The 281,289-nt window shown below is 44.8% G+C and overlaps 3 protein-coding genes, 1 long non-coding RNA gene and 2 pseudogenes across 16 annotated transcripts; 2 read left to right on the top strand and 4 right to left on the bottom strand.

Annotated features, from left to right (window-relative positions):
• The first annotated feature begins 5,293 nt into the window (after nucleotides 1-5,293).
• Nucleotides 5,294-69,768, top strand: GSN (gelsolin). Of its 10 annotated transcripts, none has more exons than XM_019033272.4 (19): nucleotides 5,306-5,350; nucleotides 18,403-18,495; nucleotides 37,054-37,124; nucleotides 38,970-39,174; nucleotides 39,914-40,068; nucleotides 47,681-47,842; nucleotides 49,337-49,486; nucleotides 50,934-51,023; nucleotides 54,083-54,215; nucleotides 55,403-55,491; nucleotides 55,662-55,877; nucleotides 58,266-58,399; nucleotides 61,527-61,617; nucleotides 63,449-63,619; nucleotides 64,244-64,418; nucleotides 65,824-65,948; nucleotides 66,171-66,248; nucleotides 68,313-68,373; nucleotides 69,363-69,768. In XM_019033272.4, exons 3-19 carry the CDS (start codon nucleotides 37,101-37,103, stop codon nucleotides 69,530-69,532), a joined length of 2,229 nt encoding a protein of 742 aa, XP_018888817.1. In that variant the 5' UTR covers nucleotides 5,306-5,350; nucleotides 18,403-18,495; nucleotides 37,054-37,100; the 3' UTR covers nucleotides 69,533-69,768. The 10 variants fall into 10 exon arrangements, with proteins under 10 accessions (XP_063553085.1, XP_018888817.1, XP_055207803.1 ...); XM_055351828.2 differs by lacking the exon at nucleotides 37,054-37,124 and adding an exon at nucleotides 20,253-20,326 and having other exon boundaries at nucleotides 5,330-5,350; XM_019033274.4 differs by having other exon boundaries at nucleotides 5,330-5,350; nucleotides 37,063-37,124.
• LOC101131149 (putative uncharacterized protein GSN-AS1) lies at nucleotides 18,492-18,983 on the bottom strand. The gene has a single exon (XM_004048547.3). The coding sequence runs from the start codon at nucleotides 18,981-18,983 to the stop codon at nucleotides 18,492-18,494; it is 492 nt and encodes a 163-aa protein (XP_004048595.1).
• Nucleotides 69,769-75,979: 6,211 nt separating the features above from the next.
• STOM (stomatin) lies at nucleotides 75,980-107,349 on the bottom strand. The gene is made up of 7 exons (XM_004048541.5): nucleotides 107,033-107,349; nucleotides 92,945-93,048; nucleotides 91,486-91,558; nucleotides 90,105-90,187; nucleotides 86,011-86,214; nucleotides 84,905-85,039; nucleotides 75,980-78,296 (listed from the first exon to the last, which is right to left on the bottom strand). Exons 1-7 carry the CDS (start codon nucleotides 107,091-107,093, stop codon nucleotides 78,090-78,092), a joined length of 867 nt encoding a protein of 288 aa, XP_004048589.1. The 5' UTR covers nucleotides 107,094-107,349; the 3' UTR covers nucleotides 75,980-78,089.
• Nucleotides 107,350-107,351: 2 nt separating this feature from the next.
• On the top strand, nucleotides 107,352-118,224 carry LOC129524782 (uncharacterized). Of its 2 annotated transcripts, none has more exons than NR_187190.2 (3): nucleotides 107,352-107,451; nucleotides 112,139-112,233; nucleotides 114,845-118,224. It is a non-coding gene; the product is annotated as an uncharacterized lncRNA (long non-coding RNA). The 2 variants fall into 2 exon arrangements; NR_187189.2 differs by having other exon boundaries at nucleotides 107,418-107,729.
• Nucleotides 118,225-180,946: 62,722 nt separating this feature from the next.
• On the bottom strand, nucleotides 180,947-235,597 carry GGTA1 (glycoprotein alpha-galactosyltransferase 1 (inactive); annotated as a pseudogene). Of its 2 annotated transcripts, none has more exons than NR_185188.2 (7): nucleotides 235,275-235,597; nucleotides 203,832-203,920; nucleotides 199,270-199,305; nucleotides 197,225-197,290; nucleotides 196,027-196,142; nucleotides 188,111-188,248; nucleotides 180,947-183,555 (listed from the first exon to the last, which is right to left on the bottom strand). The product of NR_185188.2 is annotated as a glycoprotein alpha-galactosyltransferase 1 (inactive), transcript variant 1 (transcript). The 2 variants fall into 2 exon arrangements; NR_132143.4 differs by lacking the exon at nucleotides 188,111-188,248 and adding an exon at nucleotides 215,134-215,407.
• Nucleotides 235,598-253,361: 17,764 nt separating this feature from the next.
• On the bottom strand, nucleotides 253,362-255,915 carry LOC101139960 (high mobility group protein B1-like; annotated as a pseudogene).
• Between the last annotated feature and the right edge of the window lie 25,374 nt (nucleotides 255,916-281,289).

The following is a 281,289-nucleotide window of genomic DNA, read 5'->3' on the forward strand; positions in this document are numbered from 1 at the left end:
CTCATCTGTGGTCACTTTCCTCATTCACCAATTCATTAATCCAATAAAAACGTGCTAAACATCTGCTCTGTGCCAAGCACTATTTGACACTGGGATGATGTCGGAAAACCAAGCAAACACATTTTCTCCTTCCACTGAGCTGCCAGTCTAATGAGATATACACATAAATGGACAATCTGAATGCAGTGAGTCGAATGGGGGAAGCCCAGGGTTTTGAGCAGTGGTGTGCTGGTAAATGTTAAACGAAAGGCTTTTGGTGGAGGGAGAAGGAAAACCCTGATTTATAGCCTTTCCTGATCTCCATGGTGTAAATATTCCCACCGTGGGGACTGGGCTACCAGCATGATGTCACTGAGTGTGGAGTTGCGAATAGAAATGCAATTGCACACAATTATACAGTATTTCTACCATATAGATAAATGGTGAAAATAACCTTAAGAGCACAGATAATAGTGAAATATAGTAAAATAATTATGAAGTACTAAGTTTTGAGAATTTATTACCTCTATTTATGTATTAGTCATTTTCACACTGCTATAAAGACATACCTGAGACTGGGTAATTTATGAAGGAAAGAGGTTTAATTGACTCACAGTCCTGCATGGCTGGGAGGCCTCAGGAAACTTACAATCATGGTGGAAAGGGAAGCAGGCAAGTCTTACGTGGTGGCAGGAGAGAGAGTGTGTGAAGGAGGAACTGCCAAACACTCCTAAAAGAATCAGGTCTCTGCTGGGCAAGGTGGCTCACGCCTGTAATCCCAGCACTTTGGTAGGCCGAGGCAGGTGGATCACCTGAGGTCGGGAGTTCGAGACCAACCTGACCAACATGGAGAAACCCCATCTCTACTAAAAATACAAAATTAGCTGGGCGTTGTTGCGGGTGCCTGTAATCCCAGCTACTAGGAGGCTGAAGCAGGAGAATCACTTGAACCTGGGAGGTGGAGGTTGCGGTGAACCGAGATTGTGCCATTGCACTCCAGCCTAGGAACGAGAGGGAAACTCCATCTCAAAAAAAAAAAAAAAAATCAGGTCTCGTGAGAACTCACCATCATGAGAACGGCATGGGGGAAACTGCCCCCATGATCCAATCACCTCCCTTCCACCAGGTTCCTTCCTTGACACATGGGGATTATGGGGATTACAATTCGAGATGAGATTTGGGTGGGGACACAGAGCCAGACCATATCAATTTCTAATTTACTTAATTATAAGTGTATATAGATTGTTATTGAAGGCTGTGCTTAATACAGCCTTAATACAGCTGGCTGTAAGAATGCATGGAAATTTGGCCAGGTGTGATGGCTTACTCCTATAATCCCAGCACTTTCAAAGGCTGAGGTGGGAGGATCTCTTGAGCCCAAAAGTTTAAGACCAGTCTGGTAACATAGCGAGACTTCATCTCTACAAATAACATAAAAATTAGCCAGGCCTGGTGGGATGTACCTGTGGTCCCACCTACTTGGGAGGCTGAGGCAGGAGGATTGCTTGAGCCCAGAGGTCAAGGCTGCAGGAAGCCATGTTTGTGCCACTGACTCCAGCCTGGGTGACAGTGAAATCTTGTCTCAAAAAAATCCACAAAAATTCATGGAAATTGAGCAATCAGTTCGTAAGAAAAGAACACTAAACACACTAAATCAGTTCTTAAGAACACAACACTAGCACAACACTAAAGGGGACCGAGGCTGGAGAAAATAACAGTCTCCTTTCCTTCTTCCAGCTCTGTCTTTCTCTGACCTCCACACCTTTGCTTATTCTGTGCTCTTAGCAGAAGATGCTGTTCCCTTCCTCACCTCCACTCTTATTCTTTCCATCCCTTCAAGGCTGACTGAATCCAAGCCGTTGTCTCTGCTAGGCTTCCCCTCCCCGTTTCTCTGGGAAGTGCACCCCCTCCACCCACAGGTTACAGTGGGAGCAGCCAGGTTTGTGCGGTAGGACCCTGTCACTCAGGCCAGAGTTAATTAGATAAAGGGTAGGCATCTGATCCAACTTAGAATGTGGACCACAAACAAAGATTCCAGCTTGCTGCTGGTAAAAGCCATTTTCTGGAAAGCAGAAATGCTTGTGTGATGTGAGCAGACAGGCAGAGATGAAAGATGGGGGAGAGAGTACTTTCTGGGTTCCCTTTAGTACTCAGGTCCTGCTTGTGGTCTGATCCTGAGGCCCAGCTGCACCCCTGCCCTAGTGTTCCATGGGATATTTCAGGATCTCCTGAGAGTGCTCTCTCAAGTAATCCCTTGTACGAAATCCCTGTCTCATCCTCTGCTTCTAGGGACATACTACAAGGCATTCGATGCTCAACAAATACTTGTGCTGATAGCTTCTCTTTCTGAAGCCAGCTCCAGGAGAGGTCTGTAATCAGAAGAGCCCCTGAACCCTGAAGCCTCCTGGGCTGGCCAACCCAGGCATCTCCTCTGTGAGTTTCGCCACACCCTTCTAGTCATTTAACGAGCCTCACTGGCTTTCTCTGTGAATACGATGGAAGATGGCCACCTCAAAATGGCAGCCTTGGCCTTCAGAGATCATTGGTCCTCACAGACCCAGTTAATTAACCATGATTGTCATGTCTCAACTTCCAGCTCCAAATTCTAATAGTCCAGCTTTTTTCTGCCGTCCACTCCTCATGCTGTCAACTGTGTTGTGGGGGAAGGTTACAGTACAAACCTGGGTGCAAGTGAGGGCCATCCCATTGGGTGGGAAGAGGCGTTCTCAGAGGAGAGAGCAGGTACCCCCAGATTGTCTAATGCCTGGCCTGTGTGTGGCCTTCATTTCTCCCCAGCCTCACTCTGGGAAGGAGGTGGTCTTCTGGCAAAAGAAGATATCAAAGTTCTTCCATCAGAGGAGATCCTTACAGCAAGACATTCACTCTGAGGTGAGGATCCAGGACAAACAGGCCTTACCTTACCTAGATCCAATGGGGGGAGAAGTACAAAGAGGTATCTAGAAAGGAATGAAGACAGGATACCAAGAAGACTTCTAGGCATCCATGAAAGGCAGACTTGATATATCCTGCCAGCTATAAAATACACATGTTGAGTCATAAAGCAAAGCACCGGGAGATTTCTAGAAGTGTTCCTAGAGGAGCACTCCCATGTAAGTATTGGTTATCATCATCACAATCATCATCAATCAATCATCATCATCATTATCTTCATTATCATTTTTAATGATTCCTGGTGATACCCTGTTCCCATGTCCCTCTCCAGCCACCAAATGGAGCAATTACAGGGTTATGGGTAGGCATCTGACCCAGCTTAGAATGTGGAACCTTAGATCTAGCTTAGAATGTGAACCCTTTTGCTCTCCTGGCCTCAGTTTCTCCATCTCTAAAGGCAGGAGTTGGAGCAGACATTCTCCAGTGTTTCCTCCATCGTGATGTGGTATTCTTCAGTTCTATAGGGACACAGATTCAGAGTTCCACCTCCCTTTGTCTGAGAGCAGTTGCTGGGGCTGGAAATGATATGTTAGATAATTCCAAGGCATGTGTATGCCGGGGCTTGTAATCAAAGAGTCCAGAGCCAAATAAGCCTGTGTTTTTGCTTTTCTCCCTAGCAGCCTTGCATTGGGCCCCAGGCAGCCTCTGGAGAAAGCAGAGAGTAGCAGAGATGGTGTGAGCCTCCCTGTGGGGTGGATACCTTGCTTCTATTCTCAGAGAAAGTGGAACTGGGCAGAATTTCCCAAGCCAGGAAAGGTGGCAGAGTGTGACATAAGACATTGAGCAAAGAAGCGAGGGCCAAGGACTCAGGCATAGAAGAGCAGACTGCACAGTATCAGTAGTGTGACCTCCAGAGAGTACTTAACCCTTTCTGTGGGCTTGGCCTGCTCATCTGAAAAATACACATGGTAATGCCTCCCTTAGGAGGCCAGGTAGGGAGGTGAGAATGAAAGTCGGTAATACGTGGGAAGCCCAGAGCATGGCATGAGGCATTCAAGAAATGGTTCTTGTATTTACTGGTGTTGAACAAAGAGAGAATGGCAGGAGGAAGAGCCAGGGCGAGATTCCCCGGGTCCTGTGGCTTCCCTGGCTGCTATTCAGTGGAAAAACCAGGGAGTGAGCACTGTGCTCTTGGCTTCTGTGCTACTTAAACAACAGCCTTTTCTGCTCTGATCCCCAGCACCCGGCAATTACCGACTCTAGTACATTTTACCTTGTGTTAAGAGGGAGCTTTACCCTGGCTGAACATGGGGCTGCTGCCAGCACCCAGGCTGGGAATGGACATCTCTGTCATGTGGTGCAGTCTCCTGTGGAGTGTGTGAATCCTTCCAAACTGGAGTCACGCGGCAACTCCAAAAGTCCTGGGAACTCATGTGTGCACCAGGACTGCTGGGAGGCCATCTTATGCCTTGCTGCATTATAAACGGCTATCGTCTCAAATGCATATGAGATGTTGTTGAGATCAACAAAGTATTACATTTGTTTAAAATTGACCTTGCACTCATCTTTCTACCCAATGTGGATTTCCTCAATCTCCTAAAACAGTATCTGCCATGACACTAATAAGAACATCCCTTCCGTTTATGCAGAAGCCACAGTCCCTGTCATTGTGCTGAGAGTCTTTTTCTCACTGAGTCTTCTCAACCGCCCCATGAAGAGGCAATTCAGGATGCCCATTTGACAAACGAGGAAACGGAGACTTAGATACGTGAGCTCGCTTGCCCAAAGTTACAGGACTAGTCGATGTCTGGGGTTCCAAACCAGGCCTTCTGACTCCGAGGCGCCTGCTTAATGGTCCACTTTAAGGACCAGGGATGCACTTGGCATTTTCGTTACTTCATTCGGAATGAGCTGGGAATCGCTCTTCCTCCTTATTCCCTTCCGTGGGAGGGAATCTCCCCTGCTTTGCGTGCAGCCTATGTCACTCTTCGAGGGCTTTGTCTCCTGAAGTCCGTTCTCTCCAGGGCTCAAATCTGCCCCCGCTGGTGCTAGTTGAGCATTGCTCGCTTGCCCGTCCCATCTGAGCTCTTTGGCCTCAGCCCAGCTCAGGAGCTGCCCTGGGTCTCCTCCCCGACCCTAGGCCTCTTCAGATCTCCCCTCCGTGCTCCGGGCCTCAGTTTCCTCCAGGGGAAAGCAGAGGGCTTGGTTTGGTGCCTTCCTGCGAGGTGAAGCGAGGGGTCGCCCTGGATGAAGGCGAGCTTGGAGCCACCCGGCCAGCAGCCGACGGGAGGGCCTGGCGCTCCTCCCCCACCCGCCTGCCCGGCCGCCCCGCCCCGCCCCGAGGGCGGGTCCCGCCCGCGCCCGCGCCCGCGCCCTGCCCACCCCGGCCGCGCGCACCACAACGCCCCCGCCCCGCCGCCCGGAACCAGCTGAGCGCAGCTGGACCCAGCAGCCGCTGTCTCCAGTGCCGCAGCAGCAGGTAGGGGAGGCGCGCGGCCCCGGCCCCGGGCATCTGGGGGTCCCGGGCTGATTTGAGTCCTTCCTCTCCCTTCCTTCCCGGTCCTATCTCGCCCGCGCCTGGAGCTCGGCCCGGCCGCGGGGGCATCGCTGGAAAAGGGCTTCCTCGCTCACTTTTCCCGTCTTCCAAGGGACCAAAGAGTGTGGATGGGAGTTGGGGGATGGGGAGACGCCGGAGCAGGAGAGGAGAGGGGCCAGGCCTCCACCCCGTGATTCCACTGTGCTGCTAGCACCTGAGCTAATAACCTCGACCCCGCCCCCGGGATGGGGGAACTGGCCCGGGGTCACCCCTGCACTTGGGGTGTCTGACCCCGGCATGCAGGGGACCACCAGCTACGGTCTGGGCGGTGACTCTGCTGGGGAGTCCACTCAGAGGACCCTTGCCTCCTGGACGATACCTGTGCCTGCTCTCCTCTCCGGCTGCTTCCTCTTTCTGGGGACTGTTAGAAAGTTCTTCCTTATACTGTCTGAAATCTTCAGGCGCCTGCTACCTGTAGGTGCTGGCTCTTCCCCGGCCCTGCAGTGTTCTCTTCCCTGACTCACACGGAAGCTTCTTCTGGAGTTGAAGACAGTGATTGGAACCCCTTCTCCCTGAGCCCCCATGTCTTCTGGGGTCCAGCCCCCCAGAACCTAAATAACAGCAACTTCCCTCTGGTCCAGTGCAGGCTGGCTGGTCTGGGCAGTGCCCAGGGGGAAGCCCCAGTCCTTGGAAGGCTGGGGGCTGGGGGTGTGGGTGAGCAGGAGACATTGGCTTTCTTCCTAGCTCCTTGTCTGCCCAGACATCTGTCTCTTTATCCTGTCTTCACACCCTCCTCAGAGCATGGAAGGGACCTTTAAAACACCCAGAACTCATTCTGGGCTGTCCTGAGGGTAATTGGACTTTGTGGAAGGCGGGGCCTCTGGGGAGGTGCCTTTCGCTTTTGTTTGGCGTCTGGGGACTTTTCAAACACTTAATCCTGTGTGTCCTGTTCTCCCAGGACCACATTTCTGACCAGGGCACCAGGACCTCTCACCGCTCTGCCCTTTACAGCGACCATAGCTTGCTAGAATCTTACCCCATCTCCATTTCACAGTTGAGAAAAGTCAAGGACCCAGAGAGTTTATGATGGGCTAATTGTCACACAGTGAGGCAGGGTAGGGCTGAGACCCAATTCCGGTCTGCCCTTTGCGGACTCCTTGCTGGGAGGGACTCTAGCCTCCTTCTTGGGTGTTCCGTTTGCTAAAGGGACAAGCATTCCCTGTACATACACACTTGGGGGTGCTGGTTGGTGTTTCTTGGGGCTGTTAAGGGGGAGAGGCTTGGAAACAGAGGAGGAAGGATGGGGGTGGGAACGGTCGGCTTTCAGCTCCTTTGAAACTCCATTTTTCTTTCTGGGGCCATGCTATTTATAAATGCCAGGGAAATTGTAAACAGCCAGGGGAGCTTGGGTTGGCACTCGGTGAGTTACACAGCAGCAAAGAAGGTTTCTGTGTGAATCAGGGAAGGAAAGTTTACTCCAGAATTTTCCACAGTCCTTTTATTAGGGACTAACATGAGCCTGGAAACAGGCTGCTCCCAGGAGGGGTGGCTGCAGGGTTTGCCCCGCATGGCATTTCCTTCCTCCCCGCCTCCCTCCTTTCAGCACTTCTCTGGGCCTGTGTTCCGTGCCTTGCCCTGCGAGGGGCCAAAGAGCCTTGGAAGAGGACAGAGCTCTCTGTCCTCAAGATGCTTGCCATGTATACTGTTTGACACTTTTGTGCCATATTAAGAGTGACTTCAGCCTGCAAGAGGAGTGACTAATTTTGTCTAGGTGAGCCAGACCTCAGAATGAATAATCATTTACCAGGAGAAACAGGAGTTGGGGGAAAAGACATTCTGGGAAGCAGGAACCACTAGTGCAAAGGCACTGAGGTTTTCTGAGCCATCCATGTGGCTAGAGTGGAGGATGGGAGAAGGGTGGGGTGGTGGGAGTTGAGACTCTAAATGAAAATGGAACTAGATTATAAGCTAAGGGTTTGGGCCTCATCCTGAAGGCAGTGAAGAGCTGAGAAAGGGTTTTGACAGAGCAGTGATTTTTAAAAACTCATTATTCTGAATGGCTGATGTAGGGGATGCATTGAACGAGGCTGATCTGGAGGCAGGAAGGCCCTGAGGAGGCTGTTGCATGATTCAAGTGAAGTAGATTGCAGGTCTGAAGTAGAGCAGTGCCCACTGGGATGGGTCAGAGCAGCAGATTCTGGAAGCCCAGCTGAAGGTCTCAGAACCTGCTATAAATTTCATCTAAAAGCAGACAACAGGCTAGACCTACTGGAGAAGGTTGCTAAGGTATTCAGCATTGTAATTTTTTTTTCTTTTTCATGAGTTTTAAAACAAACAAACAAAAATTGTTAAAGAATCCCTCCAAGCCCTCCTCTTTCCCCAGAGGTCGCCACTGTTAACAATGGTGTGTGCACTCCTGCCAAACACGTTGATTGGATGCCTTCACTTTTAGCCATCCAGTGACAGTGGGTCACTTTCCCCTACTCCATGTGAATAGTTTGGGTCATTTGTGATGTGGGTCATAGAGATGATTTCTGCTTGGTCTATGGTACGTTGCTGAGACGCTGATCTCTGGTTTTCTTTAAGAAAACTTTTACATCCTGTGTCTGCGGCCTCTGGGTATGTATATTTGCTTATCAGAGACCATAGGTGTGAGAGAAGTTAGAAGCACTGACTTGGAAATGGACCCCCAGTCTTGGTTCTTTGGGCGACCTTGGGCAAATCCTATCTCTCTGAGCCTCCGTTTTCTCATGTGTAAAATGGAGAGATGTTGGTTTGCATGATAATAATAAAAAGCTATCTTTTAACTGGGCATGGTGGCTCACACCTGCAGTTCCAGCATTTTGGGAGGCTGAGTTGGGTTGATGGCTTAAGCCAGGAGTTTGAGACCGGCCTGGTCAACATGGTGAAACCCTGTCTGTACTGAAAATACGTGCTGGGATGCGCCTGTAATCCTAGCTACTTCGGAGACTGAGGTATGAGAATTGCTTAAACCCTGGAGACGGAGGTTACAGTAAGCCGAAATCACGCCACTGCACTCCAGCCTGGATGACAGAACAATACTGTCTCAAAACAAAAAAAGAAAAGACAAAAAAAAGCTATCTTTTAATATACCAAGCACTGGAACATTAATTACTTTATTGATTCCTTGCAACCATTCCTCTGAGGTAGATACTAGTATCTTCTTTTACAGATGAGGAAACTGAGTCTGAGGCTGACTAACATGCCCTGGGTTGTGTGGCTATTGGGTGATGGTGCAAGGATTCCAGAGGTCTGACGACAGAGCCATAGCTATTAATGACAGCACTAAACATTCTCTTGAAAATTCTTTCTAGTCCTGGTATTAGGAGAATGGGTAAGGGAGTTTGTTATGCTTTTATGAGGGGTGGGTGTCGGTGTGCAGAGCTTGGAGAGCTCAGCCCTGCAGCAGAGAGGCCTGGAGGGGCCTCCCAGGGCTGTTTGTAAACTCATGCTTTCCTGTGCCATCCACAGGACCCTCGAGTGCAGGTCAATCTCCCCTCCATTTCAGGGAATCCAGGCTCCAAAAGGACACAGGACTTGCCCAGCAAGGTCATGTGGTGAGGTGAGAGCCCAGCCAGGACTGGTCCCCCGTTTTCATCAATCAAGCTTATGCTCTGGAAATCTATCTGGCGAAGTCAGGAAAACTGGACACTCTCCTGCTCCTTGGTTATTCCCTGAAAAAATGCCAGCAGAAGCAGAGAAAAGCACGTCCCAGGGGTTATGCATTTTGGGGAGGAAGGGAAAAAAAGAGACCAGTGTTTAGGCAGCCGGGGGATGTTAAGTAAAAATATCTCCTCGCTTTCAACTGAGTGAGCGTGTGTCATATTTCAGCCTGATGTGGTTTGTGAAGTTGGAGACCACAGGCAGGCTCAGTTCCTGCTGCTGGCCAGCTTCCCCTCCCCTCTCTCCCTCCCCTGCCATATGCCGGCTCTCGTCTGCCCTGCCTGGGACCACATCAGCAATTTAAGAATAGGGCAGAGAAAAGCAGTGGGTGTTGTGGGCAAGGGTGGGCCGCTGAAGGCCTGGGCTTGGGTCCTGGCTTTGCCAGTGACAAAGTGCTGGGTGACTTGGGCTAATGCATGCCTTTCTCTGGGCCCCAGTGTCCATTCTGCACTGTAGGGTGGACAGCATAATGTCAGCCTTCCCAGCTCTGATGGCCTCTGAGTTGGAGGGCTTTGTGCTCCCCACATGTACTTGGGTTCGGCATGTCTGAGACACAAAGTGAGCCCGCAGTGGTGCAGCTGGTGATTCAGCTACTGTTCTTGAATTTAATCTTTTCGGACTGAATTGATTGCCCCATTTTGCAGATAAGGGAGTTGAGGCCTAGGATTTGTTGATGTATCCCATTCCCTGCTCTACAAGCAACAATAATAAGGGCCACCATATGTAACACACTTACTATGTATGTTCACCTTTTGCTTTCACTATCTTCTTTAATCTTTTAACATATCTACAAGGGGAGAGATAGTGACTCCATTTTACAGATGAGGAAACTGAGGCTCAGTTTAGAAAAATGAAAGGACTTATGTTCTCTTCTTTGAGTCTCACAATAGTCCTGGGGTTGTCATTATGTGACCCATTTTACCAGTGAGGAAACTCAGGCCTGGAGAGTGAGCTCCTTTGCCCAGGGGTCCCCAGGGGCCACACACGGCCTGTCAGGTTCCTTCCCAGGCCCTCCTGCTCCTCCCTCCTCCCTTGCTTGCTCTGCCTCATGGGGAGCCTCTTCACCTCTTGCATTCAGTGCCTGGGTTAAGGGATGAGAACAGTTTTCTTCCTGGGCTATAAAGTATCCCTGAAATCGACTCTTCCCAAGAGTGATCCAGAAACGCTTTAAGCCATGGAGCCTCGCAGGGAACTCCAGTGAAGGGGTCGCACCAGTGGGAGTGGATTCGTTTATTCTGCTGAGCTGGCTAAGCAAACAGTCCTGTTATTTTCCAACCTCAATAAGAATATCATCGGAGCCAGACTTATTTGCCAAGCAAAGTATATATATTCTACATATGTGAGCCTTCAGGGTGGGGCTTGGCCCTTAATTTCCCTGCTCCAGAGACTGTGGCTGAGCTGGGTTTTGGTGGGTACTAAGTAAATACTAGTTAACTTGTTGGGTGTGTGTTGATGATGTGGGTGGCATATGTACTTTTTTCTCCCCACCTCCAAGGACCTTTTCCCCCCACCCTTATTATTTCTATTACACTTGTGATAGAAAATTTAGGAAATAAAAAAGTATATATATAAAAAAGAAGTGTTCATAACTAACCAGAGAAAATCACTGCCAACACCTGGGTGCCCTTCCTTCCTGATATTTTCAGTTTATTTTTTTTACCCCCACACAATTATCCTATATTTATAATTGTCTGTTCTGACTTTCTGTTTTTTCTCAACATTATATCATAAGTATTTTTCTCATGTTATTAGGGATTCTTTTTAAATTTAATTTTTAAAAGTTTTAAAAGCATACTATACCTAAGTAGATAAATGTTTATTCTAATTTAAATCTTTTATTCCAATAGTCCTGGGGATTAAAAAATGAAATAATGCTTTTTATTTATTAACAAAAAGGCCAAGAGAAACAGGATTTGCCCAAGATCACCCCCAAAGAACCAAGACTGGGGCTCCCCAGGGCTGTAGTTTGCATCCATAAATACAGAGAGAATAATGTTTATAATCTCGGGTATAAAAACTTCTGGTGAAAAGGTTGATCAAATGCTAGCTGTATTTCTCCCCCTTCCATGGCTTTCTACTGAGTCTCTCTCTCCTATAGGACCCTACTTTGCTCCATAATTAAGCAGCAAAGTATTTCAAGGGCTGTTCAGATTCTAGAAACTCATAGCAGATGAAATAGACAGATAAGTCATATATCGAATATAGACATTAAAAGATCTGGGCACTAGGCTGTGCTGTACCCTGTTATTGTCAGTGGCTCTTTAGTCCTTAAACAAGGGTCTTGCCTCCTACTTTTTTTTTGTTATGGTAGAAATAAATGCCCACCCAAGTTTTCATCACTCACTATTATTCTATCTTTGGTGTGCATGTACCATGTTCCCTTAACGATCCTCAATTATGAAACATTTAGGCAGTTTATAAACAATACTGCAATGAACAACCTAGTGCATACTTTTTTGTGTGTTCTTCTTTTATTATTTCCTAGAAGTGAGCCCTAGAAATGGAGTCCCTGAGTCAAAATGACACATTTTATAGCTTTTTCTTGTTAAAAAAAAATTCAGTGACACTTGTGAAAACACGGTAAGGAAGTCTTTATTCAGGACCATTGCCTTGGGCACAGGGACCACTGCAACAGGGTCCTACAGTGAGGGAGAGAGTTTGGGCTTAACTCCTCATACAGCATGGGCGAGTGGGAATTGATAGCTGCAGAGCAGGGTAGGGGTCAGCGGATGGAAAATTACTAAGAGGAAGCTCAGGAATAGGGGATATTCTTGCTAAACTGACCTAACAAAATTATTGATGAAGACAAACCAGGGTGATTCAAACATCAGTGGGGGCATGGTGGAGGATGAGGAGCCTGATTAGATATCAAGGATGAGGGGTTCTGGCTAAACAGACTTAGCAGGATTCTTTTGCTAAAACTGGATTTTACAAGGAAGTGCACAGGTGGGCCTAGGAGAAGGTTCAGAAGCCTGGCTAAAGTTTGGCCAAGCAAAGAATCTGTGTCATGCTAAATTTTGCCAAACTTCTGCTCATAAAGGTTACAGTAGTCCTTATTCCTACCAGCCATCCGTGAGAATGGCAGCATTCTTTTGGAGCATCTGAAGCTGGTTATAAAAAGCTCAGCTGTCCTTTTATAGAGTACAGCGACCATTTTCCTGAAACATTACATTTCATTCATTCATTTGGCAAATACACTTGCACAATTCAGCAGCAATAAAGCATAACAAGTTAAGATCCCAGGCCGAAGAAGTGGAGAGGACTTGGTTCTCCTTCTGGTTTATGTTTTGCACTTGCCCTAAGACCTTGAGGACATCACCTCACTGAGTTTCATTTTTCTCAGCTATACAGTTAGGGCTTCAATACCCACTTCACAGAATTCTACAAAGTACCTAACACAATGCTTGGCCAGTGCAATCATGTGGATGCTGGGAATTTGTATTATCTCATCTGACTCCAAAGAGCCCTGGAAAGGAAGCAGGTAGGGACAGATCCTTCCCGTTTCATGGACTCAGAAAAGAAACAGCCATGTTTCTTGGTGTCCTGAGCTTCGCTTCAGGAAGTGGTAGTCCAGAGGAACTGTATCATTCAGAATGGAGGTAAAACAGGCTTTTGTGGGCTAGCCTGTATCCATCCCCCTCCCACCTCCCCTTCCGCCACAGTACCTGTTTCTCTTGGAAGGCAAGTTCCCAGTTCCAGTGGCAGCCAGAATTCTTTCTATGCTCTTTTAGAAGGTGGGAGATGCCTGCCTAGCCTGTTCAGTGGTCTTAAAAAAAAGACCATAAAATTCATGGTTGCATAAAATATAGTTTTCATAGATTTGAATTGCATTTTAAATGCACTAAGGCTTCATCTTTGAGCTTTTCAGAAATGTGGGATTTCAGACTCCATCTTTAGGGTTGCCTTATTTAGCAAATAAAAAACAGCGTGCCAGTTAAGCATGAGTATGGCCCTTGGAATGTTTGGGGCGTAATTATACCAAGACATCTTATTGTCTTTCTGACATTTAGATTTAACTGGGCATCTCATGTTTTATCTGGCAACCCTACCCACCTTGGGTCTACTGAATCCAAATCTGGATTTTCACAAGATCCCCATGGAATTCGTGTGCGAATTCAAGTGTGAGAAGCATTGCATTGGGAGCCTTGCCATCAAAGCCCCAAATGAATCCTTTTTGTAACAAATCTGTTGGTAAAATATAATGCACTATTTATAAAGAGCCTGATTATTCCCAAATCAACCATTTGCACACATCTGTGTGTTCATGTGTTAGGTTTTCTGAATACAGGCTACCCTTGCACTGTTGTCAGTGGAAGGGAAGAATTCTTTGCTTTGGTAAGAAGCCCTAGCCCCTCTCAAGGACCTATTTTCCTCATCTGTAAAATGGGCTACATCCTTAGCATCCGTGCCAGCCTGTGGTGACCAGCTGAGGTGGCCCCAAGGGGGTGCATGGCTAGAGCCCACGCCAGGTCCCTCCTCAGCCTCCTCACAAAGGACCGAATGACTTGGCTCTGTGATCCCATCCCCCAGAGACTTTGGTGTGATTGTGGTGACCCTTGGCATAGGGCACCCCCCCGACTGCCTCCTCATCTCAAAACTTTCCAGACCATGACTTTTATAGCAGGGCTTTAGGAATCGCCTGGCTCTACCCCCTCACTTCATGGCTACAGATACTTGTGCCCTGAGAGAGCAAGTGAATTTCCCAAAGCCAACAGCAAGCCCTCTGATTGCTGCTCTACCAAACCAAAATGATTTCAGTTCTCATGAAACCTAAGGCCTGACTAAGGAAGATTAAGAAACCTGGTGGTGGTCGGGTCCTGTAGTGGGGTGGGAGGAGGGGGGAGGGATAGTATTAGGAGATATACCTAATGTAAATGATGAGTTAATGAGTGCAGCACACCAACATGGCACATGTATACATATGTAACAAACCTGCAGGTTGTGCACATGTACCCTAGAACTTAAAGTATAATAAAAAAAAAAGAAAGAAAGAAACCTGGTGGTGGTCATACCCCTAGTTTGTCTTGGTTGTGTGGTCTTGAGTAAGTCATTTCTCTCTCTAACCTATTCCCTAAAGATGTCTTTAGACCCTTTCTCTCCTCGTTGCTAACAAAGATTTTGTGAACTGTGTTTCAGCTGGACAAAAAAGATGTTCTAGAGCATTCTAAGATTGCCTGGGGCTTTTGTTAAAATGCAGATTCTGGTTCCACAAGTCTGGGGTGGGGCCTGAGGCTCTGCATTTCTAGTGATGCTGATGTAGCTGGTCCAGGGATCACACTTTCAGTTGCAAGATTTGAAATCAATCTGTTATTAGTGTAGAATCAATACTTATGAGATAAGGGACTTAAGAGGCAAGTCACTTGTTCAGGGCTAAAGAGCCAGTGACAGTAATAGGGTCTAGCCTGGAGCCCAGATCTTTTAATGTCTTGTCTTTGATATCTGACTTATCTGTCTATTTTATCTGTAGCTATGAGTTTCTAGAATCTGAACAGCCCTTAAAATACTTTGCTGCTTAATTATGGAGCAAAGTAGGTCCTTCTTTAGGAAAGAGAGTGACTCAGTAGAAAGCCATTGGAAGGGGGAGACATACAGCTAGCATTTGATCAACCCTTTCACCAGAAGTTTTTATACTTGAGATTATAAACATTCTTTCTGTATTTATGGATGCAAACTACAGTCCTGGGGAGGCCCCAGTCTGTTTTTGTATGCCTCTGAGCTAAGAATGGTTTTATAGTTTTAAAGTGTTGTTAAAAAACAATAATAACAAACAAACAAGGAAGAATATGCAACAGAGAGGGTGTGTAGCCTCTGGAGCCTAAAATATTTACGGTCTGACCCTTTTACAGAAAAAGTTTGCTGACCCGTGATCTAGAGTACCCAAAGATTTGCATGTTCTTTTTTTTTTTTTTTTTTCTAGTCAGCAAGAGGCCCAGCCTTATAGCTTTGAAATATAGTGAGGTCAAGACGTAGGGGAGGCAGCCTGCGTTGGTGGGAACTGCCCAGACATCTTAGCTGTGTGACCCTGAGCACATTACTTCACCTCTCTGAGCTTGTGTCCTAGCTTCACAAAATGAGGACAAAGATTGCTGCCTGGTAGAGTTATTGCAATGATGAGACATGCCTGTAGAGTTTAACGCTTGGAAGGTGCACAGAAAATGATAACTATTGTTATTAGGGGTGGCCATTTGAACCCTTATGGCATTAATGGACAGATATCATGTTACTCCCATCAGGTCTGAAGGCCCTCCCAATGAACTGGGAGCAGTCTTTTAGGAGAGAAAAATACTCTGCTCCAGTCTCCCCCCATCCCACCTCCAGAGCAGAAAGCTCCATTTTAGCCAGCTAGACAGACAGGGTTCCATGGTGGCTTGCACACTTTCATCGGGCGAGCTCTCTCCCCAAAGACTGGCCTTTCCACAGCTGAGACTATTAGAAGGCGTCTTCTGTTCCTATGTCCTAGGATGTGATTCAGCAAACAGGCACGTAGTGAGAGCCCCAGGCTGGGATTGTGAGTGCTGGAATGAAACCCTTCTCTTTATGGCTCCATCTGGAGTGTGTGGGTGGTGGACTAGAATCAGTGGTTTTGCTGACCTTGTTTTTAAGCTGCTGCAGCCTTAAGGTCCAAAATGGAAAACAGACCAACTTGGAGTTAGCTGGGGCTAATTCTAAACCTGGCTGAGTTTGAAAACTCAGCTCCTGGGGTGTGTCTGAATCTCAGGGAGAGTGTAATGCTTTTCTTGCCCATAGATGGCAGCATCTGCACTCTTTGCCGGCTCTGTGAATGTGTGTGTGCACGTATGTGTTACACACGTGTGCACGCATGGGAGTCATAGTTTCTTACTTTGGTAAATCTTGAGCTGCGGTGGTCCCAGCCCTAGGCCAGGCTCTGGGATACATGGGAGCAATTGGGGAGGCTGACTTGCAAATAGACTATTACAGTAGAGTATGACCGGGCAGACTAGGGGGTGTGGAGGTCTGTACGGAGACTACATGGAGGACTCAGGAACAGAGTGCCATTGCATCTGGCTGGAGCCTGGTGGGGTATAGTGAAAGACAGGAAGCCATGAGGGCCAAGGCTCAAGGAGTTGAAGGGGACAGGTCATGAAGAATGTGGAGAGATTTGTTAAGGATCTTGGACTTTATCTGGGGCCATAGTGGAGCCATGGTAGGTCTGGGCAGAGGAGTGGCATGGTCTGGGCTTGCTCTAAGGAGGATGCATTGTAGGAGGGAGAGGATGCAGGAGGATCAGTTAGGAAGGTTCTGCAGTCATGCAGGCGAGAGGTGATGGGGCTATGGACCCAGATGTTGGCATTGGGGTGGGGAGAAGGGGGGACACTCTGGACGCAGTCAGGGGTTGAACTAGCAAGACATGGTGATACATTGGAGGGCAGAGTGACAGAGCAAAAGGGGTGAGTGGTGTGTTGAGGAGAGTGAGGGCCTGGTGTCTGGACTGGTCCACCGGGTGGATGGTGGATGGTGGATGGTAGTGCTGTTTGCCGAGATGAGGTGCAGTAGGGGAGGAGCACGTTGCACTTGGGAACAAATGCAGCACCACCATGTGCATCTGAGGATGAGAGTGCAATGTGGGGTGTGTAGAAAGAAGGGGGGCTGGATTCGAAAGGCTCATCCTCACACAGAGTTGACAGAGTGCGGGAGGTCATTAGTCATTTGCAGAAACAACAAAACCCAACTCTGCTTTGGTCTGTCCCTTTGAACCAGGAAGTTTCTGCCATAGTCTTTGAGAAAGACCCACAGAAGTGGGCACCAGGTCCTGCAGCCCAGATAAGTGTCTGGCCTCTGAACTCTCTGGTTTTGGGTACCATGACTCCACTTCCGTGGCTTTGTTCCGTGTCAGTCACAATGCACAAGTCATCAGGACTGTCTGAACCATTTACTGTCAGCCTGAGAACAGGGCTTGTTTGTGTCTTAATCCCAGGAGCCTGCACGGCCCTGCCATCTTCGGGATCTTGGACTCTCCCCTCGGCTTAGGGAAGCTGGTTTAGGCAGAGAAATTTTCCAGTGTGGGCAGGAGCCAGTTTGCTCAGCTTCCCTCTGAATGTAGATGACTGGAATTCTTAGTGGTGAGGAAGGGTGAAGATCCAAGTTGTCCCTGAGAGGCGGGAGGACTGAGCTGCATACTCCACGATGAGCTGATGTGGGATGGTCCTTCATCCACTCATCTAGCATATGTCCACTGGCACTGCCATTTGCAGGACACATGCCATGCTGAAGCTTCAGAGGTGAAGCAGACAGAATCCTTGCCTCCAAGGAGCTTACAGCCTAGAGGGAGAGAAAGTCCTATCACCAGACACTGATAATGCAGTCTTGCTCAGCAGTAGTGCATTAGAACAACAATAGACTGATGCTGAGGCACAGAGCTGCGAATATGACATATCAACAGGGTGGGTCCCCAAATCGCACATGTGCAGGATGAGAAAGATACAATTTGCAGGCAAAAGACTTAGAAATTTAATTATTAATAATCAGGGTAATAATTAGAGTAAACATATGCCTTGTGCAAAACCCTGAACATGTTTTATCTCATGGTAGGTTCTAATATTATCCCTCTTTGAACAGAAAAGGCAACTGAGACTCCGAGAAGTGATGTAGCTTGCTCAAGTTACACAGTTAAGTGAGGGCCCAGTTTATATAACTTCAGAGTACTAATGTACAGCTCTGAAGTTGACTGTAAAGTGAATTCAGCCATGCAATAGGGCTGCCTTAAATGCAAATGGGATTTTAGGCTCAATTAATAGAAGTGTGATATCTCTAATGAAGGAGGTGAGAGTCCTGCTTGCCCTGCCCTGGGTAGAGCTTGACTGATTGTCTAACTCTGGGTCTTGTGCTGTCAGTAGGGACAGGTTTCATCTGGAGCAGATCAGGGAACAGGGTGAGCGAACCGGAAACCCTGGTCTCAGGAAGAGCTGGAGGAAAGGGGGTGCACAATTTGTAGAAGACTGGAGGGGCCCAGGATCACTGTCTTCAAATCTCCAAACAGCCATCAGGAAAGAGGGGGACAGACCTGTTCTGGCTGACCCAAAAGGAGGCAGAGCTAGTACCAGCAGGTACAAAGCATAAGAAGAGAGAGATTTTAGTGCATCCTTAGGACAATTCTTTTACCCAGCCAAACCCTCCAGCAGCAGGTCTTGCAGCCTTGGCAGGTAGTGAGTGCGGTGTTGCTGGATGTGTGCAAGTACTGATTGTGTGACCCCTGGTGGAGGGGAGGAAAGGAGTTGAAATATCAAATGGGGATTTGACCAGATGACCTTGAACTCCCCCTGAGGCTGACATTCTGTGCCCTTTGTTTACAGGTGGTGCTCATAGCTCTCTTTGTCCAGTGCTTCGGCCTTGGTCCCAGCGCCTTCCCACGGAGCAGCACTCTTCACCCTGCACAGCCTTGTTAGGTAGGTAGAGCAATGCAGACACCTGTCGTCCTCTTAAACCCCGCCCTGGCTGCCCAGGGAAGCCTGGAGGGGACTTCAGTGGTGGAAGCAGCCGCTGTAGCCACAGTGGATTCAGTGGGAGTCCCTGAGGTCTTCCTAATAAGGCTCAGAGTGCGTCTCTGCTCCTTTCCCATCCTTGAGAGGGAGGTCAGGCGAGAGTGATCTTGTGGGGAGGAGGCCGGGACTGGGCTCGGTGCCCGGATGCCTGGCTCCCACCCTGGCCGTGCTGCTTGCTTGCTATGTGACTTTAGGAGAGTTGCTTTCCCTCTCAAGGCCTTGGTTGCTCTTCTGTAGAAGAGCAGAGTCCCCATAAAGAGGAGGTGCAGGAATTCTTCCCAGAGGCTTTGGAGAGGTGAGAAAAATGGGGGTCCCTTTGCCAAGTCTCCGGACTTGTTGACCAGAGGAGGAGCACCTGAGGTGTGTGAGTCATGGGGAAGCGGATGAGTCATGCCCGCTGGGGCCAGCTGGCAGGGTGGGGCCCACCTGACTATCAGATTCACAGGTGACCTGCTGAAGTAGGTGGGGAGGTGGGGGGAGGAGTGCAGAGTCCTGGGCTGGAAGCCAGGAGACTGGCTCACCTCCCAGCTTCAGCCTCGGTTTCTCCGCCTGTAGGATGGGTGCCTTGGTCTCCCCCTACCCACCTAACAAAGCTGCTGTGTGGACCCAACGAGCTTGTAGATGCCAAAGGGCTTTGTGACCAGTGAGACAGGAAGGATCACTACTAGGGGGAATCGCCCAGCTTCCAGCACCCAAACAGAAGTGAATTTCTAATGAGCAATTGTGCAAGAACCCAGGAAAACACCCCTCCAACCCACGCCATCCCTTTTCTGCCAAAAGGAGAAGGGGATGAATGAATACAGGACTTACGCGTCTGCTGTGGCCCAGCTGGCTTCCAGGTGGTGACATGAGCCACCCACAGCCGGAGCTGTTCCTCTTTCCCAAAGCTCAGGTGAAAGGGCTTTTTGGTGGTCCCCAGGATGTTGTGCCCCAAAAGCCAGGGATTCCCAAAAGGTCTGCCGGGCCCAGAAAGCTGACTCACCCCATCAGCGGCTATCCAAAGGTTCTGCTGACAAAGAGGTGGCCCTAGTGCTGCCCTAATAGGAGGACTTGAGGGTCGGGTCTTGGCTCTGATGCATCTGCCTTTGAGACTGAGCCCTGATAACTCCAAAAGCCAAGTTGCCTCAATGTGATCTGTCAACAAAAAGAATGTTATGCTCTGTTGATGCTTTTGGTGACTATGACACAGGGGCCCTGTCTTCCGCAGACCCTGCAGGGCCAGGCTGGCATAGGCCCAGCTGAGCAACCGTCGCCTGAGAGCTTTGCTTATTCACCCCTCTTTACTCCTCTGCCCCCTGCAATGTACCAGCCCTGTGCCCACCTCCATGGAACCTTGGTTCAATCAGGGAGGCCCCAGTGACCTCCTCAATGTCCAATCCAGTGCTCTTTCCTCAGGACTCCACGTGCCAGTCTCTAGTGCAGTTCCAGAAACTCCCTCCTTTTGCTTCTGGGAGGCTGCACTGTCTGGTTTATTTCTTCTTCTCTTTTCAGTTAGGGCCCTGTTTTTCCTCCTGACTTTTTTAGTTAGGGCCCTGGTTTTTTTCAGTTAGGGCCCCTCCTCTCTTTTTAGTTAGGGCCCTGTTTTTCCTCCTGTCTTTTTTAGTTAGGGCCCTGTTTTTCTTTTTCTTTCTTTCTTTCTTTTTCTTTTTTTTTTTTTTTAGACGGAGTCTTGCTGTGGTGCCCAGGCTGGAGTGCAGTGGCACGATCTCAGCTCACTGCAACCTCCTCCTCCCAGGTACAAGTGATTCTCCTGCCTCAGCCTCTTGAGTAGCTGGGACTACAGGCATGTGCCACCATACCCGGCTAATGTTTATGTTTTTAGTAGAGACAGGGTTTTACCATGTTGGCCAGGCTGGTCTCAAAGTCCTGACCTCAAGTGATCTGCCTGCCTTGGCCTCCCAAAGTGCTGGGATTATAGGTGTGAGCCATGACGCCTGGCCCAGGGCCCTGCTTTTTCTGCCTCAGTGTTCCCTATGATTCTGCCCACCTTCTTGTCTTGATTTATGTATATAGGTTCATTCATTCATTCATTCATTCATTCCTTCATTCATTCCTTCATTCATGTATTCATTCATTCCTTCATTCATGTATTCATTCATTTGAGAGATAGTTAGGCTCTGAGCTGGGTGTTGAAGAATCAGCAAAAAACAAGACTTTCCCATTCCTCATAGGTCTTCAGTAGATAATTATTTACACTGAAGATTAATTCTTGCTGTGAAGGAAACGATCAGGTTATGGGAGCGTGTGGGATTGGGTGGGAGTGGTGAGGTCTTATCTGGACAGATCAGGGAAGCCTCCCCTAAAAAGTGAGACCTGAAGAGGGAGAGGGAGGTGGCTGAGTGAGCAGGGAGCGGAGGAGCCCCCTAGGCAGAGAGGCAACCTGGATAAGGCTTTAGTGAGGGGGAGTCCTTGAGGAACTGAAAGAAGTGAGGGAGGCTGGCCAGGGAGGGGGGCGTGGCAAGAGGAGGGCCTGGGGGCCAGGCAGCACCTAGGTTATGTGGGCCCTTGAGTTTGGATTTTATGCTAGACCTCTGGGAACCATTGGAAGTTTTAAAGCAGGAGGGTGACTTGCCCAGATTTCATTATCAGAACCCTTGAAAGGGACAGACACAAGGACCATCCTGATAAGCCATGAGGGTGCAATTTTTGGTTCTTCCACATCAGGGTATCCTGGTGCTGTGCTTTGGTACGGGGCTTGTCATTGGGCAGTCCTGGGAAATGTGCACTTTCCCAGGATTCTCTCGGCTCTTTGCATTTTTTAGTTTACCCGGCCAGTCCTTGCTAAGCTGCTGCAGTGGAGAGGGAGGTGAAGCAGACACCACCCGGCCCTCTGATATCCACTCTAATCCAAGACGGAGACAGTGGAAGTTAACGCCCAGAGTGCTCTGTGATAAGTGCCAATGGGCTAAGGGAGACAAAGAGTGCTTTTCCTACTTGAGAGTCAAACAAGGCTGAGAAGGGGGAGTTGGGCATTCCAGGCAAGAAGGCACTATAGGCGGAGGCTTGGCCGCTGAAAGAGCCCACTGTGCCTGGGGGCTAGTGAGCAGGAGTGTGAGGGTTGAGGTGGGGAGCTGGTTAGAGAGGTTTTGAATGCTGGGTTTCTATCCTCTGGGTACCACGGAGCCATGGACAGGTCCTCAGCTGAGGAGTGACTTGATCCATGGGATTTCAGAACAATTAGTCCATGGCAGGCAGAGCGGAGGGTGGATCAGAGGACAGCAGCACTGGGAGCTGGTTGGAGAGAATGAGTACCATTGCTGAAGCCTTGTCACTCCCCCCACCGCACACACACAGCAACATCCTCAATGCCCCTTTCTGTTCCATACCTCTGTTTGGTTATCCCCGCATTGGCCGGCCAGCCTGAGCTGTCCAGAGCCCTTTCACAGCAGCACTGGGGTGTGTTAAACCCTGGGCTCCAGAGGCAAACAGGTCTGGGCCTGAAACGTCACTGTAGCCCTGACTTGCTGTGTGCCCTTGGACAAGTCCCTTACTCTTCTCAGCCTCAGTTTCCACATCTGTGAAATGGGGGTGATAATGGAGTTGGTGATGATTAAACAATGGGGAAATCGAGTCCTTAGCACATGTCTGGTGTATAACGATGGCTGTGTTAGCTTTGTGTCCTTGTCGATTGTAATGGCCCAGTCCATGTTGTAATCTGCCCCTCGGGAAGTTCTTGTCTTTGGACACAAATCTGAATTCTCAACTAGAAACAAGGTGTCCCCAGCGGCCCCAAAGGAAGCCTCTAGTGGGACACTGAGGGGATTGGACATGCTGTTACCCACTGGGACCCGGCACAGGGCTGGGCACACAGAAGCCTGGACTGGGTTTTATTTGTTCCTTTATCCCCAGCACTCAGCACAAGGCTGGTATAGCATGGCCAGGTGGCTGGGTTCTCAAAAATACTAAACAAAAAAATGAAATTAAAAAAAAGTTATTGATCTTGGACATCATCCCCCAGCACCTTTATTTTACAGCTGAGGAATCTGGGGCCCAGAGAGGAACAGTGGCTCATCCAAGGCCACTCAGCTCCTCAGTGGCAGGCCCTGGACCTGTTCATTTCTCCCTGCTCACATGTTTATTACAATTCTAATTTTTGAAATCCTGGTAAGTTAAAAATGGCATCATGTCCCACCTCCCTAATTTACCTTTGGGGAAACTGGGGCCCAGAGAGTGGTAGTGACTTCTTCAGGTCCTCAGAGAGAGAGAAGCAGGAAAAGGGCCTCCTCTCCGCAAAGCATACCCTCACTAATCAGCAGTAGGCAGGCAGGTTCTTCCCCCCAAAATTGACTGCCTCGTGCTTAAGGAAGCAAAGTGGAGTGTGAACAATAGTTTCCTGAGGAAGTGTTGGGTTTTAATTGTGTTGAGGAGAAGAACCATTTCCGGAACTGTGTGTGCCTGTGATGCCTGCAGACTTGGCTTGGCACAGCTATTTCCAGACTAATCCTGAGTCCTATTTATAGGCTGAGATGATTAGGTTGGCCTGTGTCAGGAGAGGCCCTCATAGCTCCCCCGAGCCTCGCGATGGCCGAGGAAGAAGCCCTCGGGGACAATTCTGACCCATGGGTGAGTAGCACGGGATCTGGGGTGGTCCCTGAAGCCAGCTCAGAGGAGGGGCGCCAGGGAGACCCGAGGGAAAGTCCCGCTCCTGACTCCTAGTTCAACCACCAGCCAGGCCCTCTGCAGAGATGAAACCAGTTCCGATTCTATTATCTCCCTGCTTAAAAATCCTCAGTGCGTCCAGTCAGGCCAGGACTCCGTAGCAGTCAGACCCCTTCTCCCCGAGGTACCCAATGTCTCAACCCCAGCCATGCTTCTCCAAACTGTTTACGCTTCCTTGTGCGGGCCACACCCCCAAGCCTTTGCTTCTGTTGTTCCCACCTTCCCAAAGGGGAAACTCCATTTATCCTCCAAGGCTCTGCCCCAATGCCCCTCCTCCGTGGCTCTGTTGGGCCATGGGTGCTCCCTCCTTTGTGCTCCCAGGGCCCACAACTGCTTGAATGACTATTGGTGTTCCTGTTTGTGTGCCCACTGGGCCGGGAAGTCCCAAGGCAGGGCCTGACACAGAGAAAGAAAGGAGACAATGTGTGATTGAACAGCCACTGTGGCCATCATTCTCCTTACCTGTCTGATGAGAGCTGATCTTCAAGCCACTGTGTACAGTAGGTATTTTTTAAAGGTGTGTAGAAGTGAGAGTCAGACTTCGGACTTCAGAGTCAGACAGCCCTGAATTCCTAGTGGTGTAACCTTGGGCTGAACCTCTCTGAGCCTTTGTTCCTCCATCTATAAAAGGAGACAATGCCAGCCATGGGTTTTGGGGAGGATTCAACAAGACAATGCTTATAAGGTACTTATCATCACAGTGGGCTTCTATGAGCATAGGAGGTGTTATTTGCAGATGGGGACGTTCATTCCGGGGATGTCCCTATCTAGGGCCCCACACAAGGGAGTGGCTGAGACTCCAAGTCTTGGAGCCTCCGACTCCACCCTGTGTTCTCCCTCCCCTCCCTCTCTTGGCCCCCTGGGCCTATTCTGTTCCCCAGATCAGGGAAAGCTTTGTTTGGCGATTGTTTTTCCTAAGAAGTTTCCTCTGTGGGGCCTCTGGGTGACTCAGAGCCCTGAGTCACCGGGAGGCTGAGGACAGGGGGAGGAGTGGGAGGGAGGCGGAGGGAATGGAGAGACGAGAAGAGGAAAGGGCTCTAATTCTAGCCCTGGCTCTCCCACTGTTTGATCAACTAGGTCTGACCAGGCCCCTCTCCTGCCTAGCCTCAGTTTCCCCAAATGTGAAAGGAAGATGTGGGCCCAGTCCTGGCTGAGCCTCAGAATCAGAGGTTCCCGGGCCCCACCCTAGACCTACAGACTCAGAGGCTAGGGGTGGGGCCTGGGAATCTATTGTTTCCTGAGCTCCCTGGGTGATCCTGCTGCACACCTGGTCCACAGAGGTGTTAGGGAACTGCTCGGCTCAAACTGGCTCCCAGCTGGGCCTCAGAGCAGCTCGGCCTCTGGTTGAACTTCACTGACCCACAGGGAGCGCCCTTCTCTTGCAGAATGCTTTGGCAGAATAGTGCACAGGAAGCGTGTGGGCTTTTTTTTTTCTTTTTTTTTTTAAAAAACAGCTTTATTGAAATATAATTTACATGATTTATTGGAGTAAATTTACATATAATTTACATACACATAATTCACTCAATTCAATAATGTTTAGTACATTTACAGAGTTATGCAACCATCATCACAATCCCATTGAGAAGATTTTCATCATCCCCAAAATGATCCCTCATGCTTGCTTACGTCCATCTCTATGCACACCCCATAGCTGACCACGCATCTGCTTTCTGTCTTTTTGTTGTTTTATTGTTGTTTTTTTTGTCACCTAGGCTGGAGTGCAGTGGCGTGATCTCTGTTCACTGCAGCCTCAACTTCCTGGGCTCAAGTGATCCTCCCACCTCAGCCTCCCGAGTAGCTGGGACCACAGGCACACACCATCATGCCTGGCTAATTTTTGTATTTTTTGTAGAGATGGGGACTTGTGGTGATGCCCAGGCTGATCTTGAACTCCTGAACTCAATGGATTCCTCCCACCTCAGCCTTCCAAAGTGCTGGGATTATAGGCATGAGCCACCTCGCCTGGCCTGCTTTCTGTCTCTCCGAAGATCCAAAGCTGTGTTCATTCCAGCTGGCCCTGTGACCTCATGCAAATTATTGCCCTTCCATTACTCCTCTGTATGAGAGGGGATAATCCTACCCTCCTTGTAGGGGGTTGTTTGAATTTCACTAATGTGCACAGTGTCTGACGCACCCGAGGAGCTGGGCACATGGGAGGCTGGTACGCAGGGCACAGGACATAACACAGATGCCCAGGCACGGTTGGCACAGGCCTAGCAAACATTTTAAAGCACTCACTCTGTGCCAGCTTCTTAGATTAAGCATCTTACATGCATTACCTACTTTAATCCTCGGTGAATGTGAGTATCAGTTCCATTTTATAACTGAAGAAACAGGCACTGAGACGGGAAGTCACTTTTACAGGCTCACATAGATGATAGTTGATAGGGCTGGGAGTCCATCTGAGAGTCTGTCCCCCCTAAACATCATCCTGTCCCCTTCCTGATGTGAATCGCCAAGCAAGGGACAACACAATTCATAGATCCAGGACAAGGTTTATGGCACATACTTCTAAGGGGTGGGACCTGGTATCATGGACACCGCATTCAAGAGATAGTACATGGTATAGAGTCTGTCACAAAACAGACATCACATGGTGCATGAAGCATGACCCAGGGGTAAGAGGCATGGGATGCCGCTAAAGGGAGACACACAGGACAAAGCAAGAGGAATGCAGGGCCTGGTATGTGGCACAGTCACAGGGTATGTGACACTGGGCATGACAAACTCTATGATGCAGAGACATGGTACTTAGGATTTGAGACTTGAGCTATGGCAACTGGGCAGGCTCTTGGCCACAGTGGGACCCTTTGTCATCAGGGATCCTCCATTATGTTGGTGCCTGGGGCCCCAGCAAGCAACGGCAGGAACCAAGTTTCTCCTCCTCACAAAGGCGGTCTGTTTTTTTTATTTTTTTTCTTTTTTTCTCCCTCCTCCTCCCTGTCTCTTTGGATGCCAAAGAGTGGGAGTGGCCCAGTGGAGTGGTGGCCAGAGTAACCCCCAGCCATCCCATCAGCTCAGACAAGGGTCAAGGCTTGGGGCCAAGCCCACAGCTCAGGAAGGGTTTGCCAGGCCCCCAGATGCCCTCTCTCTGAGATAGCTGTGAGCACCAGTGTTGGCTGGGGTGAAAGCCGGGTAATTTTCCTCTAAGCTGTCCTCCCTCCGCTCCCCTCCCTGCCTGCTGGTGCTGGCTGTGAGCACGTCTGCATTCCAGAGCTTAGGAGAGAGAGAACCTGCTGCTGTTAAGGTTGAGGAAGTAGATTGCTAACAGCTGCTGTAGGAGGGGTTGGATGTGCGGAAGAGGAGGCAGTGGATTGCAGGCTAACATTTCTTGAGCCTCTTGGCACTGGCACTCACTACCTCATCTTGTCTCATTTGCACAAAGCCCCAGTATCCCGGTGAGGAGACAGGCCCAGAGAGGCAAAGAACTTGCCTAAGGTCACACAGGGAGGCAGAGCCAAGGCTAGACCTTGGTCTCCTGGAGGCAGGCAGGTGAGGTTGTATAGAGGTGATGGCGCAGGGGATGTTGTTGGGGGGTTAGTGGGCAATGAGACTGCAAGGGCTTGTGGGCCCCAGATCACAGAGGACCGAACTCAGGAGTCCTGACTTCTTTCTGTCTGCACCGAGGTCCACGGAAGGGATGATGCAATCTGTATGAGTGACAGGCCCAGTGCAGGGAGAGTTTAAGGGAGTGAGGGAGCTGATGTTATGATCCCAGGGAAAAGATGGGGACACCGAACCAGGACAGTGGCTAGAGTGTGGGGGTGAGAAGTGGGTATAAAGTGGAGAGGAGATGAGCTTGGTCTCTGCTCTGGTCTCAGCCTTTATGTACTGTCTTGGTGGGATGACCGTGGTTGGGTCCTGCCTCCAAGGGTATCCCGGAGGGTTCTAGAAGCTCCCACATGGACAGGCACTTGAAGGATAGTGCTGGTGATTGGGCAGGTGCCTGGATGGAGGTGAGGCCTAAAGCACACCCGGGGACAGAAGGCAGCACCCACACGGGAGCCCACCTTCGTGCCAGGGACTGTATTTTAGGTGCTGGATCTTGTTTAAATCTTCCGGCTGGCTATGATTATCCTCTAAGCTGGGGAAGGAAGAAAAGCATTCCAGTACTATACCTCTGTTTGGGTTAAAGGAGGGGAAAGTATTTTAAATAAAACCTATTAGAGTTAAAAGGATGAGTAGCAATAAAAATATCTTTGAATCTCTGATGGTTCTATTGTAGCCAAAAGTTTTAGATAAATTGTGAAGAATCTCTAATCATGCTATGTGGAGTTTTTCTCTTTTAAAAAATACAAGTTATTGTATATACTTAAGGTATATAACGCGATGTTATGGAATACATTTAGATAGTAAAAAGGTTACTATAGTGCAGCAAATGAACATATTCATCATCTCAGTTGGCACAAAAGTAATTACAATTTTTGCCATTACTTTCAATGACGAAAACTGCAATACTTTTGCACTGAACTAATAAAATCTGCTCATTTAGCATGAATCCCAAAATACAGTACAACTTATTCCTTATAGTCCTCATGTTGCACATTAGTGCTCTTTTTTATTTTTTAATTTTTATTTTTGTTATTTTTAATATAGAGAGAGACAGGGTCTCACGATGTTGTCCGGGTTGGTCTTGAACTCTGGGGCTCAAGTGATCCTCCCTCCTCAGCCTCCCAAAGTGCTGGGATTACAGGCACAAACTCTCTAGACTTGTTCATTCCACATATCTGCTACCTTGCACCCTCCATATCCTCATTCATGGATTCAACCAACCACAGATCAGAAATATTAAAAAAAAATAAAAATAAAAAAAGTAAAAATAATACAAATTTTAAAAACAGTGCAGTGTAACAACTATTTACATAGTTTATTGTTACATAGAAATTTACATTTACATTTTTATGTAACAACTACAGTATAACAACTATGTAAATAGCATTTACATTGTATTAGGTTTTATAAGTAATCTAGAGAGATTTAAAGTTTAATACATGGGAGGATATATGTAGGTTGTATGCAAATACTGTACTATGCCATTTTATATATTGGTGTACAGCATCTGCAGATTTTCGTATCTGAGGGAGGTCCTGGAACCAACTGATCCCCCGTGGATAGGGAGGGACAACTATTCTCTGATATGTCTCCCCACTGGACTTTTTTTTTTTTTTTTTTGAGTTGGAGTCTTGCTCTGTCGCCCAGGCTGGAGTGCAGTGGCGCGATCTTGGCTCACCGCAACCTCCATCTCGTGGGTTCAAGCCATTCTCCTGTCTCAGCCTCCTGAGTAGCTGGGACCACAGATGCCCACCACCATGCCCGGCTAATTTTTTGTATTTTTAGTAGAGACGGGATTTCACCCTGTTAGCCAGGCTGGTCTCAAACTCCTGGCCTCAAGTGATCCACCTGCCTCCGTCTCCCAAAGTGCTGGAATTACAGGTGTGAGCCACCGCGCCCGGCCCCCATTGGACTTTTTCTCTAACTGATTTGTACTTGTATCAAGTTCTGGTGAGTCCATGAGATAATATGGCCATTCTATCCCTGTGGACACTGAAGCTCAGAGAGGTTGAGTCCCTTGCTCAGCATCACTCAATTGTAAGTGCTAGGACTGGGATCCAGAGCCCTCACTTTTTTGTTTTTGGTTTTTTGCTTTTTTGAGTCAGGGTTTCACTCTGTTACCCAGGCTGGAGTGCAGTGGCACAATCATAACTTACTGTAGCCTCGACTTCCCAGGCTCAAGTGATCCTCCCACCTCAGCCTCCCCAGTAGCTAGAACTACTGGTGTATGTCATCACGCCTGGCTAATTTTTTAATTTTGTGTAGAGACAGGGTCTCACTCTGTTTCCCAGGCTGTTCTCAAACTACTGGGTTTAAGCCATCCTCCTGCCTTGGGCTCCCAAAGTGCTGGGATTACAGGCATGAACCACCATGCCCAGCCAAGAGCCCTTGTTCTTTTGGGTGGGGCAGAACAGGCAAAGTCAGAGAGGAGGGGAGAGGGTGTCATTAGGAGTCTCATGGAGGGGATTGGGTAACAAGGCTGGCTCTGTAGATGTTGGCTTGAGGCCCTCTCCTGAGATGCATCCCCATCCCTGGTACCAGCCTTGTTTGGAACCCTCCCTGTCTCCCTTGCTTTGTATGCAAAGACACAGAGGTAGAGGGGTAGGTATGAGGTAGGTATAGGGCAGGTATAGGGGCCAGTGAGCTGGATGTGTGTATAGGGTCTGGACACATGCTGGAGGTCATCTTTGGATGTTATGCTTACTGAGCACCTGCTGTGTGCCAAACACAGTGCCAGGGCTCCTTCAGTCCTACCAGACACCCCACCAGGTTGGCATCTTCACCTCATTTTACAGAGGAGGAAATTGAAGTGCCGCAGAAGGTGCCACTGGCTCAAGTTCCCCGGTGGTAGGGATTTGGGCTCTGTCCAGATTCATCCCTGTACATTGCCTCATATTCCTTAGGTTGGAAGGTCACTTGTCCTCACCTTGTTGGTCATTTTTGGTATCTCCAGCCCACAGAGACTCCGCAGGCACTCCTGGATCCCATTGTCTTTTCCCTCTTCCCCGCACCTGCCCCCTTTTGTCTTTCTCAGGGAGTTCTCCCTGCAGAGTGCCTTTGCAGGGCATGGTCCACGGATCCCTCACATTTATGGTCTCATTTAATCCTCTCAACTAGCCTTCAAGAAAGGCACTTTGACCCCGATTTTCCACATCCAGACAATGGGCTCACACTTCCTGCCAGAGCCCAGCAAGGAGGAAATCTTGGCCATAGTTGGTATGGGAGGCTTGGGGACACAGAAGGGCTTTGTTTGGAGCCAGCAGCAGGAGGGATGTGGCACCATCATCTGATGTGCTGCATCATTCATTGTCCCCATCGGGAAGGTGGTTGGCCTGGGGAAGCTTCCAGCATTCCTGGTAGATCCCAGTGAAGGATGAATCTGATCCCTAGGCAGGCAGGAGGGGACCCTGGCCAGATGCACAAACTTGTTTGCTTTTTGCTGTGTGTCTTTTAGCATCCTTGAGTCCCAGGGCCTGAAGGGTTCTTGGACATGGGCCAATTTTCCTGTCACCTGTGTCCCCTCAACCTCATCACCACTGGGCAGCTCATTATCTCTCTGGAAAAGGGGAAGGAAACCAGCATTTGTCTTTCCATTTTTTTTTTTAAACTGTGGAAACATACACACATCATAAAATTTGCCATTTAATAGGCCGGGCGCGGTGGTTCACACCTGTAATCCTAGCACTCTGGGAGGCCGAGGAGGGCAGATCACTTGAGGTTAGGAGTTCGAGACCAGCCTGGCCAACGTGGTAAAACCCCGTCTCTACTAAAAATACAAAAATTAGCCAGAAATCACTTGAACCTGGGAGGCGGAGGTGGCAGTGAGCCGAGATCATGCCGCTGCACTCCAGCCTGGGTGACAGAGCGAGACCCCATCTCAAAAAAAAAAAAAAAAAAGAAAGGCATTTTTAACCCTATCTTACACGTAAGGAAATTGAGGCTCAGAGAGATAGAAACTTATCCAAGTCTCTCTTTTAACAATAAAAGCAGCCTCCTTTATATGTGCTTATTCTGTACCAAGCACTGTGCTAAGCCCCAAATGTTCTTTACCTTATTAAATTCACACAACTACCCTAGGAAAAAAAGTATTATAATCCCCGTTTTATAGATGAGGAAACGGAGGCTCAGAGAGCCAAAGCAACTTGCTGAAAGCCACACTGCTAATAAGTGATAGACCGGGGACTTAAATGCAGGCATTTCTGGTGGGAGCTCTTTCCACGATCACATACAGAAGGTTGCTCTCTGTTTTTCTCCCTCTTGGAAAGTCCTTCCTCTGCAGAGCAGGAAGCTGCCTCCTGTGGCTTCTCCTGCTCATTCTGGCTTGGGTTAGGGCATTGTAGACCCTGCCTTCCCCTGCAGCTCTGCAGAGCCTGTGACTCTCCAAAGTCTTCTGCTGGTTCCACGGTCCCAGCATCTGCAGCCAGGCCTCCCTGTCTTGTTGTGGATTTGCGTTTGTGCCTGGGCTTCCCAGGGGTGGGTGGTGGGGTGCTGAAGGGGCTAGGACAGTTATTTGCAGCCCTGGCTACTGAGCCACCACACCTCTCAGGGCCATTTCCTCCCCAAGAGAAGGGGAGACAGACTGCTGAAGTGGGTCCTAGCAAGAAGGGCCCAGAGCTCATACCCATGGCCAAATCTGGTTGCTTCCAGGACATGGGGTCAGGAAGTAGCAGGGCCAGGCCCCTCCAGATGTCCAGCCCTGGGTCCCAGCACTAGGTGGGGCTGGCTCCGGAAGCTGGGAAAGGACCATGTCTTTGGTCCCTGAGACAGTTGGTCTCCTGGAGTTGGCTTCAGCCAAGCCCCGCTGGCCATCTCCCCAACAGCTGGCCACTCCCAGGATGGACTTGGCCAAAGCAGAAGGCCAGCCAGCCCCGATGGGGAGCACTGCTGTGTCATGGAGACCCAGGCCTCAGTTCTGGCCTGGTTGTTGAGAGACCTGAGTTCTAGATCTACTCTGCCAGGCACTTGTTTGACTTTGTGACCCTGAAAAGTCACCTTCTTGTTCTTGGTGTGATCATCTACAAAAGAGAAGACAGACTAATGAACACTGCTGCTAATAAGTCCTGCTCTGAACAACATACTCCAACAGTCTCACTTCTGTTCCCCCAAAAGTCCTGCAACTGGGCATCACTGTCCCTGTTTTCAGATGAGTGACCTGAGGCTCAGAGAGGGAAGGTAACTTGCTCTGCCTTACACAGCCCAGACCTGAACTCTAGCGTCTCACCGTGAAATCTGTAACCTTTCTCCCGCACCATCACATACCGAAGGCAGGCCTCTGTGCAGAAAACAGGCTGCACAGAAAGAAGAGTGCTTACTTTTGGCGAGCTCCTGTGCGTCACATCCTGGGCTTCCTCCACTGCTCCATGCTCTAGGTACCATTCTCCCCCTTTTAGAGATGAGGAAACTGAGGTCTGGATTGCAGAAGCTGAGTCCAGATTCGCAAACCTGTCCACAGGGCTTGCCGGAACTTTTCTAGGCCCTGTCCAGTTCCACTGGGTTTCATAACTGGCTTCTCTGTTTACTGACCATTGTCCCAATTAGCAAAATCCCTGGTCAGAAGGGCGGGTGCTCCCAGGAGGACCCAGAGAACAGCAGTGAGCCAAAAAGTAAATAGACTCCAAGAGAGGGCTTTCCATGAGTGGCTGGCTGCCTGGAAAATCAAGAACAACAGTGTTTGGAGTGAAGAGAAAAGAACAGGGTGGTGTCTTCCAGGCCCAGCCAAGGCCTTTTTGTACACTGTGGCTGGGGATGGAAGGGGCGGGGGATGGAAGGGGCGGGGGAGGCCACCTCCTCTGGTCTCTGGTAGGGGGTCCCGCAGACATACAGAGACCAAGGTTACAGAGGAAAGGAGGGCCCAGAGCTGGTTGTGTTGTGGAGGTCCTGGGTCAACTACAGGGGAGGGAAGGGTCCCCCAGGGGGACATGGGCTGTACAGCCCCCATCCTGTGGCAGACACAGAATCTGCCTACTGTGTGCCTGGAGCTGGGCAGGATCCAGGAATAGTCGAGATCAGAGGTCAAGGAGATCTCCGAGGTGCACAGAAGCAGAGACCAGGACGTGCTCATGTACTGAGTCGGTAGCAGAAGGGCTGCCTCCAAATCAAAGAAACCATGCCAGACCTGAGTGCCATGTGGCCCAGAGTGCAGGTGCCACAGCCAGTCCTGCACTAAGTGGCCACAGCCTGGGGATCTTCCAGGCCTTTGGCCTGGGCAGTCACATCAGGTGTGTGAAAGGCTAGAGGGCTTTCCCGGTGTCACCTCCTGCCCCGGCCTGGGAAGTGTCGTGGGGACAGCTGCTCCGGAGACTCCTGGCTGCCAGGCTTGACTTGGGCTTTATTGATTTAGCCTGTTACCTGGAAAGGGCACTGCTGCTCCCTGCCCGGGTCAGGTGGTGCTAGGAGCTCCTGCTTGGTTTCCGCAGACAGAGCCTGGGCTCTGAAGCCAGTCAGACTTGTGTTTGAATCTTGGCAACACCTCTTTCCAGTTGAGTGACTTGAACCTCCCTGAGTCTCAGTTTCCCAGGCTGGGCCCAGAGGTGAGGTGGCATGCTGCTATCAGTGACTGCAGTGCCTCCTTCCTCAAGTCAGGGGCTGTGGACTGTCTGATCCAGAACGGCCTGCAGAGGTGACCTGGCCCAACGTACCATTTTACAGATGGAACCCTGAAGCTCAGAGACTTGTAGGTCCTGGATTTGGTTGTACAACCAGTATCTGGTACTGCTCGGGCTAGGAAAGAGGCTTCAAGTCAGAGCATCAGGCCCTACCCTGTATTTTGCATATGAAGACACTGAAACCCAGAAAGGTACAGTGACTTGCCCAAGGTCACCAGGAAGTCAGTGTCAGAGCCAGCCCTAGCACTCGGGCCTCTTCCTTTCCACCTAGGGGTCCTTCTCTTGTACCTGAATTCCCCCATTCCCTTGAACTCATACATCTTCTTCCAGGCTGGAAGCAGAGTAAGACAATGTTGCCCCCATCATGGTCTCCACTCATCAGTGCCCTGTAGCAAGGGCTCCAGGGTCTGTAGTGAGGGCTCCCAGAGGGCAAGGGTGGGGTCTGTTCACCAGCTCTCCTGTGCCAAGGGCCTGGGCTCCAGAGCTATATGGCAGGCAAAGCTGCAGGCCCTTTGTGATCATTAATGTGGTCCCTGGGTTGATGGTCAGTGGCCTCTGGGGCCAAGGTCAAGCCACAGCAGCCCCTCTATTAATCACCAACTATGCAGGTCAGAGTCACACTGCTCCGGAAGGGGCCCCTCAGCTGGGCGTTGCTGGCCCAGGTTCAGTCTGGGAGCTGGGCAGCTAAGAAAATTTCTTCCTACTTGTTTGAATTTTCCAAATTGTCTAATGAGCAGGCATCACTATAAGCATATTTTAAAAGGGATTGTTTCTGGATTTGTGTTTTATAAAAGAACAAAACTATATTGGATATACACTTGTAAAGTTTCAAATGCTACGGCAATGCTTTTACAATTTTTTCGGCTACTATATTGAGGTATAATTTACATATCATAGTGATTCACACACTAAGTATACATACAGTTCTATGAATTTTAGTAGATTTAATTGGTTATATAATCTTCACCATAATCTAGTGTTAGAATATTTTTATCACCCCGAAAAGTTCCCTCATGCCAACTGCAGTGATCTAGGCACTTCCTCCAGCCTCAGGCAGCCACGGCAATGTTTGAGGATGAAATTCTCCTCCTTCTTCCCTTTCCAGCAAACGGCCTTAACAGTTTGGTGCTTACCCTCTGATTTTTTAAGGGTATATGCAAAAACAGGCACCATTGTAAAAAGGAGAAGAGGAGATATACTATAGCCATTGTTGTGCAATTGCTTTCTGCACTTGGAGATCTCCCTGTGTTTATTGAGTGCCTACTATATGCCAGGCACAATCAGACGTAGCTCATTCTTTTTTCACAGCTGCATAGTGTCTATTGTATGGTGGCTCCATCATTTATTTAACCAGGACATTTGGGTCCTTTCCAGTTTTCTTCAAACAATGCTTCAGTGAACATCCTTGCACATATATTTTTGTGTTTATTGGTAAGTAATTCTGTAGAAAGTGGAACTGTTGTTGCATTGTGTGTTTTGAGTTTGGATAAATTTTTTATCTAGAGAGCTGAAACTGGTTTATGCTTCCATTAAGAGCCTATGGGAGCTGTGGGTTTTTTTATAATATCATCCTCCAAATGGCTAGGGGGAAGGGAGAGCTCTCTGAATTTAGGCCAGAGCTGGCCCACTGCAGGCTGGGCAGGCCCAGGCCTGGACTTGGAGCCCTGAGAACTCAGGTATCCCTCTGGGGCCCCCCACAGACACCGAGACAAAGTTCAGACTCTTCAGTGTGGCACACAGGCCTCAGTGACCCCTGCTGCCCTCTGCAGCCTCCTCTGTTCTTGCTCCCTGTGTTTCATACTGGACCCCTGGTAATTCACTGGATATGGTTATGTTTGCCTGCCCTTTGCCTATGCGTCACCTCCCCCGGAATGTCTTTTCTTCTTAATCTCCATCCTCCCTGTCCTTCAAGGCCTGGGTCACAAGTCCCTTTCTCCACGAAGCCTTCTTATAATCTCTCCAGCCTGAATTGTCTTCTCTGTGTTCCTTTAGCCTTTTATCTGAACCATATCCCCCCTTAGGTGGGAGCAAGTTGTGGGTGGGAGAGGGCAAACTTCAGCCTCATTAGATAGAGGCTGGACTTCCAGAAGAGCTGGGAAGGGGGACCATAATTTCTGGGGAGGGGTGGAGAACTCACATTTACCTAGCTGCTGGCCAGGCTATTTTCATACTCACAGACCGATTTAATCCTCAACTACTGTACTCATTTAGTAGATGAGAAGAATGAGACATTGAAAACATGCACAGTGGAGGTGGGAATGAAAGCCAGCTCTCCAACTCTCCAGTCCTCTTTCCTGTCACTGCGTCAGGCTGCAGGGTGAAGGGGAGGTCTGGGATACAAAGAGAACTTAGAGGTGGAGCAGTTGGATTCTGCGCAGTGCTAGGAGGGAGGAGAGGGGTTGGAGTAGGTGGGAAGTAGGCCTCCTTCAGTTTGGATAGCACTTCCCTTAACCCAATGACTCTAGTGGGAGGGTGGAGGGATGGGGATGGGAAGGGAGCCTGGGAGTGAGGAGGAAAGGCAAACTCTGTCTTCCCCCAGGGTAGTCAATGAATAGTACCTAAAATGGAAACCAAACAAAACAACTTCAAGAAGTAACAAGAGCTTGCTTAGAGACATGAAGGTAAACCCTGAACCATCAGCTAAAAGAGGTAGATAGCAGTGGTTGCCCCTGGGGAGAGGTAAATGTGATGGAGAGGGAACAACTGTGTACAAACATGTGACTTTACGTTTTGATCAAAATACGACTTTTAAAAAACAAACACTTTTTAAAAAGAAGGAAAGAAAAGTAGGAGGGGCTATCCCAGGAGCTGAGCGTTCTGCCCCGCCCCTCTGAGTCCTGCTGGCTTCACCTGCCCACCGGAGCCAGGTCCCCTGCCCTGCTGCGGTGCATGCTGCCTGGTGGGGGTTCTGCCCAGGCCCACTACTGCCTGAGTTCAAATCCCGGCAGCACCATTTACAAGCTGTGTGCAAGTTGCTTCACCACTCTGCCCTGTTCCCCCCTCTGTAAAATGGGTTGGCCGTTGTACCTTCTCTGAAAAGGATGTGCTGATGCCTCGGTGAAAAGCTTTCAAAAATTGTTAGTTCATGTTATTTTTTTGCTGGAGGTGTTAGGTGCGGAGAGGCGAGGGGGCTCGCGTGCGTCGCAGGAGGCTCAGCTGGGCTCGCCGCCGTTCGTGCCTGCGCCCATTTAGTGTGCACACAGCTAGCGCCTGCCGTATGCCAGGCCCGGTGCTGGGTCTCCTCCCCGGAGCTGGGGTGCAGGGGCTGCCGCGCCCTGTCGGGTCGATCCGGGTGGGAACCCAGATGTCTCCAAGATCCGAGACAGATCCCCGCCCCGCGCCCTCCCTGGGGGGCGGTCCCCGGCTTGGGCGGGATGGGCGGGCGGCTACTTAAGGTCGGCGACCCGTGGCCGCGGCTGCCGACTGGGTCCCCTGCCGCTGTCGCCACCATGGCTCCGCACCGCCCTGCGCCCGCGCTGCTCTGCGCGCTGTCCCTGGCGCTGTGCGCGCTGTCGCTGCCCGTCCGCGCGGCCACTGCGTCGCGGGGGGCGTCCCAGGCCGGGGCGCCCCAGGGGCGGGTGCCCGAGGCGCGGGTGAGTGCCCGGGGGGCCCCGGGGCTCCCGGAGTAACTCTCTATTGTAAGTTCTTGCAGATACAGCGCTAGGAAAAGGGGAGTAATTCAGGTCTAGAATGGAAAAACTGTTTTGTTGCTTTGTAAGTATCTCTTGCTGCTTCCGGGGCTCTGGCTCGCAGACGAGGGTGGGAGCCTCGGGGCCCTGGCTGTTCCTTCCCAGGAAGCTAACCTCACCTTGGCCGGATTTCTTTTCCCCTTTCCTCCTCTAACATCTTACCTCCTGTCTCCTGATTTCTCCTTTTCCTTCTCTGATTTCTTCTCCCCTCTGCCTCACTTCTCTCCTTCTCTCTTCTGATGTCTTCTTCCATTTACGATTCCTTGTTCTCATTTGATCTCTCTCCTTCTCCAATATTTCCTTCTTTCTTGTATGACCTCGCCTGTCTGCTTATGGTCATTACTATAATTTCTTCTCTCCTTTCTGCTGTCTTCCCTGCCCTGTCTGGTTTCGTGTTTTTCCACCCTTCTGCTGAGTTCTTCTCCCCACCTTGTTTCTCTGACTTCTCTCCTCTGATTTTTACTCCCACCAGATCTCTTCTCCGGCCAGAGGTGACCTGCACCTGCTGATTTTTGTCCTCGACTCCAGCCTAACCCTCCTGCGCCCTCCCTGGCCCCAGCCCCAGTGCATGTGTAATAGCCTCCCCATTTTTAACCACCTCATCTCCAACAGCCTCCTGCAGACCCTGGTGCATCCTCTTCTCCTCTTCCAAGAAATGAAATTTGGGGGTGGTGTGTTGTGGGGCAGGAGGGAGGAGGCAGACAGCGCAGGAGGCCACTTGGACTCAGCCATTTGGACCCTTCTTGGGGGTATGATGGGGATGGGTGCGGAGAGGAGAGGGGGCTCCTGTGGATCACAGGAGGCTCAGGTGGGCTCACCTCGGTTTGCGAGTGCACCCAGTTAGCGTGCACAGAGCTAGCGCCTGCTGTCTGCCAGGCCCCGTGCTGGAAATCTTTCCACTTCCAAAGAGCAAGAGCAAACAGGCTGTGTGACCTTCGGTCAGTCCCCTCCCCTCTTTGAGCCTCAGTTTCTCTATCTGCAGATTGGGGTTGGATAATGAGCTCTCAGAGCTCATTAGTTTCAAGAGCCATTGAAGATGCTGGAAGGGAGCAAGCTGAGGCCCTGGGGACCCTTAGATTTACTATTGCCATCTGAGGGGTCTACCTATCGTCCCAGAGCTTGTGATCTTGGAGCCTGGGGCAACCCCTGCTACACTGTTTCCTAGCTGGAGGTCCCTGGCAGAGTCCCTTCATCTCTCTGTGCCTCGGTTATCACATCCAATTGGCAATAAGAAAAGAAGGGAGGCTGGGCGTGGTGGCTCACGCCTGTAATCCCAACGCTTCGGGAGGCCAAGGCAGGTGGATCACCTGAGGTCAGGAGTTCCAGACCAGCCTGACCAACATGGCGAAACCCTGTCTGTACTAAAAATACAAAATTAGCCAGGCATAGTAGTGCATGCCTGTAATCCCAGCTACTCAGGAGGCTGAGGCAGGAGAATCGCTTGAACCCAGGAGGCAGAGGTTACAGTGAGTTGAGATTGCACCATTGCACTCCAGCCTGGACAACAGTGTGAGACTCTGTCTCAAAAAAAAAAAAAAAAGAAAAAGAAAAAGAAAAAAAGAAAGAAAGAAAAGAAAGGAGCAGGGAGGTAGAGCCCTCTGTACCCTCCATCACCAGAAAAAGCTGAAGAGGGGCTGAGTAGGAGGGACAGATGCTGGCCAGGGCACAGGATTTGAAGCATAAAACTCTTGCCCTGTTTGCTGACTCATTGAGACAGGGTGCCCAGAAGGGGATAGACTTCCCTGGGGCGTGGGGAGAGCAGGAGGCTCAAGTGAGATGCTCTTGGTGCTAGAAACCGCCCTCCCTCGTGCCCGGGGTCTCTCCCTGCCAGGACCCTGCCCCGCTTAGACTCTGCCCTGTCTCATCCCAGCCCAACAGCATGGTGGTGGAACACCCCGAGTTCCTCAAGGCAGGGAAGGAGCCTGGCCTGCAGATCTGGCGTGTGGAGAAGTTCGATCTGGTGCCCGTGCCCACCAACCTTTATGGAGACTTCTTCACGGGCGACGCCTATGTCATCCTGAAGACAGTGCAGCTGAGGAACGGAAATCTGCAGTATGACCTCCACTACTGGCTGGGTGAGGCTGGCCCTGCCCAGCCCCTGCCCCAGCCCCCATTCTGAACAGTGCAGACCTTTGGGGCATGGTCCCCAGGGAGGGAACTGATTATTGAGCACCTAGTATGTGCTGGGCCCTTGACTGGTTCATGCCCTGAGACTCTAGAGCCAGCCTGGCCAAGTTCACACCCCCACTCTGCCCCGACCCATGTTCTGTCCTTTGGCAAGTCACTTAGTGTCCCTGTGGAGTGGACATGATGATAGCTCTGCACTACCTCACAGGAATGTTGTGAGCGTTAAACACCTTACTGTGACACTCAGAACTGTGGGTGAATTGGAGACCCTGGACCTCTCCACAACTTCCCTGGCCCAGCGCCAGGCACTCCCCAGTTTGCCCTTGAGTCAGGAGCCCGGAGTCCCTGCCACACCTCTGCCGTGGGATGCTATAAGTTCTGCCCCCTTGCTGAGCCTCAGTTTCCTAATCTGTGAATTGATCTGATGCTCCCAGTCCTGAGTTTACGCTCAGGAGGGCTGAGAATGAACATAAGGGAATGTGACAGAGCTGGGAGGATGCTTAGAGAAAAATGAGGTCCATTGTCCTGTTATACAGATGGATTAACTGAGGCTCACAGAAGGCAAGGGCTTTCTCAGCTTCTACAGCTAGGTCAGGGCAGTGCTGGGGTTCCTCCTCCTCCTCCTCTTCCCCAGGGGTCTGGGATACTTCTGGAAAGCCAGGCTCATGTTGCTCTGATGTCCCCTAGGCAATGAGTGCAGCCAGGATGAGAGCGGGGCGGCCGCCATCTTTACCGTGCAGCTGGATGACTACCTGAACGGCCGGGCCGTGCAGCACCGTGAGGTCCAGGGCTTCGAGTCGGCCACCTTCCTAGGCTACTTCAAGTCTGGCCTGAAGTACAAGGTGGGTTGGGCCCCACCTTGCTTGAGCGGTAGGGACAGATGCACCAGTAACAGGGCTCACTCAGGCCCATCTATCTTTTGGCCTTGTGATGCAGTGGGCAGACTGATCAGAGGTCAGGCTTTGGAGTCAACCAACATTGTGTTTAAATCCTGGCCTCTTTCTAGCCGTGTGAGCTTGGACAAATCACACTGCCTTTCTGAGCCTCTGGTTCCTTATCTTAAAATGGGGAGAAGAAAATTCCCCATAAGTTCATAGTGTTGTCTTCCTAGCGCCAACAGTGAGGAGTGGACCAGAGGTGAAAATCCAGTTCTTCTTGCAGGCGCTGGGGGGGGGCTTTGGCCTAGTCCTGTTCTGGTACCCCTTAATTCTTAAGGCCTTGCCAACAGAGGGCCCCGTGTTAAGTATTTAATAGGGCATTGTTAGTCACATCCCTCTTTCTGTTCACTAGAATCCCCTTTGAACTTGAACTCTTCAGAGTCTGGATCAAGACAGAGCTCTTTTCCCAAGCTCCTAGCCAGGTGGGGCAGAGCAAGGCCAAACTGGGAGCTCCAAGAGGCTGCACTCTAATATGCTGGTGACTTCCTGCAAGCCACTTGACCTCCTTGAGCCTCCCTTTCCTCTCTGGTTACCTGAGAGCCAGTTGTACCTGCCCTACAGGGCTGGGAGAGGATTTGGTGCGGGGGTGGCTGGGAAATGCCTTGCGTGGGGCTTGGCCATCTGGAAGGGCTATGGAAACACTGTAGTTTTACAAAGCTGGGGTTTTCCTTGGTCAGGATAGAGAAGGGGATCACAGGCTTTCACAGCCAGGTGGGCCTTAATGTCAGAGTCCAAATCTCATTTTACCAGGGGAGAAGGGGAACTGAGACACAGAAAGTCTTAAGCAATTGGCCCAGAGTCACACAGCGAATTGGTGCCAGACCCAGGACTAGAACCCAGATGTTTTGACTCTTAGCATTCTTTCCACTAAACCAACATACCTCTAAAGACGAGGGTCCTAGGGTAGGGTCCAAGCCTGTCTGTGCTGCTGATGTGCTGTGTGACCTTAGAGAAGTCACTGTTCCTCTCTGGACCTGAGGATCATCTATGTCAATGGAGTGGTGACCTTGTCTGCCCTGGTGAGGCATAAGAGATTGAATGATGGGAAAGTGCCAATGAGACTCAGATAGCAATGGGCAGGGCGTGTCCTGGGAACTCGCAGTCCAGGGCTGGGCAGGGCTGGGCTGGATTCCCTGGAGCCCCTTGTGCCAGTTTCCCCTTGCACCGAGCTCCTCCTGCTGAGGTGTCCAGCTCTGCCTTCTTCCCACAGCCCTTTCTGGGGCCTTGATACCTTGCAGAAGGAGAGGTGAGAAGTTTGGGAGCCAGTCCCCTGAGCTGGAGAAGGACCAGGTCTTTTTGCAACTTCTGGAGCAAGAAATGGAAAGAACACTTGCCCAGGAATCAGAGAGATTGGGATTCAGGTCGGAAGGCTACCTTCTGTAATTGCTGTGAGACTTTGGGCAAATCTTGTATCTTTGGGCGGGTGTTCTCAATCATCCTCCATTCATCATTCATTCAGCAAATATTTACTGAGCCTCAATAACAGCAGCACCAGCTCATTGTTGCTACACTATGGCAGATATGGTACTGGGAATGTAGGTTATCTCGTTTCAGCCTCACAACTGTCCTGGGAGGTAAGTAATTCCCATTCCATTTTACAGATGAGACTGGAGGCTCAGAGAGGTCACATAACTATATTCAAACCAGGATTGTGTTCCCTTAACTCTGCCGGGCCCTGTGATGGGTGCTGGGGTGCCCAAGTGAAGAAGGTGGGTCCCTGCCCTTGAGAGTGTTCTGAGGAGTTGCGGATACTGGCAGGTTCACGAAGAGTTAATCCATTGCCTCCAGGTGGGATGACGTGGGATCCCAGGGAGTGCTCAGCTCTGAGAGGGGTTCAGGGATGAGATAGATGAGTAGGTGTTTGCTAATCTATCTTGTCCTAGTCACCGTTTCTTAGGGCATAACCTGACAGTCTAACATGGTTACAAATATGAGAGTTCTCATATACACAGAAAGGGTGATTTTCCAGGTCAGAGAATGTTGCAGAGCAGGTCATAGGCTCCCAGATTTTTAGGAATAAACAAGGATGATAAGAACCCTTACCGTGTGTTAAGCCTTGACTACAAGATCTCATTTAATTCTCACTGTAGCCTTTAGGGTGGATGGTAATGCTCCATTTCATAGATGAGGAAGCTGAGGCTCAGAGGAGCAAACTAACTTGCCTAAGTTCACACAGCTAGTAAAAGGTGCTTATCATTCAACACTTATCTATTACTTTCTGTGTGTCAGGGACTCTTCTGGGTGCTTTACTCATTTAACTCATTTTACCCTAACAGGTAGGGTATCTGTTAGCACCATTTTATAAATGAGGCTACTAAGGCACAGAGATGTTAAGCAACTTTTCCAAGGTCACACAGCTAGTAAGTGATTGGACTAGTGTGCAAACCCAGGTGTGAAGGGCCTAGCACAGACCTGGTTCAGAGTAGACATTTGAAGCCTCCCTGATCTTTGATCCTTGCTCGGATATGGCCTGGGATCTACTTGGATAGCCAGGTTCCCCGGCCCCCCAATGATTTTCCAGGATGTTCTTGGATCACACTTGAGGAAAGCTCTAGCCGGGCCCAGATTTGGGGCTTCCATCCTGAAAGGCGCTGGCTCCTGGTGTGAATTGGAGGCCCAGGGCTGGTCTTGTTTACCACCTTCTGCAAGTCCTCAGTCTGCCCCCGCACTTGGCAGGTCCAGCCCAAGGTTCTCGCCCCAGCGCCCTCATCAATTATAGATCCCGGAGGAGCAGGGCTTGTTATGCAAGACTTGTTCCTGTGAAAGCCTCTTCCTCTGAGCCAATTCTGTCCTCGGAGTGTGAGAAGGGGCAGGGAGGGGACAGCGAGCCACTAGAAAGGGCTGACATGGGGCTTGGCCCTCTTGTTCTGTGACCCCCAAATCCTTAGATCACTGCCCTGCAAGAGAGTTCAGAATCCCTTGATTCCCCGCCCCTCCTCCTCCCACTCCGCAGACCCCCATTTTTCCACTGAATCCTGGAGACCCCGTGGGGCTGGGTTATTTGAAACCCATTGTTCAAATGGAATCTGGGCTAGGCAGAGACCTAGGAGCCCTTGGACCTGAGGAACACAATTGGGAACCCATAGAATCACTGGAACCTTTCTGTCCTCCCTCTCTCCTATTCCTTAGATAAGGAGCTCTGAGTTTAGAGGGTGGAGGGGCCCAAGCCGGATCAATTCATTTTTCTTTGTTTTAGAAACAGTTTAACTTTTGTTTTCATGTAAATCTTCATTGCTTCTTTTCCTCCTTCTTCTGACTACAAGAGTAATATAAGCTTATTGTAAAATGTCAAACATTACAGAAATATAGGTTCTAGAAAATAAAAGCCCTCCCAACATGATTCTCCCCTTGGAGATATATATCATATAGTGGCTAATTTCTTTCTGTCTCTCTGAATGTATATAGGTAGACAGACACATATATATGTAATCACTTTAATTTGGAAAGTGGCTTTTAAAACAATTTATCCTGTAGAATTTTGTTCAAATAATTTGATGCCAATCTTGCTCACCTAATGATTAGACCATAGAACGCAGCAATCAGTGCTAAAGATGATAGTCAAAAACAGGAAAAACTTCAAAAAACTTCTTTCCCCTGCCCTTGTAGATCCACTAATGTCTTCTAGGAGCTTGCTTTAATATATTTTTGTTAATTAATCTTTCCAATTCTAATTTCCTAGACCAGTAAAATTAGAGGAGTTAATTAATCAGGAAGCTCATGGCTGCAATAATTCAACATCAAGAGTTATGTTATAAGGCCGGGTGCGGTGGCTCACACTTGTAATCCCAACACTTTGGGAGGCCGAGATGGGTGGATCATTTGAGGTCAGGAGTTCAAGACCTGCCTGGCCAACATGGTGAAACCCCGTCTCTACTAAAAATACAAAAATTAGCTGGGTGTGGTGGCGGGTGCCTGTAATCTCAGCGACTCAGGAGGCTGAGGCAGGAGAATCACTTGAATCTGGCAGGCAGAGGTTGCAGTGATCTGAGATCGTACCACTGCATTCCAGCCTGGGCGATGGAATGAGACTCAGTCTCAAAAAAAAAAGAATTATTTTATAAATAAATACAGAGAATTTTTAAGAAATGAGATTTATGACATGAAGCAACCCTTTTCCTTTTTAAAAAATAGGGTAAAGATTTTAATAACAAAAATGAAAGGCATACTTCAACAAGTAAAATATTTAGAGGGGTAAAAATTTTTTCTTTCCCCCCATTTCCTTGTCTCTGAGGAATCAATAGAAACAGTGAGTCCTTCTAGCACCTTTTGGAAAAGGTTTGCACATCCACTCTCTCATTATGTCCAGTTGAATGAAGTCCCCTGGTCAGGAGTTCCTAGGCTGACAGTTGAATAAAGCTGGGTCCCTGGAAGGGGGATCTTGGGGATAGAACCCAGCACTGCCGCCCAGCACTGGGCTCTGGACACAATGCTTAATCTCTTTGAATCTCAGTTTCCTCGCCTTTGAAGTGGGAAAATTATTAATAGTTCCTGCATCAGGGGCATGTTGTCAGGACTTCATTGCATGCTCTTAAAGCAGGTGCCCCAGCTTTGGCAAAGCTCGGTAAGTGGCAGCCACTGTGCTTGTTTCAGGTAAGCACAGCTGAGCACAGGTGAGCGCAGGGTGTTGCATTTTCTTCCCTGGCGGTTCTTCCTCACTTGCTCTGGGCAGGCTTGGTTACATCGGTCTCAGAACCCTCCTGTCTTTCTGCGCTTCCCCTACATTGCCCTGACCTATGTCCTTTGCAGTCTGCCTGGCTCTCCAATCCCAGACCTCACGGCCATCCAGCCCTCGGACCCCCTCAGTTGTGACTGCAGCTGGTCAGTCCCTCACCCCAGAGTCCCAACTCACTCCTTCCTGATGATGGAAAAAGTTACTGTCTTGCTTCCCAGTTTTGGGCAGCAAATTCAGGAGCAGAAGTCACAGTCTTACCCTTTGCTCCACACCGAGGTCAGTCATAGCGTGGCCAACCCACAGCTCCCTTGGAGCGGCCCTGGAAGCAGGGTGGAAAGACAGGTTGTTAGCTCTGTGAGCACTGGCCGCCCTGCTAGTCCCAAGGGACTCTTGAAAGGCCTTAGCTGAGACCAAGAAGGGACACCAGGGAATCCTCCAGCCACTGGCAACCCAAAAACATCCATTACTTGAAAGAGGGCTCTGAATAATGGCTTGTTCCTGCCTCCCATCCTGGATGACTGAGTGATCTTTGCTCTAAGAAAACCTGATATTGGCTGGCACAGTGGCTCATGCCTGTAATTCCAGCACTTTGGGAGGCCAAGGCGGGAGGATCACATGAGGCCAGGAGTTCGAGACCAGCCTGGCCAACATGGTGAAACTTCATCTCTACAAAAAATACAAAAATTAGCTGGGCATGGTGGTGCACATCTGTAATCACAGCTACTTGGGAGGCTGAAGCACAAGAATCGCTGGAACCCAGGAGGTGGAGGCTGCAGTGAATTGAGATTACACCACTGCACTCCAGCCTGGGCAACAGAGCGAGAAAACCTGATATTGAGAGAAGAATGTGGATCTTACAGATTCAGACATGCCTGGGTTTGAATTCTAGCTCCACCACCTTGGGCAAGTCCCGTCACCCGTGGGCCCCATTTTGCACATCCATGCGATGCAGCAATGACACCTCCCTTGCAGGCGATGCGTGAAGAATGCCCGGCACAGTGGGCATCATCATTTCACAAACACGTATACTGCTGACACGGGAAGACAGAGCAGGAGCCCAATATACACGGACTCCCTTTGCCCCTTGCCCTCCTCGAGTCTGTGCGGCTAGAATTAGACTTAGCACAGTGGGGTGAGGGGCCCTGGATGGGGTGGCTGCATTGCTGGCCTGAGGGCCAAAAAACCCTCTGCTTCCACCCCCTTGTGTCTCCGGAGCAGGGAGACGAGCACCCGATTGGGAGGAGGAAACAAGGTTTCCAGCCTTGGCTTGGCCACACACTTGCTGAGCGCCCTTGAGTAAGTCACTTCACTTCTCTGGGCTTCAGTTTACCGTGGGTAAAGTGGGGTGCTGTAGAAGGACCTTTCCAACTCTGATTTGACAACTCTGGGGCATGGAGCTGGGGACTGCTCACAGGAAAGCCCAGCTGACTTTCCTTGGCTTGCTTCTGAGTGAGGGCAGTTGTGACTGCAGCAGGGAAGCTCTCCTGAACGCCTTGCTCTGGGATGGAGTAAAGATTACAGAGGGTTGGGGAGCAGGAGCTTGTGTCTCCACTTCAGAAAGGAGAGGCCTGAGGCTTGGAAAGGGCAAGTGACTTACCCAAAGCCATCCAGCATTGTTGTGGCAGGGCATCTGTCCCTTACCCATAGCTGCTCTGAAGGGACTGCTGGGTGGGAGTTGTGGCAGTACCGTAGGGGAAAGCAGAAGGGTGGCATGGGCTGGAACAATCCAGAAAGACTTCCCAGAGAGCCTTGAAGGATGAGAAAGATTTGGATTAGTACCTCTCAAAGTGGCTTTTGCAAAATACTCAAGCTGGAGGCAGGATATGGTGAAGAAAAGTGGTTCTTGGGCTGGGTTCAGTGACTCACTCCTGTAATCCCAGCACCCAAGGATCTCTTGAGGCCAGGAGTTCAAGACCAGCTTAAGCAGCATAGTGAGACCCCATGTCTACAATAAAATAAAATAAAATAAAATAAAATAAAAAAGTAAGCTGGGCACCGTGGCTCATAACTGTAGTCTTAGCCACTCAAGAGGCTGAGATGGGAGGATCATTCAAGACCAGGAGTTTGAGGTTACAGTGAGCTGTGATTGTAACAGTGCACTGCAGCCTGGGACAGAGTGAAACCCTGTTGAAAGGAAGGAAGAGAGAGAGAGAGAGCGGAAGGAAGGAGAGAAAGAGAGAGAGAAAGAGACGAAGGAAGGAAAGAAAGAGGGAAAGAGAATGAAAGAAAAAAGGAAAGGAAAGAAAAAAGAGGGAAAGAAAGAAAAGCAGTTCTTGGTTCAATAAGATAGGGAAATACTGTATAAAACAAAAGGCAAGCAGGTGTATTCACCATAGGATTTGACAGAGCCTTTATTATGCACATGCGTGTTGTATAACAGTCAGGGAGGGCGAATGAGAAGCATTCCCTATGCTTATTTGACCGTGGAACTCTTTCCTTGCAGAATGTCTTAGGGGACTAGTGTGCCTTTGGGAAATGCTGGTTTTGAGGAAGGAATTGTTGCAGTTTTTTTGATTTAGAAAGTGGCTACAGGGGTCCTTGTTAGTAGAGTATGGGATTCAAAGGGGTAGCAGAAAGACGCAGTGGGCAGGGAATCTCTCACTTCTTAGCTGTGTGGCCTTGGGCAAATTTTATTCCTTTCCTAAACCTCAGTTTCCTACTCTGAAACAGTCTCAAACAAGATAATGGGTATGAAAGTCCTGAGTTAACTGAGAATCACTGTGTTGCTGGAAAGCCGCTGGTCCACAAGCCAGAATTTCCTTTACCTCAATTCTGTCCCCTTCTTCCATATCTGCTTCCCTGGGCCTTCTCCCCTGGGCTAATGCTGTCTCTTTGGCCCCACAGAAAGGAGGTGTGGCATCAGGATTCAAGCACGTGGTACCCAACGAGGTGGTGGTGCAGAGACTCTTCCAGGTCAAAGGGCGGCGTGTGGTCCGTGCCACCGAGGTACCTGTGTCCTGGGAGAGCTTCAACAATGGCGACTGCTTCATCCTGGACCTGGGCAACGTGAGTCCTGCTTTCCTCTTTCCCAGGAGCCACTGAGGTGCTCCTGGTCTGACCAGGGACTTGGGTACATCCACGTGAACAAATGCATAGATGCAGGTGGGCAAACCACAGGGACCAACATTGTTCACATACAGATATGTCTGTATGCAAAGACTCCCACAAATGTAGACTCACACCACGGGTATAGTGCGTACTTGGACTTTGATTGACATATAGACTTCCTGGCACCTTCTGTTCATATGTACATCTTGTGTCCTTTTTCACATGCTTATAAATAGATAACAGTCATGGGCAAACACTCTGGGCTTTTGCCCACCAGGTGTGCACATGTGCACCATCATGAATGCCCACACATGTATACTCGGGTATGTTGTTTAAGGTCCCACATGTGTATGTCATACATGTAGTTGCACATGCCCATGATCTATGACAATGTGTGTGGGATGCCCTTACCCAGGCCCACCTTATAGATGTGTGACGCTTTGTACACACTCATCTCACAAATCCCTGTGAGCGCAGACCTGCAAATGGACACGGCCCTTCTACCCCAAAGCTCATATGCTTATACACCTGTGATATAATGTCCGTGCAAACATGAGCACACACTGATTTAGTGTAAGCTTTTTATTAAAGCGTCATAGGCACACAGAGGAGTGTGTGAATCCTGAGTGTACAGCTTGATGGATTACACAGAGCGAACACACTCACGTAACACTGGATCATGAAGCAGAACCTCACCAGCCCCTAGAAGGCCCCTTTTGCCCCTTTCGGTGCCCTCACCCCAAGGGCAACCATCATCCTGAACTTTCTCAACAGCATAGATGAGTTTTGCCTGTTTCTGAACTTTATAGACACGGAACCTTGTTCTTTTATCTCTGACCTTTTGCTCAACATTACATTTCTGAGATGCATCCGTATTGTTGCATTTAGTTGTAGATTGTTCATTTTCCTTGCTGTGGAAGATTCAGTTGTGTGGGTGTACTATGATTTATGTATCCTTTATGTTGTTGATGGGCACTTGAGGTGGCTTCTGGTTTGGGGCTATTACAGACAGTGCTACTCTGAACATTCTTGCACAAGTCTTTTGGTGGACATACGAACATACTTCTGTCAGGTATTTTCCTAGAAGGAGGATTGCTGGGTCATAAGGAAATAGGTATATTTGGCTTTAGTGGCTATGGCCAAATGGTTTTCCAAAATGGTTGTGCCAATTTATATTCCCTTCAGCAGGCAAACATTTTTGCACACATTCTAGATGTAGTTGTACCTGTGAAAAAATTCCTGTCCTCAGACATGCACTCCCATCCCCTGGTGTGTGCAGATCACACTTAATTGTACGTAAATAATGCACGTGTGCAGACTGTGCCAGCCTTCACCTGGGCAAGTGCAGAACAGGGTGAGCCTGCACACCACACGCCACACTCCCCAAGCCCTGTCGCTGGGCGGGGCTTATAGGAAGGCGGGGCATTGACTTCCTGGGTCTCTGTCTTCCAGAACATCCACCAGTGGTGTGGTTCCAACAGCAATCGGTTTGAAAGACTGAAGGCCACACAGGTGTCCAAGGGCATCCGGGACAACGAGCGGAGTGGCCGGGCCCGAGTGCACGTGTCTGAGGAGGGCGCTGAGCCCGAGGCGATGCTCCAGGTGCCTGTGGGGTGCGCAATGGGGTGGCCATGGGGACACGCTGCTCATGACTTTCTTCTGTTCAGTAGGCAATTTGAGGTGAATTTGAGGAAAAAAAAAAAACTTCCGCTCTACCCCGCCTTTTTATTTTTAAAATACTTTTTTATTTTAATTTTTGAGACAGGATCTTATTCATTGTTGCCTGAGCTGGAGTGCAGGGGCGCCATCACAGCTCACTGCAGCCTTGACCTCCTGGGCTCAAGTGATCCTCCTGCCTCAGCCTCCCGAGTAGCTGGGACCACAGGCGAGTGCTACCAAGCCAGGCTAACTTTTGAATTTTTTGTAGGAATGAGGTCTTGCCATGTCGCTCAGGCTGGTCTCCAACTTCTGGGCTCAAACCATCCACCTGCCTCAACCTCCCGAAATGCTGGGATTACAAGCATGAGTCACCGTGCTGGCCCTGCCTCACTTTTGAGGCTGTTTTTCCATCAAACCTGATCACCTTAGGGAGCAAGGGAGATCAGTTTCCTGCACAACTCCCAGACTCCCCTGAGAGGTGGGACTGGAACCCAAGGCTGTGCTGTGAGTGTGAGCCGCATTCTCCAGTGGGGAGGGCCAGGTCCTCTGCAGAGCTAAGGAGGCCAGTCTCTTAGCATCCCCACAGGGCCAGCTTTGTGCTAGAATAAGGTCAGAAAGAGACCACGGAGCCCCAATCCCCTCTTTTCTCTTCTGACTATTTCTGGTAGTTTTTGGCCCATTTAGTCACATGGTGGGATTGCCAGCCATTGTGCTTTGAGGACATATCAATAGAGGCAAGATTCACTAGGAAAAGGAGAAGACCATGAGCTCTGCTCCATGTCACTTGGTTCCTGCTTCTCTGGGGGCATCCAATTCCAGCTTTTGGAGAGAGCAGAATGGTGATTATTATTATGGGAAGGGACCTGGACACCAACCATGGCTTGGGAGGGACAGTGGGAGTGAAAATAGGCTCTGAAGCCACAGGGATGGAGGTTCAGATTCTGGCTTAGCCACCTAATAGCTGTGTGAGTAGGTGACTTCATCTTTCTGGACCTCAGATTCCTCTTCTGTAAAATGAGAGTGATAATCTGTGCCTCCTGGCCTGGGTGCGAGGATGCAGTGACATCTTTTAAAGGTAGGCGGTAGAAGGTGTTCAGTAGCTATAGTTATCACAATTAGCCGGTAGGCAAAATATCTGAAGCGCTGTCTGGAGGCAGAGGAGCAGGAGTGTTCTCCTGGAGTTTCTGAGTCAGGGAGACAAGGTGGAAGGGACCTCTGATGGACAGATCTGGACATGTGAGCAGATGCAGGATGTGTCTGGAGGAGGTCAGACTCCATGGGGAGGGTCACAGTGGAAGTCCTTGTGATCCTTGCCTGCCTGGGAGCTATCTCAGGAGCCTGGCCCCTCCCTCACAGCCACCCTTCCTCTCCATCTCTCTATCTCCTACAGGTGCTGGGCCCCAAGCCGGCTCTGCCTGCAGGTACCGAGGACACTGCCAAGGAGGATGCGGCCAACCGCAAGCTGGCCAAGCTCTACAAGGTGAGCACCAGATGCACTGTCTGCCTGGGTGTGGGGTCAGGACAGGGAGGTGGAAGACCTGGTCTTCCCCACTCCACTGCTATGGGACCTTGAGCAAAGCACTCCTTTGGAGGGGGGCATCAGCTGTCTCACGTCTCCAGTGGACGCTCGTGTACTTCCTTTGCTTTCCTGCACTAAGAGCATGCGATCAACTCCGTACACATCTGTGTCACGCTCATACATGAGGTCTCTCTGAGTCTCAGTGTCCTAGTCTGTAAAGTGGGAAGAAGAGCAGAATGGTCGACTTTGTAGGATTTCTGGGAGTCCACAGATAAAATGGATGTGAAAACAGCTTAGAAAATACTTGGGGAAATACTACAGAAATGGTGTGTATGTAGGGAGGTTGGGGGTGTGGGTTATAGTTAATGACTTTATTTATGATTTCTTTCTTGTGATTTTCACAACTGAATTCAGGCTTAGCTTCAGCTAGGGAACTCTCTTGGCTGAGCTCTGGGAGAAAGCTCAATCATACTTATGTTGTGCCCCAAGTATTTTCAGTAAAACAACAAAAAGGGGATGTCGATTTTCACCACTGCCAAAGAAAAACTACATTATCGATTTTTTTCTGATTATGAAGTAATACATGTTTATTGTAATAAAACAAAAAGTATTCAAAATATGAAAAGAAAATAAAAGTCCATGCAATTTCACTGGTTTAAAAAACCAGTATTACTTTTAAAATATGTTTTAATTACAAAAATGACAATACCCAGTTAAAAAATCAGCCTCTCCTCCTCACGAGAGAACACATCTTTGTCCAGCCACAGCTTTCTGTGCCTAGTTACTTTTCCATTTCCATCTTATTATTTTATTTTGAGATAGGGTCTTGCTCTGTCACCCAGGCTGCAGTACAATGGCACAATCACAGCTCACTGCAACCTCTGCCTACCAGGCTCAAGCGATCTCTTGCCTCAGCCTCCTAAGTAGCTGGGACTACAGATGTACGCCACCACGCCCAGCTAACTTTTGTATTTTTTGTAGAGACGAGGTTTCGCCATGTTGCCCAGGCTGGTCTCAAACTCCTGGGCTCATGTGATCTGCCCACCTCAGCCTCCCAAAGTGCTGGGATTACAAACCTGAGCCAACGCTCCCGGCCATTTCTATTTTATGTAACTGGATCCAAACTATTCATGCTGTTGTGTGGTCTTTTTTCCACTCAACATGGTTGGGGATATCTTTCTATAATAAATCTCAACACGACCCTTTATAACAGCTGTATAGTATTTTATTTTATGAATGTAAGAATTTAAGCAAATCCTAATTGATGGACATTAGGATGTTCCACCTTTTCCAATTGCAGACAGTCCCTCTTGGTGCACTTGTGCTAAGTACAGCATAGCACTAGGGCAAGTTCCTAGACAAGGAACTGCTGGTCACAGGCCAAAGAATGAGTCAGTGGTTGAAAATACTGGTTCTGGGCCAGGCATGGTGGCTCACCCCTGTAATCCCAGCACTTTGAGAGGCCGAGGTAGGCGGATCACCTGAGGTCAGGAGTTCGAGACCAGCCTGGCCAACATGGTGAAACACCGTCTCTACTAAAAATACAAAATATTAGCCAGGCGTGGTGGCGGGTGCCTCTAATCCTAGCTCTCCTCCTAAGGGAGGAGAATCACTTGAACCCGGGAGGCGGAGGTTGCAGTGAGCTGAGATAGTGCCACTGCACTCCAGCCTGGGCGACAACAGTGAGACTCCGTCTCAAAAAAAAAAATAATAAATAAAATAAAATAAGAAAATACTGGTTTTGGAGTCAGGAGTCAGACTACCTGTGTTTGAATTCCAGGTCAGCTATTTCTAGCTGTGCAAGTTCCTTAACCACTCTGTGCCTTGGTTTCCTTGTGAATGAGACAGGGATAGTAACAGAACTATCATATGCAAGGATTAAAGGGGTTCTATAATTATATAAGTTATGGAAATTGCTTAGAACAGTGACTGGCACAGAGTAGTAAGTACTCAATTCATGTAGAATAATTATTATTTAAAGGACTGCTACCTCACAGTCAACTGTACTCTGGAACAGCTCCCAAATTGCTGTCATCAGGGATCTTAAATGCCTGTTTACCCAGAGCCTTGCCAACTGGATATTGTTAAACTTTTGAATTTTGACTCTTAAGATAGAACTTTTTTTTGAACTTGGATGAACTTTTTATTTTAGAATAATTTTTAAGTTTACAGAAAAATTGTAAAGATAGTACAAAGAGTTCCTATATACCATTCACTCAGCTTCTCCTTAGCATCTTAGCATAACCAGGTACATTTGTCAAAACTAAGAAATTAACATTGCTTCAATACCATTAACTAAACTATAGACTTTAGCCAGATTTCCCCAGTTTTTTATTCTAGGTTCCAATCCAGGATATCAGATTGCATTTAGCTCTTTTTACTTTTCTTTTTTTTTCTTCTCTTTTATTTACTTATTTATTTTTGAGACAGAGTCTGGCTCTGTTACCCAGGCTGGAGTGTAGTGACGCAATCATTGCTCACTATAGCCCCGACATCCTGGGCTCAAGTGATCCTCCCACTTCAGCCTCCCAAGTAGCTGGGGCCACAAGCAAGCGCCACCACACCTTGCTACTTTTTGTATTTTTTGTAGAGATGGGATCTTGCCATGTTGCCCAGGCTGGTCTCGAACTCCTGGGCTCAAGCCATCCACCCACCTGGGCCTCCCAAAGTGCTGGGATTAAAGGTGTGCGACACTGTAACCGGCCTCTTCTCTTTTTTTTGAATAGTAAAGTTGAATACATTTTCAGCAAACTATGCAGTTCCCCTCTGCACCCAATTCCCCAAATTTTATCCCGCCCTCCCTTCCCATGTGCAGTTTGTGTTACCCCTGCATGTAGGTCAGCAGATGTGGTTCTGACAAAGCAGAAAAGGAAAAAGAACGTCTAAATATGTGCGAGAGGAAGCCCAGGTGTTACTCTGCAGGGCTATTTGGGACAGGGGGTGGGGCAAGATGGTGGAAGTCTCAGGGCTGGGCGGCCACAGACACTCATGTGCTGGTTCCTTCTGCTTCGTCCCCTCAGGTCTCCAATGGTGCAGGGACCATGTCCGTCTCCCTCGTGGCTGATGAGAACCCCTTCGCCCAGGGGGCCCTGAAGTCAGAGGACTGCTTCATCCTGGACCACGGCAAAGATGGGAAAATCTTTGTCTGGAAAGGTACTGGAGACAGGGAAAGGGTCCCAACGGGCCTGTAGGATCTTGGATGGGATGTCCTGCAGCTCCCAGGAACTCAGCTCCCGGGGAGTGTGGAGTGTGCCTGGTGCAATGGAAATCAGAAGTCTTGGGCTGAGGCCTTGGTTTTGCATTTGATGTACTGTGTGATCTTGGGCACTTTACTTACCCTTTCTGGGCCTCGGATTCCTGATCTGGGCTAAAATGGGTGTTTCCCAAGTGCATTATAATGTCAGTTCTCTGAGAGGCTAATTGGCATCCTGTAGAAATTATGTAGAAAACATCTAACTGTATGGTCAGATAAATTCATGGGCAACAGTGGATTTTAAAATGTTCGAGTTTGTTTACTGTAGGACTTTTAACTTGTTCATTTACAGGGGGGCTTTTCATGAAGATGATCTGGTTTGGGAAATGCTAAGCTAGAAGTTCATAAACTCTTTCGGTACTATCTTGTGGGAATTGTCTTGGAAACCATTGGCCCAGATGTTTCTCAGAGGCCCTGAGATGTTCTGAGAGGACCCATCAATATCCTCCCCTGATTCTCTAAGGCTCATCTTGGGGAAGAGGACAGAGGAGAGGGAGGCAGTAGGAGGACAGAGAGAAAGGGAGACGGTGGGGAGAAAGAGAGAGAGAGAGACACTATTATAATTATTACTCTCTAGGCCCCCTGGGCCCTGGGCCAGCTGATCTGGACCTTGGCCTTGGCAGTGAGAAGGCTGGGACTGAGGCCCAGCACTGGCTGGCCAGGAGCTCCTTGGCACGGGAATGCCCTCAGGGTGGCAGCTTCTCACTCACTGAGTAACCTAGGTCAAGTAATTTAATCTCTCTAAGACCCTAGCTTCCTTATAGATACTCAGGAAAAGATAACAACTTTTTTTATTACTTAAGACTATTCTGTGAATTAAATAATCTATGCATAGTTCTAAGCACAAAATACATGCTCACTAAATGGACCACAGTAGTGTTGTGATTGGTGTCACTGGCCAGCCCCAGGCTGGACTCCAGGAGCTCTAGTGAGTGGTCGGCTCTGGGGGTCTCTGGCCTTGGCTGTCCGCAGTCTAAGAAGAGTAGGGAGGGAAGTTTGGCAGCTCCTTCTCCTGGACTGTTAGAGGTCAGGATGCAGCAGGATCCTGGGCCTCTAACCCTCCATCACTTCCTTTGGCTGCCAACAGGCAAGCAGGCAAACACGGAGGAGAGGAAGGCTGCCCTTAAAACAGCCTCTGACTTCATCACCAAGATGGACTACCCCAAGCAGACTCAGGTGAGTCTTGGAGGCCAGGTAGGATGGGAAGGGGTGGGTCCTGTTTGGAGGGGATGGGCTGGAGTAGGGCGGGTGTCCCACCCTCAGTGTGGATGGGGTATCTGAGGCTCCCCTGGGGACCCCTGCTGGGCAGCCCAGCCACATCCTGCTCCTCTGCCTCCCCTCCCCAGGTCTCGGTCCTTCCTGAGGGCGGTGAGACCCCACTGTTCAAGCAGTTCTTCAAGAACTGGCGGGACCCAGACCAGACAGATGGCCTGGGCTTGTCCTACCTTTCCAGCCATATCGCCAACGTGGAGCGGGTGCCCTTCGACGCCGCCACCCTGCACACCTCCACTGCCATGGCCGCCCAGCACGGCATGGATGACGATGGCACAGGCCAGAAACAGGTACGTTTAGGGCGTGGGGTGGGTGTGTCCAGGCCCCTCCCTCACTTTCCCCATGCACTGCCTCTTGCTTCCCCAAGGAGGTTTCTCTCTGAGGTTTGCACAACTTTGGTAGCTGAGATTCTTTGGTGTTACTTAGTTTTTACAGCCAATGCACCCTGTGTATCAGGCCCTGAGCCAAGTGTCTTGGCCCCACCTTGCCCCGAGGAGTGCCTGGTCTGGGAGGGGAGTTGACCATAGCCACAGACCTGTGTGATCAGTGGAAGATGGGAGGGAGCACAGGGGATTGTGCGGACACAGGAAGCAATGGGGGTGGTTGGTCAGGGCAGCCTGCACAGAGATGGGAACCCTTGGGTGGGGTCTCAGAGGAGGAGTAGAGCTTTGCTGCCGGAGAGGAAGAGCGGAGAGTGATGGGCATTCCAGGAGGGACTCGCTATGTTCGGAAAGGAGGGAGCTATCCCAGGGGGCTAGTGCTGATGGCATCCCCAGGGAGGGGCCTTGAATGCCAATTTCAAGGGTGTAGACTTGATCCTCTAACCAGTGGGTGCTAGTGAGGGGTTTTTCTTTTTATTAAATCAGACATGCAACAGGCTCAGATCTATGCTTTATCTTTTTTTTTTTTTTAATAGAGACAGGGTCTCGCTATGTTGCCCAGGCTAATTTCAAACTCCTGGGCTCAAGCAATCCTCCTGCCTCGGCCCCCCAAAGTGTTGGAATTACAGGCATGAGCCACTGCGCCCGGCCACCTGCTTTAGAAACTCACCGTGAAAATGGGTTGGAATATGACTCCAGGATATCATTAGAAGAAAAAAATCAGTTAAAAAATAAATAAAAGAAAAATAAAAAGAAAACTAAGAAAATGGATTGGAGGCAGGAAAATGAAGGTAGAGAGCTTATAAGGAGCTTGTTCTAATACTGTAGGGGAAAGATGATGACCTTGAGACTAAGAAGGTCACAGTGGAGAAGGGGAAGAGGGGTGTGGGGTTCAGGGGTGTTTAGGAGGTAGAATCTGCCTCAGGCAAACTTGACTCCGTTCCTAATGATAGGAATAACAAACGTGTTCATTTTTATATATTATTGTTTTTGGTTTGGTGCTAGCATTCATTCGTTGCTTCAGTGGCTAGGGAGAATGCAATGAAAATACTTCGGGTGGGGCGGTGTGGTAAGACCCCTGGCAGCCTGACTGTGAGACTTTGGGCAAGTTACATAACCTCTCTGAGCTTCACTTTCTCACTTGTAAAGTGGGGTTTCATCCCACTGCATCACCTTCAAGAATGTTCAAAATCCAGAGATTCTAGGATTCTGTTTCCCAGGACTTGGACGACTCCGTGTCTCCATAGTTCCACCAGGTGGCGCTGCCGGGCCTCGTGACCACTTGGAAAAAGCAGTGTCACCAGAACGCTGCAGAGACCTGCCAGCAGGGGTCACACTGAGGTTGCCTCGTGGTGGCCCTGCCTCTGCAGGTGACCTATGAAATTCATGGCAGGCCCAGCACGGTGGCTCACGCCTGTAATCCCAGCACTTTGGGTGGCCGAGGCGGGCGGATCACCTGAGGTCAGGAGTTCGAGACCAGCCTGGCCAACATGGTGAAACCCCGTCTCTACTGAAAATACAAAACTTAGCTGGCAATGGTGGCAGGCACCTGTAATCCCAGCTACTCGGGAGGCTGAGACAGAAAAATTGATTGAACCCGGGAGGCAGAGGTTGCAGTGAGCCGAGATTGCGCCATTGCATTCTAGCCTGGGCAACAAGAGTGAAACCTCGTCTCAAAAAACAAAAAAAAAAAAAAAGAAAAAAAGAAAGAATCCAGGCAGCTCAGTAACGATAGAGATAATGGTGATATTAGTAAGATAATAATAATAATTATGACAATAAGAGCAGCTGCCACCTACAGAGCAGTCCCTTTGTGCCGGGCCCTGTGCTAGACTTTCACGAGTAAACTCGTTTGAGCCTCACAGTACTTTGAGGTAGGTACTATGATTATCCCCATTTTTCAGATGGGAAAACTGAGGCTAAGAGTGGTTAAGCCAGTTGTCTGAGGTCTCATGGCCCGGAAGGGAATGAGGGGCCTGATTTGGGGTCTGTGTCTGGCTCCTCCCCTCACTGTACTGCATTCCTTTGGAGCTGCCTTGACGATCCTTAGCGAAGGACAGACGGGCTGGGGCAGGGCATGGTATGAGGAGCCCAGGCAGGAACGCTGACCCAGAGTCCCAGTCCTGCCTTCTAGTGGCTCTGTGAGTTGGGCAAACCATTTAACACCAGTCCGAGCCCAAGTGATTAAAAGTTCATCCCGTGGCCTAACCACAACCTACCACACTGTGGTTTCCTGGCTTGCCTGAGCTGGGGGGTGGGGGTGCTGCACAGTATCTGACCCCAGCTTTGCTCCTGCAGATCTGGAGAATAGAAGGTTCCAACAAGGTGCCCGTGGACCCTGCCACATATGGACAGTTCTATGGAGGCGACAGCTACATCATTCTGTACAACTACCGCCATGGTGGCCGCCAGGGGCAGATAATCTACAACTGGTGAGGTTCTGGGGCCATCGGTGTGTGTCGTGGGGGTACTGGCTGGGCCCTGAGCAGGGCTGAAGACAAACTGAGGGTGTGAGGGCCTGAGGTGGGACCACCACTCCCTGCTGGGAGAGGCTCTTGTCCACAGGGCAACACCATTTGCTTATTTCTCCAAACAACTTTGAAACTCTTCTTACCAAATGATTATACATCTATTGTAGGATATAGTGAATGTGGAGAAACAAACAGAATGTCTCCCACAAATCCATGACAAGTACTATGCACACTAGGGTTTATCCTCCCACACATATTTTTCAAGCCAAAATTTTTTTAAATTTATATTTATTTATTTATTTATTTTGAGACAGTTTTTCTCTTGTTGCCTAGGCTGGAGTGCAATGGTGCGGTCTCGCTCACTGCAACCTCTGCCTCCCAAGTTCAAGCAATTCTCCTGCCTCAGCCTCTCTAGTAGCTGGGATTACAGGCACCCACCACCATGCCTGGCTAATTTTTTGTATTTTTAGTAAAGACGGGGTTTCACTATGTTGACCAGGCTGGTCTTGAACTCCTGACCTCAGATGATCCATCTGCCTCAGCCTCCCAAAGTGCTGGGGTTACAGGAGTGAGCCACCACACCCAGCCCCAAAATTATTTTAAAACAGAGAATACATTTACATGATTCAAAAATCAAAACAGAATATAAAGTTATTTATTGAGAAATCTTATTCCCACCCCTGTCCCTCTCTACCCCATTCTCCAGACCCCACCCCTTCTTGGGTAACTGCTTTAATCTCTTGCATATCCTTCCAGTAACTCTTCGTGAAAAAAATACATATGCAAATAATTTATAGCCTGGTCCCTCCCTTCCTTACACAAAAGGTAGCATACTTTGTATATTGCCCTGCACCTTGCTTTTCTGACTCCATTCTTCCTAGAGATCAATAATGTCAGTACATAGAGACAGAGAGCTTTCTCATTCTTTTTTACAGTTGCATAATAGTCCTTTGGGTGGCTGTACTATAGTTTATTTAACAAATTCCTTGATGATGCATACTTGGGTTGATTCCAGTCTTTCTCTATTACAAACATTGCTGTGATTAGTAACCTTAAACAAACATCATTTTGAACATGCAGAGACATGCCTCTAGAGTAAGTTCCCAGAAGTCAGATTGCTGGGTCAAAGAGTAACTGCACTTGTCATTTTGGTAGATAGCCCCCAATTTCCCTCGATAGTGTTTGTAGCATTTTACATTCCCACCAAGCAACCTGTGAGAGTCCCTGGTTCCCTATAGTCACACTCGTGGATTGTGTGGTCTAACTTTTGGGCGTTTGCCAATCTTATGGTTTATATAATGGTGTCTCAGTGTATTTTTAACTTGTATTTCTCTTACTATACAGTCTAAAACTTTTTGTCTGATTATTGACTGTTGGATCTTTTTTTTTTTTTTGAGACAGGGTCTTGCTCTGTTGCCCAGGCTGTAGTGCAGTGGTGTGATCTCTGCTCACCACAACCTCTGCCCCCGGGGCTCAAGCGATTATCATGCCTCAGCCTCCTGAGTAGCTGGGACTACTTGCCACTACTCACCACCACGCCCGGCTACTTTCTATACTTTAGTATGGATGGGGCTTTGCCATGTTGCCCAGGCTGGTCTCGAACTCCTCTAAGCGATCTGCCTGCCCCAGCCTCCCAAAGTGTTGGGATTATAGGCATGAGCCACCACGCCAAGCTGGATTCCTTCTTTTTTTAAACTTATTTTGAAATAATATTAGACACTTGCTGAAAAGTTGCAAAAATAGTAGAGACAGTTCTCGTATATCCATTACCCAATGGAATATTCACCTATGTTCACATCTTATATAACCCTTACATAACCATAGCACAATTAACAAAGCCAGGAAGCGAACATTGACACAATACTACTTACTAATCTGTAGGCTTTACCTAAATTTCCTCAGTTTTCCCATTACCGTTTTTTTTTTTTTTTTAGACAGAGTCTTGCTCTGTCGCCAGGCTGGAGTGCAGTGGCATGATCTCGGCTCACTGCAACCTCTGCCTCCCAGGTTCAAGCAATTCTCCTGCCTCAGCCTCCTGAGTATCTGGGACTACAGGTGTGCGCCACCACACCCGACTAATTTTTGTATTTTTAGTAGAGACGGAGTTTCACCATGTTGGGCAGGCTGGTTTCGAACTCCTGACCTCAACTGATCTGCCTGCCTTGGCCTCCCAAAGTGCTGGGATGACAGGCATGAGCCATCACGCCCGGCCCCCACTACTGTTCTTTTCCTGATCTAGGATCTAACCCAGGATCCCACATGGCATTTACTCATCACGTCTCCAAAGTCTCTGAATCTATGGCAGTTGCCCGGTCTTTCCTTTTTTTCATGCCCTTAACACTTTTAAAGAGTACTAGTCAGTTATTTTGTAGAATATCTCTCAATTTGACAACACCAGACATTTAAAAACAGCTTAATTTTTTTTTGACTAGATAACACATCTCACAAAATGTGTGAGAAGACTGTTTTAAAAATTAGCTGCATCAGCACATTAATAGGTCAGATTTTGTTTGCTTATATGACGACATATGTTGGTTATGGAAAACTTAGACAATATGCAAAGAGGTGGGATAGAAAGGCAAAATCCCCCTAAATCTTCCCTCTAAGAGCAATCACCATGGACCTTTTGGTGAACATCTGTGCAGACCTCTCTGCACGTGTTCACGGGAGGCTTAATCACTGACATCTTTTCCCACAAATAGGCTCTCGTAACACTTGCTATTCTGCGACCTGCTTTTCCGCCCAGAGAAATGTCCTGGCCACTTTTCTGCATCTCAGATTTGAGTCTCAGAGCATCTTCTCTGTGGCTGTTCAGCAGGGGATGACGCAGCCAGTCTCCTGTGGGACACATTTAGCATAAGGAAATCCATGCGTTGTACTAAGATCTCTGTAAGCGGGCAAGATGCTAGGCTGAGAGTGGAAGTGTTGGTGTGGTTCCTGGCTCTCGTTGCTCTGAAAGAGTCCCCTTCCCTCTCTATCTGTTTCATTACTGGTAACAGGGAGATGTGTAGGTTTCTCAGACTCAGGGCAAGGGAGAGGCTCAGGGCTCTGTGTGCACCTTGATGCTGAATCTCACTTCCCCTTCCAGGCAGGGTGCCCAGTCTACCCAGGATGAGGTCGCTGCATCTGCCATCCTGACTGCTCAGCTGGATGAGGAGCTGGGAGGTACCCCTGTCCAGGTAAGCCCAGCCCACCGCCTCTCTGGGCTGCAGCCTGAGCCTTGTCCTTCTCTTCACTCATCTGTCTGACTCTCATCCATCCATTCGTTTGTCCATCTGTCCGTCTGTCCATCCATCCATCCATCCATCCATCCATCCATCCATCCATCCATGGAACAGGTATTTATTTAGGGCTTCCCTGTGTTCCACACTGCATCTGTAGCCATGGACACACAGACACACTGTCCCTGCCCTAGTGGACTTTGCTGTCTTGGGTGGTAGTAGACATTCAACACACATGCACACCAATGGCTATGACAGATGCAGTGAGTGAAATTGACAAGACCTTGGGAGAGAGACATGGGAGAGGCGATGTGGCTGAGCACGGATGTGGAACCAGCATGCTTGGGTTTGAATCCTGTCCTCACCTCTCGGCAACGTTGGGCAAGTCACTTAGCCTCTCTGTGCCTCTGTGTCCTCAAAATAGGGGTAATAACAGTACCGTCCCACAGGATTGCTGTGAGGATTAAGAGTTAACATTTGTAAGCGTTTAGAATCATGCCTGCCATATAAGAAGTGCCCCCTTATACACATGTGTTAAGTACAGGGAGGTAAATCCTAGGTAGGATCCTATTGGATTAGAAAAGCCCACCCCTGTCCCAGGAGGGGACTGTTCAACTGTGAAGGAAAGCACATTGTGGGTAAAGGGTGGTACACATGCAAAGGCCCTGAGGTGGGAGGGGGCATTGGGTGTTAAAGCAAGGGGAAAGTGCCATGATTTGAGGCTAGAGAGGTGCTCAGAGGGGCCAGACCACCAGAGGCCATGGTGACGATGTTGACCTTGATGCTGAGAACAACAGGAAGTTGCTGAATGATAAGTCTGAGGTGTAGGGATTTCTGGTTTAAAAAGTCACTCTGGACAGGCGCTGGAGGGCAGCAGAGCTGGTTTGTGGAGATATAGGGGAAGCGGACAACAATTGTGCTTCCTCCATCCTATGGTGGGAGTGGGCAGGGCTCTAGATTGGCATCGGGGGTTCGTGCCCTGACCTTTGACTATGATAGACTGGATGGTGGGCACTAAATGAGATGATGACCATCTTAGCTCAGTGCATCCTGACAACAGCCTTGGGAGTAGCATCCTTGGCTGCATTTTTCAGAGGAGGAACTCAAGAGGTTGAGACACGTGCCCAAGTTCTCACCATCAGGGTGGAGTTGGGGTCTAAGCCCTAACTCAGTGGTGGTGGGTCGTGGTGGGAAGCGACTGCCATACGCCCAACATACATGTGAAGTTTTCTTCTGGACATAGTTAGCCGGGGCCACGGTAAGGTGCCGCACACAGGGCAGGAGCAGATGTGAGGGTGTACATCTTCCCTGCCTCACTCCCACCACCAAGCCCCTGACTGCTGCCTGCATCTGGGGTGCACTGGCTCTGCAGGAGGGGGTTTTCTGGATCTAGAATGCTCTGTTCTTACCACTCCACCAGCAGTCATGCCCAGGCCTGACGTCAGCATTCTGGAAGAATGTCCACCAGCAATCCCTGTGCTTCTATTTAAGGGAACATTTGCAAACGTAGGCTCTCCTGGTTCTTGGACCAGGCTGAGGGTCAGGAAGGCATGTCCTCATGGAGATGGAGAGCAGCCCAGCAGCAGTGCCCTGGGGACCTCAGACAATAGCACTGTCTCCACCCTTCCTGGAATTCTGGTGTCCCTGCCTGTGTGTTGTCGGGTCACATTCCATGCCACACACAGACACAAGCATGATGGCTTCGTCTGGAGGGATGGGCCCAGTGCGACATCGAAGGACTGAAGCCTGCCCCCAAGGTCCCTGACTCGCTCTCCTGTCTCCCTGCCAGAGCCGTGTGGTCCAAGGCAAGGAGCCCGCCCACCTCATGAGCCTGTTTGGTGGGAAGCCCATGATCATCTACAAGGGCGGCACCTCCCGCGAGGGCGGGCAGACAGACCCTGCCAGCACCCGCCTCTTCCAGGTCCGCGCAAACAGCGCTGGAGCCACCCGGGCTGTCGAGGTAATTTCCAGGTCCTGGAACACAGAAGGGATTGGCCTCCCCGAAACCTCCCAGCTCAATGACCAGATCTCCAGGCACAGGAATGGGGGCGGGGAATGGTGAATGACGGGGTAAGAAGCAGCTTTTTGTATTTTCCTGCCATGGCCACAGGGTTGTCTGTCTTAGACTCCCCCCGTTTCAAGGATACCCAGTGTCCCTTGCACACTTTGCATAGTGGACAGCTGACTACCTACCATTCTGTACAATCAGCATGCCATTCCTGATTACGTTCCAGTTGTCTACTATCCCTTTCACGGAGGAAGGCACAGATCTGGACTTGATTCCCAGGATGGTCTGAGCAGCCTAGAGGGGAATGGGACTCTCACCTCCTTTGTTCTGGGCACTCAACTTCTGTTAATGCAGCCCTGATTTCTAGAATCATGTTGGCTAGTCACAGTGCATTAGTGACTCATGGGAGTCAACCAAGGCCATCGGGGTCCAAAGTCTGTGCCCTCAGCTCTGATGGTCTGTGTTCCTCCAAGTCCCTACCTGAGAGCTAGTCTTGCTGCGGGGTCTCCTGGGCTGTGAGGAGGGGGCTGAGGGCTTTTTGTCTGGTTCCTGATTAACCAAGCTGTACCCTCCCAGGTATTGCCTAAGGCTGGTGCACTGAACTCCAACGATGCCTTTGTTCTGAAAACCCCCTCAGCCGCCTACCTGTGGGTGGGTACAGGAGCCAGCGAGGCAGAGAAGATGGGGGCCCAGGAGCTGCTCAGGGTGCTGCGGGCCCAACCTGTGCAGGTGGCAGAAGGCAGCGAGCCAGGTAGGAGCCGGGGTGGGGGGCCTGCTGCTGTCCGGATGCAGCTATTAAGTTTCCCTTCTTTCCTTCAGCTTGGGGGCTCTAAATCCTCCCCTCCATCTCACCCGAGGGCCTGTCCCTAATGTATGTTAAATAAAAGCAGTTGCATTAAAAGGAGGGCTATGGTCAGAGAGAGGGAGGTCTCCAGGAGCTAAAGAAAGGAGAGCCTAGCCTGGGCGTGGTGGTTCATGCCTATAATCCCAGCACTTTGGGAGGCTAAGGCGGGCGGATCACCTGAGGTCGGGAGTTCAAGACTAGCCTGACCAACATGGAGAAACCCCATCTCTACTAAAATACAAAATTAGCCGGGCATGGTGGCACATGCCTGTATAATCCCAGCTACTCGGGAGGCTGAGGCAGGAGAATCACTTGAACCCAAGAGGTGGAGGTTGCGGTGAGCTGAGATCACGCTATTGCACTCCAGCCTGGGCAACAGGAGTAAAACTCTGTCTCAAAAAGAAGAAAGAAAGAAAGAAAGGAGAGCCCAGTGTGGGAAGGAGCAGTTGGTCTGTGGAAGGAGGCGGTCCCTCGCTAGGAAGCCTTGAAAGGTGGTAGGCAGGGCTGATAGCGTCAGAGGAGCAGTGGTCTCCTTGCATCTCTAGACTCTCCATGGACAGAAATGCCACCAGCCTGCTCTGTTTCCAGAATGTGGGCCGGGCAGCTCTTCCTTCTGCCAGCCTGCAGTGTTTATACTGTTACTTTGAGTTCATTCCCAGCTGCTTGATGCTTAACAGAAATGGTGAAGAGTGACTTGGTCTAAAGCAGCTCTGTCCAGCAGAACCTTCTATGCAGATGGACATGTTCTGTATCTGCCGGGTCCAATTTGACAGCCGTTAGTCACATATGGCTGTTGAGCACTTGAAATGCGACCAGTGGGAATTAGTGGGAATGAAGAACTGAATTTTTAGTCGAATTTAATTTTAATGAATTTAAATTTAAATGGCTGCACAGGGACACAGCAGGTATAGTGGAAAGAGTATAGGTATTAGAATCAGACAAGATTTGTATCCTGGTCTTAACACTTACCATCTGTGTGACCTTGAGTGAGTTGCTTAACCTCTCCGAGCCACAACTGCCTCATTAGCTGAGTGGAGCTAATGGTCCTCATCCCGCAATGCTGTCGTCAGCCTCAAGCCAATAGTGGTCCTGGCTGTGTGACTACTGCCAAGTCTGCCCTCTCTGGGCCTCTATTTCGTCACCTTCCAATTCCCTCGGGCCTCTTCCCTCTGGATCTCCTGGGATTTTTAGGATGGAGGGAGGAGAGGGAGAGCGGTTGGTTGCGCTTGGGCAGGGCTGGTCCCAGGGTCCGATGAGATGGGAGAGAGGGGTGATGGCATCCCTTGGCAACTGGTGTGGCCTCCCCTCACAGATGGCTTCTGGGAGGCCCTGGGTGGAAAGGCTGCCTACCGCACATCCCCACGGCTGAAGGACAAGAAGATGGATGCCCATCCTCCTCGCCTCTTTGCCTGCTCCAACAAGATTGGACGTTTTGTGGTGAGCCCCTGCGGAGGTCACACCTCTGCTTTCCCCTCGGGAGGCGAGTTCCACAGGACTGGCTGGCAGCAGGGGCAGGAGAAACAGTTCTGATGGTGTGGCACAGAGGAAGGGGCCCCCTGCCAGCTGTAGCCAGCTGTGCCACTCCCTCAGGGGGCAGATAAAGGAAGGCCACCCAGGGGAGGGAAGACATCTCGCTGATGCTCTTTCGTTCCTTCCCAGATCGAAGAGGTTCCTGGTGAGCTCATGCAGGAAGACCTGGCTACGGATGATGTCATGCTTCTGGACACCTGGGACCAGGTGGGTGAAGGACAGGTGAAGGCTCTCTGTGCCAGAGGGAGTGGGAGAAACTAGACTTCCAATTCTATGATCAGTTGCTAGAAGGACCTAAAGGGGGCAGTGCCAGGTGTTGCCAGAAAAGTCTCTAAGGGTACTGGAAGTCACTTCTTCTTTCTGAGCTTCCATTTCCTCATCTGTAAACTGGGAGTGGCGGTACCTCCCTTGCAGATACACTCACCTTGAAAGCTGCAAAACGCCCTATAAAGGCAAATCACATGAACTTCATCATTCTCTCCCAGACCTTGCAGGAGCGTGAACTCTTCCTTTAAATCTGTTGGCAGAGGAAGTTGAACTTAGCAGCATCTTGTTTGCAGGCATAAACTGTCCAGTGTCACCTAGAGGCTCTAGAGCGCTCCTGCTTCTGGTTTGAGGGCTCTGGGCTCTCTCTTCACTTCATCTCCTAGAGAAGGCCATTATGTAGGACTTGGCAGGGGAAGATGCCATTCACTTACTCAACCAATATTAATTGGGCACTGCTTTGTGCCAGGTGCTTTATGTTTGAGATGCTGGGATAGAGCAATGAATAAAGTAGGCATTTTCCTGCTCTCTCAGGGCTTACGTTCTCACAGGGGTGTCAGGTCAGTCACCTTTCCTATCAAGGTGGCTTCTCCCAGAGTCCTCAGAGTTATGGAGCGGCTGGCCACGAAGGCATAAGACTCTACACTACCCACAGGGATGCTCGGAATCCCCAGTTGGAAGATCGGGACCAAAAATGATTGCAGCTTGAGCCATTCAGCAGTTGTCATTGATTGATCCATTGGCTACTTAATCTGTTTGTTCATCTGTTAGGGATTCAGTCAGCCAACATTTATTCAGCACCATGGTCTTCCAGGCAAAATGCTGAGTGCTGAGAATCCTATGATGAGCAAAATAGAATGCCTGCCTTCAAGGGGCTTCCACTTTAGTTGGGAACACGTTTATAAATAAGTGAGGGCCAGACATGTTGGCTCACGCTTGTAAACCCAGCACTTTGAGAGGCTGAGGTGGGCAGATCACTTGAGGTCAGGAGTTCAAGACCAGCCTGGCCAACACGGTGAAACCCCATCTCTACTAAAAATACAAAACAATTAGCCAGGCTTGGTGGTGGGTGCTTATAATCCCACCTACTCGGGAGGTTGAGGCAGAAGAATCACTTGAACCCAGGAGGCGGAGGTTGCAGTGAGCTGAGATCATGCCACTGCACTCCAGCCTGGGTGACAGAGTGAGACTCCGTCTTAAAAAAAAGTGAGAAAAACGAAGTCTGACATTTTATTGTCTAATGCCATTTTATCAATGATAGGTGCTCTTTGAAGTAATATTTTAGATATGCATAAAAATAGATGATACATAAAAATCAGCTAAATAATGTGTAATAGAACTTGTAACAAGACTCAAAATGGTGATAGTGGTGGGTGAGTTATTTTTATTCCAAGCCTTAGGCCCATTTTGACAAAGATGCACACAGACCGGCACATAGTAGACTCTCGGTGCATATTTGTTGGATAAATAAATGGGTGAGAATACGTTTGGCCACTCATTTGTTGAACGAGTGAACGCTGTTCAAGAGATAACTCATGGACCTTTAGAGAAGAATCTCAAACTCAATGCCTGATGGTACCTGGTTGGCAATGTTAGCGAATGAAGCAGGCTGGGCTGGGGAGACGTGAAGGAACAGTGGAGTCTGAGGCAAACTAGAACTGCTCATCTCAAAGGGGCGGCTCCTGCGCAGCTTGACTCAAGTGAGGTTTGAAGGCCCAGGCTGCTAGATCCTCCAATTTTTAAAGAGAAGTTGGAAATCTAGAATGTCATCAACGGTTTAAAAAGACATTGTTGGCCAACACAAGGTGGTGGGTGAGCAAACAAAACATGTTTGTAGGTTGCCAGTTTTCAACCTCTGTTCCAAATCCTTCCAGTCTTAGTTCATGGGCTCTGTTAGTAAGGGGAGGGCTTTGTCTGGTCTGATACCTGGCCCCTCCCCAGTCTTCCTCCAGCCGTGAATTTGATCAGCACTCCTCATGTACCTTTCCTGTCTCATCTCACCTCCAGGTCTTTGTTTGGGTTGGAAAGGATTCTCAAGAAGAAGAAAAGACAGAAGCCTTGACTTCTGGTGAGGACCCAAGTGCCTGGGGGCGGGGGGGAGGGGTCCGTTGCTTGTGGGGTGGTGGGAGTGGCTCCTGTACAGGTCTGGGAATGAGCATCTTTCCAGGGGACTGATGGACAAGATAGGGTAGGGACTTCCTCCTCTGTGGGCCAGCCCCTCATAAATCCTGCCTGGGATAGTGACGAACACATCAGTTCCTTCAGAAACCCTGAGGCTTCTTGAAGAAGCCTCTCCTCTGTTCCAGGAGAAGGAAGGGACAGATGAGAAGTCACGTCAAGTTCCCAGAATACTCAGGAGCTGAACTTGTCAAGGTTTAGATGTGGCAAAGCAGGCCAGGCATGGTGACTCATGCATGTAATCCCAGCATTTTGGGAGGCCAAGGCAGGAGGATCACTTGAGTCCAGGAGTTTGAGAGCAGCCCGGGCAACACAGTGAAACCCCATCTCTAGAAAAAATACAAAAAAATTAGCCAGGCTTGTTGGTGTACACCCGTGGTCCCAGCTACTCAGGAGGTTGAGGTCAGAGGATTGCTTGAGCCCAGGAGTTCACGGCTGCTGTGAGCCATGATCGCACCACTATACTGTAGCCTGGGTGACAGAATGAGATGGTGTCTCAAAATGAAAAAAAAAAAAAGAAAAAGATGTTGCAAAGCAGATTCTTGGTAGCTGAATAGATCTGATTTGTGAGCTGGGAACCCAAAAGTTGGTTCCCATATCTTCCAGTAGAGGACTGCAAGGGAAAGTAATAAGCTTTATGAAGCAGGAAATTAAGCCGTAGCCCTGTTCCTTCCTGTGTTCCTGAGCAGGGTGGTGGAGAACCCACGTGGGTATCACGCCTTTAAAGGAGGATGGTGCCCAGGGCAGGGGGTGGGCAGTAGGGACAGTAGGACCATAGACCCTCTTCTTTGTCAACTCCTGTCCTGAGTCACCCCTCTCCCTGGTGTGGGAGGCACTAAGAATTCCTGGGGTTTCCTTTTCTTGCACGTGTGTCTGCAGCTAAGCGGTACATCGAGACGGACCCAGCCAGTCGGGATCGGCGGACGCCCATCACCGTGGTGAAGCAAGGCTTTGAGCCTCCCTCCTTCGTGGGCTGGTTCCTTGGCTGGGATGATGATTACTGGTCTGTGGACCCCTTGGACAGGGCCATGGCTGAGCTGGCTGCCTGAGGAGGGGCAGGGCCCACCCATGTCACCAGTCAGTGCCTTTTGGAACTGTCCTTCCCTCAAAGAGGCCTTACAGCGAGCAGAGCAACTCTGCTGTGAGTGTGTGTGTGTGTTTTGTTTCTTTTTTTTTTTTTTTACAGTATCCAAAAATAGCCCTGCAAAAATTCAGAGTCCTTGCAAAATTGTCTAAAATGTCTGTGTTCGGGAAATTAAATCCAATAAAAACATTTTGAAGTGTGTACTCTAGTGTGGCTCGTTTCCTTGTGCCCATCTGACAGTGAGAGCCAGCGTCTTCTCTGCCTGTGTCCCTGGTAATTCTGAGAATGGCCAGAGAGGTGCCTAGCATTTGCCTGTAAACTAGTAGAAAGGCTACATCCACCCTGTGCGTGAATCCTGGTGCCCTGAGAGGCGATGCCACAGTGAATTGAGAGGTGTGTAGATTGTCCTGGGGGATACCTATGTGAAAGGAAATAGGGAGGGGCCGGGTACGGTGGCTCACACATGTAATCCCGACACTTTGGGAGACCGAGGCAGGCAGATCACCTGAGATCAGGAGTTCGAGACCAGCCTGGCCAACATGGTGAAAGCCTGCCTCTACTAAAAATAAAAAATTAGCCAGGCGTGGTGGCACATGCCTGTAATCCCACCTACTCGGGAGGCTGAGACAGGAGAATCTCTTGAACCCAGGAGGCGGATGTTGCAGTGAGCTGAGATTGCGCCATTGCACTCCAGCCTGGGCGACAGAGCGAGATTCTGTCTCAAAAGAAAGGAAATAGGTGGGGAACCAAGGAAGACTGGGAGAGCCATTAGACCCTCGACGCAAGTCTGACTCTAGGTGGAGAAAAAAGGGAGAGAAGGTTGTGCAGAAGTGTCTTAGTGGTCATTTATTTAATCCAGGAAGATTTGGCAAAGCTTGTCGGCAGTCCCAAAGCCAAATTCAGTGTTCTTTTTAAATTTAATGGTATAGTCCCATTTTTGTTGTTTTCTATTGTGGCAAACTGTACGTAACACAGTATTTATTTTAACCACTTGTATGTATTTCAGTAACATTGCATATACAGTGTTGTGTAGGCATCACCACTCTCTGTACCCAAAACTTTTTGATAATCCCCAGTATAAATGCTCTGCCCATTAAATACCAATTCCCCATTCTTCCCTATTCGCCAGCCCCTGGTAACCTGTATTTTACTTTCAGTCTCAGAATTTGACTATTCCAGGGACCTCATATAAGTGGAATCATACAACATTTGTCCTCTGTGTGTGGCTTATTTCACTTAGCAGAATGTTTTCAAGACTTATCCGTGTTGTAGCATATATCAACTTCACTCCTTTTTGTGGCTGAGTAATATTCTACTGCATGTCTATACCACATCTGGTTTATTCAGCCATCAGTGGACTCTTTGTTATTTGTGCCTTTTGGCTATTGTGCATAAGGCTGCTATGAACATGAGCATCTGTTCAATTCAAAGTGTTCTTGAGCCAGAGTCAAAGTCAGCCAGCAAAGGAATCGTGTGTCTCTTGTAAGCAGGCGTGCCTTATCTACCCCCTGCACTCAGTCTTTGGGAGGCCTGGCCTTGGGACACATGTGGGATGAAGTTCAAAGCCAGCAGTCGGAGCCCTTATCAATTATATGCCCTGCAGTAGAAAGCAGGCAGGGTGCATCCTCATAGCTGCCACGTCCTGTAGCAGCTGCTTGGACCTTCCTTGCTGCCTCTGGTTCCCACAGATTCATTCTGCTGCCCCAAAGCTATGTGGAGAAATAACTGCAGCAGCTGCCAGCACAAGAGCTGCCCCCGGATGCTCTCAAAGTTTGCGGTCTTCAGGGTATGGGAAAGGGACTCTTCTGTGCCTTCTTGGTCCCCTGGGTCCTGACTCTCCACTCATGCTCAGCATGTCACACAGTCCCTCTTGGATATTTCTATGTTGTTTCATAATCTTTTCTCCTGGGAGACTAAACCAGTCCAAGAAACCTGCTGGAGGACATTCCCCAGTCCTCCCGCTCTGTCCTTTTGGTCTCTTCTCACCTTGTTTTCCCCCCCTCTTGTTCTGTGTCACCTCCCACCACCACTCCATCCCCATTGAGTTATGATGTGAAAGCTCCCAAGCATATGACTGTAAAAGAACAGAAACCAGCATGAGGGCTTAAATGATGGGCAGGCTGTGTGTGTGTGTGTGTGTGTGTGTGTGTTTATACTGTTGTCTCCAAAGCTGGCTGATCACCCAAATTGCCCAGGGAACTTTTTAAAAGCATGGATTCCCCAAGGGCCATTCCTCCAGAGATTCTGATTCATCGCAGAAGTGTCGAGGGTAGTGGAGAAGAAATTTTCTGGATGAAACATGGAGGGAAGATCAAGTCACTTTCAGGCAGAGGGTGCAGCTAGTACAGGCAGGGGGCTGTGAGGGGAACAGCGTGCTCAGGGACAGACAGCAGCCTGGAGTGGCAGGCCTCTGAGCTGAGAAGCAGGCTGGGGCTTTGAATGCCATACCAAGGGTTTGGACTTGATCCCATAATGCTTGCCTTGCCTACCCCCAAAGGTTTGCTTTCATGGTCAAAGCAATCAACTTGACAAAGTCCTGGTACAGAAGTGGCATTTACCACCCAAAGCTTCTAGGGCTTTCATGAGAGACAGGTAGAGGCCTGTCTAGACAGAGCTAGCTTACTTCCTAGAAATTAGTGGGAGGTAAAATTTCAGGTAGACCTGCCCATTAATTCTTCATTTCAGTTTATACCAGCGTTCAAGGGTATGGCTGTGGCCTCAAAAGACAGTTGTGCAATGCTCTGAGAAAGAAAATAGCCTGGGGCCACTGAGATGCTGCCTTCTTATTTTTCTCTCAAAGGCAGAAAAGCCAATCAGGAGCACTATCACTTCAACCACACATTTTATCTTTCTAACAGTTGCAGGCGTCATCGTCTCCTACAATGGAAAAATCATTGTGAAATAATGAGACAGATGCCAGAGGGACAACGCTAGGCTTGGTTCCTGTGTCCAATCTTGGGCAATTCAGTTGAACAGATATTTTGTACTTACTTTGTGCAAGGCATTATAGATATAATACTTAAAAGAAACTTTTGGAGCCTCAAGTTACCCACCTGCAAAATGGTAATGTTGCATTAATACCTAGCTGGAGGTGGTATAATACAGTGGCTAATAGCTGGCTTTTGGAGTCAGACCTCAGTTCAAATCTAGCTCTACCACTCATTAGCAGTGTGATCTTAAGTTCTTTGCCATTTCCTTAGCTGAAAAATGAGAATAAGAACAGTGTCACCCCACTTAAAATTCTCATGAGGATTAAGGGAGGTGATGCTTAGCACAATGTCTGGCCTATATATAGTAAGTGCTCAAAAATGGTTAAAAATAATGAAAGCACCTAGGCCACAGCAGAACCTAGTATTCAACCACGGAGGCAAAGGCCCAATGTACTGTGGATCAGAAAGGATGTTTTTGGCTGTAAGCAGTGGAGGGCTAACTCATACCAAATTAAACTGTAAGCACACTTATGTGCTCTCATACATAATCAGTTCAGAGTTGAGGGGGACTTCATGGTTGACTAAACGTAGTGGGCCTGAGTTTCCTGCTCATTCTCTTGGCCCTCGCTAGTCTGGTAGTAAAATATCTGTAGGTGTTCTGGTTGCTCCACACCCATGAACAGCAATGCCCAGAGGAAAAGAGGACTGTTTCTAGAAAAGTTTTCAGAAAAGGGAGGAGGAACTGCTCCCAAGTCCACGGAAAACCTTTCCTCAGGTCTCAAGAACCCATATTGGGTCACATAATCATTCCTGATGGAATCATGGGCTAGAAGGATGGAATTATTCATAGGCCAGTTAGGTTCATCCTAGCAGGTGGGGGTGAATTCTTCTCCTGAGGTCAGAGCGCTCAGGGGGAGGTATCTGAACAAAGTCATGGCTCCTAGGAAGGAGGGAGGAGATAAATGGATGCTGGGTAGACCGCCATTTTGTTGGAGACTTCTGGGGGCCAGATGTGGAACATTAAAAGTAATGGCTCCTTACAGTTCTGTGGCATCCAGTAATTAATTTTCAGACTGCTCAATTTCCAGTCATTTTCCCCCGGAATCTTTTAGGGAAGATTTGCAGCCTACATTATGATTACTATGTTTCTAGAGTTTATTGTAAAACCACAGTTTTAACAGCGGCTTCAATTTCCTTTCTCACTAAACTCTTCTGGCTACAGGGTAGATTGAAAGGGGCTGTATCCTATTAGCCAGTATGACTGGTTTAGGCAAATCCTAGGTGATCTGAGCCTGGGTCTGCTGTAGACCTGATGGTAACAACATCACAGGAAGAGATCATCACTAATATCCCCGGGGATTTTCCTGTGGCCTGGTCAACACAGCCAAATGAGATTATGAATGGACGTGAAAAAAGCTGTGTAAAGCGTCTTGCACAGTGCTGGCATTCAACCGTGGTTCCTTTTGCCTTCCTCTTGGTTCCTATAAAGTAAAAACTCTTCAGGTAACTGCATAGCTGTGTAGTTGGATCTTATACATGATCTAGCCCAGGATTTCTTAAGTCTTTGGATAGGTTTGGGAGTGGGGCCAGTGTACCCCCAAAGCATCCAAATTTGTGTTGTGCACACTACGTGCAGTTTTCACACGAAGCTCTATAGCTTCCAACACATTCTCAAAAGGTCTGAGACCCAAACAGCTGGACTATAATCTCCCTGTTTTACAGGTGAGGAAAATGAGGCTGAGAGAGCATATGACTTATCCAAGGTCACATTATAAGGTGGATGCTATAGCAAGGAAAGCACTCCAGAGCAGTGATTTTCAAACAGAAATATGTAGAATTCTATGAGGTGCTTCTGTGATTTTGTAAATATTAGATTCAAATTCCATGTTTAAAGTGGTAATAAAAACAGACAAGCCAAATGGAGAAATCGAATGTAGACTCTTGAATATAAGATTGGAACTCTTTCGTAACTCTAATATTGTTTTTCAAAACAGCCTCATTGTTCTCATTGAGTTACTTTATATTCAGTAAATGTTATAAATGTGAACTCAAGAATTTATCCTGGCAAAAGACACCGTAAACCTTTTACTGATGCAGTTACCTTTGAAAAAAGGGGTTTGCTGCTAAAGTAAGAGGAAGGGGCACTTGATTCACTATTTACTAGCCAAGTAACTGCGAGACCAGGTTTGTGAGTATCACAAGAAATGATATATTTTAAAATGCTACATAAGCTGAAAGTCTATGGAACACTGGTTTCCTCCTGCTCAGGACAGTGTGTTATGACATTTGTGGTTACAAATGCCCAATCGGGCCGGGTGCAGTGGCTCACACATGTAATCCCAGCACTTTGGGAGGCCGAGGTGGGCAGATCACCTGAGGTCAGGAGTTCGAGACCAGCCTGGCCAACACGGTGAAACCCCATCTCTACTAAAAATAAAAATACAAAAATTAGCCTGGCGTGGTGGCATGCGCCTGTAATCCCAGCTACTCAGGAGGCTGAGGCAGGAGAATCGCTTGAACCCAGGAGGCAGAGGTTGCAGTGAGCCAAGATCACGCCATTATACTCCAGCCTGGGTGACAAGAGCGAGACTCCATCTCAAAAAAAAAAAAAAAAAAAAAAACATAAATGCCCAATTGACTCTCCTCTTTTTATAATGAACTTTGGCTGAATTGGATGGCCCAAAACAAAAGTTTAAGTTTAGGGCCCGGTTAGGTGTGAATGTAAAGACAAATGAACTTTGATAGTCTTGGGAAAAGTTGTGATCTATCTACAAAATGGTGGTGGTGGTGTGTGGATGGGGGCACTAGAGGCAGGCAGTGTCACACGAAGATACACTGATACACCTCACAAATCTTTGGCATTAGACAGATCTGGGTTTGAATCCCAGCTCTGTTTCTTTCCGACCATGTGACTTTGGCTGTTTTAACCTTTGAGCCTTCAGTGTCCTCATCTACAAAATGGTGATAATAAAGTGTCTATCAAACCATTTTGAGATAAAATGATAGAATGTACATACACGTATTTGTGCACAGAGCTGAGTGACTGGTGCTCCCAAATGGTAGCCACTAATTCAAGACAGTTCTGTCAGATGTTGCAGGTAAAACACATTGGTTTTTTATCATTGTTTCTTTTTAAGTAAAGGCTATGTCTATGTGATTAACTGGGTGACAGCAAGAAGTGGGTTCCTGTCCCGTTTGGAGGAAGGCAAAAGAAAATGAAGTCAGTTAAAGCTTTGTGGTGGTGGAGGGTGTGTGTGGATCTCGAAACTCCCCAGGGAAAATGTGTGGGCCAGTGCACCAGAGGGTGCCTGGACCTGGGAGACAGCAGATGACCCACAGCAGCCTGTCCCCTTCCCCTGGCCCACAAAGCACACAAAGAAGCCAACCAGCCAGCTCAGAACCGGAGGATCTAATGTACTACTTCTGAAAACGGAAATCCACAGACATTCAATACAGGCCGAAACAGACTCTCACCCCAAAAATATTAGTAAAAGTGCATACACTTTATTATGTACATTGTTGGAAAGGGAGGCCACCTGGAAAAACTCCTGCACTGGCACTGTGTTCCTAGAGCTCCTTCTATGCATCCCTCCCAAGTGATTTAATTTCAACCGATTGGACTATGAATTCACAAGGCAGAAAAGTCAAGGTCATTTGGTATCTGGAGACAGGAGAACTCAAGGAACCAAAAGCACTGTTACTCTAAGTCTCAGAAAAGATTTTCAGTCAGGATATGGAGCCTCCTGGTCCTCAAGGGTGAACCACTTCACACAACAGATAAAACCATCATTTTAAAGTTCAAAATGTAAGTGCAACTTGAGTTTAAGTTGCACTGCTCCATACCTCTAATAAACTCAGCTAGGAGCCAGGATACATGGTAGTTCAAGGCTTCCTAAAATAAGCTTGAAATTGGGGTACAGGGGAAGGGATATCCATTGGCTGGATGGACAGAGTAGCTGAGCTAAAGAGAGCTATAAAGGCTCGTGCTGGGAAAGAAAGCTGTTATGCTTAGACTTCTCTAGGTGAACTCAGAGTCTCAGCGAGGAAATGTTACAAATGTCACCCGCCAGCTTTCTGGCCAGTAAGCAGAATGCCAGGTTGCTCAGATTCATAGACATTTGCAAAACAGAAGATGTCTCCTAATATTATAGACTAAGAATTTGTTGTCCAGAGGAGCTGACCAGTTCCTCTTTCAGCATCAATATACATGATAGAAGAATGACTAGGTAAATTTAAAAAGACCTACATCTATATAGATATTGTAAGTTTGACAGTACCTGCCCAAGGTCATTAGACACTATATTAGTCAATATACTGTGAATTCCTTATACTACGTAATGAATGGGTTTGTAATCAACATATTTCACAGTGTACCACAGTTAACAGCATGCAGATAGTAAAATATAATGGTTTCCTGAAGTTATCTCTTAAAAAAGTATTTTAGTCCTTAAGCTATTCAAATAGATATATAACAATTGCATATAGAATGTAGAGAAAATTCTATTACAAAATTAAAACTATTTAAAACCTGATATATGAAAATAGGCAACAGTGAGAAAAAAGCACTTTTGTGACAAATATTTAGCTGGTTTGAAAGACAGAACAAGGAGGAATCATTTACTCATAAAGAAGGTTCAAATAAGTTAAAACATGGATGTATTTTTAAAATGACCACTCTAGTAGTGAATTTAAAAGTCTTTGAAGGGTTAGAGTAATCTTTTTCATTAGTCTTGGCTATTTCCTCTAGTTCTGACAAGTACAGGCAAGAAAATGGCTACTCTCAAGTAAGGATTATTCTGAAACACGGTCTGGATTTAGAAAATAAATGAACATTAGGGGAATTTCCTAACCAGGTGTGGTAGCTCATGCCTGTAATCCCAGCACTTTGGGAGGCAGAGGTGGGTGGATCACCTGAGGTTAGGAGTTCGTGACTAGCCTGGCCAACATGGTGAAACCCCATCTCTACTGAAAAAAAAAAAAAATACAAAAATTAGCTGGGCATGGTGGCATGAGCCTGTAATCCCAGCTACTGGGGAGGCTGAGGCAGGAGAATCTCTTGAACCCAGGAGGCGGAGGTTGCAGTGAGCCGAGATCATGCTATTGCACTCCAGCCTGGGCAACAAGAGTGAAACTCCATCTCAAAAAAAAAAAAAAAAAAGACTCTCTGGAGGTAAGGCACGTATGACCTAGAGAAGCTGGTTGTGGTGTAAGGTCATCACTTTCTGCAAAGCATGTATCCAGTCAGTGGTGTCAGGTGGCAGTTACAGCCCAGGTTCTTGCCTCTGGCCTGGGTGCTTAGGGGATTCAGAATGAGTCAGTGGAAGTCAAAACAAGAGGGAGCTAACCTACTACATAATCATCTAAAAATACAAACTTTTAACTATTTTAAGACTAACAGATTACCTTCTATAAATCACCAATCTCTCAGTATTTACAAGCTAACAATTCTTTCACCTATTTTTATAACTGCTATACATTCTGGGAACACCACAATTGACATATGGAAAAAGAAAAGCCCTACCCTCTCTTTATGAGTTAAAGGCTAATTTGGTCCCCGACTTCACGCTTGGAAGGCTAGCGCTCATCTCTGCACTAGCCTAGATGGCTGTGTTTTGCCCCTATGATTCCTTGCAGCATATCTATGGGCAGAGGGAAGACAATTGTTGAGTTTTTCTCAGCAGCAATGGTGGTCAGTGTCTGCAGGTATCGGAGCTGAAGGGCTGCAGGAGATTCAGTGATGACCATGGAGGCTTCTTTCAGAGCCCTGGATGCATTCATTTCTCCTTCGGCTGCAATAACCTATGGATGGGTGAAAGGAGGGGTTGAAATGGAGAAAACCTCATGGGGACACGCAGCACTCTTCAACCGGGGGTATGTATACCTCAGGTGGTCCACAAAACTTTCCAGGGTGTATGCCAGAGTAGTTTTAAGGAAATCAATTTCTACATACTCAGTTTCCATACGCTTCTTTTTCTGAAACTGACTTGCCTGACTAGTGCCTGGATCAAGACATTCTCTTTTACTATAGCCTTTCTCCCATTTTCCAGGGTAACAAACAAAGGGATAATTCAAAATACTGTGCAGGATTGAGAAAGCAAGTAACTTTAATGACTGCAGGCAAATCCTTTTGCAAGTCAGCAGCATTTCCAATTCTCTGACGAGTACCTTACTAAACTGAAAGCTGACAGGTCATTATAAATATTTTTTGATGAAAGACTGTGATATGATTTTTTTAGCACATAAATTCAAAGTGCTAAGAACTGTATGATACTACTTTAAACAAAACTTCCATTTCCATCTACTTATTTATGTAAATAAGGTTTCAAAGTCCTTATAGCTATAAAAATGAAAAATAGGAATAAAATTGATGCTGAATCCTGTCTCATTCCAGCATTAAACAACAGCCATCTATACATGTATGATTTAATTCTCATTCATCTTATGAAGACAAGCATTTCTAGTAAAAATTGACTTCTGGTACTCGGTGCAGTGGCTCACACCTGTAATCCCAAAACTTTGGGAGGCCAAGGCGGGCAGATCACTTGAGGTCAGGAGTTCGAGACCAGCCTGGCCAACATGGCAAAACCCCATCTCTACTAAAAGTACAAAAATTAGCCGGGCGTTGAGGCAAGCACCTGTAAACCCAGCTACTCGGGGGGCTGAGGCAGGAGAATTGCTTGAACCCGGGAGGTTGCAGTGAGCCGAGATCATGCCACTGCTGCACTCCAGCTTGGCTGACAGAATGAGAATCTGTCTCAAAAAAAAAAAAAAAAAAATTGACTTCTTATTTAGGAGAAATTCTGAAATGTTTGTAGAACCTTGTTTTTAGTTACAGGAAATTTTTAAAAATTAATTCTAACTTACGGACTAAATATGTTGCAGTATGTTAATAAAATAATTCATGACAAAATATATGTTAGGAAAAGAATCTGGCGGAAGTGAAGATGCAATAAAAAACTTAGGTTTAAGAAGAAGAAGAAAAAAACAATAAAAAGCTCCTGACTGTTAAGAGTTTACTTACATATTTTTAATGGATAACTAAATCATTATTATTTCTCATTGGGTACATTTAAAAGAATGATGTTAACAGTTTTATTTTAAAATGTCAATATTTACAACCTGCCAGGAATTATATTCTTGGCAAGAACATAAATTCAAGATGAAAATTTTTACATGCCGATTTAAAATGTTTGATGGACTTTTTAGTTTTTCTAAATTCTGTAAGGGGTTTCACAGGCAAAAAAGTTTGAAGATCACTCGAGTAGTGGACAGAACAGGAGTTCTGGAGTCAAATGGACTTGAGGTCAAATCCCAGATCTAACATTTACCAGCCGAATGTCCTCAGAGAGGTTACTGAACATCCTGAACCTCAGTTTCCCATTCTTAAAGCAGACTAACATGTACTTCAGAGGACCACTTGCGAGGAAGACAGAGAAAGTATGTAAAGTGTTAAATGAATAAAGGTGGCTATTATAGAGGAATGGCAAGTGACAAGACCTGATTTTTGGGTCCAACTATGCTTTAATGCACAAAAGATTCAAGGTAGTTACTTTAATTCATAATCCTAGAAGAAGGAAAGGTATTAAGACACCATAATTATCAAGATTAAAAGTACAATTTTTTTTCTCCAGGTTATTATCCTCACTTGAATCTTGAATAATTAATGGTCCATAATACTCCATGAATATCAGAATTGGAGGTGATGGTCTTATGCCCAGTGAGATTTCATTCACTTACACAGCAAAATTTGGGGGCCTTCTAGGGTTAATAAGCCCTGTGTAGGAAAAGCTAAGGATAGAGTGGAATCCCTAGCCTTCTTCAGCTCCTGGTCAGGTAGGGAAGGCAGACATGGAAGTAGATCATTGCATTCTAGTGTGATAAATGCTGACAGACATATGTACAAGGCACAGTGCTAGCACACAGAAGAAAGCAACTTTTCCAGAGGGTGACGTGGTGAGGTTATAGAAGTTGAATATTAAATGATAAAATGTTTGCTGTTTAGAAAAAGATGAGGAAGAATATTTTGGGCAGAACACATGAAATGGTACTGAGGTATAAAAATGGTATATTCCAGAAAACTGTCAATGGCTGAATACTATGGCAGGAAGAGGGGAAAGGTGGGGGATGAATGGGGCCGGGTTCTGAAGGGCAGTGAAGGCCAGGGTGTTTGGTCTTCATTCTGTAGGCAATGGGAAGCTGCAGAATGATTTTAAGCAGGTAAGTAAACTCCATCAGATCTAGTTTGAAAAAACTCTCTGACGGATGTCTGAGGTTAGAAGAGAAGGCAGTGAAAGCTGCTAGTGGAACTGCTTTAGAGTGGCCGGTGCGATTCACAGGTGGTGGGGACAGAGAATGAAATGGTTTGGGGAGCTATTCTCCCTCCCCGAAGGAGGGCGAATCAGTGGAATTTGGAGACTAGGTAGGAGGAGGAAAGGGGGACACAGGCTGAGACCCAGGTTTCCAGGTTTTGGTTGCATAGATTAGTGCCATTAATGGAGATAGGGTACAGAATATAGTACTCACTGAGAGAAAGGATCTAGTTCACAGGATAAAAACCTTAATTTATCAAAGCCACCCATCATGTCCTGCCTAGGTCTGTGAGAAGGGACAAGTGCCAGCTTTGCTCAAAGAAAACCACAGAACTGTATTCCAAGGTAGGCACTACAGAGAATACATCAGAAATCCCCTGCTATGAGAGCAGCAGGCTCTCATTTTTTCCATATCGTCTCAGATGTCCAATTAGGCACTTTTTTCTTTGGACATGGACCAACTGAAAAGATATCTCATTTCCCACCACCAATCAATACACAATCGCTTGGCTGAGAAGCCAGACCCACCGGGCTGGGCACACATTTTGTTCATAGAAAAGCCACACTGAGCAAGCTGCCAAAGATGTAAACAACACCACCGGCTTTGTCTAAATACAGGCCAAGTACACTCCGTTGATAGGATCTTAGAGAGGAAAGCAAGTTATTTGTGGGTTTGCATGACTTTTGTCAAATGTGCAGTAATCTCATAGCAATCAACATTTCATATTTATAGAACATCATTTTAAAGTCTGGCATTTTCATGTATGTGAAATTGGTGCTACCTGTCCCTTCTGTAGACCAGGTGGTCTGGGCAGAGGAAAAGGCAGAGAAAGGTGATCTGTACTTCTGCACTCCACCCTCTCAATTAATAGACTTCTACACCCAGAAACCTGAGCCCAAAAGCATGTGCCAGGTGTTTTTCTGAGAGTTATGAAAAGGAAATAAAAGCTGATGCAAACACAAAAGATATTACATTTCAGGCCACTAAGAGCTGGTCTAAACACTTTAAAAACCAAACCTAACATACAGAGAAACACGTAGGAGAATCTGTCCTCTTCTGTGACCGGCTTCTTTCATTCAAATTATGTGTGTGAGCACTTACATTCATTCTCTTTGCTATGTAGTATGCCTACATGTGAATAAACCAGACTTCATTCATTCAGCTAGGAATGGACATTTGGGTATTCTACAGTTTGGGTCAATGTGCTGCTGTGAATATTCTAGTACATGCCTTTTGGTAAACATATGAGTGCATTTCTGTTAGATTCATACTTAGGAGTTGGAGCTGCTGGCTCATAGGGTATACAAATGTTCAGTTTGAATAGACATTGCCAGACTGTTTTCCAAAGTGGTTGTATTAAGTTACACTGCCACCAGCAGAATATGAGAGTTCTAGTTCCTCTCTCACCCACACTTGGTTCTTTTCCGTTCTTTTCAGGCCATTCTGATAGCTGTCTAGTGTGACATCTGCTTATAATGTGAATTTGCATTTCCCCGATGGCTAATTAGCCTAAGGAATTCTTCTATAAAGTCTCTTAATCTTTAGATTATTCCACTCTATCTCACCTTTCCTGTGCAATTTATTTGTTGAAGAAACTGTGACCCCCCCTATTTTCCATGAGAATTTCAATACAATAAGCCTATGGTTGTTGCAGGGTTACTGTATTTTACAGAAGGGCTAGGCTCATTGTGATTCTATGTGTGAACTCCAAGACAGTCACTGCCCAGGTTCATGAGACTGCTTCTAGACTAACCCTACAGCCCCGTCCAAGTGGGAGCATGGCAATTCAGAATTCTAAGCGGTTTCTTCTATCTTTTCTTACTGTTATAAAGGGAAGATAGAAATTTTCTTTCCAAACTCTTAAGAATGCTATGGAAGAGGCTCATAGCCCATCCTGGGAAGTCAGTACTAGAGGAGGCAGTGAGGAGCAGAGGGGAATTCTAATTTCCACTGCCACTAATCAACTGTGCGACCTTGCGGACATCACTTAACTTTTCAGAGCTTCAATTTTTCCTTTGAATAGTGGGATGGCAAACAAGTTTCATTTTTTTTAAAGTTTTTATTATTTATTTAATTTAATTTTTTTGAGAAGAAGTCTTGCTCTGTCGCCTGGGCTGAAGTGCAGTGGCGCAATCTCAGCTCACTGCAACCTCCACCTCCAGGGTTCAAGCAATTCTCCTGTCTCAGCCTCCCCAGTAGCTGGGATTACAGGCGCCTACCACCACGCCAGGCTACTCTTTGTATTTTTAGTAAAGACGGGGTTTCACCATGGTGGCCAGGCTGGTCTTGAACTCCTCATCTCAGGTGATCCACCCACCTCAGCCTCCCAAAGTGCTGGGATTACAGACGTGAGCCACTGTGCTTGCCCTCAAGTTTTGTTTTTCAGAGCTAACTCTAAGCAGTTGAGGGTTGTTACCCGGAGTGCTATAGAAGGGTTCTGAGGCCAAGTCTAAGCTCAGAGGAAAACAGTGCTGTGGTTAATTACTAGCATGGGAATAGCAGGATGGAGTGCTAGCATCTGGGCTAGGTGTTTGCCACCTATGGAAGATAATCTCTGAGGATCCTTTGGGCTCTGACATTCTACGTAGTATATGTATGATACATTCTACTATTCAATCTGGTTTGGAAATGAGGCTTTTGCCTAATAACATATTCTAGTTAAAAGCAATTCCTAATTTTCAAAATAAGGAGATGATAGGGCACATTTAATAACATCATAAACATAATTTAATCTTCTAAATGTAACAGTTTTGAAAGAAGGCACTTGAGGGTTCTGCAGTACTACCAGGTTATCATCACAAAGCAACGATGATCATATTAGGCAAACCTAAAAATTCTGGTTAATACAAAATTCTGAAGTCGCATGTCAAATGAGCTACTATCCTATTTGATGCTGGCTAAGAAATTACAGTGACCAGTTTGTGGCTTAAAGGGCATCCTAAGAAAAGAACAGGGTTCTGTGGTCAGCCAATGACCACCAGCTACTACTATTTTCTAACAACAAATTGGTTTGCTCCTTGTGTCTTGGGAGATTTGTCAAGTCCACAGCAACTCCTCCTACGAAAACTGCTCCTCTTCTTCAACCCATTCACAGGCATAAGGCTGTGGAACCATATTATTATGCTATCTTTGCACTTTGACCAAAGTTGGACCAAAAAGACTCTCTCTTCTGTGAACGTGGAATTAGGGCTGGTCTGTGTTCTTTAGTGTTCACCTGGCAGACATGTAAAGCTGGGAGCTAGACATTCTCCACCACAAGCTATCTACAGTGAGATGTGGCACAGGAAAGGGAAGGACTAGTTCCCTGAACTGCCTTCTGGTTCCAATTTTGGTGAGACTTGCCCCTACTTCCTACCCTTGGATTTGGTGAGATATCCCTGAACTTTTACACATTATCATCTTTAAAGATACTCTTTTCTAGGTTAGGTTAACAAATATTTCCTCAGTGCCTCCCAGAGGGGCCATGCCACCCATGCAGGGTTAAGACATAGGCAGATGATGATGAAAAGAAGGAAGAAAAAAGGCAGATGTCAAAGTAAGAGAATATAAACAAGAGGAAAAGAGAGAATGAGGAATAGGAAACAGTAAAAGGGAAAAAGAGCCTGAGAAAAGAAACAGAACAAAAAAGAAGCCAAAAATAAGTAAGAGATGGGTGGTATGGATGGAATGGTGACCCACTTGCTCCGAAGCTGGAACTGTTAATTTGACCTTAATATGGAATTGGGAGAATAAAGTATGGTACACACAGTCATAAAAGAATGAGGTAACTCTACATGTACTGATATGCCCATAGATATTAATATTAAATGAAAAAAGCAAAGCGCAGAACAACATGTGCAGTATAACCCTACTTTTGTAAAACAAACAAGCCAGTAATCCAAAAACCTGGTCAAATAAAATCCAAATACACTCAACTGTTAGGAGTGGTGACCTCTGGGGGAATATGATTTGAAGTTACGGGGAGGGTTTTCATTTCTACTAACTTTACCACTTCAAGATTATTTCAAGTTTTGACAGCAAGCATGTTTTACGTTTTTTTATAATTATTAATAAAAGAGAAAACTCAGTAAGAAAAACAAGTTTAAAAAAAAAGTTACCTTGGCGCGGGCCTCGCGGGACGCTTCTGCTTCTGCAGCCATAGCTCTCTGGAGCTGCACAGGTAGTTTCACATCCTTAATTTCCACACGCTCCACCTTTATTCCCCAGGCATCAGTGGCATCATCCAGAGTAGACTGTTAGGAAGAGAGAAGGCAAGCTAAATCTGCTCAGCCCAGCCCAGATGCCGACAGAGGCTGTATTCATTGGGATTTGGAGGAGATAAGGTGCTGGGGAGAGTTGTGGAGAGACAGTTACCCCACGGTGGAACGAATGGTGACGCAGGGGCTGGCTCACTGATCCTGATTCTGTTGCTAACAAGCTAACGCAGGGGTTAGCAGCTTCTTCTAAAAGGGCCATATAGTGATTGTTTATTTGTAGTCTCTGTCTCGACTATTTAACCCAGCTGTTGTAGTCAAAAGCAGCCATGGATAATATATAAATAAATGGCTGTGGCTATACTCCAGTCAAACTTTACTTACAAAAACTACAGCCTGTAGGCTACAGTTTGCCAACTCCTGAGCTAATGTGACTCTGTGTAAGTCATATTACTCCTTTGTGCTTCAACTTCCTCCCTTTAGAATGTCAGGAATGAAACCACACATCTATTTCATAGGCTGTTGTGCATATCAAATACGATCATAGATTTTACCCACGATGAAGTCTATACAAATAATAAGAATCCAGAGTTATAGCACTTTATCTTTTTTGAATAAGCTATGCTTAACTGAATATCTGTTACTCAAGAAAGACTGGAAAGCACAACAGTTATAATTCATGGGACTCACACACAGAATAAAGCTTTAGGAATACCTACACTATCTTGTAGAATAGCCTCTGTTCTAAACAAAAAGGTTATTACTGATTCTGGAAAAAAATACACACTGAAGAAATTTTTTAAAAAATGTACGCATGAGTGTTATGAACTCATGAACTGCTAATGTGAAAAATGTCCGCTCCTGCCAAATTTGAAAAATTTTTACTATGAAGAAAAAAAAACGGTCACAGACCCCCACAACTTGAATTCATAAAAGGTTCTCAAACAACCATTGACTCTTTGCTTCATTTTTCAGCTTCTGGGGGGTAACAGCATTGACATACTCCCCACCTGCATGTTGTGTGCAATTTCTTCTCTGTCAGAGAGGATCTGAGAAAGGTTCTTGGTGCCCAGAACATTCCTCAGAGTAGTTTGTGCCAAAAGACGGGTTGCTGAGTCAGCGTTGGTGATATTTGCCACAGCCAGGGTTGCATTCTGAACGCGGTAATAGACCACACCATCCACGCTAATTGTCACTGAATCCTTTGTGAGGATCTACAAGATGAAGGAAGCAATTTTACATCTGTCAATGACTTTTTTTTAACATAACTGTAAGGAATGTTATTCTACAGAATATCTTATAACACTAGCTGATTTTCTTTAGTAAGGAATCAGAAAGTTAATTATATCTTTTAAAATTTAATAAAATAAATTATTCAAGTCCATTAATTCATTCAATCATACAAATAATATTGAGATATCACTCAACAGCAGGCACTGTACTAGGTACCAGGGATTAAGGTAGGAAAAAAACTTGGTTCCTCCTTTGAAGGAGGTTAGGGAATCAAAGGAAACTCTTAGGGGCAGCTGTGGGTGGCAGGGGTGATACCTGAATTGAATCTTGAAGAAAGGAATACAATTTTTCTGAGGGTGTTGGGTGGAGTGGAAGAATATTCAAGAGAGAAGCACTAGAGAGTCAAGGTTTGATAAACTACAAGTTCCACAATATTACTGGAACAAAAAGTGCATGGGGAATGTTTTTAAAGGGCAAGGTCAGCATAAAAACATATTTTACAGCATGCTACATAAAAATGCTAAACATGACATATTTTTGTTTTAAGCTAAGAAGTTATCTGAGTGAGAGGCTCCAGGAAAATAGTTACGTCCATCACTTAAAACTCACTGGGACTCAGGTTTCTCATTTGTAAAGTAGAGATTAATTATAGTACCTACTTTGCATTCTTGCTAGAATTAATGCGTTAAATACATTCAAGTGCTCAGAAAAGTTCCTGGCACATAAGAGCTGTCTTATTATTTCATCTTGGATAATGGTGGTAACTTTACTGAATAAAACATTGACTTGATTAACTGTAATAAGTTAATTTAGATAATAATAAACAAGCCAGCTGGGCATGATGGCATACACCTGTAGTTTCAGCCACTCAGGAGGCTGAGGCAGGAAGATTGCTCCAGCCTGGGAATTCCAGCCTCTCTCACTAACAACATCAGGCTGGCACCTTTCTACTGATCATTTAAATGTCCTTCTCTCTGTGAAACTTTCTTGGCTTACTTGGCAGAGTTAAGCACTCTTCCCTTGCACATCCACTGCACCTTACTGTAGTGACATTATTTATTCACATTTCTACTTCTCTCTTAGACTATGAATTTCTTCAGGGCAATTCTTTGTAACTCTAACACTGGCAGAGTACTTGAAACATAGCGGGTAGTCAATAAATGAGAGAGGAGCTGAACTGAAATGTGGTCCTGAGAATAGTGACCGATGAGGAACACAGCAGTGAGAGTTAGGAGACCTGAACTGAGTCCCAGCTCTGCCTTCAGGTCCCTGGATGGCCTCTAGCAAGGTTTTTAACCCATTTGACCAACAGATTCCTCATTTGTGAGATGGTGCTAATAATACTGCCTAATTCTATCCAAATTTCTGTGAAGATCAAATAAGAACATACTTGTGAATGAAGCCCTTTTGAAAGAGTAAACAGCTATGAAAATGGAAGGTAATAATAACAATGTTGTAACATGGCTGTTTAGCCCTGCCAGACATCAAAGCAGTGATCCTTTTTTAGTAATCTCAAAACACTTCTAACATGGAAGAGAAGTGGAGGATTTATAAATAAATGTACAGTGTATTACCATCTTGTATGAAAACTAATTATTTCCCATGACATGATGGGAAAATGTGTGTCATTCCCAAATTCTTGCCACTTTGACTTTGCCACAGCTTCTTTCTAAAGCTACAGCTTCTCTGCCTACTGTTTATCATCGGCAAGGGTTTATCTCCCTTCACAGAAACTTCACAGGGGATCAGAAAAAGGATTGCTGCCAAGTTCCAATCTGCTTTGCATTCAGCAGCTTGCAGAAGAGGAGAGGGCCACTGGAAAGCAGAAGCTTAAACAGCAACTCTGCCAGATGTCTGTAATGTTTATAGTGGAAAATGCCAGAATGTCCAGCTACCCTGAAAGGGGCTCCTTCTGAGACTCAATCTTCCTTAGACGATGGGAAAACATACAGAGAATACAGTGATACTCTCAGTCTTGTTCTTATGAGTAAAATGTGGGCAAAATGATTCCTGGCATCACTAACTTTGGGTGGATTATAAAGTCTGACCCCACCCACTTCTTGGATCAGTACCAACAAGGAAGTTCCTAAGCTGGTTTCTGGTATTTGTGACATGAGAAGGCAACATGGCCAGGCTCCATCACCATGCTGAGTATCTGGCCTTTGGCCAGGAAACACTGACAGCATTCTTCTGTCCTTCCCCCTTCATGATGTTTTCAGGTTTTCTGTATGCAACGGTTATTAAGTCTCCTAAGGACATGGTTCCCAGGATGGCCATCACTTTTTCGGGGGTATGAGGGAGCTCATGTACAATGCATTTAGCATGGAGCTGTGGAAAAAACAGCACTATACAAAGAATCCAAAGAGCTCAATTTTAGTCTTGGCTCTGCCACTGTAATCTGGAGGAATTCCTTTGTTTCACTGCAACTATATACTTTCTAGGGATTCTGCCGTGAGTTTCATCTATGATAATATTTGTGAAGTAGTTTGAAAAGGCACAAAATAATCACTAGTATAAAATATTATGTTTTATCTAAAATGCCCAACAAGCAGTTTCTAATTCTTTGGTTTCTAACCAATTTATCTAGAATAAAACCTTAAGAAAAAAAAATAATGTACTAATAGGGTTTTCTATCAGAAACCCATAGAAGAGAAATGTGGTAGTAAAAATGTTGATAGTAATAACAATGATGATATTATTATACTTACATTAGCATTACACTATGTTTTGTAATAATCATCCCTCGGTATCTGTGGGAGATTGATTCTAGGACTCTCAGAGGATACCAAAATCCAACGATGCTCTCTCTTATATACAGTGGCACAATATTTGCATATAACTTATGCACATCCTCCTTTATACATTAAATCCTTTCTGAAGTATTTATAATACTTAACACAATGTAAATACAACGTAAATAGTTGCTATACTACACCGTTTTTAAAAATTTGTATTATTGTACCATTGTCAATTGCTTTTTTCCCTAAATATTTTTGATCCATGGAGCCAACCGTATAATCTATGTACATTTTCCTGTATACTTTAAATCATCTCTAGATTACTTCTATTATCCAATACAATACCTACACATCACTTTATTCATGTGGATTCAATGCCATGCTTGATGCATGGCAAATTCAAGTTTTGCTTTTTGGAACTTTGTGGAGTTTTTTCCTAATATTTTCAGTCTGCGGTTGGCTGAATCCCTGTATGCAAAACCCATGCATGCAAAGGGCCAACTGTAATAGTAACAGTAAGAACTTATATAGCACTTACTATTTATCAGCCATTGCTCTAAGCACTTGGCACATATATCTCACTTCTCAGAACCACCTTATACAGTAGTTTTACTATTACAAATGTCTATTTTCTGGATGAGGAAACTGAGGCACAGAAAAGTTAAAGAACTTGCTTAAGGTCACTGAGCTAGAAATGCTGAAGGCAGTCAAGGTCTAAAGCCTGTGCTCTGGCAGGGAACGGTGGCTCATGCCTGTAATCCCAGCACTTTAGGAGGCCAGAACAGATCACCTGAGGTCAGGAGTTCGAGACCAGCCTGGCCAACATGGCAAAATCCCATGTCTACTAAAAATACAAAAAAATTAGCCGGGCGTGGTGGCGCACATCTATAGTCTCAGCTACTCGGGAGGCTGAGGCACGAGAATCACTTGAACCCAGGCGGCGGACGTTGCAGTGAGCTGAGATCGCACTACTGCACTTCAGCCTGGGTGACAGAGCAAGACTCCAATTAAAACAAACAAACAAACAAAAATTTAAAATAAATAAATAAATAAAGCCTACACTCTAACTATTCTGTCCCTCATTGTAAAGCACTTTCACATATGATATCTCAGTTATTCAAAGAAAACCTTACCTCCTGAGGAGGAATATCAAATGAAATAGTCCTCATGTCCACTTTGATGAAGCTGTCAGTGCATGGCAGAATAAAAAACAAACCTGCAACAAAGATATACACATTATACAGACACCAGCAACCTAATCAGTTCACTTCTCCATTCAGTTTTAAGAAAATCAACCTAGTGAACTGAAAAGTCACCAGTTCATCTTCGTGAATGAGCCAGAAGCCAGGAATGATAACTTTGATTCCTCTTGCTTACTTCCCACAGCTGACTGTCTCCACTAAGGTCTGTGGAGTTCATTTCCTTAATCTACTGTTGCTATCACTCTTCTCCCCACCGCCCCACTGGGACCAATGCAATCGTTTCCCAGGCCATCTTTCTATTTTTTGTAGTTTCTCTCCTATAATCTATTTCCTAAGCTGCACGCAGAGCAATCCCCCCTAAAATACAAACCCTCCCCCACGCATGGTCCTGCATAACCCGCCTTTGTTCCCCTCTTCAGCCACTTCCTCTTTCTTCACACCCTGCACTCTTGCTGGACTGATCTACTTGCAGTTTCTTGAATCTGCAATACTCTCCTCTTTGTTGCTCTGTGTATGCTGCTATTTCCGCTGCAAACACCTCCTGTTGGTTAACACCTTTTCAGACCTCAAGACTCAGTCAAGATGTAACTTCCAGAAAGCCTTGACTCAGCCTACTACTAGTTCAGATCAGTAACACTTCTCTGGTTTTCTCTTTTCTCACAGCTCTCTGTGAGTACTTGATCATAATACTTATCACATAGGATTGTAGCTATCTGTTTCCTTGTTGGTTCCTACCACTAGATAGGAAGATCCTTGAGGGTAGGGACTGTGTTTTAGTCTCCCTTGAATTCCCAGAACCTGGAACACAGTAGGAGCTTAATTGAAGTTTGCCAAATGAATGACTGAAAGTCTTTCTTTGGTAGAGATTCTCATGCTCAAACTTATATAGCTGTACTATTCTTGGCCTAGGTGGTAATCTTATCAGCTCAAATGGGAAGGGGAGGGGAAGGGTAGGAAGGAAAGGGTAACAAAAGATTGGCTAGAACCACTGCTATTGTTATACAACTCCTGCTACATGAACTCTTATCTAAGACAGAGTAGAAGAGGCCCTCATAAGGGAAATCACGTCAATAAAAAAAATTTAGACTGGGCACGGTGGCTCACATCTGTAATCCTAGTGCTTTGGGAGGCTGGGGTGGGATGATTGCTTGAGGTCAGGAGTTGAAGGCTGCAGTGAGACATGAGCATGCCACTGTACTCCAGCCTGGGCGACGGAATGAAACCCTGTCTTTAAAAAAACAACTACATAAAAATAAAAAAAATAAAAAGAACTTTAGTTTTCAGATAAACAATCTAGAATCCCAGTACTGACCAGGTCCTTTGGCTCCTCCTTGTAAAATGCGACCCAGTCTAAAGATGATGGCTCTTTCATACTCTTTTATAATCTAGAATAAAAACATGAATGATAATTTAACATGAAGAGTACAAATATATACATGCATGGCTTCTTAAATATATATTTCTGCTCTAAACAGATTAGATGCCTCGTCTTTTTTCTTTAGAACCAGATCATATCTATAAATCACATGTCCAATGTTTACCTTCTCAAAGCTTATTTATTATTTTCTTACTGATTACAAAAGCAATAGATATTCACTGTATAAATTTAGGAAGGACAGAATAGTATACAGAAACAAATCCATAACCTCACTCCTCAGCTGTTAACATTGTTATTCAGTTACTCATGCAGGCCAGGCACGGTGGCTCACGCCTGTAATTTCAGCATTTTGGGAGGCCGAGGTGGGCAGATCACGGAGGTTAGGAGTTCAAGACCAGCCTGGCCAACATGGTGAAACCCCGTTTCTACTAAAAATGCAAAAATTATCCGGGTATGGTGGTGGGCGCCTATAATCCCAGCTACAAGGGAGGATGAGACAGGAGAATCACTTGAACCGAGATCGCACCACTGCACTCCAGCCTGGGCCACAAGGTGACTCCGTCTCAAAAAAAATAAAATAAAATAAAAATAATAATAATAATCCCAGCTACACGGGAGGCTGAGGCAGAAGAATCGCTTGAACCTGGGAGGCGGAGGTTGCAGTGAGCCGAGATCACGCCACTGCACTCCAGCCTGGGCGACAGAGCAAGGCTCTGGCTCAAAAAAAAAAAAAAAAAAAAAAAAATTACTCATGCACTGTTAATTCAGAAACACAAAAAGCTGAAGTCTTCACAGTTTTTCTTCTGATTCCCTTAAGAATAAATTGATCTGAAAATGCTTGGAGCATATTTTATCTTCTTAGAAATATGTAAATAATAGTCATATATCAAAGTATTAACAACTTTGTAGAAAAAATAACCAGCACTGAGGGTATTTATGACGTGCCAGGCATTGTGATAAGTACATTTAGACACATAATTCATTTAATCCTCGCAACACTCCTGTGAAGTAGGTACTGTTACTTTCTCCCATTTTACAGGTGAGGAAACAGCAAAGGTCACACAATAAACAGTAAAGCCAGCAGTCAAACCCCATCATCCTAACTCTGAAGAACTTGTTCTCTCAGAACCATCTCACATCCCTGGCCCCAGGAAATTTTTGATGGTGATCCTTACTTTAGCCCACGGGGAAGGGCAATGGCTGAAAAGATGTTTTAAGGTTCCATTTTAATAGGCGGGTAGAAGAATAAATTTTCCAAAGAAAGATGAAGAAATAAGAATTATAAGAGAGAGAGACAGTCTGTTTCTTTCTCACACACACACAGGCACACACGAAGTAGGTTTATGGAGGTAGGAGTTGACCCCTTCCCAGAAGTGAATGAAATGTTCTTTACCTTTATGCACATCCATATTGAGATTGGGAAAGTTATAACGGTGAATAAGAATGAGAACGCCACCAAAATCCATCCGCAAGGTCCAAGGCCCTTACTGGGGCTGTCTGTTGAAAACAAAAAATATACAACTCTCACAACTGTTACTAGCATAATCACCACCATCTTCATCCTTACCATTCGCTGAATACCTATGTGCTTGGCACTACACCAGCTGTTTTACATGAATTTCCCCATCTAATCCTCATACAGCCCTGAAGTGTAAGTACTACTTTCCCTTATCTATGTAATGTCATAACACAAGTATATTTCCACATTACTCATTACTTTATTCAGCAAACATTTATTAAGCATCTACTATTTATTAGGCCCTCTGCTTTGTACTGAAATGATAACAATGAGTAAGACCCAATCCCAGCTTTCAGGGTTAAAGTTTAGTGGGAAAGTCAGACAAACACATAATTATAATATTAGGTGGTAAGTACAGATATAGAATATCTGTTCAGAATATTTTGAAGACACAGAATGAGTTAACTCATGCAGTTAGGATGGAGGTGAGAAAGGCATGGGGTGGGGAGGTGATGGTGGCTGTCAGAGGGTTTCCTGAAGGATGTAATAGTAAGAAAATATCAATGAAAAGAAAGTGGAGGCTGGGCGTGGTGGCTCACGCCTGTAATCCCAGCACTTTGGGAGGCCGAGACAGGTGGATCACTTGAGGTCAAGAGTTCAAGACCAGCCTGATCAACATGATAAAACCCCGTCTCTACTAAAAATACAAAAATTAGCTAGGCGTTGTGGTGAGTGCCTGTAATCCCAGCTACTGGGAAGGCTGAGGCAGGAGAATTGCATGAACCCAGGAGGTGGAGGTTGCAGTGAGCCAAGATTGCACCACTGCACTCCAGCCTGGGCAACAGAGGAAGAATCTGTCAAAAGAAAAGAACAGAAAAGAAAAGAAAAGAAAAGGGAAAGAGGGAAAAGGCATTAGAGCATTTTAGCTAGGAGTACAGTACGAATAAAGGTGAAAACCATATGATATGAGTATAAAGTTGTTTAGAGCCTCTTTTTAAAAATTCCACCTGTAAAATACTTCACTAGGTTTATGCAGCATCATTTATTGCCCACTTCCTGATTACACAGGTTGTTTGATTTCTTAGTGCTATAAACAGTGTTGTAGTGAACATCTTTGTACAGTTTTCCTCTCACATTTCTAATTGTTTCCTGTTCCTGTAATATGCAACAGCTTTTCCGTCTGATTACAAAGGTAATAATGCAAAAAATTCACAGAAGTATAACAAAGGAGGGAAAAATTACTTTAAATTCAGAGGTATTTTGGTATATTCTTTGAAAATTTTCCTAGTGTACACACCATATTTTTAAATGATATATATATATATATTTTTTTTTTTTTTTTTTTGAGACAGAGTCTTGCTCTGTTGCCCAGGCTGGAGTGCAGCAGCACAGTCTCACCTCACTGCAACCTCCACCTCCTGGGTTCATGCGATTCTCCCGTCTCAATCTCCTGAGTAGCTGGGATTACAGCCACCTGCCACCACGCCCAGCTACTTTTTGTATTTAGTACAGATGGGGTTTCACCATGTTGGCCAGGCTGGCCTCGAACTCCTGACGTCAAGTGATCTGCCCACCATGGCCTTCCAAAGTGCTGGGATTACAGGCATAAGCCACTGCGCCCGGCCTTAAATGATATTTTTAAAAATAAATAAATAAATAAAATGTGTAACCTATTTTTCTTCCCTGTAGCTATTCTCTTTCACCTTCTTTTTTGGCCTTCGTGGTTGTGCATTTGTGTTTTTGAAGTTACACTTGCATAAAGTTTAAAAAGTCAAACCATTCTATATGATTAGTACAAAAAAGGGCATTCCCATGCTCACCTCTTCCGATTTCCTCCTCCTCAAAAACATTTGCTATTTTGACCATTTTGATATCTACCTCCATATTTCTAAATAATACGCTTTGCGGCTGGGTGCAGGGGTCACGCCTGTAATCCCAGCACTTTGGGAGGCTGAGGAGGGAGGATCCCTTGAGCCCAGGGGTTTGAAACTAGCTTGGGCAACATAGGGAGACTCTGTCTCTACTTTAAAAAATAATAATAATAATAATAATATGCTTCTGCCAGGCATGGTGGCTCACGCCTGTAATCCCAGCACTTTGGGAGGCCGAGATGGGAGGATTGCTTGAGCTCAGGAGTTTGAGACCAGCATGGGCAACCTAGTGAGACTCCCATCTCTACTTGAAACTTTTTTAAAAAAATTAGCTGGGTGTGGTGGCACACACCTGTAGTCCCAGCTACTGAGGAGACTGAAATAGGGGGATTGCTTGAGCCTGGGGGTTCATGGCTGCAGTGAGCTGTGATGTACCCCAGCCTGGACAACAAAGTGAGGAAAGAAAGAAAGAAAGAAAGAAAAGAAAGGAAGGAAGGAAGGAAGGAAGGAAGGAAGGAAATGCTTGTTTTGTTACTTCTTGCTTTTTCAGTTTTGAGGACTATTAACTTTCTACTACAGAAAAAGATTTAGTTCTCTTTCCTCCCCGTTACCCCCACCACAAACTTATACCCAGCTTTCCAATATAATTACATCATAACTTCATTTAGATCAATATGAGATTTTATATTATGAATTTGTAAGTGCAATTTAAAGCTAAGCCAAGTAGTGAGGTATCACTGGTTTTCTCTTCCTGTACTATTTTTGTTTTTTCTGGAGTTCCTGTCTTATTTTTTCCCTTTGTTCGGTTCTCAACGTACTTATTGATCCAACCTTAAATCATTTGCCTAAATTTCCTCTCAAAGAGGTCAGGTATACTATCAATTTTATCTTCTGGAAGAATTCTCTCTCAGAGCCTTGTGTGGACTTCCTTCATCTGGTGTGCACGGCTATCATTCTGTGATTGCTTTCACTATCATCCTGGGAACTCCCATCACCTCAGTGTTGTGTTCCTATTTTCTGTATCCAGTGTCATCCTCATTTTTAGTTTGCTTTTCCTTTCTGTAGAGGACATAGGGACTGAGAAGGCCAAGGGATATAGTAGGTTTTCTTATCAACCACTTGGAAGGCTTCTGCTGTATTTTCAGGAGCTATTTTAATGACAGAGGGGAGAAAAGGTATGCCAGGCACATGTTACTGCTCAGAAGAAAGGGCAAAATGGCAGTAAGATGGGGCTTGGAATAAATAGGAGGCCAAGAAATAAGCAGAGTGTTCAGGCTGGGAACATGGGAGAAGAGAGACACATGTTGGCACCCAGGTCAAGTGCTCTAAAACATAGGATGAAAAATCAGAAATATAGTGAGTACTTGGGTTGTATGTGACTTTGTAGTTTTCTGATCCTGTGTTATAGCGTGAGGTAAATGTCTTCATGTATACTTAAATAAAATGATCTAAAGTAATCCTGGAGGTTTCTAAGTTATAATTTAGGGGGTACAGACATATTCATTGAGAGAATATTCAAAGCAGGGCCATAGTACTGTTTGTGAAGAAAGCTTTATCTAGTATTACCATGACTGATCATAACAACAATGGCTGTTTTGAGGGGTTGTCTATACCCCAGGCATTTTTTAAAGTTACTTTAGACACGTATCTCATTTAACTCTTACAACAGCCCTGTGAGGGTATTTTTAACTCCCTTTTACAAATGAGTTACCTAAAGCAACATTTAACTTTCCCAAAGTCACACAATGGAAGACCTGGGACTCAAATATGGCTCATCTTACTCCAAAGCCCGTGTTCCAAATTCACCCCTCAATAAAAAAAAATCCTCATTAAGAATGTTTTCATGGTTGAGCACTTTCTCAAGACAGTATCCAAACTGAAAAGCATGGCTGGAGTTGTGAGAATGAAATCTGATATTTTTACAGAGGAAGTCCTCTTAATGCCAGCCATGCCTATTTATAGCAAAAGACAGTTTCAAGGCTCTGTGACAGACACAGGTCTAGGTTTCCAGGGTGAAATGAATTCCAAACAAGGACAGATTGACCACAAATACTTATTTATCTGACAGCATTCGGTGCCTTTTCAAATACTGTCCAAGTCTCCCATAACATACTAGAGTAAAAACTCCCTGAGGGCAGGGATGTTGCTTATTCACTTTTATATTCTCAATGTCTAGCACAGTATCCTGCATAGTAGAATAGATATAAAATAAAATACTTCTCAGCAAGTTTTCTAGCTAGATATGTCTTTTTCTTTCCTTTGAATCTCGATAGCATTTTTTGAAAATTATCTTATGGCACTTATATCTTGTCTAATCTTTTATTTTTTATTTATTTTTAATTGACCTTCCAATGTAGGATTTTAATCTTTTATTATTTTTTAATCTAATATTTTAATTTCTTGTGCATTTATATCCCTTATTACACCGAGATTCCCTGAGAACGAGGAGTAACTATGTTTGAATTTCACTTCTGATACTTCTTAGTTGCATGATCTTTACCTCTTTGAACCTTAGTTTCCTTACCGGTGGAAAGTAAAGATTATTAGGCTGGCCTTGTAGAATACAGATAAAATGATCAGTAAATGTAGATGATAGTTTTCTGTAATCCTTCTATTTTACTTAAGTGTTTGTATCTTCATGAAGAAAAATGGGAAAATAGCATTTACCCTTTTTGATCAAAAGCCTCTTAAACAATTTAATTTGCCATTTGCTTCATACTTGCCCCCAGTCTGGCTAGGCTGGGACATTCAAAGACTCTCAAAAAGTTCGTTTATAATCTACATGAGGACAAGCCAAAAAGTTCAGCCCAGTTTTTTTTGTGTCAGTTCCCATGTCACATTGTGTTTTTGAGAACCCCAGATGTGTATATGGGATTGCAAATCACCAGGAACAAGGAATTAAGTACACATTTTGAAAACTGGATTTGGTCTTTCACATATCAAATGCTTGCCTAGAAATAATCAGTGTATACACTGGGAAAATGGCACTTTCATATTTTTCTAATGCCTTTAAAATGAAAAGTATCCTACCTTCAACTCTCAAAATTCTTCCCCACCTGGTTACCCCTCAAAAAGGTACACAGTATCTAAGTTGGGAATGCATCACTAGAGTTCTGAGAATGAAATCTGATGTTTTTTACAGAGGAAGCCCTCTTAATTCCAGCTGTGCCTATTTATAGCATGTTGTGCTATAAATGCATAGCTCAGAGGTGAGGCTTAAACTCTAGCAGGCTTATAAATGAACCCTTAGTCATCTACCACTTCTGGGAATAAGAGAAAAGAAATTCTCACTCACTAAAATCTCAGGAAATTCATTTCCTTCAAGTTTCCCATGTATTACTTTAGGACTGAATCCTTCCTACCAGTTTTATGGGGAAAGGGACAAATAGTGATATTTTGGTTAATACACTTGTGGACTTTCTTTTTTTTTTTTTAGATGTAATCTCACTCTGTCGCCCAGGCTGGAGTGCAGTGGCGAGATCTCGGCTCACTGCAAGCTCTGTCCCCTGGGTTCACGCCATTCTCTTGCCTCAGCCTCCCCAGTAGCTGGGACTACAGGTGCCCACCACCATGCCTGGCTAATTTTTTGTATTTTTAGTAGAGACGGGGTTTCACCGTGTTAGCCAGGATGGTCTCGATCTCCTGACCTCGTGATCCGCCGGACTTGGCCTCCCAAAGTGCTGGGATTACAGGCGTGAGCCAATGCACCTGGCCACTTGTGGGTATTTTGCTGGTTGAGAATGTTCCTAAAAATTAGGGATCCTATGATACTTGGTTGTAAATACTACTTTGCCATAGTTTAGAGCAATGGTCCCCAACCTTTTTGGCACCGGGGACCAGTTTCGTGGAAGACAATTTTTCCACAGGAAAGGGTTGGGGAACATGGTTTTGGGGTGAAACTGTTCCACCACAGATCATCAGATATTAGGTTCTCATAAGGAATACACAACCTAGATCCCTCATATGTGCAGTTCACAACAGGGTTTGTGCTCTTATGAGAATCTAATGTTGCTGATCTGATCCGTCTGTGGCCTGGGAGTTGAGGACTCCTGGTTTAGAGTATTTTTTTTTTCTTTTATTACCAAAATGGCAGTAGAATAAACTTTTAACTAATCAAAGAAGGGTCTGAATATGGACATAAGCCTGTACATTTGAATTTTTGTATTGAACATTCAAGTTGGGCTTACCTCCAGGAAACTCACATACATTTTCTAAAATTGCTTTTTTACTTTAAAAGCAAAAGTTACTATAAAAATTAGAAATGATAGCTCAACAAACAGAAATATTATCTATACTTTATCTCTGGATGTTTTTTGCCTTGATATACGTCTTTTAAACCTTTTCTAGCCTGTATTTTTTCAATAATGAAAGAAGGGTATACACAGTGATTTAAAATCTTCTCCCTCCCATCCATGTTATGAACATTTTTTCTTATCAGCACATATTCTTTATCATTATTAAAGATTAATTAATTCCATTGTTTTATATGATGAAATTTGTTGTGTCCAAATTTCTCACTTAGAAACTGCTGCATTGAATATATATTTAGCAGTGTTTCTGTACCTGCTTATTTCCTGTGTAAGTTAATTTTTCTGAAAAGATGAAATTATACAACTCTTAAAATTCTCCCATTCTGAAGGTATCTTTTGTTACTACTCCTAATAACTACCATTTATGAATTCCTATGACATGTTAGCCACATGTAGCTCCTCCTTACATACATGAGTATTTATAATGTTTACAAAAATCTGTGAAGTAGGTGTTAAAATATGCCTCCTGAAGTTCTAAAGTAATAAGGCTAAAGACCTTGTAGGAAGAAACAAAAGAAAACCAAGCAAACCATGAAACAAATGAAATTTGTTGTGTAGTAATTTTTGTTGGGTAAGTTTCTAGAAAGGCAGTTAAACATTCTTTCCAAGATGATAACACAGGCTGATTAGTCCAGAGGGCTGTAGTTGTCCCCGTTCCCCATCAGCTGATTTACTTTCAGATCTATTAACCTTAGCACTACTGGAAATCATGTGGAGTAATAAATCCACTCATCACTGAGATTTTATTATCATAAAGTTCAAAAGATAACTGGATTTCCTCTGCTGAGAATCTGACTGTGAGTCATAAGCATTATCCTACACAATAACAAAGGATGGGCTAGGGAATTACTGAAATACCTAAACTGCCAACAGTTAACGGACACTTTTTTCCTTCTGCCTTCACAGAGTGCAAATAAAACACTTCATGTTGTAAATTGATGAGAGCAGTCCTGCCTGGGTGGGGCAAGACAGAAAGGCTGGAAGTTTAGTCTCAAAAACACATGCTATTCAGTTGCAGCAGCACTTTTTAGGGGTAACAGTAGGTCAAATTGAAAAGTCTTGGCAATTTTTGAACTTTCTTCTTAAAAACATATGTATTCAGCATTAAGTGTTACTTTTGGCCACTAGGATTCTTCATCAGTGATTCTTTGTCAGGATTGGCAAACTTTTCCTGTAAAGAACCAGGAACTAAATATTTTAGGCTTTGCAGTCTGTTGCAACTACTCAACTCTACTTTTGCAGTGCAAAAGAAGCCATAGATAGTACCTACATAAACAGCACAGCTGTTCCAATAAAACTTACGGACACAAATCTGAATTTCACATAATTTTCATGTGTAATGAAAAAGTATTCTTTTGTCTTTTTAAAATCATTTAAAAATATAAGAGCTATTTCATAACTTGTGGGACATACAGGAACAGAGTCAGCTAGATTTGGACAATGGGCTGTTACACGCTGTTCCTGTTTTATGTCAGCCAACTATTTATTTGAGGAGGAAGACTTGCATAAATTAAATAATGCATTTGATCTTTCTTCCAGCTATTCAAATAAGGGTACATTTCCCAGCTTCTCAGTTTCTCTCTTTTGCTTATTTTGAAACAAGGCCTTTATAAGGCCTGATAAACAAAAACTCCTGGTGAAAATAAGCAAAAGGGCAGGTAGAGTAAGTGAATATAAATTCCTCTTCAATTAATCAAATTTTTACTATAACTAAGTTTTTCAAATGACTGGAATTTTAGGAGAAAAAGACAAAGAAGGGAAGGACATAACAGAAGCGAAGGAAAATAAGAGAAATAGAAGGAGTAAAAATGGGAGAAACAAAAATGAAGACAGAATCCTACAAAGAGAGATAGATTAAAAAAGCTAGAAGTGAGAAAGAGGCAGAGTTTACCACATGGTAGCGTCTCGATAAATATATGTTAAAAAATGATAGTGTTTCATTAGCGATCAAAACTTGCAATTCATTTAAGGCAGAAGATTTCAAAGCAAACAAGCACACACACATTATAGCCTGCCTTTCAAATTAGTATTTTAATTAGGCACGGCTTAGTTGTTCGAATGCCCTTATCCTTAAATCCCTAGAGAAGAAATTATTCTTGGGGCTAGGGTAGCTACAGGCCGGATGGTATCAAGTTAAAAACCATGAGTGAAGACTGTAACTTTTCCTCCCTATAAAATCCATCTATAGTTATAAATGCTAGACCAAAAGAACTGATACGGATGAAGCACTATGTGGTTTGAATTACAAAGCTTAAAATGTGTTTACTGTGAAATACTAAGGAAAACAAATGGACTAATACTTCTAAGAAAGATTTGCAGTAACAGTTATTCTTTGCTTAGCTCAAAAAGAATAAGGAAAGTAAATAAGCATAAATGTCTTATTTCCTAAATATTTTAAGGATTTTCTGTAGTTTTCCTGCATTCAAATGTTTCAGGCCACACAAGAGGAAAAAAATAGGTGAGAGCAACAGCAATAATTTTAAATTTGGACCTCTCAGTCTAAAATAATGCTGCAATAGCCCTTTACCCTTTTAAAACAACATTTATCACACTCGTAATTATTCTATTCAGTTGTGTGTCTTCATGAGATTTTGGTTTTATGAAAACAGTATAGCATAATAGGTTCACAGATGGCTCTGCCACTTACTAGCTGTGTGATCTTGAGAAAGTACCTTATTATTCAACTGTGCCTCAGTCTACCCATTTAAACATAGGGCTAATGAGAGTACCTCCTCAGGTTAGTGTGATGAGTAAATAAGCTAATATGGAAGATACTTAGTGTGTATAACAGGTACTCAAAAAACATTTGTTAAATAGTTGCTGGATGAGTTGAGTGTGTTGTTTTTTTGGGGGAAAAGAAAAAAAAAAGACTGCCTCTCACATAAGACAAACTGAAACAGCAGACAGGATCCTGGGATACAGTACAGAACCATCTCCTGCCCCAAGTAGTTGTCAACTGCTTTCCTCAAATATCTTCTTTTTTAAAAAAAAAATCAGACCTTTTCCAACCATGAGGTTAGAGAATTCAGGAAAGCAGAAGAATGGGCTGAACATGGCCCATGTCTGGAAGCACCAAAACATTTATGTTCAGGAAAATTGGAGAGAAAAACAATTTCATAATGGGTATTAAGTTAATTAAATTTCATCTAGGCCTGAAATACATGAAAACAGAACAAAAACCCTCCCACTTTTTAGGTTTTTTTTTTTTTTTTTTCCAGTTCTTTTACTTGGACATCTTAAAATTATTCACAATTAAGTTTTTCTCATATAAGTCTTTGGAGGGTAACATCGTTTTCATTTAAAAATGGGAAATGGAAGCAGAAGAAAACTAGATGATAAAGTTCTCAGTTCTTCACTGTGATTAACAGCTAAGCAGTGGCTAAAAGCTTGCATTTTTGGTGTTAGATTCCAAATCTACCACTAAATTTTCTTATCAGTAAAATGGGGAAAAGAACAGTACTTATTTCACTCAGTTGTTGTGGAGATAAAATGAGAAAATATGTAAAGGGCTTGACACTTAGGAAGTATTCAACAAGCAGTAGCCATTATTATTACCACAACTTTAAGATCACTATTGATAAGTTTAGAGGAAGAAACTTTTTATGAAGTGAATTACCTTTTGGGATCTGGGCACTATGGAGAAAATATCAACTAACAATCTGCTTGGGGACTCTATCTCAGGAGGAGAAACAGACTACACTTGGGGCAGTAAGTCAGAGTTCTAAATGTTCTTGGACCATCCTTCATACAAACCTCTTAAGTGATGGTAGGGTGATCTCAACCTAAATCTTTTAATTCTAAATTCCACTCTCATTTCACTATATTCTACTACCTTACCATAGTGCTCACTTTAACTGGACCACAAGTTCAGTATAGTTTTCATTGTCTGAGACTTTAGGACTTTATTGGTTGTATCTTCAAGGATAATCTTCTGAAATGTGAGGCCAAATGCTTGGAGTTCAAGTTTCTTTACTAGTCCCAGCAGACAGAGAAAGATTAAAAAAGAATGTAGCAACAAGTGTGTGTCAATAGAAAATTATTTTAATTAAAATGATCTATTTTAATTATCAACAAGTGTGTGTCAATAGAAAATTATCTGTTGACACACACTTCCTTCTTTCTACTAACCATGACCTCTAACTTCTCTTTCCATGCTTTAATAAATAAAAGGAGATTTCTTATTAAGGACAATATATTATCTTGGCAATTATATTCCTTTTACTGATAATATAAACCCAGACAAATAGTCTATCTGTAATAATATATAATAAACATAATGGCCATGCCCTAAAATCAACAGCTTAAGTTATAACAAACTTAATAAAATAAATGGTAAACAGAAAAACTGCTCCACCAACATAAGGCTAAGGCAAACACTTAACAATGTTATTTACTCCAGAGGGATTTTTATCTCCCTGCCTGCTTCCTTTTTCTTTGAACAAATGTTTTTGTATACCTACTATGTACTTGATACTGGGCTACTACAGTGAAGAAGGACACGATCTCTGTTTTCAAAAGTGTGGTCTAAAGGCCAGGCTTGGTAGCTCATGCCTGTTGTCCCAGCACTCTGGGAGGGTGAAGTGGGATCACTTGAGTCCAGGAGTTCGAGACCAGCCTGGGCAACATAGTGAGACCCTGAGTTAAAAAAAAAAAAAAAATCAGCTGGGTGTGGTGGTGCATACCTGTAGTCCCAGCTACTCGAGGGGCTGAGGTGGGAGGATCACTTGAGGCTACAGTGAGCTAGGACTGCACCATTGCACTCCAGCCTGGGCAACAGAGCAAGACCCTGTCTCAAAAAGAAAAAGTGTAGTTTAATTATGGGAGGGGAGGGGACAGATGAGTCAAACTGATAAATATGTAATAAACATTATGATAGAGATATGCACAGGATACCAGGCAGACGCAGGGAAAGGGTATTCACTTTTTTTGTAGTTACAATAGTTTTCAGGAAATTGCTTTTCCATGCCTTCTTAAAAAAACTGATTTTGAATTCCATCTGTATCACTTTATCAACATCTTTTTTTTTCCTCAAAGATGACTAGGAATCAGTGACTGTCTTTTACTATGTAAAATTTATACCATCAAATGGCACCAAAAATCTATTTAATCATGAATAAATATGCCAGTTTTGTAGACTTGGTCTTCCATAAGTTAATTTATGACCACTGATGGAATAACTCAGATTAATCATTGAAGAAGTTACAAAGTTCTCTCCAATCTGATTGGCTATAACAACTGAAATAAACAATCAGTCTCCCAAAGGGTTTTATTTGTTGACATGGCTCTTAATTACAGTGATACATTCTTTGCAATTACTTGCATTATTTCATTACAAAGTGAATGCACTGCCTTTAAGAAAAACTAGTCTTGCCCTAGGCCTGGTGCTATTTACCTACGTAGGACTAATTCTCAGTAAAGACAAAGAGGCAGAGTTTAGGCTTTTAAAATTCCACTGCTTCTTTCACAAGCAGCCTTCTGGAAGTCATCACTGAAGCTGTGTTCCTCCAGGCTTTTTTTGTTTATTGTCTCTCAACTTAAGTAAAGTACCGAAGTTAGACAAGGTTCTACATTTTGGTATCCATCTCTGGGATAGGGAAAATGATTCAGAAAATCAGATAGCCGGGGTTTGAAACAGGGCTGAAAATATTAGAAACTGTGATTTTACCATGTGAACCTCAGTATCCTTATTGTGAAATGGTGAATAATGACTTTTTCCTTGTAGAGCTGTTACAGAATGCAATTAGATAATGTTTGTAAAGCACTTAAACTGTCTTTTGGCACAGGGAAAGCATTCAATAACCTCTATTTAATAAATTCCAGCAATACCTTTCCTAGTAGCGTCAAATTTCTTAGGTTTACATTAAAAAAACACAGACTATGCAAAATTTTATTTGTATGTCTAATTTTTGAGAGGAAGTGGTGGTTTTCATTAGATCTTGAAAGATTTCTGTCTAAACAGTAGTTAAGTGTAGAACCAAGGAAAAAAACTGGAAGTTAAAAACTCATCTGTGACCACTTGTCTGTAAATAAACATTAAGTACAAAGATCATGTTGATTCTCAAAGAACTCCAAGCAGATTTGCCACCGCAGTTTCCCACCAGGAGGTCAGGGTATTGAGGAATGCATGCTAATACCCACCTTTTTATCTAGGACAAGACAACTAACTATCGAAGAGGCAGTTACCGCCCATTTTTTTCCTATTCAAGTTTTAGAATCAGTCAAACCTAGATTTAAATACAAACTATGTGACTTTAAGTAATTTAACTTCTTTGACTATCAGTTTCATCAAGTATAATATGGGGATAAGAATACCTACCGCATCATCTGTTGTGAAGATTCAATAAAATAATATATACATAAAATACGTGGCACTGGGGGGGTCGCGGTGGCTCATGCCTGTAATCCCAGCACTTTGGGAGGCTGAGGCGTGTGGATCACTTGAGGTCAGGAGTTTGAGACCAGCCTGACCAACATGGTGAAACCCCGTCTCTACAAAAAATACAAAATCAGCTGGGCATGGTGGTGCACGCCTGTAATCCCAGCTACTTGGGAGGATGAGGCAGGAGAATCACTTGAACTCGGGAGGCGGAGGTTGCAGTGAGCGGAGATCACACTCCAGCCTGGGCAAGAAAAGCGAAACTCCGTCTCAAAAAAAAAAAAAAAAAGAGTGATACGGAGCCTGACCTATTTAGTTTCAATTTTTGTTGTTGTGGTTGCTATTATTCTCATCAACTCCTCCCTGTTACACTCTCCATTTGGAAAGATAATCCTGCAACGTTATTAGTAGACAAAAAGTGAGGAATAAAGATTTCTGTAATTCCTTTGATGCTCCTGGGAAGGAACTGAACACAGGGATCCCTGGACAAGGGAAATGGAACTTATAGCTAAGATGCTGTGGATAAAGCTGGCTTTACAAATAATCAGAATAGATGACTCCAATGTCATGTTCTTTGCGGGGTCCTGGAAAGGACCACCCAGCCCTCTAAATTGCTTTCACTGCCATCCTGCCTGAAATTCCATCTTTAGAAACACTGTAATTCCTCTGGATCACTAAGAGCTCCTGAGTGGATACCAGGACTCCTGAGAGGTCCACCATCTCTCTTTATTGGAACCCCCTCCCCAGAGTACCAGTTCCTCCACAGGGGAACGAGACTGAGCCACTTACAGCTCCTGCCTTGAAGACTGGGAAGGGAGGGTGGGGGTGAGGGTGGGAGAACTCAGGGTTCCTGGCGAGGAACAAAAGCCGGGAAGGAGAGTTCTCCAAAACGCAGAGGAAAGCGGAGGGGGAAAAATGGGGCAGAAAGTGGAGCTAGAGAGGTAAGAAGAAAGCCAGAGACTTCTTCCTTCTGCAAATCGGTCTAAGTTTCGGGAGGTGGGATTGGGGGAGGAGGGGGTTCACCCTGGAGCCGGGCCAGGGCTGGGTGGAGGAGGCGGCCTTCGAGAGAGTGAGTCGGGAAAGAAGGGGAGTGGGCAAAGGGTGAGATGTGGGGGTCCCGGTCCCCGCCTCGCTGGCTACCAGTTCCCTCTGCGTTTCCTAGTCCGCGTGCGTGACACGAGATAGTGCAGAGCTGGCATGGGGCCTGGCATCTGGCGGCCGCGAGATAACCCGAGCCCGCGCGATGGGAAACGTGCCGTTGGCACCCCGCCACCCCTCCATCGTGACCTCAGTCTGCCAAACAGGGTTCGTGATGCTCAGTTTACTAGGGAGGAGCCGCGGCTTTGAGATCTCGCCCAGCCCGAAGCAGCGGAGACTGGCCAGGAGCCCGGCTGTCAGACCTCGGAGCGCGCGCTGCGGGCGGGGGCTCGGTCCACGGGGGAGAGTCAGGGGACGCGGGACTCACCCTTGAAGGAGTCGGGGAGCCGCTGGGCTTCGGAGTCCAGTGTGTGCCGCTTCTCGGCCATGCTGCCCGAGACGCAGTCGCACTCCACTGTCCTCGTCGTCAAACCCGGAGCCGCCGGGAATGCCCTGAGGAGCCAGATGCACAAGACCCAGATTGCCGCCCCGCCCCCAATCGAGGTCCCGCCCTCGCGAGAGTTGGCCAATCAACGCCCAGGATCGAGGAGGACCCACCTCCCAATCCCCGCCCTCCTGTCCCTCCACCCCGCGACTGCTTAGCAGTCACTTCCCGCTAGTTCTGTGGGCTGAGGGGCGTGGCCTGAGGGGCGTGGCCTGAGGGGCGAGGGCCCCCCAGGCTGTGGGTTTGAGGCCGGGGCCCTGCACCGGAAGGGAGGGCGGAAGGCACGGGACGTGGAGCAGAGGGTGAGGATAGTGGGGAGGTAGCCGCAGAGGATGACCCGAGGCAAAAGTGCAAGTGAGGAAAAGTCGCCTTGCAGGGCAGAGGTACCGGACCAAGGCGCCTCCTCTGGGCTGAGGAGTTAGAGGGAAGAAAATGGCGCCCTGTCATGAGGGCGTGAGGTCCGAGTTGAGGGGAGAAGACTGAGGGGCACAGAAGTGGCCGAAGTGAGGGCACTGAGGTCAGCCTGAGCTGAGAGGGCCGGCAGATCACGCCGCAGCCGAAGTGAACGAACTCGAGTGAGGTGTGTTAAGAAAATCAAAATGTATAAATTTGGAAAAGGAGAGGAGGCCGGGCGCGGTGGCTCACGCCTGTAATCCCAGCACGTTGGAAGGCCGAGGCTGGTAGATCACCTGAGGTCAGAAGTTCGAGACCAGCCTGGCCAACATGGTGAAACCCCGTCTCTGCTAAGAATACAAAAATTAGCCGGGCGTGTGGCGCGCTCCTGTAAACCCAGCTACTTGGGAGGCTGAGGCAGGAGAATCGCTTGAACTTGGGAGGCGGAGGTTGCAGTGAGCCGAGATGGCCTGGGCGACAGAGCGAGACTCCGTCTCAAAAAAACAAAACAAAAAACAAAAAACAGGAGAGGAGACTTTATTTCTTGTAAGGGGTTACAGCCTGCAAGGTGGCCATTCCGCAGGCTGGAGAATGGCCAGGACCAGAGACAGGCATTTCGTCGGAGGAGGGGTTGGAGTAGCGGCTTTATGCTGAACAGCTTGAGTAGACATGCATATTCAGCAGGTGGCAGGAGGAGCTATGAATATTCATGAGGGTGGTCCTGACGCATGCCCATTGAGCAAACATGCATGTAACATACAACCCATGTTCATTTTGGAGTGAAGAGTTACCATTTAAATGTTAAATGCCTCGCCTGCATGGTGACGTCCCCATCTCTACAAAAAGTAAAAAAAAATAGCCAGGTGGGGTGGTGTGTGCTTGGGGTCCCAACTAGTCAGGAGGCTGGGGCGGGAGGATCACTTGAGCCCAAGAGGTGGAGGCTGCAGTGATGTATGATCAGATCACTGCACTCCAGCCTGATGGACTCTAAAAAATAATAATAATACATGTATTACAGTTAGACCCCATGCGTCAAAAGGTCTTTTCAGGACAGGAAGGTGTGCAAGTATGCAGTCTGTGTAAACTAGTCAGAGCCAGTCCATGGTCGGTAGTTTTCCTATGAGGAGAAAGTTACTGAAATCAGCCTCTTGTCCAATTAAAGCTGTAGTGATGGCTGGTGGAATAGGGGTTCCATTAGGCCACATCTGGTGGAGCTGCAAATTGTTTTAATATTGCTTATCTCGAGGCCAGTGCTTGTTAAGCTGCTAGAGAAAGAGAAAAACCTTGTGGCAGTTAGAACACAGTTTATTCTCTAAGTGAAGGGATGTGTGCCTTAACCTTTGCCTGGTATGACCTTAGGTATAATTTGTTTATAATTTGGTATCTTATTGTCACAAAGAGTCTGTTCTGTCAGTCTTATGATCTGTGTTTTAACGTTAATGCTGGTCAGCTGTTGTGTCTAAACTCCAATACGATGAAGTTATAATGAGGCGTGTCTGACCTTCTGTCCTGTCATTGGCTGGGAACTCAGTTTTAAAGTTTTCTGGAGTCCCCTTGGCCGCAAGGGAGTCCATTCAGTCGGTGGGTTCATTTATTCAAACAAAATCTTCTTGGAGCATCTTCTATGTGGCAGGGAGTGTGCTAAGGGCCTCGTGGAGTTTACCTTATACTCTAGTGGGGAGATGGGCCACAAACAAGCAACTCAATCATTACACATGGTGAAGGGAGCTGTGAAAGGAGTGGAATATTCAGAGAACAGCAAAGGTTAGGACAGGGGAACACCTCTGTAAGGAAGGGGCTTTGAGATGTCGCCTGAGAAATGAGAAGGAGCCAGCCTGGGGAAGGGGAATAAGCGGTGCAGGAGGTGGGAAAGGGTATCCCAGGTAGAGGGAAAAGCATGTGCAAGGGCATTCCCAACCTCAGGCCTTCTCTTGGGTTGTGGCTGAAGACCTCACATTTGGAAAGTAGGCTATGTTTGCATTAGACTTGTTCTACTGCACAATGTTCAAAGTATGTTAATGTACACAAGGTGCACTTATAAAAACATTCGATTTTGAAATAAGTACAGATTCACAGGAATTTGCAACAACAGTACAGAGAGGTCACATGTCCCCTTTACCCAGTTTCCCCCAATAGTTATGTCTTACTTGAGTATCAAAACCAGGAAATTGACAGTGGCACAAAATGTATTTATAGTTCTGTGCCATTTTAACATGTGTAGATTGATATAACCACAGTAATTGATACAGAACTATTCCATTACCACAAAGATCTCCCTCAGGAGGAGCACTTTTTTCTTCTATTTTAATGTGCTCAATATTTGGCTGTGTACTACCCAACACCTTGTGGCGCTTAGGTCATATGAAATGGTAGACTTTCTCTCTGATTTTACAGCTCTGGAGCTTTGTGACTATCAGGACGGAAACTGGAGCAGACACAACAGGTGTTAAGAGAGGCATTAAGATGATCTTTGCTTCCAGGAACAGGCTCCAGTGTGTGATCAAAACCTGACTCAGAGCTTGCAGTTGACTTTTAGTCAAATACTGGCCAAGAACTGTTTGTATTCCTGGGATGGAGTGCAGCTTGTGCAGTCACTTTGTTAGCCTTCTGGAGAAGATAAGGAGGGGAGTACAGTAATTTAATGATCCCTTCTCTCTAAATCATCCTTGAGAAAGTCCATAGCTTCATTTTTCCATTCTGTAATGAATAAGCCCTGGAGACATAAACTTCCCGTTTATCCTGTCATTCCCAGGAAAGAGGAGCAAATACACAAGAAACTAATTAAACCCTTCAGTAGAGGAGGCCTTGATTACAAATTGCATATTGTGAAAAAGGATTTAGGTTTCATTTTTGTTGGAAAGGAAAATGGTATTTCAAAATGAATTTAATATGTGTACCCCTATCAGTTACCTAAGCCCAAGTCTCAAGACAATCTTAACAGTGTAGTGTCCCTTCTGGAGAGTTAGAAGTGTCTCCCTTTGGGGCAAAGACTTTGGTAAACACTTCTTGGCTCTGGTTTGAGATTGCATCAGTTCTAAAACTAATTCCTGGCCCTAAACTAAGAACAAGCTTTGACTTGATTTTTAAACTGCTTTTAGAATAGAGTTTCCAATTTTTTATTTAAGTATGCTTACTCTCACTTGCCCATGAAATTGGTGTATTCTAGCTTTCTCGTGCATATTCTGTTATAAATGTATTGATTAAATGTACTTTAAAAATCAATTTCTCACTGTTAAGATTAGAAAAAAACAAATATTAGTACATCCCTTTCTCCTTTTGGAGGATTTTTAATCTTAAATTTTCTCCCAGTAATGATTAGAAGTTAGAATGATTTTTTTTAAAGAACATTATGGCCAGGCGCAGTGGCTCATGCCTGTATCCCAGAACTTTGGGAGGCCGAGGTAGGCAGATCACTTGAGGTCAGGAGTTTGAGACCAGCCTGGGCAACATGGTAAAACCCTGTCTCTACTGAAAATACAAAAAATTAGCTGGGCATGGTGGCGCATGCTTGTAATCCCAGCTACTTGGGAGGCTGAGGCAGGAGAATTGCTTGAACCCGGGAGGCGGAGGTTGCAGTGAGCGGAGATCATGCCACTGCACTCCAGCTTAGGCAACAGAGTGAGACTCCATCTCAAAAAATAAAATAAAATAAATAAATAAAAAACATTATGCTTTTTAAATGGAGACATATAAAATTGTGAGTACTTCGAAGAGAGAATTTCTTATCACCTCTAACAAAACTGCTATTACAATTTTGGTGAATTTTTCCTCTAGTTGTTATTTGAAGGATACTTATATATAGTTTGAAAATCAGAGTAGATGTTCCATATTTCCTTTATTTTTTATTTTTATTTTTTATTTTTTAGATGGAATGTTGCTCTGTCACCCAGGCTGGAGTGCAATGGCACGATCTCGACTCACTGCAACCTCTGCCTCCTGGGTTCAAGCAATTCTCCTGCCTCAGCCTCCCATGTAGCTGGGACTACAGGCACCTGCCACCACGCCTGGCTAATTTTTTGTATTTTTAGTAGAGACGGGGTTTCACTGTGTTAGCCAGGATGGTCTCGATCTCCTGACCTCGTGATCCACCTGCCTTGGCCTCCCAAAGTGCTGGGATTACAGGCGTGAGCCACCACGCCTGGCCGTTCCATATTTCCTTTATGTTTTATTTTGCTGTTATTTGCCTAGCATATTCAAGGTACCAAATTAAGTATTGATTGATGGTGATAGTGATAACATTAAGACTTGGAGATCAGGTTAAAGACAGATATGCACCATGAATCTGTAATTGAATAAGTCAGAAGGAAATTTAATTAGCCTTTTTCCTGTGTCCACAGCAGTGCTTTAATAAGAGCAACAGAAAAGTCTTTTTTTTTCCTTTAAATTGCTAATCCAGGATGTTTTCGATGCTTTTATGGAAGTCAGCTAACTAAATACCTTGAGAGAACAGCAATACCATCAAATTACATCTGTCTGTGACATTTTCTCTAGGATGGGACTAACAAATTTGATCTGTTTTTTTTTTTTAATATGCATTAATTCACACTTATTGCATTACAACAAGGTTTTTGTCTTCTTATCTCTTCTCTTTTTCAGGAAATTACTCCAGGATTTGAATCATCACAAGAGATTCACCAGAGGATTTTATACACTTGGGCTGTGGCAGCAGACTAATTACACCACAGCACTAGGTAAGATACCGGGAGTCCGGATCCTCAGGACTTATGAAAATAAAAAGCATTACTGTAATATTAGTGCTATTTATTGGAGTTATCTATGAAAAGAATCTTATTAATCTGCTTTTTTATTAGCTCACTTAGCAAATATTTATTGCATACCAACTATGTGCCAGGCATTGTTCCAGGTGTTTGGGCCACATCAGGGACCAAAAAAGACCAAAATTCCTGTCCTTGTGGATCTCACATTCTAGTATTCCTTTCCATATGCATTAGCTTGCTAGGGTTTCCATAACAAAATATGACAGGCTGGATAGCTTAAACAACAGGAATTAAATTTTTTTTTTTTTTTTTTTTTACACTTCTAGAGGCTAGAAATCCAAGATCAAGATGTTAGCAGGGTTGGTTTCTCCTAAGGACCATGAAGGAAGGATCTGTTCCAGGCCTCTGTCTTTGACTTGTAGATAAATGTCTTCTTCCTGTGTCTTCACATTGTTTTTCGTTTGTGTGTCTGTGTCCAAATTTCTTCTTCTTAGAAGGATACCAGTCATATTCAATTAGAGTCCATCCTAATGACTTCATTTTAACTTAATTACCTCTTTAAAGATCCTTTATCCCAAGATAGTCACATGCTGAGATATATGGTGTTAGGACTTCAACATGTGAATTTTGGGGGAACACAGCCCATAACATCACATATGATTACTGTGTATCCACATCTTTGTGTTGTCTGTGTTTTCCTATCCACATCCCTGAGATATCCAAAGCCATTTATGTTTACTTGCAAAATGTGTCCAGTGACCTGTAATTATGAGTGATTACTTTTCTAGGTATGACTTATTATTTTGAAAGTTTTACTTTTTAATTGACATATAATAGAGGTATACATTTTCAGGGCACATGTGATTATTAAATACATTTGTATAATTTGTAAAGGTCAAATCAGTGTAATTGGGATATCTGTCACCTTGTTTGTTTTTTATTTATGTTAGAAACATTTGAATTATTCTCTTTTCGCTATTTTGAAATATACAAGACATAATTTAATTTTAAGCTATACTAAAAAGTTCTTGGTTAGGAAGGATTATTCTACTTGGAATGATGCTCCATCTAGTGTTCACCATATTCTACTACTTTTGTTAAAGTTTTAAAAATGAATAAAGGGGAAACTGTGTTGAAGAAGGGGTCCTCTATTTAACAGTTAGGTTCTTACTCACAGAGCACTATGGATTCATAGTAAACAAACAAAAAAAAGATTGTTTCAAATACCATATGTGGGAGGAAAGAGCGGTCTATATAAGACATTACTTTTAATAATTCAAGAAATATCGTTACCATCATTTACTGTCACCACCAGTTACGATGTACTTTTATACCATAAGGAGACTGAGACTGAGTTTAGTCATTTACCCAAAATTTCACAGATCTTGGTCAGGTACAAGTCAGTGATGGAGATATTGTTTGCCCTACATACACTGTGTAATTCCTGAATTTGAATTCCTAATTATTCAGAATAAATAAAAAGAGACAAAAAGACACAAACTTGTCCTGATGCACTTTTTAGATATGAACACATGTAAGCATATACCTAATTGGGTACTGAAGTTTCCCTTCAATTTTAGTACATTTTAATCCTTGTCTTATATTGAAATGTTATCTTTTTGTTCAGTATTTTATCATTGTTGATGTGCTGTGTCAGAATGTGTCTGTCCATCTTAGATAGTAAATTTATAAATGACAGGACTTAATCCACAACCAAATCAGCATATTATAGTTTATTTCATTGTATATCTTGAATGAAATTGAAAAATTTAAATAACTGTTTAAAAGTTTGGACTTTCCTCTTTGTAGTTTTAAAACATAATTTTTGTTTTTCTCTTGTACAAGTTGAATGGGGCAGCTTGACTGCTTGGAGACATCAGGAAAGACTTCCAGGGAAACATGAGTTTAGTAGGATAAACATGGCTTACAATAGGATGCTTCAGGAATACAGAAAAGTCCTTGTAAATTCATAAGAGTGTGTCAGAGCTTGACACTTTTGGGTAAATGTAAGTAGTAACAGTGCAGGCAGTGATGGTGAAAAATGACAGTGGATTAAAAGGCATAGCCTAAACTTAAAAGGTAACTATAAAGCTGCTCAAAGAGCTTAACAATGGGAGTGGAATGAACATATTGGACTTATCAAAATATTGTATAATGGACAATCTAAATAGGCTTATATATATTAAATAATTGCATTAATAATGATAATTTCTAGAACAGAAAGCACCAAGCCCAGATGGGCTCATTGGCAAATCCTACCAAATATTTAAGAAAAATATTGTACCAATGCTCTATAATCTTTCAGAAGACAGAAGCAGAGGAAACATTTCCTAACTCATTTTATGAGGCCATAATTACTCTAATATCTAATACCAAAATCAGACAGAGACATTAGAAAAAAAGAAAACTACAGACAAATATGTCTCATGAACATAGATGCAAAAGTCCTCAACAAAATATTAGCAAATCCAATCCAATGATGTATAAAGATAATTATGCATTATAACCAAGTGCAGTTTATTCTAATAATGCAAATCTGGTTCACCATTTGAAAATCAATTAATGTAATCTGTCATATCAACAGGCTAAAGAAGAAAAATCACATGATCATATCAATAGATGCAGAAAAAGCATCTGACAAAAACCAGCTCTCATTCATGATCAGAACTCTCAGCAAACTAGTAATAGAGGGGAACTTACTCAACTTGATAAAGAACATATGCAAAAATCTTTCAGCTAACATTGTACTTAATGGTAAGAAATTGAAGCTTTCCCACTAAGATCAGGAGCAAGGCAAGGACGTCTCCTTTGACCAACCCTTTTCAACATCATATTTATTGGAAATCCTAGCAATAAGACAAGAAAACGAAGTAAAAAGTATACAGATTGAGAAGAAGAAAATAGAACTGCCTTTGTTTGCAGATGACATGATTATCTATGTAGAAAATCTGAAAGAATTGACCAAAAAAAACCCTCCTGGAGCTAATAAGCAATGATAACAAGGTGGCAAAAATAGGTTGATATACAAAAGTTAATTGCTTTTCTATATGCCAGCAACAAACAAATGAGATTTGAAATTAAAACCAAAATCCCATTTACAATAATACCCCCAACTTAAATACTTAGGCATAAAACTAACAAAAATATGTAAGACCTTTATGAGGGAAGTTATAAAACTCTGATGAAGATATAAAAAGCTAAATAAAAGGAGAGAGATTCCATGTTTATGGATAGGAAGACTCAATATTACCAAGACATCACTTCTTCCCAACTTGATGTATAGATCCAAGGCAGACCAAACCAAAATCCCAGAAAATAATTTCCTGGATATTAACAGAATCTTTTTTTTTTTTTTTTCCTGAAACGGAGTCTCGCTGTGTTGCCCAGGCTGGAGTGCAGTGGGGCGATCTCGGCTCACTGCAAGGTCCGCCTCCCAGGTTCACGCCATTCTCCTGCCTCAGCTTCCCGAGTAGCTGGGACTACAGGCGCCCGCCACCACGCCCGGCTAATTTTTTGTATTTATAGTAGAGATGGGGTTTCACCCTGTTCACCAGGATGGTCTCAATCTCCTGACCTCGTGATCCCCCCGCCTCGGCCTCCCAAAGTGCTGGGATTACAGGCGTGAGCCACTGTGCCTGGCCTATTAACAGATTCTTAAGTTTATAAGGACAGGCAAAAGACCTAGTATAGCAAACATAATATTGAAGAAGCACAAAGTTGGAGGACTGTCACTACCCGACTTCAAGACTTACTATAAAGCTACAGTAATAAGGACAGTATGGTATTTGCAAAATAATAGAAAAATAGATCAATGGAACAGAATAGAGAGCACAGGTATAGACCCATACAAATACTATCAACTGATTTTTTTTAAAAAAGAGCAAAGGGAATACAATGGAGAAAAGATAAGTTTTCAACAAATGGTGCTGAACAAGGGGATGTTCACATGCAAAAAGATGAATCTAGACACAGATCTTAAAACTTCACAAAAATCAGCTCAAAATGGATTATAGACTGAAATGGAAAATGCTGAACTATGAAACTCCTAGAAGATAACATAGAAGAAAATCTAGATGACCTTGGGTTTGAGGTGAATATTTTAGATCCAACACCAAAGGCATGATCCATGAAAGAAATAATTGATAAGTTGTACTTCATTAAATTAAAAACGTTTAATCTGTGAAAGCACTGTCAAGAGAATGAAATGACAAGCCACAGACTGGGAGAAAACATTTGCAAAGTACATTTGATAAAGGACTGGTGTCCAAAGTACTCTAAAAACTCACCAAAGAAGACATACAGATAGCAAATAAGCATATGAAATTGTCGACATTGTATGCCATTAGCAAATTGCAAATTAAAACGAGATACCACTACATACGTATTAGAATGGCTCAAATGCAAAACATTAACAACATCAAATGCCAAATGCTGGTGCAGCAAGAACTCTTCATTCATTGCTGGTGGGAATGCATAATGGTAGAGCCGTTACACAGTGCCAATCATAATCCGAAAGACAAAATCCCAAATGCCATAATCTCAAATGCCTATGAAGTGTTCGGTTGTGTTTTTATGTTTCTCAAACAAACCTCCTTTACAAATGTAAGTAAATCTCTTTAAAAAATTGTTTTTTAATTATCTTTCCAGAATTATATTGTGATTTTGGTCTATCAGGATCAGGATTTTTGGGATTTTAGACTTTAGGGATTTTGATCTTTTGGGATTTCAACATTTGATATTACAGCATTTGCAATTGTATCTTTCAGGAGTATGACCCAAACCCCAGCCATGTAGAAAACAGTTTGATAATTTCTTAAAAAACTAAACACCCAGCCACTGTTGAAAATAGTTTGTCAATTTCTTAAAAAAACTAAACACACTTTTGCCATACAATCCAGTAATCATGTGCCTTGGTATTTACTCAGATGAGTTGAAAAGTTATGTCCCCATAAAACCTGCATGCAGATGTTTATAGCAGCTTTATTCATAATTGTCAAAAATTGGAGGCAACCAAATTGTCTCTTAGTAGGTGAATGGATAAATAAACTGTAGTACATCCAGACAATGGAATATTTTTCAGTGCTAAAAAGAAATAAGCTATCGGCTGGGTACAGTGGCTCACGCCTATAATCCGAGCAGTTTGGGAGGCCGAGGTGGATGGATCACTTGTGCCCAAGAGTTCGAGACCACCCTGGCCAACATGGCAAAAACCTGTCTCTACAAAAAATACAAAAATTAGCCAAATGTGGTGGCATGTGCCTGTAGTCCCAGCTACTTGGGGGGACTGAGAGAGGAGGATTGCTTGAGCCCGGAAAGGAGAGGCTGCAGTGAGCCATGTTTGTGCCACTGCATTCCAGCCTGAGCACAGAGTGAGACCCTGTCTCAAAAAAAAAAAAAAAAAAGAAAAAAGGAAAAGAAAAAGAAGCCATCAAGCTATGAAAAGACATAGAGAAATCTTAAATGCACATTGCTAAGTGAAATGAGCCAATCTGAAAAAGCTATATACTATATGACTTCAACCATATGACATTCTGGAAAAGACAAAACTATGGAGACAGTAGAAAGGTCAATGGTTGTGAGAGATTGGAGGGAGGGAGGAAAAACTGTGAAGAATGTAGGGAATTTTTAGGGCAGTGAAACTATTCTATATGGTACTATAATGGTGAATGAATGTCCTTATGTGTTTGTCAAAACCCATAGAATGTACAACACCAAAAGTGAACTCTAATGTAAACCATGGACTTTGGATGATAATAAAATGTCAATATAGGCTAGTTGATTGTAACAAAGGCAGGAGGTGTTAATTGTGGGGAGGCTGTGTGTGTGTGTGTGTGTGTGTGTGTGTATGTGTATGTATGTGTGTGTGAGGGAGCAAAAGTCAAAAAGGAAATTCTCTGCACTTTCTGCTCTATTTTGCTGTGAACTTAAAACTGCTCTAAAAAATAAAGTTGATTTTTTTAAAAAGCATGCTATCAGTAAGCCACTCAGACTTCAATCTGTTTCACTCTTGAATGAATTCACATCAGGCATCCTTTTTACATAACTTTAAATTGATTTTTAAGAATGAGACTTAGAATATAACACTGATGATCCTGCCAGACAAAAAAGCTTCTTGTAAACATATATACCATTAGGAAGCAAAAGAAAGAAGGAAGTTAAACAAATAAAAGATACATAACAAATAGCTTCATATTTAATGAATTGATCCTAGTATGTCATTTGGGACCAGCTGACCATAAAATATCCTCCTACTACCCTTGAAATATTTTTTCTTGGGTCTTCAGCATAATAGCTGTGGAGCTACTGGGTCCAGTTACTGTATTATTGGGTGTTTTATGGGTGCTATTTGTACACTGTATCTTTATTTTAAAAACCTATTTTGGCTGGGTGCAGTGGCTCACGCCTGTAATCCCAGCACTTTGGGAGGCCAATGTGGGCGGATCACTTGAGGTGAGGAGTTGGAGACCAGCCTGGCCAACATGGTGAAAACTCATCTCTACTAAATATACGAAAAATTAGCCAGGCATGGTGGCATGTGCCTGTAATCCCAGCTACTCGAAAGGCTGAGGCAGGAGAATCGCTTGAATCCGGGAGGCAGAGGTTGCAGGTAGCTGAGAGCATGCCACTGCACTCTAGCCTGGGTGACAGAATGAGACTCCAATTCAAAAAAAAACAAACCAAACCAAAACAAAAAAAAACCTGTTTTGAGAAGTCAGCAATGGTCAGTTCAATATTGGCCATTAAGTAATGCAAGCATTGTAATGTAAGGTTTGATTATTGTATTTGTGTTACCTATCGTTTTACAGTACTAAATTCCCATAAGCCATGACAAGTTACCTTTACAAGCTACATTCATGTTTTACCTTTCTTTGTATTGACTATTCTCTGTTTATAGAGAAGAGGTGAATGAGTGAAATATTAGCTACTATAAAATAATGGCTACCATGTCTATAAAATAATAGACTGCCTGGTCTACTAGATGCCAGTAATCATATTAATAGCTTTATATAATTATCTCCTTTAATCTTTGCAAAAAGTCTGCATTATAGTTCTCAGCCCTCTTCTAAATTGAGGGAACTAAGGTTCAAAGAGATCAACTTATTTGGTCAAAGTCACACAGGAAGGCAGTACAGAGTAATGGTTAAGTGCACAGTCTTTGCGGCCTAATTCCCTGTGTTAGTATTCTTGTTCCACCATTTCCTAAATCTGTGACCTTAGGCAAGTTATCTAACTTCTTTAATGTCATTTTTCTCATCTATAAAATGAAAGACTAAGTGAAATAATTCATGTAAAGTGCTCAGCACAGTGGCTGGTACAGAGTGAGTGCTTCATAAATGTTAGTGGTTATTAAAAGTAATTGTATATTACACAGTCATTGTATATTCTTTTTATTATTACAAATAGGTGACAACATGGATTTAAACTTAAGTCTCCCTGGCCCTGAAGTTCCCTTCTTTTCCTTTATTCAACTCTCTCTATGTAAATTTTTAGTCACTGGTGAAGAAAGAACTGATTCTCCTAAATGGCTTTACCTCTGTGAAAAAACAGATTTGCCAATTTATCAGTCAGGATAGGCTAGGTTTGCTGCATTAATGAACAACTTTTATATATCCTTAGTTTATCACAAACAAGTTTATTTCTCATTTCCATTTTATGTCCTATGTAGCTTGACTGGGAGACTTTTTTCATTATAGTCACCCAGGAATCTAGGCTGATGGATGCTCCATTTGCCGTATGTTTTATCATGGCCAAGGCAGAAAAAAAGGGAAATGGTGACTTCTGCACTGGTTCTTAAATATTTCTTTTTAGAAGTGACAAGTGCCACTGCTGCTTATAATTTCATTGGTCAAAGCCAGTAGCATGACCAGGTCTAACTTCAAGGGCTTTAGGAAAGAGAGGAGAATTAGACATAAGTGAGCAGCATTAATAACTACCACAGCGGCCAGGCACGGTGGCTCACGCCTGTAATCCCAGCACTTTGGGAGGCTGAGGCGGGCGGATCACGAGGTCAGGAGATCGATACCATCCTGGCTAACACGGCAAAACCCCGTCTCTACTAAAAATACAAAAAAATTAGGCAGGCGTGGTCGTGGGCCCCTGTAGTCCCAAAAACTCAGGAGGCTGAGGCAGGAGAATGGCGTGAACCCGGGAGGTGGAGCTTGCAGTGGGCAGAGATCGCGCCACTGCACTCCAGCCTGGGCGACAGAGCGAGACTCCGTCTCAAAAATAAAATAAAATAAAATAACTACCACAGCAAATTGAACTTTTTGAGTTTCCTAATTTGATATTTCTCTTTTTGATTTCTAAATTTCTTCTTATGTGTATAGATTCACTTGGTAAAAACCTAAAGATAACTTCATAGAAATAGTTCTCTTTCAGAGAGGTCCATCGGAATTATCTGGATACAGTTTCCAAAATGATGTGCCCAGGCCCCACTCAAGACTTAATGAATTGAAATATATGAGAGTCAGGCTCTGGGCGTGTACATTTTGAAAAAGCTCCTCGGATGGTGCTGGCTTGCACTCTGTTGTGTTTATGCAATAGTAAACCGATACGTGTTTTCAAGGATCTTGCTGAAGACAGATGGGAGGAAACAGAGCTGAAAGGATCAGAAAGAGGAAGGGACAAGGTGGAAATTACGACTCAAGTGTGGCAGGGTTCTGAGCTCAGACTTAAGCTGTACTTACCTTAGAAGTTCACACTGGGAGATATATCTGGGCATGCCTAGATGACTGGTGGGTCAGTCATCAGGGTTCCCTTTTTATAAGGTAACATGGATCCTCCTGGGAAAAACTTCATCTTAAATTGAGAGACTTTTTTCCCCAACATTTAATTGAAAAATTTTTAACCATTTTTCAATGGTTAAATGGTTAAATGGTTAGATGGGAAGGTTGAAAGAATTTACCCATCATTTAGATTTGATAGGTGCTATCATTTTGCTGTATTTGCTTTATTTGCTAATTTTTATAGCCACTGATGATCATTACCTGAATCAATTATTTCACTGAGGAGTGGGCATTGGCAAATGGTGATTTTTCTGATGTATCATTTCTTCTACAATTATTATCTACATTCTTCTATTAAAAGAGAACTTCCCTTTATCAATTGGAGATGAAGTAAATTTTCCTAAAAAGACATCATAAATGTTTCATTATTTAATTTGGAAAGAGTTTTCAGGAACCTATGTTTGGTTTAAGGACAGTTGACCTACATTGTAGTGAACAGATGAGCTGAGTATAGCAGAGGCTTGTGCATATTTTTCTACAGCCCAACCCTCGGAATGCTAGAGCAAGGTAGCTGCGGTGAAAAATAGTGTAGAAATTATAGTGGCTATATCACTGAGGACAGAAAGACTTGGCAGGGTGATCAGAGCTCACTGCAAACTCTGCCTCCCGGGTTCAAGCAGTTCTTTGCCTCAGCCTCCCGAGTAGCTGGGATTACAGGTGCCTGCCACCACGCCTAGCTAAGTTTTGCATTTTTAGTAGAGACGGAGTTTCACCATCTTGGCCAGGCTGGTCTTGAACTCCTGACCTCATGATCCACCTGCCTTGGCCTCCCAAAGTGCTAGGATTACAGGTGTGAGCCACTGCGCCCAGCCCAAAAAGGTCCTGTCTAGGTAAAGGAAACGCATAGGTGAAAGTGATGGATAGAGTTTGAAAAGCAGAGAAAAGATGGCAAGTGGCTCAGATTGAAAGAGAAATTCCAAATATACTAGTTAACTAGTTGAGGGAACCAGAGAGTCTCTGGATATTTACTGACAGGCTTAAATAAGCTAATCTCTGATGGAAGTCAGCATTGCATGAATGGTTGAAGGGCCAAAACATATCTCTTTATATGCTCAAGTGTTTTTTTGTGCTTCTCAGTGCCTTGTGATGTTTTTTATGGTAAATACTGAGATTTAACAAAATATAAATTAAAAGTTTATTCTTGATACAAGTAATAGCTCCTGAAAAGTTAAGATGATCTAGAAATCAGAATTCTTTTAATCTATACTGAATGTAGGGGTTGTGGTTACTAAAAATTAGTCAAACCATATTTGGGAATTAAAGAAATAATGATTGCTGGCCAGGTGTGGTGGCTCACGCCTGTAATCCCAACACTTTGGGAGGCCAAGGCAGGTGGATCACTTGAAGCTAGGAGTTTGAGACCAGCCTGGCCAACCTGGTGAAATATATATATATAAATTTGCTGGGTGTGGTGGTGCATGCCTGCAATCCCAGCTACTTGGGAGGCTGAGGCATGAGAATCACTTGAATGTGGGAGACAGAGGTTACTGTGAGCCTAGATCGCACCACTGCACTCCAGCCTGGGTGACAGAGCGAGACTCTGTCTCAAAAAAAAAAAAAAAAAAAAGATTGCTTTTTCCTTTTCACTTACCCTTTTTTTTGGAAAGATAAAACAAAGTGACTTTCTTGTTATCTCATGTTTCTTGTAAACAGTGATTTCTTGGTAGAGAAATGAAAATTGTTTCTTAATTGGGAGAAAAGAACTTAACAGCTATTGCTGTGGTTGGTTCTATTTTTATTATTTATTGGCTAAATGTACATAGACTGAAAGGAAAATTAAAAGACAAACTATACACTAAATCCTGGAAAACAGTATATGTTATAATCTGCATTTCATAAAATTAAGGGATAATTTTATACATATTTCCTCAAACAGTAATATAATTAAATTATGCTTAGTATTCAACTAAGTGATTAGAATTCAGTTGTAGTGGTACTTATCTTTTTAAAAAATATAAAAGTTACCATGTTTTTACAGAGTGGAAATACAGTAATTAATAAAAGTGTTTGGTTGTGTAGGCTATTTTCTTTCCCCCGAGTGAAGCTAATCAGTTAGTTTCGTGCTCCATATGCAGTCGTTGGATCATTTTTAAATGATCAGTGATCATTCTTAAATGTGTCAATGAAAAGCGCCAAACTTTGTCAAATATTTGAAGAGATTTATTCTGAAACAAATATGGGTAACCATGGCCTGAGGCAGTCTCAAGAGGTCCTAAGAACATGTGCCCAAGGTGGTTAAGTTACAGCTTGATTTTATAGGTTTTATGGAGACATACACCATCAATTATTACATGTGAGATATACATTAGTTTGTTCCGGAAAGGTGGGAAAACTCAAGATGGGGAGGGGAAGGAGGGAACTTCCAGGTCATAAGATTTTCTGATTGGCAATTGATTGAAAGAGTTATTATCTAAAGACCTAGAATCAATAGAATGGAATGTCTAGGTTAAAATAAGGGGTTGTGAAGACCAAGGTTTTATCATGCAGATGAAGCCTCCAGGTAGCAGGCTTCAGAGCTCTTACCAGACCTGAAAAGGTGCTACTCTCTTAGTTAATTTTCTCCTGGATCAGGAAAAAGACCTGGAAAGGAATGGGAATTCTCTATAGAATGCACATTTTCCCCACAAGAGACAGCTTTGCAGGGCCCCTTCAAAACATGTCAAAGAAATACATTTTGGGGTAAAATACTTCAATTTCTTTCAGGTTCTGCTATCCATTATGTGATGCTATACTAGAATCAGGCTGGAATTTGGTGTCCTATTGCTACAAAAAGTCTGTTTTGTCAGTCTTAAGATCTCTGTTTTAGTGTTAATGCTGGTCAGCTGTACCTGAATTCCAAAGCAAGGAGGGTATAATGAGGCATGTCTGACCCCCACTTCTCATCATGGCCTGAACTGGTTTTTTAGGTTAATTCTGGAATGCCCTTGGCCGAGGGGAGGGTCCATCAGCTGATTGGGGAGTTTAGAATTTTATTTTTGGTTTATAATACTAATTATAATAAATGAATATAAAAATTTAAATAAAATATTTAAAGCTGGAATTTCTAATTTGTTTTGAAAATTTAATTAAATACTGGTAAACATCTTATAAAAATAAAACTAATTATGACTCTAGAATTAACACCCAAATGTCAGTATAAAACTAGGACCCCCAAACTCACTATGCTAAAGAGAATAACTTGCTTCATACTTATTACACCTAGACATATACACGCATAGATTCATGAGTAAGTAATATGAGCTGGGCATGGTTGGCTCATGCCTCTGATCCCAGCACTTTGAGGGGCCAAGGAGGCAGAATCATTTGAAGCCAGGAGTTCAAGATCAGTTCTGGTGTTACTGGAAAAGGGTCCTGATCCAGAACCCAAGAGAGGGTTCTTGGATCTTGCACAAGAGAGAATTCAGGGCAAGTCCATAGAGTAAAGTGAAAGCAAGTTTTATGAAAGTAAAGGAATAAAAGAATGGCTACTTCCATAGGCAGAGCAAGAGCCTGAGCTGCTGGTTGGCCATTTTTATGGTTAATTCCTGATTATGTGCTAAACAAGGGGTGGATTATTCATGAGTTATCCAGGAAAGGGGGGCAATTCCTGAAACTGAGGGTTCTTCCCCCATTTATTTATTTATTTATTTATTTATTTATTTATTTATTTTTATTTTTATTTTTGAGACAGAGTCTTGCTCTGTCATCCAGGCTGGAGTGCAGTGGCACCATCTCAGCTCTCTGCAACCTCTGCCTCCCAGGTTCAAGCAATTCTCCTGCCTCAGCCTCCCGAGTAGCTGGGACTCTAGGTGTGTGCCATCATGCCCGGCTAATTTTTGTATTTTTAGTAGAGACGGGGTTTCACCATATTGGCTAGACTAGTCTTGAACTCCTGACTTCGTGATCTGCCCACCTCAGCCTCCCAAAGTGATGGGATTACAGGTGTGAGCCACTGTGCCTGGCCAGTCCCCTTTTGAACCATATAGGGTAACTTCCTGATGTTGCCATGGCTTTTGTAAACTGTCATGGTGCTGGTGGGAGGGTCTCTTAGCATGCTAATGCATTTAATTAGTGTATAATGAGCATTGAGGATGATCAGAGGTCACTCATGTTGCCATCTTGGTTTTGGTGGGTTTTGGCCAGCTTCTGTACCACAACCTACTTTATTGGCAAGGTCTTTATGACCTATATCTTGTGCCGACCTCCTGTCTGAACCTGTGACTAAGAATGCCTTAACCTCTGGGAATGCAGCCCAGTACCTCTCAGCCTTATTTTACCCAGCCCCTATTAAAGATGGAGTCACTCTGGCTTAAACGCCTCTGACACTGGCAACGTAGTGCGATGCAGACTTAAAAAAAAAAGGTATTAGCCGGGCATGGTGGCTCACTCCTATAGTTCCAGCTAGTCAGGAGGCTGAGGTGGGAAAAGCTCTTCAGCCCAGGAATTTGAAGTTGCAGTGAGATATGATTATTGCCGCTACATTCCAGCCTGGATGACAGAGCAAGACCTTGTCTCTACAAAAAATTTAAAAAAACATTTTTTTAAGTGTAATATGAATTGTTTCATATTACAGACTGTTTCTCAGCTACCATGCATAACAGTGCTGAATAGTATAGCAATCAGTGATTATCACTGGATATTCCAAGTGAAACCTGAAGAGAAGCCAAAAAAAAAAAAAAAAAAAGGGACATTTGACACTCTGAGACACTGGTAAAGTATCTATTTCATTCATGCTCTCAGAGAGGAAGGATTTGTCAAACTATTTGTATTTTCTCTTACTAAAGTGTTTCTACTTTTGTCCAAATTTTCTCTGTTGTCCAAAGCACAGTCTTGGACAGCAGAGGCACAACTCACACACCTACATAGCATGCCAGGGTAGTCACCTTTTTTCTTTTTCTTTTTCTTTTTTTTTGAGACGCTCTGTTGCCTAGGCTGGAGTGCAGTGGTGTGATCTTGGCTCACTGCAACCTCTGCCTTCCGGGTTCAAGTGATTCTCGCGCCTCAGCCTCCTGAGTGGCTGGGATTACAGGCGTGCGCCCCCACACCTGGCTAATTTTTGTATTTTTAGTAGAGGTGGGGTTTCACCATGTTAGCCAGGCTGGTCTCAAACTCCTGACCTCAAGAGATCCAACTGCCTTGGCCTCTCAAAGTACTGGGATTACAGGCGTGAGCCACTGTGCCCAGCCAGTCACCTTTTATTTTGAGCAAGAGCTGTGGAGAAACATTTACTTGGAGCCTAAATGAAGTTAGTGTCACAAAAGGGAATATTTAAGGTTATAGATTGCACTGTGGCAGCTCTGAGTGCTGGATGGTGAGTGACATACACCAGTGTGTTTTTTCATAAGTTGATAGCCCTCTCTTGATGATACATAGGGCCCTGTAATGTGTGGGGCCTAGGCGCCAGTTCTAAGATTGGCATTGAGTCTTTGCATTAAGTATGCACATGTTCAGATCATGCTCCTATTTTCCAGTAGAGTAATTATTCCCACAGCTGTTTCTTTTACTTTTTCTTTTTCCTTTTTATTGAGACAGGATCTCATTCTATCACCCAGGCTGGAGTGTGGTGGTGTCATCAAGGCTCACCACACCCTCAACCTCCTGGGCTCAGGTGACTCTTCTGCCTCAGCCTCCTGAGTAACTGGGACCACCAGTGCATGCTATACCTGGCTAATTTCTTTTTAAATTATTTGTAGAGACAGGGTTTCATTATGTTGCTCAGGCTGGTATCAAACTCCTGGGCTCAAGCAAGCCTCTCACCTCGGACTCCCAACGTGCTAAGATTACAGGTTTGAGCCACTGTGTCCAGCCACACGGCTGTTTCTATCATTCTGTATTCCAGAGATCACCAGTTCTAGTCTTCTGCAGGGGTAGTTGCTCAATGTCATGAGTAAGAGAGGGAAACTACAGATCTTTAAGTTTTGTATTAATTTTTTTTTAATTTTGAAATAATTTTAGATTTATAAAAGATTTGCAAAGATGGTACAGAGAGTTCCTGTGTACTCTTCATCAAGCTTCACCTGTTGTTAACATCTTTCATAATCATGGTGCATTTATTGAAACTAAAAAATTAACATGAGTATGATGCTATGAACTAAACCATAGACTTTATTAGGATCTCACCAGTTTTTCTGCTGATGTCTTTTTTTCTGTTTCAGGATATCACATTGTATTTGGTCCTCATGACTCCTTAGTCTCCAATCTGTGCCAGTTTTTTTGGTCTTGTCTTCCATGGCCTTGGGGATTTTTGAAGAATAATGGCCAGGTATTTTGTAGGATGCCCCTTAACTTAGATTTGTCTGATATTGGGATTTATCATGATTAGATTGGGAATATGGGTTTGGGGGAAGAATACTGCAGAGGTGAACTGCCCTTTCCATTGCATCATATGAGGGGTGCATGATATCCACGTGACTATGAGTGCTGATGTTAACCTTGATCACTTGGTTAAGGTGGTGTCTGAAAGGTTTCTCTAGTTACTCTTTTTCCATACTTTATTCTTTAGAAGCAAGACACTAAGTACAGCCCAAAATCAAGGAGTGGAGAATTTATTTTAAAACTGTATTCTACCAATCCTTATTTGATACTCCCTCACCCCACTTCCAAAAGTCCACTTGGTTCCTGAGCCTTTAGAAGATTCTGTGGTATACATCAGCTTAGTTTTTGGCTTTTTCTACTGTATCCTAAGTCATTTTTCTGTTTTCCAGTCTCCACAATTTTGTTGCTGTTGTCTCATTTTTCTCTCTGTAGGTTTGTGAGTTTTTTTTCTAATCCCTTTACTGTAGCTTAGTGGGGCTTCGGAGAGATTAAAACTGGATTTTTATGTTCAATCTGCCTTCTTTATTTGGAAGCTCTGGGAGAAACATTTTTTTTTTTGAGACGGAGTCTCATTCTGTCACCCAGGCTGGTGTGCAGTGGTGTGATCTCAGCTCACTGCAAACTCCACCTCCCAGGTTCAAGCAATTCTCCTGTCTCAGCCTCCTGAGTAGCTGGGGCTACAGGCACATGCCACCATACCCGGGTAATTTTTGTATTTTTAGTAGAGACGGGGCTTCACCATATTGGTTAGGCTGGTCTCGAACTCTTGACCTCAGGTGATCCAACCCGCCTCAGCCTCCCAAAGTGCTGGCATTACAGGCATGAGCCACCGCGCCCGGCCAGAGAAACATTTTATCATCATCAAAATTGATATTTAATCTGTGTTTAGATTTGTCATTTCTGCTTGTCATAATTCTGCCATTGATATCATACATGAAATTACTGAATACTTTTTGGGTACCATTGTTATGTTTTGTAAAGCATTGTGATCAATCAGAAATTCAGTTCCCAGCTAGAGAAGAAACTCTTCTAGTATTGGCTGGTGTGACTGGCCCTGATTTTCAAAGGTAAATTAGGGTTACTGCTATAAAGCAGGGATTACAATGGGGTACTTCTGTATACTCCAATGCCCAGTTACTAAGGTTACCAAAAAACAAAGTGGGTTTGGGCACCTCAGGAGTCAAAGTTTGAGTCAGTCCACCAGGCAAAGAACCTTAACTGGCGTAAGCTAGCCAAAGGCAACCTAAACTTGAATGGGTAGAGGAGGGGAGTTACAATATCCACTATGGTTTCTTGACCAGTTACATAAAGGAGGACTGTAGCTGTCTGTGTATCTGCTCTCTCTCCTTTCTCTTTCACCTTTTGTTTTCCTACAATTTTATAGAGTGTTTTGATATCAGAAATGTTTACCATTTAGTGACTGAGTTGCACTTTTTTATTTTTTATGCATTTTTATAATTTTTATTACTTTTTCAATAAAGATAATGTATCTGTTACTACATCTGTGTAATACATTTGTGTGGCTTATAAATACCATTCTATACTGTACTCAGAACAGCAGATACTGTTCTGTACTCTGCTTTCCTCGCTGCATGATATATATTAGTGCATAGGAAGAGTCCTTCTTTTTATCAGCTCTGTAGATGTACCAATATTTATTTAACCAATGCCCTATAGAAAATGTCTTGGGTTTGTTTCTCATTTTTGGCTTTACAAACAATACTGCAGTGAATAACTTCATATGAACCTCATTGTATAGGTTTGTAGGTATATTTGCGTAAACATTCTCAGAAGTAGTAGAGTTGTAGAGTATCAGTTTAGTATTATAATGTATCTAGAGTGGGATTATCTATCATCTGTTTTAATATGGACAATCAGGAAAATAGCAATCATTTCCAGTACTTACAACAGGGAAAATTTAATGCAGGAAAGTGGTTACCAGGTGTTGGAGGAACTGAGCACCTAATGGAGAAAGGGGAGCAATTCAGATATTAGTAACAACAGAAAACCATTGCCTGTAGCCTGGAAAGACAAAAGAAGACAAGAATCACTGAATTCTGGAGCTGGAGGTCATTTACTGGAGGCTAGGGCCTCTATGGCCCTGTGTGATGAGAACTGGAGCTGCTGAGGAGATGCAGTCACTGCCAGAGAAGTGACTGAGTTAGAAGAGGAAGGGGGAGAAATGTGCTGGTTTATTCCTTCTCTCCTCATCTTCCAATCTTTGAGAAACCAGCTGATATGAGTCTGGGAATCGCAGTCAATGGGTCAACCCCTTGCGATACAAAGCAGAGCAGGGAAGGGCAAGGAATGCATTTGAGGACAAATGGATTCAGAATCCATATTGTTCACCCCTTCTGCTACTCAGCATTCAAGTTCACCCTTCTACCCATGTTTAATACCATCATACTTCTGTCTGTCATACAAACAAGAGGAGAGACACCAAGTCCCATCAATCATTGTATCCATCTCAAGTTTGGGATCTACTGGTGATCCTCATTCCTTCCCATCAGGTCTGGATGTGTCTTTTTGTGGCCTGGTGACCTACGAACTAAATTGTAAATTAAGCAACCACTGACACTTTCCATGCAAAACTGTGGGGGAAGGGGAAGGGGAAGGGGACAAAATAGAAATCGTTGGTTAATAGATACATAACAAATACACGTGAATGCTACAATTCTTGTTGCTATAAAAAGTCACAAGGATGAAGTTGATTTTTATCATTTCCTTTTTCTACCACTTATTCCATATTTCCTTTGCTTTTAGCTAGGACTGCAAATGGTTTGGGTTCTTTACTTGCAGGATGATTGTATCAGTCAGGATAAAGCCAGAACAACAGAAACCACACTTGGTATTTCAACAGAGATAATTTAACATAAGGAATTGGCTACGGAGTTTTGGGGAACCAAAAACGCAAAAAAAAAAAAAAAATGTCAGGGGCAGATATTGAACATAGATATAGTACTGTAGGAAGAAGCTACCACTCCTATGGCTGAGGACACAAAAGGAAGTTTGCACCAAAGGAAACTTAAAGGAGAGGCATCCCAGACTTCTGAGGAGGGGCCACTGCCTAACTCTTGCTGGCTCATTGATGAGTCATGTTGAGGCTGGTTCTAGGAATGCCAAAAAAAAGTTGAGTGTTAGAAATGATAGCCACTTGTCAGGAAGGAAGCATATCCTGTCTCACTCCTTCTGCCTTGAAGAACTAACAGGAAGCCAACTGGCAAAGTAGAAATATAGCTCTCATAGTCCCAGCCCCGTGGTCATAAAGAAGAGTATAAATGTGTGAGTTTGGACTGAGAGAAAATGGCATAACAACTGGGACAGCTCATTACTTTGCTTACTCAATATTCACACACAACTTTCTCTGTATATTTGAGCTTCCCATATAGCAATTTAAAAATGGCAGCTTTTTCTTTAACAAGATACAGCTACCCTTTGTAGAAATTGACACTCTTGGCCGGGCACAGAGACTCATGCCTGTAATCCCAGAACTTTGGGAGGCCGAGGCAGGTGGATCACTTGAGCCCAGAAGTTCAAGACCAGTCTGGGCAACATGATGAAACCCCATCTCTACTAAAAATAAAAAAAATAAAAAAAATAGCTGAGCTTGGTGGCACATGCCTGTAATCCCAGCTACTCAGGAGGCTGAGGCACGAGAATAGCTTGGACCTGGGGGGTGGAGGTTGCAGTGAGTGGAGATTGTGCCATTGCACTCCAGCCTGGGTGACAGAACAAGACTCAGTCTCAAAAAAGTAAATAAACATAAAGAAATAAATTGACACTCTCACCCTTTCCCCATAAACGGATGATCCCAAATTATATTAATCTCTGGATTATGTGTTAATTACTCCTCAATTCAGTAAAGTCCCTTATGAACCTTCTGTAACCTAAAGATGAAATTGTAAAGTTAACAATTGCCATTAATTTTTAAAATTACAGTGGGAAAGGAGAAGAAAAAAAGTTAATATATACAGAAATACATAAATACACACATATACATTAAGCAAGTAAGAAATAATGCTTAGTTATTAGTCTTTATTTCTGTCTAGTCATGAGCCTGTGGTTAGTGTCCCTTCCTCCCCAGCTCATTTCATGCTTCCTGTACTCTGAGCCAGCATATACCAAGTGGTGTGATCCAAACTGTCATTCCTGAAAGGTCTGAATTGTCAGTGGTCCTGTCTTTTCTTGGTTATCGTAGTTTACCATTAACTTTTACTGTCAGCAATGGGAATATAGGGGTGCCATGTTGCCATGAATGACGGCATCCCCATATATAGTCCTTCGTGGCCTCATTTTGTAGCAGCAACCCAATGTTTCTTTAGTTGTCAGGATCAATCACTCCAGCCAGTAATTCCCTTCTTTGCCCATTGGTTCAGTTGCATATGGAGTCTAAAATGGCCATTTAGCTGTTAGAAATTCAATGGAAACTGTCTTGGGAATAAAGCAGAGTTCAAATTATGGGAAGCAGAATTCTGTGAAGAAGTATAACAGTGAGAGAAGCCACTTTCCCTTCTGCTCTTTGATTATGGACTTGTGTCTTGTGGCTTTGGGAGAAATAGTGCCATACATTGGTCAATGGCTCAAAGCATATGTTGTTCTTTGAAGACAGTCCCAACCTTACAAAATGTTTCTCAGCTCATGTTGTAACTGAGTCTGTAGTAGGCCATTCCATTGTTATATCGGGCCAGATATTTCTAGATGGTGGGGTTTGCAGTAAGGCTAGTTATTTCCATGATTTGCAAACTCTAATTACACTTCTAAGATGTGTTCCTTAGAAGCTGTGTTGAGTAGGATACCATGATATTGAGTAAGGAATTATGTGGTAGTGTTGGCAGAAACACAATGGGCAGGAGAGGCAAATCCATACACAGAATAGTTGTCTATTCTAGCACAAACAAATGGCTTTCATTTCCATGATGGAAGGGGTGCTTTATAATCAACCTACCAACACAGAGTTGGCTGATCCCCTTGGGAAATGGTGCCATATTGGAGACTCACAGTTTAGATTCTGTTCTTGATAATTTGGGAACTCAACAGTGCCAACAGTCAGATTAGCTTGGTAAGGGGAAGTCCATTTTGTTGGGTCTGTGCTTCATTTCTGCCACTATGGCCATTTTGTACACAAGCCCATTAAAACAGAAGATGAGGAAAGGTGCTGACTGATAGTCCCAGAACAAGTCACTTTGTTCACCCCTATTATTGAGGCCTCCTCTACAGTGGATGTACCTTGGTAAGCACTCACACAAATTCCTTCACATTTAGCACCCATTCTGAAAGATCTGTGCATGTGTCTCTTCTTCAGTCTTCCTTGTTATCAATCTTCCAGGCTTGTTCTTTTCAATTTCCTGACCAGGTGACCAAAGCATTATTCACTGTCCACAGATGAGTGTACACCTGTACCACAGGCCACCCCTCTTTCCTGGCTGAGGGGACTTCAAGATATACTGCCAAAACTTCTGCCCTCTTAGAGCGTTTTCCTTCACCATTCCCCTTCAGTGGCATCTCTGAGGGAGTATACTGGTACTAGTGTAATGTGGACATACTTCTGTGAACCAGGCCCAAGTTGGTTTAAAAATTTTTTTTAATTTTTTATTTAGAAGATTTTAAATTGACACATAATAATTGTATGTATTTATGAGGTACATAGTTATGTTGTGATACATACAATGTATAGTGATCAGATCAGGGTAATTAGCATATCCATCACCTCAAATATTTATCATTTCTTTGTGTTGGGAACATTCAATATTCTTTTTCTAGCTATTTGAAACTATAAGATATTGTTAATTATCGTCATCCTATGGTGGCATAGAACACTATAACTTATTTCTCCTATCTGTTTCCTTTAACAAAGCTCTATCTCCCTCTTCCGCCTACTCTTCTCAGCCTTTAGTATCCTTTGTTCTACTTTTTACTTCTATGAGATCAACTTTTTTTAGCTTCCACATGTGAGTGAGAACATGCAGTGTTTGACATTCTGTTCCTGGCTTATTTTGCTTAACGTAATGTCCTCCATTTCCATCCATGTTGCCTCGAATTACAGGATTTTATTCTTTATTATGGCTGAATAGTACTCCATTGTGTGTGTGTGCATATATATATATATGTGTATATATATGTATATATATCATTGTGTGTGTATATAAATATATATATATTTACCATATTTTTCATATTCATCCATCTGTTGTTGCACACATAGGTTGATTCCTTATCTTGGCTCTCGTGAATAGTGCTGCAGTAAACATGGGCATGCAAGTTTCTTTTCAATATGTTGATTTCCTTTCCTTTGGATAAATACCCAGTAGAGGAATTTCAGGATCATACTGTGGCTCTATTTGTAGTTTTTTGAGGAACCTCCATACTGTTCTCCCTACTGGCTGTACTAGTTTATATTCCCACCAAGTGTATGAGAGTTCCCTTCTCTCTGCATCCTTGCCAGCACTTTTTTTTTTTTTTGTATTTTTGATAATAGCCAGCCTGACTTGGGTGAGATGTTATATCATTGTGGTTGTGATTTACATTTCCCTGATAATTAGTGATACTGAGCATTTTTTCATATACCTGTTGGTCATTTGCATGTTTTCTTTTGAAAAATGTCTGTTCAGATCACTTGCCCATTTTTAATCATATTGTTTGTTTGCTGTTGAGATATTTGAGTTCTTGTGTATTCTGGATATCAATCCCTGGTCAGATGAGTAGTTTGCAGATATTTTCTCCCATTCTGTAAGTTGTCTTTTCACTGTGTTGATTGTTTTCTTTGCTGTGCAGAAGCTTTTTAGTTTGATATAATCCCATTTATTTTTGCATTTGTTGCCTGTGCTTTTGAGGTCTTATTCATAAAGTCTTTTCCCAGAGCAATGTCCTGAAGCATTTCCCCTAAAATCTTTCTTCTAGTACTTTTATAGTTTTGGGTTTTATATTTAGGTCTTTGATCCCTTTTTAGTTGATTTTTGTGTATGGTGAGAGATAGGGGTCTAGTTTCATTCTTCTGCGTATAGATATTCAGTTTTCCCAGCACTATTTATTTATTTATTTATTTATTTATTTATTTATTTATTTATTTATTTGAGACAGGGTCTTGCTTTATCACCCAGACTGGAGTGCAATGGTGCAGTCACGGCTTACTGCAGCCTCAACTTCCCAGGCTCAAGTGATCCTCCCACTTCAGCCTCCCAAGTCACTGGGACTATTGGTGCATGCCACTGCACCTGGCTGTTTTAAAAAAATATATTTTGTGTGTTTGTAGAGAGGGGTCTCCCTTTGTTGCCCAGGCTGGTCTTGAACTTCTGGGCTCAAGCAATCTTCCCTGCTCATCCTTCCAAAGTGTTGTGATTACAGGCATGAGCCATCGTGCCTGGCCCAGCACTGTTTATTGAAGAGATTGTCCTTTCCCCAATGTATGTTCTTGGTCCCTTTGCCAAAAATCAGTTGGCTGTAGATACATAGATTAATTTCTGGGTTCTCTATTCTGTCTCATTGGTCTATGTGTCTGTTTTTATGTCAGTGCCATGCTGTTTTGGTTACTATGGCTTTGTGGTATATTTTGAAGTCAGGTAGTATGATGCCTCCAGCTTTGTTTTCTGGCTTGAGTTTGCCTTGGCTATTCAAGATCTTTCGTGGTCCTGTATAAATTTTAGGATTTTTTTGTTTTTATGAAGAATGTCATTGGTATTTTGACAGGGATAAGGCCCAAGTGTATTTTCCCCCTCTTTCAACAGGCCATAAGGAGCTCCCCATGAAACCACAAGTGCTGGTTGAGGGAGAGGCCAAAAGGCATCAGAAGTAAGTGCTGTGGGGGTCTGGGCCACCTGCTCGTGTAACTTGCTTGTGCTCTGAGCTTGCTTGAGTCTGATCTTGTACATACTATGTCTATTCGATAATGGATTGCTGCTGCACATTATTATAGCTAGGTCTTATTCATAATGGGCAAGTTATGTCATGTAATTGTTAGGTCATGTAATAGGAATTCCATGGCTAAACAGTTTTTACCAGGGCATAATAGTGAGCTATGAGCTGCTTCTTTAAGGGAGCAGAGGAGTGTATGGTTCTGTTAGCTAGCTATGTGTTGTGTCATTTTCCTGTCAAGGCTTGCCTGAGGAGCCATGCAGCACTCTTACCACAGACACTTGGAGCACCACTGGATAGACAGACTGGAATGACACTGCCTCGACCCACTGTAGAGCCTTCTCTTGCTTCAGGCACCATTCAGAAGTAGCAGCCTTACAAGTTACTTGGTGTAACCGGATCAGAGCAGAGCATCCACTTGTGGTTTGTGTTGCCTACAAAATCTAAAGAGGCCGAGGACTGGCACAATAATCCTGAACTTGGAGAACAAAGACTGCGTAACATTACCTATTGATATAGCGGCCAGATGTGACTTTGGTTGTTTTCCCTTCATATGTGGTTGTATACAAAATAGTACATTTTGTTAAGTAGAAACTTTTTTGGACTTGTATTATGGTAAGAAACGTGTATGTGTGTCCTGTAAGCTGTCTGAATATTTCTTTCTGGTCTACATAGCATCTCTTGGTCTGGGCAAACTTCACTTCCCAATTTAGGTGGTTCTGATGAGTAAAGTAGATTACCAGATAGCAAAGCAAGAGGGCATTCTAGAAAATAAGATCAGTGGAAGCAAAGGCCTATGGGCATTGTGGGTTCTGGAAGCAGTAATTAGTTCAGTTGAGTAGTAAGTAGCACTAGGGGTGAAGAGTATGAAGAGTGGAGTGGTGGGAGATAAAACTGGAAATGTTAGGTAGGGCTATACTGGAAGGAGCTTTATGTACCATATGAAGAAGGTGGACAAAATCCTATGCTGAGGGAAAAGTAGTGATGATTTTTTTTTTACAGGACTGTGATGTGATCACATCACATTGATATGAAAGATATTCCATGAGGGAGAATTGGAGATGAGCAATACTAGGGGTAGAGCTATTATTTAAGATTACCTAGTAATTCTGAATAAAATGATGAGACATGAGCTAAGTAAGGTAGTGTGAATTAGAGGAGAAAATGAATTTAAATGATACATAGGAAGTGAAATTGACAGACTCGGTGGCTGACTATATGTGGAGTGGGAAGAGAGAACAGGAATTTATGTATGTGGTTAAAAATTATATACTTGTATGAAACAATCTGGTTTGAGCTTGAGTGGGGTTCAGAGAGATCTGGACCTAGTGTAGAGTGACCAGCTGTTCTGGTTTATCCAAGATTAAGGGATTTCGATTTCCTGGGGTGTGAGACTTCCAATGCTAAAACTGTGAAAGTCCCCAGCAAACCAGGACAAATTGGTCACGCTAGCCTAATATGAACGGGCGGACAGATTAGTGACAGGAGCTTATCGGCATAAGCACTGAAACACCTTCTAGGATAACCATGACCTGGCAAGAGAGCCTTTAGTGGTGCAAAGAAATGGTGATCCTTGATAATGCATGGTAGTTGCCATTCAAATCTACCCCCCAATGGATCCAATCTGGGGTCCCACGGAGAAAGGAGGCTGGAAGTAAAATACGAAAGAACTGTTTCACTAATCTGTGACCCCGTTTAACAGAGTGTAACTCAGAGGGGACAGATTCTTTCTCACCGTGGACTACCCCACAGCTCTGGAAACCTGAGGGCTTTAGTACACTGGGAAATTCAGTTAAATACAGGTTGGGGGAGTTCCAAGGGATGGAGAGGGTGGGGAAAGGGAGAAGGAGGAACTGGTAACCTGTACTGGTACAAGAAGAACTAAAATACTTAGCAGAACAGAATAACATCTGTGCAGTGGGGTATAAGTCAGTGAAATATGAGTTATTACAGCGAAGGTGACATCAGCAGGCTTTTATTGAAGCAATTCCTTTCAGAAGAATGTGTTGATTACTTTCTTTGTTATGTTGCGCCATCTAGTGGTAACTCTCATGTACTTTTTTCCTAGTTAGATGTTGAAAAGAGGACAGATGAATTAAAAACTTGAGAGCTGTTTCCAAAGTCGTCATTTATTCGTTCGTTCGTTCGTTCATTCATTCATTCATTCATTCATTCATTCATTCACTTCACAAATACTGAGTATGTATACCTTCTATATTGCAGTTACATTTCTAGGCACTGGGGTTACAGCTGTGAACAAAACTGAAAGAACCCTGAACTCATGGAAGCTTACTTTGATGAAAGAGTACATTTCATTTTTTTCCCATGTGAATGTTCTGTTTTCAAAGCACCATTTACTGAAAAGATTATTTTTTTTTCTTTAGGACTCTGCAATGCCGTTACTGTTATATATGAAGTGTCCGTTTATATGTGAGTCATTGCCTATCTTGGTTATGCTCCATTGATTTATTTGTCAATTTCTGTGACAATATCATATTGTCTTTATCATTTTACTTTATAATCATTGTTAATATTTAGTACATCAAGAACTCCCACCTCATTTTTTAAAAGAATGTTTTGGATAGTCTTGGCCTTTAAATTTTCCGTAAAGTTTAAAATCAGTCTGTCAAATTCTGTCAGGAAAAAAAAAAACCCCTCTTGGGAATGTTTATTGGGATTGAACTGAATCATTAAATCATTTTAGAGTGAACTGATATTTTTATACTATTGAGCCTTCCAATCACGATTTACTTCAGTTTTCCTTAGTGTCTTTCAATAGACATAAAAGTCTTATATATCTTTTGGTACACTTATTTGTAGATACTTGATTTTTTTAGGCTAAAAAGGCATCTTTAAAAAATCATTTGCTAACAATTTATGGCTGGTGTTTGGAAATGTAACTACTTTTGTCATATTGATTATTCATCTAGGGATTTTGCTAAATGCTCTTATAATTCGAATAAATCTCTTTTTCCTACATATACAATTTATCATTTGTAGATAATTATACCATTAATTAGTTTTTCTTATCCTTCATGTACTAGTTAGAAGCTCTAGTACAACATAGAATAGAAATGGTGATATTAGGCACCCTTTAATTGTTCCTGACTTTAGAGGAAAAGCTTTTGACATAAAACATTACTTTTCTTTGGTTTTCTACAGATACTTTTTATTAGATTAAGAACTTTCATTCTATTTCTTTTTTCTTAAGGGTTTAAAAATCTTGAATGGATATTAAGTTTTTATCAAATGCTTTAGAAATTTTGCATCTATGTAGAAATACTGTAACTTTTTTTCTGGTTGAATCTCTTAATATGGTGGAGAACTGGTACCAATTCTACTGAAACTATTCAAAAATTTCGAGGAGGAAGGACTCCTCTCCAACTCATTCTATAAAGCCAGCATCACCCTGATACCAAAATCTGGCAAAGACATAATGATAAAAGAAAACTACAGGCCAATATCTCTGATGAATGTATATGCAAAAATCCTCAACAAAATACTAGCAAACTGAATCCGAAGCACATTAAAAAGTTAATTCATCATGATCAAGTTGGTTTCATTCCTGGGATGCAAGGTTGGTTCAACATACACAAATCAATAAATGTGATTCACCACATAAACAGAATTAAAAACAAAAACCATATGATCATCTCAATAGACATAGAAAAAGCTTTTTATAAAATTCAACATCCCATCATGATAAAAGCCCTCTAAAAAATAGTCACCAAAGGAACACACCTCAAAATAAGAGCCATCTATGATAAACCAGCTAACATCATACTGAAGGGGCAAAAATTGGAAGCATTCCCCTGGAGAACTGGAACAAGACAAGAATGCCCACTCTCACCACTCCTATTCAACATGGTAATGAAAGTCCTTGCCACAGCAATCAGGCGAAAGAAAGAAATAAAAGACATCCAAATAGGAAAAGAAGAAGATAGTTTGACTTCTTCTTTGCTGATGATAGGAATCTATACATAGAAAACCCTAAAGACTGCCAAAAGTCTCCTAGAACTGATAAACAACTTCAGCAAAATTTCCACATACAAAATCAATATACAAAAATCAGTAACATTTCTATACACCAATAACATTCAAGCTGAGAGCCAAACCAAGAATGCAATCCCATTTACAATAGCTGCAAAAAACAAACAAACAAAACCCTAAGAATACAAGTAATGATGGAGGTGAAAGATCTCTCCAAGAACTACAAAATACTGCTGAAAAAAACCATACGTGGTACAAACAAATGGGAAAACAGTCCATGCTCGTGGATTAGAAGAATTGATATTGTTAAAATGGCTAAAAGCAATCTACAGATTGAATGCTATTCTTATCAAGCTACCAACATTATTTTTCACAGAAGTAGAAAAAACTATTCTAAAATTCATATGCAACCAAAAAAGAGTACAGATAGCCAAAGCAATCCTAAGCAAAAAGAACAAAGCTGGAGGCATCACATTAGCAACTTCAAACTATACTACAAGGCTACAGTATCAAAACAACATGGTACTGGGACAAAAACATATGCACAGACCAATGGAACAGAATAGAGAACCCAGAAGTAAAGCCACACATTTACAACCACCTGATCTTTAACAAAGTCAGCAAAAATAAACAATGGGGAAAGGACTCTCTATTCAATAAATGGTGCTGGGATAACTGGCTAGCCATATGCAGAAGACTGAAACTGGACCCCTACCTTTCACCAAATACAAAAGTTAACTCAAGATGAATTAAATATTTAAATGTAAGACCTCAAACTATAAGAATCACAGAAGAAAACCTAAGAAACCTATTCTGGACATCAGCCTTGGGAAATAATTCATAACTGAGTCCTCAAAAGCAATTGCAACAGAAACAAATTGACCAGTGGTACCTAATTAAAGTAACAAGCTTCCAATTAAAGCTACCAATTAAAGTAACTATCAACAGAGTAAACAGCCTACAGAATAGGAGAAAATGTTTGCAAACTATGCATCTGACAAAAGTCTAATATCTAGAGCTATAAGGAACCTAAACAAATCAGCAAGCAAAAAACCAATAACCCCATTTAAAAAATGAGCAAAAGACATGAACAGACACTTCCCAAAAGAAGACCTGCAAGTGGGCAACAAATACATGAAAAAATGCTCCACATCGCTAATTGTCAGAGAAATGCAAATCAAAACCATAATGAGATACCATCTCATATCAGTTAGAATGGCTATTATTATTATTATTTTATTTTTATTATATTTTAGATGGAATCTCGCTCTGTTGCCAGGCTGGAGTGCAGTGGCACAACCTCAGCTCACTGCAACCTCTGCCTCCTGGGTTCAAGTGATTCTCCTGCCTCAGCCACCATGCCTACCTAATTTTTGTATTTTTAGTAGAGATGGGGTTTCACCATGTTGGCCAGGATGTCTCCATTTCTTGACCTCGTGACCCACCCGCCTCAGCCTCTCGAAGTGCTGGGATTACAGTTGTGAGCCACCGCGCCGGGCTGGCTATTATTAAAAAATAAAAATAAATAGATGCTGGTAAGCCTGCAGAGAAAAGGGAAACTTATACACTTTTGGTGGGAATGTAAATTAGTTCAGCTACTATGGAAAGCTGTTTATTGAGTTGTGTGAGTTCTTTATATATTCTACATACCTAACTCATCAGATAAATTATTTGCAAATGTTTTCTCCCATTTTATGGGTTGTCTTTCCACTTTGTTGATAGTATTCTTTGATACACTAAAGTTTTATATTTTGATGAGTTCTAATTTATTTTTTTCTTTTGATTGTGCTTTTGGTGTCATATCTAAGAAACCATTGCCAGCTGTGCATGGTAGTGTGTGCCTGTTGTCCCAGTTACTTGGGAGGCTGAGGCGGGAGGATCCCTTGAGCCCAGGAGTTTGAGGTTTTAATACTGTACTGTAGTGAAACAGTGTATTATAGTGAAACAGCATAGTGAAACTTTGTCTCTAAAAAAAAAATTCTTTTTAAAGAAATAAATCTTTGCTAAATCCAAGATAATCATTTATTCCTACATTTTCTTCTAAGAGTTTAATAGTTTTAGCTCTTATGTTTAGATTTTTTATCCATTGTGAGTTAACTTTTGTAAATGGTCTGAGGTAAGGGCCTAGCGTTATTTTGTGGGACAGTTTTCTTCTTGTGTCATTTGTAATTTTATATTTTTCTAAAATAATTTCTATTTCATCCATATATTCAAATTTATTAAAGTTGCTTATAATACACTTTGTTAGCTTTTAAATATCTGTATTGTTGGTAAGAGTAGCTCCCCTTTTCTATATGATACTGTTACTTGTGCTTTCTTTTTTTCTTGTCTAATTTTGCCAGTGGTTTGTCAATTTTATTAGTCTTTTTAAATAGAAACCACTACTAGCAAAGAAATAGAACATTGTCAGTCTTTCTTCTTTTCTGAGCACTGATAATGCTCTAGACCTTGGCCTAGATAGTTGGGTTTTATTTGTTTGTTTGAGACAGGGTTTCACTTTATCGCCCAGGCTAGAGTGCAGTGAGTGCACAATATTACCTCACAGTAGTCTTGACCTCCTGGGCTCAAGTGATTCTCCCACCTCAACCTCCTGAGTAGCTGGGACTACAGATGTGCACCACCACTCTCAGCTAATTTTTACATTTTTTTGTAGAAACAAGGTCCCACTATGTTACCCAGGCTGGTCTCAAACTTCTGGACTCAAATGATCCTCCTGCCTCAGCCTCCCAAAGTGCTGGAATTACAGGTGTGAGCCACTATTCCCAGCCATAACTCGTTGTTTTTGCTACATATTACTCAACTACATATTACTCAACTAATGTTTTTGCTAAACATTACTCATTCATTCAATACATATTTTGAGCACCTACTATGTATTGAGGATACATCAGTGAACAGACAGGAAATTCTGTTCTCATGAAGCTTACATTCTGGTCGGGGAGATAGATAATAAATAAAATAAGTAAATTACATAATATTTTAGTACCTTAGAAGAGATTAAGGGCTGTGAAGAAAAATAACTGGAGAAATGGATAAGGAGGGAACAGACTACTGGAATTTTTTAAAAAATGGTAGACATGTAAGACCTCATTGAGGGTACATATTTTTTAAAAATTAGTTTGAAATAATTATGTGTTTACGGGAAGTTACAAAGATGATTCAGAGAGTTCTATTAGCCTTCACTAGTTACCCCTAATAGTTGCATTCTTGTGTAACTATAGTACAGTTTAAAAACCAAGAAAGTAGCATTAGTATAATGTGTGCTTATAGTAGTATGCCATTTTATCACACATATAGATTCTTGTACCAATACCACAGTCAAGATACTGAGCTAGGCTGGTAGCAGTGGCTCACACTTGTAATCCCAGCACTTTGGGAGGCTGAGACGGGTGGGATCACTTGAGGCCAGGAGTTCAAGACCAGCCTGGCCAACATGGTAAAACCCCATCTCTACTAAAAATACAAAAATTAGCCAGGTGTGGTGGTGTGCGCCTGTAGTTGCAGCTAGTTGGGAGGCTGAGGCATGAGAATTGCTTGAACCCGGGAGGCGGAGGTTGTAGTGAGCCAAGATCGTGCCACTGCACTCCAGCCTGGGTGACGGAGCCACACTCTGTTAAAAAAAAAAAAGATGCAGAACTATTCTGTCCTCACAAAGATATTCCTTATGCTATGTTATAACACAAAGATGTCTTTATAGTTCACCTTACTCCCCTCACTTCTACCATCACTAACCCCTGGCAACCATTCATCTGTTCTCCACCTGTCTAATTTTGTCATTTCAAAAGCATAATATAGATGGAATCATACAGTATATAACCTTTTGAAACGATATTTTTTCACTCAGCACAATGCCTTTTTGGTCTATCTGAGTTCCTTTCTTTGTGTATTCCATGGTGTTAGTATACCACAGTTTGTTTAACCATTCACCCATTGAAGGACATTTTGGTTGTTTCCAGTTTCTGGCTATTACAAATAAAGCTGCCATGAGCATTGGTGTGCAGGGTTTTATGTAGATATAAGATTTCTTTAGGATAAATACTAAAAGTGCAATTCCTGGGTTGCATGGTTGTATATATTTAGTTTTTTAAGAAACTGCCAAAATACTTTTCAGAGTGGTTATACCATTTTATCAGTAATGGTGGGATGAGAAACGTTGTTTCTCTGCATCTTGCCAGAACATGGTATTGTTACAATTTTTTATTAATATTTTAGCTCTTCTAATAGCACCTGGCTAATCTGAATTTATATCAGAAATGAAAGCTTAATTTTGATTAATAAAACCAATCAATATAATTCACTTTATTAAGAAATACTGGAAAAAGTTATTTGATCATCTCCATGGACACACAGTTTGATGAAATTTACCAAATATTTATGATAAAAATTCTTAGCATACTAGAATAAAAGAAAATTTCCTGCCAACTAGGTCAGGACAAAAATGAAAAAAAAAAACAACAAGAAAAAAGAAAATTTCTTTGGTACAATAAAAGGTATGTACAATGTAATACCTAGAGCAACCACTTAAAAAAATCTATATGAAGAGATACACTCGAAAACACTATCAATAAATCAAAATGGAATTCTGAAAAATGTTCAAGTAACCCACAGAAAGGCAAGAAAAGAGAAACAAAGGAAACAAAAAAACAAAGGGAACAAACAGAAAAGAAAAAATAAAATGTCAGACCTACGCCCTAACATATCAGTATTTATAATCAGTGAGCTCTGGACTCCCTTCTTTATCCCCTTTGCCGCTCAAGGTTTTCAAAAGCACCACTCATTCTCTTAAAGGACTTTTATTAAATAGGCAGATGACCCCAGGGGAAAGGTCATCTCAAATGCCGGGCTAACCCTCCTGAGCCTCTGTCTTTCTGGCTCAGTAATTACCCTCCTGGCTAAGTAATTCCAAAGAGTTATGGTAGATTTCTGATGTCACAAAGAAAATTTTTAAAAAATACTTTTTTCAGCTTTGTTTTAGGGCCTCAGCCTTAGGTTGTATTTCCTAGTGCAGTTTTTTTAAAAAAAAATTGGTGACCTCTCTCATCTAATGCTTTCTCTGTTCTTGTAGATGCTTTACTTTTTCCCTGTCATTTTGATGAGATTTGGGGCAAGACCATGGAAAAGGATGTAAAGATGGCACAGGCTCGTTATTCCCTGAGCTTCTATCCTCTTAGATCCTGGGCTGGGAATTCTACGTAATCTTGTTAGCTCTGTGATGTCCTCAATTGGTAAAAGAGTTGGATCTTATTTCCTAGACTAGAGCTTGACAAATTATGGCCTGTGGTCTGCCTATTTTTGCATGACCCATGAGCTAATAATTTTTTGCTTTACATTTCTTAAACTTGTTTTTGAATAGTTTTAGATTTACAAAAATTTGTGAAAATAGTAGAGTTCCCATATGACCCACACCCAATTTCCCCTATTATTAACATCTTACATTAGTATAGTACATTTGTCACAATTAATGAGTCAATATTGATGCATATTATTGACTCAAGTCTACACTTTTGATTTCCTTAGTTTTTATCTAATGTCCTTTTTCTGTTCCAGGCTCCCAACCAAGATTCCTCACTATGTTTACTAATCAAATCTCTTGAGACTCCTCTTGGCTTTGACAATTTCTCAGACTTTCCTTGTTTATGATGACTTTGATAGTTTGAGAAGTGTTAGTAACTGCAAAGTTCTGAGGGCCTACAGAATGTCTCTCAGTTGGGATTTGTCTGATGTGTTTATCAAGAACACACTAAAGTTATGGGTTTTTGGGTGGAAGACCACAAAGATAAATTGCCTATAATAGACTCATGAGACTGTCATAACAAAGTACCACAAATTATGTGACTTTCAAATAGCAGAAATTTATTCTTTCTCACAGTTCTGGAGGCCAGAAGTCTAAAAGTGTTAACCGGGTTGGTTTCTTCTGACAGCTGTGAGGAAGAATATATTCCACACCTCTCTCCTTAGCTTCTGGCGATGACTGTCAATTTTTGGTGTTCCTTGGCTTATAAATACATCATTCTGATTTCTGCCTCTGTCTTCACCTAGCTATCCTCTCTGTGTGTCTGTCAAAATTTCCCTCTTCTTATAAAACACATAAGTCATATTGGATTAAGGCCCACCTTGGTGACCTCACCTTAACTAATTGTAACTGCAAAGACTATTTGCAAATAAGGTTCCATTCATAAGGATTGGGGTAGACAAAACTTGAGAACAGAGACTCATTTTCTTCTAAAATGCTTTCTCTGAAAGATTTTTAAAAAGAAAAGGGTGGAAATTTGAAAGAAAAATAAGTCTCAGGACCCCAAAATCAGTAAGCCAAAGGGAAAAGTCAAGCTGGGAACTGTGTTAGGCAAACTTGCCTCCCATTTTATTCCCAAATAAGATAGCCACAAAGATTTAAAAAAAAAAAAAAAAAAAGCTACATACCTCCCTCACAATTTATCCACAAGGAAATTTCTTGTGGGCCTCAAGATCTTTACCCTAAAACAGTTCTGTTGAATTTCACCCTGGCAAAGTAAATTGGTAGCTTATCTTCACAAGTGCAGGTCAAAGACAGAACTCAAAGTGATCCCTCTGCTCACCTGAGAAAAACGCACACCTGATTGCTTGCTCTGCCCTGTTGTTTATGTAAAAATGTAGATTCGCTAAGCCAGACTAAGGCATAAGAGATTATTCCTGTACCCTCCTCTCACATGTAAATTGTGTATTCAGTGAAAGGCTAATCAGGCTCAAAAGAATATAGCCTTTTCTCTCTTATCTACCTATGACCTGAAAGTTGTCCTCCTTCCTACCTGTTTGAGTTGTCATGCCTTTTCGGACCGAACCAATGTACATCTTGCACATATTGATTAATGTCTCATGTCTCCCTAAAATGTATAAAACTAAGCTGTGCCCCAACTACCTTGGACACATGTCGACAGGACCTCCTGAGGCGGTGTCGCAGGTGCATCCTTAATCTTGGGAAAATAAACTTTCTAAATTGGGGGAAAAAAAGAACTTCAGCACATCTTTTTTGGGGGACACAATTTAACTCATAACAGTGCCATTCTCATCACATCATATGAAGGACACGAGTTATCAACATGGATTATCACTGTTGATGTTAACCTTAATAACTTGGCTATGGTAGTTTTTGTTAAGTTTCTCCACGGTAAAGTTACTCTCTTCCTCCCTGCTTCTACATTATTCTCTTTGGACAGAAGTCATTATGTTGAGCCCACACTTACTAAGCCAGAAGGATGGGAAATTATTCTCCACCTCCTTGAGGGCAGAGTATTTACATCAATTATTTGGAATTCTTTTGCAATCATTCATTTATTCATATCTGTGTGGACTCATGGATGTTTGTTTTATATTTTGGGTTAGAATTCAGTTCTACATTATTTATTTTGTTCCTCAAATTGTTCCATTGGAAGCTCTTTTAGTTGGCTTCTTTTTGCCTTTGACATACTCTTATCATTGTGTTCTTTTTGAGCACTTCCTTGCTTCTGGGACTAGAATATACTCCAGGATCATCTTGGGATCATCGGCATGGGTAGGGAAAATGCACAGAAATGGTATGAGAATGTGTCCCCCTTTTGTACATATTCCATACCCATCCTCTGGAATCAGCCATTTCTTCAAGGAGCTCTGATTCCTTTTATTGGAGAATGGTATTAAAAACCAAAATTTTGGTTCTAGGTCTATTTGTTGCTACAGGAGTGTCATTGTTTCTAAGCCCCACTCAGCTGACAGAACAAGGAAATATATGTTTCTACTAACTTGTGTATACACACATATGTTTATAAACATTTCTACATGTATTCATTTGTATCGATATTAAGCTAAGCATGAGTTCATATTGATGTCTCCAACTCTCATGCGTTACCACATGGATCATTCCGGCCCCCTCCTCTGGTTTGTCTGTAATCTCACATTCCAACAGTAAGAAACATGGCTCCCACCATCCACCATCCATTTACTTAACTGTTCAATTCCAGTATGTCCATGTATGGTGGTTTCAGAATTATTAACCTGTACCCCCACGGAAACAAAAATTTGACCAACTAGAGTCCAGCACTTATGTACAGTTCCTTTTTAGTCTTACAGTCTCCACTCATTTCCAAAGTTAGGTCAGGATGTTTTCCTCACAAACTCTTCAGTGAGATCATTTCATGCATTTGTAATACATTTAGATTATTTTTTGTCACACTCTATATTCTGTCCTGTGATCTCCTGACCCCCTATATGATTTTTCAAAAATTTGCATACATTAAGATGTGGTTGGTGCTGTAAAGTTCTATGGGCTTTGACATATGCATAGTGACATGTATCAACCATTACAGAATCATACAGAATAGTTTCACTATCCTGAAAAATCCCATGGGCTTCACTTATTTAGCCCTCCCTTCCCCAAGATCCTGGCAATCACTGATCTGTTTACCATCTCTATAGTTTTGCCTTTTCCGAAATGTCATGTAAATTGAATCATACGTAATCTGTGATAGTCAATTTTATGTATAAACTTGAATGAGTTAAGGGATGCCTAGGTAGCTGCTAAAACATTATTTCTGTCTATGAAGGTGTTTCTGGAAGAGATTAGCATTTGGATCAGTGAGACTGAGTAAAGAAGATCTGCTCTCACCAATGTGAGTGGGCATCATCCAATTTATTGAGTGTCTGAGTAGATCAAAAGGGTAGGGAGAGGGTGAATTTGCTCCCTCTTTCAGCTGGGCCATCCATCTTCTCCTGCCCTCAGACGTTGGCCCTCCAGGTGCTCAGGACTTAGTGTTTGAACTGAATTACACCACCAGCTTTCTTGGTTCTCCAGCTTGCAGATGGCAGAGTGTGGGACTTCTCAGACTCAACAGTGTGAGCCAACTCCTATAATAAATTTTCTCTTTCTTTCTGTGTTATCACTACACACACACACACACACACACACACACACACCCTACAGTCGTTCTCAGTATCCATGAGGGATTTGTTTGGGGACCCCTGCAGATACCAACATCTGCGGATATTCAAGTTCCTTATATAAAATTGCATAGTATTTGCATGTAACCTACACACAACCTGCTGTATACTTTAAATCATCTCTAGGTTACTTATAATACCTAACACAACTATGTAAATAGTTGTTAGGTTGTATGCTTTAGGAAATAATGACCAGAAGAAAAAGTCTACTTATTCAGGATAATTTTTTTTTCTGAGTATTCTTGACCCTTGGTGGGTTGAATCTGCAGATTTGGAACCTGGGGATACGGAAGGCTGACTGCATATATATGTCTCCATCCTATTGGCTCTGTTTCATTGGGGCACCCTGACTAATACAGTGCATAGTTCCTCACCTACTTTTGAAGCTGTGGTTGCAATGGCAACATAGTTTTCAGAGCCTATACAGAGCTATTCGAGTCTTCTTTGTTCACTGAAGCTCCCACTTGATTCTGCTGATGCTTCCTGCAGGGGTGAGTGCACTTTCTCAGGCCTGGTTCCACTAGGTGAAGTGTGGGGGATGCCAGGCCATGGGTCAGTGAGTGCTTCCCTGAACCTGACCTCTGGGCTGGCTAGTGCCAGTGGGGCTCTTGTTTGATCCCTGCTGGTGTTACCTGAGGGCGTGGAAGGTGCTTTCCTGCCCTCCTTAGTGCCAGCTTATGGGTGGAGGATGCTGGGGCTATGGATAGACAATAATTCTCAGGGCCTGCTCATCAGGTCACTTGGTGCTGATGAGCTTCCTTACTGCATCTCTGCTACTGCTGCTGAGGTGGGAAACATCTACCTGGGTGCCTTCTGCCACAGATGTTGGAGGGAGAGTGTCAGGAAACAGTGGGCGTGGGTTACTCTGGGTCAGGAATCAGCATGGCTTGGCTAGATCTTCTGCTTCTGTGTTTCTCACAAAGCTGTAATCAAGATGTTGGCTGCCAGTAAGGTCTCATCTGAATATTCAACGGGAGAAAGATCTACTTTCAAGTGCCCTGATGTGGTTGTCAGATGTATTCAATTCCTTAAGGGTTCTTGGACTAAGAGCCTCAGTTCCTTTCTGGCTGTTGGCGAGAGGCTGCTCTCAGTTACTTGCTGAAGGAGTCCAACATGGCAACTTGCTGCACCCAAAGCAGCGAGCAAGCAAGTCCAGTAGCAAGACAGAAGTCACAATCTTATGTAACCTAACCATGAAAATGACATCTCATTACCTCTGTCATATTCTTTTGGTTGAAAGCAAGTCACTACATTCAGCTCACACTCAAGGTTAGGGCATGGGGGAAGTAGATTACATAAGGACATGAATACCAGAAGTGGATCATTAAGGACCATAGTAGAGTCTGTCTGCCACAGTCGTCATCAATATTCCTTACAATTTTAGGGTTTTATGGCCAATAATACTTATCATTTGTAGAATACTTAGTAAACCTCAGTTTTTTCAATTTTTTCTCTCATTAAAGGGGATTAAAATAAAACTAATTGTGACTTTAGAACCTCCAGTTCTTATAACATTTCTTTCTTTCCCTTTCTTTCTTTCTTTCTTTCTTTCTTTCTTTCTTTCTTTCTTTCTTTCTTTCTTTCTTTCTTTCTTTCTTTCTTTCTTTTTCTCTCTCTCTCCCCCTCCCTCCCTCGTCTCTCTCTCCCTATCTATCTATCTATCTCTCTCTCTCTCTCTCTCTCTCTCTCTCTCTCTCTTTCTCCCCTTTCTCTCCTTTCTCTCTCTGTCACCCAGGCTGGAATGCATTGGCATGATCTCAGCTCACTGCAACCTCCATCTCCCAGGTTCAAGTTATTCTCCTGCCTCAGCCTCCTGAAGTAGCTGGGACTACAGGCGCACACCACCACACTGGGCTAATTTTTGTATTTTTAGTAGAGAAGGGGTTTCACCATGTTGGTCAGGTTGGTCTCGAACTCCTGATCTCAAGTGATCTGCCCACCTTAGCCTCCCAAAGTGCTGCGATTACAGGCACGAGCTTTTTTTCTTTTTTTGAGACAGGGTCTCACTCTGTCACCCAGGCTGGAGTGCAGTAGCATGATCACACCACACTGCAGCCTCAATCTCCTGGGCTTAAGCAATCCTTCCACTTCAGCCTCCTGAATAGCAAGGACTACAGGTGCATGCCACCACACCTAGCTACTTTTTTTGTTTGTTTTTTGTAGAGATGGGGATCTCACTATGTTGCCCCAGCTTGTCTCCAACTCCTGGGCTCAAGTGATCCTCCCATCTCAGCCTCCCAAAGTGCTGGGATTACAGGCACAAGCCACCGTACCTAGCCTTCTTATAACTATGCTATGATGCCTCACTAAATTTATGAAAACGTAATTAGTATGATTACGTATTCTTATAGAGGCAAGTGCTTCCTTTCCTGAACCATCATAGCGTTTTAGTTATGTCTTCCTTGTGATTTTGAGCACTTTTAAACTTGTAAAAGGAATATTTGTGAATAGTCTTCTCTCCCTTGCTAGACTGTAGGCTCTTTGAGGATAAATTATTATTATTATTTGAGACAGGGTCTCACTCTGTCACTCAGGCTGGAGTGCAGTGGCTTGAATAAGGCTTACTGCAGCCTTGACCTTCTGGGCTCAAGCAGTTATCTTACCTCAGCCTCCTGAGTAGCTGGGACCACAAGTGCATGCCACCATGACCAGCTAATTGTTGTATATTTTGTAGAGATGGGGTATCACCATGTTGCCCAGGCTGGTCTCCAACTCCTGGGCTCAAGTGATCTGCCCACCTCAGCCTCCCAAAGTACTAGGATTGCAGGCGTGAGCCATCACACTAGGCCTGACAAATTATGGTTTTTAACATTTTTTACACCTGACTGCACCCAAAAGAGTACATTTACTATGGAGTTCGGTAAATATCTATTTAAAAAAAAAAGTCCCATAGCATTTTTAAAAATATGAACTCAACATCTCTTTGTATCAATAAAAGTGAGATATATATTTGATTTATATATCTCTAGTTCACCTAAGTTCACTCAGATACTAGACAGACTGAATACTAATTGAGGAGATTAATCACAAGCAATTCATATCCAAACACTGAAAAATGTAGTATATATCTGATGAATGAGTTGATGAATATTCATTTTTCTCCATATATATATATCCCTTTGACATAGTCTCTGTGCATGTTTTTGTGCATGAATGTATGTGTATGTGTTTGTGTATACATAGACACACGTATATATACACACATACGTATATATACATATATGTTTATATATGTATATATGTGTTTTATATATACACGTGTATGTGTATACATACATATATATGCACACATATATACTCATATGTATATACACACACATATATATGTTTCTGAGCTAGAGTCTGGGTGTGTTTCTTCATAAGAAAATTTTATGCCTCCAAAGTATTTCCACATTATTTATAATAATATATAATAACATCACATTGTGTAAGTGATAACATTAATTTATCATCCATTTATTCTTTATCCAGCATAGGTAGAATTAGATGGTTCAAAATTGCAAAGAGAAACATAATTTATTTTGGAAGATTGTATATTTTTGTAAGTTTCTAAAAAGCTAAAAACTTTCATGAATTTTGTACTTGAGAAATTATTGTGATTCCTTTGTTAATTCATAAACCTAATGGTATAACCATCACCTTTCTGACTGCCATGCTATCTTAACATTTTTAATTTGGGGAGGGGTTCTAAACTTTGTATCCCAATTATATTCTGGTGATAACAGCTTAGTAGGTTTATTGACAAAAAAATATTTGTTTAGGTAGCTTTTATATAGGCTGTTAAGTTTATTTGTGGTGTCCTGAACAGTTCCTTTCTGCTATTCTTTTTTTTTAAATTTTATTATTATTATACTTTAAGTTTTAGGGTACATGTGCACAATGTGCAGGTTAGTTACATATGTATACATGTGCCATGCTGGTGTGCTGCACCCATTAACTCGTCATTTAGCATTAGGTATATCTCCTAATGCTATCCCTCCCCCTCCCCCCACCCCACAACAGTCCCCAGAGTGTGATGTTCCCCTTCCTGTGTTCATGCGTTCTCATTGTTCAATTCCCACCTATGAGTAAGAACATGCGGTGTTTGGTTTTTTGTCCTTGCGATAGTTTACTGAGAATGATGATTTCCAATTTCATCCATGTCCCTACAAAGGACATGAACTCATCATTTCTTATGGCTGCATAGTATTCCTTGGTGTATATGTGCCACATTTTCTTAATCTGGTCTGTCATTGTTAGACATTTGGGTTGGTTCCAAGTCTTTGCTATTGTGAATAGTGCCGCAATAAACATACATGTGCATGTGTCTTTATAGCAGCATGATTTATAGTACTTTGGGTATATACCCAGTAATGGGATGGCTGGGTCAACTGGTATTTCTAGTTCTAGATCCCTGAGGAATCGCCACACTGACTTCCACAATGGTTAAACCAGTTTACAGTCCCACCAACAGTGTAAAAGTGTTCCTATTTCTCCACATCTTCCCAGCACCTGTTGTTTCCTGACTTTTTTAATAATTGCCATTCTAACTGGTGTGAGATGGTATCTCATTGTGGTTTTGATTTGCATTTCTCTGATGGCCAGTGATGGTGAGCATTTTTTCATGTGTTTTTTGGCTGCATAAATGTCTTCTTTTGTGAAGTGTCTGTTCATGTCCTTCACCCACTTTTTGATGGGGTTGTTTGTTTTTTTCTTGTAAATTTGTTTGAGTTCATTGTAGATTCTGGATATTAGCCCTTTGTCAGATGAGTAGATTGCGAAAATTTTCTCCGATTTTGTAGGTTGCCTGTTCACTCTGATGGTAGTTTCTTTTGCTGTGCAGAAGCTCTTTAGTTTAATTAGATCCCATTTGTCAATTTTGGCTTTTGTTGCCATTGCTTTTGGTGTTTTAGACATGAAGTCCTTGCCCATGCCTATGTCCTGAATGGTAATGCCTAGGTTTTCTTCTAGGCTTTTTATGGTTTTAGGTCTAACATTTAAGTCTTTAATCCATCTTGAATTAATTTTTGTATAAGGTGTAAGGAAGGGATCCAGTTTTAGCTTTCTACATGTGGCTAGCCAGTTTTCCCAGCACCATTTATTAAATAGGGAATCCTTTCCCCATTGCTTGTTTTTCTCAGGTTTGTCAAAGATCAGATAGTTGTAAATATGTGGCATTATTTCTGAGGGCTCTGTTCTGTTCCATTGATCTATATCTCTGTTTTGGTACCAGTACCATGCTGTTTTGGTTACTGTAGCCTTGTAGTATAGTTTGAAGTCAGGTAGCGTGATGCCTCCAGCTTTGTTCTTTTGGCTTAGGATTGACTTGGCGATGCGGGCTCTTTTTTGGTTCCATATGAACTTTAAAGTAGTTTTTTTCCAATTCTGTGAAGAAAGTCATTGGTAGCTTGATGGGGATGGCATTGAGTCTATAAATTACCTTGGGCAGTATGGCCATTTTCACGATATTGATTCTTCCTACCCATGATCATGGAATGTTCTTCCATTTCTTTGTATCCTCTTTTATTTCATTGAGCAGTGGTTTGTAGTTCTCCTTGAAGAGGTCCTTCACGTCCCTTGTAAGTTGGATTCCTAAGTATTTTATTCTCTTTGAAGCAATTGTGAATGGGAGTTCACTCATGATTTGGCTCTCTGTTTGTCTGTTATTGGTGTATAAGAATGCTGGTGATTTTTGTACATTGATTTTGTATCCTGAGACTTTGCTGAAGTTGCTTATCAGCTTAAGGAGATTTTGGGCTGAGACAATGGGGTTTTCTAGATATACAATCATGTCATCTGCAAACAGGGACAATTTGACTTCCTCTTTTCCTAATTGAATACCCTTTATTTCCTTCTCCTGCCTAATTGCCCTGGCCAGAACTTCCAACACTATGTTGAATAGGAGTGGTGAGAGAGGGCATCCCTGTCTTGTGCCAGTTTTCAAAGGGAATGCTTCCAGTTTTTGCCCATTCAGTATGATATTGGCTGTGGGTTTGTCATAGATAGCTCTTATTATTTTGAGATATGTCCCATCAATACCTAATTTATTGAGAGTTTTTAGCATGAAGGGTTGTTGAATTTTGTCAAAGGCCTTTTCTGCATCTATTGAGATAATCATGTGGTTTTTGTCTTTGGTTCTGTTTATATGCTGGATTACATTTATTGATTTGCATATATTGAACCAGCCTTGCATCCCAGGGATGAAGCCCACTTGATCATGGTGGATAAGCTTTTTGATGTGCTGCTGGATTCAGTTTGCCAGTATTTTATTGAGGATTTTTGCATCAATGTTCATCAAGGATATTGGTCTAAAATTCTCTTTTTTGGTTGTGTCTCTGCCCGGCTTTGGTATCAGGATGATGCTGGCCTCATAAAATGAGTTAGGGAGGATTCCCTCTTTTTCTATTGATTGGAATAGTTTCAGAAGGAATGGTACCAGTTCCTCCTTGTACCTCTGGTAGAATTCGGCTGTGAATCCATCTGGTCCTGGACTCTTTTTGGTTGGTAAGCTATTGATTATTGCCACAATTTCAGATCCTGTTATTGGTCTATTCAGAGATTCAACTTCTTCCTGGTTTAGTCTTGGGAGAGTGTATGTGTCGAGGAATTTATCCATTTCTTCTAGATTTTCTAGTTTATTTGCATGGAGGTGTTCGTAGTAGTCTTTGATGGTAGTTTGTATTTCTGTGGGATCGGTGGTGATATCCCCTTTATCATTTTTTATCACGTCTATTTGATTCTTCTCTCTTTTTTTCTTTATTAGTCTTGCTAGCAGTCTATCAATTTTGTTGATCCTTTCAAAAAACCAGCTCCTGGATTCATTAATTTTTTGAAGGGTTTTTTGTGTCTCTATTTCCTTCAGTTCTGCTCTGATTTTAGTTATTTCTTGCCTTCTGCTAGCTTTTGAATGTATTTGCTCTTGCTTTTCTAGTTCTTTTAATTGTGATGTTAGGGTGTCAGTTTTGGATCTTTCCTGCTTTCTCTTGTGGGCGTTTAGTGCTATAAATTTCCCTCTACACACTGCTTTGAATGTGTCCCAGAGATTCTGGTATGTTGTGTCTTTGTTCTCGTTGGTTTCAAAGAACATCTTTATTTCTGCCTTCATTTCGTTATGTACCCAGTAGTCATTCAGGAGCAGGTTGTTCAGTTTCCATGTAGTTGAGCGGTTTTGAGTGACTTTCTTAATCCTGAGTTCTAGTTTGATTGCACTGTGGTCTGAGAGACAGTTTGTTATAATTTCTGTTCTTTTACATTTGCTGAGGAGAGCTTTACTTCCGACTATGTGGTCAATTTTGGAATAGGTGTGGTGTGGTGCTGAAAAAAATGTATATTCTGTTGATTTGGGGTGGAGAGTTCAGTAGATGTCTATTAGGTCCGCTCAGTGCAGAGCTGAGTTCAATTCCTGGGTATCCTTGTTAACTTTCTGTCTCGTTGATGTGTCTAATGTTGACAGTGGGGTGTTAAAGTCTCCCATTATTTTTGTGTGGGAGTCTAAGTCTCTTTGTAGGTCACTCAGGACTTGCTTTATGAATCTGGGTGCTCCTGTATTGGGTGCATATATATTTAGGATAGTTAGCTCTTCTTGTTGAATTGATCCCTTTACCATTATGTAATGGCCTTCTTTGTCTCTTTTGATCTTTGTTGGCTTAAAGTCTGTTTCATCAGAGACTAGGATTGCAACCCCTGCCTTTTTTTGTTTTCTATTTGCTTTGTAGATCTTCCTCCATCCTTTTATTTTTAGCCTATATGTGTCTCTGCACATGAGATGGGTTTCCTGAATACAGCACACTGATGGGTCTTGACTCTTTATCCAATTTGCCAGTCTGTGTCTTTTAATTGGAGCATTTAGTCCATTTGCATTTAAAGTTAATATTGTTATATGTGAATTTGATCCTGTCATTGTGATGTTAGCTGGTTATTTTGCTCGTTAGTTGATGCAGTTTCTTCCTAGCCTCAATGGTCTTTACATTTTGGCATGATTTTGCAGTGGCTGGTACCGGTTGTGCCTTTCCATGTTTAGTGCTTCCTTCAGGAGCTCTTTTAGGGTAGGCCTGGTGGTGACAAAATCTCTCAGCATTTGCTTGTCTGTAAAGTATTTTATTTCTCCTTCACTTATGACGCTTAGTTTGGCTGGATATGAAATTCTGGGTTGAAAATTCTTTTCTTTAAGAATGTTGAATATTGGCCCCCACTCTCTTCTGGCTTGTAGAGTTTCTGCCAAGAGATCCGCTGTTAGTCTGATGGGCTTCCCTTTGTGGGTAACCCGACCTTTCTCTCTGGCTGCCCTTAACATTTTTTCCTTCATTTCAACTTTGGTGAATCTGACAATTATGTGTGTTGGAGTTGCTCTTCTCGAGGAGTATCTTTGTGGCATTCTCTGTATTTCCTGAATCTGAATGTTGGCCTGCCTTGCTAGATTGGGGAAGTTCTCCTGGATAGTATCCTGCAGTGTTTTCCAACTTGGTTCCATTCTCCCCGTCACTTTCAGGTACACCAATCAGACGTAGATTTGGTCTTTTCACATAGTCCCATATTTCTTGGAGGCTTTGTTCGTTTCTTTTTATTCTTTTTTCTCTGAACTTCCCTTCTCGCTTCATTTCATTCATTTCATCTTCCATCACTGATACCCTTTCTTCCAGTTGATCTCATCGGCTCCTGAGGCTTCTGCATTCTTCACGTAGTTCTCGAGCCTTGGCTTTCAGCTCCATCAGCTCCTTTAAGCACTTCTCTGTATTGGTTATTCTAGTTATACATTCGTCTAAATTTTTTTCAAAGTTTTCAACTTCTTTGCCTTTGGTTTGAATTTCCTCCTGTAGCTCAGGGTAGTTTGATCGTCTGAAGCCTTATTTTCTAGCTGTTTTGCGGTCTTCTCTTCCTTCCTTCCTGTATTCCTTTTTTCTCTGGTGGTATGTTTTAATTTCTTCCTTTTTATTTTTTGTATATCTGTTGTAGGGTTTTTGGTTTGTTTGTTTATTTGTTTGTTTGCTTTCTGTTGCCCTGGCTGGAGTGCAGTGGTGCAATCTCAGCTCACTGCAACCTCCACCTCCTGGGTTCAAGCAATTCTCCTGCCTCAGCCTCCTAAGTAGCTGGGACTACAGGCATGTGCCACCATGCCTGGCTGATTTTTGTATTTCTAGTAGAGACAGGGTTTCACCATGTTGGCCAGGCTGGTCTCAAACTCCTGACCTCAAGTAATCTGCCCATCTTGGCCTCCCAAAGTTGTAGGTTTTGGATTTGAGGTTACCATGAGGCTTGCAGATAACATCTTATAACCCATTATTTTAAACTGATGACAACACTAAGTTCAAAAACACACTAACAAATGAGCAAAGAGAAAACTAATAAAACCTTTAAACTTTAACTTCATCCTTTTGCTTTTTAACATTTTGTTGTTTTTATTTGTATCTTGCTATATGCTATGTCTTGAAAATTTGCTGTAATTATTATTATTTTTGATAGGTTCATCTTTTCATCTTTCTATTCAAGATATGAGTAGTTTATGTACCATATTTATAGTGTTATAATATTCTGTGTTTTTCAGCATACCTACTATTACCAGTGAGTTTTGTACCGTCACATGATTTCTTTTCGCTTGTTAACATCCTTATCTTTCAGATTGAAGAACTCCCCTTAGCATTTCTTATAGGACGTGACTGGTGTTGATGAAATCCTTCAGCTTGGTTTGTCTGGAAAAGTCTTTATTTATCCTTCTTGTTTGAAGGATATTTTTGCTGGATATACTTTTTTTTTTTTTTTTTTTTTTTTTTTTAGGCACAGCCTCACTCTGTTACCCAGGCTGGAGTGCAGTGCTGTAGTCTTGGCTCACTGCAACCTCTGCCTCCCGGGTTTAAGCGATTCTCCTACCTCAGCCTCCAGAGTAGCTGGGATTACAGGCGTGCACCACCATGCCCGTCTAATTTTTGTATTTTTAGTAGAGACGGGGTTTCACCATGTTGGCCAGGCTGGTCTCAGACTCCTGACCCAAGTGATCCGCCCTTCTCAGCCTCCCAAAGTGTTGGAATTACAGGCGTGAGCCACTGTGCCTGGCTTGGATATACTATTCTAATATAATTTTTTTTTCCTTTGGCACTTTAAATATGTCATGACACTCTCTCCTTGCCTATAAGGTTTCCACTGAAAAGTCTGCTGCTAGATATATTGCAGCTCCTTTGTATGTTATTTCTTCTCTCTTGCAGCTTGCTTGGTCCTTGCTTTATCCTTGACTTTCGGGGAGTTTGATTATTAAATGTCTTGAGGTAGTCTTATTTGGGTTGAATCTGCTTGGTGTTCTATAACCTTCCTGTACATGAATGTTGATATCTTTCACCAGGTTTGGAAAGTTCTCTGTTATTGTCCCTTTGAATAAACTTTCTACCCTTATCTCTCTCTGTACCTCCTCTTTAAGGCAAGCAACTCTTAGATTTGCCTTTTTGAGGCTATTTTCTAGATCTTGTAGGCATGCTTTATTTTTTTATATTCTTTTTTCTTTTGTCTCTTCTGACTGTGTATTTTCCAATAGCCTGTCTTCAAGCTCACTCATTATTCTTCTGCTTAATCAATTCTGCTGTTGTGGGACTCTAATGCATACTTCAGTATGTCAATTAAATTTTTTAGCTCCAGAATTTCTGCTTGATTTTTCAAAATTATTTTAATCTGTTTGTTAAAGTTATCTGATAGGATTATGAATTCCTTCTCTGTGATATTTTGAATTTCATTGAGCTTCCTCAAAGCAGCTATTTTGAATTCTCTGAAAGGTCACATATCTCTGTTACTCTGAGATTGGTCACTGGTACCTTATTTAGTTCACTTGGGAGGTCATGTTTTCCTAGATGGTCTTGATGCTTGTGGATGTTTGTCAATGTCTGGGCATTGAAGAGTTAGGTGCTTACTATAGTCTTTGCAGTTTGAGCTTGTTTGTACCCTTCCACCTTGGGAAGGCTTTCCAGGTATTCAAAGGGAATTGGATATTGTTATCTAAGTCTTTGGTTACTGCAGCTGTATCTGCATTAGGGGTCACCCCAAGCCTAGGAAAGTAACACTGTGATGCTTGCAGGCTCGTAGTTATACCATCTTGGTGGTCTTGCATAAGTCTGAGAGAATTTCCTGGATTACCTGGCAGAGACTCTTGTTCTCTTCCCTTACTTTCCCCCAAACGAATGCAGTCTCTCTGTCCATGCTAAGCTGCCTAGAGCTGGGGTTGGGGTGACACAAGCACCCCTGTGTCCACCACCACTGAGACTGCACTGGGTCAGAACTGAAGCCAGCACAACACTGGGTCTCACCCAAGGCCCGCAGCAACCACTGTGTGACTACTTGCCAGTGTTCACTCAAGGCCCAAGGGCTGTTCAGTCAGCAGGTGGTAAATCCAACTAGGCTTGTGTCCCCCTCTTCATGGCAGTGAGCTCCCCTCCCCAGCACAGGGAGGGCCCACAAATGCTACCTGGAAGCCAGGGCCTGGAGTTGGGAACCTTAGGAATCTACTTGATACTCTATGCTACTGTGGCTGAGCTGGTACCCAAGCCACAAGACAAAGTCCTTACTCTTCCCTCTCCTTTCCTCAAGTAGGAGTCTCTGCCTATGGTCACCATCACCTCCAGCCCATGGCAAGTACTTCCTGGCTACCACTGATGTTCACTCAAGGCCCATGTTCTCTTCAGGCAGCTTGTGGTGAATGTTGCCATGCCTGGGTCTCTCCTTTAAGGGCAGTGGGCTCCCCTGTGGTCGAGGACATGTCCAGAAATGCCATCCAGAAGCCAAGGTCTGGAATTGGGGTTGCCAGGAGCCCACTTCGTGCTCTAACCCACCATGGTCAAGCTGGTACCCAAGCTGCAAAACAAAGCCTCCTTTACTCTTCCCTCTCCTTTTCTCAAGCAAAAGGAGTCTCTCCTCATGGCCAAGGCAGCTGGGAATGTGCTGGGTCACACCTGAAGCCAACACTGTAATGGATCTTACTTAAGGCCCGTGCGCGGTACTGCCTGGCTACAGCTGATGTTTATTCAAAAACCCAAAACTCTGAAAACTAAGGCAAATGCAAATTAAAACCACTATAATATACCACTACACACCTAGTAGAATGGTTGAAATCAAGAACACTAACCATACTAAGTGTTGGTGAGGATGCAGAAAACCAGACCTCTCATAAGCTGTTGGTGGGAATGTAAAATGACACCACTATTTTGGAAAAAAGTTTGACAGTCTCTTAAGTTAAGCACACACTTACTTATATGACCTGGCAGTTCCACTCCTAGGTATTTGTCTGAGGGAAATGGAAGCTTATGTCCCTAAAAAGACCCATACATGATTATTTATACTTGCTTTATCAGTAATAGCCAAAAAGCGGTAACAGCCCAAATGTTTAGGTGAATGATTAAACAAATTATAGTATAACCAGACAGTGGAATAATACTGAGTAATAAAAAGGAATGAAGTACTGATACATGCTGCAACATAATTAAACCCCAAAATGATTATTCTTTGAAAGAAGCCAGGCAAAAAAAGAGCACATATGGCATGATTCTTTTTATATAAAATTCTCAAAATATCCACATAGGAAGGAAGTCAAAAAATAAAATACAATTCTTAAAATGTAAAACATGTAAACTATATAGTGCACATTTTTATGTTTTGGCTGCCCAGAATCCGAACACCATTTTAAAGGAGGAATCTTAAATTTGAGAGGCAGCAGTATCCTTCTGTCCAGAATGGAAGTTGAAATAGAAATTTTCTCTTCCCACTTCTTGCAGCTAAAACATGGGCACATGACCCAAATTACCTCGCATTCTAAGGCCATGCTAATAAGATGGTACTACCCAGGACTATGTAAACTACCTGAGACTTTGACCCTTAAGGGAGTTCAGTTTGAGGTTATTTGAAGTGGAGTCAAGGATTAACATTACAGCGGATGTTTCCAAGAGTATGGAGGTCAGTAGTGAGATATTGAGTGTTAGGGTGATGGGGTCAGAGTTGGTGTTCAAACAGATTATTCCTATGGCAGGATCTTATCTGTTCATTTCCTCCCTCAGATCCTATTTCTCTCTCTGCAACTATTTGTAAACACTGTGAGCCACTTCCTACTGTTCTGTAGTAGACATTACTATTACTCACCACTATCCAGATCTCTCTTCCTTCCTAGCAGTTGGTAGACTCCACTTACTAGCCCTCTTGGACTTGGGGAGGTGCATGTGATAAGTCCAGTTGAGGCCCTGAAGAGCCCCTGCATGATTCTCTAGTGTCTCTCCTGACATGGCGACCAGCAGCATTCCAGATAGTGGGCCTTCCATCATTCTGGGTCCCCAAATGACAATATGGAACAGACTTCCTGCCCCCAACGTTCACTGGCTCTGTAGGATGAGTAAGAAACTTTTCTTATGTGTGTTAGGCCACTAATATTTGGGAGTTTAATATTCTGATCCAATATCCAAGAATTTATCCATTCCATAAATTCTTTCTGTTTAGATGAATCAGGATTGGTTTCTGTGCCCTGACAAATTCAGGTGTTGGTACTATAGTGAGAATTGTAGGCAGCATAGAGATAGGAGGAATCTAGAATTGGTTATCAGGCCTTGTTTGGAGATAAAGGCAATTAAAAAATCATACTAGGAGCAAAGTCACCAAAATGGCAAAGAAGAAACAATCTGGCTTTACTGTCCCCCACAGAAAACCAAAAACAATATCCGTTGCCAAGATTATTACTAGCAATATCTCAGAACTCAAAGTTGAGGCTTAGACAATCTGTAGGGCCACAGGGAAGTGAAAAACCTTGAGTATACAGTAAGAGAAATAGGCTTCTCCATCCATGATACCCTTCCGCAGTCTACCATGCACCAGGTATGGAAAGTTCCTCCCGGACTCATGGTTTCTACACTGGAAAAAGTGAGATTGAAGCTGGCAGCCAGCTTCACCATCACATTGGGTTCCCTTGCAGGAAAATCATTCCTGCCTCATCTTATGGGAAGCATTGCGAGTGCCTGTAGGGAGAAAAACTCCTGAGGGCAGCTAGAAACAAAGAGAGGAGGCAGGAGTACTAACCCCAGCCCTCAAAATTCTGCTCTTTATCTCAGCCAAAGGAGATGCCAAATCAGAGTTGCTGTTCAGCAGCACCACACCGTGGGAGGCACATGCTCGACAGGTCTTCTGGGCGCAAACCCCTAGCCAGCCTTCCCACACATCTGGGGTATTCCCTTTAGAACCCTTTGCTCAATCTAGGACCAGCAATGCTGTCTTAGTCTGTTTTTGTTGCTATAAAGGAATACCCAAGGCTGAGTAATTTATAGAGAAAAGATGTTTATTTGGCTTATGGTTCTACAGGCTGTATAAGCAGCATGGCACTGGCATCTGCCTCTGGTGAGGGCCTCAGCTACCACTCATAGCAGAAGGAGAAGGGGAACTGATGTGTGCAGAAATCACATGGCAAGAGAGGAGGCAAGAGAGAGAGGTAGGGAGGTGCCAGGTTCTTTTTAACAACTGGCTTTATAGCTTTCAAAGGAATTAACAGAGCAAGAAATCACTCATTACTATGAGGACCACACCAAGACATTCATGAGGGTTTTGCCCCCATGACCAAAACACCCCCAATTAGGCCCCATCCCCAACATTGAGGATCAAATTTCAACATGAGGTTTGGAGGGGCCAAATATGCAAACTATAGCAAGTGCTTTGAATGTTTGTAAAAGCCGAGGCAAACCTGGGTTTAAGGCACCATGTTCTAGTCCTAAAAAGGAGGCAATGATCTGGGCTTAGGGAACTCACAGGCAGCTGCAAAGAACCTCTAAGGAAACATGCCATAGAGAGACCAAAACAAACCAAACAACAAAGATGGTAATAAATATCTAATTTCTCAATGTGAAGCCATAAACATACATTTATAAGAAACAACAGCAAATGAAATCATGACCTCCCCAAATGAACAAAGCAAGGAGCCAGTGACCAACACTTACAAGAGGTTAATGTGTGAGCTTTACTATTAATTCTACTCAAGCAATTCCAAAGAATTGAAGAGAAAGGAATACTTCCAAACTCATTTTACAGACCAGGATTACCCTGATACCAAAACCAGACAAGGACATAACCAAAAAAAGCAAACTAGAGGCCAGTATCTCTGATAAACATACATGCAAAAATCCTCAACAAAATGCTAGCAAACCAAATACAATAACACATTAAAAATATCATTCACCATGATCAAGTGGGATTCATCTCAGGGATACAAGGATGATTTAACATATGCAAATCAATAAATATGATACATAACATTAACAGAATCAAGAGCAAAAGCCATATGATAATTTCAATAAATGCTGAAAAAGCATTCAATGAAATTTAACATTCTTTATGATAATAATTCTCAACTAACTGGGTATAAAAGGAACATACTTCAAAATAATAAAGGCATGTATAACAGACATACAGTTAACATCATACTTAATGGGGGAAAATTAAAAGCCTTTTCTCTAAGAACACTGTCTCCTTTTCAGGAGTAGATGATGCCTTAAGCCCAGGTTTGTTTCAGCTCTCACAAACATTCAAAGCATTTGCTGTGGTTTGGATATAGCAAGAAGGCCTACTTCTACCACTTTTATTCAACATAGTACTGGAGCTCCTAGCCAAAGCAATTAGGCAAGAGAAAGAAATAAAAGGCATCCAAATTGGAAAGGAAGAAATCAAAGTATCCTTGTTCACAGACAACATCATATTTAGAAAAACCTAGACTTTACCAAAAAACTGCTTTTGGCATCACACTACCTGACTTCAACATATATTCTACAAAGCCATAGTAACAAACACAGCATGGTACTGGCATAAAAACAGAAACATAGACCAATGGAACAGAATAGAAAACTCAGAAAAAAATTTACACTTTTATAACCAACTCATTTTTGACAGACACCAAGAACATACCTTGGGGAAAAGGACAGTTTCCTCAATGAGTGGTGCTGGAAAAACTGGGTAACCATGTACAGAAGAATGAAGCTAGACCCCTAACTCTCACCAAATAAAAAATCAAATCAAAATGAATTGAAGACTTAAATCTAAGACCTGAAACTCTGAAACTGCTAGAAGAAAACCTTAGGGAAACACTTGAAGACATTGGTTTGTGCAAAGACTTTTTAGGTAAGATCTAAAAAGCATAGGCAACAAAAGCAAAAATAGACAAATGGGACCACATGAAGCTGAAAGCCTCTGAACAGCAAAGGAAACAATTAACAAAGTGAATAAACAACTCACAGAATGGGAGAAAATAATTGCAAACTATCCATCTGACAGGAGATTAATAACCAACATACGTAAGGAGCTCAAACAACTCAGTAGCAGAAAAACCCAAACAATCCAATTTAAAAATGAGCAAAAGATCTGAGTAGACATTTCTTGAAAGAAGACATACAAATGGCCAACTGGTATATTTAAAAATGCTCAGCATTACTAATCATTAGGGAAATTCAAATCAAAACTACAGTGAAATATCATCTCACCTCAGTTAAAATTACTTATCAAAAAGACAAAAAATATTAGATGCTGATGAGGATGCAGAGAAAGGAGAATGCTCATACACTGTTGGTAGGAATGTAAATTAGTATAGCCAATATGGAAAATAGCATGGAGGTTCCTCAAAAAACTAAAAATAGAACTACCCTATGATCCAGCAATCCCATTGCTAAATCTAAAAGAAAGGAAATCTTTTGAATCCAAAAGAAAGGAACCCAAAGGAAAGGAAATCTTCATTTGAATCCAAAAGAAAGGAAATCACTATATTGAAGTAATATCTGCACTCCCATGTTTCCTGCAGCACTATTCACAATAGCCAAGATATTGAGTCAACCTGTGTCCAACAACAGATGAGTGGATAAAGAACAAGTGGTATAGATACACAATGGAATATTACTAAGCCATAAAAAAGAATGAACTCCTGTCATTTGTGGCAACGTGGATGGAACTGGAGATCATGTTAAGTGAAATAAGCTAGGCACAGAAAGACAAATTTTACATGTGCTCACTCATGTGTGGGTGCCAAAAAATTGGATCTCATGGAGGTAGAGAGTTGATTGGTGGTTATTAAAGGCTGAGAAAGGTAGGGGTATGGGAAGATGAAGAAAGGTGAATTAATGAGTAAAAAGTACAAAAGTACAATTAAATAGAGGTAATAAGATCTAGTCTTTGAAAGTACAGTCAGGTGGCTATAGTCAAAAATAATATATTGTATAGTTCCAAATAGCTAGAAGAAAGTAATTGGAATGTTCCCAAGATAAGGAAACAAGATAAGGATATGTTTGAGATTATGGATATCCCAATTACCCTGATTGGATCATTATACACTGTATGCATTTATCGAAATATTACATGTACCCCCTAAATATGTACAACTATTATGCATCAATAAAAAATCATATTAGTATTCAAAAATAAGTATCTAGAAGCCTGAGGAATATATTAGTAAACAGCTAATTAAATTATCCCTGCAGTCACATGAATAAGGTCACTATTGATGCCAAAGACTTTTGGCATGCTGTGGTTTGAATGTGTCCCCCAAATTTCATGTGTTGGAAATTTAATCCCCAAATTCGTGTGTTGATGGCATTTGAAGGTGGGGCCTTTGGGAAAAAATCAGGATTAGATAAGGCCATCAGGTGAGGCCCTCTGATGAGAATGGTGGCTTTATAAGAAGAAAAAGAGAGATCTGAGCTGGCAAGCTCTTGACCTCTTGCCATGTGATGTCCTCCACCATGTTATGATGAGGAAGAAGGCCCTCACCAGATGCCAGCCCCTCTACCTTGGGCTTCCCAGCCTCCAGAACCACGAGCTAAATAAAATTCCACTCTTTACAAATTACCCAGTCTGTGGTATTCTGTTATAGCAACAAAAAATGGACTAAGGGCAATTATGGTTCTTGCTATAAAAATATACAATGATTATGACAACAATGATAATGACAGCTACCACTCATATAACTCTTACTATGTGCCAGCCACTGTCCTAAGAACTTTGTATATATTAACTTAATGAAATAAAGGACATAAATAAACCAACAGCCAACAGACAGATTAAATGGCTGCATCTAATGGTACTAGAGAGCTTAAATAAAAAGCACAAATCTGAAGTCAAAGTGTCCTTTGTGGAAGCTGCATCCTTCATGTCTTTTGGACTTCCTCTGCCCCTCTAGCCCTAGGGATGGTTGCAGCTTCTCAGTTTCTTCACTGTCCCTTTTAGCCTCTTATCAATTCCATCATCTCTGTAACCAATTTTCACATGAGAATCTCTCATTTGAAATACCCGTATTTTCCTGATTGGACCCTTATTTGATATAGTTTGTAGTACTAGGAGTTTTCTGTTATCAACCTTTGCTGTATAACAAACCACCCCAAACCTGAATGGGTTAAAGCAACAATGCTTTAGCATTTCTCATGAATCTATGGGTCATTTGTGTGGTTCTGTTGATCTGGGCCCGGCTCAGCTAATCTCAGCTAGGGAGCACCCATGGTAGGTCTGTTGGAGGCGTGCTGGTTCATATTCATGTAACTAGCTGTTGGAAAACTGTCATCTGAGGGCAATGCAAAAGGCCATGGATAATAATGGCCGTTTATGCAAACTACCAAAAGCCCTGAGAAATAGACCCTCACAATAATTCTGGGATTGCTCACTTGTTTGAGTTGGAATACCATGAAACCTCCTTAAAAAGTAGAATAGGGTAACTAGAAATGTTTGGCACGTAGTAGTAGCATAGTTATTAAAATTATCTTATCACCTGTAGTTGCTTGGGGGGAAATGTCAATTGAAGGAAAGACTTTGCGACATTAAGTAGCTTCTGTACTCCATTGTGGTTATAATGAGTGCAAGGTCTATAGAATGGAATTGCTGCTTCTGATTGTCCTAGAGAGCTTATATAAGTAAAATAACAAGTCTAGAAATTTAAACTCTCACCTCAAAGCATGGACACAGAACCAGATGACTTTTATGGTGCCATTTAATTTGCGAGTGTGTGCATGTCCCTTTTAGCTCCTTAGCAATTTCACAAGGAATTCCGTGTGTGGCCATAGTCACACATGGCTGAGGATAAAACCCAAAATATACTTGTGTGATGTACGTAAGTAGAATGAAATTTGAATATACAAAATATTCTATATTCTAAAAATCTCTTTCGTTAAAGTTAGAGAATTGGGAAAGACTAGGACCCTCATGTGTGATGAGAACATTTGGGTGGATTCAGATGAATCTGAGAACTTGAAATTCTAAATCTCGAGGTTCCCTTGTCAGTGGAAACAACTCCTCTTAGTATTCTGAGGAAATAAGTCTTTCCCTGCTTGTAGAGGCTCTCATGACCCCATCCAATATAGCTGATTTATAGGGTGATGCCTATTTTCATTACTTGTAGACTTAATACCTAGAGTTAGACACAGCATGCCCCAGGGAGAGAATTCAAGATCTGCTCCAATAGTACATTAAAAGAATTTCAAGCTCTCGCTAATTTATATTAGTAGGGAAACACATGTGGGAATGGATTATAAGACTGTTAGACCAAGATAAATGGAATATAATATTGGATTGAGCTGAAGTTACTAAAACAGGGACATTTACCTGAGATTCTGGATTTAGTATGTTGTCTTACTAGTGGTTCTAAGCATTTTCTTGGTTGTTAAACTAAAATTTGAATTCAGTGGTAGTCCACAATTAATGAGATTGAGATGCCATAACTTCCCTGGCATTATGTGAGAAATCCAAAGGTTTAGTTAGGGAGACAGGAATATTGGAGTGACTGAATTTATTATGTTCAGTCCATTCCCCTTCCCTCTATGTTCTTTGGTTGGGGGTGGGACTTAGAGGACATTTTTCTTCACCAAGTCATTAAGAAGTGAATCAGTATGAGGAGATACTGAAATCGACTCTGATTTAAATAAAAATGATGCGTTTCTATATTACTGGAAAAACTCTAGGCCTGGTCAGCAGAAATGTAACTTGAGTTGCCACAGTAAGTTATGGTCTCTTGCTATGTTCCCACACCTAAGTTAGTTTACAGAACATGAATCCCTTGGTTGAAGGGAGGCTATGTCACCTTGAGGGAGGACCTGTGGTTATTTGCTAGGACACCTATGTCCTTGGGGGAAATGTGGAATGGACACTAGTTCTGAGTTGCCAATAATTTCTAGGGTCTAGAAATGCTGTTGTGGTCTACTGAAGAGAGTGAAGACCTACGGAGAACAGGGGATAAATTGTGCCCTCAATGTATCTCACAGTGACCCCAGTATATAAGAGCCACTGTGTGGTTTTTGCTCTAGTTCCTGAATGTATGGTTGGAATATTTATACTTAGCAATTGGTCAAGTATTTACATTTGAACTTGACCCATGGAGAAATGGTTAATACAGTAAAAAGGGCCAAATGGAAGCCAATGGAAAAGGCTCTCCTACTAAAACAGCAAATCAAAATTAATAGCAGCTCCCTGTAGAAATTGTAATTGTGAAGATCAGCACTACCATTTAAAGACTTGAATATTGTGGGCTTTTGCTTCCTAGCACTTGCCTGCTTAGCCAGTATAAAACCCAGATGGAGTTGGAGAATGCCTGTGAATCACTGTAAAGTAAATTAAGTGCTGACTGCAATGGCAGCTACTTTTCCAGTTGTATCTTTGCTGGAGCAAATTAGCATAGTCCTTGGTATTTGGTATGCAACTGGCAAATGTGCTTTTCCCTATATTGATTAGTGAGGATTATCAAAAGCAGTTTGCTTTCACCTGGCAGAGACATCAGTAAACTCCAGAGGTATGTGAACTCTCCTATGTTGTTGTAATACAGTCCACAGGGTCCTTGATCATCAGAACAGCTCATAGGATACTATTGTTACCAATAAGCTGATTGGATCTTTTGAGCAGAAAATAGCAAGAGTCACAGTTGTTATTCTAACACAAATGTATACAAAGAGGTGGAAGGAAAAACCCCATAGAAATTTAGGGGCCTGACAATCAACACTATGTCTAAGGAGCATGTAGACATATTGCTCTAGACAAGCAAGTTCCTGTGCCTTGCACCACTTTCAACTAAATCAGACACACAATGCTCAGGGGGACTCTGGCTATTGGAGGTGACACATACTGCATTTGGGTTGCCACTCTTATTTATTGAGCAACTGGTAACCATTCCAATTTTGAGTGAGGCCCAAGACAAGAGAAGGGTCTACTTAAAGTCCAGTTTGTAGAGCAAGATCTGTGCCACTTAGCAGACTCAAGTGGCACATACAGACACTGGGTGAGGCATTTTGCATGACCCAGGTAGAAGATGAATGCCTGATACATAAGAAATTTACTTGAGCTATGACTCTTCTAAACACCATGAACTTAATGCTGTCTGATCCAACAAACTAAAAGCTTGGTGTATGCATCTGCGATCCATGAAATGGAAGTGGTTTATATGAGATTGGACTTGTGCAGATTGGTAAATTGGTGACAAGAAAGTCCGAGGTCCTTTATGGGCTTCTGAAATAGGCAGAGTGTCAGGATATATGTATCACATGAACATGCTCACCAAAGAGCAGTCTCAGCAGAGGAAGCTCTCAATAATCAAGTCGATGAGATAATCTATTCCGTGACTGAGTTCAGTCAGCCTTTTTCTACAGCCACCACGGTATTTGCTCAATGGGCCTATATACAAAGTGGCATTGGTGCAGGGATGGAAGCTGTGCCAAGGCTCAGTAAGATAGATTTCCTCTCATCAGTGATGATCTGGCTATCCCCACTGCTAAATGCCCAATGTGCCAACAGCAGAGACCATGGTGGCATATTGGTTACCTTGGATATTTTCCATCATGTAAAAGTAAGAAATTTGTCCCCCAATAAAAATATGTTTGGTAGAGATTTGCCTTCCTTTCTTACAGTTCTTCTGCCAGGACCACCATTTGCAGCTTTATCCACTGCCTCAGACTAAAGAGGCTTTATCGTTTGCCTCAGACTAAAGAGATATATTTTGCTGTGAAGTAAGTGCAACAATAGACTCACACCCACGGAGTCCATTGCTCTTACCATGCAACTCATCACTGGAAGCAGGTCACTTTATGAAATGGTGAAATGGCTTGCTGAAGATTCTGTTACAATGTGAGCTGTGAGACAACACTCTCTGTGGTTGGGTGCTGTCCTAAAGTATGTGGAATATGCCTTAAAATAGTGGCTACTATGTCATACTGTCTTCTCCATAGCCAGAATACATGAGGTAGAGGCGTGAGGCCCTCTTGTTCTCTTTTACAATTACACCAAATAACCCAATGGCGTCATTTTTGTTTCCATCTCTGCAAGCTTGGGTTGAGTGGGTTTGGAGGCCCTAGAGCCTCAGAAAGAAATGTATTCACCAGGAAACAGAATCATCATTCCGTCGACTGGAAGTTGAGACTTCCCCTCGGACATTTTGTATTCTCATCATGCTGAATCAACAGCCAGAGGAGTTCTCTGTATTGGGTCAGGGGACCCAATTATCAAGGGTCCAAAATTATCAAGAAGAAAGTTGGTTGCTACTATACAGTAGTGGAATGGCGCTATATTTACAACTCAAGGTGTTCACTGGGGGCCTCCTACTACAATTTTATCCAACAGCCATTGTTAAGGGAAAACTGTGGCAATCCAATAAAGACTCACCAAAGACTCAGGTCCCATAGGGAAAACAATTATGCCATTCCACCAGGTAAAGAACAGTATCTAGCTGAGCTTTTAGCAGAGGGGAAGGAACATGGAATGGGTGGTGAAAGAAATGTGATAAATATGAACTTGACCTTGTGACCAGTTATGGAAATGAGGACTGCAGCAGGCATGCATATTCTTCTTATTTATATATTATAAACATAAATATATATTTCTATATGTTAGTCAATTATCTATTTTCTTTTTTCCTTCTATTATTTTAAAATGAGGAATGTTAGTTATTTTTGTGAAAGTTGTCAGGATCAAAATGGAGTCACTTGTGTCAAACCCTAACAACAACAAAAATAAAGCCAGAAGGCTGACAAGAGAGGTCCCTCATGCACACATGCTTATGATAAGAATGATTACAAAGACTCTCTGAAGAGCTCTTACACAGTTTGCTACATGAGTCACAAGGAGAGCTAGCCAGAGGCACGAGAACACTTGTCTTACATACCAATAATGAACTGGTATTAACTCCTGCAATAAGCCCCTGTAACCAAAGTTATCTTTGTTTCGGAACAAATTATGTATACTTTTCCCTTTTACATTTAAAGGCATCCCCTTGCCTCAACCTCTTTCGATATGCCTGTGGGCTCCATAGCCTACATATCCCAGATTTGCAAATGCTCTGCATACTCCTGAAAAAACTTATTATCTGTGGAGAATCTCTCTCTGTTATTTACAATGATATTCTTTTATTAGTTTAGATCAGAGTTCACAAAACTGTGAGGAGCCAAGTACAGTTCTGATGGAGAGGAACTCACTTCATGTGGGCTTCCTGGACATGGTGAGAGACACTATGTCAGATGGCACTTTGTGTTCCACCTTTTTGGGAAGAGAGTGTCCATTTGTGCAAAAGTTAATTGAATTCTAGTAGGTGGAAGCACTAAGTCATTTTATGAAAGTTAAGTATGGATAGAAGGGTAAAAATGGGTGCTTTGTGGCACAAGGATTGGACTGTAGTAGACATTTGCCTGTTTACTCTTGAATCTTCCATTATTTCCTGTGCTCTGCTCAGTGTGGCAGAGGTCCATATTACCCAGACTCCCTTGCTCTCTGATGATTGCTGAAAAATACTAACAGAAGAGAGGAGGGTAGGAGGAGGAGAAAAGCCTGGATGTCCCCTCCACACCCTCACTATGGGTACCATATCAATTAGTAACTGAAACTCCTCTCTCTTTTGTGTCACCTCATGCCAGGTAACTTCTGCTAGGTTCTAGCTCTTTCTAGACATCCTACATTTTTCTCCTTCAACTTTCAGGATATTATTGCTTTTATTTAAAAATAATTTTTATTTAAAAATTATGGGTTGCCTCTTCTCCCTTGTATTTCTCCTAAGCTCTTTTATCACCTTCATGTCCAATTCCCTATATTAAATCCCCACTGTTTGAAATACGTAGAATAGTAGTTTCTGCTTTACTAGCTAGACTCTGACTATTGATAAGATGTGTGTGTGCATCTACAACCATCTGATCTTTGACAAACCTGAAAAAACAAGAAATGGGGAAAAGATTCCCTATTTAATAAATGGTGCTGGGAAAACTGGCTAGCCATGTGTAGAAAGCTGAAAGTGGATCCCTTCCTTACACCTTATACAAAAATTAATTCAAGATGGACTAAAGACTTAAATGTTAGACCTAAAACCATAAAAACCCTAGAAGAAAACCTAGGTAATACCATTTAGGACATAGGCATGGGCAAGGACTTCATGTCTAAAATGCCAAAAGCAATGGCAACAAAAGTCAAAATTGAGAAATGGGATCTAATTAAACTAAAGAGCTTCTGCCCAGCAAAAGAAACTACCATCAGAGTGAACAGGCAATCTATAGAATGGGAGAAAATTTTTGCAATCTACCCATCTGACAAAGGGCTAATATCCAGAATCTACAAAGAACTTAAGCAAATTTACAAGAAAAAATGAAACAACCCCATCAAAAAGTGGGTGAAGGAATGAACAGACACTTCTCAAAAGAAGATATTTTTGCAGCCAACAGACACATGAAAAAATGCTCATCATCACTGGTCGTCAGAGAAATGCAAATCAAAACCACAATGAGATACCATCTCACACCAGTTAGAATGGCTATCATTAAAAAGTCAGGAAACAACAGGTGCTGGGAGGATGTGGAGAAATAGGAACACTTTTACACTGTTGGTGGGAGTATAAACTAGTTCAACCATTGTGGAAGACAGTGTGGCAATTCCTCAAGGATCTAGAACTAGAAATACTATTTGACCCAGCCATCCCATTACCGGGTATATACCCAAAGGGTTATAAATCATGCTGCTATAAAGACACATGCACACATATGTTTATTGCAGCACTATTCACAATAGCAAAGACTTGGAACCAACCCAAATGCCCATCAATGATAGACTGGATTAAGAAAATATGGCACATATACACCATGGAATACTATGCAGCCACAAAAAAGGATGAGTTCATGTCTTTTTAAGGACATGGATGAAGTTGGAAACCATCATTCTGTGCAAACTATCACAAGGACAGAAAACCACACACTGCATGTTCTCACTCACAGGTGGGAATTGAACAATGAGAACACTTGGACACAGGACAGGAAAATCACACACCGGGGCCTGTCGTGGGGTGGGGGGAGGGGGGAGGGATAGCATTAGGCGATATACCTAATGTAAATGATGAGTTAATGGATGCAGCACACCAACATGGCACATGTATACCTGTGTAACAAACCTGCACATTGTGCACATGTACCCTAGAACTTAAAGTATAATAATAAAAAAATAAAATAAAATAAAACTGGGCCGCAATCCTTGTACCATATACAAGAACCAACTCAAGGGATTAAAGACTTAAATATAAAACCTAAAACTACAAGAACACTGAAAGACAACCTAGGCAGTACCATGCAGAACATAGGCATGGGCAAAGATCTCACAAAGATGCCAAAAGGAATTGCAGCAAGAGCAAAAATTAACAAACGGGATCTAATTAAACTGAAGATATTCTCCACACAAAAATAAAGTATCAATAGAGTAAACAGACAACCTATAGGATGGAAGAAATCTTCTGCAAACTGTACATCTGAGAAAAGCCTAATATTTAGTATTTATAAGAAACTTTAACAACTTTATGAGAAAAAAAAACCCATAGAAAAGCAGGTAAAGAACATGAACAGACATTTTTTGGAAGTAATAATAATAAAACAAGTTTTTATTATTCCTTCTTTGAAATGGAGGTAAAATACATATAAAGAAAAGCACAGATCTTATGTATTTGCTTGAATGAGATTTGACAAACACGTACATGTGATTGCACAACGCCTAGATGAACATATGGAACATTCATTTTACCTTAGGCTCCTTTCAAATTCAGTTCCAGTTCTTCAGGGGTAAATGTTATACTGACTAGAAATTCATACTCACCTGTTTTTAATCCTTATATAATAAAATTATGTAATAACATAAAATAAATAAATAAATTTTAGGACTTTTTCTATTTCTGTGAAGAATTTTATTAGTGTTTTAATAGGGAATTACATTGAATCTGTTGATTGCTTTGGGGAGTATGGACATTTTAACAATATCGATCCTTCCACTCCATTAATATGGAATATCTTTCAATTTTTTTGTGTTCCCTTCAATTTTTCTCATCAATGTTCCATAGTTTTTATTATAGAGCTCTTTCACTTCTTTTGTTAATTTCTAAGTATTTAATTCTATGTGTGGGTATTGTAAGTGGGATTACTTTTTTTCAGATTCTTCACTGTTGGCATGTGGAAATGCTACTAGTTTTTGTACGTTGATTTTGTATGCTGCAACTTTACTGAATTTATCAGTTCTAATCATTCTTTGATGGAGTTTTTAGATTTTTTCAAATATAAAGTCATATCATCTGCAAAAAAAAGAAATTATAGCCATAAACTTTCCAAATTTGATTTAAAATAAAATTATAAACTTACAGATCCAAGAAGTTTAGCAAATCCCCCGAGAAATAAAAACACTAAAGAAACCGCACGTAGGAAACCACAAGGCAGATTGCTGTATTTTGTGCCAGTGGTTCTCACACTTTGCTGCATACTATTATAGAATCACCTGGGAAGCTTATAAAAATCCCAGTGTCCAGGCTTCACCCTGTGCCACCTGACTTGGAATCTCTGGGTGGGGCCCCAGGCATCAATATTAGCTCTCCAAGTAATTCTAGGGTACAGCCAAGTTTGGCAACCAGCATTTTGTGTCCCCTATCTCTGAGAAAGAGGCATTAACTCCTGCAAGCAATGTCCCACACATGTGGGTGTCCAGCTGCTTGCCATTTACCTGATAAAGGTAAAATAAGTGAGCTTTTAGTGGGACCCTGGACAAGCTCTTTACCTGGTCCAGGCTGCCACAGCCCTTAAGACCAGTCATACTTTACATAGTTCAATGGGTCTGAAGTAGACTGGAATGGTGGTTGAAGAATGCGGCTAGCTTTGATTGGAAACTTACAGCACAGGCCCACTGAATTCCAGAGCAAGGAACCATCATTTTCCTCTTTAAATAGGAGTTACTACAATTTTCCCTTCTCTTTCTTCCTTGTCTCTCACTGTAGTGTGTTTGGATATGAGCTAAACTTGCCGTTTATGTCACAGATTGCAGAACAGTCATACAAGCTGTCTAAAGGATCAAAGGAGAAATGATCACTATCTGGAGAAGTAGACTCTGAGTAGCCTGGCCTCTGACATTATCTGTGGATTCAGTGGTCTGTTGGGAGAAGGGGCTGTGCTGGAGTAGTATATAACATTTTTGGATCATGGTAGAAGGGAATATTTTGAATGTATGGGAAGAAGTGATTGACAGCCAGACAGCCATAAGTGGAAAGTTGTAGATACTTTTAGAGGGTAGATACCCAGCTCACAACAATATGTGCTTCTCTGAGAACTGCCCATAGTGTAATCATTCTCCAGTAAACATACTCCAGGACACAGCTGCTGGGAGCAGGAGTGGTGTTGTGACTTTTGAGTTTTCTTTCCTAGGAATTTAGAATTTTGAAGGAAGAAACCCTGAGACTGGAGATAGTTGGAACTAAGTCATATTAATGGCAGACCTCTAGGGAGAGTCCACAATTTTCAGTTGCAGAGGCCCCTAAGCTTTCCTGGTTCTTACTCATGGCCTGGTTGCAGTGATATACTGGTAAATTTTTAACAACTGACACTTTAAAAAAAGAAAGAAAGAAGGAAATTAAGGAAAGGAAAAAGAGCCCTGGTTTCTAGTGTGTGTTGACTCCCATGGTTTAAATACTCCCACCACGGCCTATTATCACAGTGATGTCACTGAACAGGGAGTTGGGAAATATTGCCTATAATAGACTCTCACAAGCCAGTATAAGCTGGCTTAAGCACACCCCTGCTCCGCTGTCAATTCTCCCTTCTATTCACAGAATTCTCCAATAGTCTCCCAGTAAACTCCTTTTGGGGTTTATATAGCTAAGGCTTATTTTAACTAATTGTTAAACTTATTTATTTTAACTAATAAGGCTTTTTTTTATAGCCACATCCTTTAAATATTAATTGCCATTTTCATTTGTATGCAAAATTAACATCTATTTCTACAAATGTGCAGAGTCTTCACCAGCTCCGGAAAAGAATATTTTTAATCACTGCAGTTGCTTAGGATAACAGGGTTATCTTTGGAAATTCCTGCCCTCTCGTGTCCAGTATAGAGAACTACTTTTGTGTTCTCTAAAGCTGTGAATGTTAGCGGACAACCAGGAGGTGAGTTAGAGGCTCTTGATGGCAACAGGGGACTATTCCCAGGGTATAGACGGGCGAGTGTAATGCATATTAGTTCCCAATGTTTGTTTATTACTGAAGTCCAAGAAACTCGGTACTAATGACATGTTGAGCTAGATTATTCTTTGTTGTAGGATTTTTTTTGTTTTTTTGTTTCGTTTTGTTTTGATTTTGGAGACAGAGTCTCGCTCTGTCGCCCAGGCTGGAGTGAGTTCAGTGGCAAAATCTCAGCTCACTGCAACCTCTGCCTCCTTGTTTCAAGTGATTCTCCTGCCTCAGCCTCCCGAATAGCTGGGATTACAGGTGCCCACCACCACACCTGGCTAATTTTTGTATTTTTAGTAGAGACAGGGTCTCACCATGATGGCCAGGCTGGTCTTGAACTCCTCACCTCAAGTGGTGCACCTGCCTTGGCCTCCCAAAGTGCTGTGATTACAGGCAGGAGCCACTGTGCCCAGCTGGTTTTGTTTTGTTCTGTTTTTAAGACAGGGTCTCACTTGTTGTCCACGTGGGGCAGTGGTACAATCATAGCTCACTGCAGCTTTGAACCCCTGGGGTCAGGTGATCCTCTCACCTCAGCCTCCCGAGTACCTGGGACTACAGGCACACGCCACCATGCCTGGCTAATTTTTTTTCTTTTTCTTTTTGTATTTTGTGTAGAGACAGGGTTTTGCCATATTGCCCAGGATGTTTAGCAACATTCCTGGCCTCTACCCAGTATGTAGATAGCACCCATCCCTCCACCAACTGTGACAACCAAAAATACCTCCAGACATTGCCATTGCCAAATGTCCCGTGGGATGGAGAGGAGAGCGATTCCCAGGCTGAGAACCACTGCTTTATGCTGATGAAGCAAATTTATTTTACACATTGCTGACCTTGAAGTAGCACTGAATCCACCAGCTTATGGCACCAAGTTGGAGCTTAAGCCTACAGCCCAGGCTGTAACTCCTGAGTTCCCATACTGTATACTACAGGAGGAAAAGTTCCAGGTGCCAGATATCCAAACACTTGCTTTTTAATAGGACACACAGTCTATAATCAAAAATGTAAAACCTTCCAACTAAAGCAAAACATATCAAGGCATGATCGGAATGGATGTTGGTGCATTCATTCATTTATTCAGTAAATATTTGTTAAGGAGTACTTCTGAAATAGGTGATGCAGGAGGTGCTAGAGCTGATGCAATGGCAGACTATGGCCCTGCCTTTAAGGAGCTAATCATTCTAGAGGGGTTCAATGGAGATACTGTCAGTTATAAGTAAGAGAGAGTCCAATTCCAGCTGGCTTAAACAATCATGGGACTTTACTGGCCCATGCATTTGAAAAGCCCACAGACAGTGCAGACCTTAGGTAAGGCTGGATCCAATGGCTCAAAGTTGTCACCAGGGCCTGGGTTTCCTTCAGTGTCTCTGCTCCTCCTTTCCTATTGTCAATTTTATCCTAAGGTGGACTTCCCTTGTCCAGCAGCCCCTATTTTTACACGTGTCCTTATTTCTAGTAGAAGACTTGAAATTCACTTTGACTACTTTAGGTCACCTGCCCACCCTTGAATCAATAGTTGTCACCAGAGAAATGGAAAGTCCTGATGGATTGATTTAGCCAAGGGTACTTGCTTCAAGCATGGCACCAGTTTCCACAGAAATCACATAAATTCCCTGAAGGAGATCAGGGATTGCTGAGAAGGGAGAGAGAGCACCAGAAATGCTGGGTGAATATGGGGTGGTCAGCCACCCCTTTTCACACAGGCTCTGCCAGGTGATTTCATCCGGTCCCAAAGCACCATTCCTGTGGATTTCCATGAAGGTCTTATTGTAGCACTTTGGGCTTCACACCTGCTGCTTGCCTCTCTGAAACCTCATTCCATCCACTCTTCACAGTGACCCTTTCTCTCCTTTCAAAGCTCAGTTCAGAGTCAGATTATCTGAGGCTTCTTCCACCTCCCTGAGCCATCCTTCTTTCAAACTCCCTTAGCCCTGGTACTACCTATGCCTCATACCTGGTCAGGTTTCATGTTCCTCTTTCTCCAATTTTAGACTTACATTTTGCCTTTAAAGAGTTTGGGGTCTCCTAAATCCCCTCTCTTTAATGCCTAACAAAGGCATTGAGAGCATTGATGTTGATTTCTTTGGTATCTCCAATTTCAACAATAAGATGGTTAAAGTGTGTGTGTGTGTGTGTGTGTGTGTGTGTAAAACAGTGTGAGAAAGAAGTGTGGAGCTGTGGAAAGAGCACAGGATTTATAGTAAGATAATCTATAGGCAGACAGTCCTGGGTTTAAATCCTGGATCAGCACTCTTTCAGATCTCAGACATTCACCAATGGATCCCTACTTGACTCTTTTCTTTCCTTAAAAGTTATGTATAGTGTGTTACACATTCACTTTCTATGACTTTTCACGCTTGTTAATATGCAATCATGCCAGTGTTATTTGTTTATGTTAGGCACATTTAACAAACAGTACATTAAATAAGTGCTTGTAAGTACTGCCATAGTTGAGGTTCCTGATAGTGGTGGCTTTGGCTAAGAGAGAGCAAAGAGGGACAAAGAGAAATCCTTTAGGCCTTGAACACATTTTTCCCCTTTTGGCTGAATGTGGTTCCCAGATTTGAGGTGGAGTGGAAGGAGCAAGTGTGGTTTGTTCCTTCCACCTACTCCTCTGCCTGATCACACCTCCTGAAGCCCCGCCCTGATCAATAACCACTCAGTGCATGGCCATGGTGCTTACATCAGCCCTCCATGCACAATGTAAAGATAAGAATGATAACAATGTTTTATTTTTTGAAACAGTGTCTCTGTTGCCCAGGCTGGAGTGCAGTGGCGCGATCTCGGCTCACGTAACCTCCACCTCCTGAGTTCAAGTGATCTTCCCACTTCAACCTCCTGAGTAGCTAAGACTACAGGCACACACCACCACACCTGGCTAATTTTTGTATTTTTTACAGAGACGGGGTTTCTCCCTGTTGCCAAGGCTGATCTCAAGCTCCTGGAGTCAAATGATCCACCTGCCTTGGCCTCCCAATGTGTTGGGATTATGGGGGTTAAGCCACCGTGCCTAACTGATTTTTTTTTAACATGATGCTTTTAAACTTACTTAATGCATTTGGGGCAGGTTTCATGCATAAAAAGTGGGAGATGGTAGAGGCCTGGGAGGATATATAGTTGTGCTTTCCATGATATGAAACATGGCCCTCTGAATGCACTGTCAACACATCTGTCCTGTGAGTTTCCCTGCTTTGAGCCTCAGTTCAGTCACTTACCACTTACAAAAAGTTACTTGATGGGAGAGCTATTTCTCCAGTCTACTCCTTGATATCAACCCTCCAAGTTGGGATATGATGGGCTGAGGAACGCTGAGGTTTAGACTAGCTAAGCAGTAGGACCAGCTGATGACCGACTGTCCTCTGATGAAGCCCACATCAGTCACCTACCACTTACCACTTGAGCCGAGTTCGAGGTTGCGGCCACAGCGAGCCATAATTACACCACCACACTCCGGCGTGGGTGACAGAGTGAGACCCTGTCTCAAAAACAAACAAAAATTTGGGAATCCCAAGTCTGTTCTATTTTTGTAATAGTGGACACATTTTCAGAAGGGCATGAGGACTTTTCCGAGTCTAAAACCTTTCTGGACCTCATCTTCCTCTTTTATGAAATGAGACTAATTCTCCACTATGAGGTAATCATGCCCTGTTGCATATTCAGTGCATCTCACTAAATTAGCCTGGTCATCTTTAAATTTTTTAGTATAAGTACACCTGCTGGAAATCCAGACTTTCCCACTTGACCAGATATATTCCCCAGAGGTCAGGACTAATAATCCCCAGATATGGTGATGGCATTGTTTTCTTCCTCTGCCCTGATGCCCCACCCTGAGCTTCAGGGGCAAACCTTTCCCTAATGATTCTTTCACTGGCAGTTCATTATTTCAGCGCATTGCTGTGGAAAGCTCTATATAAGTATTTGTTGCTTAAAAGTTGGGGAATCCCTTGGACAGGCATGGTGGCTCACACCTGTAATCCCAGCATTTTGGGAGGCCAAGGCAGGAGGATCACTTAAGCCCAGGAGTTTGAGACCAGCCTAGGCAACATAGTGAGACCACATTTCTATAAAAATGTTTTTTTCTTAATTAGCGGGGCGTGGTGGTGCCTGTAGTCCCAGCTATTCAGGAGGCTGAGGTGAGAGGATCACTTGAGCCCAGGAGGTCGGGGCTGCAGTAAACCATGATCACACCACTGAACTCCAGCGTGGGTGACAGAGTGAGACTCTGTCTCAAAAACAAACAAAAATTTGGGAATCCCAAGTCTGTTCTATTTTTGTAATAGTGGACACATTTTCAGAAGGGCGTGAGGACTTTTCTGAGTCTGAAAACCTAAAATTCTCTAATTGACAATTTTGAATATCTTTGGGAGGAAATGCACAATCCATGACCAGACCAGAATATACTGAGAAAATAATTTATTTAATTGTAAATTGGGAAATTTTTAAAAAAGTTTAGTAATAACGATTAACAAGATTATGAATTTGTCCATTGGAGATTTAAACTTTAATGAAGTTTTTTTAAAAAATCAAGAAATTCCTTTAAAAGTAAACATTAGTCCTTTGCTCTAAACTTTCAGGCTAGATCATTTCTTTGGGTCAGGACTTAAAAACCCTTAAGCTCTGCCTACTCCAGACTGAATCCAAGACAACCTGACTAATAGTGAGGCAGGAGTCTTAACTGATGTGTGATCTACTTTTTCAAAGCCCTGCTTTTTCCTTTTCAAAGCCCATTAATTCAGGGTTTTTGTTTTGTTTTGTTGGATGTGAGATTTTCTGGCAAGAAATGAAGTAGGAGGCACGGTGAAATGGTCGAGAAAAACCTAAGTTTCATTTTGTCAAAGAAGCTCATTGCAGTATACATCAGGCTAGTGCAATGGCTCTTCAAATAAATTGCTTGAAAATGGAAACAAATGACCTAGACTGGAACACAAGCAAAATATAAATATATGTGCATAGGTACACGTTGTCTCCTAACTCCCTTTACATTGATTTGGTTAACTTTAAATAATATGTAGGATTTCACAGCTTCTCTTAGAGAAGGAAATTGAATGTTAAGCTGTTCAGTCATGATAACTACATCTCCCATTGTTATGGCTCATGCTTCTGTTACCAAATCAATTAGCCATTTTGCCAAGTATGTCTAATTGTTACACTTCCATAGTGCAGATGGAGCAGGAGAGAACAAGAGGTTACTTGATGGGAGGGCTGTTTCTCCAGTCTACTCCTTGATGTCAGCCCTCCAAGTTGGGGTATGATGGGCTGAGGAACCCTGAGGTTTAGACTAGCTAAGTGGTGACCAAGTGTCTTCTGATGAAGCCCACATCCTAGAAACAGAACTGCTTGCAAGCCTCTTCAATCCACTGCAGGCCTTTGCCTTCTCTGACACCATCCACATCTCTTCACCAAGGATTTGAAGATGTAAGTTGCAGAGTCTGGTAGACTGAATACCACTTAGGCAACACAAGAAACATCTTCCGTTCAAGTCCCTGAACATAAGGTCAATGAGATTGGAAATCACCCACACTTCCTCCCATTCAGTACCTGGATCTGTGATGTATTTAAGCACCAACCCCATACCCTAAGTGCCCTCAGGGTGGCACTGCCCCACAGTGATTGGCTCCTCTCTTCCCCTCTCTCTTCGCTATTTCATGGCAAACTCATGTCAAGGCTTTGTTTTGACTTCATGCTGGGCACCTTGGCTCATTCAGGTTCCTTGGGACTCTGATCACACACCACCATGATATCTACTGGGACACTCCACCAATCTTTCGCACAGAAGCCAAACAACATCCAGATGAGAAAAGGACGGACTACAGATGGTCTGAAGCAATCTGCTGTTGAAGCTTTTTGAGGATTGCCAAGGCAAATGGTGTCTTTACTGAGAGCTCTGCTGCACAGTAACTCCACGTTGCTTTAGACCCATCAGAAATAGGCAGACATTGAACTCAAGGGACAACCCCTTACAATCATATCTTGCTGCCAAACGCTTCCCTTAGCACCCTTTGCTCCAGATGTCATCTGGCATGTGTAGAGTGTTTCTGGCTTTATCTCTGCCTATGACAAGTTATTTTTGGTTCAGTTGATAGTATTTCCCCCAAACCCAGAATAGATAAGAAATCACTGGGAATTTATGTCTGATTACCCTAGATTCATTCTTCCACATTACAAAGCCCCAAGTTACAAGGAGGAATGGTATGTTTTTGCCCTGTTGGTGTTTCATTAGTATTTTTTGAAGTTAAAATTAAGTGTTACTTTTCTGAGGAAGTAGCCAGAATACTTCTCTCTCAAATTCAGAAATCTACTGGCACAATTTGAAGTCAGACGTTATTTCTAACCAAATTATACTCTTTTGTCTGCCACGATCACTTGACAGTTTTAATATCTGAAGGCAGGCCTATATGATAATCCCAGCAGTATTTTAGGGATAAGATTTTAGAGGATTTATTGAGAAGGAAATACTTGTTTAGGTGGCTTTCATCATGCCACTCTGCTTCTGTGTCATTTTTCTTGTCCAGGAGGATTCCCTTAAAGCACTCCTGGGTGATGTTGAGAACCTGAATGGGTGTTCCTCCAAAAATGGCTGCATGGTAATAAAAATCCCCCGGCCAAATTGAATGTATCCTGCTGAGTCTTTCCGCCTCTCCTAGGTAAAGTCATAGGGATCTGCCTTGTGCCACCAGGCCTGTAGCTGAGCCACTGACTGGCCTAGGGTCTCCACCCCAGAATGGTCTTGGAAGACCTGGCCCACATACATGCAGAAGAGGAAGTCGACCTCATGTTGGATGTGGGCCAAGATGTGCTCCCCAGTGATCTTCATAGGCATCATGCTGATGTCTTGCCACCTCTTCTCTGGCTTGACCTCAAACATTTTGAAGGAATGCAGAGGACCCAGCTCTATAAACGGCACCTTGGAGACATCATCCACCATGATGTAAAATATGACTTTGTGGCCAACCATGAAGTACCTATTAGCAGATGTTATGAACTCCTCCAAGTAATGCTCATTATATCTGAAACAAAGAAGAAAAGCAAAACATTTATCCTCTGGGATTCCTGAAAGAAACCACAAGCTGAAAGAACCCACATGTGGGTTTCCTGAAAGAAACCACATGCTGGGATTCCTGAAAGAAACCACATGATGTAAAATCATCTTGTCTATATTTTATGGTTAGTAGGAGAATGATTTCTCCCACCCCAGGTGTGTTTTCATGTTAGTGTAATACCCCGGCTACTCTCCACCATTCAGTCACTCAGTCCGTGGGGAGCTGGAATGACTTATCTCACTGCCAATTTTGGAAGAGCAACTAGAACTAGACATGCACTACCCTATCCTTCCTCTCCTCTGGCTCTTAGGAGCCAGCCAGTCCAAGAGAGCATGTGTTCTCAACTGCTCTGGGTTTTACAGGAAGCTTAGTACAGGATCTATTCTCACATCCAGAGGCCTGTAGGTGCCTGGATGCTTAAGTCTTTCTAACTCTGGGGGTTAAATATTTAGGAGGCCCAGGGTTTGCAGATATAAGCCACATTCTCCAATATCAGCTTTAACTATAATGAAGGTAATATTTACCACCCTCTGCCTTCCTTACCCCTTTGTCCAATTTACCAATTGGTTCAGATTTTGGACAGTCAAAGGGGGTACTAGTTCTTGATCTCCATTCAAAAGCCCTAACATAAACCCCAATGTTGCTACTGCAAGACCAGATACAAGGGTGATGTGACCCTTGGATCCACTGGGGATGCATTAAGCCCAAACAGCAGCACTCTCTTGTCCTCTGTGATACAGAGAATGAGTTATGAGATCTAGATCTGCCTTCATGTTACATAGTCATCCTATGAGCCTCCCACTAGTCACTTAAAACACCAATCCATTGTCCACACATCATCATCCAAAATACTAGTCCATCCAAATACTAGAATGAGCAACTTCTGATTTAACCTTATTTTAACTACTTTATCTTAAAAAAAGGACTATGTTAGCAGTAAGCCACATTCGGTGGCTGAGTAAATGTAGATGAAAAGAGAAGATAAAAAAATTAAAAGAAATTAAAAAAAGGAAAAATAAGGACTATTTTTTTAGAGAAGTTTTATGTTCACAGAAAAATTGCGCCAAAAGTACAGAGTTCTCATATACCTCCTGCTCCCACATTTGCACAGCCCCACCCCTCCACTATCAACATCCCTGCACCAGAGTGATACGTTTGTTACAATCGATGAAGCTACACTGACATATCACTATCACCCAACATCCATAGTTTACATTAGGGTTCACTCTTGGTGTGGTACATTCTAAGGGTTTAACAAAAGTATAATGACATGTATCCACCATTATAGTATCATACAAAATAGCATCACTGCCCTAAAAATTCTCTGAGCTTTGCTCATTAATCCCTGCCTCCCTGAACAACCCTGAACAATCACTGACCTTTTTACTGTCTCCATAGTTTTACCTTTTCCAGAATGTCATATAAGCACACAGCATGTAGCCTTTTCAGTGTGGCTTCTTTTACTTAGTAACATATCTTTTCATGACTTGATAGCTCATTTATTTTTAGCATGGAATAATATTCCATTGTCTGGATGTGACTTAGTTCATTTTTCTATTCACCTACCAAAGGACATCTTGGTTGCTCTCAAGTTTTGGCAATTATGAAATAAAGCTTCTGTAAATATCCATGTGCAGGTTTTTGTGTAGACATAAGTTTTTAACTCATTTGGGTGAATACCAAGGAGTACGATTGCTGGATTGTGTGGTAAGAATATATTTAGTTTTGTAAGAAACTGTCAAATTGTCTTCCAAAGTTGGCTGTACCATTTTGCATTCCTACCAGCAATGAATAAGTGTTCCTGTTGCTCCACATCCTTGTCAGCATTTGGTGTTGTCAGTGTTTTGAATTTTGGCCATTCTAGTAGGTATTTAGTGGTATTTTAACTATTCATCTATTCATTTGAAAAGCATTGCACGCCGTCTCCCATTGCCGGGCACGGTGGCTCACGCCTGTAATCCCAGCACTTTGGGAGGCCGAGGCGGGTGGATCACAAGGTCAGGAGTTTGAGACCAGCCTGGCCAATATGATGAAACCCCGTCTCTACTAAAAATACAAAAATTAGCTGGGTGTGGTGGCTCACACCTGTAGTCCCAGCTGCTTGGGGGGCTAAGGCAGAAGAATTGCTGGAACCTGGGAGGCAGAAGTTGCAGTGAGCTGAGATGGTGCCACTGCACTCCAGCCTGGGCGACAGAGCAAGACTCCATCTCAACAAAAAAAAAAAAAAAAAAAAAAGAAGAAGAAGAAGAAAAGAAAAACATTTTATTGGTGTCTTCTGTAAGCCTAAGCTATAGACTATTTGTGAAGCTATGCTATGGAGATTACCAGGAAGAGGAAGAATAAGCCAGATGGCTTAATACAACTTGACCAAACCCTAAACACACATGGACTGAATTTAATGTGCTGATCACACTACTGGCCAATCATGGTGTTTTGTGAGTAATAGTGAATGGCACTTCTTTTCGCTTTTTGTTGCTGCTTGGATTCCCTTTATTTGTTACCAAAATAAAGTGTGCTTTTAATGTTGGCATGTGGTAATCCAAGGGTTTATAGTATTGATTCTTTAAATGAAGAGAATATATCTGAGGAATATAAAAAGGGACTTCAGTGTGGCTCTGTGGCTAGTGGCCAGGAAATCCTTCAGTATTCTGGGACTTCGAGAAAAATCTATTGTGCCCTGAAGCTTGGGAAACAATACTGGGGTGGGGTGGGGGGGGGGCGGTTGAGTACAGGAGAGATTCATTTTGAGGTTTCACATTGTTTAGAGATTAAAGCACTGCAGTTGGCTCCATGCACTGTTGCTTGAAAACAAACCAAACATTACACCTCCTAAAAGTCCAAATCCACTTGTAAAGATTTATTGCTGCTGAGTACAAACAGTCCTCCCTTGTCTCAGAGCTGAGGGCAGAATGCTTTCACCAGGATGTGCAATTTACAGTTTAGTTGTGCAGAGTTGGAACTGGATGGCTGAAGCCATTGTGGGGCATTGGACAACGTTTTGTTCTTTTTGGAAACACCAGGATCAAATCAATCTGCAACGTGGCTGGGTTATCCCCTTTTGTGCCAAAGGATTAGGTGAGCTGGGTGGTTCACCTAATCTAATTAGGTGGCTCCCAACCTATATGAGTAGAGATTCTTCTAGTAAACATGTCAAAACTCCACAGTCACCTTTCTCTGTTAGAGAGACCACATAGGTCCCTAGGATCAGCACATTCAGTGACATTAGAACTTGATTGGTATTGTTAATGACAGAACAGTAATAGCTGCTGGGCTCTGGGTTGGGGAAGGTTATCTTTGGAGAACTATCAGATCTTTACAGAGCTCTCTTTTAAGCCCCACCTTGGCAAAGCTCAGATCAACCTGAGCCTTCAACTCTCTTTATACGAGGCAAAGGAATCGACTTTCCATGAAGCTTCTTCAGAAGAGATACAGAGGGAAAGGCCCAGAGGGCAGAAAAAAAAATAGGAAAATTGGACTTTTAGTTTTATTTTGAAAAAAAAAAAAGGAAAATTCTCCAAAAAAAGCAAAATGGATTATCTTTAATAACTAACATTACAGCTAGAACTTTCTTTCTTTTCTTTTCTTTTTTTTTTTTTTGAGACAGTCTGCTCTGTCACCCAGGGGCGTGATCTCAGTTCACTGCAACCTCTGCCTCCCAGGTTCCAGGGATTCTCCTGCCTCAGCCTCCCAAGTAGCTGAGACTACAGGCATGTGCCACCACGCCCAGCTAATTTTTTGTATTTTTAGTAGAGACGGGATTTCACCGTGTTAGCTAGGATGGTCTCGATCTCCTGACCTCGTGATCCACCCACCTCAGCCTCCCAAAGTGCTGGGATTACAGGTGTGAGCCACCGCACCTGGCCTACAGCTAGAACTTTCTAGTAAGAATGATCGTAGTTTTTCTGCATCATATGTTCTGAACAAGTGAGTTGAAACTGGAACCTATCCAACCTTTGGAAGAGCAAGCTCTGACCAGCAAATCTTCTAGGGCCAAATCCTCCATGAGAGAAAAAGTAGAAGTGATCTGAGGAACCCATGGAAGAGTGGTCAGCTGTGTTCCAGCGTGGAAAGCCACTGTGCTTAGGTCACTCAGCACCTAGAACTTGCTATAAATCTCTCTGTAGTTGGTCCTGGGCCGTAGAGCATAGGAAAAAGAATGATGCACTCTGGGCTGTCTAGCAGCTAGCACTTGTGGAATTTCTAAAGGAAGCCATGGTGGTCAGGGAGGAGGTGGTTGTGGGTATGCTGTTGACCCTGGGCTTGGTGGGTGGAACAGACATGTTTTCCTGCAACCCAAGGCCCTCATTTTGAGGTAGGAATGAGTGGACTTACCTACTATTATTTTGTTCTCAGCATTTTGGGGCCTCAGCAGAAAGGAGACTGAACCAGTTCCATGAAAACATTCTCCTATCTAATAAATCAAAAAATCATGACTGGCTTCCATCAATTCAGGAGTCTCCACACAAATGTTTTGACAGTGGAACAAGAGACAGTCAAGGACAGTTTTATCAGTGACACCTACCTTCCAATAGCAAAAACCATCAACCCCACAGTAATTTTCTGTTTCGCATAATAATTTCCTAGGATGGCTTTGTTGAAAGTGCCTTCCCACACAACCGGCGCCTTCCATCTGGTCACTGTCACAACCTCTGGGTGTTTCCTGGTGATAAAACATAGAGTTCCCTGAGTCAGGGCAGCTTTGCCATTGTGGGGCAGAGACTGTCCAAGGATAGGGGGGTCAGCTATGATCTGCAGGGACTGTCCTTGAATCCTGACTGTAGCTTAACGCCAAACACTTGGCTGGGAGGTATGCCATTTGCAGGGGTAGCATCTTCTGGGTAAGGAAGATGAGGCTTTGGCTCAGGTGCCTCTGAGGGCTATCTTTTTTTTTTTTTTTTTTTTTAAGACAGATCTCACTCTGTCACCCAGGCTGGAGTGCAGTGGCAGGATCTTGGCTCTCTGTAGTCTCTGCCTCCCAGGTTCAAGCAGGTTCAAGTGATCCCCCTGCCTCAGCCTCTCAAGTAGCTGGGATTATAAGCGTGCCCCACCACGCCTGGCTAATTTTTGTAATTTTAGTAGAGATGGGGTTTCACCATGTTGGTCAGGCTGCTCTTGAACTCCTGACCTCGGGTGATCCACCAGCTTCAGCCTACCAAAGTGCCAGGATTACAGGCGTGAGCCACTGCGCCCAGCCCTCTCAGGGCTATTTTGGGGGGCCCTTATGAGGCTCTTATCTCTACATCTCATACCTTCTTACCTCTTCTACTTTATTTTTTCTCTTCCTACTTCTAAATCCCTTTCCCTGCTTTCCCAGCCCCTTCCTAAGCTACTAGTAGCACCTTTGGGTGTTATTTATCCCTGTGGATGTCATCTGAGCCTAAGGAGATCCTAAGCCTTGATACAGGCGGATGAGAGAGTGACATTAGATTAGAAAGAGAAAAAGCTGTTTCCATTTGCCTTTTGCTAGAAGAGACATCTGGGTGGGAACCTGGTCATTGGACAAAAAGGGCCCCAGATTAAAGGGATTCTGATGTTACTGCTCACTTTACAAACCAGGAGACAAAGGCGCCAGAAAGGAAGGCATTTGACAGAGGCCCAGCAAGGCCAAGACTGGAGCCTAGGGCTCTGGCAAGGACCTTCTCCTTAGACCAGGAGCATCTTTACTAGGAACACAAAAGGGGTGAGAGGGAGGGCGCTGTGCTGTGCTCAGAGAGCCGGAACGGGACTTGGCGAGGCCAAAGCAAAACAGGAAGCTATAACAAAGCACAAAACCCTGAAGTCCTGAAGGGTAAATGCAGAGCCGCAGGGGCCCCAGCATAAGGGTGGAGCTCCGGGCAGGGGGAGGCTCTGACTCTCTATTGGCTCAGGAGGTGGCTGCATTTTCCCCATTGGGAAGCAGAGACTGGCACAGGGTCATTTAGATTCAAACCCCAGTGTCGGCCTGGCACCCTGCTTGGCATTTGCTTGTACTTTACTGGATTCACTGTGGGCAGCATCTTGGTTCAACCCCAGGAAGGTGAGTGATTGGGGCAAAGTCCTGGTGATCCCTACTGGCTGCACTGCCGTGGCCCTGGTGAGGCTGTCAGGGAGAGGTTAGCAAATACCTCGGGCCAGCACGGCCAGTGGAGGCCTGGGTTTTCACAGAACCGCCCTACCTATCAGCAAAGTTGGGTTTTTCCCACAGCGAGGCTGATAGTACAGCTGGGTCATCCCCTGCCTCATCCCAGCCTCAGAGTGGAAAAGGGGCCTCAGTAGACTCTCCTCTCAGGCCTCCTGTCCCTTGTCCCCAAACATTGCACCCTGTAGTTCTTGAGCTGACTCTGCCCTCCCACCCCAGCCGCAGGCATGACATCTGGTCTGCTTCCCAGATTCCACCACAGCTGGAACTGGCCTGCTTCCTACATTTCACCCCCAATGCTGAAATTGCTCCAGGTTTGTCCAGATGGCAGACAGGGGAAACACTTTCAGGGTGCTCTCCTGGTTCACCACATCTTGTCTGGAGTCTCAAACTCTAAGACTTAGCTCTGCCCTCAGCACCCCAGGTACGCCTGCTGCATGGAGGACACAGTTGCCCTTGGTTTCCTTCAATCATGAAAGAAGCTACTGTGCACTCTGCACCAAACTGTGCCAGGCACCCACCACGTACACTTTCTCATTTAGTCTCTGCAACAGCCCTGCAATGTATCATGTCCATGGTCGAGGTAAGAAAACCAAGTCTCAGAGCAGCTTATTATCTTGTCCAAGGCCAAACAGCTGGTCACTAATGATGCAAGCTAACACACACTGAGCAATTCCTTTGGGACCACGCACTGTGCAAAGGGCTCACTCACCCTTCTGAGGTAGGTGCTATTTTGATTCCCATTTTATCAATGAAGAAACTAGCACAGATAAGTCAAACAACTTGCCTGAGGTTGCACAGCTGGTAGGGGTTAAAGCTGGGATTTAAACAAGATCTTCTGACTCTGGAGTCCATGCTCTGAGCTGAGCTACCACGTACACTATTTCTTATATGCCTTTTCATTCCTCTGCTGATGAAGTTGGGGTTAAAACCCAGGTTTTTCCAGATCTAAAGGTAACCCTATTTCCACTTAAAAAATAAGCCGGGCGTGGTGGCTCATGCCTGCAATCCCAGCACTTTAGGAGGCCAAGGCGGGTGGATCATTTGAGATCAGGAGTTCAAGACCAGCCTAGCCAACATGGTGAAACCCTGTCTCTACTAAAAAAATACAAAATTAGCCAGGCGTGGTGGTGCACACCTGTAATCCCAGCTACTTGGGAGGCTGAGGCAGGAGAATTGCTTGAACCCAGGTGGCGGAGGTTGCAGTGAGCCAAGATCGCGCCACTGCACCCCAGCCAGGGCAACAAGAGTGAAACTCCATCTCGAAATAAATAAATAAACAAACAAAATAAAATAAAAAGTAATCATTTTTATTTGCATTGGCATTTTTGTCAGTTCAGACTGAGAAATGATGAGCTTTTTTGTTGTTGTTTTTAGTAGCTTACATGGTGCTTTTAGTTCTATAAAACTCCCATCTTTGTTGAATGACGAGATTGTAAACCAGAAACCAAAAACCAAAAAACACCCACACAGCTGTCTTATACTTCTGTAACCATTTCTGAACTTAAAACTCTCTTGTTCGTTACACCTCATTCATTGCATCTTAGTTTTAGCTTGTCAAAGATCTTTTAGTAGCTCTAACATAGCCCACTAGCTAAGTCTTGTAACTGTGTATAAGCTGGACATTTGGTAATATTATTTTTAAAAAAGGAAAAGGAGGAATAGGTATACTTATTTAATACTTATTGTGCACCAGAGGCTAAGTGCTTGACTTTTATTCTCTCATTTGATCTTCATGACCATTCTATGAAGTGGGTGTTATCATCATTCCCATTTTGCAGATAAAGTGGAGGGTAGGAAAGAAGGAGAAGGGTATGGAGCCTTTTGCCATTTAATTTATATAAAAGACCCAACTGGGGTGTCTGATCCCCCGACCCACATTTCCCAGTTCCCGGCTCTATACCAGGTCATCCTGCTAAGCGCTGAGATGGGAGAAATGAGACCCAGTCCTTCCCCTTGAGAATCTCGCAGTCCCAACAGGTGGTCCGCCTGTTACACACTTCTTAACTGCATGATCACTCAGTCCAGGTCTTCTAGAAGGACTGAGTCAGAAAACCAGAGTCCAGTTTAGTTATTTGGATTCCTTCAAGCCGGAAGAAAAAATAGCAACATTAAAAATTTATGTTGAATTAAAAATTAAAATATTCTATTTCCCAGCTGTTAATTATTTGATTCCACTGACAATTCCAACAGGTCAGTGACCCTGACTACAAAGCCACACAACAGCCTGAAAATGCAGGCAGCTGGGGAGACGGGGGCGGAGGGAGAATGAGATCAAGATCAGCTTCCTGGATGAACCGCTGCATCAAGGAGTCTTAGTCATCAAAACCCACAAAACCCCCCAAAAAAGAAGTGACGGAGGGCAGCTCACACATGTGAAAAGCTAGTCTTTGATAATGTCAACTGCCAGAGAAGTCCAAGATCACAAGGATGGGGCACTAAAAAGAAAGGAAAAAGTGCCAGGAAAGAGCTGCTCAGATGCTTTCCTTCCATGTACAACATGCAACGGTGTGATGCCAGTGTGAGAAGTTCCACAAAAGCTTCCCCCAAAATAAAAGGGCCCCCTAACCAAAGCACACACCTTCCTAGGTTATTGGCAGCTTTTAAATTTTATATATTTATTTATGGCACATTTTGGTACCCAAGGGGTGGCTAGAAGAAGAGTTAAAATTCTTTTTTTTTTTTTTTCAGACGGAGTTTGGCTCTTGTTGCCCAGCTGCAGTGCAATGGTGCGATCTTGGCTCACTGCAACCTCTGCCTCCTGGGTTCAAGTGATTCTCCTGCCTCAGCCTCCTGAGTAGCTGGGATTACAGGCATGGGTCACCACACCTGGCTAATTTTGTATTTTTAGTAGAGACTGGGTTTTGCATGTTGGTCAGGCTGGTCTCGAACTCCCGACCTCAGGTGATCCACCCACGTTGGCCTCCCAAAGTGCTGGGCTTACAGGCGTGAGCTACCATGCCCAGCCGGAAGCATTAAAATTCTATGAATCATGGAGTAGGTTAAAAAAAGATGTGGAATACAGGTGATCCTCCCACCTTAGCCTCCTGAGTAGCTGGGACTACAGGCATGCGCCACTGCATCTAGCTAATTTTTTATTTTTTTGAAGAGACAGGGTTTCACTAAGTTGCCCAGGCTAGTCTTGAACTTCTGGACACAAGCAATCCTCCTGCCTCAGCCTCCCAAAGTGCTGGAATTACAGGCATGAGCCACTGCGTCCAACACAACTCATTATTGACTGAATTCTCTCTAAGCAGCAGCAGGTTGGCTAAACAAGGACACAGAGAAAAGCTGATGGCAACATGAACAGGGATGGCATGGCGGCTGTCGAGTGGAGAGAAGGGGATGAAGTGGAAGGGATTTCGGAGGAGGAATTGACAGAACATGCTAATGAATTAGACCGTGAGGTAGACAGAGGAAAAGGTCTCCCAGACTGTGTGTCTTGAGCCATTTACTGGGATGGGAAATGAGGAGAACAAGGGTGGGGTGGAATTGAGAAATCCATTCTGGCCATGTGAGACATGCAGAGATGTCAGGCAGACAGGTAGACACAAGTCACAGCTCAAAGGCAAAATCTGGGCTAAAGATTTAAATGTAGGATGGTATCTAATCTCACTAATGGTACCTAATGCCATGAAAATGGATGAGAGCACATTGGAAAATGGTGTATAAGCCGGGCGTGGTGGCTCACGCTCGTAATCCCAGCACTTTGGGAGGCTGAGGCAGGTGGATCACCAGGTCAGGAGATTGAGACCATCCTGGCTAACACGATGAAACCCCGTCTCTAATAAAAATACAAAAAAATTAGCTGGGTGCAGTGGCGGGCGCCTGTAGTCCCAGCTACTCGGGAGGCTGAGGCAGGAGAATGGCATGAACCCGGGAGGCAGAGCTTGCAGTGAGCCGAGATTGCGCCACTGCACTCCAGCCTGGGCAACAAAGCGAGACTCCATCTCAAAAGAAAAAAAAAAAGTATATAAAGAACAGAGAAGAGGATGCTGGACTTAGCTCCCATAAACCCTAATCCCTGACAGCTGGGAAGAGGGGGCTGCCCCTCTCGGGAGACGGTCACAAATGAGGATGTGGTGTCATGGAAGCAAAGCGACCTTGATATGGAAATATGCACAATATACTGTGGTTTTAGGTAGTTTACAGAAAAGGATACTTTTTTTTTTTTTTTTGAGACAGAGTTTTGCTTTGTTGCCCAGGCTGGAGTGCAGTGGCATGATCTTGGCTCACTGCAAACTCTGCCTCCTGGGTTCAAGCAATTCTCATGCCTCAGCCTCCTGAGTAGCTGAGATTACAGGCACCCACAACCACTCCCAGCTGATTTTTTGTTTTGCAGTAGAGACGGGGTTTCACCATGTTGCCCAGGCTGGTCTTGAACTCCTGAGCTCAGGCAATCCACCTGTCTCGGCCTCCCAAAGTGCCAAAAAGGATACATTTATACAAAGTATGTTTATTTGTTCATCCATTCCTTCATCCAATCATTCATTTATGCAAGAAATAGACTTAGATGCCCTGAGAAGACTTAAATTTGGTGCCACTTCAAACCAAGATTCTTTAAATAATCTGCTTGTGTCCAGAAGCAGTGGCTCATGCCTGTAATCCCAGCACTTTGGGAGGCCGAGGCAGGGGATCACTTGAAACCAGGAGTTCAAGACAAGACTGGGCAACATGGCAAGACCCCGTTTCTACAAAAAATACAAAAATTAGCCAGGCGTGGTGGCGCATGCCTGTAGTCCCAGCTGCTTGGGAGGCTGAGGCAGGAGGATCACTTGAGCCTGGGAGGTGGGGGCTACAGTGAGCCATAATTGTGCCACTGCACTGCAGCCTGGTGGCAGAATGAGACCCTGTCTCAAATAAATAAATAAATAAATAAAGGATAAGATAAGATAAATTAAAAATAAATATCTGCTCCCTATTCATTTGGAGATGAAGCCATGCAAGGGGAAGAGCGAAGAGGGTGAAAGCTGGTGACTATGGTCTGTCCCTCCTCTCTGCCCCCAGTCATTCAGCCCCAGCCCCACCTCCCAAGTCCTGCTCAGCAAAGAACAAGTGCCACAGTAAAATTGCCCCATTCTCCTTAGAAGGGCCTTTGGGGACCATCTCTGGCCCATCTAGCCTGTCCCTGGGGAAGTCTCATTCCCCTATCTAAGGGGCTTTATCAAAGCAACAATGCTTCCATCTTCTCACATTTCTATGAGTGGTTTAGCATTTCAGAGATGCCTACCCTGTTGTGCAGATCATCAAATGACATATGGGAAGCCAAAATTCCCATCCCTCCACACTGGCATGGATCCCTTATCCCCAAACAATAAGAGAACTTGCCAGAACATATTCAGTCTTTCCAGAGCCCAAGCTCCTTCACAATGGGATAGATGCTATTTTCAGGCTGGGCATGGTGGCTCACACCTGTAATCCCAGCACTTTGGGAGGCCAAGGTGGGAGGATCACTTAAGCCCAGGAGTTCAAGAGCAACCTGGACAACATAGTAAGACCCTGTCTCTACAAAAGAATTAAAAATTAGCTGGCCGTGGTGGCGTACACCAAGCCTTCTTACTCAGGAGGCTAAGCCTGGGAGGTCAAGGCTGCAGTGAGCCACGATTGCACCACTGCGCTCCAGCCTGGGTGACAGAGCAAGACCCTGTCTCAAAATGAATAAAAATTAAAAATCAAATTAAAAAAAAGGATTCCATTCTCTCCTGATTACTCCGATGATACCTCATTGCACATCTCCAGCACATACCATCTGCCAAGCTCAGGAGCACCCTGTGACTCTTTTCAGATGTCCCATAAGCACCTGCATCCACATGCATTCCTAATGGAGGTCCCCACCTCCCCCAGCTCTGAGGCCTGTGTCTCCTCCTCCAGTCCCCTTTCTGGCCAATGGCACCCACCACCCACCAGTCTCTCAGGTCTCAAAGTCACCCTGGACAGCTCCCATCTCCTCACTCCCAGAACCACATCCTTCCAGTTGATCCTGCCTCCTACCAATCTAGGCAAATAATAGTTTTACAGTAACGACCCCTATAAGACCATGAACTTCTCAAATATAACCATGTTGATTGATTTCTCCTGTCTCCTCTCCCTAACACAATGCCTAGCACAGTGTTTTTGACCATAACTCACAGTGAGAAATATACTTTACATCACAATCAAATAGATGCACATATACATATGTCTACTGTTAAAGGTCTAATATGCTAAGGCTCTTTCTCCTAAATCAGGAATGTTCTCAATGGCACTGTTGCCTCCACTGCCGCACCACCCCATGCAGGGCCATGGATTTGCTGCACAGGGAGTGACGCCGCTTTTCTTACTTTGGATTAAACCAGTCCCATAGCCGAAGCTCTGTTGTGTCATTTTGCTTCCTTTGGTCTCCTCTCTTCCTTTTTCTTTGTCTATGTCTTCTTCCCCTTGTTGATAATTGTGGATCCTAAGTACAAAGGGAAAGTAAACCAGGTAAGGCAGGGAAGGTGATTGCGGTGGTCAGAGAACTGGTGAATATCTTGTGGAAATGTGTTCCAAGGCAGATTATGCATGCACTAAGTGAACTGACAAGAAAAAGGCTCTAGGCACTAAGCGTTTATTCATAAAGACGTATTTTTGATGAAAAGATGCAGTACTCAACTCATTACCCTTCCAAGTCAGCACAGTTAACAATTTAATGACCCAGCAACCCTCAGGTTATTTCAGGGGGGGGGTGAGGGAAACTTGATAAGACAATTCTTCTAAGAACATTTTAGTTTATGATTGTCTTTCCTGCAATCTAAACTTTAGCCCAGGCCAGGCATGGTGGATCACGCCTATAATCTCAGCAATTTGGGAGGCCAAGGTGGGCAGATCACCTGTCAGGAGTTAGAGACCAGCCTGGCCAACATGGTGAAACCCTGTCTCTACTAAAAATACAAAAATTAGCCGAGTGTGGTGGCGGGCGCCTGTAATCCCAGCTACTTGGGCGGCTGAGGCAGGAGAATCACTTGAACCAAGGAGGTGGAGGTTGTAGTGAGCCGAGACCATGCCACTGCACTCCAGCCTGGGCAATAAGAGCAAAACTCCATCTCAAAAAAATAAAAATAAATAAATAAACTTCAGCCCAAGCCTCAGCCCCCAAGTTAACTGAAACAAAACAAAACAAAACAAAACAAAACAAAACAAAACAAAACAAAAACTTATTTATCTGGATGTGGTAGTGCATGTCTGTAGTCTAGCTACTCGTGAGGCTGAGGCAGGAGGATCACTTGAGCCCAAGAGTTTGAAGCTGCAGTGAGCTATGTTTGCACCACTGCACTCCAGCCTGAGTGACAGTGAGACCCTGTCTCAAAAACAAAACCAACCGTCAAATGTCCTAGTCCCACTCACAAAATATTCTTCATATAATTTCAATAAGCAAGAAAGATGAGTGACTGAGAAGGTCATGAACATGAAACCATTGTGTGTGGATCCTCTGCAAGCACCAGGTGGGTGGGCAAACACCAGGTGGGTGGGCAAACACCGACTGCTGTCTGATCGCCTTACCCATAGTTAAACCAGCTCAGAAACCACCAGCCCTTCTGAGCACTGCTGTCATCAACTTCTGGGTTTCTAAGAAATGAAAAAGTTTACAAATATTTTTAGAAAATGTGGTGTCCCCAAACTTAGGGTTTCCAAATTCTTTCTATAGCCGAGATTACTTTAAAAAAATAAAAAAACTTAAAATGCCAATTTATAAAACAGACAGAAATGAGACACTCTAGCTGAGTGAGAGAGAACAGACCTGAGACTCCCTCAATCTCTCCTCCCTTGGGTAGCCCCCAGCCCTCAGCTCATCCTGGGGGCCCTAGAGGAAGAGAAGGGAAAAGGGGGCTGGAGTGGGGGTGGTATTAATGCATAAACCTGAGTTCTAGATCTGCCACTTACTAGCTGTGTGACTGTGATAGGACATTTTTCCTCTCTGAATTTTGACTTTCTCCTCCAAAAAGTATAGTTAATAGTACTAATAACAGACCTACCATGAAGATAATTTTGAAGACAGAATGAAATAGCATACATATAAGAGCTTTATGAGTTGAAAATGACTGTAACAAGTTATACGCTTCATGAAAAACCAATGCATGTTTCCATGTTTCTTTAGCTAAAACCAGCAGAATTCAGATTGTTGTAAAAGTCTAGAGAAAAATTCGGGTTGCCCAAAGGTTAGCAGTAACAGCTTCAGGAAATCTGAGGGTCACTGAGCAAGAAGTTCAGGAAACTACTTAGAAGCCACTATAGCCACCCATTTGAGAAAGTTTCCACACTCTCATTCATTGTGAAAGTCTCTTCAAGGTAGGGGGTCAGGCACGGTGGCTCACGCCTGTAATCCCAATACTTTGGGAGGCAAAGGCCAGCTGGTCACCTGAGGTCAGGCGTTCAAGACCAGCCTGGCCAACACAGTGAAACCCCATCTCTACCAAAAACACAAAAAATTAGCCGGGCGTGGTGGCAGGTGCCTATAATCCCAGCTACTCAGGAGGCTGAGGCGGGAGGATTGCTTGAACCCAGGAGAAGGAGGTTGCCATGAGCCAAGATGGCACCACTGCACTCCAGCCTGGGCAACAGAGCAAGACTCCGTCTCAGAAAATTAAAAAAAAAATAAAAAGAAAAGAAAGAAAAGAAAAGGTGGGGGCCTTCTGGAGGATGGGGAAAGAGGAAAGTCTGATGGACAAATACGGTGGTAAGCTAACTCATGAACAGGCATAATATTATGAAACCTGTTTTAAAGCCTATTAACTCTTGGAAGTGTTTGAGATGGCTTCCAATACGTAGGTACAATAAACAGAAAAACAACACAAGAATAAAAAACACAAGAGAGAACAGAAAGAGATACATTGATTTCGTCACCCAGGTATATATTTTCACATGACCTCAGTCATCCCAAAGAAAAGTTTCACCTTTACTTTCATTTCAGAGCTGAGATACTGGCTGGGTGGATTTCAGCAAATTTCCAAGGTCACATGACATTGTGGGCACAAAAGCCAGGATTTCACACCAGGGGATAAAGTATATCAGAAATGAAGGCTGGGGTAAGTACAAGCAGTTAAGTGCAATACTTTGTTCTGAGCTTTCTGACAACCAACCCAACCACTGGAAATATAAAGGTTTACATGGCTCTCATTTTCTTTTCAAAAAATAAGAAAAGAAAATTTTAATGATACACACTAGTTTCTCAAGAGGCTCAAATTTTTTTCCTGATTTTTATTCTTAGAGCAATTTCTTGCATGGGTCTTTATATAACATTTAAAGGGCAGAATAATAGACAATATCTCCCCGGATACTTTTTATCAGCAAGACAGGAATGTTCCCCAAATGACACTGCTTAAGAGAACTTTGAGGAGAACTGAGGGCAAGATACAAGCCATGGTTCTATACAGATAAGTCTACAGAAGCTGCAGAAATAACATTCCAGATCCCCAGGAATCCACCCACCCACCCCTCCGACTTTGGCCGAACACCATGGCTGGCTGCCGTGTGAAGAACGGACTGTAGGGGGTGCCAGAGTGGCTGTGGGAAACATCCCCTAGAAATCTAGAATTCAAAGCACTTACTTTGAGTGATACATCCACAAGAAAGAGCCTTCTGGGCTAAAAGCAAAAGAGAAATAAAAACATATCATGTTACTTTTAATTCTGAGAAAGGCGATTTTGTAACCATTATCACTGAGCCCGGGGCTGAGCTAAGAGCCTGGGTTTTAGCTGCTTCCTGGTTTCTACCTTCCTTTGAGACATAATCAATGACATCAGGAGGCTGGAAATTTCCACTTCAGGATCTCAAGGGGAAACAGTTTTCTGCAAAATCTCAAATTGTGTGTTTGTGTGTGTGTATTGTAGAGACGGGGTTTTGTCACGTTGCCCAGGCTGGTCTCAAACTCCTGAGTCAAGAGATCCACCCCCGTTGGCCTCCCAAAGTGCTGGGATTACAGGTGTGAGTCATCACGCCTGGCCTCAAATTCTGTTTTGTTTTTGTTTGTTTGTTTGCTCTTTTAAAAAGAAGACAGCTTTCCATTGCAGAGATGGGTCCTCTCCTGCCACCTACTCAGGTGCCTGGTGATGACGAAGGCCCTGAAAGGACGGAAATGCCGTGGCCCAGACATCCTTCCCCCAGGATTTATCTTCCTCCAGAAAAAAAAAGCATCAACTGCAGAGCCTAATGCCATGGCCAACTCAGAGCCTTCTATAGAACAGCCCCCAAAAGCATTTCTTTAACTAATGAAGGCAGTGAGACTCTTAAGCCCCTACAAGTGCTGCAACCTAGCGCTCATAACCCTACCTGGCACTCAGGCCATGGATTTATAGATTCAGGTTCACCAACTTTTCATATCTCCTCAACAACCCTTCTCCTTACCCTCCTCTCCAGAATCCTTCAACAGCACAATGGTCACAGCAATATCCACATTGCAGTGGCTTTTAAACATGTATTCATGCTTTAAGCCTCCACTCAAATGCCACCTTTTCAATGCCTTGCTTGATATGATCCTAGCACAGTGCCTGGTACATAGTGGATACTCAATAAATATTTGTGAATGGATGCAGAACAATGGATCCTCCTCCAAGCCAAACATAATTTTTGCCTCCTTGAGTTCTTTTTTTTTTTTTTTTTTAGACGGAGTCTTGCTCTGTTGCCCAGGCTGAAGTGCAGTGGCACGATCTCGGCTCACAGCAACCTCTGCCTCCTGGGTTCAAGCAATTCTCCTGCCTAAGCCTCCTGAGTAGCTGGGGCTACAGGCACACACCACCATGCCTGGCTAATTTTTGTATTTTTAGTAGAGACGGGGTTTCACCATGTTGGTCAGGCTGATCTCGAACTCCTGACCTCAAGTGATGTGCCTGCATCAGCCTTCCAAAGTACTGAGACTCCATCTCAAAACAAAAACAAAACAAAACAAAAAGAATCTGAGGTAATGCATAGCAAGGGTCCTGGCACATGCCCTCAATAACTTGTAGTTCCCATCATGATCACCACCATCATGAATATTTCATCATAATTTTGAAGGCTTCCTCTAATTCTCTAAAATTCGAAGATTATTTTTTCATCCAGCCTCAAATCAAATGCTATCCTAGATGACATTCTTTCAATACGCTTTACTGACAATTCTTCTATTTACTAATTGGTTGACATGCTTGAGTTAGTTATTTTTAATCCATTTTAGCTTAGTGCTGCCTACCTGTGTAAGGTTTGTGTCCTCGGCTCACCTAAACCTATCATGTGGCCAATTCGTAAAGTGGCAAAAACAAAAACAAAAACAAAAACAAAAAACAACTCCTCCCCTTGAAGTTTCTTGCAGATGTTCAAGTGGATTCTGCACATCAGAGGATGTTGTGGCCAGAGTCCAGGTGCTAGACGATTAGCCTGAAGAGCAGCCAGGACCTGCTCTGGCTACCATGCAGAGAGAGTGTGCCCAGAGAGGCTGGTATATACATGCACGTTTCAGCCTTTGGCTCAGTTATGCACGTACAACTCTGGCTACAATTCCAAACACCAAAGTTATCTAATCAAGTGTTCAAACTCAGAGCTTGAAGGTTATACAAGCAGACATTCTGACTCCAGGCAGGAACCCCAAAGGGTACTTGTTCTTCTGTTGGACTCTTCCAACTGCTAGAGCTCTTCTGTTTACCAAAATCTCCTTTCTTGTTCTGCCCTCTGGAGCAGATCATGATGATGATGACTGTTACGAAGTGAATGTTGTATCTCTTCAAAATTCGTATGTGGAGGTCCTGCCCTCAGTGCGATGATATTTGGAGGTGGGGCTTTTGGGACGTAATTAGGTTTAGATGAGGTCGTGGAAGTAGGACCCCCATGAAGGAATTAGTGTCCTTACAAGAAGAGGAAGAGGCAGTAGCTTACTTGCTCTCCATCACATGTGGATACAGGGAGGAGGTGGCCATCTGCCAGCCAGGAAGAGCCCTCACTGGGGATCTTGGACTCCCCAGCCTCTAGAACTGAAAGAATTAAATTCCTGTTGCTTAAACCACCTTGTGGTACTTTGTTATAGTGGCCTAAACTAAAATGATGATGAGGAAGAGGAGGAGGAGGATGACAGCTAGCATTTATTGTTTATTAAGCCCTAGGCATTGCTTCCCAGTGCTTTATACACAATAACTTATTTAATTCTCCCAACAACCCTATGAGGCAGGTACTCTTATAGTCCCTCCCCCAACTTTTTTTTTGGAGACAGTGCCTTACCCTGTCACCCAGGCTGGAGTGCAGTGGCAGGACCACAGCTCACTGCAGCCTCAACCTCTCAGGCTCAAGTGATCCTCCCACCTCAGCGTCGTAAGTAGCTGAGACTACAGGTGCGCACCACCATGCCTGGCTAACTTTTTAATTTTACTTTTGTAGAGACAGGGTCTTGCTGTTTTGCCAGGGCTGGTCTTGAACTCCTAGGTTCAAGCAATCTGTCCTCCTTGGCCTCCCAAAGTGTTGGGATTACAGGTGTGAGCCACCATGCCCAGCCTATTATCCCCAATTTTTAAAGATAGGGAAACTAAACAAGAACAGAGTGGCTGAGTAACTTGCCCAAGGAGCAGCCTAGCTCTAGAGTCTGAGTGGGAAACGTCCTCAGCCCTCAGTTGCCTAAGAGAGTTCCAGGGTCCCCACACAAAACTCTGAATCATCTCTTCTTTGAACTAAATCCCCTCAGTTTTCTCAATTCAAAAGACCTAGTTTCCAGACCCTTTTAACTTGGTCACACTCTAGTTTGTCATGTTTTTCTTAAAATGAGTTGTGCAGAATGAAACAAAGCAACATTCCAGAAATGGTTACATCTGTGTAGCACCACAGGGACTAATGGCTCCAGCATTCGGAGAGTTCTTCTGCTACTGATGCACCTAAAGGCACAGTTCCATTTTTAGTAACCAAGACAGTCCTCCTAGCTCATCAAATCTTAGAATTTAAGAATCAAAAGAGGCCGGGCACGGTGGCTCACGCCTGTAATCCCAGCACTTTGGGAGGCCGAGGCAGGTGGATCATTTGAGGTCAGGAGTTCAAGACCAGCCTGGCCAACATGGTGAAACCCTGTCTCCACTAAAAATACAAAAATTAGTTGGGCGTGGTAGTACACGCCTGTAATCACAGCTACTCAGGAGGCTGAGGCAGGAGAACTGCTTGAACCTGGAAGGCAGATGTTGCAGTGAGCCGAGATCATGCCACTGTGTTCCAGCCTAGGTGACAAGAGAGAGACTCTGTCTCAAAAAAAAAAAAACGAATCAAAAGAGATATTCGAATGTTAATCCAGACTACCATCTTGAACTTGGGGGCCACTGAAACACTCCGCTATGAAAATATTAATGGTACCAAAATAGCTCTGTACAACTCAATTGTACAGTAGATTTTTTGAACCTTAAGGCTGAGCTTTTCCAGTCTTTTGAGTCAAAGGCATCAGGCATTTCTGTGGCTGCTTGTGAAGACTTCTGTCAGAAGCCTCTCCAGCTGGAATGTCCAAGGCATTGTAGTTTCAAAAGGCACAGAGGTAGCTCATATATTTGGGGTGAATCCATAGATGAATTTGAAAACTTAGAAATGCTTAATTCATTTTGCTTTTCAAAGTTAAACACACACACACACACACACACACACACACACACGCACACACACACACACTCTCTCTCTCTCTCTCTCTCTCTCAAAGATTTTAGCCAGGCACAAATGAATCACTAGTAATTCAGTATGTATTTTGCAGCAAAAGTTAACAACTTAAGTTGCTCCTTTAAACTCTGCAAATATTTCAGGATTTCAAAATTCAGGGTGGATTTCTCATGGAATTCCTGTCTGAAATTTCTTAAGGTAATTTCCATATTTGATTATACAAGTTATTTAAAATTACATTGGGCTTAATTTGATCTCATTTTCTCTGGATCTAGCCTACTGTTACAAAAATTATGATATTAGGAACAAGGCAGGAAGGAAGATAAGTAGTTAGCCGGAAGTCACTTGGGAGAGCTAATGATTTTAAAGACAGTCCAGGGCTTAGGGATTCAGGAAGGGTGGAATCCCTTATTTATGGTTTTAGTTAATCCTAATTTCAATTCAGCCTGGCAACTTGGATGATACTAGTAGGATAGAATCAAAGCAGTATTTTCACCCATATCACTTCATCATGTTTCATAATTACCTGTTGATAAATTCCCAAAACACAATGATCACAGTTGAGACAACCAGCATTGACAGAATTACTTTTCCTTTGACATTCATTATTTTCTCCTAGGAAAAAAGAAGAGGGGAGAAAAAAAAAGAACAGATTAAATCAATGAACTTCAAGAGGCAGTTTTTAAAAAATGCTTTTACCCAATTCTTTTTTTAAATTACTATTATACTTTAAGTTCTGGGATACATGTGCAGAACGTGCAGGTTTGTTACATAGGTACACACGTGCCATGGTGGTGCACCCAGCAACCCATCATCTACATTAGGTATTTCTCCTAATGATATCCCTCCCCTAGCCCCCCATCACCTGACAGGCCCCGGTGTGCGATGTTCCCCTCACTGTGTCCAGGTGTTCTCATTGTTCAACTCCCACTTATGAGTGAGAACATGCGGTGTTTGGTTTTCTGTTCTTGTGTTAGTTTGCTGAGAATGATGGTTTCCAGCTTCATCCATGTCCCAGCAAAGGACATGAACTCATCTTTTTTTATGGCTGCATAGTATTCTATGGTGTATATGTGCCACATTTTCTTTATCCAGTCTATCATTGATGGGCATTTGGGTTGATTTCAAGTCTTTGCTATAGTGAATAGTGCTGCAATAAACATATGTGTGCATGTATCTTTATAATAGAATGATTTATAATCCTTTAGGTATATACCCAGTAATAGGATTGCTAAGTCAACTGGTATTTCTGGTTCTAGATCCTTGAGGAATCACCACACTGTCTTCCACAATGGTTGAACTAATTTACATGCCCACCTAATTCTTTCTAAAAGGATACATTTAGGATGATCTAACTAGAGCTGAGGAGTCTGTTCTACCTTAAATTGCATAGACCTGCAGTGGCAGATCATGCCAATGTGGTTAATAGAGGAGGCTGCCTGCATTGGCAAGGGTGCTAAGGCCACACTGGGGCTCAGAGGGGAGGTATCCCTATCTGCCATGGATGTAGGAGACAATGGAAGTAGCTGTACATGGTTCCCAGGGACTCCAGTTGCCTCCCAAGTCCGATCGCCCCACCGTTTATCTCGTGACTGTGAGGAGCCACCCCATCCCCAACCTCCATGCCGTTGGTATACTGATAACACATTCCCTTGCTCAGAGGAGAAAATGACCCTGGGTTTACAAGCTAGGCCTCATCCACTTCCCAGCTACCCCCAGCGTAGCCCCATCACACTCACAGGCAAGCAAAAAAAAATGGTACCCAGCAGGTGCATAGATATTCCCTGATCGCTGTGTGAAACTGCTTAAAAAAGCAGGGGTGCTGTGTGAAGAATAACAGGCCAGGAAGTACTTTAATGTGGGTGATCAGGGAAGGCTCACTGTGTAGGTAAAAGTAAAGTCGAGTCCCAAGGGATAAAGAGGGATGGAAAAGGATGAAAAGCACCATAAGAAGGAATGAGACTATTTTGGGAGCAGCATATGTAACAGGCTGACAGGTGAAAAAACTTCTTGTATTTAAACAGACAGCATTAAAGAAGAAAAATACTCTCACCTTAGCATGGCTGGATCCAAGGAGGGGTGCTAGTTGGCAACAGGATGGCGGACAGGGCAAATAGACCATGAAAGGCATGGGAGGGAGGAAAGGGAGCCACAAGCACCTTGGAAGCCAGAGAATAACCAGATTTAACTTCATGCAGAGATGCCTGCCTGTGTGCTGGGGTGTGGAGGGTGGATCAGAGCTGACAGCAGCGTGGAGAATGAGGTGGCAGACTACTCTGATGGCCAAAACGAAGGGGTGGCTGTATTGCATACATGTTTTTTTCTTGGCTATATGTTATGATGTTTTTACATCTTCAAAAACCTCTCTGGCTGAGGAGATAATGTCCTCTTCTATGACTAGCCAGTTCTTAGAGATAGCCAGGGCTCAGCTAGAAGCATGCCTTTGATATACAAATGAACCAATCCTGAGCTGTAGATCTTCACGTGCCCTGCACATCCCAGGAGGCAATATGACTTGGCCTTAAGCATCCCATCAGGGCCAGGTACCGGACAACTAGGGGCCATCCCTAGAGCTTGAAGCCCTCTGAAATTACTCAAACTAGTCCATCCTAAACTGTTCACCCTGCACTGTCTTTCCCATGGAAACCCCAATAAGGGCTCTGGCCTCAGTCTTCCCCTTGCTGGCTGTCTTCTGTCTCCTGACCACTCTCGTGTCTTTCCCATGTGGTCCCATGTGGTCCCATGTGGTGTGCTATGCCTCCTGTCTTTGGGACCCGTGAGCATAATAAACATTGTTTTTTCCTGAGCTTTTCCTGTGTCTCCTCTTGTGATCACACTGGACTGATCATCACATAAAAGAATACATAACAGTGGCCTGTGTTAAAAAGGAGGTAGAGAGATGGAAAGTGGTAGATTAATCAAAATATACCTTGGCAAGAGAATTGATAGGATTTGGCTGGTCATGTAGGTGTCAGGGACAAGGGAGAAGAAAGAAACAAGGTTTCTGTCTAAGCAGTCAGGTGGACAATTGTAGCATTTTCTGAGATGGGTTGAATGGAAGAGGAATTGGTTCGAGGGGTAAGAATCATGAGTTACCACTTGAATATGTTAATTTTGAGGTGTCTACACACTCCTAAATGGAGATGACAAGAGGCAAACGGACATTCAAGTCTGAAGTTCAACAGAGATATGGGCTAGACATGCAGTTGGAAGAGTTGTTCACATATGGAAGGTAGTTAATGTGAAGGAAATGAATGAGGCTGTAACTGTCTTTGCAAAATTATAACTAAATAAATTATGACAGTGAAAGACATCAGACCTAACCAATTCCATCTTACTCCTAACCTCTAACCTGTCATCCATTCCTGGGCGTAGGCTTAACTAGCCTTGGGAAGGAATTTAGTTTATAGTTTAAATAATAGCCCTTCCCAAAAGCTAAACTGTTCTTGTAAAATGAATGAAGGCCACCAGCCACCAAGTTAGAATGAGAGGGGCTGGAATTCTAAATATTACCAGCCATTATTCTGGAGGTCATAAGATTTTCAGGGAGACAGATTTGAGTAATAATAAAACTTCAGTTTCCCGCACAGCTGGCTCTGTGTGAATTACTCTTTTCTCTTTTGCAATTCCCCTGTCTTGATAAATAAGCTCTGTCTAGGCAGCGGGCAAGGTGAACCCCTTGGGCGGTTACAAGGTTACCTTGTGAGAGAACGTAGAGAGAGGAAAAGGAAAGAAGCTGGCCCTGGGCTGAAGCCTGAAAATGTCAACATTTTGAAGTAGGATTGAGAAGAAACCCGGGAGGGAGGAAGAAAACCAAGACTGTGGACCTCTGGAAGCTAAGAGGAGACAGTGGCCAGCCACACACCAAATGCCATTGCTTTGTGAAACCACATCCCACCCCTGCCCACCCAGCAGCTGAGTCCCCCTTCTCTTCTTGGGCTCCCCCTGTCTCTATTCACGTTGCTGTACATGTTGTTTTTGGAGGTGGCTCTGCCTCTGGTATCAGTTAGTCTGTGAGCTTCCTGAGTGCAGGAGGTGTGTTTTATTCAACCCTGAATCCCCAGTGCCTCACATAGAGCACACGAGGCACTCCATTAATGTTTGCTGAGTGAATGAAATCAAATAAGAATGATACTTAAATTTGTCCTCTGGACACAGGTCATTTTCCAATTCTTTTCAAAGAGATTTCTTAGATGATTCCAGACTCAGATCTCATATCTTACAAACCCTTTATTATGAAATCCAGTTAAAGAAGAGAAAGAGTGGGATCTTCAAAAAGTGAGCTCTGTTTGGAAACAAAAAAGCCGGGCTGAATTCGATGTTATAACCCAACTTCCAGCTTTCCACACAACTGTGATGGGCAGTATTCCACAGACCCTGAGATGACCAGTTTGCTGGGTAAAGCTCAGTCTCAGGCCTCTTCCCTCTAAGTACCAGATGAGCCAGCACATATAGCCCCAGACCCGTGGCAAAGTCAGAAAAGGCAGATGGCTGCAGGCAACTCATCCCCCACTGCTGAGAAAAGTCACTAGAGTCTGCATCCGAAGCACTAGCATTGAGTGCTGGAAAAGTCTTGGTTTCGGGTGCAAAAACCTAAGGCTGTGGCCACTTCTCTGTGCCAATGTCCTCACTTCCAGAGAAGTGGCGATGGTGGTAGCCACAGGCTTTGGAGTGATGTGGGGATGTGAGTCTCAACTTTGACAAATGAAGCTGGGTAACCCTGAGCAGTGGCCCTCATCAACAACTCCAGAAAGCTCTGAAAACCCAACACCTTTTTGTAATTCAATTGGCATCAAGGCCCTAACTGACATGAGGCCATTTATAATCTTTATCCCACTGAGTGAGACTGTTTAAACATTTCTATGCATAAATATTGATGTATTTTATTATGTGGTGCTGCTGCGCCAGGAATGTTATATATGATACATAATCCATGTCCAAAAAATTCTGAATTCCAGCACATCTGGCCCCAGGGTTTCAGATAAGGGATTGTGGACCTCTACTGGATCACATTAAATTAATAGTGATGATTACAAGAGATAATGTTGTCCATAAAATATTTAGCACTGTGCATGGCATAATATAAATGCAGAAGAAAAAAAAAAGTCCACTAGTTCTTATTATTGATAGCCATAAAACAGGCTGTTGGGAGGATGCAATGAGATAGCACAGTGCCTGGTATTTAGCAAGTGCTCAAAACAGATTTGAAGGAAAGAAAGGAGGGATTTGGAATAAGAACATGTTATACAATGAAGTGCAAATAAATGCAAATGAAGGACTCGAAAGGTTTACCCATCTGTTCTGTGTCATAGCCTGATTAAGGATGCCTCAGAAGTGGGATGTGACTTTGATTCTCTTTGATCAAGCCTCAGGCGCTGCTACAACCCCCTGTGTGTGCCAAGGAGGCAACAGAGAGGCTGGCTGTGTGTCCCAAGCCTTGCCAACCCCACCTGCTGAGGATCAAATGCAAATTGTAAGGAACGTTAGGCAGAGAAAGGTGAAAACTCTCACGGTTGGAAACATTGGCGCTTACATCAGGGATAGCTCGAATCAGACATACCTCCAAATCCCTGCTCCAAATACACAGGTGTTTTTGATTTTTTTTTATTCCAAAAATTAGCATCAGAAGCAACTTTCGAAGCCCACTTCTTTCTGGAGCTTATCTATGGCTTGAATCTGCCTGCTTTTTTGCTGTGGTCAATCGTTACTCTTGTTTAAGACTTACAATTGGATGACCGGGTGCAAGCCTGTAATCTCAGCACTTTGGGAGGCTGAGGTGGGCGGATCACTTGAGGTCAGGAGTTCGAGACCAGCCTGGCCAACATGGAAAAACCCCTTCTCTACTAAAAATACAAAAATTAGCTGGATGTTGCGGCACGTGCCTGTAATACCAGCTACTTGGGAGGCTGAGGCAGGAGAATACTTGAACCCGGGAGGCAGAGGCTGCAGTGAGCAAAGATCATGCCACTGCACTCCGGCCTAGGTGACAGCAAGACTCCATCTCAAAAAAAAAAAAAAAAAAAAAAAAAAAGACTTACAATTGGAAGCCATCCGAATGAGCCAATTTTGCATCCTTAGCAAAGCACTACAAATAGGCGGTGACATGCTTCCTGGAATCTGGAATCCAAGCCTCCAGGGAGGAAAGGTTGGCAGGGTGGCCAATGGGTCTTTTAAAACATTTTTATTTTTCTCTCTGGGCAAAAAAATGAGGCATTTGGCAGCCATTGTGGTCTAAAAGTTCTTCCCTTGTGTGTTTGTCTTTCTGAATTTTCAACTGTGTAATTCTGAAGACTGGTGGTTCACTGTCCTACTCACCAGTAAGAAACATGGGTTTGGGCCAGGCACAGTAGCTCATGCTTGTAATCCCAGCACTTTGGGAGGCCAAGATGGGCAGATTGCTTGAGCCCAGGAGTTCAAGACCAGCCTGGGCAACATGGGGAAACCCCCTCTCTACAAAAAGTAGCTGGGTGTGATGGTGCATATCTGTAGTCCCAGCTATTGGGGAAGCTGAGGTAGGAGGATCACCAGAGCTTGGGAAGGTCCAGGCTGCAGTGAGCCGTGATCAAGCCACTGCACTCCAGCCTGGGCAACAGAGTGAGATCCTGCAAGAAAGAAAGAGAGAAAGAGAGAAGGGGAGAGAGAGAGAGAGAGAGGGAGGGAGGGAGGGAGGGAGAGAGAGAGGAAGAAAGAAAGAAAGAAAGAAAGAAAGAAAGAAAGAAAGAAAGAAAGAAAGAAAGAAAGAAAGAAACAAGGAAAGAAAGAAAAGAAAGGAAAGAAAGAAAGAAAAGAAAAGAAAGTTCTAAAATTCTCCTTTCAAGGGGTGGAGCACAGAATTACGACCTGCCAAGTATTAACACCCTGTCTTAAGTGGGAGAGTGGAACCCTGATGTCCCCTGGGTCCCACCCCTCAGAAGACTGGGTGAACTTGGCCAGCCCCAGTTGCACGGCCTGCAATGGTCCAGAGCCCTCCTGCCATCTCTCAGACCCTCTGCCTTAATACTCTTATACTTTCTCTCTGAATCCATCCTATGGCCCCAGACCATTTATAGAACTCAGTTAACCAGAACTCAGCACCTGCACTGCTTCCCAAATGCAAGCACTCTCACCCCCATTCCTGGAACGTGTGCAGATTATGCTAAAAATATAGAGGCATTTTGCAAGGCAGGGTCACATTGTACAGCCTGTCATTTCTCCACCTTCCTCACTCTACCCTCACCCTCCTCCTTTTCCGCTTCTGTTTCCCTGTAGTGACAGACAGACTTTTCCATATGGCCCATAAGTGAATTCTTCCCTACCACCCACCTCCAATCCTTCTCACACAGAACAACACACACACCCTCTGAGAATCTCACAGTTCCACCCCAAGAGGGCGAAGTCAAGGTAATTCCTTCCAAACAGAATTCCACTCTGAAAGGAATTCTAGCAGATCCTATCTTCTCCATCTCGTGCCAGGGGAAAAGGTGAACCTCTCAGCTGAATGCCATGCACTTGGATGCCATGGAAAAGTCATTATCTCAGAGAGCAGGAATCCGGCAGGGTGAAAGTGGTGGCAGGAGAAACCAAGCCTTCTCCGCAGGCTCCACCTGTCTGCAGGCTAAAGAATTCTCCTCCCAGCCTGAGATTCCTACATCAGGCCCCTAGAGCCCACCCGTTCTCCGCTTGAGCCTTAATCACTTTCAGGCTATTGTGATGGGTCCAGACTGGCACAGGCCCTGGCTCCCAGTAGGAGCATCCCAAGTGTCAGAGCCGTTTGAACAACAGCAACTCCATCTTGAATGGGAGCTGGGTAAAATAAGGCTGAGACCCACTGGGCTGCATTCCCAGATGGTTAAGGCATTCTAAGTCACAGGATTAAACCGGAAATCAGCACAAGATACATGTCATAAAGACCTTGCTGGTAAAACAGTTTGCAGTAAAGAAGCCGGCTGAAACCCACCAAAACCAAGATGGCGACGAGAGTGACCTCTGGTCCTCCTCACTGCTACACTCCCACCAGCACCATGACAGTTTACAAATACCATGGCAATGTCATGAAGTTACCCTATATGGTCTAAAAAGGGGAGCCATGAATAATCCACCACTTGTTTAGCATGTCATCAAGAAATAACCATAAGAATGGGCAACCAGCAGCCCTTGGGGCTGCTCTGCCTATGGAGCAGCCATTCTTTTATTCCTCTACTCTCCTAACAAACTTGTTTTCACTTTACAGATTCACCCTCAATTCTTTCTTGAGTGAGATCCAAGAACCCTCTCTTAGGGTCTGGATCCAGACCCCCTTCCTGTAACACAAGTGTTTGGGGTGAACAAATGAGTAAGGAGAGTTCTGAGGCACTCCAGTTCTGCTCTGCCATGGATTCATTAACAAACATGGACTAGGCTACTGTGCTCCAGATGGTTTTTGGAACTGGAGATGCTTTAGTGAACAAGATTATCGTAGAGCTTCTGTTCCAATGGGAGTCAAGAGACTCAACAGGATATATAATGTCAGGTAGTGACAGTGTTGCAAAGAGAAGGAAAACAGGTAAGGGAATGGGGAAGGGTGCAGTAATTAACTGGGTATTATTGACCTTGGACAAGACTCTAGTCTTTAGTCCTCCATATCCTTGATTATAAAGGAGAGTGTTCAGCTCCAGCATTCCAGGTAAAAATTAGGCTAAGAGCAAAGACTCTTAAATCAGCAGAGTCCTAGATGTACACCTTAGGCCAGTTACTTTAACGCTCTGAGCCTCTATTTACATATACAAAATGGAGATTCTAACACACTCCTCAAAGGGTTCTTGAAAGCATACTGTGCCCATGGTCTGTTAATGCCCCCCACACAGTACCTATAATAATGATGATGCTTTTTAATGGGAGAGATTCAGAAATGCATGGCTCAGAGCTTGGTGTGAAAGCAGGGCTGTGAGTTCATCTGAGAGGGGAATCTTGATGGGCAGCATCTCTCAGAACAGTCAGGAGCGAGTCCACACGCCAACTGCATGTTGTGATAAAGTCAGCTCCACGCCCCGCTCTATCCCGGGAACACAGCTCTGACCAGACCAGCTGCACCTCCATTTGCACCCCACCCCACCTCCTTGCTCCACCCCGCCTCACTCCATCCCCAGCCTTGTCATAGTCCTGCAGGTCAGCCCCAGCACCAACACAGTGCCAGCTTTCTAAACTGGCGTCACGAGTTTCTCTGGCCTCAGATTCCTTGGCCCAGAAACAAGTCCTTTGGAGCTAAGATTCCCCAGTAGGCTTCTCTGATGAACCCAGGATGTGCATGAGAAATCAGCCTCAGGGATGTAAACCTCATTTTTTGAGGGCAGTTCTTTTAGCCACATAGAGCTCACCCTGCTGCAGTGACCTCCACGGGCTCCTTGGTGTGATGATCAAATGATAGGATTCATCAACTATCACTTCTCAGCCTTTTGGCTCAGATCATGCATAGGAACCACCAACCAATATGCACTGAATGCCGAGGCTGACTTACCAGGAGCTAATGAAGCTTAGGTGTCAGGGTCCTCACGTGCACAAGCCCCCTTGCAAGACTGGGCCTGATTTCCCATTAGGGTGAGCATGAGAAAGCCCCAAATGCTTCCCAGAGGTAAAGAGTGTTGCCTTGCCTGGGAGAGTCGCTCTCTAGCCTCAGTGCCTGTCCAGGGGCTGCAGGCTGAGCTGGGGTGCTGACCCATTACCTGCACACCCACCTAGGTCCCAGAAACAACCGGTCCCAGGTGGACCTTGTTGAGCACCTGGGCCCCTCCTCCTTTGGCCTCAAGAAGAAGGAGATGAACTACACACTGCTCTCTCTGCTCCCTGCTCAGGCGTCACTGTGATCCAGGTCTCACAGCCACCTCGTGCTCCACCCAGGTTCGTCTGCCTCACTGTGCCTAGCAAGGATCCAGGGCTGAGTTTTCTCATGATCTGGCTGGAGCCACCTGAGAAACTGTCAAATGACTTAGAGAAGTGGCATCACCAATAACAAATTGGGAAGCTAAAATAAATTCCTCTAAACTCTCAGTAATAATAAGCACCCATTGATTAACCATGCCACAGGCAAAACTGATTTATCTGTCTTTTCTCTTTTATTGGAAATGATTCTAGAAAACTGTTGTCAGATAATGTGACAGTCAAAGAGTATGTAGCCCAAACATGACAGGTGTATCAGACAGTTAAGTAATACTAATCATTTTTGTATTAGTTTTACATCATTTTCTTATGTCATTGTTTTCTGGATTTTGTTATATTTGGAATGTTTGTCAGTCTTTGTTATTTGTTGTGATATCGCTTCTCATATTCCAGATACTTAGTTCCATACCTAACATTGCATTTGCAACCTTGCTTTTTTTTTTTTTTTTTTTTTTTTTTTTTGAGACAGAGTCTTGCTCTGTCACCCAGGCTGGAGTGCAGTGGCACAATCCCTGCTCACTGCAAGCTCCGCCTCCCAGGTTCATGCCATTCTCCTGCCTCAGCCACCTGAGTAGCTGAGACTACAGGCACCCGCCACCACGCCCGGCTAATTTTTTTTTTTTTTTTTTTTAGTAGAGACGGGGTTCCACTGTGTTAGCCAGGATGGTCTCGATTTCCTGACCTCGTGATCTGCTCGCCTCAGCCTCCCAAAGTGCTGGGATTACAGGCATGAACCACCACGGCCAGCCCCTTCTTCTTCTTAAAGAGGGCTCCCCAAATGGAATCAGCTTCAAACCCTGCAACACCTGTATTTTCCGCAATCAAGCTAGGCCAGGCCAGACCCTGGGCTAAACCCCTTTTCAGGAGTCTCTTAGTTAAGCCCCATGACAACCCAGTGAAGTTACTCTATTATTATCCCCATTTCACAGATATGAAAACAGAGGCTCAGAAAGGTGAAGTAACTTGCCTGGTGTCACATAGCATAAGGTGGTGGAGTTGGGGTTCAAATCCAGGGAGCCAGGCTCTAGTGCCCTCTCTTTTAACCACTCTGTTGCTCTAGAAAACATGAAGGCTTCTGCATGGGTTAATTGCTGTGGGGCCAGCTCTTCCTTGGACCAGCTGGTGAGCATCAGCTCAACTCTCCTAGCATTTCCAGGCACCTTCTGTGTGCGTGGTGTGGGGTGTCCTCACTCACAGCATCTTGTTTATTCCTCACAATGGTCAGTGCGGTGGCCTTAGTGTAGCTTTTTTAGCTGAGGAAACTGAGCTTTAGCAAAGGGGCATAGCTTGCCAGAGATCACTGGGCATGCCCAGAAGTCTTGGTGCCAGATTTAAAATGCCTGCCTCCCAGGCCCAGCCCTTGGCATAGGGATGGTGCTGGGTGTAAGGAGGAAGAGTGCCTTATTATCCTAAGACCTCAGTGAGCTGGTGGGTCTTACAAGGAAATGCTTCCATGATACAATTCACGGGGAAGCAGGGGAAGTGCATGGAAGGTTGTCTCCAGTTTTGTTTTTCATTATAAGGGTCAGAGTAAACAGACACAAGAAAATAAGAGACAGGTCTCAGACTGAATACATGGCCCACTGTCGCTCCAGCCATCTCAAATGGAACGACCTGTTCTTTGAAGTATATCTTACAGTGCTTTCTCTCGAATCCCCTTTGGGAAATCTAAAGGCTGAATCCAGCCAGCTTTTCCATGCTGCCTGGTCTAGAAATCACTGCAAGGGTTTTCCCCAGAGAACCAAAGTAAGATAAATGAAAGATGCTACACAATTCTGAGAGGGCTCTGCCTCCATCCATAACTTCACCCCTGAGCCCCAAGACTCGCCCCCTGCTCCTGCATTAACAACTTAAATCCTTCAGGAAAAACTCCAGGCTGCAGCTTGGCTGCAGCCCTGTGAGGTCCTGCCAGGGGAGCAAAATAAAGCTGAACTTACAGTGAAGTCCCTGAGCCGGCATCCTGCTTCCAGATCCACTGCTGGAGAGACAAGGACTTGGTCCTCTTCCAAAACTACTGAGGGGGCCACCGAGAGTTTAGGGGGATCCACCCGTGACCCCAGCATGGCAGAAGCAAATAATTTCACCATCTCACGTATCTCATCATCTGCCGCTTTCACCCCAGAGTAAAAGGCAAAACAACAAAGTTCTTTTGAGCTCCCTTCTGCAGAAGGAGGCAGGACTCAGAGAAAGGGAAGGTGCTGGTTTCAACTCCTGTCAAAAGAATAAACAGCTGTTTCAGGAGGTGGGGAGTAGACAGAGCCCTCAGCAGCCAGGGGCTTTGTTTCTTGCAGGCCTTTGGGAAATGAGCTGTTTATCAGGCCTGTTGACTCAGAGCTGTGTGCCAAGGCAGAAATGTTCCTCTCTGGATCCATGAGTGGCCCAGCCTCCTTGCCAAGCAAAACCATGGTCCAAACTGGGCCTAGTATGGGAGGAGGAAAGGCCACCACCCACCCTTGAGAGGGACAACAAGGGGGCCCACATCACACACTCCTGGATAAAAATGGAAACCATTCTGGACCCAAACAACTTCAAGTGACTGCTCCTAGGACCAGCCAATGGAGACGTTAAACACACACACACAAACACACACACACCACAGAGGAGTGGATAAAGGGCTATCTTGAGAGTCCTCAAGACTGGTGGAAATTCTACCTAAATGTTCCTCAAAGTTAAGTCCTTCCTCTACATCTTTTAGGCTTCAGAAGTCGCTGTTTGGTTTGAACACTACATTTTTATAGAATGTTACGGGATCTCCCACAGCACAAAGCACACTACAAGAACTTTAAAAGGTCACCAAGGCTCAACTCCGCTCTTCGGCTGAGTAATGCTTAACCCTTCCCATACCTACCTCCTGCTCCCAAAATAGAATCTTGCAGCTGGAAGGGACCTAGGGGCAGTGGATTTTCTTTCTTTCTTTTTTTCTTTTCTTTTTCTTTTTTTGAGATGGAGTCTCACTCTGTCCCCCAGGGTGGAGTACAGTGGCACGATCTCGGCTCACTGCAAGCTCCGCCTCCCGGGTTCAAGTGATTCTCCTGCCTCAGCCTCCCGAGTAGCTGGGACTACAGGCACATGCCACCACGCCCAGCTAATTTTTTTGTATTTTTATTAGAGACAGGGTTTCACCACATTGGCCAGGATGGTCTCGATCTCTTGACCTCGTGATCCACCCGCCTCAGCCTCCCAAAGTGCTGGGATTACAGGTGTGAGCCACCATGCCCGGTGGGCAGTAGATTTTCAAATGTCGAAACAGCTAAAACTTTTTCAAAAAGCAAACAAAATCATTCTCAGAATCCCCACGACCTGAAACAGAGCACACGGAGTCCTTTGGCTAAAGCAGGGAAATGATGCTCAAAGCCCCTTCCTCATCCTCCCACATGGCTGAGACATCTCCAGGGAGTACAGTCTGGAAACCCCAGAATGAAGACAGGGGACCAAAGCCAGACAGGAAGGAATCAAGGACTGGCCCCCCGGTCACTCAGTAGTGCCTAATCCAGCCTCTTCCTCCCATTCCCCAGAAGTAAATTTCACAGCTTCCGCCTCTTAAGGGGATGAGTTATTTGGCCACAACCTTTAGGGTCCAGAAGTCTTCCTAATACCTTGCTTAAATCCTTCCTGTGGCTAACTATTTAAGCCAAACAGATGCCCACCTGCCTATCCTGTTGTTCTGCTCCCAGTTCCACACCCAAACGAAAGTGTGTGGATGTTCACCAAGACACATGCATTAGAATATTCATAGTTGGCCGGGTGCAGTGGCTCAGGCCTGTAATCCCAGCACTTTGGGAGGCCGAGGCGGGTGGATCATGAGGTCAGGAAATCGAGATCATCCTGGCTAACACGGTGAAATCCCATCTCTACTAAAAATACAGAAAATTAGCCGGGTGTGGTGGCAGGCACCTGTAGTCCCAGCAACTCAGGAGGCTGAGGCAGGAGAATCACTTGAACCCGGGAGGCAGAGCTTGCAGTGAGCCGAGATCATGCCACTGCACTCCAGCCTGGGCGACAGAGCAAGACTCCATCTCAAAAAAAAAAAAAAAAAAAATTCATAGCACACCCCAAACTAGATGCTCTCCCAAGGCGTATCATCAGAACAGGTAAGTTGTCACCTAGTCCCACAATGGGATTCTACCTAGAGCAATGAGAATGAGCGAGCTACAGCTACTCACGTCAAGGAAAATCTCACACACACAGCACTGAGTGAAAGAAACCCAGCATACAAGGTACACACTGGATGATTCCATTTATTTAAAGTTCAAAAATAGGACAAACTGGCAGGGGGCGGTGGCTCATGCCTGTAATCCCAGCACTTTGGGAGGCTGAGGCAGGTGGATCACCTGAAGTCAGCAGTTTGAGACCAGCCTGACTAACATGGTGAAACGCCGTCTCTACTAAAAATACAAAAATTAGCTGGGTGTGGTGGCATGTGCCTGTAACCCCAGCTACTCAGGAGGCTGAGACAGGAGAATTGCTTTAACCCAGAGGCGGAGGTTGCAGTGAGCCAAGATTGCGCCACTGCACTCCAGCCTGGAGACAGAGTGAGACTCTGTCTCAAAAAAAAAAAAAAAAAAGAATAAAAAGTGGCTGGGCACGGCGGCTCACACCTGTAATCCCAGCACTTTGGGAGGCTGAGGTGGGTGGATCACCTGAGGTCAGGAGTTCGAGACCAGCCTGACCAACATGGAGAAACTCCGTCTCTACTAAAAATACAAAATTAGCTGGGCATGGTGGTGCATGCCTGTAATCCCAGCTACTCAGGAGGCTGAGGCAGGAGAGTTCCTTGAACCTGGGAGGCAGAGGTTGCAGTGAGCCGAGATCATGCCATTGCACTCCAGCCTGGGCAACAAAAGCGGAACTCTATCTGAAAAAAAAAAAAAAAAAAAAAAAAAAAGAATAAAAAGTAACAGAAATCAGAAATCTTCCTGCTGGGAGCTGAGCTCTCCTGGGCACTGTCTTTCCCCACTAGGGCCACAGGACCTGGATGGGCCCTGCCTCCCCAATCCCAGGCACCACAAACACCTCAGGAGGGGCTCAGGGACAATCTGTTGTGCTAAAATGATCTAGGAGGCCAGGCACAGTGGCTCACACCTGTAATCCCAGCACTTTGGGAGGCTGAGGCAGAAGGATCCCTTGAGCCCAGGAGATGGAGACCAGTCTAGGCAATACAGTGACAGCCCATCTCCACAAAAAATGTAAAAATGAGCTGGGCATAGTGGCATGTGCCTGTAGTCCAGCTACTCAGAAGACTGAGGTGAGAGGATCACTTGAGACCAGGAGGCGGAGGTTGCAGGGAATCAATATTGCACCATTGCACTCCGGCCTGGGAGACAGAATGAGACCCTGTCTCAAAAAAATAATTTAAAAATCGGCTGGGCACAGTGGCTCATGCCTGTAATCCCAGCACTTTGAGAGGCTGAGGTGGGTGGATCTCCTGAGTTTGGGAGTTCAAGACCAGCCTGGCCAATATGGTGAAACTTCGTCTCTACTAAAAATATAAAAATTAGCAGGGCATGGTAGTGGGCGCCTGCAATCCCAGCTACTCAGGAGGCTGAGGCAGGAGAATTGCTTGAACCTGGGAGGTGGAGTTTGCGGTGAGCCAAGATTGTGCCACTGCACTCCAGCCTGGGCAACAGAGCAAAACTCCATCTCAAAAAAATAAATTAAAAAAAATTACAAAATTAGCTGGGTGTGGTGGCACGTGTTGTAGTCCCAGTTATTCTGGAGGCTGAGGCAGGAGAATCATTTGAACCTGGGAGGCGGGGAGGAGGTTGCAGTGAGCCAAGATCGCTCCACTGCACTCCAGCCTAGGTGACAGAGCGAGATTCTGTCTCAAAAAAAAGAAAAGAAAAATAATTTTAAAAGCCATTCATGGACCTATGTATGGTCAGTGGGGAAGGGAAGGAAAATTGATTTCGAAACCTAAAGAGCTAGGATGAGATAAAGTGGTCCTCTCCATGAGCAAGCAGTGATCCCCGGTCTCATGTGCCTCCCACTTTACAGTTTACAGAGCAGCCTCTCTCTTTTATCTCAATGGATCGTCACAATCACCTGTGAAGTGGTAGGACAGGGCCCTTCACTATTTTCAAAGGTCAACATACAGAGGCTCTGAGAGTCTCAGTGACTCATTCGAGGTCACCAGCTGGGACCTCTTTTCGTTGGAGCCAATGCTGTTCTTCCTACCCAGGCGCCTCCAGGGAACACTACTGATCAGATGAATAAGGCTCCTGGCTGGTCAGCCACAGCTCAGCAGAGAGTGTGCAAACCTGGAAGGCAGACAATTCAATTTCTAGAAAATTCAAACACGGCTCTCCTCCTTCCCTGACACACTTTCATCCTCAGACTCTCAAAACAAAGGAGCACACATTTAGGGTCATTCCTTAATTGGAAGCCAGAGAACCGTAGCAAATGAGCCTCGGGCTGGAGTCCTGCTGATCAAAGCTGTCCAGAGGCTGCCCAGGTAAGAGCTTGGCACCGTGCCCAGCCCCGAGTTGATTAATCTCGTCATTACAGCCCGAACAGCCCATGGATCTATCAGATAACAGCCAGCATTCAGTATCTGTCCATCTTCCACATCCTGAGTTGGAGAATTATAGGGCCTCAGTGTTGTAGAGGCGGCTGCAGACCAAGTGTAAAGAGCCCTGGCTTCGTGTCCCAGGTCACTTCCTGCTGGGAAACTTAAAGGTCACGATCTCCAACCTGCTTACCTCTGTGGAGGTGTGAGGATTAAGTGTTCTTGGCAAAGAATGCTACAGACACAAAGGTTGCAAGTTGTTGCTATTCATTTAATCCTAAACATGTTTAGAGAGGTAGAAAAAGTCCTACTTGACGATGCTTGCAAATAAGAGAGCAATTTGGTTGGCTTCCTGATCTGTGTAAAGGGGATAATCATAATCCCCACCTCTCAGGGTGGTTGAGGGGCTGCAGAACATGGTGGTTATGAGCGTAGACTTGGGCTCATTGTGCCTATTGGGTGCAATACTCACTATTTGGGTGACGGATACACTAAAAGCCCAGACCTCACCACTATGCAGTATATCCATGTGACAAAACTGCATTTGTACCCACTGAATCTATTAAAAAATTGTAAAAAGGGTTAAAATAGTAAATTTCATGTTATGTATATTTTACGACAATTAAAAAAAGAAAACATTCTGGCCAGAACTAGATTCACATGGCAACAGTGGTGAACACCAGGCAAGGAGATTGTGGGAGAGTGGTCTGTTTTTCCCTTCTACCTCTGCATTTTTCTTTTTTTTTTTGAGACGGAGTCTCGCTCTGTCACCCAGGCTGAAGTAGCTGGGATTACAGGTGCCCACTACCATGCCCAGCTAATTTTTGTATTTTTAGTAGAGACGGGGTTTCACCATGTTGGTCAGGCTGGTCTCGAACTCCTGACCTCAGGTGATCCACCTGCCTCAGCCTCCCAAAATACTGGGATTATAGGTCCCGCCGCCGTCTACATTTTTCAAATGTTCTGCAATGAGAACATATTACTTTTGTAACCAGACAGAAAGTTATTTAAGTAAATAAATCTGGTGGTTCTCTGACACTGACAGTCTGAAAAAATTCATTGTTGCTATTATGTAAATGTGAGCGATACTTTCCTTATTTAATACAAGGAACTAAGTTCAAGGATGCCAAGTGAAGTACACACCAAGCTGCTCAGTCAAAATAAATGACACGCAGAGTGGTCCTCCTCTCTAAGACTAGCTGTTCTTGTCTATATTTAAGGCAATTTAAAACAAAACCAGAACCAAAATAAACCCTCTAATGAGCCTCACCAGAAGCCGTCTGGCTTGGAAAAGCTCAAACACAAACTAAAGAGAAACAGAGAGCTACAGAAAAGCAAGGAACAGCCAGTGTTTCTCCAGGACATTAACTCACTGCCCCTGGGAAAGTGACTCTGTCCGTGAATTTCTGTTCCTTCTGCTTCTGGAAAACAGTCCGGTGTAGAATGGAATTTGGAATCTGGAAGAAGCTCATGATTTGTATTCATTGCAAATCCGTTTTCCCACCCCAGATAAATGCTGAACAAATCTTAAAAGAATACGAGTTCGAAGGGCAGCCAACGGGTCTGCCTGCCAGGGTGTCCTTGGTCCCAGGCCACATGGGCCTACCTTCTCTGGCTCCCCTGCCCTCTGCTCAGTGCTGGCTACAAGGCAGGCAGACAGAATGGAGCCTCCAGGAAAACCGTGAGGAGCTGGGACAATCCCCCGAGAGTCCCCCACCCCACTGGCTATGTGACAGAGTCCCCAGGCAGCCTCCTTCAGAACTTCAGTATTCCGTCCTAACTAGTGAACGAACAGGATTTTGCAAGGTTGTTGTGAAGGTTAAGTGTTGTCACGTGTAAAGCGTCTAGCATTATATTCCTTTGACATACGTGTCTTCCTGAGTTGATGGGATAGAGGGAGTTGCCAAAATGTAGTCAGTGCTGAGTGGATGGCGGTGTATAGGAAAGCAATGGGGTGAAGACAAGGTTCCCCAAACCTGGGACTCAGGCCGGGCTCTGGAGAGAAATAGGAGACAGCCCAGCAGCCCACTCCCGCTCAGTGCTAGCCTCCACGCTGATTAGCACACACAAAGACCTTTGGTGGATGTCTGTATGGGATCAGCAGAGCAGGGCCTTGGGCTTTATTTTATACATGAAGATACAGAGGCTCAAAGAAGGAGGGAAGTGGGGAAGGTCCCCTCCCCTCTGCACCCACATCCACCCACTTCCTCAGATCACATCTGTGGAACATGGGGAAGTGGACTGAGGAACAGCTTGGGTTTCTGCTAGCTCACCCATTCTAAGATGATATAATCTCAAAACACCACCACCACCACCACCAAAAACCCATTTGTGATTCCTGCGCACACCATGAACTAGGATAGGTTCTTGCATTCGGTTTCCGCATCCACAAAACAAAGGTTTAGGGGGAAACTTCTAGGCTCTTTTCCCCTCTGATAATTGTATTTCAGTAAGGAAGGCTCTGCTTCCACGCCCTTTGCCCTTCACCTAAAACTCCACTTGAGTCCAGGCTCACAAACAGGATATGTGACAGAGGCTGATGAGTGGCCCATTTCTCTGCTGCAAGGGCGATCTGACAGGAGAACAGTGTTTCTGAACTTTACAGCTGAAGCCAGAACTCCATGCCCCAAGACCTTTCTCAGTGTGGGAGGAGGACACTGTTGCTATCTGGCTGGACCACCTACACCACACCCACGTGGGTCTATTCGTAGGAGGTCCGCAGTGCACAATGAACAGGTTCCCAGTCTCAGGAGGTCCCCTGGTGATTGGGGATGGTGGAGCCCCAGATGGTGTGCAGAGAGCACTAAGACAGCAGTCAGGACTCCTGGGCTCCAGTCTGGACCCAGTGAGCCTAGGGAAGGCCCCACACCCCTCTGGGCCAGGGTTTCCCATCTGTTGGGTGAGGGGGCTGCCCAGGGGGCTGGCTCCCTGCTCTCTGTGAGGTTTCTTTGTGCGGGCGGCACGCTGCTGTGATGAAGGGCACCATCTCATTGCCTGTGTCTCAGTCCCAAGTCTCTCCCATACCATGTGGCCCTACAAATGTCTTAATCTTTTCGTGCCTCAGTTTCCTCCTTTGTAAAACTAGAACGATAACAATCCCTACCACCTGGCTTTTCTAGCTGCATAAAAGGCAGGGCTTTTATAAAGTGGCTAGAATATGTCCAGCATGAGTAAAAAAAAATGGCCAGTACACATGAGCTATAATTGTCTCATTATTTGTTTAATCTGGTGTCTGGATGACTTTCCTTTCCCGGTTTGCCCATCTGCAGAAGAGGTGAGCAGAACTCAGGTACCCCTATTTGCTCTTCGGACCAGGTCCATGCCGCATGTCTCAGAAAACGAATCTGAAGACTAGCCTGAGCCACCCACAGCCAGGAAAGAAAACTCTGGGGGAAGAGACAGGAAATCCTCGATGCTGCCCCAAAGCAGATGGATTTGGGGGTTGGCTCTTGCCCCAGGTTGTCGGGCACACAGAGAAGGCCACCAGCTGCACCCAGATTCACTAGCAAAGGAAGAGTCCTCAGCCCATTCCCAGTTTGCCCCAGAGGGGACGACTTTTCAGAGAGGACAGCAGTGAGATGCAGGAGAAGATGTTGGTCCTGGGTTGATCTCTGTTCCCACCTCTGCCCCTGAGCCTCATGAGTTAAAGATGAGGCTCAGGCTGCGCGCGGTGACTCGCACCTTAATCCCAGCACTTTGGGAGGCCGAGGTGGGCAGATCATGAGGTCAGGAGTTCGAGACCAGCCTGACCAACATGGTGAAACCTTGTCTGTACTAAAAATACAAAAATTAGCCGGGTTTGGTGGTGCGCACCTGTAATCCCAGCTACTCAGGAGGTTGAGTCAGGAGAATCGTTTGAACCCGGGAGGCAGAGGTTGCAGTGACCCGAGATCGCGCCACTGCACTCCAGCCTGGTGACAGAGTGAGACTCTGTCTCAAAAAAAAAAAAAAAAAAAAAAAAAAAAAAGCTAAAGAATCAAACCTACAGTCCTAAGAACCAGCGCACTAGTGCCCACCCTTGAAAATGCCCCACTGAGGATCTCTGTTTGGCCGTGCTGTGCAGAAAGGATGTCTTTACAAGGTATAGACTTTTTTCTTTTTTTGAGGTGGAGTCTCGTTCTGTCGCCCAGGCTGGAGTGCAGTGGCATGATCCCAGCTCACTGCAACCTCCACCTCCTGGGTTCAAGCGATTCTCCTGCCTCAGCCTCCCAAGAAGCTGGGATTACAGGTGCGTGCCACCACGCCCAGCTAATTTTTGTATTTTTAGCAGAGATGGTGTTTCACCATGTTGGCGAGGCTGGTCTTGAACTCCTGACCTCAGATGATCCGCCTGCCTCAGCCTCCCAAAGTGCTGAGATTACAGGCGTGAGCCACCGCACCAGGCCTACCAGGTATAGACTTTTTATAGCTGAAGGGAACCTAATTTTACAGATGCAGAAACAGGCTCAACCAGAGGCAGGTTGTGGATGTGTGTGTGTGTGCGTGTGTGCGTGCGTGTGTGTGTGTGTGTGTGTTTAAAGTTTTCTTTTAGAGGCAGGGTCTCACTGCATTGCTCAGGCTGGAGTGCAGTGGCTATTCAGACATGATCATAGCACACTGTAGTCTCAAACTCCTGGCCTCAAGCAATCCTCCCGCCTTAGCCTGTTAGGATGTGAACTCTTGAAGTCTCCATGTTCTGCCTCTCTTCATTTAATCAGTTCATGTTCATTGAGGGCCTACTACATGCAGGCTAGCACCGTTCTAAACCCTGGGGATTCAGCTCTGAACCAAACGCAAGGGTTATAAGACAAATAAAGGATGCTGGGGCTGGGCATGGTGGCTCACACCTGTAATCCCAGCACTTTGGGAGGCCAAGGCAGGTGGATCACCTGAGGTCAGGAGTTCGAGACCAGCCTGCCCAACATGGTGAAACCCTGTCTCGGCTAATATAAATACAAAAATTAGCCAGGTGTGGTGGTGGGCACCTGTAATCCCAGCTACTTGGGAGGCTGAGGCAGGAGAATCGCTTGAACCCGGGAGGCGGAAGTTGCAGTGAGCCAAGGCCTCTCCATTGCATCCCAGCCTGGGCAACAAGAGTGAAACTCCGTCTCAAAAAGCAAAAAAATTAGCCAGGCATGGTGGTGCATGCCTGTAATCTCAGCTACTGGGGAGGCTGAGGCAGGAGAATCGCTTGAACCCAGGAGGCGGAGGTTGCAGTGAGCTGAGATCATACCACTGCACTGCAGCCTGGGCAACAGAGCGAGAGTCTGTCTCAAAACAAAACAAAACAAGGATGTTGACATCTTGAAAGTGATAAGGAGGGATAGGGGTCACTATTTAGGGATGACCTCTTTGTGCCGACCTCTTTCTGGGATCCCCCAAGCCAGCAATGTGATGGAGTTGGTTCACGCTGGCTTGCGTGTTAAATTTTCAAGAATTTGGTAACCCAGTTGTTAAACATAGGCCTTATTAAAAAATTTAATTATATAAACTTACAATTAAATGAACTGTATTAGGAACAAAGGTAATCATAAAAACTCATCACTTCCTAATTACTTTATTATATTTTATACTCTTTTTTTTTTGAGACGGGGTCTCACTCTGTTGCCTAGGCTGAGGGCAGTGGCATGATCACTGCTCACTGCAGCCTCTGTCTCCTGAGCTCAAGCGATCCTCCCACCCTAGCCTCCCCAGTAGCTGGGACTAAGGTGCACATCACCATGCCCAGCTAATCCTTTATTTTCTTTAGAGGTGAGGTCTTACTATGTTGCCCAGTCTGGTCTCAAACTCCCGTACACAAACCATCCCCTCCCAAAGTGCTGGGATTACAGGTGTGAGCCACTGTGGCCAGCCTCATTTTATACTCTTGAAGTTACTTACATCTATTGTATCTAGTCAGAGTGGAAAATACTATACATCAATGTGCTACTGTGCACCTACTCCCAGCTCCTCAAGTGGTGGTAACTTGAAATTGGCCTTGGTGGAAATATTGACACTATAGAAATTGGCAAAGACCACATACCAGAGCTTCCATTTTTCAAAGAGCTGGTCATGAAACACTTCCTAGCACAACACTGCCAGCAGGCGTTCTGTGTTTGTGGGAAGCTGCATTCTTCGGGTGGCAGGGAAGAGTATGGTGGTGAAGCCCAACTCTCCTGGGGATGTGTGTGTGTTTGTTGGGGGTGGGGTGGGGTTGCCCCCAGTCCCAGGAGTGTGAACTTTCTTCTTCCTTTGCTAAGCCTTCCTTAGTGAAGCAAGTCTGGGATCTCTAAGAAGCTCTGTCTGCTCCTGCAAAAGAACTACTTTCTTTAACAGTAGGTATCAAGGGTCTGTAAAATGGTGACTCATTCATGTATTTGATTATTTTTGGTAAATCAAATCCCCGTTTCAGTATACTGAGGAGACAAACATTTAAAGGAACTTGCGAAGAATTTCTATGTATCAATGTGTGTGGTTACTTCTGAATTTCTCTAGATTTTCTTGTGTTGGTTCTCTTTCCCTCGAGGACATAACTGCTGTGGTAACAGCTGGGTGGAATTACTATTACTTCTACTAATAATAATGATAACAGCACAGCCATTCAATAGTACCACATGCCAGGCAATAGACACTTAGCTCTAAAAACCAACCTATTTTACACAGGCGGATTTTGAGTTTCACTAAAGTGCTCAATGTCAGGCTGCTGTTCTGAAAGCTCCCCAGAAAGTCTATGGCCATACCACTCTGAACGCACCCGATCTCATCTGAAACCTCCCCAGAAGGCTTTTGCCCTCCCTCGGCTGTGGCCCTGTGACCCTCCTTAGGCCAGCAGAATTCTGTGGCACTACAGAATTCTGTGGCAGAGAAGGTCCCCCATCTCTGGTGGCATCAGTGGTCTTGTGGCTGCCCAGTTTAGTATCAGCAACCCCTCACCCACCACCAGAGCACAACGGGCCAGATCCTCCCCAAGTCCATTCACTTACACCTGGAATGCAGGAGTGGCCTAGGCCTGGCCAGTTAGTGGCTCTGCAACCTAAGGAAGCCGCATGGAGGCAGGTGCTAGAGCAACGTTACTCACAGCAGCAAGAGCTAGAATTAGCTCCTATACAATACCTTGTGTTTATTGCCCAGCCTTTACTGGTTCTGGCCAGCTTTGTTTTCTAGCCTTCTGAAGGATGTTGTCAACAACAAAACGTCCCTTCCAAGACAGGCATCTTCTGCCTCAGTGAGCTGAAATCTCCCTCTGTTGCATACAACCGTGACCTCTGGCCTATATGCCTTCTCATTTGCTACTCAATGTAGCTGCCCCAAACATTTTCTGAGCACTTCCTATGTTGAATTTTCATGCCCTGGAATGAATTCCTAAGCACTTGATTAAATGTGCACATAGAAATATTAATTCTCCCTTTCTCTGCATGGCTCTGGTGAATATACGCAGACGGAGTTTGCTACATCAAACACCAATATCAGACAGAGTTTGCTACATCAAACACCAATCTATAAACAGCCAGAGATTTAGGCAACCACAAGCAAACCCAGGCCCAGTCCCTGCTCTCGGGGAGCCAGGCCTCCTTAAAAGCTACCCCACTCCTAATTTTGAAAGTGTCTTGGCTTTTCCCACAGATGCCAGGAGAATTCCTTCAGAGGACAGCTGGCCTGCCACTTGAGGACTCATGGTTTCCCTGGGGCAGGAGAAGGTCAGGCAGCTGCTCCTCTGCTCACAGATGTTGCCAGCCTCAACATCACCCTTCGCCCCAGGCTTGCTCCTTTCTCTGTGCCCCTCCAGCCACCAGGGCCGTCTAGATTCCAGAACAGCTGGAGGAAGAGCAGGACGATTGATTCTCCTTGCTTCTTCCCTCTGCCTGAAACTCTCTACCCGGTTCCCCCTATAACTCCTGAAGGGCTCAGTGGAAAGGTCATTTCCTCAGGGAAGCCTTCCCTGGCCACCTCCCTGGCCAGGATCAGGCCCCTGTTATACACGCTCTGCACTTCTTTGTGGCTGTCACTGTGCAATTAGTTTTTTTTTTTTCTTGTTTTCTTTTTTTGAGATGGCATCTAGCTCTGTCACCTAGGCTAGAGTGTAGTGGTGCCATCTCAGCTCACTGCAACCTCTGCCTCTTGGGTTCAAGTGATTCTCATGCCTCAGCCTCCTGAGTAGCTGGGATTACAGGCTCCCACCACCAAGCCTAGCTAATTTTTGTATTTTTAGTAGAGATGGGGTTTCACCATGTTGGCCAGGGTGGTCTCGAACCCCTGACCTCAAGTGATCTGCGTGCCTCTGCCTTCCAAAGTGGGATTACAAGTGTGAGCCACCATGCTCAGCCATGTGCAACTGTCTCCCAAGCTAAGCTATGGCCTCCATGTGGGCAGGAATTGTGTCTATCTTGTTCATGGTGACATCTCAGGTATCTAGCCCAGGACCTAGTAGGTGCTCAGTAAATTCTGGGTGAATTTATAAATGAATGAATGGATTTGTGGTAGCTCAGTGAATGCTGAATGTGTATCTGATTCACCATATGAGTCTCTGGAACAGGTACCTCTTCCAGCGCCTCAGTTCCTGGTGTCCAAATTGGCAAGAGGGGCCCCCAAGTTGGGATTTCTTTGGGAACAACAGCTGCATTTCCCTTGCAGGTTTTTGGTTGGAGCATCCATTTCCTGTGTGTTTAGAGTTTTTTTTCCTGCTTTTGTTTCATTGCAGGCGTTGCTCAGAGAGAAGCTGGCTAGACTTGGGCCTTGTACCATTTGGCTGATGGGGAAACTGTCCCACAGTACCCATAGCTAGCAGCACCAGCACAGGGTGGCACGTGACCACCTCACATTGAGCCCAGAGCTCTTTTCAGTGCCTCACCCCTAAGGGGAGCCGAGTTCAGGTATTTTATTTTATTTTATTTTATTTTATTTATTTTATTTTTGAGATGGAGTTTCGCTGTTGTTACCCAGGCTGGAGTACAATGGCACGATCTCGGCTCACTACAACCTCCACGTCCCGGGTTCAAGCGATTCTCCTGCCTCAGCCTCCCTAGTAGCTGGGATTACAGGCATGGGCCACTACGCCTGGCTAATTTTATATTTTTAGTAGAGACGGGGTTTCTCCATGTTGGTCAGGCTGGTCTTGAACTCCCTACCTCAGGCGATCCGCCCGCCTCGGCCTCCCAAAGTGCTGGGATTACAGGCGTGAGCCACCGCTCCCGGTCGAGTTCAGGGCTTTTAAAGCAGGCCTCCCTGAAGATGAGAGCACTGAGACAGAGGTGGATTGAAAAATTCTTATTAAGAACTAATCTTGAGGCCGGGTGTGGTGGCTTGTGCCTGTAATCCCAGCACTTTAGGAGGCCGAAGCAGGCGGATCACTTGAGGTCACGAGTTTGAGACCAGCCTGGCCAACATGGGGAAACCCTGTCTCTACTAAAAATACAAAAATTAGCTGGGTGTGGTGGCGTGTGCCTGTACTTGGGAGGCTGAGATAGGAGAATCTCTTGAACCTGGGAGGTGGAGGTTGCAGTGAGCCAAAATCACGCCACTTCACTCCAGCCTGGGTGACGGAACGAGACTCTGTCTCCAAAGAAAAAAAAAAAAGGAACTGATTGCAGGACAGGATCTGGCCTCTCTCTGCCCAGCCTCTTCCATTTGCTGCTTTTCACTCTTTCTGGCTGATTTCAGTCTGAGTAAAGCCAGGAAGGAGCCCTGCTATGCCCCAGGGAAGGTCACTGCAGCTGCTACCTCGTGAACTACCTCCATTCCCTACCTGTGCCCAACGAGGGCTCCAAGCCACCCTATGTTTGGCTTCAGGACCCGGCTTTCATGCCTCAGTTCTGCTACTTAATTTTTGAGGTTTTTCGCCCAAGACATTAAAACTCTAAGCCTCAGTTTCCCCACATGCAAAATGGGGAAAATCATTTCTGTTCTGCCAACTTCAGGGCTTTTGTGAGGCTCACGTGAGATGAGTACATGGTCTTACTTCTGAAATTATGCATCAGTGTACAGAAATCTTATCATAATAATTTTATAATTATTTTTGTTTCCCTCGGGGGTCTTACTGTCAACCCACTCTGATCTCTGTCAGCCGCTGTCTTCCAGGATCCATTTTTTCTACCCAACCTCTCCACTATTCACCCCTCTTGACCACATCCTCCTGGATACCCCATCCTCCTTCAGCTTCCTAGACTCACTCTCTTTAATTTTTTTTTTTTTTTTTTTTTTTGAGACAGAGCCTTGTTTTGTTGCCTAGGCTGGAGTGCAGTGGCACAATCTCAGCTCACTGCAAACCTCCACCTCCCGAGTTCAAGTGATTCTTCTGCCTCAGCCTCCCAAGTAGCTGAGATTACAGGCACGCACAACCACGCCCAGCTAATTTTTGTATTTTCAGTAGAGACGGGGTTTCGCTATGTTGACTAGGCTGGTCTTGAACTCCTGACCTCAGGTGATCTGCCTGCCTTGGCCTCCCAGCATCCTGGGATTACAGTCGTGAACCACCGCACCCAGCCGCTAGGCTCACTCTCTCTGGAATCTCCTCCTCCATCTCAGACCACTCACTCTCTGAGTTAGACCCATGCTTTTCCCTGCCATTCATATCTGTCAGCCACACAGGGTTTCAGAGAGGAACCCCAGGAAGTACGTGCACACCCCCAAAGTCTCTTGTGGATGTCTGTGTGGGGTTGCCCTGTGGCACAAAATTTGAACAGAAGGCAATGGGTCTCCACCCCACTGCCATCACCGCCTCTGCCTCCTGAGACTCTGTTTGGCAATGAAAACTGGCATAATGGCTGCTAAAGCCCAAGCCTTGGAAACTCCCATGGCCGGGTCTGATTGCACGTGACAGAGGTCTGTGGTCTCCTCGCCACATTTGGACAAGCTGAGCCAATCAGCTCTTTGGCTGGAGATTTAGACAACAGATATTCACTTCTTCTTTTTAGAACTGAAAGGACTTTTAGAAGTAATTCTGGGTTGCCAGGCATGGTGGCTCACACCTACCATCCCAGCTACTCAGGGGGCTGAGGTGGGAGGATCACTTGAGCCCAGGAGTTCTGGCCTGCAGTGTACTATGCAGATAGATCAGGTGTCTGCACTAAGTTTGGCATCAATATGGTGATCTCCTGGGAGTGGGGAACCACCAGGTTGCCTAAGGAGGGGTAAACTGACTTAGGTTGGAAATGGAGCAGGATAAAACTCCCGTGCTGATTGGTAATGAGATCACATCTGTGAATAGCCACTGTACCCCAGCCTGGGCAACAAAGCAAGACCCCATCTTTTACAAATAAAGGAAGAAAGAAAGAAAAGAAAGAAACCTGGGTTGAGCATACTACATGATGACCCCTTTGCCTTCAGTGCATGGACCAAATCTACATCATTCTTTTTTTTTTTTTTTTTTTTGAGACAGAGCCTTGCTCTGTCACTCAGGCTGGAGTGCAGTGGTGCCATCTCAGCTCACTGCAATCTCCACCTCCCGGGTTCAAGCAATTCTCATGCTTCAGCCTCCCAAGTAGCTGGGATTACAGGATTACCACACCCAACTAATTTTTGTATTTTTAGTAGAGATGGAGTTTCACTTTGTTGGCCAAGCTGGTCTCGAACTCCCGACCTCAGGTGATCTGCCCACCTTGGCCTCCCCAAGTTCTGGGATTACAGGTGTGAGCCACCACACCTGGCCTCTCCTGACCTCAAATAAACTTCTGGAAAGAGTTGACTATCCTGGGCCAGGCATGGTGGCTCATGCCTGTAAACCCAGCACTTTGGGAGGCTGAGGCAGGTGGATCACTTGAGGTCAGGAGTTCGAGACCAGCCTGGACAACACGGTGAAATCCCATTTCTACTAAAAATACAAAAAACTAGCTGGGCGTGGTGGTGGATGCCTGTAATCCCAGCTACTTGGGAACCTGAGGCAGGAGAATCGCTTGAACCCAGGAGGCGGAGGTTGCAGTGAGCTGAGATCATGACACTGCACTCCAGCCTGGGCAACAAGAGCAAAACTCCATCTCAAAAAAAGAGAAAGAGCTGACTATCCTCATTGTTTTCATTATGTCCTCCTCACCTATCAGCAATCTAGCTTGCCTACCCTCCACTCCATCAAAACTGCTCTCAGTATGTTCCAGTAATCTCCTAATTACCCAATGCAACTTCTAATCCTTATCTTTCTGGACTGCTCTGAACCATTTAGCATGGAACTAAACTCATTATCTCTCCCCTCCCCAAACATTCATTCTCCCTTACTCTCTCAGCTAGTGGCACCATCATTCATACAGTGACCCGTGATGGAAAGCCACCATAAGATAATTCTAGCTTGGACTTGTTGAGTTTGCAGTGCCTTTGAGACATTCAAAACAAAGATGCCCATTGGGCAGTTAAACATGCGAATTAGATGCCCAAAGTTGGAGATAAGATGAATGCTACAGAAGTAGCATTTAAAGCCATGAACATGGATGAATTTGCCTGGCCCACAGAGTACAAGTACCAGGTCTTTAAATCCCAATTGACCCATAGAGACTAACCTGTTATGTGATTTTCCTTACTTCTCTGTTGATTCCCCATTGCTCACAACTCCTTATCATGGCATGAAAGTTTCATCACAATCTGCACTTATTGCATCTATATAATGTGTATCAGTTAGCTTTTGCTGCAGCCATGCTGCATAACAAACAACCCCCAAATCTTAGCTTTTGGCCACAAAAGTCTATTTATTTCTCACATAACATATTAGTGCCCAGAAATCCCTATTCCTGAGGTCATTATTCCAACCACCATTTGGTTCTTTCCTTCCCAAGCCCTGGCCCATAATGGTCTCCATATCACCATCTCCATATCACCATATCCCTATTCTGCCCCGACTCATGTTATTTTCTCCAAAAACTCTTAAAATTCAATCTTAAAAAATAGAAGGTAGGCCGGGCGTGGTGGCTCACACTTGCAATCCCATCATTTTGGGAGGCTGAGGTGGTCAGATCACAAGGTCAGGAGTTCAAGACCAGCCTGGCCAACATGGTGAAACCCTGTCTCTACTAAAAATTAAAAAATTAGCTGGGTGTCGTGGTACACGCCTGTAATCCTAGCTACTTGGGAGGCTGAGGTGGGAGGATTGCTTTAATCTGGGAGGTGGAGGTTGCAGTGAGTCAAGATAGCATCACTGCACTCCAGCCTAGGCAACAGAGGGAGACTGTCTCAAAAAAAAGAAAGAAAATAAGTTTTACATATCCAACCTAAAATAAAAGTACAGGGCAAAGAGTACATTCATTTCAGATAAAATTATATTTATGAGTTTATACCTCTATTAATGTCCAGTCCCCTACTGAAAGCTGCCCCCTCCTTCGGTTGTTCTCCCCTCACCTCTGCCCCGTCTCCATGACATTTGTCCATTAGCCATTTTTTAGTCATCATGAGAGGTGATGTAATGGAAAAAGCACCAACCTTAGAGCCAGAACTGCATTCAAATCCTAGCTGCCATTTAGTTGCTGAGTGCCCATATGTTTCTTGGTCTCTCTCAGCCTTCCTTTCCTCAACTGGAAAATGGGTTAGCCTGAGGGGCTGCTCAGCCCACAGCCCCTCAGGCTCCAGTCTTAGAAGGCTGGACGAAGGCAGGGACGGGCGCAGAATGGGGACAGAGACTGAGTCAGTTCTGACATAGAAGTAGCAACAAGAACAAAAGCAGGGACACAGGGAGGTACCTAGTCTACTCAGTTGGGCCAGGGAACCTCATTATTTTTTACCTCAACCTGTGAGACCAACTCACATAAATGGTCCCACTAAAGGCCTGGAAGTGCTCAGAGGATGAGATTCACAGGTTTCTTCTCCCAGAAGGGCCAGAAGGCAGCCCTGGGGCCCTGGAGTTGGAGTGTAGGAGAGCTGGTGGTAAGAGCTGGGGAAATGGCTGCTCAGAGCCACCATGGCCAGACAAAGGCAGCTCCTAGCCTATGATTTAGGGGACAGGTCTCCTGGTAAGGTGTGGCCACTAGAGAAGTTTGCCCAAATCACTTTGCACACTTCTGGACCTCAGCTACTCCACCAAAAACTGGATCAGGTTGGATCTGAGCAATCTGACATCAAAAACGTTCTCAGGAGTTTCCCAATACATAGAGGAGATAAAGGAAGAACGGAACTGGTTCTGTCTGAAATAAGATAGGGAAGGGGCCAGAGCCCTGTCCTCTAGGTTCCCCTCTCCTACCATGGTGGCCCTTGAGGCAGGATGCCGGGCCTTACAGGACAGAGTTGAAACTTCTGGACTGGGCAATCCCTAGGGACTCGTTCAGCTCTGCCTTATTCAGTCATTGAGCACCTGTTACATGTAAATGAGATAACTTAGATCCACATGCTGCCCCCCATCTGGTAGAGGAGGCAAAATTCACCCAGATGTAACTCCGAAAGAGGTAGAAAGTGCCTGATGTAGTCAAAGAAGTACAGAAATGCAGCAGAATAACCCTGTCCTCCACACCCCCCACTCCCAGAGCCCTCCTTCGCCATGCACTTGCATTTCCTTACTCAGAGACTGGAAGGAAGGTCTCCAGTAGTATCCTTATTTCACAATCGGGGAAACTGAGGCTCTGTCTGGGAAGGTGGCTCCTTACTGGCAGCAAGCGGCAGGCCAGGGCTGCACCCTACATCTCCTGCCTCCTCAGACAGGCCTGTTTCCAGGTAAAGGAAGGAGGCAGCCCGGCCTGCTCAGGAGCCCGAAGGAGTGCAAAGGAAGAGCAAAGCCTCAAAACACCTGCCTCGGGTCTCGGTTCCTTCCTGCCGGGAGGAGCGGCCCTCACACCCTCGCGCCTCCCCGTCCCTCCGGGCCGCCACAGCGGGAAGATCGAGGAATCTCAAATCCCTCTGCTTCTCTGGCTCTTTGCGCGCTGACATTTTTTTCTTCTTCTTTTTACTGTTTTTTTTTTTTTTTTTTTTTTTACTTTCTTCAAGAGTTTGTGCAATCATTGTGTTTAGCCGTTTTCCTGCCATTTCCAAACTCGGGGTGGTGTCCCTTTCGAGTAGGAGCAAGGTTTGAAGAGTTGGAGGAAACTCCCGCCTCCCGTCGCCCCAGTGCTGCAGGCACCCCGAATGCCAAAGTTAGTGTCGGAAACTTTCCCCATGCTGGGCGTCTGACTGAGTCCTCGGCTCTCCGAAGCTCTCTGACATCTCCCTCTCTATTCCCCTCCTCCTTGGGGTTCCTGCGACCCTCACTTTATCCCCCCACTCCCAGATTCCCCTTCCCAGAGGCGCCCCCTTCCTATCTTGTCCTGGGCAAGAGCCATTCTTCTGTCCTGCCCCACAAGCAAGGACAGACCCCTCACTCACTGCGACTTACTTGGTCGCATCCTGTGTCCCCTGCGTCTCCCCTCTCTTCCCCCACCCCAACCCCGCGGACCCGTGGGGGAACCTCAACTTGCAGCTCCTCAGGCTCCAGTCTTGGAAGGCTGGACAGAGGGAGGGACGGCCACAGGATGGGGACAGAGGGACAGAAACTGGGTCCGATTTGGCACCGAGGTAGCGACAAGAACAAAAGCAGGAACACAGGCAGGGCAGACACCGGGCAGGGCCGGAGCAGCGGCCCGCCTTCACTCCCTCACCACCCTCTCCCAAGCGCGGAGCCCCCCGTCCGTGTCCTGCTCGTGGCCTCCGGGGGCCTGGGCGGCTCCCCGCGGGACCCACCTGATCCGCAGAACCCGGGCGCCGAGGGCCGGCGCGCGGCGAGCTGGGCTGAGCAGGACCGCGCCCAGCTCCCGGCCCCGGCGAGGCCCTCCGCGCTCTGATCAGCCACCGCGCCGCCTCCGCCCGAGCGGAGGCCCGTCCTCCCGCCCGTGGGCCGGCCGGCCGGGCTTCTGCTCTGGGCAGAGCGCAGCGGGCAGGGGCGCGAGGAGCCGGCGAGCGCTGACAGCGGGCGGTGCGCTCTGCCCGGCCCGCAGCGGTCGGTGCCAAGCCGGTCCCCGCCCCGGACACAGACAGCTGGAAGGCCGGCGCGCGAGTGCGTGAGTGAGAGTGTGTGTGTGCCGGGGAGGCGGATAAAATCCCCGGTGAGAGTGGCTGGGCCTCTTTTGCCTTCTCGGGCCTGCACGTGGTGGTGGTGGTGTAGGTGATAGAGCAGGAACCCCGGGCGTTGGAGGATGGGGTGGGGTCTGTGCTGTGCTGCTGGGAGGGGCCGCGCTGTGCTGGCGCATGGCCAAACTCTGGGAAACTCAGAGCCTTGGAGGTCTGATCCACCGTTTGTTTCCCGAGGAAGGAAGAGCGCGAATGTAGACAGCGGCAGGCCGGGGCTGGAGTCGCTCTTGCGAGAGTCCCGAGCTCTGGAAGTGAGGGCTGGGCGTTGGGCACCTGGTTCAGGGTCTGCCCGCGTTTGCGCACTGACTTCATGATCTGTGAGCGCAGAGTGTCTCAAACGGGGCTCTAAGGCAGCCCCTAGGCTGTGGAATAACTCTTTACTAGAATTATGTAGAAAGGAATCCAAACATTCGATTTCAGAGTGTGCGCTTCTGTGCCCAGTGTGGCAGCAATTCACTCAGAGAGTTGCTGTGGCCACAACTGGCTGCCCTCAGTTCTCTTGTCTTATACTGATAGCGACAAGGTCTTCTCACTCCCGCTCATATCAATCTACTTTACAGGTGGAAAAGTCAGAACTTCATTTTGCCATTTGCCATTGAATGTCATTTTCATAGACTAAGAAATTCGCTTCTTAAATAATTCGGCCGGGCGCGGTGGCTCACGCCTGTAATCCCAGCACTTTGGGAGGCCAAGGTGGGCGGATTGCTTGAGCTCAGGATTTCCAGACCAGCTTGGGCAACGTGGCGAAACCCCGTCTCTACAGAATATAGAAAAATTCCCCAGGCCTGGTGGCGTGCACCTGTAATCCCAGCTACTCGGGAGGCTGGAGACTGAGAAAGAAAAGAAAAAAGAATAAATAAATAAAAATAAAAATCAAACTGCCAGGCCAGGCGAGGTGGTTCTAGCTTGTAATACCAGCAGTTTGGGAGGCCAAGATGGGTGGATTACCTGAGGTCGGGAGTTCGAGAGTAGCCTGGCCAACATGGTAAAACCCTATCTCTACTAAAAATACAAAAAATTAGCTGGGCATGGTGACACACGCCTATAATCCCAGCTACTTGGGAGCCTGAGGCAGGAGAATCACTTGAACCCAGGAGGCGGAGGTTGAAATGAGCTGAGATTGCGCCACTGCACTGCAGCCTGGGTGACAGAGCGCAACTCAGTCTTAAATGAATAGACAAACAAACAAACAAAAAAATCAAACTGCCATGAAAACTACTTTACCCAAAATTTTAGTTCACAGCCTTCATTGGATTATCTACTGGGGCAAACAAAGTAAAACCAGCTAGCTTGTATTGCTATCTCATGGCTACAGTTCCAAGCTATTGGATCTTTGTTTGTGTCGGTATATACATGTCTAGATATGTTTATTTGTAGGTACACTTACTGTTATATCTTGTGCCTACCAAATTGGCTTATAAATAAAAGAGTGCTCATAAATTAACTAAATAAGTCTAAGCAATTTTCAAGTTCACATGACTTAAGTATAACTTTAGTAAACAAGCTGGTTTTAAAATTATTGGTAAAATAGAAATGCCTTCAGAATTGTCAGCATACATTTTTGTCTGGACTTTATATTTGTCTCTGCTAAATACTTTGAGGTGTCAGAGTTTGGCATAGAAGGTTATAAAACTATAAACCCAGCCAAAACAAAATGATCTTGGTTTACGTGCTTTTTTTTTTTTTTGACAAATGAGAGTTAATTTAATACTATTAGCTAAATCTTCTGAGTTGTTGGTGAAAATAGCTATGTATTTAACTTTGATATCCTTCCTTATGTTTAGGTGAGCACCTGATGCTCACTGGCTATTAAAAACATGGTTAGGCCGGGCACAGTGGCTCACGCCTGTAATCCCAGCACTTTGGGAAGCCGAGGTGGGCGGATCACTTGAAGTCAGGAGTTCAAGACCAGCCTGACCTCCGCCTACTGGGTTCAAGGGATTCTCCTGCCTCAGCCTCCCGAGTAGCTGGGACTACAGGCACATGCCACCATGCCCAGTTAATTCTTTTATTTTTAGTAGAGACAGGGTTTCACCGTGTTAGCCAGGATGGTCTCAATCTCCTGACCTCGTGATCTGCCTGCCTCAGCCTCCCAAAGTGCTGGGATTATAGACGTGAGCCACTGGAATATTCTTAATTCATGGCAATGTGTTTGTCTGCATACAGTCGAGCAGCATCATTTGGGCCGCTCAAGGAGAAAGAACCCAGAAACCTAACATGCCAACAATAGAGTACGAATTTCTTTCTTTTTTTTTTTTTTTGAGATGGAGTCTCGCCCTGTCGCCCAGGCTGGAATGCAATGGTGTGATCTCGGCTCACTCCAACCTCTGCCGCCTAGGTTCAAGCGATTCTCCTGTCTCAGCCTCCGGAGTAGCTGAGATTACAGGTACCTGCCACCACACCCGGCTACTTTTTGTAGTTTTTAGTAGAGGTGGGTTTCACCATCTTGGCCAGGCTGGTCTTGAACTCCTGACCTTGTGATCCACCCACCTCGGCCTCCCAAAGTGCTGGGATTACAGGTGTGAGCCACCGCGCTGGCCTAGGGTAAGAATTTCCTACTAGTTGGACTTCTGGCCCCTCTCTCTCTCTGCAAACTGGTTGAATGACTGATAAAAGATTATAATAATTCATGACAATGCAAATTTTTATAAACCTTTTACATGTTTGGTAGCCTTCCCAGGATCACATTTCAGTTCTGAGGTTGTCTTTTTTTTTTTTTTTCTTTGGGACAGAGTCTCGCTCTATGGCCCAGGCTGGAGTGCAGTGGCATGATCTCGGCTCACTGCAACCTCCACCTTTCATTTTCAATACATCTCTGCTTTTGTTGCTTCATTTTTTCCTTGCTTTGTTTCTGCATTTTTGTCCAATTCTTTGCTCAGAATGCCAAGAACCTACACACCCTCCACCGGTAACACTTCCTTTTTTTTTGATATGGAGTTTCGCTCTTGTTGCCCAGGCTGGAGAGCACTGGCTTGATCTCAGCTCACTGTAACCTCCACTTCCTGGGTTCAAGTGATTCTCCTGCCCCAGCCTCCTGAGTAGCTGGGATTATAGTTGTATGCCACCATGCCTGGCTAATTTTTGCATTTTTAGTAGAGACGGGGTTTCGCCATGTTGGCCAGGCTGGTCTCAAACTCCTGACCTCAGGTGATCTGTCCACCTCGACCTCCCAAAGTGCTGTGATTACAGGCTTGAGCCACCACGCCTGGCCTAACACTTCTGTTAAGCCCACCTGGAGCCTACTACTGGTAGGCCCTCCCCAGTGACTTGGATAACCATCTCTTGCATTTCTTGCATTTCCTCTTCCCATCCTCTCTCACCCTGTCCTCCCTCTGTCCTCCCCTTTCTTCCTCAGATTCTCCATGTCAGAAACACCAAGGTGAGGTGGCCTCTGGCAGGCAGGGTTTGGAATGCACTTCCAGAATGTTCTTGGCAGGGAAAATGCCCTCCTTGAGATCTTGGTGGGGAAGAGAAATGTCAGTAACAGTGAGCTGGGAGGCAGGGGGAGGATCGATTTCCCCAAAGTCTGATGAGCCTTTTTCACAGAAATACCAGATAAGGAAGAGCAAAACTTCCACAGAACTAGAAAAACACACAGCCCAGGAACCCTGAGAGATGGCCAGTCCCAGCCCTCAATTTATAGATGAGGAAACGGGATCCAGATGGCAGTGACTTCCTCACAATCACAAGCTTGGCATTTGCAGAGCTAGTATTTGTTCCCATAGCTCTCTCACTTGCTTCTCAGCCCCACGCAGGTGGGGAAACTCCTAGGTCTTGGGGGCCTGGGGGGAGGTGTTTTAAATAAATTCCCAGGAGTGGTAAGGTTGGTCCAGAGAAGCAGAAGGGAACGTGAGAGTAGAGTCTTGGAGGAAGTGGAATGAACAGACAGCATTTGGAAGGGCTGCGGGGCAGGGAAAAGTATGTGTGCCCTGGCACGGGAGAAGGACCGTGAGATCCCTGCAGGAGGACATTGGGCCAGAGAGGCCAGCTGAGGAGTCACAGCAGGGAGGCTTGGAAGGGGAAGACCAGGGGTTTGCATTTTATATTTTTTCCTTTTTTTTTTTTTTCTTGAGACGGAGTCTTACTCTGCCTTCCAGGCTGGAGTGCAGTGGCGCAATCTCAGCTCACTGCAACCTCTGCCTCCCGGGTTCAAGTAATTCTCCTGCCTTATCCTCCTGAGTAGATGGGACTACAGGTGCTACCATGCCTGGCTAATTTTTGCATTTTTAGTAGAGACAGGGTTTCACCATGTTGGCCAGGCTGGTCTCAAACTCCTGACCTTGTGATCCGCCTGCCTCGGCCTCCCAAAGTGCTGGGATTACAGGCATGAGCCACCACACCTGGCCTGTAAACCTTTTTACACTTTCAGGTTGTTGTTCCATGAGAATGTCTTATCTATTTTTAAAATTAAGTACATAAAAACAATTTTAAAACACACATTTAAAAAAGCTAACGTACCAGGTCTTCTCGAGAGTTTGCATGTTATCTTCTGGGCATTAGAAATAAAATTTGTATGTAGTAGAACAAGCCTGAGATAATCCACCTAGCTTCAGATTCTTTTTTTTTTTTTTCCTTGAGACAGGATCTCTGTTGCCCAGGCTGGAGTGCAATGGCGCCATTTTGGCTCACTGTAGCCTCAACCTCCCAGGCTCAAGCGATCCTCCCATCTCAGCGTCTTGAGTATTGGGATGACAGGTACATGCCACCACACCTGGCTTTTTTTACGTTTTTAAGAGACAGAGTTAGGTCAGGCACAGTGGCTCACGCCTGCAATCCTAGCACTTTGGGAGGCTGAGGCAGGCGGATCATGAGGTCAAGAGATGGAGACCATCCAAGCCAACATGGTGAAACTGCATCTGTACTAAAAATACAAAAAATTAGCTAGATGTGGTGGCTCATGCATGTTGTCCCAGCTCCTTGGGAGGCTGAGGCAGGAGAATCGCTTGAACCTGGGAGGCAGAGGTTGCAGTGAGCCGAGATCGCACCACTGCATTCCAGCCTGGGCAACAGAGCTAGACTCCATCTCAGGGGGGGAAAAAAAAAGAGAGAGAGAGTGACAGGGTCTTGTTGTGTTGCCCAGGTTGGTCTTTTTATTTTGTTTTGAAATGGAGTCTCACTCTGCCGCCCAGGCTGGAGTGTGATGGTGCGATCTCGGCTCACTGCAGTCTCTGCCTTCTGGGTTCCAGTGATTCTCCTGCCTCAGCCTCCCCGGTAGCTGGAATTACAGGCATGTGCCACCACGCCCGGCTAATCTTTTTGTACTTTTAGTAGAGACAGGGTTTCACCATGTTGGCCAGGCTGGTCTTGAACTCCTGACCTCAAGTGATCCACACCACGGCCTCCCAAAGTGCTGGGATTACAGGCGTGAGCCGCCGTGCCCGGCCAGCAACAGCCATTCTGATGACGGTGTTGCTTACTATGAAAGAGCTCGTCTGTCTCTAAAATGGATTCATAGACCTTGTCTCTCAGGCGGATCCACGGGGACTGGATTAAGGGGCTGCGGGTGCTGTGCTGGCCCGCAGAGAGCTTGGGTTTTGTTTTCCCGCTGTTGTAGAAAGAAGACCCCTTGGCTGAGCCAATCTGAGCTGCTGAGTATTGCAAAAAGGGGAGATTATTTGGCTCAGGAAGGAATGGAAGACATTCCCACCCTCGGGGGGAGCTTAAGCACCCTCCCTACCAAAGACAGTATACAAGCCCTTTGCATTTCTAAGTTCCTAACCTTCCAGATAAGCCCTGAGGCCTCGGGTCAGAGAAAGGGGCAGAATGCATGCTTAATGTTTCTAGGGGATGAAAAGGAGAGTTCCCCCTGGGGGGAAGGGGCAGTGAGTGGGCACTGCAAACCCCCAGGGCACCAGTGGCTGAGCTCAGCACTGAGAGATGAAATTGCCGGCTGAGCCCCCATGCTTAGAAGGATCACGGTGGCCTGAACCAGAAACTGGGTGATATGAGGCAGCCACAGTGGATAGATACAGAAGACTGTCACCCAAGCAGTGCCACACAGCAGCTAGCAGCATGGCATTGGCGGCAGGGAAAACATAAACAGCGGCTTCTCTCTGTGATGCCTGTATCCATCCCCAGCATCCCTGATGACACAGCACTTCCTGAAGCAGCTGGTTTTAATTTAACTTGAAGAATGGAGATGGAGTATGATTTGCTGCCGAGTGAGTGGAAGAGTTTGTATTTGTCAGCAGAACTTAGAAGAGAGGGCTATGAGTCCCTGGTGAACACCTGGGGGATCAGGAGCAGGTTACATTCCCCAACTGGAACCAGGCACTCTTTGCCCTGTCCACTTCTGCTGGCTCTCAGCATCTCAGGCCTCTCGGGAAATTCAGAGACCCGACTATCCAGGAACAAACCAGACCTAGGCAAGCAGGAGGCCTCAGGGCAGGACTCGGACCCCAAAACACATGTCTGGCCCTAGAGCAAGGCTGATGGAAGAGGAGGGAGGGAGAGGCCGAGCAAGAGCAGAAGGAAATGAGCTGCACACGTCTGCAAAGGCTCAAAATGACTTTAGCATTGCCAAGACAACAAGAGGTTTAAATGTCCACAAATTATGTTTATCGTGCAAAAAACCCATTTCTTCCCACATTGGAGATGAGGAACAGCAAGCCATGATGTTGGGGGAGCCAACTGGAGTTCTGTACAGAGAAGGCTGGGCCCCGATTGGCTAACGCCTGTAATTCCAGCACTTTGGGAAGCTGAGGCAGGTGGATCACCTGAGGTCAGGAGTTTGAGACCATCCTGGCCAACATGGTGAAATATAAAATTTTTAGTCTGTACTAAAAATACAAAAATTAGCGGGGCATTGTGGTGCACACCTGTAATCCCAGCTATTCGGGAGTGTGATGCATGAGAATCACTTGCACCCAGGAGGCGGAGGTTACAGCGAGCCAAGATTGCACCATTGCACTCCACCCTGGGCGACAGAGTGAGACTTCATCTAGGGGGAAAAAAAAATGCTCTGTACAGAGAAGCTAGAGACTTCTTGTCTCTGAGCCTCAGTTTTCCCATCCATAAAATGAGGATTATAACATTTGCCAGATAGGATTGTTGCGGGGAATTAAAATAAATGGAATATACAAGCAGTTTAGCATCATTGTCCTCATTATGACTTAAGGAGTGAGCATGTTGCTCTGTGCGGGCCTTTTTTTTCTGCATGACCTCATTCAGTCCTCACTATGGTCCTACTAGACAGATGGCAGAGCTGGAACCCAGAGAGGTAGAGTGATTTTCCCAGGGTTGTTCAGCTTTACAGTGGCAGAGCCTGACCTGAAACCCAGGGAGTGTGACCCCAGCTTTCAGGCTCTGGGTCTCTCCCTCTACTTCTTCTTTAAATAATACTAATAATTGTTATTATTCTTTTAGAGACAGGGTCTCCTGCTCTCAAGTGATCCTCCCGCCTAAGTGCTGGGATTACAGACACGACCACTGCACCCGGCTCTCCTGGGGCTTCTGATCCACAGCAGGTTGTTATCCATGCTCAGTGTAAGGTTGAAATCTATAGTGGGAATACAAAGACAGGAAGCGTCATTCTAAGAAGGGTTCTTGGATGGGGGCAAGATTTGAGCTAAAATTTTCCAAGGAAAAGCAGGATATTAGGAGGAGGAAAGTGGGACAGAGGGAAGGCCTTGCTAGGCAGCAGCTACAGTTGGAACAAAGTCGGGGCAGTGGAGACACAGGAGGCGTACTGAAGAGTCGCAGGAAGATTCAGCCTACCGCTGAAGCCTCCACGGCAGAGAAGTGAGCAGGGGCTTCCCAATTGGAGCTGTTTCTTTACAAAAAGGAGCTGTCATTTTTCTTTTCTTTCTTTTGTTTTTTTTTTTTTGGCTGGGGGGACGGAGGCTTACTCTGTCACCCAGGCAGGAGTGCAATGGCGTGGTCTCGGCTCACTGCAAGCTCCGCCTCCTGGGTTCAGGCGATTCTCCCGCCTCAGCCTCCCAAGTAGCTGGGACTACAGGCACATGCCACCATGACCGGCTAAATTTTGTATTTTTAGTAGAGATGGGTTTCACTATGTTGACCAGGCTGGTCTTGAACTCCTGACCTTGTCATCCTCCTGCCTTGGCCTCCCAAAATGCTGGGGTTACAGGAGTGAGCCACCGTGCCCGGCCTTGGAGCTGTCATTTTTCTTCCAGGTCCCTTCACAAATCCATCAGACTGAAGTGCCATGTGGGCAAGGACTGGCTGGGTATCCTCTGCTGTTGCAGCCCCAGTGCCTAGCACAGTGTCTGGACCATGGTAGGCACTAGACATTTGCTGAATGAATGGAAATGGGAGGGTATGTATTCTCGTCCATTTCTTATTTTTGACAGACTTACTCCTCTGTGACCGTACAACCTCGTCTCTCCCTGCAAATAAATCAGACTGAAAGTGGAGTGGGGGTGGGAATTAGGGGAGGGATATGATGGAAACCAGCCCCACTGACAAGCATTTATCTCAAGATACTGAAGCCACAGCCAAATCCCTTTCCCAGCACCTGTTCACTAGGGTGCATTGGGAGCCAATTCTCCAATGGTTTTTCAAGTCTTACAAGCAGAGCCACTGACTGCCTTTTGTTCTGGACTACCTTTCCATGCAAATAGCCTTGGAAGGCAGAGGCTACGGCTCTCTGAATTAAAGGGCAAGCATGCTTACTGCCCTTATAAAAGATTATAAAAGATTTAGGTTCTTCAAATCAGTGTCAGTCTCTTGTAATGCAACTCACTGTGGGTGAACTCATACAGCTGAACTCATCTGTGTCACCCACGTCGAGTTGCCAGTTAAAATACAAGACTTCCCCTTCAATTTGAATTTCAGATAAATAAAGAATACTTTTTTTAGGAATACTTTTTTAGTATATGCACATCCCATGCAATATTTGGGACATACTAAAAATGTATTCATTGTTAATCTAAAATTCAAATCCAACTGGGTGCTCTATATTTCTGTTTTCTAAATCTGGCAGCCCTACTCCCGTGGGACTTGGGGGTAAGAGGAACTAATGCAAATATGTTGATGATTATTCTGCTTCTCATGCTGTGAGGAATAAAATCTTTTGTCTCTGACCCAGGAATCTTGTGTGTTCTGTTAGCACTCAAGTTAGCTACCATGTAGGGTAAAATCTTATGCTCTCCACAGTTCTTAATAGATATCCCCAACCTAAGCTTGGAGCCTGGCATAGATTTGGCTGTGAAACATATCTGTAGGATGAATGGTTGTCAATCCACAGGAACTGCCGCCAAGTACACAGAATTCCTCAGAGATTGGGAATTTGTTACTGGTGCTTTGTGCGCAACTTTACATCTCACTAACGCATTGTTGTTACCATGATTACCATAACTATGTCGTGCTTCATAGCTTCCAAAGAGCATTCCATGCATTTCCTCATTCAGTTTCCCAATGACTTGCTGAAATATGTGTGATTACTCTTACTTTAGGAATTAGAAATTGAAGTTCAGGGTCAAGTGTGTGTTTTTTTTTTTTTTTTTTTTGAAACAGAGTCTCGCTCTATTGCCTAGGCTGGAGTGCCATGGTACAATCTCAGCTCACTGCAACCTCCGCCTCCCGGGTTCAAGCGATTCTCCTGCCTCAGCCTTCTGAGTAGCTGGGAATACAGGCGTGTACTACCATGCCTGGCTAATATTTGTATTTTTTAGTAGAGACGGAGTTTCTCCATGTTGGTCAGGCTGGTCTCGAACTCCCGACCTCAGGTCATCTGCCCACCTTGGCCTCCCGAGTGGTGGGAATACAGGTGTGAGCCACCGCGCCCAGACTTTTTTTTTTTTTTTTTGAGGTGGAGTTTTGCTCTTGTCACCCAGGCTGGAGTGCAGTGGCGTGATCTTGGCTCACTCAACCTCTGCCTCTCAGGTTCAAACAATTCTCCTGCCTCAGCCTCTCAAGTAGCCAGAATTACAGGTGCCTGCCACCACGCCCAGCTAATTTTTGTATTTTTAGTAGAGACAGCATTTCACCATGATGGCCAGGCTGGTCTCCAACTACCAACCTCAGGCAATCTGCCTGCCTTGGCCTACCAAAGGATTACAGGCGTGAGCCATGGCGCCCATTCCTCCCCCCCGCTTTTTTTTTTTTTAAGTAAAGACTCATTAAGACATTTTGGAAAATGCTTAGAGGCAAAACATTACTTGAAATTTATTATTTTTTCCTATTTTTAGCAAAATGACGCCTTGATTTTTGGCACAGGAAATGAAAAAGAACACCATGAAGGCCACCACACTGCGCAATTCCAGAGGATGTTGCAGGACTAGCAGGGATCCCAGTGGGCACCATTCACTGTGCTCCATGTACTCTAAGTCAACAGTGCCTCCTGGAGTTGTGCAAGGTAGTAGCCTTGGCAGCATTGATTACCTAAAAAGAGGTGTTGAAACAGAGCTGCTTTTCTCCTTGTCTCTGGGGCCTTTCGCATATTTCCCATAAAGCCTTTTTTTTTTTTTTTGGTGAGACAGAGTCTCACTCTGTCACCTGGGCTGGAGTGCAATGGCATGATCTCGGCTTACTGCAACCTCCACTTCCCAAATTCAAGCGATTCTCCTGCCTCAGCCTCCCAAGTAGCTGAGAGTACAGGCATCCACCACCATGCCTGGCTACTTCTTGTAATTTTAATAGAGACAGGGTTTCACCATGTTGGCCAGGCTGGTCTCAAACTCCTGGCTTCAAATGATCTGCCTGCCTCGGCCTCTCAAAATGCTGGGATTACAGGTGTGAGCCACCGCACCCGCGCCAGGCCCCATAAAGCATGGAAGGCAAAATTTTCCAATGGCAGACAACAGTGAAACCACATTTAGCCTCTTGAGCCAGAGGAAATGCAGTGGAGGCCAAACTCCCCCACCATGTAAAGAGGGGAGGGAGCATTATCTGCCGTAAGAGCTAGCCTCAGGATGCAGCGGAAGCAGCTGCTGACTGAGTTTGACATACAGTGAGCCAGGCGGGCCCTGATGCCCTTATCTGCTCTCCTGCCAGCTCTTCCAGGGCCTGAAAACACCAACCCCTTCAGCCTGTGGATGCTTTCCAGCCTGCAAGCCTCCCAAGAAAATGTAATTACCCCTCACCCCCAAAGAAAGACCCCCTTGGATCGCACTGTCCCTAAGTACTCAAGGGTGATATTAGTCAAGGTATGGCCGGAGGATATAATACCTGGGACGTTAGCAAATGTTGCAAGAAAAAAACGGTTTCATGCTTATGTAAGTTCAGACAATCTGCATCCTGCACATTCTCTGAAGAGAGTCACAGTGCATGCTAAAGTGCTGAGAAGTCCCGGGGAACCAAGACTTTGACTTGTTAGAGCACAGAGTGTCTATTTATATCCACCCAGCATGGGAAATGCTGGGCATACGAGATCTGGTCAACAACTCATTAAGAACCAGGCTTGCGGCCAGGCGCAAAGGCTCATGCTTGTAATCCCAGCACTTTGGGAGGCCAAGGTGGGCAGATCACAAGGTCAGGAGATCAAGACCAACCTGGCTAACACGGTGAAACTCCCTCTCTACTAAAAATACAAAAAATTAGCCGGGCATGGTGGCGGGCGCCTGTAGTCAGCTACTCGGGAGGCTGAGTCAGGAGAATGGCATGAACCCGGGAGGCAGAGCTTGCAGTGAGCTGAGATTGTGCCACTGTACTCCAGCCTGGGTGACAGGGCGAGATTTCATCTCAAAAAAAAAAAAAAACAAAAAAACCAGGTTTGCAGGGATGGACCACGGGGGCAAGACAGATGTTCTGTAAAGTACATAACCACGTGGTTCAGATGTCAGGCAGGCATGAGTTCAAGTTTTGCCACTGTGATTTAGAACTATACAGTCTTGAGCAGGTGACTGAATTTCCCTGACCTCAAATTTCTTTTTTCTTTTTTTTTTTTTTTGAGATGGAGTCTCCCTTTGTCACCCAGGCTGGAGTGCAGTGGCATGATCTTGGCTTACTGCAACCTCCCCGTCCTGGGTTCAAACGATTCTCCTGCCTCACCCTCCCCAAGTAGCTGGGACTACAGGTATGCACCACCATGCCCAGCTTATTTATTTATTTATTTATTTTGCATTTTTAGTAGAGATGAGGTTTCACCATGTTGGCCAGGCTGATCTCGAATTCTTGACCTCAGATGATCCGCCTGTCTTGGCCTCCCAAAGTGCTGGGATTACAGGCATGAGCCACTGCTTGTGGCCAAGTTATTCTTTACTTTCAGCTGCTACAACATCTTCTAATTTCATCTATATTTTCCCCGTTCCAATCCTGGAATCAACCATTTCTTCGAGAAAATGGAGGAGAAATTCTATGGAGTCCTTATTTCTTTTATTAGGGAACAGTATTTGAAAGTAAAATCTGGGTGCAGAATGTCCTCATTGTTGTTGAGGTGTCATGGATTCTAGTCCCTCTCCACAGACAGAGCTAGGGACTGTGTTTCTGTGTACTCATATGCCAGTTGTGATGGTTACCTTCATGTGTTAACTTAACTGGGCCAGAGATGTGTGGTCATACATTATTCTGGATGTTTCTATGAGGGTGTTTTTGGATGAGATTAACATTTAAATTAAGCCAGGTGCAGTGGCTCTTGCCACCGGGCAGATCACCTATAGTCAGGAGTTCGAGACCAGCCTGGTCAACATGGTGAAAACCCATCTCTTCTAAAAAATACAAAAATTAGCTAGGCCTGGTGGCGCCTGCCTGTAGTCCCAGCTACCTGGGAGGCTGAGGCAGGAGAGTCGCTTGAACCCAAGAGGTGGAGATTGCAGTGAGCCAAGATCATGCCACTGCACTACAGCATGGGTGACAGAGTGAGACTCCATCTCAAAAAAAAAAAACTTTAAATTAGTGGACTTGAGTAAAGCAGATTGGCCTCCATCATGCGAGTGGGCCTCGCCCATCAGTTGAAGGCCTGAACAGAGAAAAATGGCCCACGAGCAGGAGGGAATTCTGCAACAGATGCCTTTGGATGTGAACTGCAGCATCGGGCCCTGGGTCTTAGTCTGCCAGTCTACTCTCAGATTTTAGACTTGCCAGCCTCCATAATCGCATGAGCCAATTCCTTAAAATAAATATATTTCCCTCTATATATACATCCTACTGGTTCTTTTTCTGTGGAGAACTCTGACTAATGCACACACACACATTTCTCTTTTTTTTTTGTATATGCATATGTATATTGATATGGTTTGGATCTGTGTCCCTACTAGCATTAGTCCGTTTTCATGCTGCTGATGAGACATACCAGAGACTGGGCAATTTACAAAAGAAGGAGGTCTAATTGGACTTACAGTTCCACGTGGCTGGGGAAGGTCTCACAATCATGGTGGGAGGAGAAAGGCACTTCCTTACATGGCAGCAGCAAGAGAGAATGAGGAAGATGCAAAAGCGGAAACCCCTGATAAAACCATCAGATCTCGTGAGACTTATTCACTACCATGAGAACAGTATGGGGGAAACTGCCCCCATGGTACAAATTATCTCCCACTAGGTCCTTCCTACAACATGTGGGAATTATGGGAGTACAATTCAAGATGAGATTTGGGTGGGGACACAGAGCCAAACCATATCACCACTCAAATCTCATAGTCAACAGTAATCCCCGGTGTTGGAGGTGGGGCCTGGTGGGAAGTGATTGAATCATGGGGGTGGTTTCTCATGGTTTAACACCATCCCCCTTGGTGCTGTCATGGTGATAGTGAGTTCTCATGATATCTAGTTGTTTTTTTGTTTTTGTTTTTGTTTTTGTTTTTGTTTTGAGACGGAGTCTTGCTCTATCACCCAGGCTGGAGTGCAGTGGCGTGATCTTGGCTCACTGCAACCTCCACCTCCCAAGTTCAAGCAATTCTCCTCCCTCAGCTTCTCAAGTAGCTGGGATTACAGGTGCATGCCACCGCGCCCAGCTAATTTTTGTATTTTTAGTAGAGACAGGGTTTCACCATGTTGGCCAGGCTGGTCTTGAACTCTGACCTTGTGATCCACCCACCTCGGCCTCCGAAAGTGCTGGGACTACAGGCATGAGCCACCTGCCCAGCCTGTTTTTGTTTTTTTGTGAGACGGAGTCTCGCTCTGTCACCCAGGCTGGAGTGCAATAGTGTGATCTCAACTTACTGCACCCTCCACCTCCATGGTTCAAGCGATTCTCCTGCCTTAGCCTCTTGAGTAGCTGGGATTACAGGCACCTGCCACCATGCCCGGTCAATTTTTGTATTTTTGGTAGAGAACAGGGTTTCTCCATGTTGGTCAGGCTGGTCTCGAACTCCTGACCTTGTGATCTGCCCACATCGGCCTCCCAAAGTACTGGGATTACAGGTGTGAGCCACCGCACCCAGCCTGATATCTGGTTATTTAAAAGTGTGTGGGCCAGGTGTGGTGGCTCACGCCTGTAGTCCCGGAATTTTGGGAGGCCAAGACAGGTGAATTGCTTGAGCTCAGTAGTTTGAGACTAGCTTGAGCAACAGGGTAAAACTCCACCTCTACCAAAAATACAAAAAATTAGCTGGGTATGGTGGTATGCACCTGTGGTCTCAGCTACTCAGGAGGCTGAGGCAGGATCACTTGAGCCCAGGAGGTGGAGGTTGCAGTGAGCCAAGATTGTGCCACTGCACTCCAGCCTGGACAACACAGTGAGACCTTGTCTCAATAAATAAACAAACAAATAAATAAATAAATAATAAATAAAAGTATGTGGCATCTCCCCCCACCATCTCTTGGTCCTGCTCCTGCCATGTTAAAAGGCCCATTCCCACTTTGCCCTCCACCATGAGTAAAAGCTGCTTTGCCTTTTGCCATGAATAAAAGTTTCCTAAGGCCTCCCTAGAAGCAGATGCTGCCGTGCTTCCTGTACAGCCTGTGGAACCGTAAGCCAGTTGAACTTCCTTTCTTATAAGTTATCCAGACTCAGGTATTTCTTTATAGCATTGCAAGAACAGACTAATACATATGTATTATATATTATAGTATATCTACATAGTCGATCTGGTACCAGATTTTGGAGGCAACATATTTCTCACTTGGGTGTGTTACTCTGGCCCATCTATTGAGTGACTTAAAAAGCTGCTAGTTTTGAGTGGGACCCAGAACAGGAGAAGACTCTGCAACAGGTAGGTATGTGAGGACAGTGGGGACGAAGGGCCATGGAGGGGAAAAGAGATAAGGGGAAAGTGACACTTCTCTGTGCAAGCAGCTCTACCACTTCGGCCGTATGATTCAACAGATCCAATGGTTCTTGAGGTGTCAGTGGCAAGATGAGTGCTGTTTGGAGCCTTTGGCCAACCTCTATAGGCGAATTGCAGCACAGGCCCTTAGGATTTTGGAGCCAGGCCTTGCCATCATCTGCACATAACTACTCTCCTTTTGAGAGACAGCTCTTGGCCTGCGGCTGGACTTTGTAGTAGCTGGATGCTTGACCATGGGCCACCAAGTTATCACGTGACTCGGTGGGCATTATCTGACCCACCAAGCTGTAAAGTTGGGCATACACAGCAGCACTCCGTCATCAAATGGAAGTGGTGGATACATGACAGGGCTCAAGCAGGTCTTAAAGGCACAAGTAAGTTGCATGAGGAAGTGGCCCAAATTCCCATGGTCCCCATTCCTGCTACCCTTCCTTGGCTCTTTCAGCCTGCACCTATGGCTCATGGGGAGTTTCCTATATTCAGCTGACAAAAGAAGAGAAGAGTAGGACCAGGTTTACAGATAGTTTGGCCCAATATGCAGGCATCAATCACAAGTGGACGCTGCAGCACTACAGCCCCTCTCTGGGACACCCTGAAGGACAGTGGTGAAGGGAAATCCTCTCAGTGTTCAAGACTTTGGGCAGTGGGCCTGGTTGTGCACTTTGCTTTGAAAGGAGAAATGGTCAGATGTGTGACTGTAAACCAATTCATGAGCTGGAGCCAATGGTTTGGCAGATGGTCCGGAACTTGGAAGAAACATGGTTGGAACATCAGTGACAAAGAAATTTGAGGAAGAGTTATGTGGACGGACCTCTCTGAGTGGGGAAAGGTGTGAAAATATTTGTGCCCCATGTGAGGTCACACCAAAGGGTGACCTCAGCAAGGAGGAGTTTTAATATTCAAGAGGATAGGATGGCCCATTCTGTGGATATCAGTCGACCTCTTTCCCCAGCCATCCCTGTCATCGCCCAATGGGCTCATGAACAAAGTGGTCATGGTGGCACTGATGGAGGTTATCCATGGGTTCGGCAGCTTGAACTCTCACTCATCAGAGTTGACCTGGCTACTGCCACCTCTGAGTGTCCAGTCTGCCAGCAGCAGAGACCAACACTGAGTCCCTGCAATGGCACAACTCCCCAGGGTGATCAGCCAGCTACCTGATGGCAGTTAATTACATTGGTCCTCTCCCATCATGGAAGGGGCAGCATTCTGTCCTTACTGGACCAGACACTCTGGATATGAATTTGGACTTATGGAATGCCTTATCCATCATCAATCATAATATTCCACATACATTGCTTCTTCTTTTTTTGAGACAGGGTCTCACTCTGTTGCCCAGCTGGAGTGCAATGGCATGATCATGGCTTACTACAGCCTTGAACTCTTGGCCCCAAACAATCCTCCTGCCTCAGCCTCCTAAAGTGTTGGGATTACAGGCATGACCCACCATATCCAGCCTGTTTCTGATGAGGGAACACACTTCACAGCCAGAAAAGTGCAGCAATGAGCCCATGCTCATGAAATTCACTGGTCTTACCATGTTTCCCATCATCCTGAAGCATCTGGCTTGACAGAATGGTGGCGTGGTTTTTTGTAGACTCAGTTACAGTGCCAGCTAGATGACAATAGGGCTGGGACAAGGGTCTTGAGAAGGCTGCCTAAGCACTGAATCAGCATCTGATATTTATACAGTATTGTTTTCCCCAAGCTAGTGTTACAGTCTCACCAATGCACCATAATGTACCAGTCTCTCATTGTTTGAGGTATCATCTGGAGTTCTTTGCCTCGTGACCATGAAAATTAAGATGTGTGTACACCAAGGGTGAGATTGGAATGAAAGTTTAATAAGCAAAAGAAGAAAACTCTCCGCTGTGGAGAGGGGGCCCAAAAGAGGGTTGCCATTTTTACAGTTGAATACAAAGGCTTCTATAGGAAACTGATGAGGGCTGGACATCTCATTTGCCTAAGGTGCGAATTTCTACTAGCTCCACCCCATGCTCCTAATGTGCATGCGGGCCTTTAACTTGAGTTACTCCATATTGCTTTGTTTCCCTTACTGCGCCTGTGTCAGGGGATGGAATTTTCCATTGCAGGTATGTCTAGGCAAGTTACCTGTGTAGGCTTTCTTATCTGTGCATCTGTGGGCATGTCTTAGGCAAGCCCCCATGCAAGTTCTCTTGTCTGTGTCTGCAGCTTGATTTTTCTTTTCTTTTTTTGTATTAAAAAAATGTATTTACTTAGAAGCATTCAGAATGTCAACAAAACAGCTGCAACTTTTTTTTTTTGCAATTACAGAGTGGTATTCTGTTAACAGAACAATTATTTTGTATAAGCTGCATCAGAGACAACTGAAGATGAAAAAACTACCATCCCCATATATAACTAATTTGTGCTGTGCACCAACAAGAACCTGCTTTAAATTTCCATGCCAATTTACAACCCCCATACTGTACCAGGCAAGGTTAGTGGCTATTGAAAATACCACCAGGACAGGGCTATCTAAAGACACATTTGGTAGTGTGTTAACCATACAAAAAAAGACACTATACAGTTTAAAAACAAATCTTACAAAGCCTTACATTTCAATTTTTTTCTTTAAAAGGAGTGAGTTGTGTACAGGGGGGTTAAATGCTTTATAGACAAGAAAAGAAACTGCGCTAGAACCAACTTATTCATCATCATCATCTTGTTCTTCATCTTCATCTTCTTCATCTTCCTCCTCCTCATCCTCTTCGTCTTCCTCATCTTCCTCCTCTTCCTTCTTTTTCTTGCTTTTTTCAGCCTTGACAACTCCCTTTTTTGCTGCATCAGGCTTTCCTTTAGCTTGATATGCAGCAGTATCCTTTTCATATTTTTCCTTCAGCTTTGCAGCCTTCTTTTCAGAAGGCTGCTTGCCATCTGCAGCAATGTCATTCCACATCTCTTCCAGTTTCTTTGCAACATCACCAATGGACAGGCCAGGATGTTCTCCTTTGATTTTTGGGCAATACTCAGAGCAGAACAGGAAAAGGGTCAAAGGAAGCCTCTTGGTTGCATTGGGATACTTGAACTTCTTTTTTATCTCCCCTTTAGGAGGGATGTAGGTTTTCATTTCTCTTTCATAATGGGCGTTGTCCACCTTTGCCATATCTTCAAATTTTCCTTTCTGTTTAGCAGACATGGTCTTCCACCTCTCTGAGCACTTCTTAGAAAACTGTGAGAAGTTGACTGAAGCATCTGGGTGCTTCTCTTATGTTTCTCCAGACAAGTTTGCACAAAAAAATGCAAGTGAGAGCCCATCTGGCTCTCACTTGCCCCGGCACTGTCTCTATGGAGCTCAATGTACTGCAATGGCTGTGCAGCTTCGTTTTTCAGGCTGTTCTTTTGTTTGAAAGAATTTAACTGAGAATCCACCCTAACTGCCTGCCTCACCAGTTTCTTCCTTTCTCCTCTCTCATTCCCCCTCCTCAGGAGTGAAGACCATAACTGCTATTAGGGAAGTGGGGAGATGATCCTTCTAGCTACTTTCTACTGGAGAGGGGGATTGTGTGGGGAACAGCTGGTAGGGTTCCTACTGAGGTCAGTCTAAGAGTCCTTGGAAGAAAGGTGCATCCATGTGTGGTTTCATTTGCATCACTATTTGGAGCTTGATAGCCTTTAGGAAAGAAGAAACAATTTGGATTATTAGAGGACATGTATTAAAACAAAGCAAAGGGGTGGGGGTAAGGACAGCCAAAAATCCCAAGGCTGCCAACATGCCCAGATAACTGGTAGCTATATTTCTGCCTGCTAAGATTTGGATACATGGGGTTTGGCTTTGGTTAACTTCTTTGGTTCTATTTTCCAAAACAAAGAAAACTCTGGGTTATGGGAACTCTATTTACTCCCATCACCTAGCAGGATTTGCAGGATAATTGCTCAGAACTGGAATACTGATCTAGATTTTTGCATTATCCATTTCTTTTTTTTTTTCTGAGCTGCAGCCAGAGATTGCTAGTTGGTTTACAGGAATAAGCAGGGTTAGTCTAAAATGTAGGCAAGAACTAAAAACAACCAAGGAGATTAGAATTTAATGACAAGTGTATAAGTTTTGAAATATAATTTGTCTCTCTCTGGTCCTCATTTTTTTAAAAACAAATCATGATAGGACTGAGTTGTTTGCAAAATAAATGTTAGTTTTTTTTGTTGTTTTTTTTGAGATGGAGTCTCGCTCTGCAATTCTCCTGCCTCAGCCTCCCGAGTAGCTGGGATTACAGGTGCCTGCCATAACGCCTGGCTAATTTTTGTATTTTTAGTAGAGATGGAGTTTCACCATTTTGGCCAGGCTGGTTTCAAACTCCTGACCTCAAGTGATCCACCTGCCTTGGCCTCCCAAACTGCTGGGATTACAGGCGTGAGTCACCATGCCCAGCCAAACTTTAGTTTTATACTTGGCCTGATTATTTGGATAAAGTGCAACAGGAATAATTGTTTTTATATAGGCTTTTAAAATTGGCTTTGATAGAACTCTGTTCCATAAGAAATCTGAGATAGGAGTTTTTAAAGCCACGCCTAGCCATGGGTTTGTACCCTCAAATACATATGAATTGGGTGAATTCCTCTCTTCTTATAGTTCCAAAAATATGGGGTTCCTAGACCTGTGAGAAAGTGACAATCTCTACTCACCACAGCTTAGGAACCCTGTATGGGGATGGTATAGACAAGGTATGAGGCCAGTTTTCCCAAGGGGCTCTTATTGTCACTGTAAGTCAAGCTTGATTTACAAGGGAAGCATACCCTTCCAGTCAAAGCCAGTAAAACAACTAATTTCTCCAATTGCGTCCTGTTGCAAAATGAAATGGATTCTTATTGCACTGATGCAAACAACTATATTGCCGTAAGTTAAGAGTACTCACAAATAGTTTCCAAATTTTGGAGAAGTCAGGTAGAAAGAAACAAACATGCTCCAAATTTTGTTTACAAGACTATACCTTACCTAATTATTAAAGGCTGTACATAGCTTGTTTCCTTGACTCTGAAAAACAAAACAAGGATCAGTAACTTTTTTTTTGAGACAGAGTCTTGCTCTGTCACCCAGGCTGAAGTGCAGTGGCATTATCCTGGCTCACTGCAACCTCCGCCTCCCAGGTTCAAGCAATTTTCCTGCCTCAGCCTCCCGAGTAGCTGGGACTACAGGGGCCTGCCACTACTCCTGGCTAATTTTTGTATTTTTAGTAGAGATCGTGTTTCACCACGTTGGCCAGGCTGGTCTCAAACTCCTGACCTCAAGTGACCCAACTGCCTTGGACTCTCAAAGTGCTGAGATTATAGGTATGAGCTGCTGTGCCTGGCCAAGGATCAGCAATGTTTTAAGCAAAAAGGTTAAAAAAATTGCTTCAGTTTTCTATTAGTTCAGTCCATTCTGTTAACTCTTGGTTTGCTTGCCATTTATGAATATTTCAGCTCTTCATGAGTCCTGTACATTTTTCCTTTATTCCAATGTCATAATCTCCAAAGTTATTAGAAACTTATATTTGAGAGCACCTGTCAAAGTCCTATAGCTGATTATAAACCATCTTTTGAAGAGGATTAAAACAAGACAACAATTGTCTGTGAATGACAAAATGTCTAGGGTAGTTACAGTCAGTAACACGAGGGCTGGGCACAGTGGCTCATGCCTGTAATCTCAGTACTTTGGGAAGCCAAGGTGAATAGATCACTTGAGGTCAGGAGTTCAAGACCAATCTGGCCAACATGTTGAAGCCCTGTCTCTACTAAAAATACAAAAAAATTAGCTGGGCATGGTGGCACATACCTGCCGTCCCAGCTACTCAGGAGGCTGAGGCATGAGAATTGATTAAACCTGGGAGGTGGACGTTGCAGTGAGCCGAGATCATGCCTCTGCACTCCAGCCTGGATGACAGAGCTAGACTGTCTCAAATAACAACAACAATGACAAGACACAATTGACAAAGAAATTTGGTAATTTCTGTGGTTTACAATAACTTAACATAATAACCTTAATTATGATTGATAGCATATACTCAGACATTAGAATTTTAGAAATTCCATACATATGTTAATATTATTCACTAAAATATAAACTGAAGAAGATTAAACACCATTTTGGCAATCCCACTTACCTAAACATCCCAAATAATCCTGTTTACCTCTCTTCTGGATGCTTCAGAGGCCCTCTGTAGCATCTGAAAGCTAGCAGTTAGTGCTGGGGATAGGCCCCAAATATGGCCATAAACTGGCCCTAAAACAGGCCATAAACAAAATCTCTGCAGCATTGTGACATGTTCATGATGACCATGACACCCATGTTGAAGTTTGTGGGTTTACTGGAATGAGGGCAAGGAACACCTGGCCCACCCAGGGCAGAAAACCTCTTAAAGGCCTTCCTAAGCCACAAACAATAGCATGAGCGATCTATGCCTTAAGGATATGTTCCTGCTGCAGATAACTAGCCAGAGCCCATCCCTTTGTTTCGGCCCATCCCTTTGTTTCCTGTAAGGAATACTTTTAGTTAATCTATAATCTATAGAAATAATGCTTATCACTGGCTTGCTGTCAATAAATATGTTGGTAAATCTCTGTTTGGGGCTCTCAGCTCTGAAGGCTGTGAGTCCCCTGATTTCCCACTCCACATGCTATATTTCTGTGTGTGTGTCTTTAATTCCTCTAGTGCCACTGGGTTAGGATCTCCCCAACCGAGCTGGTCTCGGCAGGTTAGGAAAGACAATTTTGAATCTGAAGTTTGATTTAGGGAAGCCTGTTAAACATTAGAGGTTTAAAACACTTGATATTGTAAAATACAATTCCAGATTAACATAAATTATTTATTTTGCCAAAAAGATGACTCAAAAAATTTAAAACAAGGCAAAAACCTTTACTCATTAAGAGGGAAAACTTAGCTTTTCAACAGTTTGTCTCCTTTCCCCTCTTTCCTCTCCTTAGCAGTCTATCTGGAAGGCAAATGAAAATCTTTCATTATTCTTCACTACTACATAAAAATCTTGTACAAGGGAGAGAAAGCCAAATTTTACCCTTATGTTGCCTTCAAAACAATCTTTTATTCCTAGGCAAGATTTATATTTCCACGCCTTTTTATAGTTGTTTACTACAAACACATTTTACTTTTCTTACACACTTTGCATGTAAATCTATTTCCAGTAGTCTCATTTACATGTTATAATGGTAACTCTTAGCAATTTTAACTTTAACGTAAAACCCTGGTAAGTTGTTTTAGTTATGTACTAGGAACAGATGAAGTCTGACTTTTTCCAGCACAGTTAGGGGTGTGGTTGATTTCGTATGTCCCCAGGCCTTACTAAGTTGTAAAGCAGGCAGTTTACAATCTTTAAACATTTAGCAAACCTATATCTAACTTACATTATTTACAGCACCTATTTACATTCTACCAATTATCTTTAAAACTATTTTTTATTTCTTAAAGATTAAAGTCACTTGAACTAAAAGGCATTGTATAGTGTTTATCTTTTCTTTCTGTGTATCTGTGAGTGTTTCCAGCAGAGATTGGTGTGTTCGTTGCTGGACTGAGTGGGGAAGACTTCTCAGGTTCCATAACCATGTGAGCCAGTTCCCCTAATAAATCCCCTTTCATCTATCTGTCTCTGTCTATCTGTCTATCTATCTGTCTGTCTATCTATCTATCTATCTATTTATCTATCTATTCTATCTAGCTGATATGATTTGGCTGTGTCCCCACCCAAACCTCAACTTGAATTCCCACATATCATGGGAGGGATGTGGTGGGACGTAATTGAATCATGGGGACAGGTCTTTCCTGTGCTGCTCTCATGATAGTGAATATATATCACAAGATCTGATTTTTTTTTCTTTGAGATGGAGTTTTGCTCATTTGCCCAGGCTGGAGTGCAGTGGCATGATCTCAGCTCACTGCAACCTCTGCTTTCCAGTTTCAAGCCATTCTCCTGCCTCAGCCTCCTGAGTAGCTGGGATTACAGGCACCCACCACCATGCTCAGCTAATTTTTGCATTTTTAGTAGAGATGGGGTTTCACCATGTTGGCCAGGCTGGTCTCAAACTCCTGACCGCGTGATCTGCCTGCCTTGGCCTCCCAAAGTGCTGGGATTACAGGCGTGAGCCACGGTGCCCAGCCCTAGATCTGATGGCTTTATAAGGTGGAGTTTCCCTGCACAAGCTCTCTCTTTGCCTGCTGTCATCCACCTAAAATGTGACTTGCTCCTCCTTGCCTTCCACCATGAATTGTGAGGCCTCTCCAGCCATGTGGAACTCTAAGTCCAATAAACCTCTTTCTTTTGTAAATTGCCCAGTTTTGGGTATGTCTTTAGCAGCAGCATGAAAATGGACTAATAAAATTAAAAAATTAATTTAAATGGACTAATAAAAAAAAAATTTTTTTATTTCCATAGGTTTTTGGGGAACAGGTGATATTTGGTTGCACAATAAGTTCTTTTGTGGTGATTCATGAGATTTTGGTGCACCCGTCACCCAAGCAGTATACACTGAACCCAATTTGTAGTCTTTTATCTGTCACCTCCTTCCCACCCTTTCCCCTTGAGTCCCCAAAGTCTATTGTGTCATTCTTAAGCTTTGCATCCTCATAGTTTAGTTTCCACTTATGAGTGAGAATTTTTTTTTTTTTTTTTTTGAGATGGAGTCTCTCTCTCACCCAGGCTGGAGTGCAGTGGCACGATCTCTGCTCACTGTAACCTCTGCCTCCTGGGTTTAAGCGATTCTCCTGCCTCAGCCATCCGAGCAGCTTGGATTACAGGCGCCCACCACCACACCCAGCTAATTTTTGTATTTTTAGTAGAGACGGGGTTCACCATGTTGGCCAGGCTGGTCTTGAACTCCTGACCTCAAGTGATTCACCCACCTTGGCCTCCCAAAGTGCTGGGATTACAGGCATGGGCCACCACACCTGGCTGAGTGAGAATTTTTTTTTTTAATTACTTGAGGTCAGGAGTTCTAGACCAGCCTGGCCAACATGGTGAAACCCAGTCTCTACTAAAAATATAAAAATTAGCCAGGTGTGGTAGCAGGTGCCTGTCATCCCAGCTATTTGGGAGGCTGAGGCAGGAGAATTGCTTGAACCCCAAGGCAGAGGCTGCAGTGAACCGAAATCATGCCACTGAATTCCAGCCTGGGTGACAGTGAGGCTGTCTCAAAAAAAAAAAAAAAAAAAAAAAAGATCACAGCTCACTGAAGCCCTGACCTTCCAGGCTCAAGCAATTCTCCTGCCTCAGCCTCCTGAGTAGCTGGGACTACAGGCATGCATCACCATGCCCAGCTAATTGTTTTTTATTATTTGTAGAGATGAGGTCTGGCTATGTGGCCCAGGCTGGTCTTGAACTCCTGGGCTGAAGAAATCCTCCCTCCTCAGCCTCCCAAAATGCTGGGATTACAGATATGAGCCACAGTGTCAGGCTGAAAACTGTTTTAGGGAGAGAGAAATGTATACGAATGTTCTTTGCGGTGTCATTTGCAACAGTGAAAAACTGAAAACAAGAAAAGTAGTCAGTAGTAACCAACAGATTGAACAAAGTGTAATCCTTTCATAGGATGGAATGCAATGGCACTATTTAAAAGAATGAGAAAGACCTGAATGTCGGAATATAAAAAGTTCTCTAAGATTTATTACTAGCAGGCAACATCAATATGCAGAATAGGAAGTATAGTTTGGACCCATTTCAAGCAAAATTTTAAAAAAGCATATACAGAATTTAAAAATATATATACATGCTGACATGTGCATAAAGCTTTTTTTTTCTGGGAAGAATCATAAGAAATTATCAACAGTGGGGAAAAGATTGTTGGGGGAAGAGACAGTTTTCATTATATAACTGTACTGTCTGCATTTTCCAATTTTATTTATGTATTTATTTTGTTTTTTCTTTTTTTGAGACAGCATCTCACTCTGTCATCCAGATTAAAGTGCAGTGACATGATCATTGCTCACTGCAGCCTCCACTTCCCAGGCTCAAGCGATCCTTCTACCTCAGCCTCCTGACTAGCTGGGACTACAGGCACGTGCTACCATGCCCAGATAATTTTCGTGTTTTTTTGGTAGAAATGAGAGTCTCACTTTGTTGCCCAGGCTGGTCTTGAACTCCTGGGCTCAAGTGATCCTTTTGCCTTGGCCTCCCGAGGTGTTAGGATTACAGGTGTGAGCCAGTGTACCCGGCTGGTTTTTTCTTTCAATGCTTTAAATATTTCACTCTCTTGTTGACATGATTTCTGACAAGCAGAAACACTGTAAAAATTATACAAATTACACAGAGTTCCCATGCACCCTTCACCCACATTGATGCTCCTTTACCTCTAGATGCCTCAGTCTGTATTTCCCCCCAAAAATAACCGCAGGCTAGTGACTAAATCAGGAAATTAAGGTCGATCCAGTTCTGTTGTCTTCCACAGACCCTCATCATATTTTCCCTGAATTTACCCTCATCATATTTTCTCTGAATCACACCTTGGGTTAGTTATAGCTATTGCTTCTCTTTAGTCTCCTCTAATCTGGACCACCACACCTGGCTATTTTTTGTTTGTTTGTTTTGAGATGGAGTTTCGTTCTTGTCGCCCAGGCTGGAGTGTAATGGCGCAGTCTTGGCTCACTGTAACCTCCGCCTCCTAGGTTCAAGCGATTCTCCTGCCTCAGCCTCCCAAGTAGCTGCGATTACAGGCACCCACCACCATGCCTGGCTAATTTTTTTGTATTTTTAGTAGAGATGGGGTTTCACCATGTTGGCCAGGCTGATCTTGAACTCCTAACCTCAGGTGATTCTGCCTGCCTCAGCCCCCCAAAGGCCTGCGATTACAGGAGTGAGCCACTGTGCCTTGGCCAACGCCCAGCTAATTTTTGTATTTTTTGTAGAGACAAGGTTTCACCATGTTGCCCAGGCTGGTCTTGAACTCCTGAGCTCAAGCGATCCACCTGCCTTGGCCTCCCAAAGTGCTAGGATTACAGGTGTGAGCCACTGCACCCAGGCTTTGATAGGACTCTCGATAAAGTTTGGCCAGGTTAGTCAGATGCCAAGAGGAGGGATTTTCAATAAGCGGACCTAGCAGGATTCCTGCTCCAACTGGATTCTGCAAGGACAGAAAGGGAAGCCCAAGAAAGGCCTAATCAAGCAGAGAACTCAGAGGAGCTTGACTAATATTTTGGTCAAAGGAGTGAGTCTTTGCCAATATAATCAGAGTTATTTCAAAATTTTTATCTGATAATTCCTTATTCTGTTTTATATCTGAGTCTGGTTCTGATGCCTGTTTTGCCTCTTCATGCCGTGTTTTTTTCTTGCCTTTTAGCAGACCTTGTGATTTGTTGTAGAAAGCCAGCCATCGAGTATCTGGTGGTAGGAACCCAGGTAATGAGGCTTTTAGTGTGAGGTTTCATGTTAATCTACCGAGGAGTCGGGCTGTCTGGAATGTTTCCTGCAGCTGTAGGTGCCACATGCTTCAAATAAATTCCTCTAGTCCCTCCTTGTTGTTTTTCCTGTTGTCTTTGGTTTGCCTAAGAATTATTTTTTAAAATATTTTTTCATTAAAAAATGTTTTTGGCTGGGCACGGTGGCTCACACCTGTAATCCCAGCACTTTGGGAGGGCGGGGTGGGCAGATCACTTGAACCCAGGAGTTTGAGACCAGACTGACCAACATGGTAAAACCCCATCTCTACTAAAAACACCAAAATTAGCTGGGCATGTGGTGGCGGCCTGTAATCCCAGCTACTCAGGAGGCAGGAGAATGGCTTGAACCTGGGAGGCAGAGGTTGCAGTAGCTGAGATTGCACCATTGCACTCCACCTGGGCAACAGAGTGAGACTCTGTCTCAAAAAAACAAAAATAATAAAAGTAAACACTTTTTTTCAAGACAGGATCTTACTCTGTTGTCCAGGATGGAGTGCAGTGATGCAATCTCAGCTCACTGCAGCCTCCACCTCCTGGGCTCAAGCCATCTTCCCACCTCAGTCTCCTGAGTAGCTGGGACCACAGGTATGCCCTGGCATGTACCAGCTGGGACCACAGGTGTGCACTGGCTAATTTTTTAATATTTTGTAGAGATGGGTCTTGCCATGTTGCTATGCATTCCAGGCTGGTCTTGAATTCCTAGGCTCAAATGATCCTCCATCTCAGCCTCCCAAAGTGCTGGTGATGGCAGTGGTGGCCTGTCTAGAGAAACCGCTGTCGTGACACTGGCTACAGTGGGTGAGGTGCGGCCAGCGCTGCATACTCCATGGAGCCAGTGGGGGCTGGGGGCTGGGGGCTGGAATCAGGCAGGAGCTCCACCCTTCTAGGCGCAGCGGCAGCTGCCCAAGCAGTGGCTGTGGACCCAGGCATTTCTGTACTCTCGGGGGCCTGGGAAGACACCGCCTTCCCCCGCAGGCTTGGAAGTTCCTGCTCCCGTTGCCTGGCCTCTCCTTGATCTTGGAGTGAGGTTGGGGCTGAGCCCTGGTGCTATCACAGCCCAGCTGGGTGTGGGTACACTTGGTGCAGTGCTGACACACAAGCCCCCTGCCACCTCAGCCCCCTCCAGACTTTGAACACCGATGAGCAGGGGAGGGAGGCCAAGGAGGAGCTGAGGGGTCGTGCCCTTCCTCGGAGGGAAGGAAGTGTGCACCAATTGGTCCATGAGTGGCCATGAGTGAGCCTAGAAAAAGCACCACAAGTTCCTACTCCTTTCCGTGGGACTGGCAGCCCAGCCCCCAGGCTTCAGGCCCTCCCTGGCTTGAAGGTGGGGCCTCACCAGGGACCTGCCTTCTCCCACCCAGGAGCCTGTCTGCCTCCTGCTGCCATTCATGGCGCCCAGTCTGTTCATGCCAAGGGGCCTGTAATCCTAACACTTTGGGAGGCCGAGACGGGCATGTCACCTGAGGTCAGGAGTTTGAGACAAGCCTGGCCAACATGGTGAAACCTGGTCTCTACCAAAAATACAAAAAATTAGCCAGGCATGGTGGTGGGCACCTGTAACCCCAGCTACTCAGGAGGCTGAGGCAGGAGAATCGCTTGAACCTGGGAGGTGGAGGTTGTAGTGAGACGAGATCGTGCCACTGTACTCCAGCCTGAGCAATAAGAGTGAAACTCCGTCTCAAAAAAAAAAATTTTTTTTTTAAATTTTCCTTTTCAAAAATTTATAATTTTGTTAAAAAAAGACCAAGGTCTCTGTCACCCAGGCTGGAATGCAATGGCGTGATCATAGCTTACTACAGCCTTGGATTTCTGGGCTCAAGAGATCTTCCTGCCTCAAGAAAATTTTTTTTAAACATTATTTTTCTTTTCAAGAATTTATACCTTTTTTTAAAAAAAAAAACAAGGTCTCACTCTGTCACTCAGATTGGAGTGCAATGGTGTAATCACAGCTCACTGCAGCCTCAAACTCCTGGGTGCAAGGAATCCTCCCTCCTCAGCCTCCCAAGTAGCTAGGACCCCAGCCACATACCACCACACCCACCATGTCCAACTAAGTTTTTATTTTTTGTAGAGATAGGACCTTGCTATATTGCCCAGGCTGTTCTCAAATTCCTGGCCTCAAGTGATCCTCTCACCTTGGCCTCCCAAAGTGCTAGGATTACAGGCATGAGCTACCTGCTGGTAGATCACTTCTGATTGCTGTTATCTGTAAACTGAGAGGTTTCTGCCCTGGAGGCATTTGCAGTCTGGAGGGGGAGATAGAGGGTAAACCTGTAATCCTGTCTGTAAGTAAATGCTACAAATTGCAAGAGGTGCTGAGAGGTGCCACAAGAAAGACTCCAGGGGAACCTTGAGGCAGAGAGAGGGTCTTGGCTGGCAGCAGTGACTGCTCAGTGGGTGTCTGCAGAAGGCTCAGGCAGAGAGGAGGGGTGGAGGGGCCAACATTTAGAAGCCAGGAAGCCTCAGACTTTCCAACTCCCAGGCCAGAGCATGGCCCTCTGGCCTTTATATTATCCCTGTTCAGTCATTCTCACCCTTAGCTTGATTTGACAACTCTGCTGCATCCACTTGGGTGGTTGAGTTAGAGCCATTTTCACCAGGCAGATGCTGTCTGGGCTGGATGACTGTCCTCCTCTCTGAATAAAGTTGCTTGGGCCTGGTTGGTGATTCTAGGAGAAGAAACCTACAAACAGTGTTCTGATCACAGGTCCTGCTGCCACCAGCCTCAAGAAAGGTAAGTGATGATCAGAGCCAGTCCTGTTTGCTGCTAGATATCCTTGTTTGTGTGAATCACTCTCCTTGATCACACACCCTGTGTGATAAGCATTATTATCCCCATTTTACAGACAAGAAAACTGAGGCAGCTAGAAAGGGCAGCAATTCAGACTCAAGTGTCCTAACTTTAAGTCTGAGCTCCGCCCCCAACACTCCCACCAAGGTCATGCTGACCCAGTGTGACAAAGCCATGCGCCCTGTGGCCTCAGCTGCCAGCATCTGTCCCAGATGTACACACAGATGCTGTTGGTGATTTAATGGCAGGCCCATTGGAAATTTGGCTTGGAGCCTCCATTGTCTCTGCATTTTGTAACCTGGTCCTGGGCAGGGGGCTGGCGGTGGAGGCCACTTTTCTTGGGAACTCAGGCAAGGAGGAAGTGTGAATCGTCAGACTGGGACCCAGGCCAGGAGAGTGAGAAGAAAGCTGGGGCCTTTGCCAAGGCCCAGGGCCCTTGGGAGCTTCCAGCTGGATGGGGCCTTGTGGGCTGAGCCAGATGTGAACCAGGAACGGCACAGAGTTGCTGGCGACTCATCGACTGCAGGGGAGAGAGACAATGAGTAAGCTGACATGACGGTCCAGAGGGTGGAGTTGCCATCCAGGCACACAGGGGCCTCCCTTCACCCAGGAGAGCAGCTGATCCATTTTGAGGGAGCAGAGAGGAATCTTAGAGGAGGGACTCCTAGTGTCCTGACACCCAACAGATGAACAAAGATGGACTCGGGGAGAAGGGAGAATGGCCTTTCTGGTGGAGGAAACAGCAGGAATAAAGAGCATATCAATGAGGAAATGTCTAACCTATTTGGGGAGCTTCTTTTTATTTTTTTAATTTTTGAGACAGGGTCTTGTTCTGTCTCCTAGGCTGGAGTGCAATGGCACAATCTTGGCTTACTGCAGCCTCAACCTCCCGGGCTCAGATGATCCTCCTACCTCAGCCTCCTGAGTAGCTGTGACTATAGGCTTGTGCCACCATGCCCGGATTTTTTTTTTTTTTAAGATGGAGTCTCGGCCGGGCATGGTGGCTCACACCTGTAATCCCAGCACTTTGGGAGGCTGAGGAGGGCAGATCACGAGGTCAGGAGTTCGAGACCAGCCTGGCCAACATGGGGAAACCCCGTCTCTACTAAAGATACAAAAAAATTAGCTGGGCGTCGTGTTGCACATCTGTAATCCCAGCTGCTTGGGAGGCTGGGGCAGGAGAATCACTTGAACCCAGGAGGCAGAGGTTGCAGTGAGCTGAGATCATGCCATTGCACTCCAGCCTGGGCAACAGGGCGAGACTCCATCTCAAAAAAAAAAAAAATGGAGTGTCACTTTGTCACCCAGGCTAGAGTGCAGTGGCACAGTCTTGGCTCACTGCAACCTCCACCTCTTGAGTTCAAGCGATTCTGCTGCCTCAGCCACCCAAGTAGCTGGGATTATCGGCTCGCACCACCACACTCAGCCAATTTTTGTATTTTTAGTAGAGACAGGGTTTCACCGTGTTAGCCAGGCTGGTCTCAAACTCCTGACCTCAAGTGATCCACCTGCCTAAGCCTCCCAAAGTTCTGGGATTACAGATGTGAGCCACCGTGCCCAGCCTAATTTTTTTATTTTTTGTAGAGACAGGGTCTCACCATGTTGCCCAGTCTGGTCTCGAACTCCTGGGCTCAAGCAATCCTCCTGCCTCAGCCCCCAAAGTGCTGGGATTACAGGCGTGAGCTAACGTGCCCAGCCTAGGGAGTTTCATGTAGTCCAGTCTGTCCCAAATTTTACATGTGGAAAACAATGTGGCAAGTAATAAGTTTGGAGATATGGAAAGAGTGCAGGGAGTGGGAGGCCCCGATGCCAAATACTGCATGGGATGTACTCATACTAAAAAAAAAAAAAAAAAAGGATTTCATATTTGTCTGAAATTCAAATTTAAGTGGACATCCTCTATTTTTATTTGCTGAATCTGACAACTCCAGCCTAGGGCCAATTTGGACCAAATTCCTAGGTAGTGGAAGTCATCAGAGGCTTTTTATTTTACTTTTTATTATTATTTATTTATTTGTTTGTTTTTTTGAGACTGAGTCTCACTCTGTTGCCCAGGCTGGAGTGCAGTGGCATGATCTCTGCTCCCTGCAACCTCTACCTCAGGGTTCAAGAGATTCTGCTGCCTCAGCCCCCCGAGTAGCTAGGATTACAAGCACCTGCCACCACACCTGGCTAATTTTTGTACTTTTAGTAGAGATAGGGTTTCATCATGTTGGCCAGGCTGGTCTTGAACTCCTGACCTCAGGTGCTTTGCCCACCTCAGCCTCCCAAAGTGCTGGGATTACAGGTGTGAGCCACTGCATTTGGCCCCAGCGGCTTTCAGAAGGGAGGTGACAGGATGAGATTTGCGTCTGAGCAGATGGGCAGCAGCAGGACTGAGGGGCAGGACCCAAGGGGGGAGACCAGCTGGGAGACTGAGGCTGGACTGAGAGACAGGCTGTGTGGAGGAAGAGTGGGTGGACTGGTCGGGATTTATTAAAGAGGTAAAGGCAGGCCGGGTGCGGTGGCTCACGCCTGTAATCCTAGCACTTTGGGAGGCTGAGTGGGTGGATCACCTGAGGTCGGGAGTTTGAGACCAGCTTGGTCAACAAGTTGAAAACCCATTCTCTACGAAAAATACAAAAATTAGCTGGGCGTGGTGCTGGGCACCTGTAATCCCAGCTACTTGGGAGGCTGAGGCAGGAGAATTGCTTGAACCTGGGAGGCAGAGGTTGCAGTGAGCCGAGATTGCACCACTGCACGCCAGCCTGGGCGACAGAGCAAGACTCTGTCTCAAAAAAAAAAAAAAAAAAAAAAAAAAAAAGGTAAAGGCAGTGAGTCTTGGCAATTAATTGGGTGTGGAAATAGAAAATGGGCAGTCAAGTTTGACATCCAAGTTTCTGGGCCACTAGACAAATGGTGATAACCATTTTCTTTTTTTCCTTTTTTTTTTTTTTTTTTTGAGATGGAGTCTCGCTCTGTTGCCCAGGCTGGAGTGCAGTGGTGCGATCTCAGCTCACTGCAAGCTCTGCCTCCTGGGTTCATGCCATTCTCCTGCCTCAGCCTCCCAAGTAGCTGGGACTACAGGCACCTGCCACCAGGCCTGGCTAATTTTTTGTATTTTTTTTTTTTAGTAGAGACAGGGTTTCACCATGTTAGCTAGAATGGTCTCGATCTCCTGACCTTGTGATCCGCCCATCTCAGCCTCCCAAAGTGCTGGGATTACAGGTGTGAGCCACCACACCCGGCCTCTTTTTTCTTTTTTTTTTTTGAGATGGAGTCTTGCTGTGTCACCCAGGCTGGAGTGCAGTAGCACAATCTTGGCTCACTGCAATCTCTGTCTCCTGAGTTCAAACGATTCTCCTGCCTCAGCCTTTCGAGTAGCTGGGATTACAGGCACGTACCACAATGCCCACCTAAGTTTTTTGTATTTTTAGTAGAGACGGGGTTTCACCGTGTTGGCTGGGCTGGTCTCGAACTCCTGACCTCAAGCGATCCGCCCACCTTGGCCTCCCAAAGTGCTGGGATTACAGGTGTGAGCCACTGCTCCCGGCTGGTGGTGACCACTTCTGAGCTAGAAGTACAGGAGGAGAGGCAGGTTTGGGAGGAAGGAGAAGCAGGGTCTAGCTTCCGTCGTGTGGATCTGAACAGCCTGAGGCCATCCAAGAAGAGATGTCTGGGGACAGCTGGAGATGTAGGTCTGGAATTCAGGCGAGAGGTCAGAGCTGGAGGTTCACATTTGGAAAAGATCAGCCTTTGGAGTGAAATTGAAACCATGGGAATGGATGAACACACTCAGGGAGAGGGTGCAGGGTGAGAAAGGAAGGGAACCAGAACAGACCCCTGAGAATAGTCATGGTTTTGAAGAAGCAGAAGGAAGAGAAGCCAGCACACTGGAAGCAGAGACAGAGACCAAAGAGGTAGGAGAAAGGCAGGAGGGGTCTTTGGGACAAAATATTCCCCCGGCAGATAAAACAGGAGAGCATTGAAAGAAGGAGAGTGAGTTTGACGGTGTCAAGTGCTACCAAGACATCAAATAATACGGAGAAAAAACATAGTCTATTGGATCCAGCTACTGGGGACCTGATAAGGGAAGTTTCAGCGGAGTGGTGAGGGCAGAGGCCAGATTAGAAGGGTGAGCGGGGAGTGGAGGCAAATCTACTCTGGTCATGAGCTGCTTAAACATGGTGGATTGGCCATAGGCATGCATCTGCTTTCCCTCCTCAGACACCACTAACCCGGCAGTAAAGGAATAATCTAAGCTGACCCACGATGACAAAGAAGCTGGGAGAGGAGGCATCTGCCAAGTAAAGATTCCAACCAACCTTTGGAAGATGGCATGCTAACAGAGAAGTACCAAGGTCACCAGTGGTTATGACCCAAAGTGCCCATGGAGGAGACACCAAGGCCAATTTGTCCTGAAACATCCCCGAGAGGTCCAAGTCTTGGAGGGAACAGGGTGCGGGTGGAAGTCTGAACATGGAGGAGTTGTCTCCCAAGCCTTCTCCCTATCCCATGCAGCCAGATGACTAAACCCACAGGCCTAAAAACAGCATTTTCTTCCTGGAGGAATTGAACTCAAAAGGCCCCAGACTTGTTCAGACCAGGCACAGCAGAGAACAAGACTGCAAACGGGGATTAGGGATACGCATTCTGAATGGCAGGATTCCAGACTTTTTTCCTTCGCCTGCTCCCAGAATGCCAACAGCCCAGGGTGTCTCCTCCATGCCCTACCCCAAGCAAGAGATTGGAGGACTTTTCTTTCTTTCTTTCTTTTTTCTTTTTGAGACAGAGTTTCACTCTTGTTGCCCAGGCTGGAGTGCAATGGCGCGATCTCGGCTCACCGCAGTCTTCGCCTCCTGGGTTCAAGCGATTCTCCTGCTTCAGCCTCCTGAGTGGCTGGGATTACAGGCATGCACCACCACACCCAACTAATTTTGTATTTTTAGAAGAGACGGGGTTTCTCCATGTTGGTCAGGGTGGTCTCGAACTCCCAACCTCAGGTAATCTGCCCACCTTGGTCTCCCAAAGTGCTGGGATTACAGGCATGAGCCACTGTGCCCAGCCTGAGATTGGAGGACTTTTCTTTTTAAGCTGCTAAGTCCCAAAGAATATGCTTTCTGCTGATGGTATGATGAGAGCTCTGCACACACTTCAATCACCTTTCAGTGAAACCCAGCTGTGAGAATCGAGCTTCCAACCACCTTTTTAAAGTTCCTTTCACGTTAGTGTTTTTTAAGAGACAACTAGAATTTCTTTTTTCCCTGTTTGGTTTTTGTTTGTTTGTTTGTTTTAGACAACTAGAATTTCTAAAAAGAATCAAACGAGGCTGGGCGTGGTGGCTCATGCCTGTAATCCCAGCACTTTGAGAGGCCGAAGTGGGCGGATCACTTGAGGTCAGGAGTTAGTTGGAGACCAGTCTGGCCAACATGGCGAAAACCTGTCTGTATCAAAAAAAACCCCACAAAAATTAGTCAGGCATGGTGGCGGTCGCCTGTAATCCCAGCTACTCAGGAGGCTGAGGCAGGAGAATCACTTGAACCAGGGAGGGAGAGATTGTAGTGAGTCAAGATCGTGTCATTGCACTCCAGCCTGGGTGACAGAACGAGACTCTGTCTCAAAAAAAAAAAAAAAAAAAAAAAAAAAAAAAAAGAAAGAATCAAATGAATATTCTAAAACTAAAAAATTACATGCTGAAAATAAGCATCCCAGGCCAGGCGCGGTAGCTCATGCCTGTAATCCCAGCACTTTGGGAGGCCGCGGTGGACGGATCACCTGAGGTCGGGAGTTCAAGACCAGCCTGGCCAACATGGTGAAACCCTGTCTCTACAAAAATACAAAAATTAGCCAGGCGTGGTGGCAGGTGCCTGTAATGCCAGCTACTTGGGAGGCTAAGGTGGAAGAACCACTTGAACCCGGGAGGTTGCAGTGAGCCAAGATTGTGCCATTGCACTCCAGCCTGGGCGACAGAGTGAGACTCTGTCTCAAAACAAAAAAAAAAAAAAAAAGAGGAGAGAAAGAAAATAAGCACTCCATAGATGGGTTTCACAGAAGATTGGAAACAAGTAAAGCCAGGACTAACATACTGAAAGATGGGTGTGATTAAAAATATCCAAACTGAAGCATAGAAAAAAAAAGTAAAAATAAAACATAAAAGAGCATAAGACATAAATACAACACACATGAAAGATCTAACATAATATAAATATGGTTTGAGAAAGAGAAAATTAGGAAGAAGCAATATGTTAAGAGATAAAGACCAAAACTTTTCTGAATCTAACAAAAGACATCATACTATAAATTCAATAAGCTCAGCAAACCCAAAACAAAATATAGACAAACAAGCCACATTAGAGTACATCAGAATAAGATAGTCAGAAACCAAAGACAAAGAGAAAATTTTAAAAGCACCATAGGACAGCCAGGTGCAGTGGCTCACACCTAGGATTACAGAATCCTAGCACTTTGGGAGGCTGAGGCAGGAGGATTGCTTGAGCCCAGGAGTTCAAGACCAGCCCAGGTAACACAGCAAGATCTCATCTCTACTAAAAATCAAAACAATGAGCCAGGCATAGTGGCGTGAGCCTGTGATCCCAGCTACTCGGGAGGCTGAGGTGGGAGGATCGCTTGAGCCTTGGAAGTTGAGGCTGCAGTGAGCTGTGATTGTGCCACTGCACTCCAGCCTCAACAACGGAGAGAGCCCCTGTTTCAAATAGAAGTAAAGTACCACAGGAAAGATGTATTTCCTTGAATATTTACCCTCACCCTCATCCCTAGAAATAGCAGCTGTTATCTACTTTTTTTTGTTTGTTTTTGAGACAGTTTTGCTCTGTCTCCTAGGCTGGAGTTCAATGGCGTGATCTCAGCTCACTGCAACCTCCGCCTCCCAGGTACAAGCTATTCTCATGCCTCAGCCTCCCAAGTAGCTTGGATCACAGGCATCTGCTACCACGCCCGGCTAATTTTTTTTTTTTTAGCAGAGACAGCATTTCACCATGTTGGCCAGGCTGGTCTCGAACTCCTGACCTCAAGTGATCCTCCCGCCTCAGCATCCCAAAGTGCTGGGATTACAGGCGTGAGTCACTGCACCCAGCCTTTACTTTGTTATTTTTAAATTCCTTCAAGTCCTCCCTTACCTCCTTAGTGGTTAACTGCCATGTTTCCTTTTCTCTTTTTAAAAAATTTTCTTTGAGAGAGTCTCACTCTGTTGCCAGGCTGGAGTGCAGTGGTGTGATCATGGTTCACTGCAGCCAGGACCTCCCGGGCCCAAGCGATCCTCCCACCTCAGTCCCCCAAGTAGCTGGCACTACAAGCATGGACCACCACGCCTGGCTAATTTAAAAAAAAATTTTTTTTTTTGAGATGGAGTCTTGCTCCGTTGCCCAGGCTGGAGTGCAGTGGCATGATCTCAGTCCACCTCCCAGGTTCAAGCAATTCTCCTGCCACAGCCTCCCAAGTAGCTGGAACTACAGGCACGCGCCACCATGCTCAGCTAATTTTTGTATTTTCAGTAGAGACAGGGTTTTACTATGTTGGCCAGGCTGGTCTCGAACTCATGACCTTGTGATCCGCCCACCTCAGCCTCCCAAAGTGCTGGGATTATAGGCATAAGCTACCTCACCTGGCCAAAAGATAGAAGAATTTTTTTTTTTTTTTTTGGTGGAGTCTCACTCTGTTGTCCAGGCTGGAGTGCAATGGCACAATCTTGGCTCACTGCAACCTCTGTCTCCTGGGTTCAAGCGATTCTCCTGCCTCAGCTTCCCGAGTAGCTGGGATTACAGGCGCCTGCCACCACGCCCAACTAATTTTTGAATTTTTAGTAGAGACGAGGTTTCATCATGCTGCCCAGGCTGGTCTTGAACTCCCCACCTCAGGTGATCCTCCCACCTTGGCATCCCAAAGTGCTGGGATTACAGGCATGAGCCACTGCGCTCGGCCAAAAAAAAAAAATGTTTGTTTTGTCAAGTCGAGATCTCCCCATGTTGCACAGTCTGTTCTTGGCTCAAGCGATCCTTCCTCCTTGGCTTCCCAAAGTGCTGGGCTTACAGGCATTAGCCACCACATTTGGCCAAGTCCAAGCTTTCAACCACACCAGCAGATACAAAATACGGTTTTCAGGTTCTGTCTGCTGTTCTTTCTACGAAGGCTCACTGCTGGGGACAAACTGGGCTCCCGGCAAAGAGCCCCTCCCACTGACTTCCTCTTCTGGGAGAAGAAAAACAAGAAGGGCAATGAAAAGTGGGACAAGCTGCAGCTATTCCTACCATCTCTTCCCACCCCCTGAATCTCACCACCAAACAAGCAGCTGCAAGAGAAAAGGACTGGCCTTGTCTCGCAGGGGTCCGTCCTGCAGAGGGTGGGCTCACGATGCCAAGGGAGAAATATGGTGGTAACAGCATGGACCGGACCTGGGTTGGGCTCCAGGCACTGGCTTTTATTTTATTTTATCTCATTTTTTTTGAGATGGAGTTTCGCTCTTGTTGCCCAGGCTGGAGTGCAATGGTGCCATCTCGGCTCACTGCAACCTCCGCCTCCCGGGTTCAAGCAATTCTCCTGCCTCAGCCTCCTGAGTAGCTGGGATTACAGGCATGCGCCACCATGTCCAGCTAATTTTGTATTTTTAGTAGAGACAGGGTTTCTCCATGTTAGTCAGGGTAGTCTCAAACTCCTGACCTCGGGTGATCCGCCCGCCTCGGCATCCCAAAGTGCTGGGATTACAGTTGTGAGCCACCACACCTGGCCTGATACTGGCCTTTTAAAGGGCGAAGCCATCCAATCCTCCAGGAAAACATGGGGAAGGAGAGTTCCAACATTTCCTGAGCACCTCCATGTCCGGCACTGAGCACATTCCATCTTTTCTCTCTTTCACTCCTGACATTGACCTAGAAGGCCTGTCTGACATTAATTCGCCCCGGAGGCCTGAGGATGGTGTCAGCCTGCAGACTGCTGCTGTTCCTCAGCTCTCTTCTGCCCTGCTCGCCTCCCTCTATAGTCCTCAAGGCCCATCTGCAACCACTATCCCATCCATACCTGAGGTTGCCCTTGCTCTGACCCTTGCATGACATTTGGGAGCTGCTCTAATGCCACCTTCTGGCTGGTACTAGAAAGACGAGGACCTGGCCAGGCACAGTGGCTCACATCTGTAATCCCAGAACTTTGGCAGGCCGAGGGGAGCAGATCACCTGAGGTCGGGAGTTTGAGACCAGCCTGGCCAACATGGTGAAACCCTGTCTCTACAAAAAATGCAAAAATTAGCCAGGCATGATGGCACATACCTATAATCCCAGCTATTCGGCAGGCTGAGGAAGGAGAATCACTTGAACCCGGCGAGCGGAGTTTGCAGTAAGCCGAGATTGTGCCATTGCACTCCAGCCTGGGTGACAGAGCAAGACTCTGTCTCAAAAAAAAAAGAATAAAGGAAAAAAAGACGAGGACCCGGTCGTGGCTTCAGCCTCTCTGACCCAGGCCAGAGGGCCCAGCAATCCAGTTGTACATTGTCTGATTGGTTGGTTGATTGGTTGGTTTGCTCCCTGCCTTGCTGCAGAGAGGACCTCAGGCAGCTTCCAAGGATGCGCGATACACAACCAGAGCAGAAAAAAAGAGTAGGGGGAAAACAAGAAAGTAGCACAAGGGTGGGAGCACAGAGGATCCAGGAACAAAGCAAAAGTGCAGAACATAAGGATCTACTGTGGGGGAAACAGACCACAGACTCAGGATTTTTTTTTTTTTTTTTTTTGAGATGGAGTCTCACTCTGTCACCCTGGCTGGAGTGCAGTGGCCTGATCTCTGCTCACTGCAACCTCCACCTCCCAGGTTCAAGCGATTCTCCTGCCTCAGCCTCCCGAGTAGCTGGGATTACAGGCGCACACCACCATGCCCAGCTAATTTTTGTATTTTTAGTAGAGACGGGGTTTCACCGTGTTGGCCAGGCTGGTCTCGAACTCCTGACCTCAGGTGATCCACCCACCTCAACCTCCCAAAGTGCTGGGATTACAGGCATGAGCCACCATGCCCGGCCAGGATTTTTTTTTTTTCTAACTTCTTAATTTTATTTTATAAAGAGAAGGGTCTCACTGTGTTGCCCAGGCTGGTCTCAAATTCCTGGCCTCAAGCTATCCTCCCACCCCAGCCTCCCAAAGAGCTGGGATTACAGGTGTGAGCCACCTGTAATCCGCCAACTCAGGTAATTTTGAAGATGGCTTTTATGGTCTACTCGGGCACAAAGGAATGCGGGGAACATCCACCAGCCATGGCTGGGTGACAACTCATGTTCATTCTCAGCCTATCAGTTTTACACGTTCTCTTTATAAATGATTTCACACACACACACGCACACACATACATACACTCACCACCTCCTTCTGGAGCTCATGTTGAGATGTACAGGGGAGGGAGACCCTCGTAACACAGATTTGAAAAATAATTCAGATATGCATCTTGAAAACAAGGAGAGGCCGGGCGCAGTGGCTCATGCTGATAATCCCAGCACTTTGGGAGGCTGAGGCAGGAGGATCACCTGAGCCCAGGAATTTGAGAACAGCCTGGACAACATAGTGAGACCTTGTCTCTACAAAAATTTAAAAAGTTAGCTGGGCGCAATGGTGTGTGCCTGTAGTCCCAGCGACTTGGGAGGCTGAGGCGGGAGGATCACTTGAACCTGGGAAGTCAAGGCTGCAGTGACCTGTGACCAGGCCACTGCACTCCAGCCTGGGCAATGGAGTGAGAGCTTGTCTCAAAACACAAAACAAAACAAACAGAGAGAGTTTCAGTAAACAAAATAAAGTATTTGTGTGAAAAAAGATTCAGATACACATTTGAAAAGACAGTATTCTTTTGGAAGACAAAGGGAATATGATTCTGAAGGAGTGAAACATGAAGGATATTTCTGTTGGTTGAGCTTGTAACTTTTGGGCCATGTGGCATGATGTTCTTTTGCTATGAGGGGCTGTATTCCCTCATCACTATACTTTTGCCACACATTGACTTTAAGCTTCCCAGCAAGTGGTGTGAAAAGGGAAATGTGGCCACTTACACAATGTCCAAAGTCTAGGAAGGATGACAAACCAATTGCTTAGGAGAAGCAGGACGCTGGTACTGAGATAGGAATAAGGTGCCCCTGGGCCCAATGGAGGGTTCCAGGGGAAGATGACAGAGCGGAGGGTGAAGAATGCCCTCAGTGACAGCCTTCCCATCACGCCAATCCAAAGACAGTACACCGCTTCCAAGAAGGCCAAGACCATGTGGGCCGCATGGCCCACTCTCTGCTGGCCTAGCCTTACCCCTGGAGGTGTTTAGACTATCAAGATACAGACCCTATCTCTACAAAAACAACAATTATAATTAGCAGGCGTGGTGACACACACCTGTATTCCCAGCTAATTGGGAGGCTGAGGTGGGAGGATTGCTTCAGCCCGGGAGGTTAAGGCTGCAGTAAGCCATGATCATACCACTGCACTCCAGCCTGGGTGACAGAGTGAGATCCTGTCCAAAAAACAAACAAACCCCCCCCCCCAACACACACACACACAAAACTATCAAGAGGGTTGGTTCCCCTTCAGAGGACTTGATTTTTTGATTTATGGGACTCTGTGAGTACTTTGAGTTTGTGGTCCCTGTGGAAGCCTGGGAACTGAGTCTTTCTCTTAAGCCCCGAGCTGTCTGGAAAGGTACAGTCTCATTCCAGCATCACTAGCTCCAGGGCTCCTCCCTGGAATGGAGGCCTCTGTCACCCTGCCTGGGTGGTCCTGCTCTCAGGACACTGTGCCAGGCTCCGGTGAGGGTCTCAGCCCCATAACCACCGAGTCACTGTCTCAGGCTCTCGGTTCCTTCCAGGCTGTGGTGAGGTCCCTCTGTTTTGGTTTGGCTGAGGTGGTTGAAATGAACAGGACTGCTCCGACCAGCTCACAGAAGGGGAAGTGGATGGCACAAGCACAGGTAGGGCAGCCAGGGAGCAGAGATTCTCTCAACACCCCCAAATCTCCAAATCAGGGTGCCTTGGGATGCAAATGGCAAAAATCCCAAGCTAACCTCGAGCAAAAGAAGGAAGAGAAGGAGGTATTGGCTTATGCTGGCTTCAGGTACTGCTGGATCCAGCACTCCATCTTGCTTCCCTCATCTGCCTCCTCCCTGCTCATTCAACCTCTGGCTCGATCCCACCCTCTCAGCTGCCAGTGAGCAGTTTTTCTCTTCTTATCAGTTCTAACCATGGTCCCAGCCAGACACAAGTCTCACTGAGCCAGATGAGGTACCCGGCCCTTCTCTGAACCAATCACCACAGCCAGGGGGAAAGGATTACACTGATTGCCTAGGTCTGTGTCTCCACCCACTTCTAGGCAACTCAATCCCCTAGACTAAGGTTTTAGGAGTTCCTTAGGGAAAATGGACATCCAGAAGAGAGGCTGATAGGCAGAGACAGATCCATCCTTTCTATCCAGGAAGCCCAATACCACTGGGCTCCCAGAGCCAGGGAGCTGGTGGGGGGCTGAGGTGGGCCCTGCAGGGCTATGGCATTCTGCTTCTCTCCTGTGCCTTTCCTCTCCTTTCTTTGGTGGCCCTTCTATTTCCCCTCCTAGTCCCTAGTCTGCCAGTATGGAGACCCAAGCCACCCCAGGGCCAGGTGACACAAGCTCATGGAATCAGTCCATCTGGGTTTGAATCTTGGCTCTGTGTTTCTTAGCTGAGGGACTTGGGACACTTCACTTCATCCGTCTGAATCTCATTGTCCTCCCCTGCGAAGTGGGCCAGGACAGGGCCACCCTCGTGGGTGGTGGCTGCCAGAGCTTCATGAGATAAGGCATTAAGAACACTTAGCAGAAGCTGCTGTGGAAAACAGTCTGGCGGCTCCTCAAAAAGTTAAACATAGAATTACCATATGATCCAGCAATTCCACTCTTGGCTATAGACCCAGAATAATTGAAAGCAGGGACTCAAACAGATATCTGCACTCCATCATTCACAGCAGCATTAGTTACAACAGCGAGAAGGTGGAAATAACTCAAGGTCACCAACAGATGAATGGATAAACACGATGTGCTAATATTGACAGGGCTCAGGGCAGGATACCCCCGATATGGCATCTTGGCTTTTTTTTTTTTTTTTTTTTTTTGAGAAGGAGTCTCGCTCTGTCACCCAGGCTGGAGTGCAATGGCATGATCTTGGCTCATTGCAACCTCTGCCTCTCCAGTTCAAGTGATTCTCCTGCCTCAGCCTCCCGAGAAGCTGGAATTACAGGTGGCCGCCACCATGCCCAGCTAATTTTTTGTATTTTTAGTAGAAACGAGGTTTCACCATGTTGCCTAGATTGGTCTCAAACTCCTGACCTTGTGATACACCTGCCTCGGGCTCCCAAAGTGCTGGGATCACAAGCGTAAGCCACTGTGCCAGGCCCATCTTGGCATATTGACTATTTCAAGCTGAAGGAATTTGAGAAATGGCATATTCAGGAAAGACTTTCTGACCTTCCCCTGATCAGGTCATAAAACCCACTTGTGAGAGGTGCCCTCTCTCTACCCGGAGGAAAGGAGCCTCCTAAACTCTGAAGATGAAAGGATGTCAAGAGGAATCTGAATGAACAGGCCTCAGTAAATTTCCCCTAGCTGATTACACTCAGCTCTTTGTCTATCCCATTCTTCCGTGAATTTCTGCTTTGTCAAACCTACCATAAAACCAGCCTGGGCAACACAGTGAGACCCCCATCTCTACAAAAACACAAAAATTAGCTGAGTGTGGTGGCACGCACCTGTAGTCCCAGCCACTCAGGAGGCTGAGGTGGGAGGATCACTTGAGCCCAGAAATTCAAGGCTGTGGTGAACCATGAGTGCGCTACTGCACTCCAGCAGACAACAGAGCAAGACTCTGTCTCAAAAACAAAAAATAAAAAACCTAGCATAAAAACAGTCAGGTTTAATGGCTTCTTTGTGTCTTCATTTCTTTATGAAAGCTCCTGTATTACATAGAACTTACATAAAACTCATATGAAATAAATTTATATGCTTTTCTCTCTCTTTTTTTTTTTTTTTTGAGATGGAGTCTTGCTCTGTTGCCCATGCTGGAGTGCAGTGGCGCAATCTCGGCTCACTGCAACCATTGCCTCACAGGTTCAAGCAATTCTCCTGCCTCAGCCTCCCAAACAGCTGGGACTATAGGCACAAACACACCACCATGCCTGGCTAATTTTTGTATTTTTAGTAGAGACAGGGTTTCATCATGTTGGCCAGGCTGGTCTCAAACTCCTGACCTTGTGATCCGCTCGCCTTGGCCTCCCAAAGTGCTGAGATTACAGGTGTAAGCCACTGCACCTGCCCTGTTTTTTTGGGACAGGGTCTTGTTCTGTCACCCAGGCTGGAGTGCAGTGGTGTGATCTTGGCTCACTGCAGCTTCTGCCTCCTGGGTTCAAGAAATTCTCCTGCCTCAGCCTCCTGAGTAGCCGAGACTACAGGTGCCCGCCACCACACCCGGCTAATTTTTTATATTTTTGGTAGAGACAGGGTTTCACCATGTTGGCCAGGCTGGTCTCGAACTCCTGACCTCAGGTGATCACCCTGCCTTGGCCTCCCAAAGTGCTGGGATTACAGGCATAAGCCACTGTGCCCGGCCAGTCTCTCATCTTTAATATATATATACACATACATACATACACACACACACAGACATATAAATTCGTCAGGGTTCTCCAGAAAGACAGAACTAGTAGGATATATGTGTGTGTGTGTGTGTGTGTGTGTGTGTGTGTGTATACATATATACATATATGAGTTTATTAGAAAGATAAACTTTCAGTTTAAAAATCAGGAAAGACCTGGGCAAGGCAGAGTGCTTGGTCACCTGGCCTGCTGCTCAGCTCTCTTGGTTTCCCAGTTCTACAACTCAGCAGGATATTGGTTTGGTTCAGCTCATTTTTCCTAGCCAAGCCACTCAGGTCACTAACAGACCTGCAAGGGTGTCCTTGGGGCAGGGGCTCACCCCTGGTAGGGGGCCTAGGGTCACGTGGTGGGGCATCCGTTTGAAAGGCCTGTGGGTGAAGCAGAAGCAGAATGGCTTCAGGGTAAGACCCCACCTGGGAAGGTTGGTGGCCACTGACCTCAAAGCTAGCACTCTGGAAAGCAGCCCAGTGGTGAGAGCAGGGGGACATCAGGCTTTCAATCTGCCCAGCTCAAGCCTGTGTTCCTCAGCCAGGTGCGGTGGCACCTGCCTGTGGTCTCATTTACTTTGGAGGCTGAGGCAGGAGGATCACTTGAGGCCAGTTAGAGACCAGCCTGGGCAACACGGGGACACCCCATCTCTACAAAAATTTTTGTAAAAATTATCTGAGAATGGTGGTGCATACCTGTAGTCCCTACTACTGGGGAGGCTGAGGTGGGAGGATGATATGATCCCAGGAGTTTGAGGCTGCAGTGAGCTGCTACACTCCAGTGTGGGGGACAGAGCAAGAGCCTGTAAAAAAAAAAAAAAAAAAAAAAAAAAAGGCCAGGTGTGGTGGCTCACGCCTATAATCCCAGCACTGGGAAGCTGAGGCCAGCAGATCACTTGAGGCCAGGAGTTTGAGACCAGCCTGGCCAACATGACAAAACCTTGTCTCTACTAAAAATACAAAAATTAGCCGAGCATGTTGGCAGGTGCCTGTAATCCCAGCTACTTGGGAGGCTGAGGCAGGAAAATCGCTTGAACTGAGGCGGAGGTTGCAGTGAACCGAGATGGCACACTGCACTCCAGCCTGAGCAACAGAGCAAGACTCCGTCTCAAAAAAAAAAAAAAAAAAAAAAACATGCTCCAATTCGTTTACCGGTCCCTTCCCCCACCCTCCTTTGCCCTGATATCACAGCTTTGCCCAGAAAGGACTCAGAGACCCCGCCCCTGTACTTGGGCGTGACAGTGCCCTGGTGTGAGGGGGCATCTTCCGCTGACCACCCGACTGACCCCATCCTCTGGTCCCTACTGTACGCTGTGAGTTACAACAGTGACCATGACCATAGGGCCTACTATGTGCAGGGTGCTCAACAGCCCTCACATAAGTGTCACAACAGTCCTGGAAGGTCCCTCGCAAGCGAGGAAACTGAGGCAGGAGCCACGAGATCACTCGCCTGTCTGTGGCTGAGCCAGACTTGAACCTGGTCTGTCTGACTCCAGAGCACGTGCTTTTTCCGACACTTCCTGCCCCCCAGAGTCACCCCACTCCGGAATCCAGGCTCTGGGATCCCAGGGCCTCAGGGACTGGGCACCCTCCCCCCAGCCACCGCCGAGGAGTGGGCGTTTCTACAGCCTCCTCCGTGGGCCTGCGACCCCCAGTGCGAGGGGAGGGCCGCTGGGGGCTCTGGAAACCCCCTCTTCCATGGGTGGGAGGCGAGGGGCTGAGGCGCA

Source organism: Gorilla gorilla, chromosome 13 (assembly GCF_029281585.2).
Source record: "Gorilla gorilla gorilla isolate KB3781 chromosome 13, NHGRI_mGorGor1-v2.1_pri, whole genome shotgun sequence".
Lineage (NCBI taxonomy): Eukaryota > Metazoa > Chordata > Mammalia > Primates > Hominidae > Gorilla > Gorilla gorilla.

What these genes read in the sequence shown, in the direction of transcription:
- GSN (XM_019033271.4), top strand. Translation starts at nt 36,785, where the DNA reads ATGGGCGGGCGGCTACTTAAGGTCGGCGACCCGTGGCCGCGGCTGCCG. An exon ending in AGTCTGGCCTGAAGTACAAG is followed by an intron (nt 40,069 to 47,680) that starts GTGGGTTGGGCC and finishes TTGGCCCCACAG; the next exon opens with AAAGGAGGTGTGGCATCAGG. An exon ending in ACAAGATTGGACGTTTTGTG is followed by an intron (nt 65,949 to 66,170) that starts GTGAGCCCCTGC and finishes GTTCCTTCCCAG; the next exon opens with ATCGAAGAGGTTCCTGGTGA.
- STOM (XM_004048541.5), bottom strand. Translation starts at nt 107,093, where the DNA reads ATGGCCGAGAAGCGGCACACACTGGACTCCGAAGCCCAGCGGCTCCCC. An exon ending in CAATATGGATGTGCATAAAG is followed by an intron (nt 91,559 to 92,944) that starts GTAAAGAACATT and finishes TTTTTATTCTAG; the next exon opens with ATTATAAAAGAGTATGAAAG. An exon ending in AGGAGGAGCCAAAGGACCTG is followed by an intron (nt 90,188 to 91,485) that starts GTCAGTACTGGG and finishes TCTTTGTTGCAG; the next exon opens with GTTTGTTTTTTATTCTGCCA.
- LOC101131149 (XM_004048547.3), bottom strand. Translation starts at nt 18,983, where the DNA reads ATGACTCATCCGCTTCCCCATGACTCACACACCTCAGGTGCTCCTCCT.